The sequence below is a fragment of the Diospyros lotus genome, chromosome 9 (assembly GCF_014633365.1).
Source record: "Diospyros lotus cultivar Yz01 chromosome 9, ASM1463336v1, whole genome shotgun sequence".
NCBI lineage: Eukaryota > Viridiplantae > Streptophyta > Magnoliopsida > Ericales > Ebenaceae > Diospyros > Diospyros lotus.
This window is the reverse complement of record NC_068346.1, coordinates 22,086,308-22,374,665: the sequence shown is the minus strand read 5'-3', so window position 1 is coordinate 22,374,665 and position 288,358 is coordinate 22,086,308. Positions and strand designations below refer to the sequence as shown.

General features: G+C 30.9%; 2 protein-coding genes across 2 annotated transcripts; both read right to left on the bottom strand.

Annotated features, from left to right (window-relative positions):
• Positions 1-246,476: 246,476 nt before the first annotated feature.
• LOC127809302 (uncharacterized) lies at positions 246,477-246,962 on the bottom strand. Its single transcript, XM_052348065.1, has one exon. The coding sequence runs from the start codon at positions 246,960-246,962 to the stop codon at positions 246,477-246,479; it is 486 nt and encodes a 161-aa protein (XP_052204025.1).
• A 2,613-nt stretch (positions 246,963-249,575) lies between these two features.
• LOC127809300 (uncharacterized) lies at positions 249,576-251,180 on the bottom strand. Its single transcript, XM_052348064.1, has one exon. It carries the CDS (start codon positions 251,178-251,180, stop codon positions 249,576-249,578), a length of 1,605 nt encoding a protein of 534 aa, XP_052204024.1.
• Between the last annotated feature and the right edge of the window lie 37,178 nt (positions 251,181-288,358).

The window sequence follows — 288,358 nt, the reverse complement described above, 5'->3', positions numbered from 1 at the left end:
ATTAACAATCAAATCGAACAATCGGGCCTAAGTGTAATTTCTTCATTTTTCCCGAGATTGGTCGAAAAAAATTATCTTTTTTTTTTTATTTTCAATGTTGGAATGAAGATAATTTCATATGGTTTAAGTGTAATTTTATTTCGAAGTGTAATAGAAATCTTCACAAGATTAGGGGTTTAACGTGATTTTTGGTACAATTATGAGTTACCGAATCAATTGCAAGGAGTGCTCCATAACCAAGATATCTAAAAAACATTATATGATATGAACAAGAATTTCTATACGATTATTATGACATCGATAAAAATCTGATCGAAAACAATTTTTTGGGCATCAAAAATTCCAGTAAAAAAATCTAATCGTCGTAATTCATTTACAAAAAGTCAATAGAACTCGGAATACACTTTAGATTAGTTAGTAGAACAGCCTTTTGGTTCTTTCATGTTGAAAGAAAAATATTAGCGATCAAATCGCACAATCGGGCGTAAGTGTAATTTTTTCATTTTTCTCGAGATTGGTCGAAAAAAAATTATTATTTTATTATTTATTTTCAATGGTGGAAAGAAGATAATTTCATATGGGTTTTAGTCTAATTTTATTTGGAAGTGTAATTGAAATCTTCACAAGATTAGGGGTTTAACGTGATTTTCGATACAACTATGAGGAACCGAATCGATTGCAGGGAGTGCTCCATAACCAAGATATATAAAAAACATTATATTATATGAACAAGAATTTCTATATGATTATTATGACGTAGAAAAAAATCGGATCGGAAATAGTTTTTTGTGCAGCTAAAATTCGGGCCGAAAAGTCGAATCATCGTAATTCAATCACAAAAAGTCAATAGAACTCGGAATAAACTTTAATTTAGTTAGTAGACTAATCTTTTGGTTGTTCCATGTTGAAACAAAAGTATTAGCGATCAAATCGAACAAACGGGCGTTAGTGTAATTTCCTAGTTTTTCTCGAGATTGGTCAGAAATTTTTTTTTTTTTTTTTTTTTTAAATTTTCAATGGTGGAATGCAGATATTTTTATATCATTTTAAGTGTAATTTCTTTTCGAAGTGTAATTAGAATCTTTACAAGATTAGGGGTTTAACGTGATTTTCGGTACATTTATGAGTAACCGAATCGATTGCAGGGAGTGCTCTATAACCAAGATATCTAAAAAAAATTATATGATATGAACCAGAATTTCTATACAATTATTATGACATCAATAAAAATATGATCGGAAGCAGTTTTTTGGGCAGCTAAAATTCTGGCAGAAAATTCGAATCGTCGTAATTCATATACGAAAAGTCAATAGAGCTCGGAATACACTTTAATTTAGTTAGTAGAACAACCTTTTGGTTGTTTCATGTTGAAGCAAAAGTATTAGCGATCAAATTGCACAATCGGGCGTAAGTGTATGTGTTTTCAATTTTCCCGAGATTGGTAGAAAAAAAAATTATTATTTTTTTACTTATTTTCAATGGTGGAATGAAGATAATTTCATATGGGTTTAAGTGTAATTTTATTTGGAAGTTTAATTGAAATCTTCACAAGATTAGGGTGTAACGTGATTTTTGGTATAATTATGAGTAACCGAATCGATTGCAGGGAGTGCTCCATAACCAAGATATCTAAAAATAATTATATGATATGAACAAGAATTTCTATACGAATATTATAACATCGACAAAAATTTAATCGGAAAGAGTTTTTTGTATAGCTAAAATTTCGGCAGAAAAGTCGAATCGTAGTAATTCATTTACAAAAAGTCAATAGAACTCGGAATACAACCTTTTGATTGTTTCATGTTTAAACAAAAGTATTAACGATCAAATCGAACAATTGGGCGTAAGTGTAATTTCTTCATTTTTCCCGAGATTGGTCGAAAAAAAATTATCTTTTTTTTTTTATTATTTTCAATTGTGGAATGAAGATAAATTCATATGGGTTTAAGTGTAATTTTATTTGGAAGTGTAATTGAAATCTTCACAAGATTAGGGGTTTAACGTGATTTTTGGTACAATTATGAGTAACCGAATCGATTGCAAGGAGTGCTCCATAACCAAGATCTCTAAAAAAAATTATATGATATGAACAAGAATGTCTATACGATTATTATGACATCGAAAAAAATCTGAATCGAAATAGTTTTTTGTGCAGCTAAAATTCCTGCCGAAAAGTCGAATCATCATAATTCAAATACAAAAAGTCAATAGAACTCAGAATAAACTTTAATTTAGTTAGTAGAACAATCTTTTGGTTGTTCCATGTTGAAACAAAACTATTAGCGATCAAATCGAACAAACGGGGGTAAGGGTAATTTCCTAGTTTTTCCCGAGATTGGTCGAAAAATTTTTTCTCTCTTTTTTAATTTTTCAATGGTTTAATGAAGATATTTTCATATTGTTTTAAGTGTAATTTCTTTTCGAACTGTAATTAGAATCTTCACAAGATTAGGGGTTTAACGTGATTTTTGGTACAATTATTAGTAATCAAATCGATTGCAGGGAGTGCTCCATAACCAAGATATTTAAAAAAATATATATGATATGAACAAGAATTTCTATACGAATATTATGACATCGACAAAAATATGATCGGAAACAGTTTTTTGTACAGTTAAAATTCTGGCAGAAAAGTCGAATCGTCGTAATTCATTTACAAAAAGACAATAGAACTCGGAATACACTTTAATTTAGTTAGTAGAACAACCTTTTGGTTGTTTCATGTTGAAACAAAAGTATTAACGATCAAATCGAACAATCAGGCGTAAGTGTAATTTCTTCATTTTTCCCGAGATTGGTCAAAAAAAAATTATCTTTTTTTTTTTTATTTTCAGTGGTAGAATGAAGATAATTTCATTTGGGTTTAAGTGTAATTTTATTTGGAAGTGTAATTGAAATCTTCAAAAGATTAGGGGTTTAACGTGATTTTTGGTACAATTATGAGTAACCGAATCGATTGCAAGGAGTGCTCCATAACCAAGTTATCTAAAAAATATTATATGATATGAACAAGAATTTCTATATGATTATTATGACATAGAAAAAAATCGGATTAGAAATAGTTTTTTGTGGAGCTAAAATTCCGGCCGAAAAGTCGAATTATCGTAATTCAATTACAAAATGTCAATAGAACTCGGAATAAACTTTAATTTACTTAGTAGAACAATCTTTTGGTTGTTTCATGTTAAAACAAAAGTATTAGCGACCAAATCGAACAAGCGAGCGTAAGTGTAATTTTTTCATTTTTCTCGAGATTGGTCGAAAAAAAAATTATTATTATTTTTTAAAATTTTCAAGATTGGTCGGGAAAAAAATTTCTTTTTTTTTTTTAATTTTCAATGGTGGAATGCTGTTATTTTCATATCATTTTAACTGTAATTTCTTTTTGAAGTGTAATCAGAATCTTCACAAGATTAGGGGTTTAACGTGATTTTCGATACATTTATGAGTAACCGAATCGATTGCAGGGAGTGCTCCATCACCAAGATATCTAAAAAAAATTATATGATATGAACTAGACTTTCTTTATGAATATTATGACATCAACAAAAATCTGATCGAAAACAGTTTTTTGTACAGCTAAAATTCCAACAAAAAAGTCGAATCGTCGTAATTCATTTACAAAAAGTCAATCGAACTTGGAGTACACTTTAATTTAGTTAGTATAATAAGGTTTTGGTTGTTTCAGGTTGAAACAAAAGTATTAACAATCAAATCGAACAATCGGGCGTAAGTGTAATTTCTTCATTTTTCCCGAGATTGGTCGAAACAAATTATCTTTTTTTTTATTTTATTTTCAATGTTGGAATGAAGATAATTTCATATGGTTTAAGTGGAATTTTATTTCGAAGTGTAATTGAAATCTTCACAAGATTAGGGGTTTAACGTGATTTTTGGTACAATTATGAGTTACTGAATCGATTGCAGGGAGTGCTCCATAACCAAGATATCTAAAAAAAATTATATGATATGAACAAGAATTTCTATACGATTATTATGACATCGATAAAAATCTGATCGAAAACAATTTTTTGGGCATCAAAAATTCCGGTAGAAAAATCGAATCGTCGTAATTCATTTACAAAAAGTCAATAGAAATCGGAATACACTTTAATTTAGTTAGTAGAACAGCCTTTTGGTTCTTTCATGTTGAAAGAAAAATATTAGCGATCAAATCGCACAATCGGGCGTAAGTGTAATTTTTTCATTTTTCTCGAGATTGGTCGAAAAAAGATTATTATTTTTTTATTTATTTTCAATGGTGGAATGAAGATAATTTCATATGGGTTTAAGTGTAATTTTATTTGGAAGTGTAATTGAAATCTTCATAAGATTAGGGGTTTAACGTGATTTTCGATACAACTATGAGTAACCGAATCGATTGCAGGGAGTGCTCCGAAACCAAGATATCTAAAAACAATTATATGATTTCAACCAGAATTTCTATACGATTATTATGACATCGATAAAAATCTGATTGAAAATAGTTTTTTGTGCAGCTAAAATTCTAGCAGAAAAGTCGAATCATCATAATTCATTTACAAAAAGTCATTAGAACTCGGAATACACTTTAATTTAGTTATTAGAAGAACCTTTTGGTTGCTTCATGTTGAAACAAAAGTATTAACAATCAAATCGAACAATCGGGCATAAGTGTAATTTCCTCATTTTTCTTAACTTTGGTCGAAAAAAAAAAAATTCTTTTTTTTTTAATTTTCAATGGTGGAATAAATATAATTTCTTATCGTTTTAAGAGCAATTTGGTTTGGAAGTGTTATTGAAATCTTTACAAGTTTAAGAGTTTAACGTGATTTTCGATACAATTTTGAGTAACCGAATTTACTGCAGGGAGTGCTCCATAACCAAGATATCTAAAAAAAATTATATGATATGAACAAGAATTTCTATGTGAATATTATGACATCGACAAAAATCTGATCAGAAACGGTTTTTTTTATAGCTAAAATTCTGGCATAAAAGTCGAATTGTCGTAATTCATTTCCAAAAAGTCAATAGAACTCGAAATACACTTTAACTTAGTTAGTAGAATAACCTTTTGGTTGTTTCATGTTGAAAGAAAACTATTAGCCATCAAATCGAATAATCGGGCGTAAGTGTAATATGTTAATTTTTCCCGAGATTGGTCGAAAAAAAAAATTCTTTTTTTTTTTTTTTCAATGGTGGAATGAAGATAATTTCATATGGGTTTAAGTGTAATATTATTTGGAAATGTATTTGAAATCTTCACAAGATTAGAGGCTTAACGTGATTTTTGTTACAATTATAAGTAACCAAATTGATTGCAGGGAGTGCTCCATAACCAAGATATCTAAAGAAAATTATATGATATGGACCAGAATTTCTATACGACTGTTATGACATCAAAAAAAATCTGATCGGAAACAGTTTTTCTTGCATCTAAAATTTCGGTCGAAAAGTCGAATCGTCGTAATTCATTTACTAAAATTCAATAGAACTCGGAATACATTTTAATTTAGTTATTAGATCAACCTTTTTGTTGTTTCATGTTAAAACAAAAGTATTAGCCATCAAATTGAACAATCGGGCATAAGTGTATTTTCTTCATTTTTCCCGAGATTGGTCGAAAAAAAAATTTATTTTTTTTTATTTTCAATCGTGGAATAAAGATAATTTCTTATCGTTTTAGGAGCAATTTTGTTTGGAAGTGTTACTGAAAGCTTTACAACATTAGGGGTTTAACGTGATTTTTGGTACAATTATGAGTAACCGACTCGATTGCAGGGAGTGCTCCATATCCAAGATATCTAAAACAAATTATATAATATGAACAAGAATTTCTATACGAATATTATGACATCGATAAAAATCTTGTCGGAAACAGTTTTTTGTACAGCTAAAATTCCGGCAAAAAAGTCAAATCGTCGTAATTCATTTACAAAAAGTCAATAGAACTCGGAATACACTTTAATTTAGTTAGTAGAACAACCTTTTGGTTCTTTCATGTTGAAACAAAAGTATTAACGATCAAATCGAACAATCGGGCGTAAGTGTAATTTCTTCATTTTTCCCGAGATTCGTCGAAAAACAATTATCTTTTTTTTTTTAATATTTTCAATGGTGGATTGAAGATAATTTCATATGGGTTTAAGTGTAATTTTATTTGGAAGTGTAATTGAAATCTTCACAAGATTAGGGGTTTAATGTGATTTTTGATACAATTATGAGTAACCGAATCGATTGCAGGGAGTGCTCCAAACCAAGATATCTAAAAAAAATTATATGATATGAATCAGAATTTCTATACAATTATTATGACATCGACAAAAACTGATCGGAAACAGTTTTTTGTGAAGCTAAAATTCCAGCCGAAATGTCGAATCATCGTAATTCAATTACAAAAAGTAAATAAAACACGGAATAAATTTTAATTTAATTAGTAGAACAACCTTTTGGTTGTTCCATGTTGAAACAAATGTATTAGCGATCAAATCGAACAAACGGGAGTAAGTGTAATTTCCTAGTTTTTCCCGAGATTGGTCGAATTTTTTTTTTTTTTTTTAAATTTTCAATGGTGGAGTGGAGATATTTTCATATCATTTTAAGTGTAATTTCTTTTCGAAGTATAATTCGAATCTTCACAAGATTAGGGGTTTAACGTGATTTTCGGTACATTTATGGGTAACCGAATCGATTGCAGGGAGTGCTCCATAACCATGATATATCTAAGAAAAATTATGCGATATGAACCAGAATTTCTATACGATTATTATGACATCGATAAAAATATGATCGGAAACAGTTTTTTGGATAGCTAAAATTCCGGCCAAAAAGTCGAATCACCGTAATTCAATTACAAAAAGTCAATAGAACTCAGAATAAACTTTAATTTACTTAGTAGAACAATCTTTTGGTCGTTCCATGTTGAAACAAAAGTATTAGTGACCAAATCAAACAAACGGGCGTAAGTGTAATTTCCTAGTTTTTCCCGAGATTGGTCGGAAAAAAAATTTCTTTTTTTTTTTTAAATTTTCAATGGTGGAATGCAGATATTTTCATATCTTTTCAACTGTAATTTGTTTCCGAAGTGTAATCAGAATCTTCACAAGATTAGGGGTTTAACGTGATTTTCGGTACATTTATGAGTAACCGAATCGATTGCAGAGAGTGCTCCATAACCAAGATATCTAAAAAAAATTATATGATATGAACCAGAATTTCTATACGATTACTATGACATTGATAAAAATATGATCGGAAACAGTTTTTTGGGCAACTAAAGTTTCGGCCGAAAATTCGAATCGTCGTAATTCATATACAAAAAGTCAATAGAACTCGGATTACACTTTAATTTAGTTAGTAGAACAACCTTTTGGTTGTTTCATGTTGAAACAAAAGTATTAACCATCAAATCGAACAATGGGGCGTTAGTGTAATTTCTTCATTTTTCCCGAGATTTGTCGAAAAAAATTATCTTTTTATTTATTTATTTTCAATGGTGGGATGAAGATAATTTCATATGGGTTTAAGTGTAATTTTATTTGGAATTGTAATTGAAATCTTCACAAGATTAGGGGTTGAACGTGATTTTTGGTACAATTATGAGTAACCGAATCGATTGCAGCGAGTGCTCCATAACCAAGATATCTAAAAAAAATTATATGATATGAACAAGAATTTCTATACGAATATTATGACATCGACAAAAATCTGATGGGAAACAGTTTTTTGTACAGCTAAAATTCTAGCAGAAAAGTCAAATCGTCGTAATTCATTTACAAAAAGTCAATAAAACCTGGAATACACTTTAATTTAGTTAGTAGAACAACCTTTTGGTTGTTTGATGTTGAAACAAAAGTATTAATGATGAAATCGAACATTCGGGCTTAAGTGTAATTTCTTCATTTTTCCCGAGATTGGTCGAAAAAAAATTATCTTTTTTTTTTTATTTTCAATGGTGGAATGAAGATAATTTCATATGGTTTAAGTGTAATTTTATTTAGAAGTGTAATTGAAATCTTCACCAGATTAGGGGTTTAACGTGATTTTTGGTACAATTATGAGTAACCGAATCGATTGCAGGGAGTGCTCCATAACCAAGATATCTAAAAAAAATTATTTGATATGAACCAGAATTTCTATACGAATATTATGAAATCGACAAAAATCTAATCGAAAACAGTTTTTTGCACAGCTAAAATTCCTATAGAAAAGTCGAGTCGTCGTAATTCATTTACAAAAAGTGAATCGAACTCGGAATACACTTTAATTTAGTTAGTAGAACAAGCTTTTGGTTGTTTCATGTTGAAACAAAAGTATTAACGATGAAATCGAATAATTGGGCGTAAGTGTAATTTCTTCATTTTTCCCAAGATTGGTCGAAATAAAATTCTCTTTTTTTTTTATTTATTTTCAATGGTGAAATGAAGATAATTTCATATGGGTTTAAGTGTAATTTTATTTGGAAGTGTAATTGAAATCTTCACAAGATTAGTGGTTTAACGTGATTTTTGGTACAATTATGAGTAACCGAATCGATTGCAGGGAGTGCTCCATAACCAAGTCGTCTAAAAAACATTATATGATATGAACAAGAATTTCTATATGATTATTATGACACAGAAAAAAATCGGATCGAAAATAGTTTTTTTATGCAGCTAAAATTATGGCCGAAAAGTCGAATCATCGTAATTCAATTACAAAAAGTCAATAGAACTCGGAATAAATTTTAATTTGCTTAGTAGAACAATCTTTTGGTTGTTCCATGTTGAAAGAAAAGTATTAGCGATCAAATCAAACAAACGAGCGTAAGTGTAATTTCCTAGTTATTCCTGACATTGGTCGGAAAAAAAATTTCTTTTTTTTTTTAAGTTTTCAATGGTGGAATGCAGATATTTTCATATCGTTTTAAGTGTAATTTCTTTTCAACGTGTAATTAGAATCTTCACAAGATTAGGGGTTTAACGAGATTTTCGGTACAATTATGAGTAACCGAATCGATTGTAGGGAGTGCTCTGTAAGCAAGTTATCTAAAAAAAATATATGATATGAACCAGAATTTCTATACAATTATTACGACATTGATAAAAATATAATCGGAAACAGTTTTTTGGGCAGCTAAAATTCTGGTAGAAATTTCGAATCGTCGTAATTCATATACAAAAAGTCAATAGAACACGGAATACACTTTAATTTAGTTAGTAGAACAGCCTTTTGGTTGTTTCATGTTGAAGCAAAAGTATTAGCGATCAAATTGCACAATCGGGCGTAAGTGTAATTTCTTCAAATTTCCCGAGATTGGTCGAAAAAAAAATTATTATTTTTTTATTTATTTTCAATGTCGGAATGAAGATAATTTCATATGGTTTAAGTGTAATTTTATTTGGAAGTGTAATTGAAATCTTCACCAGATTAGGGGTTTAACGTGATTTTTGGTACAATTATGAGTAATCGAATCGATTGCAGGGAGTGCTCCATAACCAAGATATCTAAAAAAAATTATATGATATGAACCAGAATTTCTATATGAATATTATGAAATCGACAAAAATCTGATCGAAAACAGTTTTTTGCACAGCTAAAATTCCTACAGAAAAGTCGAATCGTCGTAATTCATTTACAAAAAGTGAATAGAACTCGGAATATACTTTAATTTAGTTAGTAGAACAAGCTTTTGCTTGTTTCATGTTGAAACAAAAGTATTAACGATGAAATCGAATAATTGGGCGTAAGTGTAATTTCTTCATTTTTCCCGAGATTGGTCGAAATAAAATTATCTTTTTTTTTATTTATGTTGAATGGTGGAATGAAGATAATTTCTATATGATTATTATGACACAGAAAAAAATCGGATCGGAAATAGTTTTTTTATGCAGCTAAAATTCTGGCCGAAAAGTCGAATCATTGTAATTCAATTACAAAAAGTCAATAGAACTCAGAATAAATTTTAATTTACTTAGTAGAACAATCTTTTGGTTGTTCCATGTTGAAACAAAAGTATTAGCGATCAAATCAAACGAACGAGCGTAAGTGTAATTTCCTAATTTTTCCTGACATTGGTCGAAAAAAAAATTTCTTTTTTTTTTTTAAATTTTCAATGGTGGAATGCAGATATTTTCATATCGTTTTAAGTGTAATTTCTTTTCGACGTGTAATTAGAATCTTCACAAGATTAGGGGTTTAACGAGATTTTCGGTACAATTATGAGTAACCGAATCGATTGCAGGGAGTGCTTTGTAAGCAAGATATCTAAAAAAAATTATATGATATGAACCAGAATTTCTATAGGAATATTATGAAATCGACAAAAATCTGATCGGAAACAATTTTTTGCACAGCTAAAATTCCTACAGAAAAGTCGAATCGTAGTAATTAATTTACAAAAAGTCATTGGAACTCGGAATACACTTTAATTTAGTTCAAAAAACAACCTTTTGGTTGTTTCATGTTGAAACAATAGTATTAATAATCAAATCGAACAATCCGGCGTTAGTGTAATTTCTTTATTTTTCCTGAGATTGGTCGAAATTTTTTTTTTTTTTTTTTTATTTTCAATGGTGGAATGAAGATAATTTCATATGGTTTAAGTGTAATTTTATTTGGAAGTGTAATTGAAATCTTCAAGAGATTAGGGGTCTAACGTGATTTTCGGTATAATTATGAGTAACCGAATCAATTGCAAGGAGTGCTCCATAACCAAGATATCTAAAAAAAATTATATGATATGAACCAGAATTTCTATACGATTATTATGACATCAATAAAAATCTGATCGAAAACAGTTTTTTGTGCAGCTAAAACTCCAACAGAAAAGTCAAATCGTCGTAATTTATTTACAAAAAGTCAATAGAACTCGGAATACACTTTAATTTAGTTAGTAGAACAACCTTTTGGTTGTTTCATGTTGAAACAAAAGTATTAACGATCAAATCGAACAGTTGGGCATAAGTGTATTTTCTTCATTTTTCCCGAGATTCGTCGAAAAAAAAATTTCTTTTTTTTTAAATCTTCAATGGTGGAATGAAGATAATTTCCTATGGGTTTAACTGTAATTTTATTTGGAAGTGTATTTGAAATCTTAACAAGATTAGGGTTTTAACATGATTTTTGGTACAATTATAAGTAACTGAATCGATTGTAGGTAGTTCTTCATAACCAAGATATCTAAAAAAAATTATATGAGATGAACCAGAATTTCTATAGGATTATTATGACATCGAAAAAAATCTGATCGAAAACTGTTTTTTGTGCAGCTAAAATTCTGGCAGAAAACTCGAATTGACGTAATTCTTTTACGAAAAGTCAATAAAACTCGGAATAAACTTTGATTTAGTTATTAGAACAACCTTTTTGTTGTTTCATGTTAAAACAAAAGTATTAGCGATCAAATTCAACAATCGCGCGTAAGTGTAATTTCTTCATTTTTCCCGAGAATGGTCGAAAAAAAAAATTTATTTTTTTTTTAATTTTCAATGGTGGAATAAAGATAATTTCTTATTTTTTTAAGAGCAATTTTGTTTGGAAGTGTTATTGAAATCTTTACAAGTTTAGGGGTTTAACGTGATTTTTGGTACAATTATGAGTAACCGAATCGATTGCAGGGAGTGCTCCATGACCAAGATATCTAAAACAAATTATATGATATGAACAAGAATTTCAATACGAATATTATGTCATCAATAAAAATCTGATCGGAAACAGTTTTTTGTATAGCTAAAATTCTGGCAGAAAAGTAGAATCGTCGTAATTCATTCTCAAAAAGTCAATAAAACTCGGAATACACTTTAATTTAGTTAGAAGAACAACCTTTTGGTTGTGTCATGTTGAAACAAAAGTATTAACGATCAAGTCGAACAATCAGGCGTTTGTGTAATTTGTTCATTTTTCCCGAGATTGGTCGAAAAAAAAATTCTTGTTTTTTTAATTTTCAATGGTGGAATAAAGATAATTTCTTATTGTTTTAAGAGCAATTTTGTTTGGGAGTGTTACCGAAATCTTTACAACATTAGGGGTTTAACGTGATTTTCGGCACAATAATGAGTAACCGACTCGATTGTAGGGAGTGCTCCAATTCCAAGATATATAAAAAAAATTATATAATATGAACAAGAATTTCTATACGAATATTATGACATCGATAAAATCTTGTCGGAAACAATTTTTTGTACAGCAAAAATTCTGGCAGAAAAGTCAAATCGTGGTAATTCATTTACAAAAGTCAATAGAACTCGAAATACACTTTAATTACTTAGTAGAACAACCTTTTGGTTGTGTCATGTTGAAACAAAATTTTTAACAATCAAATCGAACAATCGGGCGTAAGTGTAATTTCTTCATTTTTCCCGAGATTCATCGAAAAAAAATTATCTTTTTTTTTTATTATTTTCAATGGTGGATTGAAGATAATTTCATATGGGTTTAAGTGTAATTTTATTTGGAAGTGTAATTGAAATCTTCACAAGATTAGGCGTTTAACGTGATTTTTGATACAATTATGAGTAACCGAATCGATTGCAGGGAGTGCTCCAAACCAAGATATCTAAAAAAAATTATATGATATGAACTAGAATTTCTATACGATTATTATGACATCGAAAAAAACTGATCGGAAACAGTTTTTTGTGCAGCTCAAATTCCGGCCAAAATGTCGAATCATCGTAATTCAATTACAAAAAGTCAATAGAACTCGGAATAAACTTGAATTTAGTTAGTAGATCAACCTTTTGGTTGTTCCATGTTGAAACAATAGTGTTAGAGATCAAATCGAACAAACGGCCGTAAGTGTAATTTCATAGGTTTTCCCGAGATTGGTCGAAAAAACAAATTCTTTTTTTTTTTTTAATTTTCAATGGTTGAATGGAGATATTTTCAGATCGTTTTAAGTGTAATTTCTTTTCGAAGTGTAGTTAGAATCTTCACAAATTAGGGGTTTAACGTGATTTTCGGTACAATTATGAGTAACCGAATCGATTGCAAGGAGTGATCCGTAACCAAGATATCTAAAAAAAATTATATGATTAGAACCACAATTTCTATACGATTATTATGACATCGATAAAAATCCGATCAAAAACAGTTTTTTGGGCAGCTAAAATTCCGGCAGAAAAATCGAATCGTCGTAATTCATTTACAAAAAGTCAATAGAACTCGGAATACACTTTAATTTAGTTAGTAGAACAACCTTTTGGTTGTTTCACGTTGAAACAAAAGTATTAGCGATCAAATCGCACAATCGGCCGTAAATGTAATTTTTTCATTTTTCCCGACATTGGTCGAAAAAAAAATTATTATTTTCTTATTTATTTTCAATGGTGGAATGAAGATAATTTCATATGGTTTAAGTGTAATTTTATTTGGAAGTGTAATAGAAATCTTCACGAGATTAGGGGTTTAACGTGATTTTCGATACAATTATGAGTAACCGAATCTATTGCAGGGAGTGCTTCGAAACCAAAATATCAAAAAAAAATTATATGATTTCAACCATAATTTCTATACGATTATTATGACATCGATAAAAATCTGATCGAAAACAGTTTTTTATGCTGCTAAAATTCTGGTAAAACAGTCGAATCGTCGTAATTCATTTACAAAAAGTCATTAGAACTCGGAATACACTTTAATTTAGTTACTTGAACAACCTTTTGGTTGTTTCAAGTTGAAACAAAAGTATTAACAATCAAATCGAACAATCGGGCAACAGTGTAATTTCTTCATTTTTCTCGAGATTGGTCGAAAAAAACAAATTTCTTTTTTTATTAATTTTCAATGGTGGAATAAAGATAATTTCTTATCATTTTAAGAGCAATTTTGTTTGGAATTGTTATTGAAATCTTTACAAGTTTAGGGCTTTAACGTGATTTTCGGTACAATTATGAGTAACCGAATCAATTGCAAGGAGTGCTCCATGACCAAGATATCTAAAACAAATTATATGATATGAACAACAAGAATTTCTATACGAATATTATAGCATCTATAAAAATCTGATCGGACACAGTTTTTTGTATAGCTAAAATTTTGGCAGAAAAGTCAAATTGTCATAATTCATTTACAAAAAGTCAATAGAACTCGGAATACACTTTAATTTAGTTAGTAGAACAACCTTTTGGTTGTTTCATGTTGAAACAAATGTATTAACGATCAAATCAAACAATCGGGCTTAAGTGTAATTTCTTCATTTTTCCCAAGATTCGTCGAAAAAAATTATATATATATTTTTATTTTGAATGGTGGATTGATGATAATTTCATATGGGTTTAAGTGTAATTTTGTTTGGATGCATAATTGAAATCTTCACAAGATTAGAGGTTTAACGTGATTTTTGGTACAATTATAAGTAACCGAATCGATTGATGGGAGTGCTCCATAATCAAGATATCTAAAAAAAATTATATGATATGAACCAGAATTTCTATACGACAGTTATGACATCGAAAAAAATCTGATCGGAAATAGTTTTTCTTGCATAAAAAATTTCGGACGAAAAGTCGAATCGTCATAATTCATTTACAAAAAGTCAATAGAACTCAAAATACAGTTTGTTTTAGTTAGTAGAACAACCTTTTTGTTGTTTCATGTAAAAACAAAAGTATTAGCGATCAAATTGAACAATCGGGCGTAACTGTATTTTGTTCATTTTTCCCGAGATTGGTAAAAAAAAAATTCTTTTTTTTTTTAATTTTCATTGGTGGAATAAAGATAATTTCTTATTGTTTTAAGAGCAATTTTGTTTGGGAGTGTTACCGAAATCTTTACAACATTAGGGGTTTAACGTGATTTTCGGCCCAATAATGAGTAACCGACTCGATTGTAGGGAGTGATCCATATCCAAGATATCTAAAAAAAATTATATAATATGAACAAGAATTTCTATACGAATATTATGACATCGATAAAAATCTGGTCGGAGACAGTTTTTGTACAGCTAAAATTCCAGTAGAAAAGTCAAATCGTGGTAATTCATTTACAAAAAGTCAATAGAACTCGGAAAACACTTTAATTTAGTTAGTAGAAAAACTTTTGGTTGTTTCATGTTGAAACAAAGTATTAACGGTCAAATCGAGCAATCGGGCATAAGTCTCATTTCTTCATTTTTCCCGAGATTCGTCGACAAAAAATTATCTTTTTTTTTTTTATTTTCAATGGTGGATTGAAGATAATTTCATATGGGTTTAAGTGTAATTTTATTTGGAAGTGTAATTGAAATCTTCACAAGATTAGGGGTTTAACGTGATTTTTGATACAATTATGAGTAATCGAATCGATTGCAGGGAATGCTCCATAACCAAGATATCTAAAAAAACTTATATGATATGAACCAGAATTTCTATACGATTATTATGACATCGAAAAAAACTGGTCGGAAACATTTTTTTGTGCAGCTAAAATTCCGACCAGAATGACGAATCATCGTAATTCAATTACAAAAAGTCAATAGAACTCGGAATAAACTTTAATTTAGTTAGTAGAACAACCTTTTGGTTGTTCCATGTTGAAACAAAAGTATTAGCGATCAAATCGAACAAACGGGCATAAGTGTAATTTCTTAGTTTTTCCCGAGATTCGTCAAAAAAAAAAATTTCCTTTTTTTAAAAAAATTTTCAATGGTGGAATGCAGATATTTTCATATCGTTTTAAGTGTAATTTCTTTTCGAAGTGTAATTCGAATCTTCACAAGATTAGGGGGTTTAACGTGATTTTCGGTACAATTATGAGTAACCGAATCGATTGCAGGGATTGATCTGTAACCAAGATATCTAAAAACAATTATATGATAAGAACCACAATTTCTATACGATTATTATGACATCGATAAAAATCTGATCGAAAACAATTTTTTGGGCAGCAAAAATTCCGGTAGAAAAATCGAATCATCGTAATTCATTTACAAAAAGTCAATAGAACTCGGAATACACTTTAATTTAGTTAGTAGAACAACCTTTTGGTTCTTTCATGTTGAAACAAAAGTATTAGCAATCAAATCGTACAATTGGGCGTAAGTGTAATTTTTTCATTTTTCTCAAGATTGGTCGAAAAAAATTATTATTTTTTTATTTATTTTCAATGGTGGAATGAAGATAATTGCATATGGGTTTAAGTGTAATTTTATTTGGAAATGTAATTGAAATCTTCACAAGATTAGGGGTTTAACGTGATTTTCGATACAATTATGAGTAACCGAATCAATTGTAGGGAGTGCTTCGAAACCAAGATATCTAAAGACAATTATATGATATCAACCAGAATTTCTATACGATTATTATGACAACGATAAAAATTTGATTGAAAACAGTTTTTTGTGCAGCTAAAATTCTAGCAGAAAAGTCGAATCATCGTAATTCATTTACAAAAAGTCATTAGAACTCAGAATACACTTTAAATTAGTTACTAGAACAACATTTTGGTTGTTTCATGTTGAAACAAAAGTATTAACAATCAAATCGAACAATTGGGCATAAGTGTAGTTTCCTCATTTTTCCAGAGATTGGTAAAAAAAAAAATTTCTTTTTTTTTTTTTAATTTTCAATGGTGGAATAAAGATAATTTCTTATCGTTTTAAGAGCAATATTGTAACGCCCCGCTTTCCCGGGCGCGTTATAAATTAGGACAATTCCGGGAATTTTTTCTTTTTTTTTTCAAACACTAAAGCTAAACCACATCATTCCTCGGTTCCGTCCCAGAATTCTCATCTATTAATCTCGAAAGAGAATCACTATTCACATCAAATGCGGAAGCAAGATCGAAACCTGATATCTTAACATTAATCGTAAATAAATTCAACATTCCTCAAACGTTCAGAATTTAAAGTAGCAGAACTTAAATACATCGGTTGTGCAACATACATTTCACTCTTCATGCACTCAACTAAGTGCCATTTCATGCCCCATTTATCCTTGTATCAGCTACCATCTCCACCTGGAACATTTGAATATTCTAGGGGCAAAGCCCAAGTTAGATGATGAATCATCTAAGTAAGGGTACATAATGCTCTGTCATGTGTGTATGCAATGTCTTTCATCGTAGATGTCAACTGCACCCCTCATGCTGCCTACCATTTTTGCGGCCCCCTCTTTCGAGACCGAGGTGTATGGGTGCACCCTTGGTAAAACAGCGGTGTCAGTTCGTACTCCCTACCACCTCAAATGCGCGTGATCGATGATATCAACGTGTATTTATGCATTTCATAGTCATGTATGCAGTCTACGTGATGGATACATATCAAGGCATGTCAATATGAAAACATTTTCGAGGAAGTATAACTTACCTTTTCAAGCTTATCGGGCTACCTCGATATTTGCGCTTGTCTCGAAGTGTGTGCATAGCCTCAATTTGCGTGCCAACCTCAAGATTTGCACCAGTCACTTCAACTTAAGCCTCCAAGCATCCTAATCACCATAATTATTTAAATAAAAATTAAAACCTATTTTTCCATAATTTTTGGCATTTTTTATAATTTTCTCTCCATTTCTTCCTATTTTTTCCTCAATAATTCCAAATTAAATATTTCTAAAATATTTTCTCAAATATTTCACTACGAAAATTCATAAAATAATATTCTTGAATTTCTAAAATTTTCTAGAGAATTTTACTCACCTTAACTTAGTATCTCGGATTTCCTCGGTATGCGTGTCGTCTCCTCGAAATGCGTGCTCGAACTGATTTCTCACCCAAAATTCCCGAGATATTACCGAAATATGATTCCCTATTTTCTAGAATTTTTTCTGGAATTTTTCTAACATTTTCTCTATTTTTTTTCTAATTTTTCTTTCTTCTTTTCTTTTCTTTTCTTTTTCTTTTTCTTTTCTTTTTTTTTTCTCTCTTTCTCCTATTCATCTTCTTCTTCCTCCCGCTGCAACCCCCCTACGCCTCCATCTTCTTCTTCTTCTTCTTCCTTCTTTTCCTTCTTTCTTCTTTTTCTTCTCTTTTTCTTCTTCCTTCTCTTCTTCTTCTTCTTCTTCTTGTTCTTCCCTTTTTTCTTCTCCTTCCTGCGCGCGGCTTCCGCGCACTCACCCAACCACTGCCTGCAACCCCTTGCTGCCGACAACGCCTTCCTCGCCACCCTCGCCGGCTGCAGACGCTTCCCGCTGGCCGAGCACCGGCCTCCGCCCTGGCTGGAAGCAACTCGCAACTGCTGCAGCCGCGGCTGGTTGCTGCTTTGGCGCACCAAGTTGCGGCCATGGCCGCACCTAGCTGCTGGCCTCGCTTTGGGCTGATTCCGACTCGCGATCATGGCTCCTTTCGGGCACCTCTGGCCGAACTCGAGGCCGTCTCCAGCTCGCGCGCAGCCATCGTTGCTCAATCTGTCGTCCTCCCCTGCTCGCCGCGGTTCCTTCATGGCTGCCATGGCCGACTTCGGCCGAGCCCTCTTTCTCTCCCTTGCTTCTCTCGGTCTCTCCCTCAATCTCTTCAGCTAACTCTTGCTTCCTTGCTGCTCTTAAACAGCCAAGCTTCATGCCTATTTATAGGCGCTCGGCTGCTCTCTCACCTCACTGGCCACACCCCATTGCGTGTAAAATCTTTCTTGCGTGCAAATCCATCCAAATGCTGCAAGGCATGGATGATTTTGATTTGGAGTTGCAGGGTATGGGTGATAGAGATATGAAGTTGCAGAGGAATGGGTTTAGATTTGCAGAGGGGTGGGCGGCCATTGCACACACTGCACGCATATATATATATATACTATTTATACATTACATTAATGGATATAGAAATTAATAGATATATAAAAAAAATTACACATTAATTCTCAATTTTACTATAATATCACTTTGGGAAATTTCTTTATTGCAACTATACTCTTAAACCTCAATTTAATTTGCATTACAATACCGAAAATCAAAATTTAATAACTCAAAACTTAGTCAAAAACGATGATTCGCCCTAGTGTCCTTATTGGGTGGTCGTTTCATCTCGAAACCATTGAAGGGTTGCTCATTACGCAAAACCGAAGCCCTCCTAGGGTTCTGTTGATTTTTTGGGAGTCTCCTACAACGATTTGGTTTTATAGCCTAAATGGCAGCTGTATTTTAATTGTATCGAAAACTGTTCCCAATTCGATTTCTTTCAATTCCATAAATCTTATCTCGGAACGCTCGTCGAGACCATATAATTTTCTTTAGACAATTTCACTCCGAGACATTCCCTGCAGTCGATTCGGTACCTGAAATTGCTATAAAATCAATTTTTCGGTATCCTAAGCTCATCGAAATTACGTGGCAACTCATACGAACATGGGGTATTACATTCTCCCCTTCTTACAAAAATTTCGTCCTCAAAATTTGCCACATGTCCTAAATCTCAAAATTCATCATTGAAATTAATACTTGATTGATCAAATAACTAAAGAAGATCGAAACTTGTGAATACCAATGCGCATATCAAAATCCGAACCCTTGAATTGACCATGCTCATCAACCATAGACAAGTTCACTTGTCAACCATGCATACCTTTCAAATTATAATTGCATAACTCGGTCTTTGGGCCACGAGTTTCCACTCGAGTTCCTATCTAAGTCGGTACTCATATCATTATAATGAACCCACGGCTCTCATATCCACATTCTCAATTTTCAATTTTCTTAAGTCATCGCGACATTTCTTTAATTCTGATTTCCTATGACGTTATTTATTTTGAATCAATCAATCTTGTTTTGACAATTTTCCAACCTTACACAAATTCCTGATCTCGATACATCTTTAATCAAATCGATCTTTAAAGAAATACTTTTATGTCGTCAAACTATTTTACGTACCATTGGATTCAAAAATATCACAAATATACGTCATCACATATCCTTGAAACTAGCTATGCCTTACCTTAGGTCATATCAAACCTAATCATTGCTTGATCTTTACTCGAGCCAACCTATTCGAGGTTTCTTATAACTGTTGTTTCCTCATTCTCGTAGGTATTTATCACCTGATATAACCTCAAGTTCCCTTCTATTTCCCACAATCATCTTTTAATCATGTCATGTAACTATTTCCTCCAGAAATTTCTAATAGATTCTATCTGTCTCCAAACTTAATCTTTAATATTGATCGAAATCTAATGTTATCTTCCAAGTCGAGCAATGCTAATATCCTTGCATTGCTTGCTCCTTTGTTACTTGGTCGCCAAACTAATACCTACCTATCCATATACCCATAACTTAAATAACTCATCGCACTTTTTGAAGTGATCCTCAAATAACATTTTATATCATCAGATTAATCATTTGATCCTCAAATTTGCTTGAATTAATCCTCCTTTAATGTCAATTAACTTTAATCATGCTCGATCCTTAAGGCACCATCTCATGCCATTCATACTTTGTCATCTGATTACTTTCCTCGCATCTAACCATCGGCTCTTTTGACTTCCAGTCAACCGTAGTACAAGTTCACTTACCAACTTGCAATCTCCAGATTTTCTCATTGACTCTATTGTTTACTTGTCTTGGTAATAGGGCTATTAACTTTATTCGTACTATTTTAGCCTCACAATCTATGACATCATTATTATCCAATCAAAATCTCGGGACCATTTACCTTTAAGCATCATAATGAAAGCGTCACACGTATCCTTAATATTGCAAGGGTCAGCTTTACTCCTCGATCGCGCATCAATCCTAGAAAATATCATAGCTCTTGAAGCTGTTTAATAATTCATCAGATTCGAGGCAAAAGATATCGACTCTTAATTATCACATCTTTTAAATCTCGATAATTTACGTCCTCAATCAAACCACTCATAGCTAAGCATCTAATAACCTCAATCTATTATTGACAATCTGAAAACCTTCTGAGACTATCTTCTGGTGTTTTCTATTTTTCTTATGGCTTTTCACTGACAGCAATAGATCAAGAGGCTCCTTGCTAACATCACTTTAATGATTATCTAGCCATACATCTCCCAATTTGTTTACTAGGTTACCTGGACTAACCGCCTAGCCATAATTGTCTAGCCATACGAGGGTTTCATTTTCCAAAATCAAAAATCTCGGGTTTCTAATCGATCTTGGTCTGCAGCTTTTCCTACCGCGACTTATTATTTTGGCACATCTACCATCATCTGATTCTCTGAGTCACATCTAAGACTCGCACAATCCATAACTATACTGCCAGCTAGAGTAGGCGGGTACTTATGTCACCTACGGTACTCCAATCTTTACTGGATTTCTTCCTGAGAACTCTAAAGTTTCCTTAGATCCTCAAATTTTTTTTTTTTTTACCACAAGTGCTCGTACCTCATATTGACAAGCTCCTTATTTTTATAACTTGTCTAACTACACATCTTTCGATTCACCCATCAGGGCTATCTAGACTAATCATTTAGCCCAACAAGAGTTCCATTCTCCAAAATAAAAAATTCTAGATCTCCAATAGATTTTGATCTATTAAGAACGCGACATTTCCTACTGTAATCTGACATCCTGGCACATTTGCCATTACTTGTCTCTCTCAAGCACGCCAAAGACTCTCAAAGACATCTATTCGTAACCATCCCGCTAATTGGAGTGGGTGGGTACCTACGTCTCCCATGGTACTCCAATCCTTAGAAAATTCCTCGAAAATCTGAAATCGATTCATCTTTGAAGATCTCTATTCAGATCACGTTACCTAGTTCCAATTATTTCCTAAAGACAATCGAACCTTAAACTCGCAAGAACTCTTTATCGAATGATACTTTAAACCCCAAATAACGATTCGAGTCCCCATATCAATGCACAAGGTATAACTTATTCGCGAGTCTTCTCTTACAGACTTTTGAATCCTTAAACCCACTTGGCACACTGAACCGAGTCACAACCTCTGTTGGCTAGGTCTCCTTATCATTCTTTTAGGGTTGATACAACCTCTTAAGCAGCTCTTTCATTTTTCGGTACCCGAACTCTACTTCGAACCGAGGCTACCCTTTCATGATCCTATTGCCCTACTAAATACCCAGGTGTTCCATTTCTCGAGCCTCGTATTATTCGTCATGTCACCCTCTCCCAAGATGACCGCAAACTTCGATGCAATTCTTTAAATATGACACTTAGTCCATATTCAATTCATCTCATTTCGGGTTGATTCCCTAGGCTTCCGGCCTTGATCAATCATAGCTAGTGGTACACCTCGCTCCTATACCATTGGGACTTAGACTCATACAAGGCATAGACCCTACTAGGCTGTCCCAAATCTTCATCATCTGATCGTCTCCCAGGCAGTCTGCTATGATGCTTCAATTGACGGTGCTTCTCGTACCTCATTGCAAGCCATTTATCAACTATCTACACGTGGATCCCTAGATCCAGATTTGTCACTGCGAACACCAAACCAGTAGTGCCGTCACGCTGCTAAAGTTCCTTATCCCGTCTCTGCTTGTCACATCGGTCATACCACTGCCAGCTCATCGGTTGACACAACTCATACGCCATCATTTAACCATCTTCGGCCTCTCGCTTTACTTAATCGTTGGATCTCTGATCTACACATCCTATTTCTGAGATATTAAATAATCCTCGAAATACTTATCATTTGATCCTAACTTTTTAACTAGGTCATGCCCCATTAGACTAATCATCCATGACTCAATAATTTTTAATAACTACTAGTTATCCTATCATTCATCGCAATGATTTCGACCAATGACCTCAAATCAACAGTCTTTAAGTCTCTCGGATCTATAATCATGGTTACCGAGTCAACCTTACACCCAAATCAGATCCTAACTTCAATAGCTAGATCATTGTACTAGCTTCAATCAGGCTTTTACTATTCACCGAGAATAGTAACGTATATTGGAATAGTGTCTGTACATGAAAAGTATACCAGGTAAGTTCCCAGGAAAGAGAGGTGGGTCACAAATGGACACACTTAAATACCAAGTCTTTCCTTAGCCAGAACTTTCCTAGACATGCACTTCCATTACTCAACACTGAAATCTAATAACCTCTAAGCCTTCAACTGATAACCCCTGAATCTCCTAAATAGGGATTTCGTCTTACGAACCCTTGTCTCTTTTCCTAAGCCTCCACTTGGGGTTCCTACTAACTGGTTCTATCAATAGCGGATACCCTTAAGTCTCCAAATTGTTATTTCCTAATTCTCCAAATAGGATTTACTCTGATATCAACTATATCCGAGTCACTTAAGGCTAATCAACTTAAGCTCTGATACCAATTGTAATGCCCCACTTTCCCGGGCGCGTTATAAATTGGGACAATTTCAGGAATTTTTTCTTTTTTTTTTTCAAACACTAAAGCTAAACCACATCATTCCTCGATTCCACCCTAGAATTCTCATCTATTAATCTCGAAAGAGAATCACTATTCACATCAAATGCGGAAGCAAGATCGAAACCTGATATCTTAACATTAATCGTAAATAAATTCAACATTCCTCAAACGTTCAGAATTTGAAGTAGCAAAACTTAAATACATCGGTTGTGCAACATACATTTCACTCTTCATGCACTCAGCTAAGTGCCATTTCATGCCCCATTTATCCTTGTATCTGCTACCATCTCCACCTGGAACATTTGAATATTCCAGGGGCAAAGCCCAAGTTAGATGATGAATCATCTAAGTAGGGGTACATAATGCTATGTCATGTGTGTATGCAATGTCTTTCATCGTAGGTGTCAACTGCACCCCTCATGCTGCTTACCATTTTTGCAGCCCCCTCTTTCGAGACCGAGGTGTATGGGTGCACCCTTGGTAAAACAGCGGTGCCAGTTCGTACTCCCTACGGCCTCAAATGCGCGTGATCGATGATATCAACATGTATTTATGCATTTCATAGTCATGTATGCAGTCTACGTGATGGATACATATCAAGGCATGTCAATATGAAAACATTTTCGAGGAAGTACAACTTACCTTTTCAAGCTTATCGGGCTACATCGATATTTGCGCCTGTCTCGAAGTGCGTGCATAGCCTCAATTTGTGTGCCAACCTCAAGATTTGTACCAATCACTTCAACTTAAGCCTCAAAGCATCCTAATCACCATAATTATTTAAATAAAAATCAAAACCTATTTTTCCATAATTTTTGGCATTTTTTATAATTTTCTCTCCATTTCTTCCTATTTTTTCCTCAATAATTCCAAATTAAATATTTCTAAAATATTTTCTCAAATATTTCACTACGAAAATTCATAAAATAATATTCTTGAATTTCTAAAATTTTCTAGGGAATTTTACTCACCTTAACTTAGTATCTCGGATTTCCTCGGTATGCGTGTCGTCTCCTTGAAATGCGTGCTCGAACTGATTTCTCACCCAAAATTCCCAGGACATTACCGAAATATGATTCCCTATTTTCTAGAATTTTTTTTGGAATTTTTCTAACATTTTCTCTATTTTTTTTCTAATTTTTCTTTCTTCTTTTCTTTTCTTTTCTTTTTCTTTTTCTTTTCTTTTTTTTTTTCTCTCTCTTTCTCCTATTCATCTTCTTCTTCCTCCCGCTGCAACCCCCCTACGCCTCCATCTTCTTCTTCTTCTTCCTTCTTTTCCTTCTTTCTTCTTTTTCTTCTCTTTTTCTTCTTCCTTCTCTTCTTCTTCTTCTTCTTCCCTTTTTTCTTCTCCTTCCTGCGCGCGGCTTCCGCGCACTCGCCCAGCCACCGCCTGCAACCCCTCGCTGCCGACAACTCCTGCCTCACCGCCCTCACCGGCTGCGGACGCTTCCCGCTGGCTGAGCACCGGCCTCTGCCCTGGCTGGAAGCAACTCGCGGCAGCTGCAACCGCGGCTGGTTGCTGCTTCGGCGCACCAAGTTGCGGCCATGGCCGCACCTAGCTACTGGCCTCGCTTTGGGCTGCTTCTGACTAGTAATCGTGGCTCCTTTCAGGCACCTCTGGCCAAACTCGAGGCTGTCTCCAGCTCGCGCGCAGCCATCGCTGCTCAATCCGTCGGCCTCCCCTGCTCGCCGTAGTTCCTTCATGGCTGCCATGGCCGACTTTGGCCAAGCCCTTTTTCTCTCCCTTGCTTCTCTTGGTCTCTCCCTCAATCTCTTCAGCGAACTCTCGCTTCCTTGCTGCTCTTAAACAGCCAAGCTTCATGCCTATTTATAGGCGCTCGGCTGCTCTCTCACCTCACTGGCCCCACCCCATTGCGTGTAAAATCTTTCTTGCGTGCAAATCCATCCAAATGCTGCAGGGCGTGGATAATTTTGATTTGGAGTTGCAGGGTATGGGTGATAGAGATATGAAGTTGCAGAGGAATGGGTTTAGATTTGCAGAGGGGTGGGCGGCCATTGCACATACTGCACGCATATATATATATACTATTTATACATTACATTAATGGATATAGAAATTAATAGATATATAAAAAAAATTACACATTAATTCTCAATTTTACTATAATATCACTTTGGGAAATTTCTTTATTACAACTATACTCTTAAACCTCAATTTAATTTGCATTACAATACCGAAAATCAAAAATTAATAACTTAAAACTTAGTAAAAAATGATGATTCGCCCTAGTGTCCTTATTGGGTGGTCGTTTCATCCCGAAACCATTGAAGGGTTGCTCATTACGCAAAACCGAAGCCCCCCTAGGGTTCTGTTGATTTTTGGGAGTCTCCTACAACGATTCGGTTTTATAGCCTAAATGGCAGCTGTATTTTAGTTGTATCGAAAACTGTTCCCGATTCGATTTCTTTCAATTCCATAAATCTTATCTCGGAATGCTCGTCAGGACCATATAATTTTCTTTAGACAATTTCACTCCGAGACATTCCCTGCAGTCGATTCGGTACCTGAAATTGCTATAAAATCAATTTTTCGTTATCCTAAACTCATCGAAATTACGTGGCAACTCATACGAACATGGGGTATTACAAATATTGTTTGGAAGTGTTATTGAAATCTTTACAAGTTTAGGGGTTTAACATGATTTTCAGTACAATTATGAGTAACCGAATTGACTGCAGGGAGTGCTCTATAACCAAGATATCTAAAACAAATTATATGATATGAACAATAATTTCTATGTGAATATTATGACATCGAAAAAAATCTGATCGGAAACAGTTTTTTGTACAGCTAAAATTCTGGCATAAAAGTCGAATTGTCGTAATTCATTTACAAAAAGTCAATAGAACTCAGAATACACTTTAACTTAGTTAGTAGAACAACCTTTTGGTTGTTTCATGTTGAAACAAAACTATTAGCGATCAAATCGATCAATCGGGCATAAGTGTAATATCTTAATTTTTCCCAAGATTGGTCGAAAAAAAATTATCTTTTTTTTTTTTTTTATTTTCAATGGTGTAATGAAGATAATTTCATATGGGTTTAAGTGTAATTTTATTTGGAAGTGTAATTGAAATCTTCACAAGATTAGGGGTTTAACGTGATTTTTGGTACAATTATAAGTAACCGAATCGATTGCAGGGAGTGCTCCATAACCAAGATATCTAAAAAAAATTATATGATATGAACCAGAATTTCTATACGACTGTTATTGCATTGAAAAAAATATGATCGGAAACAGTTTTGCTTGCATCTAAAATTTCGGTCGAAAAGTCGAATCGTCGTAATTCATTTAAAAAAATTCAATAAAACTCGGAATACATTTTGATTTAGTTATTAGATCAACCTTTTTGTTGTTTCATGTTAAAACAAAAGTATTAGCGATCAAATTGAACAATCGGGCATAAGTGTATTTTCTTCATTTTTCCCGAGATTGGTCGAAAAAAAAATTTCTTTTTTTTTTTAATTTTCAACCATGGAATAAAGATAATTTCTTATCGTTTTAGGAGAAATTTTGTTTGGAAATATTACTGAAATCTTTACAACATTAGGGGTTTAACGTGATTTTCGGTACAATTATGAGTAACTGACTCGATTGCAGGGAGTGCGCCATATCCAAGATATCTAAAAATAATTATATAACATGAACAAGAATTTCTATACGAATATTATGACATTGATAAAAATCTTGTCAGAAATAGTTTTTTGTACAGCTAAAATTCTGGCAGAAAAGTCAAATCGTCGTAATTCATTTACAAAATGTCAATAAAACTTGGAATACACTTCAATTTAGTTAGTAGAACAACCTTTTGGTTGTTTCATGTTGAAACAAAAGTATTAACGATCAAATCGAACAATCGGGCGTAAGTGTAATTTCTTCATTTTTCCCGAGATTCATCAAAACAAAATTATCTTTTTTTTTTCTTATTTTCAATGGTGGATGGAAGATAATTTCATATGGGTTTAAGTGTAATTTTATTTGGAAGTGTAATTGAAATCTTCACAAGATTAGGGTTTAACGTGATTTTTGATACAATTATGAGTAACCGAATCGATTGCAGGGAGTGCTCCATAACCAAGATATCTAAAAAAAATTATATGATATGAATCAGAATTTCTATACAATTATTATGACATCGAAAAAAACTGATCGGAAACAATTTTTTTTGCAGCTAAAATTTCGACCGAAATGTCGAATCATCGTAATTCAATTACAAAAAGTCAATAAAACTCGGAATAAACTTTAATTTAGTTAGTAGAACAACCTTTTGGTTGTTCCATGTTGAAACAAAAGTATTAGCGATCAAATCGAACAAATGGGCGTAAGTGTAATTTCCTAGTTTTTCCAGAAATTGGTCGAATTTTTTTTTTTTTTTTTAAATTTTCAATCTAGGAATGGAGATATTTTCATATCGTTTTAAGTGTAATTTCTTTTCGAAGTGTAATTCGAATCTTTAGGGGTTTAACGTGATTTTTGGTACATTTATGTGTAACCGAATCGATTGTAGGGAGTGCTCCATAACCAAGATATATCTAAAAAAAATTATATCATATGAACCAGAATTTCTATACGATTATTATGACATCGATAAAAATATGATCGGAAACAGTTTTTTGGGCAGCTAAAATTCCGGCCGAAAAGTCGAATCATCCTAATTCAATTACAAAAAGTCAATAGAACTCGAAATAAACTTTAATTTACTTAGTAGAACAACCTTTTGGTTGTTCCATGTTCAAACAAAAGTATTAGCGATCAAATCGAACAAATGGGCGTAAGTGTAATTTCCTAGCTTTTCCAGAGATTGGTCGAAATTTTTTTTTTTTTTTACATTTTCAATGGAGGAATGGAGATATTTTCATATCGTTTTAAGTGTAATTTCTTTTCGAAGTGTAATTCGAATCTTCACAAGATTAAGGGTTTAACGTGATTTTCGGTACATTTATGTGTAACCGAATCGATTGCAGGGAGTGCTCCATAACCAAGATATATCTAAAAAATATTATATGATATGAACCAGAATTTCTATACGATTATTATGACATCGATAAAAATATGATCGGAAACAGTTTTTTGGGCAGCTAAAATTTCGGCCGAAAAGTCGAATCATCGTAATTCAATTACAAAAAGTCAATAGAACTCGAAATAAACTTTAATTTACGTAGTAGAACAATCTTTTGGTTGTTCCATGTTGAAACAAAAGTATTTGCGACCAAATCGAACAAACGGGCGTAAGTGTAATTTCCTAGTTTTTCCCGAGATTGGTCGGAAAAAAAATTTCTTTTTTTTTTTAATTTTCAATGGTGGAATGCAGATATTTTCATATCGTTTTAAGTGTAATTTCTTTTCGAAGTGTAATCAGAATCTTCACAAGATTAGGGGTTTAACGTGATTTTCGGTACATTTATGAGCAACCGAATCGATTGCAGGGAGTGCTTCATAACCAAGATATCTAAAAAAAATTATATGATATGAACCAGAATTTCTATACGATTACTATGACATCGATAAAAATATGATCGAAAACAGTTTTTTGGGCACCTAAAATTGCGACATAATTCATATACAAAAAGTCAACAGAACTTGGAATACACTTTAATTTAGTTAGTAGAACAACCTTTTCGTTGTTTCATGTTGAAAGAAAAGTATTAACGATCAAATCGAACAATCGGGCATAAGTGTAATTTCTTCATTTTTCCCGAGATTGGTCGAAAAAAAATTATTTTTTATTTATTTTCAATGGTGGAATGAAGATAATATCATATGGGTTTAAGTGTAATTTTATTTGGAAGTGTAATTGAAATCTTCACAGCATTAAAGGGTTTAACGTGATTTTCGGTACAATTATGAGTAACCAAATCGATTGCAGGGAGTGCTCCGAAACCAGGATATCTAAAAACAATTATATGATATGAACCAAAATTTCTATACGATTATTATGACATCGATAAAAATTTGATCGAAACAGTTTTTTGTGCAACTAAAACTCCAGCTGAAAAGTCGAATCGTCGTAATTCTTTTACAAAAAGTCAACAAAACTCGGAATATACTTTAATTTAGTTAGTAAAACAACCTTTTCGTTGTTTCATGTTGAAACAAAGGTATTAACGATCAAATCGAACAATCGAGCATAAGTGTAATTTCTACATTTTTCCCGAGATTGGTCGAAAAAAAATTTCTTTTTTTTTTTAATTTTCAATCGTGGAATGAAGATAATTTCATATGGGTTTAAGTGTAATTTTATTTGGAAGTGTAATTGAAATCTTAACAAGATTAGGGGTTTAACGTGAGTTTTGGTACAATTATGAGTAACCGAATCGATTGTAGGGAGTTCTACATAACCAAGACATCTAAAAAAAATTATATGATGTGATTCAGAATTTCTATACGATTATTATGACATCGAAAAAAATCTGATCGGAAACTATTTTTTGTGCAGCTAAATTTCTGGCAGAAAACTCGAATTGACGTAATTCTTTTATAAAAAGTCAATAGAACTCGGAATAAACTTTGATTTAGTTATTAGAACAACCTTTTTGTTGTTTCATGTTAAACCAAAAGTATTAGCGATCAAATTGAACAATCGGGCGTAAGTGTAATTTCTTCATTTTTCTTGAGATTGGTCGAAAAAAGAAAATATTCTTTTTTTTTTAATTTTCAATGGTGGAATAACGATAATTTCTTATCATTTGAAGAGCAATTTTATTTGGAAGTGTTACTGAAATCTTTACAACATTAGGGGTTTAACGTGATTTTCGGTACAATTATGAGTAACCCACTCGATTACAGGGAGTGCTCCATATCCAAGATATCTAAAAAAAATTATATAATATGAGCAAGAATGTCTATACGAATATTATGACATCTATAAAAATCTAGTCGGAAACAGTTTTTTGTAAAGCTAAAATTCGGGCAGAAAAGTCGAATCGTCATAATTCATTTACAAAAAGTTAATAGAACTCGAAATACACTTTAATTTAGTTAGTAGAACAACCATTTGGTTGTTTCATCTTGAAAAAAAGTATTAACGATCAAATCGAACAATCGGGCGTCAGTGTAATTTCTTTATTTACCCGAGATTGGTCGAAAAAAATTATCTTTTTCTTTTTATTTTGAATGGTAGAATGAAGATAATTTCATATGGGTTTAAGTGTAATTTTATTTGGAAGTGTAATTGAAATCTTAACAAGATTAGGGGTTTAACGTGATTTTTGGTACAATTATGAGTAACCGAATTGATTGTAGGGAGTTCTACATAACCAAGATATCTAAAAAAAGTTATATGATATGAACAAGAATTTCTATACGATTATTATGACATCGAAAAAAATTTGGTCGGAAACTATTTTTTGTGCAGCTAAAATTCCGGCATAAAACTCGAATGGACGTAATTCATTTACGAAAAGTCAATAGAACTCGGAATACACTTCAATTTAGTTTGTAGAACAACATTTTGGTTGTTCCATGTTTAACCAAAAGTATTAGCGATCAAATCGAACAAACGGGCGTAAGTGTAATTTCTTAATTTTTCCCGAGATTGGTCGAAAAATAAATTTCTTTTTTTTTTTTTAATTTTCAATGGTTGAATGACGATAATTTCTTATGGGTTTAAGTGTAATTTTGTTTGGAAGTGTGATTGAAATCTTCACAAGATTAGGTGTTTAACGTGATTTTTGGTACAATTATGAGTAACCGAATCGATTGCAAAGAGTGGTCCGTAACCAGGATATCTAAAAAAAATTATATGATATGAACTAGAATTTCTATACGATTATTATGACATCGAAAAAAATGTTATCGAAAACCATTTTTTGTGCTGCTAAAATTCATGCCGAAAATTCGAATCGTCGTAATTCAATTACAAAAAGGTTAAGAGAACTCGGAATACACTTTAATTTAGTTAGTAGAACAACCTTTTGGTTGTTCCATGTTGAAACAAAAGTATTAGCGATCAAATTGAACAAACGGGCGTAAGTGTAATTTCATAATTTTTCCCGAGATTGGTCGAATTTTTTTTTTTTTTAAATTTTCAATGGTGGAATGAAGATATTTACATAGCGTTTTAAGTGTAATTTCTTTTCGAAGTGTATTTAGAATCTTCATAAGATTAGGGGTTTAACGTGATTTTCAATACAATTATGAGTAACCGAATCGATTGCAGGGAGTGCTCTGTAACCAAGATATCTAAAAAAAATTATATGATATGAACCAGAATTTCTATACGATTATTATGACATCGATAAAAATCTGATCAGAAACAGTTTTTTTTACAGCTAAAATTCCGGCAGAAAATTCGAATCAACGTAATTCATTTACAAAAGGTCAATAGAACTCGGAATACACTTTAATTTAGTTAATATAACAACCTTTTGCTTGTTTCATGTTGAAACAAAAGTATTAGCGATCAAATCTCACAATCGAGCGTAAGTGTAATTTTTTAAATTTTCCCGAGATTGGTCGAAAAAAATTATTATTATTTTATTTATTTTCAATGGTGGAAAGAGGATAATTTCATATCGTTTTAAGAGCAATTTTGTTTGGAAGTGTTATTGAAATCTTTACAAGATTAGGGGTTTAACGTAATTTTTGGTACAATTATGAGTAACCGAATCGATTGTAGGGAGTGCTCCATAACCAAGATATCTAAAAAAAATTAAATGATATGAACCATAATTTCTATACGACTATTATGACATCGAAAAAAATCTGATCGGAAACAGTTTTTCTTGCATCAAAAATTTCGGATGAAAAGTCGAATCGTTGTAATGCATTTACAAAAAGTCAATAGAACTCGAAATACTCTTTGATTTAGTTAGTAGAACAACCTTTTTGTTGTTTCATGTTAAAACAAACGTATTACCGATCAAATTGAACAATCGGGCGTAAGTGTAATTTCTTCATTTTTCCCGAGATTGGTCGAAAAAAAAATTCTTTTTTTTAATTTTCAATGGTGGAATAAAGATAATTTGTTATTGTTTTTAGAGCAATTTTGTTTGGAAGTGTTACCAAAATCTTTACAACATTAGGGGTTTAACGTGATTTTCGGCACAATAATGAGTAACCGACTCGATTGCAGGGAGTGCTCCATATCCAAGATATCTAAAAAAAATTATATAATATGAAGAAGAATTTCTATACGAATATTTTGACATCGATAAAAATCTGGCCAGAAATTGTTTTTTGTACAGCTAAAATTCCGGCAGAAAAGTCAAATCGTCGAAATTCATTTTTAAAAAGTCAATAGAACTCGGAATACACTTTAATTTAGTTAGTTGAACAACCTTTTGGTTGTTTCATGTTGAAACAAAAGTATTAACGATCAAATGGAACAATAGGGCATAAGGGTAATTTCTTCATTTTTTCCGAGATTGGTTTAAAAAAATTCTTTTTTTTTAATTTTCAATGGGGGAATAAAGATAATTTGTTATTGTTTTTAGAGCAATTTTGTTTGGAAGTGTTACCAAAATCTTTACAACATTAGGGGTTTAACGTGATTTTCGGCACAATAATGAGTAAACGACTCGATTGCGGGGAGTGCTCCATATCCAAGATATCTAAAAAAAATTATATAATATGAACAAGAATTTCTATACGAATATTTTGACATCGATAAAAATCTGGCCAGAAACTGTTTTTTGTACAGCTAAAATTCCGGCAGAAAAGTCAAATCGTTGTAATTCATTTTTAAAAAGTCAATAGAACTCGGAATACACTTTAATTTAGTTAGTTGAACAACCTTTTGCTGTTTCATGTTGAAATAAAAGTATTAACGATCAAATGGAACAATCGGGCGTAAGGGTAATTTCTTCATTTTTCCCGAGATTCGTCGAAAAAAAATTATCTTTTTTTTTTTTATTTTCAATGGTGGATAGTAGATAAATTCATATGGGTTTAAGTGTAATTTTATTCGGAAGTTTAATTGAAATCTTCACAAAATTAAGGGCTTAACGTGATTTTTGATACAATTATGAGTAACCGAATCAATTGCAGGGACTGCTCCATAACCAAGATATCTAAAAAAAAATTATATGATAGGAACCACAATTTCTATACGATTATTATGACATCGAAAAAAACTGATCGGAAACAATTTTTTGTGCAGCTCAAATTCCGACCAAAATGTCGAATCATCGTAATTCAATTACAAAAAGTCAATAGAACTCGGAATAAACTTTAATTTAGTTAGTAGAACAACCTTTTGGTTGTTCCATGTTGTAACAAAAGTATTAGCGATCAAATCGAACAAACGGGCGTAACTGTAATTTCTTAGTTTTTTTTAAATTTTCAATAGTGGAATGGAGATATTTTCATATCGTTTTAAGTGTAATTTCTTTTCGAAGTGTAATTAGAATCTTCACAAGATTAGGGGTTTAACGTGATTTTCGATACAATTATGAGTAACCGAATCGATTGCAAAGAGTGATCCGTAACCAAGATATCTAAAAAAATTTATATGATAGGAACCACAATTTCTATACGATTATTATGACATCGATTAAAAACCGAACGAAAACAGTTTTTTGGGCAACTAAAATTCTGGCAGAAAAATCGAATCATCGTAATTCATTTACAAAAAGTCAATAAAACTCGGAATACACTTTAATTTAGTTACTAGAACAACCTTTTGGTTGTTTCATGTTGAAACAAAAGTATTAACAATCAAATCGAACAATCGGGCATAAGTTTAATTTCTTCATTTTTCCCGAGATTGGTCGAAAAAAATTATCTTTTATTTTTCAATGGTGGAATGAAGATAATTTCATATGGGTTTAAGTGTAATTTTATTTGGAAGTGTAATTGAAATCTTCACAAGATTAGGGGTTTAACCTGATTTTTGATACAATTATGAGTAACTGAATCGATTGTAGGGAGTTCTACATAACCAAGATATCTAAAAAAAATTATATGATATGAACCAGAATTTCTATACGATTATTATGACATCGAAAAAAATTTGATCGGAAACTATTTTTTGTGCATCTAAAATTCTGGCAGAAAACTCGAATGGACATAATTCATTTACGAAAAGTCAATAGAACTCGGAATACACTTCAATTTAGTTTGTAGAACAACCTTTTGGTTGTTCCATGTTTAAACAAAAGTATTAGCAATCAACTCGAACAAACGGGCGTAAGTGTAATTTCTTAATTTTTCCCGAGATTGGTCGAAAAATGAATTTCTTTTTTTTTAAAAATTTTCAATTGTTGAATGAAGATAATTTCATATGGGTTTAAGTTTAATTTTATTTGGAAGTGTGATTGAAATCTTCACAAGATTAGGGGTTTAACGTGATTTTTGGTACACTTATGAGTAACCGAATCGATTGCAGAGAGTGGTCCATAACCAAGATATCTAAAAAAAATTATATGATATGAACCAGAATTTCTATACGATTATTATGACATCGAAAAAAATCTGATCGGAAACAGTTTTTTGTGCAGCTAAAATTCTGGGCAAAAATTTGAATCGTCGTAATTCATTTACAAACAGTTCATAGAACTCGGAATACACTTTATTTTAGTTAGTAGAACAACCTTTAGGTTGTTCCATGTTGAAACAAAAGTATTAGCGATCAAATTGAACAAACGGGCGTAAGTGTAATTTCTTAATTTTTCCCAAAATCGGTCGAAAAAAAATTTCTTTTTTTTTTTAAATTTCAATGGTGAAATGAAGATATTTACATATCGTTTTAAGTGTAATTTCTTTTCTAAGTGTAATTAGAATCTTCACAAGATTAGGGGTTTAACGTGATTTTCGGTACAATTATGAGTAACCGAATCGATTGCAGGGAGTGCTCTGTAACCAAGATATCTAAAAAAAATTATATGATATGAACCAGAATTTCTATACGATTATTATGACATCGAAAAAAAATTGATCAGAAACAGTTTTTTGTATAGCTAAAGTTCCGGCCGAAAAGTCGAATCATCGTGTTTCCATTACAAAAAGTCAATAGAACTCGGAATACACTTTAATTTAGTTAGTAGAACAACCTTTTTGTTGTTCCATGTTGAAACAAATGTATTAGCGATCAAATCGAACAAACGAGCGTAGGTGTAATTTCTTAAATTTTCCCGAGATTAGTGGAAAAAAACTTTTTTTTTTTTTTTAAAATTTCAATGGTGGAATGAAGATATTTTCATATCGTTTTAAGCATAATTTTGTTCGAAGTGTAATTAGAATCTTCACAAGATTAGGGGTGTAATACCCCTAGAGCACAGAGAAGTTAGTATATATCGAGGATAGTGTAAGGAAGAAACAACACCAGCTAGATATCTTTTGGGCTGAATGCAGGTAAAGAACTCCCAAGTTAAGCGTTCTTGACCTGGGGTAATCTAAGGATGGGTGACCCCCCTGGGAAGTTCATGTAGGCCCATCAGGGTAAGTTGTTCCGGTCCTTCCTATCGTTCGATATGGGATATTACAGGTGGTATCAGAGCCGACCCCTGAAGCTCTGAGCGCGGTGGTGGGGCAAACCTCAGCTAGGACGCTGAGTCTCCGAGGGGGGGTGCGTGTAGGCACCTTAGGTGAATTCCATATCGGCCATGCATCGGGGGGAAATCTGGGACCAGTTGTAAGGTCGCATGACGAGGACCTCATATGCTCAAGGGGGGGAGAATGTAATACCCCGAGAGCACAGAGAAGTTAGTATATATCGATGATAATGTAAGGAAGGAAATAACACCAGCTGGATACCTTTTGGGATGTATGCAGGAAAAGAACTCCCAAGTTAAGCGTTCTTAACCTGGGGTAAACTAAGGATGGGTGACCCCCCTTGGAAGTTCATGTAGGCCCATCAGGGTAAGTTGTTTTGGTCCTTCCTATCGCTCGATACGGGATGTTACAATGGGTTTAACGTGATTTTTGGTACAATTATGAGTAACCGAATCGATTGTAGGGAGTGCTTTGTAACCAAGATATCTAAAACAAATTATATGATATGAACCAGAATTTCTATACGGTTATTATGACATCGATAAAAATCTAATCGGAAACAGTTTTTTGTATAGCTAAAATTCCGGCAAAAAATTCGAATCAACGTAATTCATTTACAAAAAGTCAATAGAACTTGGAATACACTTTAATTTAGTTAGTAGAACAACCTTTTGGTTGTTTCATGTTGAAACAAAAGTATTAGCGATCAAATCTCACAATCGGGCGTAAGTGTAATTTTTTCAATTTTCCCGAGATTGGTAAAAAAAAAAATTATTATTTTTTTATTTATTTTCAATGGTGGAATGAAGATAATTTCATATCGTTTTAAGTGCAATTTTGTTTGGAAGTGTGATTGAAATCTTTACAAGATTAGTGGTTTAACTTGATTTTCGATAAAATTATGAGTAACCGAATCGATTGCAGGGAGTGCTCCATAACTAAGATATCTAAAAAAAATTATATGATATGAACCAGAATTTCTATACGACTATTATGACATCGAAAAAAATCTGATCGGAAACAGTTTTTCTTGAATCAAAAATTTCGGACGAAAAGCCGAATCGTTGTAATGCATTTACAAAAAGTCAACAGAACTCGAAAAACACTTTGATTTAGTTAGTAGAATAACCTTTTTGTTGTTTCATGTTAAAACAAAAGTATTACCGATCAAATTGAACAATCGGGCGTAAGTGTAATTTCTTCATTTTTCCAGAGATTGGTCGAAAAAAAAAATTCTTTTTTTTTTAATTTTCAATGGTGGAATAAAGATAATTTCTTACGGTTTTAAGAGCAATTTTGTTTGGAAGTGTTTCCAAAATCTTTACAACAATAGGGGTTTAACGTGATTTTTGGCATAATAATGAGTAACCGACTCAATTGTAGGGAGTGCTCCATATCCAAGATATCTAAAAAAAATTATATAATATGAACAAGAATTTCTATACAAATATTTTGACATCGATAAAAATCTGGTCGGAAACTGTTTTTTGTACAGCTAAAATTTCGACAGAAAAGTCAAATCGTCGTAATTCATTTTCAAAAAGTCAATAAAACTTGGAATACACTTTAATTAAGTTAGTAGAACAACCTTTTGGTTGTTTCATGTTGACACAAAAGTATTAGCGATCAAATCGCACAATCGGGCGTAAATGTAATTTTTTCATTTTTCCCGAGATTGGTCGAAAAAAAATTATTATTTTTTATTTATTTTCAATGGTGGAATGAACATAATTTCATATGGGTTTAAGTGTAATTTTATTTGGAAGTGTAATTGAAATCTTCACAAGATTAGGGGTTTAACGTGATTTTCGGTACAATTATCAGTAACCGAATCGATTGGAGGGAGTGCTCTGAAACCAAGATATCTAAAAAAATTATATGATATGAACCAAAATTTCTATACTATTATTATGACATCGATAAAAATCTGATCGAAAACAATTTTTTGTGCAGCTAAAACTCCGGCAAAAAAGTCGAATCGTCGTAATTCATTTACAAAAAGTCAATAAAACTCGGAATACACTTTAATTTAGTTAGTAGAACAACCTTTTGGTTTTTTCATGTTGAAACAAAAGTATTAGCGATCAAATCACACAATCGGGCGTAAACGTAATTTTTTCATTTTTCCCGAGATTGGTCGAATAAATTTTTTTTTTTTTTTTCAAAGGTGGAATGAACATAATTTCATATGGGTTTAAGTGTGATTTTATTTGGAAGTGTAATTGAAATCTTCACAAGTTAGAGGTTTAATGTGATTTTCGGTACAATTATGAGTAACTGAATTGATTATAGGGAGTGGTTCGTAACCAAGATATCTAAAAAAAATATATGATATGAACCAGAATTTCTATACGATTATTATGACATCGAAAAAAACCTGATTCGAAACAATTTTTTGTGCAGCTAAAATTCTGGCCGAAATTCGAATCGTCGTAATTCAATTACAAAAAGTTAATAGAACTCGGAATAAACTTTAATTTAGTTAGTAGAACAACCTTTTGGTTGTTCCATGTTGAAACAAAAGTATTACCGATCAAATATAACAAACGGGCGTAAATGTAATTTCTTAATTTTTCCCGAGTTTGGTCGAAAAAAATTTCTTTTTTTTTTTTCTAAATTTCAATGGTGGAATAAAGATATTTTCATATCGTTTTAAGTGTAATTTCTTTTCGAAGTTTAATTAGAATCTTCACAAGATTAGGGGTTTAACGTGATTTTCGGTACAATTATGAGTAACCGAATCGATTACTGGGAGTGTTTCGTAACCAAGATATCTAAAAAAAATTAGTGATATGAACAAGAATTTCTGTACGAATATTATAACATCGACAAAAATCCAATCGGAAACAATTTTTTGTACATCTAAAATTCTAGCAGAAAAGTCGAATCGTCGTAATTCATTTACAAAATGTCAATAGAACTCGGAATACACTTTAATTTAGCTAGTAGAACAACCTTTTGATTGTTTCATGTTGAAACAAAAGTATTAGCGATCAAATCGAACAATCGGACGTAATTGTAATTTTTTCATTTTTCCCGAGATTGGTCGAAAAAAAAATTATCTTTTTTTTTTTTATTTATTTTCAATGGTGGAATGAACATAATTTTGTATGGGTTTAAGTGTAATTTTATTTGGAAGTGTAATTGAAATCTTCACAAGATTTGGGGTTTAACGTTATTTTCGGTACAATTATGAGTAATCGAATCAATTACAGGGAGTGCTCCGAAACCAAGATATCTAAAAAAAATTATATGATATGAATTGGAATTTCTATACGACTGTTATGACATTGAAAAAAATCTGATCGGAAACAGTTTTTCTTGCATCTAAAATTTCGACCGAAAAGTCGAATCGTTGTAATTCATTTAGAAAAGGTCAATAGAACTCGAAATACACTTTAATTTAGTTAGTAGAACAATCTTTTGGTTGTTTCATGTTAAAACAAAAGTATTAACGATCAAATTGAACAATCGGGCGCAAGTGTAATTTCTTCATTTTTCCCGAGATTGGTCGAGAGAAATTTTTTTCGTTTTTTTTAATTTTCAATGGTGGAATAAAGATAATTTCTTATCATTTTGAGAGCAATTTTATTTGGAAGTGTTATTGAAATCTTTACAACATTAGGGGTTTAACGTGATTTTCAGTACAATTATGGGTAACTGACTCGATTGCAGGGAGTGCTCCATATCCAAGATATCTAAAAAAAATTATATAATATGAACAAGAATTTCTATACGAATATTATGACATCGATAAAAATCTTTTCGAAAATAGTTTTTTGTATAGCTAAAATTCTGGTAGAAAAGTCGAATCGTCGTAATTTATTTACAAAAAGTCAATAGAACTCGGAATACACTTTAATTTTGTTCGTAAAACAACCTTTTGGTTGTTTCATGTTAAAACAAAAGTATTAGCGATCAAATCGCACAATCGGGCGTAAATGTAATTTTTTCATTTTTCCCGAGATTGGTCGAATAAATTTTTTTTTTTATTTTTTTTCAAAGGTGGAATGAACATAATTTCATATGGGTTTAAGTGTGATTTTATTTGGAAGTGTAATTGAAATCTTCACAAGTTAGAGGTTTAATGTGATTTTCGGTACAATTATGAGTAACTGAATTGATTATAGGGAGTGGTTGGTAACCAAGATATCTAAAAAAAATATATGATATGAACCAGAATTTCTATACGATTATTATGACATCGAAAAAAACCTGATCCGAAAAAATTTTTGTGCAGCTAAAATTCTGGCCGAAATTCGAATCGTCATAATTCAATTACAAAAAGTTAATAGAACTCAGAATAAACTTTAATTTAGTTAGTAGAACAACCTTTTGGTTGTTCCATGTTGAAACAAAAGTATTACCGATCAAATATAACAAACGGGCGTAAATGTAATTTCTTAATTTTTCCCGAGTTTGGTCGAAAAAAATTTCTTTTTTTTTTTCTAAATTTCAATGGTGGAATAAAGATATTTTCATATCGTTTTAAGTGTAATTTCTTTTCGAAGTTTAATTAGAATCTTCACAAGATTAGGGGTTTAACGTGATTTTCGGTACAATTATGAGTAACCGAATCGATTACTGGGAGTGTTTCGTAACCAAGATATCTAAAAAAAATTAGTGATATGAACAAGAATTTCTGTACGAATATTATGACATCGACAAAAATCTAATCGGAAACAATTTTTTGTACATCTAAAATTCTAGCAGAAAAGTCAAATCGTCGTAATTCATTTACAAAATGTCAATAGAACTCGGAATACACTTTAATTTAGCTAGTAGAACAACCTTTTGATTGTTTCATGTTGAAACAAAAGTATTAGCGATCAAATCGAACAATCGGGCGTAATTGTAATTTTTTCATTTTTCCCGAGATTGGTCGAAAAAAAAATTATCTTTTTTTTTTATTTATTTTCAATGGTGGAATGAACATAATTTTGTATAGGTTTAAGTGTAATTTTATTTGGAAGTGTAATTGAAATCTTCACAAGATTTGGGGTTTAACGTTATTTTCGGTACAATTATGAGTAACAGAATCAATTACAGGGAGTGCTCCGAAACCAAGATATCTATAAAAAATTATATGATATGAATTGGAATTTCTATACGACTGTTATGACATTGAAAAAAATCTGATCGGAAACAGTTTTTCTTGCATCTAAAATTTCGACCGAAAAGTCGAATCGTTGTAATTCATTTAGAAAAGGTCAATAGAACTCGAAATACACTTTAATTTAGTTAGTAGAACAATCTTTTGGTTGTGTCATGTTAAAACAAAAGTATTAACGATCAAATTGAACAATCGGGCGTAAGTGTAATTTCTTCATTTTTCCCGAGATTGGTCGAGAGAAATTTTTTTCGTTTTTTTTAATTTTCAATGGTGGAATAAAGATAATTTCTTATCGTTTTGAGAGCAATTTTATTTGGAAGTGTTATTGAAATCTTTACAACATTAGGGGTTTAACGTGATTTTCAGTACAATTATGGGTAACTGACTCGATTGCAGGGAGTGCTCCATATCCAAGATATCTAAAAAAAATTATATAATATGAACAAGAATTTCTATACGAATATTATGACATCGACAAAAATCTTTTCGAAAACAGTTTTTTGTATAGCTAAAATTCTGGTAGAAAAGTCGAATCGTCGTAATTTATTTACAAAAAGTCAATAGAACTCGGAATACACTTTAATTTTGTTCGTAAAACAACCTTTTGGTTGTTTCATGTTAAAACAAAAGTATTAGCGATCAAATCGCACAATCGGGCGTAAATGTAATTTTTTCATTTTTCCAGAGATTGGACGAAAAAAAAATTATCTTTTTTTTTTATTAATTTTCAATGGTGGAATGAAGATGTAACGACCCATTAGAGGGTTTAGTATTTATTTAGCATTGATTAATTTATTTCATTAATTTTCAGTCTAAGATATTGCGAGTTAATTACTTAATCTGGCAATTGAGATTTTATTTGAGAAAATAATATTTAAATAGCATTAGATTCTTATTAAATTGTGAGGATTGAATGTAAGGACATGGCAGTCTTTTAGTGGTTTGTTAATGAGAATTAAATTATTTAATTAAGAGTTATTATGTTGGAAGAATCCTTGCGAGAACAGGGATTAAATTATAGTCTCCTAATTACTAAAGGAGTGTGAGTTATGGGATTTAGGGTTGTATTTCCTACCTATATATACATATATATAAGCCTTTAAACTCTAGCATAGAGTCACGCCGTGAAGAACAAAGAAAACAAATTGAAGAAGCCTAGAGTTCATCCAAGTTCCATCTGTTGGTCTTCATCGGTTGATTGATCAAATCAAAAGGCAAGTTCTTTTCCTTGTAAATCATTCTTACGGGAGCATGTGTAGCAATCAAACTCAACTTTTGTAGGATCTATATTGAATTGCAGATCAGTTTTTAATCCGTTGTTCATTCATATGATTGTTTCTTACCAATTGGGACTTGGCTTCCCAATATTTCTTTCGGAATGGTGTTGTTATTTAGCTTTAAATTGAATCCATGGCGTCTCTGTCCATGTCTCGTTTCTGGGTTTGGAAGATGAAGGTATCCGGATACAAGAATTCAGTATTCAGATACCCAGCATTCCAGAAAGTTTTCGTTCTCTTGCGGGCCAATTTTGACCTTGATGGAGCCCGAATCTCGGAAACTTCAAAACATAAAAGTTGTAGGTATTCCTCTTGTATTTCCATATCAATTTTAATCAGCTCAATCTGAGTTCATAAGAGAGAGTTTTGGCCAAAATACGAAAGGGTATCAATCTGTCCACCCAGCATTCCAGAAAGTTTTTGTTCTCTTATGGGCCAAATTTTGACCTTGATGGAGCCCGAATCTCGGAAACTTCAAAACATAAAAGTTGTAGGTATTCCTCTTTTATTTCCACATAAATTTGAATAAGTTAAATCGGAATTGAGAAGAGAGAGTTATGTCAAAAATACGAAAGGGTATCAATCTGTTCCGAATTTCGTGTTTTCTTAAAGTTGTCTCTTTGAGTTTTGTTCTTTTGCGGGCCAATTTTGACCTTGATGGAGCCCAAATCTAGAAAAAATCAAAACATGAAAGTTTTAGGTCTTCCTCTCATATTTTAATATCAATTTCAATAAGATCAATCGGAGTTCAGAACAGAGAGTTATGGCAAAAATACAAAAGGGTATCAATCTGTCCTATCAGCATTCCAGAAAGCTTTTGTTCTCTTGCGGGCCAATTTTGACCTTTATGGAGCCTGAATCTCACAAAATTCAAAACATGAAAGTTGTATTTTTTCCTCTTTTCTTTCCATATCAATTTTAATCAGCTCAATCAGAGTTCAGAGCAGAGAGTTATGGCTAAAATACAAAAGGGTAACAATTTATCCTGAATTCCGTGTTTTCTTAAAGTTGTCTCTTTTAGTATCCGAAAGCCTTTATCCCAAATTATCCAAATACCCTTCAGAGTATCCATATGCCCTTTTTCTAGTATCCGGATGGGTCTCCTCAGAATTTCAAGTAGGCTTCCAGAAAGTCCAATTCAAGTTTAACTTTGATAAAATAGTCAATACACCTATTAAATTTAAATGCCAGATTATATTGAGCTAATCATGCCCATGCCATAATACATAGTTCATGGAATCTTTGTATTCTAATACATTGAAGATTAGATTACATGTTTAGTATATTATTATGACATAGTCAACATTATTTGTGAGATTATGTGCATACATTTTTGGTATGAACATTTGGCACGATTTTATATGGAGCACTACATATTGTGTGCCAGCATATATATGTGCACAGCATTGCATTAAGCGCGCCAGGCGGCTTGTCCGCGAGGATCCCACCAGTTTAGTTTTCATTTTTGTTTTGCTCGCCTGTTGTCGACCAGGGAGCCAGGGGCATATTGCCCACAGTATGTGCTTACAGTTTTTGTGTATGCAGGATTCACATCAGCCAGGTATGTATTACAGTTATGTGGGCCTACGTGCCAAAGCTACATACCTGCATTTAGTTTACAGTTTATGTGCATTACATCTTATAATGCCATCCAGTGATTATTATCTCTCAGTACAAGTTCAGTAAGTTTTAATCAGTATCGATATTTCTCGATTCAGCTTCAGTTTTTCCTTTCCAATTTATTACTTGCTGAGCTTTGTAGCTCACCTTGTACTCTTCACCATTCCAGGTCCTAGCAGGGGAGTACCATATGTGGGCCCTAGCAGCAGTGTCCAGTAGTGTGTGTACATGAAGCCACTCAAGACCAAAGATGTCCGGAAGTTGTCAGTTTATTAGTTAGTGTTTGATAAGTTTAGGTTTATTTTATATTCCAGTTTAGGGATTTCCCTTAGATGCAATTATGATTTCAGTTTTTGTTAACTCAAAGTTTTATTACAGTTAATTGACATATACAGTATTGGTATCAGAATTCAGTTTATCAGTCAGTTTATTTTCTTTTTCCCGTAGCACCTCTTCTCAGGAAGATCTAGGAAAGGGGGTGTTACAGAAGATAATTTTATATAGGTTTAAGTGTAATTTTATTTGGAAGTGTAACTAAAATTTTCACAAGATTAGGGGTTTAACATGATTTACGGTACAATTATGAGTAACCGAATCGATTGCAGGGAGTGCTCCAAAACCAAGATATCTAAAAAAAATTATATGATATGAACTAGAATTTCTATACGATTATTATGACATCGATAAAAATCTAATCGAAAATAGTTTTTTGTGTAGGTAAAACTTCGGTAGAAAAGTCGAATCGTCGTAATTCATTTACAAAAAGTCAATAAAACCCGGAATCCACTTTAACTTAGTTAGTACAACAACATTTTGGCTATTCCATGTTGAAACAAAAGTATTAACGATCAAATCGAACAATCGGGCATGGGTGTAATTTCTTAATTTTTCCAGAGATTGGTTGAAAAAAAAATTTCATTTTTTTTTAATTTTCAACGGTAGAATAAAGATAATTTCATATCATTTTAAAAGCAATTTTTTTTGGAAGTGTTATTGAAATCTTTACAAGATTAGGGGTTTAACGTGATTTTCGGTACAATTATGAATAACCGAATCAATTGTAGGGAGTGCTCCATAACCAAGATATCTAAAAAAAATTATATGATATGAACCAGAATTTCTATACGACTGTAATGACATCGAAAAAAATCTGATCGGAAACAGTTTTTCTTGCCTCTAAAATTTCAGTCAAAAAGTCAAATCGTCATAATTCATTTACAAAAAGTCAATAGAACTCGGAATACACTTTAATTTAGTTAGTAGAACAACCTTTTGGTTGTTTCATGTTGAAACGAAAGTATTAGCTATCAAATCGAACAATCAGGCGTAAGTGTAATTTTTTCATTTTACCCGACATTGGTCGAAAAAAAAATTACCTTATTTATTTATTTATTTTCAATGGTGGAATGAACATAATTTCATATGGGTTTAAGTATAATTTTATTTTGAAGTGTAATTGAAATCTTCACAAGATTAGGGGTTTAATGTGATTTTCGGTACAATTATGAGTAACCTAATCAATTGCAGGGAGTGCTCCGAAACCAAGATATCTAAAAAAAATTCTCTGATATGAACTAGAAATTCTATACGATTATTATGACATCGATAAAAATTTGATCGAAAACAATTTTTTGTGCAGCTAAAACTCCGGCAGAAAGGTCGAATCGTCGTAATTCATTTAAAAAAAGTCAATAGAACTCGGAATACAATTTAATTTAGTTAGTACAACAACCTTTTGGTTGTTTCATGTTGAAACAAAAGTATTAACGATCAAATCGAACAATCGGGCATAAGTGTAATTTCTTCATTTTTCCCGAGACTTGTCAAAAAAAATTTATTTTTTTGTAATTTTCAATGGTGGAATAAAGATAATTTCATATCGTTTTAAGAGCAATTTGTTTTGGAAGTGTTATTGAAATCTTTACAAGATTAGGGGTTTAACGTGATTTTCGGTACAATTATGAGTAACCGAATCGATTGTAGGAAGTGCTCCATAACCACGATATCTAAAAAAAATTATATGATATGAACCAGAATTTCTAGACGACTGTTATGATATCGAAAAAAATCTGATCGGAAACAGTTTTTCTTGCATCTAAAATTTCGGCCGAAAAGTCGAATCGTTGTAATTCATTTACAAAAAGACAATAGAACTCGGAATACACTTTGATTTAGTTATTAGAACAACCTTTTTGTTGTTTCATGTTAAAACAAAAGTATTACCGATCAAATTGAACAATCGGGCGTAAGTGTAATTTTTTCATTTTACCCGAGATTGGTCGAAAAAAAATTATCTTTTTTATTCTTTATTTTCAATGGTGGAATGAACATAATTTCATATGGGTTTAACTGTAATTTTATTTTGAAGTGTAATTGAAATCTTCACAAGATTAGGGGTTTAATGTGATTTTCGGTACAATTATGAGTAACCTAATCAATTGCAGGGAGTGCTCCGTGTAACACCCACTCTCCTAGAACTGCCCGAGAAGAGGTGCTACGGGGAAAATAAAATAAACTAACTGATAACTGAATTCTGATACCAATACTGTATATATATCGATTAACTGTAATAAGACTCTGAGTCAACAAAAACTGAAATCATAATTGCATCTAAGGGAAATTCCCTAAACTGGAAATTAAAATGAATCTAAACTGATCAAACACTAACTAACAACTAATAACTAATAACTCCCAGACATCTTTGGTCTTGAGCGGCTCCACGTACACACACTACTGGACACTGCTGCTAGGCCCCACGTCTGGTACTCCCCCACTAGGACCTGGAATGGTGAAGAGTACAAGGTGAGCTACAAAGCTCAGCAAGTAATAAACTAGAAAGAATAACTGAAGCTGAATCGAAGAATATCGATACTGATAAAAATACTTACTGAACTTGTACTGAGAGATATAATAATCACTGGATGGCATTTATAAGATGTAATGCACATAAGCTGTAAACTAAATGCAGGTATGCAACTTTGGCCCATAGGCCCACATAACTGTAACACATACCTGACTGATCTGAGTCCTGCAAACATAAAAACTGTAAGCACATACTTTGGGCAATATGCCCCTAGCTCCCTGGTCGACATCAGGCGAGCAACTCATAACTGAGATATAATTGTACTGATACTAGTGGGATCCCCGCGGACAAGCCGCCTGGCGCGCATAATGCAATGCTCATATAAATGCTAGCACACGATATGTAGTGCTCCACATAAGTCATGCTCAATGCTCATACAATGTGTATGCACATAATCTCACAAAATAATGTTGACCATGTCATAATGAACTGCTAAACATGGTATATGATTTTTACTAGAAATGTTGAGATTCAAATATTCTGAAATTTCTAAGTATAGGCATGGCATATTGGATTTAGTCTTATCTTGGCATAAAAATTCAATATTTGAATAATTGAATATTTATATTAAATTTAATACTTGAATCAAGAATTTATTGGAAGCTATTTGGATGCCATTTGATACTATTTGGATGATTGAGAAAGTCTAAGGAGGAAATTTGAATGAAAAACAGCTCATTCGAATGAAAAAAATGGATTTCAGCAAGCTCATTCGAATGGCAGAAAAACTCATTCGAATGACAGAGACTCATTCGAATGACTGATGATATTTCAAGGCTATTCGGATCTGATCTGGGACTCATTCGAATGACTCTCAAATTCATTCGAATGAATTTTGAAAATTTTCAACTTTTGAACTGGAAAAACTTGACTCATTCGAATGCAACAGTAACCTTATTCGAATCAATTTGAAAGTCATTCGAATGACAAGAAGGCTCATTCGAATGCTAAGCTATACAAAGCAACAACTTACTCACATCTTCAAGGGCTCATTCGAATGACAACAAGGCTCATTCGAATGACAGTCAAAAACCTCAAAAATACATACGAATGATATGATAATCACATGACTCATTCGAATGACCCAAAAACTCATTCGAATGACTGGAATATTATAGGGGAAAAGCCTATGATAACACTGAAACTTATTCGGATGCTTTGAAACTCATTCGAATGACTCAAGGCTTATTCGAATGACTGGATTCTTATCAGGTATACAGCTTACGATAACAGAGAGCAAATCTTTCATTCAAAACTTATCTTCACTACACCATTCCAAAAGAAATCTTGGGAGAACAATCCCAATTGATATATAAACAACTTGAGGGATGATTTACTGATCATAGCTAATGAAAAACGTTGCAAGAAACATGCCTGAACTGATTGATACTCACTGTAAGCATGTAAATACATATATAAACATGCACTGATCTGATATAACTCACTGTAACGCACATATTTGAATACATACATGCACCGGAACTGATATAAATTCTGAAATATGATATCAACTCAATCAAGACCTGTAAGAAAGGATTACAGGGGAAGGATACTTGCCTTATGATCTTCTTGATCGACTTAATGATCTCACGAGAGCCTCCTATGCAAGACTTGAACTCACTGCTCGTGCCTATATATATATATATACACTGACTGTAACATAAATTTGAAACTTAAACAAAGAGTTGCTGAAACTGATGATCGAATGCTAAATACGATCCTGTAAGAAAGGTTTACACGGAGAAGAACTTGCCTTTCAAACTCTCTGATCGATCCAATGATCTAACAGAAGCCTCCAACGCAAAGCCTTTAATTCGCTGTTGAAGCTTCTTCTTCCCTCTGTTGTTCTTCACACGGCGAAGACAACATGGCTAATGACTATTATATATATACATATGCTTAAGAGAAACCCTAATGCCATCTCTCTCTCCTAATATAACTAGGAGTCTTTCAATCCGAATCCTCCTCACGGCTGGGATTAATTAATCCCTTAATCAAAATAATTCTATTTACTAATTGAATATTAACATCCAATCCGTAATATGACCAACACGTCCTTGCATTTAATTTTCACAATAATTAAATATAATTAAATGCTATTTTCTCAATTAAATCTCTAAACTGCCATATTAAATAATTAAATGGCAAATCCTCTTAATTAATTACTTCAATAATTAATTAACTAATTCTAAATAATACTAGGCCCTCTAACGGGTCGTTACAATTTCTCCCCTCCTTAAAAGAATTTGGTCCTCCAAATTCGTATCTGGTTACTCGAACAATGAGGGGTAAAGACGTCTCATCTCTTCTTCTAGCTCCCACGTCGCCTCTTCTGCCGAGTGACGCTGCCATTGTACTTTCACAAGAGGAATTGATCGATTCCTCAAGGTCTTCTCTTTACGCTCTAAAATACTGGTAGGCGTCTCTTCATAAGACACATCTTCTCTCACTTCAAGAGTCTGAAAATCGATCACATGCTGAGGATCTGGCACATACTTTCTCAACATGGAAACATGGAATACATTGTGGACATGGGACAACTGAGGTGGCAAAGCTAACTCATATGCCAAAGTCCCTATCCGTCTCAAAATCTCAAATGGACCAACGTAACGGGGACTAAGCTTTCCTGTTACGCCAAATCTTCGCACACCTTTAATAGGCATGACTCTCAACCAAACATGGTCGCCTACCTCAAACTCAAGGTCTCGCCGTCGCTTGTCTGCATAGCTCTTCTGTCTGTCTTGTGCTGTCTTCATTCTTGTTTTGATCACCCGGATCTTTTCTGTTGTCTGCTCCACAATTTCAGGACCCAATAAAGTCCTATCTCCAATCTCTTCCCAACATATCGGCGATCGACATGGTCGCCCATACAAAGCCTCATATGGTGACATTCCAATACTTGAATGGAAACTATTATTGTAGGAAAATTCCACCAAAGGTAAATGCTCATCCCAACTACCTTGGAAATCTAGAACGCAAGCTCTCAACATGTCCTCGAGAGTCCTAATAGTCCTCTCTGACTGGCCATCTGTCTGTGGATGAAAGGCCGTGCTGAACTTCAACTGAGATCCCAATGCCTCATGCAAAGCTCCCCAAAAATGAGAAGTAAAACGAGGATCTCGATCTGATACAATGCTGGATGGAACACCGTGTAACTTCACGATCTCCTCAATGTAAATTTTGGCAAATCTATTTAATGGATAAGTCTTCTTAATAGGAAGGAAATGGGTTGATTTAGTTAAACGATCAACAATCACCCATATAGCATCGTAGCCTCTAGTAGTCCTGGGTAAACCCATCACAAAGTCCATAGCAATATTATCCCATTTCCACTCCGGAATGGGTAATGGAAGTAATAAACCTGCGGGTTTCTGATGTTCCGCTTTAACTTGTTGGCATACTGAACATTGTGAAATATAACTGGCTACATCTTTCTTCATACCACTCCACCAATACTGTCGCTTAAGGTCGTGGTACATCTTCGTAACACCTGGATGAATAGTGTAACGACTCTTGTGTGCTTCATTCAAAATCTCTTGCTTAAGATTTCCACCATCGGGTACACAAATACATCCCTGAAATAAGAGTATACCATCACTCCGTAGAGTATATCCCAAAGGAGAAAATTTCTCAATATCTGCTAAGATTTGTGCTAACTTCACATCTTTCGATTGCTGTATCTTGAGCAATTCAAATAGCTCGGGTTGTACTCTCATATAAGCGCAACTCACAACTGGTTTATCTTCTGGGGTTGAAATAGATAAGACACTCAACTGTTCTAATAACCTCCATTCTTGAACCATCATCGTAGCTATAGAAGCTCCTCGCCGACTCAAAGCATCGGCTACTACATTAGCCTTTCCTGGGTGATATAGAATCTCACAGTCGAAGTCTTTAAATAACTCGACCCATCGTCTCTGCCTCATGTTCAATTCTTTCTGGGATAGAAGATAATGTAAGCTCTTATGATCTGTATAAATTTCAACTTTCTCACCATATAGATAGTGTCGCCATATCTTCAAAGCAAATACTACCGCTGCCAACTCCAAATCATGAGTAGGGTAGTTCACTTCGTGTTTCTTCAATTGTCTGGATGCATAAGCATTAACTTGACCTTCTTGCATCAATACGCAACCCAAACCTGAATGGGATGCATCGCTGTAAATGGAATATTTCTCTCCACTCATTGGAATGGCTAAAACTGGTGCAGTAGTTAACTTTCGCTTCAATTCTTGGAAGGCACGTGCACACGCGTCATTCCATTCAAACTTTTATCCTTTTCTTGTTAGCTTAGTCATAGGGGAAGATAAACGAGCAAACCCTTCAATGAATCGTCTATAATAGCCTGCAAGACCTAGAAAACTACGTATCTCTGTCACTGTCGTAGGTCTCGGCCAATCCATAACTGCTTTGGTCTTGTCTGGATCCACTGAAATACCATCTCCAGACACCACATGACCTAGAAATCCAATTTGAGTGAGCCAGAACTCACACTTGCTGAACTTGGCATACAGTTGCTCTTCTTTAAGTCTTTGTAATACCAGAGTAAGATGCTCTGTATGCTCCTCCACATTAGATGAGTAGACTAGGATATCGTCGATGAAGACAATAATGAATCGATCTAGGTACTCACGTAGAACTCGATTAATTAAATCCATGAAAACAGCTGGAGCATTCGTCAACCCGAATGGCATCACCACAAACTCGTAGTGTCCATAGCGAGTCCTGAAAGCAGTCTTCTGAATATCATCATCTCTAACTCGCACCTGATGGTATCCCGATCTCAAATCTATCTTCGAGAATACCTTAGCTCCTCGCAATTGATCTAACAAGTCATCCACTCGAGGTAAGGGATATTTATTCTTCACTGTCACCTGGTTCAATTGACGATAGTCAATACATAATCTCAAAGATCCATCTTTCTTCCTCACGAACAATACTGGTGCACCCCACGGGGATGAACTGGGTCGGATAAAGCCCTTCTCTATTAATTCTTCTAATTGGGCCTTCAACTCCTTTAGCTCATTAGGTGCCATCCGATATGGAGCCTTAGAGATAGGCTGTGTACCAGGCAATAATTCGATAGTAAACTCCGATCCTCTCCGAGGGGGTAATCCTGGTAGCTCATCTAGGAAAACTTCTTGGAAATCTCGTACTACTGGTACCCCGGTTAAATTCTTCTTGCTTCCTTCGTCAGTGGTTACAAAGGCTAGATAGGCCTCGCATCCATCACGCATTAGCTTTTCAACTTTCATCACCGAGATCATAGGAATCGTAGACATAGGCTTGACTCCTCTATAAATAAGAATTGGCTGTTGAGGTAGTTCAAAATCAATAATCTTTCGCCGACAATCGACTCTTGCATAATGTCGTGATAGCCAATCCATGCCAAGGATCAAATCAAAATCCTTAACATCGAGAATTACCAAATCTCCCAATAGCTTCTTATCATGGACCTCGATCTCACAATTCTCAAACATTTCTCTAGCTATCATAATCTTATCTCCTGGCGTAGACACAATCAAGTGGTACGGCAAAGAAATCCGAGAATGGGGAACATAACATACTGTGCGCAGTGCAATAAAAGAATGTGTAGAACCAGTATCAAATAATGCACGCACATCATGACCATATAGGGATAGAATACCTTGGATAGTCCCGTCGCCCTGCTCTGCCTCAGCTGTGGTAAGGGCATAAACTCTACCCTGCACCTGTCTATCTGCGGGCGGTGGATGCTGAGCTACTGGTAGCGCTGGTATTGGTGCCGCTCCTAGCCCTCTAGCTGCTGGTGGCCTCTGATTCGCCTGCTGACCTCTATTTTGGGGCGGTTGAGTACACCGGTTGGCTGTGTGTCCTTTTTGTCCGCACCTGAAACAAGTGACCTCTGGCGCGGGAAGTGCTGCTTGATTCCTCGGGCAATCTTTCTTTCTATGTCCCTCTTGTCCACACTTGAAACAAACGTTCTTCCCAGCTAGGCACGGTCCTCCGTGCTTCCTCCCACATTGACCACATTGTGGGTTATTCTCTACTTTATTTCCTTGTCCGGCTGTCCACTTCCTCTTCTTATTATTGTTGGACGAACCCTGAGATGTACCTGTGCCCTTCTTGGCTGCTTGTGTTGCTCTCCATTCATTGCGATCTCGCTCGATAGCATATGCTCGTTGGACCACCGTGGCATAATCCACGCTTAGAGCTCCTCCAAAAGCATGTCGGATATCCGCACGCAATCCTCTCTGAAATTTGGCGGCCTTCTTTGCTTCACTGGACACCAACTCTGGAGCGTATCGTGACAATGCTGTAAACTCCGCCTCGTACTGAGCCACCGTGTTAGTACCTTGTATCAACTCCACGAACTCATAAACTTTCTGCTCCTTGACCCATGCTAGGCAATAAGCGTCGTTGAACACTTGTTGAAACTCAACCCATGTGGGTTCTCGATCACCAAACCTCTGGCGGGCAGTCTCCCACCATCTCTCGGCATCGCCTCTGAACATGAACGTGCTAAGTCGAACTCGTCGGTCGTCCGCACAACCAATAGATCGGAGATGCTTCTCTATTGATAGCATCCAATTCTCCGCTGTTGCTGCATCTGTACCTCCATGAAATGCTGGTGGTCGGAACGCCATGAAGTCCTTCAATAATTGACTCCCAGTGTCTGCCGCTACAACTGGAGTTGTTGGGGCAACTAGCGGTTCACCTCCACTGCCTCCTGCTTCTTGGTGTACTTGCGGCTGCCTCACCTGATTCGTCACTAGGGTATCAACTACCCTCATCAAGCCTGCCAACATGCCTCGCATCTCGGCCATACCCTGTCGTAAGTCACTACCAGAATGCCCTGGTGAGCCTGGTGTGGGAACTGGAACCTCGCCTAGCGTAGAAGTAGCCTGGCTGCGAGTACGGGGTCGTCCTCTTTGATTACTCATCTTCCTGTATCACCACTTAGGGTTAGAATACTGTAAATTGGGTTAACGTATCTAACTGACGGACACAAGTCCTAACTCTACCCAACATCCTATGTGTGTACTGGAGACTCCTCAAAACACTGCTCTGATACCAATACTGTAACACCCACTCTCCTAGAACTGCCCGAGAAGAGGTGCTACGGGGAAAATAAAATAAACTAACTGATAACTGAATTCTGATACCAATACTGTATATATATCGATTAACTGTAATAAGACTCTGAGTCAACAAAAACTGAAATCATAATTGCACCTAAGGGAAATTCCCTAAACTGGAAATTAAAATGAATCTAAACTGATCAAACACTAACTAACAACTAATAACTAATAACTAATAACTAATAACTAATAACTCCCAGACATCTTTGGTCTTGAGCGGCTCCACGTACACACACTACTGGACACTGCTTCTAGGCCCCACGTCTGGTACTCCCCCACTAGGACCTGGAATGGTGAAGAGTACAAGGTGAGCTACAAAGCTCAGCAAGTAATAAACTGGAAAGAATAACTGAAGCTGAATCGAAGAATATCGATACCGATAAAAATACTTACTGAACTTGTACTGAGAGATATAATAATCACTGGATGGCATTTATAAGATGTAATGCACATAAGTTGTAAACTAAATGCAGGTATGCAACTTTGGCCCATAGGCCCACATAACTGTAACACATACCTGACAGATCTGAGTCCTGCAAACATAAAAACTGTAAGCACATACTTTGGGTAATATGCCCCTAGCTCCCTGGTCGACATCAGGCGAGCATCTCATAACTGAGATATAATTGTACTGATGCTAGTGGGATCCCCGCGGACAAGCCGCCTGGCGCGCATAATGCAATGCTCATATAAATGCTAGCACACGATATGTAGTGCTCCACATAAGTCATGCTCAATGCTCATACAATGTGTATGCACATAATCTCACAAAATAATGTTGACCATGTCATAATGAACTGCTAAACATGGTATATGATTTTTACTAGAAATGTTGAGATTCAAATATTCTGAAATTTCTAAGTATAGGCATGGCATATTGGATTTATTCTTATCTTGGCATAAAAATTCAATATTTGAATAATTGAATATTTATATTAAATTTAATACTTGAATCAAGAATTTATTGGAAGCTATTTGGATGCCATTTGATACTATTTGGATGATTGAGAAAGTCTAAGGAGGAAATTTGAATGAAAAACAGCTCATTCGAATGAAAAATAATGGATTTCAGCAAGCTCATTCGAATGGCAGAAAAACTCATTCGAATGACAGAGACTCATTCGAATGACAGAAGGCTCATTCGAATGACTGATGATATTTCAAGGCTATTCGGATCTGATCTGGGACTCATTCGAATGACTCTCAAATTCATTCGAATGAATTTTGAAGATTTTCAACTTTTGAACTGGAAAAACTTGACTCATTCGAATGCAACAGTAACCTTATTCGAATCAATTTGAAAGTCATTCGAATGACAAGAAGGCTCATTCGAATGCTAAGCTATACAAAGCAACAACTTACTCACATCTTCAAGGGCTCATTTGAATGACAACAAGGCTCATTCGAATGACAGTCAAAAACCTCAAAAATACATACGAATGATATGATAATCACATGACTCATTCGAATGACCCAAAAACTCATTCGAATGACTGGAATATTATAGGGGAAAAGCCTACGATAACACTGAAACTTATTCGGATGCTTTGAAACTCATTCGAATGACTCAAGGCTTATTCGAATGACTGGATTCTTATCAGGTATACAGCTTACGATAACAGAGAGCAAATCTTTCATTCAAAACTTATCTTCACTACACCATTCCAAAAGAAATCTTGGGAGAACAATCCCAATTGATATATAAACAACTTGAGGGATGATTTACTGATCATAGCTAATGAAAAACGTTGCAAGAAACATGCCTGAACTGATTGATACTCACTGTAAGCATGTAAATACATATATAAACATGCACTGATCTGATATAACTCACTGTAACGCACATATTTGAATATATACATGCACTGGAACTGATATAAATTCTGAAATATGGTATCAACTCAATCAAGACCTGTAAGAAAGGATTACAGGGGAAGGATACTTGCCTTATGATCTTCTTGATCGACTTAATGATCTCACGAGAGCCTCCTATGCAAGACTTGAACTCACTGCTCGTGCCTATATATATATATATATATACACTGACTGTAACATAAATCTGAAACTTAAACAAAGAGTTGCTGAAACTGATGATCGAATGCTAAATACGATCCTGTAAGAAAGGTTTACACGGAGAAGAACTTGCCTTTCAAACTCTCTGATCGATCCAATGATCTAACAGAAGCCTCCAACGCAAAGCCTTTAATTCGCTGTTGAAGCTTCTTCTTCCCTCTGTTGTTCTTCACACGGCGAAGACAACATGGCTAATGACTATTATATATATACATATGCTTAAGAGAAACCCTAATGCCATCTCTCTCTCCTAATATAACTAGGAGTCTTTCAATCCGAATCCTCCTCACGGCTGGGATTAATTAATCCCTAAATCAAATAATTCTATTTACTAATTGAATATTAACATCCAATCCGTAATATGACCAACACGTCCTTGCATTTAATTTTCACAATAATTAAATATAATTAAATGCTATTTTCTCAATTAAATCTCTAAACTGCCATATTAAATAATTAAATGGCAAATCCTCTTAATTAATTACTTCAATAATTAATTAACTAATTCTAAATAATACTAGGCCCTCTAACGGGTCGTTACAGAAACAAAAGTATTAACGATCAAATCGAACAATCGGGCATAAGTGTAATTTCTTCATTTTTCCCGAGACTTGTCGAAAAAAAATTTATTTTTTTCTAATTTTCAATGGTGGAATAAAGATAATTTCATATCGTTTTAAAGGCAATTTGTTTTGGAAGTGTTTTTGAAATCTTTACAAGATTAGGGGTTTAACGTGATTTTCGGTACAATTATGAGTAACCGAATCGATTGCAGGGAGTGCTCTATAACCAAGATATCTAAATAAAATTATATGATATGAACCAGAATTTCTATACAACTGTTATGATATCGAAAAAAATCTGATCGGAAACAGTTTTTCTTGCATCTAAAATTTCGGTCGAAAAGTCGAATCGTCGTAATTCATTTACAAAAAGACAATTGAACTTTGAATACACTTTGATTTAGTTATTAGAACAACCTTTTTGTTGTTTCTTGATAAAACAAAAGTATTACCGATCAAATTGAACAATCGGGTGTAAGTGTAATTTTTTCATTTTACCCAAGATTGGTCGAAAATTTTTTTATCTTTTTTATTTCTTTATTTTCAATGGTGGAATGAACATAATTTCATATGGGTTTAAGTGTAATTTTAATTTGAAGTGTAATTGAAATCTTCACAAGATTAGGGGTTTAATGTGATTTTCGGTACAATTATGAGTAACCGAATCGATTGCAGGGAGTGCTCCGAAACCAAGATATCTAAAAAAAATTATATGATATGAAGTAGAATTTCTATACGATTATTATGACATCGATAAAAATTTGATCGAAAACAATTTTTTGTGCAGCTAAAACTCCGGCAGAAAGGTCAAATCGTTGTAATTCATTTAAAAAAAGTCAATAGAACTCGGAATACACTTTAATTTAGTTAGTACAACAACCTTTTGGTTGTTTCATGTTGAAAAAAAAGTATTAACGATCAAATCGAACAAATCGGGCATAAGTGTAATTTCTTCATTTTTCCCGAGACTTGTCGAAAAAATTTTTATTTTTTTGTAATTTTCAATGGTGGAATAAAGATAATTTCATATCGTTTTAAGAGCAATTTTTTTTGGAAGTGTTATTGAAATCTTTACAAGATTAGGGGTTTAACGTCATTTTCGGTACAATTATGAGTAACCGAATCGATTGCAGGGAGTGCTCCATAACCAAGATATCTAAAAGAAATTATATGATATGAACCAGAATTTCTATACAACTGTTATGATATCGAAAAAAATCTGATCGGAAACAGTTTTTCTTGCATCTAAAATTTCGGTCGAAAAGTCGAACCGTCGTAATTCATTTACAAAAAGACAATTGAACTTTGAATACACTTTGATTTAGTTATTAGAACAACCTTTTTGTTGTTTCTTGATAAAACAAAAGTATTACCGATCAAATTGAACAATCGGGTGTAAGTGTAATTTTTTCATTTTACCCAAGATTGGTCGAAAAAATTTTTATCTTTTTTATTTCTTTATTTTCAATGGTGGAATGAACATAATTTCATATGGGTTTAAGTGTAATTTTAATTTGAAGTGTAATTGAAATCTTCACAAGATTAGGGGTTTAATGTGATTTTCGGTACAATTATGAGTAACCGAATTGATTGCAGGGAGTGCTCCGAAACCAAGATATCTAAAAAAAATTATATGATATGAAGTAGAATTTCTATACGATTATTATGACATCGATAAAAATTTGATCGAAAACAATTTTTTGTGCAGCTAAAACTCCGGCAGAAAGGTCAAATCGTCGTAATTCATTTAAAAAAAGTCAATAGAACTCGGAATACACTTTAATTTAGTTAGTACAACAACCTTTTGGTTGTTGCATGTTGAAACAAAAGTATTAACGATCAAATCGAACAATCGGGCATAAGTGTAATTTCTTCATTTTTCCAGAGACTTGTCAAAAAAAATTTATTTTTTTGTAATTTTCAATGGTGGAATAAAGATAATTTCATATCGTTTTAAGAGCAATTTTTTTTGGAAGTGTTATTGAAATCTTTACAAGATTAGGGGTTTAACGTGATTTTCGGTACAATTATGAGTAACCGAATCGATTGCAGGGAGTGCTCCAAAACCAAGATATCTAAAAAAAATTATATGATATGAACTAGAATTTCTATACGATTATTATGACATCGATAAAAATTTGATCGAAAATAATTTTTTGTGCAGCTAAAACTCCGGCAGAAAGTTCGAATCGTCGTAATTCATTTAAAAAAAGTCAATAGAACTCGAAATACACTTTAATTTAGTTAGTACAACAACCTTTTGGTTGTTTCATGTTGAAACAAAAGTATTAACGATCAAATCGAACAATCGGGCATAAGTGTAATTACTTCATTTTTCCCGAGACTTGTCGAAAAAAAATTTATTTTTTTTGTAATTTTCAAAGGTGGAATAAAGATAATTTCATATCGTTTTAAGAGCAATTTTTTTTGGAAGTGTTTTTGAAATCTTTACAAGATTAGGGGTTTAACGTGATTTTCGGTACAATTATGAGTAACCGAATCGATTGCAGGGAGTGCTGCATAACCACGATATCTAAAAAAAATTATATGATACGAACCAGAATTTCTATACGACTGTTATGATATCGAAAAAAATCTGATCAGAAACAGTTTTTCTTGCATCTAAAATTTTGACCGAAAAGTCGAATCCTCGAAATTCATTTACAAAAAGACAATAAAACTCATAATATACTTTGATTTAGTTATTAGAACAACCTTTTTGTTGTTTCATGTTAAAACAAAAGTATTATCGATCAAATTGAACAATCGGGTGTAAGTGTAATTTTTTCAGTTTACCCGAGATTGGACGAAAACAAATTATCTTTTTTATTTCTTTATTTTCAATGGTGGAATGAACATAATTTCATATGGGTTTAAGTGTAATTTTAATTTGAAGTGTAATTGAAATCTTCACAAGATTAGAGGTTTAATGTGATTTTCGATACAATTATGAGTAACCGAATCGATTGCAGGGAGTGCTCCGAAACCAAGATATCTAAAAAAAATTATATGATATGAACTAGAATTTCTATACGATTATTATGACATCGATAAAAATTTGATCGAAAACAATTTTTTGTGCAGCTAAAACTCCGGCAGAAAGGTCGAATCGTCGTAATTCATTTAAAAAAAGTCAATAGAACTCGGAATACACTTTAATTTAGTTAGTACAACAACCTTTTGGTTGTTTCATGTTGAAACAATAGTATTAACGATCAAATCGAACAATCGGACATAAGTGTAATTTCTTCATTTTTCCCGAGACTTGTCGAAAAAAAATTTATTTTTTTGTAATTTTCAATGGTGGAATAAAGATAATTTCATATCGTTTTAAGAGCAATTTTATTTGGAAGTGTTATCGAAATCTTTACAAGATTAGGGGTTTAACGTGATTTTCGGTACAATTATGAGTAACTGAATCGATTGCAGGGAGTGCTCCATAACCAAGATATCTAAAAGAAATTATATGATATGAACCAAAATTTCTATACAACTGTTATGATATCGAAAAAAATCTGATCGGAAACAGTTTTTCTTGCATCTAAAATTTCGGCAGAAAAGTCGAATCATCGTAATTCATTTACAAAAAGACAATAGAACTCGGAATACACTTTGATTTAGTTATTAGAACAACCTTTTTGTTGTTTCATGTTAAAACAAAAGTATTACCGATCAAATTGAACAATCGGACGTAAGTGTAATTTTTTCATTTTACCCGAGATTTGTCGAAAAAAAAATTATCTTTTTAATTTGATTATTTTCAATGGCGGAATGAACATAATTTCATTTGGGTTTAAGTGTAATTTTAATTTGAAGTGTAATTGAAATCTTCACAAGATTAGGGGTTTAATGTGATTTTCGGTACAATTAAGAGTAACCGAATCGATTGTAGGGAGTGCTCCGAAACCAAGATATCTAAAAAAAATTATATGATATGAATTAGAATTTCTATACGATTATTATGACATCGATAAAAATTTGATCGAAAACAATTTTTTGTGCAGCTAAAACTTCGGCAGAAACGTCGAATCGTCATAATTCATTTAAAAAAAGTCAATAGAACTCGGAATACACTTTAATTTAGTTAGTACAACAACCTTTTGGTTGTTTCATGTTGAAACAAAAGTATTAACGATCAAATCGAACAATTGGGCATAAGTGTAATTTCTTCATTTTTCCCGAGACTTGTTGAAAAAAATTTATTTTTTTGTAATTTTCAATGGTGGAATAAAGATAATTTCATATCGTTTTAAGAGCAATTTTTTTTGAAGTGTTGTCGAAATCTTTACAAGATTAGGGGTTTAACGTGATTTTCGGTACAATTATGAGTAACCGAATCGATTGCAGGGAGTGCTCCATAACCAAGATATCCAAAAGAAATTATATGATATGAACCAGAATTTCTATACAACTGTTATGATATCGAAAAAAATCTGATAGGAATAAGTTTTTCTTGTATCTAAAATTTCGGCCGAAAAGTCGAATCGTCGTAATTCATTTACAAAAAGACAATAGAACTCGGAATACACTTTGATTTAGTTATTAGAACAACCTTTTTGTTGTTTCATGTTAAAACAAAAGTATTACCGATCAAATTGAACAATCGGGCGTAAGTGTAATTTTTTCATTTTACCCAAGATTGGTCGAAAAAAAAATTATCTTTTTAATTTGTTTATTTTCCATGGCGGAATGAACATAATTTCATATGGGTTTAAGTATAATTTTATTTTGAAGTGTAATTGAAATCTTCACAAGATTGGGGGTTTAATGTGATTTTCGGTACAATTATGAGTAACCGAATCGATTGTAGGGAGTGCTCCGAAACCAAGATATCTAAAAAAAATTATATGATATGAACTAGAATTTCTATACGATTATTATGACATCGATAAAAATTTGATCGAAAACAATTTTTTGTGCAGCTAAAACTCCGGCAGAAGGGTCGAATCGTCGTAATTCATTTAAAAAAAGTCAATAGAACTCGGAATACACTTTAATTTAGTTAGTACAACAACCTTTTGGTTGTTTCATGTTGAAACAAAAGTATTAACGATCAAATCGAACAATCGGGCATAAGTGTAATTTCTTCATTTTTCCCGAGACTTGTCGAAAAAAAATTTATTTTTTTGTAATTTTCAATGGTGGAATAAAGATAATTTCATATCGTTTTAAGAGCAATATTTTTTGGAAGTGTTATTGAAATCTTTACAAAATTAGGGGTTTAACGTGATTTTCGGTACAATTATGAGTAACCGAATCGATTGCAGGGAGTGCTCCATAACCAAGATATCTAAAAGAAATTATATGATATGAACCAGAATTTCTATACAACTATTATGATATCGAAAAAAATCTGATCGGAAACAGTTTTTCTTGCATCTAAAATTTCGGCCGAAAAGTCGAATCGTCGTAATTCATTTACAGAAAGACAATAAAACTCGGAATACACTTTGATTTAGTTATTAGAACAACCTTTTTGTTGTTTCATGTTAAAACAAAAGTATTACCGATCAAATTGAACAATCGGGTGTAAGTGTAATTTTTTCATTTTACTCGAGATTGGTCGAAAAAAAAATTATCGTTTTAATTTGTTTATTTTCAATGGCGGAATGAACATAATTTCATATGGGTTTAAGTGTAATTTTATTTTGAAGTGTAATTGAAATCTTCACAAGATTAGGGGTTTAATGTGATGTTCGATAAAATTATGAGTAACCGAATCGATTGCAGGGAGTGCTTCGAAACCAAGATATCTAAAAAAAATTATATGATATGAAGTAGAATTTCTATACGATTATTATGACATCGATAAAAATTTGATCGAAAACAATTTTTTGTGCAGCTAAAACTCCGGCAGAAAGGTCGAATCGTCGTAATTCATTTAAAAAAAGGTCAATGGAACTCGGAATACACTTAAATTACTTAGTACAAAAACCTTTTTGTTGTTGCATGTTGAAACAAAAGTATTAACGATCAAATCGAACAATCGGGCATAAGTGTAATTTCTTCATTTTTCCCGAGACTTGTCGAAAAAAAATTTATTTTTTTTTAATTTTCAATGGTGGAATAAAGATAATTTCATATCGTTTTAAGAGCAATTTTTTTTGGAAGTGTTATTGAAATCTTTACAAGATTAGGGGTTTAACGTGATTTTCGGTACAATTATGAGTAACCGAATCGATTGCAGGGAGTGCTCCATAACCAAGATATCTAAAAGAAATTATATGATATGAACCAGAATTTCTATACAACTGTTATGATATCGAAAAAAATCTGATCGGAAACAGTTTTTCTTGCATCTAAAATTTCGGCCGAAAAGTCGAATCGTCGTAATTCATTTACGAAAAGACAATAAAACTCGGAATACACTTTGATTTAGTTATTAGAACAACCTTTTTGTTGTTTCATGTTAAAACAAAAGTATTACCGATCAAATTGAACAATCGGGCGTAAGTGTAATTTTTTCATTTTACCCGAGATTGGTCGAAAAAAAAATTATCATATTTATTTATTTATTTTCAATGGTGGAATGAACATAATTTCATATGGGTTTAAGTGTAATTTGATTTTGAAGTGTAATTGAAATCTTCACAAGATTAGGGGTTTAATGTGATTTTCGGTACAATTATGAGTAACCGAATCGATTGCAGGGAGGTCTCCATAACCAAGATATGTAAAAAAAATTATATGATATGAACAAGAATTTCTATACGACTGTTATGATATCGAAAAAAATCTGATCGGAAACAGTTTTTCTTGCATCTAAAATTTCGGCCGAAAAGTCGAATCGTCGTAATTCATTTACAAAAAGACAATAGAACTCGGAATACACTTTGATTTAGTTATTAGAACAACCTTTTTGTTGTTTCATGTTAAAACAAAAGTATTACCGATCAAATTGAACAATCGGGCGTAAGTGTAATTTTTTCATTGTACCCGAGATTGGTCGAAAAAAAAATTATCTTATTTATTTATTTATTTTCAATGGTGGAATGAACATAATTTCATATGGGTTTAAGTGTAATTTGATTTTGAAGTGTAATTGAAATCTTCACAAGATTAGGGGTTTAATGTGATTTTCGGTACAATTATGAGTAACCGAATCGATTGCAGGGAGTGCTCCGAAACCAAGATATCTAAAAAAAATTATATGATATGAACTAGAATTTCTATACGATTATTATGACATCGATAAAAATTTGATCGAAAACAATTTTTTGTGCAGCTAAAACTCCGGCAGAAAGGTCGAATCGTCGGAATTCTTTTAAAAAAAGTCAATAGAACTCGGAATACACTTTAATTTAGTTAGTACAACAACCTTTTGGTTGTTTCATGTTGAAACAAAAGTATTAACGATCAAATCGAACAATCGAGCATAAGTGTAATTTCTTCATTTTTCCCGAGACTTGTCGAAAAAAAATTTATTTTTTTGTAATTTTCAATGGTGGAATAAAGATAATTTCATATCGTTTTAAGAGCAATTTTTTTTGGAAGTGTTATTGAAATCTTTACAAGATTAGGGGTTTAACGTGATTTTCGGTACAATTATGAGTAACCGGATCGATTGCAGGGAGTGCTCCATAACCAAGATATCTAAAAAAAATTATATGATATGAACTAGAATTTCTATACAACTGTTATCATATCGAAAAAAATCTGATCGGAAACAGTTTTTCTTGCATCTAAAATTTCGGCCGAAAAGTCGAATCGTCGTAATTCATTTACAAAAAGACAATAGAACTCGGAATACACTTTGATTTAGTTATTAGAACAACCTTTTTGTTGTTTCATGTTAAAACAAAAGTATTACCGATCAAATTGAACAATCTGGCGTAAGTGTAATTTTTTCATTTTACCCGAGATTGGTCGAAAAAAAAATTATCTTTCTAATTTTTTTTATTTTCAATGGCGGAATGAACATAATTTCATATGGGTTTAAGTGTAATTTTATTTTGAAGTGTAACTGAAATCTTCACAAGATTAGGGGTTTAATGTGATCTTCGGTAAAATTATGAGTAACTGAATCGATTGCAGGGAGTGCTTCGAAACCAAGATATCTAAAAACAATTATACGATATGAAGTAGAATTTCTATATGATTATTATGACATCGATAAAAATTTGATCGAAAACAATTTTTTGTGCAGCTAAAACTTCGGCAGGAAGGTCGAATCGTCGTAATTCATTTAAAAAAAGTCAATGGAACTCAGAATACACTTTAATTTAGTTAGAACAACAACCTTTTGGTTGTTTCATGTTGAAACAAAAGTATTAACGATCAAATCGAACAATCGGGCATAAGTGTAATTTCTTCATTTTTCCCGAGACTTGTCGAAAAAAAATTTATTTTTTTGTAATTTTCAATGGTGGAATAAAGATAATTTCATATCGTTTTAAAGGCAATTTGTTTTGGAAGTGTTATTGAAATCTTTACAAGATTAGGGGTTTAACGTGATTTTCGGTACAATTATGAGTAACGAATCGATTGCAGGGACTACTCCATAACCACGATATCTAAAAAAAATGATATGATATGAACCAGAATTTCTATACGACTGTTATGATATCGAAAAAAATCTGATCGGAAACAGTTTTTCTTGCATCTAAAATTTCGGCCGAAAAGTCGAATCGTTGTAATTCATTTACAAAAAGACAATAGAACACGGAATACACTTTGATTTAGTTATTAGAACAACCTTTTTGTTGTTTCATGTTAAAACAAAAGTATTACCGATCAAATTGAACAATCGGGCGTAAGTGTAATTTTTTCATTTTACCCGAGATTGGTCGAAAAAAAAATTATCTTTTTTATTTCTTTATTTTCAATGGTGGAATGAACATAATTTCATATGGGTTTAAGTGTAATTTTATTTTGAAGTGCAATTGAAATCTTCACAAGATTAGGGGTTTAATGTGATTTTCGGTACAATTATGAGTAACCGAATCGATTGCAGGGAGTGTTTCGAAACCAAGATATCTAAAAAAAATTATATGATATGAACTAGAATTTCTATACGATTATTATGATATCGATAAAAATTTGATCGAAAATAATTTTTTGTACAGCTAAAACTCCGGCAGAAAGGTCGAATCGTCGTAATTCCTTTAAAAAAAGTCAATAGAACTCGGAATACACTTTAATTTAGTTAGTACAACAACCTTTTGGTTGTTTCATGTTGAAACAAAAGTATTAACGATCAAATCGAACAATCGGGCATAAGTGTAATTTCTTCATTTTTCCAGAGACTTGTTGAAAAAAAAATTATTTTTTTGTAATTTGCAATGGTGGAATAAACATAATTTCAAATCGTTTTAAGAGCAATTTGTTTTGGAAGTGTTATTGAAATCTTTACAAGATTAGGGGTTTAACGTGATTTTCGGTACAATTATGAGTAACCGAATCGATTGCAAGGGAGGTCTCCATAACCAAGATATCTAAAAAAAATTATATGATATGAACTAGAATTTCTATACAACTGTTATGATATCGAAAAAAATCTGATCGGAAACAGTTTTTCTTGCATCTAAAATTTCGGCCGAAAAGTCGAATCGTCGTAATTCATTTACAAAAAGACAATAGAACTCGGAATACACTTTGATTTAGTTATTAGAACAACCTTTTTGTTGTTTCATGTTAAAACAAAAGTATTACCGATCAAATTGAACAATCGGGCGTAAGTGTAATTTTTTCATTGTACCCGAGATTGGTTGAAAAAAAAATTATCTTATTTATTTATTTATTTTCAATGGTGGAATGAACATAATTTCATATGGGTTTAAGTGTAATTTGATTTTGAAGTGTAATTGAAATCTTCACAAGATTAGGGGTTTAATGTGATTTTCGGTACAATTATGAGTAACCGAATCGATTGCAGGGAGTGCTCCGAAACCAAGATATCTAAAAAAAATTATATGATATGAACTAGAATTTCTATACGATTATTATGACATCGATAAAAATTTGATCGAAAACAATTTTTTGTGCAACTAAAACTCCAGCAGAAAGGTCGAATCGTCGTAATTAATTTAAAAAAAGTAAATAGAACTCGGAATACACTTTAATTTAGTTAGTACAACAACCTTTTGGTTGTTTCATGTTGAAACAAAAGTATTAACGATCAAATCGAACAATCGGGCATAAGTGTAATTTCTTCATTTTTCCCGAGACTTGTCGAAAAAAAATATATATTTTTTTTAATTTTCAATGGTGGATTAAAGATAATTTCATATCGTTTTAAGAGCAATTTTTTTTGGAAGTGTTATTGAAATCTTTACAAGATTAGGGGTTTAACGTGATTTTCGGTACAATTATGAGTAACCGAATCGATTGCAGGGAGTGCTCCATATCCAAGATATCTAAAAAAAATTATATGATATGAACCAGAATTTCTATACAACTGTTATGATATCGAAAAAAATCTGATCGAAAATAGTTTTTCTTGCATCTAAAATTTCGGCCGAAAAGTCGAATCGTCGTAATTCATTTACAAAAAGACAATAGAACTCGGAATACACTTTGATTTAGTTATTAGAACAACCTTTTTGTTGTTTCATGTTAAAACAAAAGTATTACCGATCAAATTGAACAATCGGGCGTAAGTGTAATTTTTTCATTTTACCCGAGATTGGTCGAAAAAAAAATTATCTTTTTAATTTGTTTATTTTCAATGGCGGAATGAACATAATTTCATATGGGTGTAAGTGTAATTTTATTTTGAAGTGTAATTGAAATCTTCACAAGATTAGGGGTTTAATGTGATTTTCGGTACAATTATGAGTAACCGAATCGATTGCAGGGAGTGCTCCGAAACCAAGATATCTAAAAAAAATTATATGATATGAACTAGAATTTCTATACTATTATTATGACATCGATAAAAATTTGATCGAAAACAATTTTTTGTGCAGCTAAAACTCCGGCTGAAAGGTCGAATCGTCGTAATTCATTTAAAAAAAGTAAATAGAACTCGGAATACACTTTAATTTAGTTAGTACAACAACCTTTTGGTTGTTTCATGTTGAAACAAAAGTATTAACGATCAAATCGAACAATCGGGCATAAGTGTAATTTCTTCATTTTTCCCGAGACTTGTCGAAAAAAAATTTATTTTTTTGTAATTTTCAATGGTGGAATAAAGATAATTTCATATCGTTTTAAGAGCAATTTTTTTGGAAGTGTTATTGAAATCTTTACAAGATTAGGGGTTTAACCTGATTTTCGGTACAATTATGAGTAACCGAATCGATTGCAGGGAGTGCTCCATAACCACGATATCTAAAAAAAATTATATGATATGAACTAGAATTTCTATACGATTATTATGACATCGATAAAAATTTGATCGAAAATAATTTTTTGTGCAGCTAAAACTCCGGCAGAAAGGTCGAATCGTCGTAATTCATTTAAAAAAAGTCAATAGAACTCGGAATACACTTTAATTTAGTTAGTACAACAACCTTTTGGTTGTTTCATGTTGAAACAAAAGTATTAACGATCAAATCGAACAATCGGGCATAAGTGTAATTTCTTCATTTTTCCCGAGACTTGTCGAAAAAAAATTTATTTTTTTGTAATTTTCAATGGTGGAATAAAGATAATTTCATATCGTTTTAAAGGCAATTTGTTTTGGAAGTGTTATTGAAATCTTTACAAGATTAGGGGTTTAACGTGATTTTCGGTACAATTATGAGTAACGAATCGATTGCAGGGAGTGCTCCATAACCACGATATCTAAAAAAAATGATATGATATGAACCAGAATTTCTATACAACTGTTATGATATCGAAAAAAATCTGATCGGAAACAGTTTTTCTTGCATCTAAAATTTCGGCCGAAAAGTCGAATCGTTGTAATTCATTTACAAAAAGACAATAGAACACGGAATACACTTTGATTTAGTTATTAGAACAACCTTTTTGTTGTTTCATGTTAAAACAAAAGTATTACCGATCAAATTGAACAATCGGGCGTAAGTGTAATTTTTTCATTTTACCCGAGATTGGTCGAAAAAAAAATTATCTTTTTTATTTCTTTATTTTCAATGGTGGAATGAACATAATTTCATATGGGTTTAAGTGTAATTTTATTCTGAAGTGCAATTGAAATCTTCACAAGATTAGGGGTTTAATGTGATTTTCGGTACAATTATGAGTAACCGAATCGATTGCAGGGAGTGTTTCGAAACCAAGATATCTAAAAAAAATTATATGATATGAACTAGAATTTCTATACGATTATTATGATATCGATAAAAATTTGATCGAAAATAATTTTTTGTACAGCTAAAACTCCGGCAGAAAGGTCGAATCGTCGTAATTCATTTAAAAAAAGTCAATGGAACTCGGAATACACTTAAATTACTTAGTACAAAAACCTTTTTGTTGTTGCATGTTGAAACAAAAGTATTAACGATCAAATCGAACAATCGGGCATAAGTGTAATTTCTTCATTTTTCCCGAGACTTGTCGAAAAAAAATTTATTTTTTTTTAATTTTCAATGGTGGAATAAAGATAATTTCATATCGTTTTAAGAGCAATTTTTTTTTGAAGTGTTATTGAAATCTTTACAAGATTAGGGGTTTAACGTGATTTTCGGTACAATTATGAGTAACCGAATCGATTGCAGGGAGTGCTCCATAACCAAGATATCTAAAAGAAATTATATGATATGAACCAGAATTTCTATACAACTGTTATGATATCGAAAAAAATCTGATCGGAAACAGTTTTTCTTGCATCTAAAATTTCGGCCGAAAAGTCGAATCGTCGTAATTCATTTACGAAAAGACAATAAAACTCGGAATACACTTTGATTTAGTTATTAGAACAACCTTTTTGTTGTTTCATGTTAAAACAAAAGTATTACCGATCAAATTGAACAATCGGGCGTAAGTGTAATTTTTTCATTTTACCCGAGATTGGTCGAAAAAAAAATTATCATATTTATTTATTTATTTTCAATGGTGGAATGAACATAATTTCATATGGGTTTAAGTGTAATTTGATTTTGAAGTGTAATTGAAATCTTCACAAGATTAGGGGTTTAATGTGATTTTCGGTACAATTATGAGTAACCGAATCGATTGCAGGGAGTGCTCCATAACCAAGATATCTAAAAAAAATGATATGATATGAACCAGAATTTCTATACAACTGTTATGATATCGAAAAAAATCTGATCGGAAATAGTTTTTCTTGCATCTAAAATTTCGGCCGAAAAGTCGAATCGTCGTAATTCATTTACAAAAAGACAATAGAACTCGGAATACACTTTGATTTAGTTATTAGAACAACATTTTTGTTGTTTCATGTTAAAACAAAAGTATTACCGATCAAATTGAACAATCGGGCGTAAGTGTAATTTTTTCATTTTACCCGAGATTGGTCGAAAAAAAAATTATCTTTTTAATTTGTTTATTTTCAATGGCGGAATGAACATAATTTCATATGGGTTTAAGTGTAATTTTATTCTGAAGTGTAATTGAAATCTTCACAAGATTAGGGGTTTAATGTGATTTTCGGTACAATTATGAGTAACCGAATCGATTGCAGGGAGTGCTCCGAAACCAAGATATCTAAAAAAAATTATATGATATGAAGTAGAATTTCTATACGATTATTATGACATCGATAAAAATTTGATCGAAAACAATTTTTTGTGCAGCTAAAACTCCGGCAGAAAGGTCAAATCGTCGTAATTCATTTAAAAAAAGTCAATAGAACTCGGAATAGACTTTAATTTAGTTAGTACAACAACCTTTTGGTTGTTTCATGTTGAAAAAAAAGTATTAACGATCAAATCGAACAAATCGGGCATAAGTGTAATTTCTTCATTTTTCCCGAGACTTGTCGAAAAAATTTTTATTTTTTTGTAATTTTCAATGGTGGAATAAAGATAATTTCATATCGTTTTAAGAGCAATTTTTTTTGCAAGTGTTATTGAAATCTTTACAAGATTAGGGGTTTAACGTCATTTTCGGTACAATTATGAGTAACCGAATCGATTGCAGGGAGTGCTCCATAACCAAGATATCTAAAAGAAATTATATGATATGAACCAGAATTTCTATACAACTGTTATGATATCGAAAAAAATCTGATCGGAAACAGTTTTTCTTGCATCTAAAATTTCGGTCGAAAAGTCGAACCGTCGTAATTCATTTACAAAAAGACAATTGAACTTTGAATACACTTTGATTTAGTTATTAGAACAACCTTTTTGTTGTTTCTTGATAAAACAAAAGTATTACCGATCAAATTGAACAATCGGGTGTAAGTGTAATTTTTTCATTTTACCCAAGATTGGTCGAAAAAAATTTTATCTTTTTTATTTCTTTATTTTCAATGGTGGAATGAACATAATTTCATATGGGTTTAAGTGTAATTTTAATTTGAAGTGTAATTGAAATCTTCACAAGATTAGGGGTTTAATGTGATTTTCGGTACAATTATGAGTAACCGAATCGATTGCAGGGAGTGCTCCGAAACCAAGATATCTAAAAAAAATTATATGATATGAAGTAGAATTTCTATACGATTATTATGACATCGATAAAAATTTGATCGAAAACAATTTTTTGTGCAGCTAAAACTCCGGCAGAAAGGTCAAATCGTCGTAATTCATTTAAAAAAAGTCAATAGAACTCGGAATACACTTTAATTTAGTTAGTACAACAACCTTTTGGTTGTTGCATGTTGAAACAAAAGTATTAACGATCAAATCGAACAATCGGGCATAAGTGTAATTTCTTCATTTTTCCCGAGACTTGTCGAAAAAAAATTTATTTTTTTTGTAATTTTCAAAGGTGGAATAAAGATAATTTCATATCGTTTTAAGAGCAATTTTTTTTGGAAGTGTTATTGAAATCTTTACAAGATTAGGGGTTTAACGTGATTTTCGGTACAATTATGAGTAACCGAATCGATTGCAGGGAGTGCTCCAAAACCAAGATATCTAAAAAAAATTATATGATATGAACTAGAATTTCTATACGATTATTATGACATCGATAAAAATTTGATCGAAAATAATTTTTTGTGCAGCTAAAACTCCGGCAGAAAGTTCGAATCGTCGTAATTCATTTAAAAAAAGTCAATAGAACTCGAAATACACTTTAATTTAGTTAGTACAACAACCTTTTGGTTGTTTCATGTTGAAACAAAAGTATTAACGATCAAATCGAACAATCGGGCATAAGTGTAATTACTTCATTTTTCCCGAGACTTGTCGAAAAAAAATTTATTTTTTTTGTAATTTTCAAAGGTGGAGTAAAGATAATTTCATATCGTTTTAAGAGCAATTTTTTTTGGAAGTGTTTTTGAAATCTTTACAAGATTAGGGGTTTAACGTGATTTTCGGTACAATTATGAGTAACCGAATCGATTGCAGGGAGTGCTGCATAACCACGATATCTAAAAAAAATTATATGATACGAACCAGAATTTCTATACGACTGTTATGATATCGAAAAAAATCTGATCAGAAACAGTTTTTCTTGCATCTAAAATTTTGACCGAAAAGTCGAATCCTCGAAATTCATTTACAAAAAGACAATAAAACTCATAATATACTTTGATTTAGTTATTAGAACAACCTTTTTGTTGTTTCATGTTAAAACAAAAGTATTATCGATCAAATTGAACAATCGGGTGTAAGTGTAATTTTTTCAGTTTACCCGAGATTGGACGAAAACAAATTATCTTTTTTATTTCTTTATTTTCAATGGTGGAATGAACATAATTTCATATGGGTTTAAGTGTAATTTTAATTTGAAGTGTAATTGAAATCTTCACAAGATTAGAGGTTTAATGTGATTTTCGATACAATTATGAGTAACCGAATCGATTGCAGGGAGTGCTCCGAAACCAAGATATCTAAAAAAAATTATATGATATGAACTAGAATTTCTATACGATTATTATGACATCGATTAAAATTTGATCGAAAACAATTTTTTGTGCAGCTAAAACTCCGGCAGAAAGGTCGAATCGTCGTAATTCATTTAAAAAAAGTCAATAGAACTCGGAATACACTTTAATTTAGTTAGTACAACAACCTTTTGGTTGTTTCATGTTGAAACAATAGTATTAACGATCAAATCGAGCAATCGGACATAAGTGTAATTTCTTCATTTTTCCCGAGACTTGTCGAAAAAAAATTTATTTTTTTGTAATTTTCAATGGTGGAATAAAGATAATTTCATATCGTTTTAAGAGCAATTTTATTTGGAAGTGTTATCGAAATCTTTAGAAGATTAGGGGTTTAACGTGATTTTCGGTACAATTATGAGTAACTGAATCGATTGCAGGGAGTGCTCCATAACCAAGATATCTAAAAGAAATTATATGATATGAACCAAAATTTCTATACAACTGTTATGATATCGAAAAAAATCTGATCGGAAACAGTTTTTCTTGCATCTAAAATTTCGGCAGAAAAGTCGAATCATCGTAATTCATTTACAAAAAGACAATAGAACTCGGAATACACTTTGATTTAGTTATTAGAACAACCTTTTTGTTGTTTCATGTTAAAACAAAAGTATTACCGATCAAATTGAACAATCGGACGTAAGTGTAATTTTTTCATTTTACCCGAGATTTGTCGAAAAAAAAATTATCTTTTTAATTTGATTATTTTCAATGGCGGAATGAACATAATTTCATTTGGGTTTAAGTGTAATTTTAATTTGAAGTGTAATTGAAATCTTCACAAGATTAGGGGTTTAATGTGATTTTCGGTACAATTATGAGTAACCGAATCGATTGTAGGGAGTGCTCCGAAACCAAGATATCTAAAAAAAATTATATGATATGAATTAGAATTTCTATACGATTATTATGACATCGATAAAAATTTGATCGAAAACAATTTTTTGTGCAGCTAAAACTTCGGCAGAAACGTCGAATCGTCATAATTCATTTAAAAAAAGTCAATAGAACTCGGAATACACTTTAATTTAGTTAGTACAACAACCTTTTGGTTGTTTCATGTTGAAACAAAAGTATTAACGATCAAATCGAACAATTGGGCATAAGTGTAATTTCTTCATTTTTCCCGAGACTTGTTGAAAAAAATTTATTTTTTTGTAATTTTCAATGGTGGAATAAAGATAATTTCATATCGTTTTAAGAGCAATTTTTTTTGAAGTGTTGTCGAAATCTTTACAAGATTAGGGGTTTAACGTGATTTTCGGTACAATTATGAGTAACCGAATCGATTGCAGGGAGTGCTCCATAACCAAGATATCCAAAAGAAATTATATGATATGAACCAGAATTTCTATACAACTGTTATGATATCGAAAAAAATCTGATAGGAATAAGTTTTTCTTGTATCTAAAATTTCGGCCGAAAAGTCGAATCGTCGTAATTCATTTACAAAAAGACAATAGAACTCGGAATACACTTTGATTTAGTTATTAGAACAACCTTTTTGTTGTTTCATGTTAAAACAAAAGTATTACCGATCAAATTGAACAATCGGGCGTAAGTGTAATTTTTTCATTTTACCCAAGATTGGTCGAAAAAAAAATTATCTTTTTAATTTGTTTATTTTCAATGGCGGAATGAACATAATTTCATATGGGTTTAAGTATAATTTTATTTTGAAGTGTAATTGAAATCTTCACAAGATTGGGGGTTTAATGTGATTTTCGGTACAATTATGAGTAACCGAATCGATTGTAGGGAGTGCTCCGAAACCAAGATATCTAAAAAAAATTATATGATATGAACTAGAATTTCTATACGATTATTATGACATCGATAAAAATTTGATCGAAAACAATTTTTTGTGCAGCTAAAACTCCGGCAGAAGGGTCGAATCGTCGTAATTCATTTAAAAAAAGTCAATAGAACTCGGAATACACTTTAATTTAGTTAGTACAACAACCTTTTGGTTGTTTCATGTTGAAACAAAAGTATTAACGATCAAATCGAACAATCGGGCATAAGTGTAATTTCTTCATTTTTCCCGAGACTTGTCGAAAAAAAATTTATTTTTTTGTAATTTTCAATGGTGGAATAAAGATAATTTCATATCGTTTTAAGAGCAATATTTTTTGGAAGTGTTATTGAAATCTTTACAAAATTAGGGGTTTAACGTGATTTTCGGTACAATTATGAGTAACCGAATCGATTGCAGGGAGTGCTCCATAACCAAGATATCTAAAAGAAATTATATGATATGAACCAGAATTTCTATACAACTATTATGATATCGAAAAAAATCTGATCGGAAACAGTTTTTCTTGCATCTAAAATTTCGGCCGAAAAGTCGAATCGTCGTAATTCATTTACAGAAAGACAATAAAACTCGGAATACACTTTGATTTAGTTATTAGAACAACCTTTTTGTTGTTTCATGTTAAAACAAAAGTATTACCGATCAAATTGAACAATCGGGTGTAAGTGTAATTTTTTCATTTTACTCGAGATTGGTCGAAAAAAAAATTATCGTTTTAATTTGTTTATTTTCAATGGCGGAATGAACATAATTTCATATGGGTTTAAGTGTAATTTTATTTTGAAGTGTAATTGAAATCTTCACAAGATTAGGGGTTTAATGTGATGTTCGATAAAATTATGAGTAACCGAATCGATTGCAGGGAGTGCTTCGAAACCAAGATATCTAAAAAAAATTATATGATATGAAGTAGAATTTCTATACGATTATTATGACATCGATAAAAATTTGATCGAAAACAATTTTTTGTGCAGCTAAAACTCCGGCAGAAAGGTCGAATCGTCGTAATTCATTTAAAAAAAGTCAATGGAACTCGGAATACACTTAAATTACTTAGTACAAAAACCTTTTTGTTGTTGCATGTTGAAACAAAAGTATTAACGATCAAATCGAACAATCGGGCATAAGTGTAATTTCTTCATTTTTCCCGAGACTTGTCGAAAAAAAATTTATTTTTTTTTAATTTTCAATGGTGGAATAAAGATAATTTCATATCGTTTTAAGAGCAATTTTTTTTGGAAGTGTTATTGAAATCTTTACAAGATTAGGGGTTTAACGTGATTTTCGGTACAATTATGAGTAACCGAATCGATTGCAGGGAGTGCTCCATAACCAAGATATCTAAAAGAAATTATATGATATGAACCAGAATTTCTATACAACTGTTATGATATCGAAAAAAATCTGATCGGAAACAGTTTTTCTTGCATCTAAAATTTCGGCCGAAAAGTCGAATCGTCGTAATTCATTTACGAAAAGACAATAAAACTCGGAATACACTTTGATTTAGTTATTAGAACAACCTTTTTGTTGTTTCATGTTAAAACAAAAGTATTACCGATCAAATTGAACAATCGGGCGTAAGTGTAATTTTTTCATTTTACCCGAGATTGGTCGAAAAAAAAATTATCATATTTATTTATTTATTTTCAATGGTGGAATGAACATAATTTCATATGGGTTTAAGTGTAATTTGATTTTGAAGTGTAATTGAAATCTTCACAAGATTAGGGGTTTAATGTGATTTTCGGTACAATTATGAGTAACCGAATCGATTGCAGGGAGGTCTCCATAACCAAGATATGTAAAAAAAATTATATGATATGAACAAGAATTTCTATACGACTGTTATGATATCGAAAAAAATCTGATCGGAAACAGTTTTTCTTGCATCTAAAATTTCGGCCGAAAAGTCGAATCGTCGTAATTCATTTACAAAAAGACAATAGAACTCGGAATACACTTTGATTTAGTTATTAGAACAACCTTTTTGTTGTTTCATGTTAAAACAAAAGTATTACCGATCAAATTGAACAATCGGGCGTAAGTGTAATTTTTTCATTGTACCCGAGATTGGTCGAAAAAAAAATTATCTTATTTATTTATTTATTTTCAATGGTTGAATGAACATAATTTCATATGGGTTTAAGTGTAATTTGATTTTGAAGTGTAATTGAAATCTTCACAAGATTAGGGGTTTAATGTGATTTTCGGTACAATTATGAGTAACCGAATCGATTGCAGGGAGTGCTCCGAAACCAAGATATCTAAAAAAAATTATATGATATGAACTAGAATTTCTATACGATTATTATGACATCGATAAAAATTTGATCGAAAACAATTTTTTGTGCAGCTAAAACTCCGGCAGAAAGGTCGAATCGTCGAATTCTTTTAAAAAAAGTCAATAGAACTCGGAATACACTTTAATTTAGTTAGTACAACAACCTTTTGGTTGTTTCATGTTGAAACAAAAGTATTAACGATCAAATCGAACAATCGAGCATAAGTGTAATTACTTCATTTTTCCCGAGACTTGTCGAAAAAAAATTTATTTTTTTGTAATTTTCAATGGTGGAATAAAGATAATTTCATATCGTTTTAAGAGCAATTTTTTTTGGAAGTGTTATTGAAATCTTTACAAGATTAGGGGTTTAACGTGATTTACGGTACAATTATGAGTAACCGATCGATTGCAGGGAGTGCTCCATAACCAAGATATCTAAAAAAAATTATATGATATGAACTAGAATTTCTATACCACTGTTATGATATCGAAAAAAATCTGATCGGAAACAGTTTTTCTTGCATCTAAAATTTCGGCCGAAAAGTCGAATCGTCGTAATTCATTTACAAAAAGACAATAGAACTCGGAATACACTTTGATTTAGTTATTAGAACAACCTTTTTGTTGTTTCATGTTAAAACAAAAGTATTACCGATCAAATTGAAAAATCTGGCGTAAGTGTGATTTTTTCATTTTACCCGAGATTGGTCGAAAAAAAAATTATCTTTCTAATTTTTTTATTTTCAATGGCGGAATGAACATAATTTCATATGGGTTTAAGTGTAATTTTATTTTGAAGTGTAATTGAAATCTTCACAAGATTAGGGGTTTAATGTGATTTTCGGTAAAATTATGAGTAACTGAATCGATTGCAGGGAGTGCTTCGAAACCAAGATATCTAAAAAAAATTATATGATATGAAGTAGAATTTCTATACGATTATTATGACATCGATAAAAATTTGATCGAAAACAATTTTTTGTGCAGCTAAAACTCGGCAGAAGGTCGAATCGTCGTAATTCATTTAAAAAAAGTCAATGGAACTCGGAATACACTTTAATTTAGTTAGAACAACAACCTTTTGGTTGTTTCATGTTGAAACAAAAGTATTAACGATCAAATCGAACAATCGGGCATAAGTGTAATTTCTTCATTTTTCCCGAGACTTGTCGAAAAAAAATTTATTTTTTTTTAATTTTCAATGGTGGAATAAAGATAATTTCATATCGTTTTAAGAGCAATTTGTTTTGGAAGTGTTATTGAAATCTTTACAAGATTAGGGGTTTAACGTGATTTTCGGTACAATTATGAGTAACGAATCGATTGCAGGGACTACTCCATAACCACGATATCTAAAAAAAATTATATGATATGAACCAGAATTTCTATACAACTGTTATGATATCGAAAAAAAATCTGATCGGAAACAGTTTTTCTTGCATCTAAAATTTCGGCCGAAAAGTCGAATCGTCGTAATTCATTTACGAAAAGACAATAAAACTCGGAATACACTTTGATTTAGTTATTAGAACAACCTTTTTGTTGTTTCATGTTAAAACAAAAGTATTACCGATCAAATTGAACAATCGGGCGTAAGTGTAATTTTTTCATTTTACCCGAGATTGGTCGAAAAAAAAATTATCTTATTTATTTATTTATTTTCAATGGTGGAATGAACATAATTTCATATGGGTTTAAGTGTAATTTGATTTTGAAGTGTAATTGAAATCTTCACAAGATTAGGGGTTTAATGTGATTTTCGGTACAATTATGAGTAACCGAATCGATTGCAGGGAGTGCTCCATAACCAAGATATCTAAAAAAAATGATATGATATGAACCAGAATTTCTATACAACTGTTATGATATCGAAAAAAATCTGATCGGAAATAGTTTTTCTTGCATCTAAAATTTCGGCCGAAAAGTCGAATCGTCGTAATTCATTTACAAAAAGACAATAGAACTCGGAATACACTTTGATTTAGTTATTAGAACAACCTTTTTGTTGTTTCATGTTAAAACAAAAGTATTACCGATCAAATTGAACAATCGGGCGTAAGTGTAATTTTTTCATTTTACCCGAGATTGGTCGAAAAAAAATTATCTTATTTATTTATTTATTTTCAATGGTGGAATGAACATAATTTCATATGGGTTTAAGTGTAATTTGATTTTGAAGTGTAATTGAAATCTTCACAAGATTAGGGGTTTAATGTGATTTTCGGTACAATTATGAGTAACCGAATCGATTGCAGGGAGTGCTCCGAAACCAAGATATCTAAAAAAAATTATATGATATGAACTAGAATTTCTATACGATTATTATGACATCGATAAAAATTTGATCCAAAACAATTTTTTGTGCAGCTAAAACTCCGGCAGAAAGGTCGAATCGTCGTAATTCATTTAAAAAAAGTCAATAGAACTCGGAATACACTTTAATTTAGTTAGTACAACAACCTTTTGGTTGTTTCATGTTGAAACAAAAGTATTAACGATCAAATCGAACAATCGGGCATAAGTGTAATTTCTTCATTTTTCCCGAGACTTGTCGAAAAAAAATTTATTTTTTTGTAATTTTCAATGGTGGAATAAAGATAATTTCATATCGTTTTAAGAGCAATTTTTTTTGGAAGTGTTATTGAAATCTTTACAAGATTAGGGGTTTAACGTGATTTTCGGTACAATTATGAGTAACCGAATCGATTGCAGGGAGTGCTCCATAACCAAGATATCTAAAAAAAATTATATGATATGAACCAGAATTTCTATACAACTGTTATGATATCGAAAAAAATCTGATCGAAACTAGTTTTTCTTGCATCTAAAATTTCGGCCGAAAAGTCGAATCGTCGTAATTCATTTACAAAAAGACAATAGAACTCGGAATACACTTTGATTTAGTTATTAGAACAACCTTTTTGTTGTTTCATGTTAAAACAAAAGTATTACCGATCAAATTGAACAATCGGGCGTAAGTGTAATTTTTTCATTTTACCCGAGATTGGTCGAAAAAAAATTATCTTTTTAATTTGTTTATTTTCAATGGCGGAATGAACATAATTTCATATGGGTTTAAGTGTAATTTTATTTTGAAGTGTAATTGAAATCTTCACAAGATTAGGGGTTTAATGTGATTTTCGGTACAATTATGAGTAACCGAATCGATTGCAGGGAGTGCTCCGAAACCAAGATATCTAAAAAAAATTATATGATATGAACTAGAATTTCTATACGATTATTATGACATCGATAAAAATTTGATCGAAAACAATTTTTTGTGCAGCTAAAACTCCGGCAGAAAGGTCGAATCGTCGTAATTCATTTAAAAAAAGTAAATAGAACTCGGAATACACTTTAATTTAGTTAGTACAACAACCTTTTGGTTGTTTCATGTTGAAACAAAAGTATTAACGATCAAATCGAACAATCGGGCATAAGTGTAATTTCTTCATTTTTCCCGAGACTTGTCGAAAAAAAATTTATTTTTTTGTAATTTTCAATGGTGGAATAAAGATAATTTCATATCGTTTTAAGAGCAATTTTTTTTGGAAGTGTTATTGAAATCTTTACAAGATTAGGGGTTTAACGTGATTTTCGGTACAATTATGAGTAACCGAATCGATTGCAGGGAGTGCTCCATAACCACGATATCTAAAAAAAATTATATGATATGAACTAGAATTTCTATACGATTATTATGACATCGATAAAAATTTGATCGAAAATAATTTTTTGTGCAGCTAAAACTCCGGCAGAAAGGTCGAATCGTCGTAATTCATTTAAAAAAAGTCAATAGAACTCGGAATACACTTTAATTTAGTTAGTACAACAACCTTTTGGTTGTTTCATGTTGAAACAAAAGTATTAACGATCAAATCGAACAATCGGGCATAAGTGTAATTTCTTCATTTTTCCCGAGACTTGTCGAAAAAAAATTTATTTTTTTGTAATTTTCAATGGTGGAATAAAGATAATTTCATATCGTTTTAAGAGCAATTTTTTTTGGAAGTGTTATTGAAATCTTTACAAGATTAGGGGTTTAACGTGATTTTCGGTACAATTATGAGTAACCGAATCGATTGCAGGGAGTGCTCCATAACCAAGATATCTAAAAAAAATTATATGATATGAACCAGAATTTCTATACAACTGTTATGATATCGAAAAAAATCTGATCGGAAACAGTTTTTCTTGCATCTAAAATTTCGGCCGAAAAGTCGAATCGTCGTAATTCATTTACAAAAAGACAATAGAACTCGGAATACACTTTGATTTAGTTATTAGAACAACCTTTTTGTTGTTTCATGTTAAAACAAAAGTATTACCGATCAAATTGAACAATCGGGTGTAAGTGTAATTTTTTCATTTTACCCGAGATTGGTCGAAAAAAAAATTATCTTTTTTAATTTGTTTATTTTCAATGGCGGAATGAACATAATTTCATATGGGTTTAAGTGTAATTTTATTTGAAGTGTAATTGAAATCTTCACAAGATTAGGGGTTTAATGTGATTTTCGGTACAATTATGAGTAACCGAATCGATTGCAGGGAGTGCTTCGAAACCAAGATATCTAAAAAAAATTATATGATATGAACTAGAATTTCTATACGATTATTATGACATCGATAAAAATTTGATCGAAAACAATTTTTTGTGCAGCTAAAACTCCGGCAGAAAGGTCGAATCGTCGTAATTCATTTAAAAAAAGTAAATAGAACTCGGAATACACTTTAATTTAGTTAGTACAACAACCTTTTGGTTGTTTCATGTTGAAACAAAAGTATTAACGATCAAATCGAACAATCGGGCATAAGTGTAATTTCTTCATTTTTCCCGAGACTTGTCGAAAAAAAATTTATTTTTTTGTAATTTTCAATGGTGGAATAAAGATAATTTCATATCGTTTTAAGAGCAATTTTTTTTGGAAGTGTTATTGAAATCTTTACAAGATTAGGGGTTTAACGTGATTTTCGGTACAATTATGAGTAACCGAATCGATTGCAGGGAGTGCTCCATAACCAAGATATCTAAAAGAAATTATATGATATGAACCAGAATTTCTATACAACTGTTATGATATCGAAAAAAATCTGATCGGAAACAGTTTTTCTTGCATCTAAAATTTCGGCCGAAAAGTCGAATCGTCGCAATTCATTTACAAAAAGACAATAGAACTCGGAATACACTTTGATTTAGTTATTAGAACAACCTTTTTGTTGTTTCATGTTAAAACAAAAGTATTACCGATCAAATTGAACAATCGGGCGTAAGTGTAATTTTTTCATTTTACCCGAGATTGGTCGAAAAAAAAAATTATCTTTTTTATTTCTTTATTTTCAATGGTGGAATGAACATAATTTCATATGGGTTTAAGTGTAATTTTATTTTGAAGTGTAATTGAAATCTTCACAAGATTAGGGGTTTAATGTGATTTTCGGTACAATTATGAGTAACCGAATCGATTGCAGGGAGTGCTCCGAAACCAAGATATCAAAAAAAAATTATATGATATGAACTAGAATTTCTATACGATTATTATGACATCGATAAAAATTTGATCAAAAAGAATTTTTTGTGCAGCTAAAACTCCGGCAGAAAGGTCGAATCGTCGTAATTCTTTTAAAAAAAGTCAATAGAACTCGGAATACACTTTAATTTAGTTAGTACAACAACCTTTTGGTTGTTTCATGTTGAAACAAAAGTATTAACGATCAAATTGAACAATCGGGCATAAGTGTAATTTCTTCATTTTTCCCGAGACTTGTCGAAAAAAAATTTATTTTTTTGTAATTTTCAAGGGTGGAATAAAGATAATTTCATATCGTTTTAAGAGCAATTTTTTTTGGAAGTGTTATTGAAATCTTTACAAGATTAGGGCGTTTAACGTGATTTTCGGTACAATTATGAGTAACCGAATCGATTGCAGGGAGTGCTCCATAACCAAGATATCTAAAAAAAATTATATCATATGAACCAGAATTTCTATACAACTGTTATGATATCGAAAAAAATCTGATCGGAAACAGTTTTTCTTGCATCTAAAATTTCGGCCGAAAAGTCGAATCGTCGTAATTCATTTACAAAAAGACAATAGAACTCGGAATACACTTTGATTTAGTTATTAGAACAACCTTTTTGTTGTTTCCATGTTAAAACAAAAGTATTACCGATCAAATTGAACAATCAGGCGTAAGTGTAATTTTTTCATTTTACCCGAGATTGGTCGAAAAAAAGATTATCATATTTATTTATTTATTTTCAATGGTGGAATGAACATAATTTCATATGGGTTTAAGTGTAATTTGATTTTGAAGTGTAATAGAAATCTTCACAAGATTAGGGGTTTAATGTTATTTTCGGTACAATTATGAGTAACCGAATCGATTGCATGGAGTGCTCCGAAACCAAGATATCTAAAAAAAATTATATTATATGAACTAGAATTTCTATACGATTATTATGACATCGATAAAAATTTGATCGAAAACAATTTTTTGTGCAGCTAAAACTCCGGCAGAAAGGTCGAATCGTCGTAATTCATTTAAAAAAAGTCAATAGAACTCGGAATACACTTTAATTTAGTTAGTACAACAACCTTTTGGTTGTTTCATGTTGAAACAAAAGTATTAACGATCAAATCGAACAATCGGGCATAAGTGTAATTTCTTCATTTTTCCCGAGACTTGACGAAAAAAAATTTTTTTTTTTGTAATTTTCAATGGTGGAATAAAGATAATTTCATATCGTTTTAAGAGCAATTTTTTTTGGAAGTGTTATTGAAATCTTTACAAGATTAGGGGTTTAACGTTATTTTCAGGTACAATTATGAGTAACCGAATCGATTGCAGGGAGTACTCCATAACCAAGATATCTAAAAAAATTATATGATATGAACCAAAATTTCTATACAACTGTTATGATATCGAAAAAAATCTGATCGGAAACAGTTTTTCTTGCATCTAAAATTTCGGCCGAAAAGTCGAATCGTCGTAATTCATTTACAAAAAGACAATAGAACTCGGAATACACTTTGATTTAGTTATTAGAACAACCTCTTTGTTGTTTCATGTTAAAACAAAAGTATTACCGATCAAATTGAACAATCGGGCTTAAGTGTAATTTTTTCATTTTACCCGAGATTGGTCGAAAAAAAAATTATCATATTTATTTATTTATTTTCAATGGTGGAATGAACATAATTTCATATGGGTTTAAGTGTAATTTGATTTTGAAGTGTAATTGAAATCTTCACAAGATTAGGGGTTTAATGTGATTTTCGGTACAATTATGAGTAACTGAATCGATTGCAAGGGAGTGCTTCGAAACCAAGATATCTAAAAAAAATTATATGATATGATGTAGAATTTCTATACGATTATTATGACATCGATAAAAATTTGATCGAAAACAATTTTTTGTGCAGCTAAAACTCCGGCAGAAAGGTCGAATCGTCGTAATTCATTTAAAAAAAGTAAATAGAACTCGGAATACACTTTAATTTAGTTAGTACAACAACCTTTTGGTTGTTTTATGTTGAAACAAAAGTATTAACGATCAAATCGAACAATCGGGCATAAGTGTAATTTCTTCATTTTTCCCGAGACTTGTCGAAAAAAAATTTATTTTTTTGTAATTTTCAATGGTGGAATAAAGTTAATTTCATATCGTTTTAAGAGCAATTTTTTTTGGATGTGTTATTGAAATCTTTACAAGATTAGGGGTTTAACGTGATTTTCGGTACAATTATGAGTAACCGAATCGATTGCAGGGAGTGCTCCATAACCAAGATATCTAAAAAAAATTATATGATATGAATCAGAATTTCTATTCGACTGTTATGATATCGAAAAAAATCTTATCCGAAACAGTTTTTCTTGCATCTAAAATTTCGGCCGAAAAATCGAATCGTCGTAATTCATTTACAAAAAGACAATAGAACTCGGAATACACTTTGAGTTAGTTATTAGAACAACCTTTTTGTTGTTTCATGTTAAAACAAAAGTGTTACCGATCAAATTGAATAATCGGGCGTAAGTGTAATTTTTTCATTTTACCAGAGAATCGTCGAAAAAAAATTTATCTTATTTATTTATTTATTTATTTCAATGGTGGAATGAACATAATTTCATATGGGTTTAAGTGTAATTTGATTTTGAAGTGTAATTGAAATCTTCACAAGATTAGGGGTTTAATGTGATTTTCGGTACAATTATGAGTAACCAAATCGATTGCAGGGAGTGCTCCGAAACCAAGATATCTAAAAAAAATTATATTATATGAACTAAAATTACTATACGATTATTATGACATCGATAAAAATTTGATCGAAAACAATTTTTTGTGCAGCTAAAACTCCGGCAGAAAGGTCGAATCGTCGTAATTCTTTTAAAAAAAGTCAATAGAACTCGGAATACACTTTAATTTAGTTAGTACAACGACCTTTTGGTTGTTTCATGTTGAAACAAAAGTATTAACGATCAAATCGAACAATCGGGCATATGTGTAATTTCTTCATTTTTCCCGAGACTTGTCGAAAAAAAATTTATTTTTTTCTAATTTTCAATGGTGGAATAAAGATAATTTCATATCGTTTTAAGAGCAATTTTTTATGGAAGTGTTATTGAAATCTTTACAAGAATAGGGGTTTAACGTGATTTTCGGTACAATTATGAGTAACCGAATCGATTGCAGGGAGTGCTCCATAACCAAGATATCTAAAAAAAATTATATGATATGAACCGGAATTTCTATACAACTGTTATGATATCGAAAAAAATCTGATCGGAAATTGTTTTTCTTGCATCTATAATTTCGGCCGAAAAGTCTAATCGTCGTAATTCATTTACAAAAAGACAATAGAACTCGGAATACACTTTGATTTAGTTATTAGAACAACCTTTTTGTTGTTTCATGTTAAAACAAAAGTATTACCGATCAAATTGAACAATCGGGCTTAAGTGTAATTTTTTCATTTTACACGAGATTGGTCGAAAAAAAAATTATCATATTTATTTATTTATTTTCAATGGTGGAATGAACATAATTTCATATGGGTTTAAGTGTAATTTTATTTTGAAGTGTAATTGAAATCTTGACAAGATTAGGGGTTTGATGTGATTTTCGGTAAAATTATGAGTAACTGAATGGATTGCAGGGAGTGCTTCGAAACCAAGATATCTAAAAAAAATTATATGATATGAAGTAGAATTTCTATACGATTATTATGACATCGATAAAAATTTGATCGAAAAAATTTTTTTGTGCAGCTAAAACTCCGGCAGAAAGGTCGAATCGTCGTAATTTATTTAAAAAAAGTCAATAGAAATCGAAATACACTTTAATTTAGTTAGTACAACAACCCTTTGGTTGTTGCATGTTGAAACAAAAGTATTAACGATCAAATCGAACAATCGGGCATAAGTGTAATTTCTTCATTTTTCCCGAGACTTGTCAAAAAAAATTTATTTTTTTGTAATTTTCAATGGTGGAATAAAGATAATTTCATATCGTTTTAAGAGCGATTTTTTTTGGAAGTGTTATTGAAATCTTTACAAGATTAGGGGTTTAACGTGATTTTCGGTACAATTATGAGTAACCGAATCGATTGCAGGGAGTGCTCCGAAACCAAGATATGACAAAAATATATATGATATGAACTAGAATTTCTATACGATTATTATGACATCGATAAAAATTTGATCGAAAATAATTTTTTGTGCAGCTAAAACTCCGGCAGAAAGGTCGAATCGTCGTAATTCATTTAAAAAAAGTCAATAGAACTCGGAATACACTTTAATTTAGTTAGTACAACAACCTTTTGGTTGTTTCATGTTGAAACAAAAGTATTAACGATCAAATCGAACAATCGGGCATAAGTGTAATTACTTCATTTTTCCCGAGACTTGTCGAAAAAAAATTTATTTTTTTTGTAATTTTCAATGGTGGAATAAAGATAATTTCATATCGTTTTAAGAGCAATTTTTTTTGGAGGTGTTATTGAAATCTTTACAAGATTAGGGGTTTAACGTGATTTTCGGTACAATTATGAGTAACCGAATCGATTGCAGGGAGTGCTCCATAACCAAGATATCTAAAAAAAATTATATGATATGAATCAGAATTTCTATTCGACTGTTATGATATCGAAAAAAATCTTATCGGAAACAGTTTTTCTTGCGTCTAAAATTTCGGCCGAAAAGTCTAATGGTCGTAATTCATTTACAAAAAGACAATAGAACTCGGAATACACTTTGATTTTGTTATTAGAACAACCTTTTTGTTGTTTCATGTTAAAACAAAAGTATTACCGATCAAATTGAATAATCGGGCGTAAGTGTAATTTTTTCATTTTACCAGAGAATCGTCGAAAAAAAAATTATCTTATTTATATATTTATTTATTTTCAATGGTGGAATGAACATAATTTCATATGGGTTTAAGTGTAATTTGATTTTGAAGTGTAATTGAAATCTTCACAAGATTAGGGGTTTAATGTGATTTTCGGTACAATTATGAGTAACCAAATCGATTGCAGGGAGTGCTCCGAAACCAAGATATCTAAAAAAAATTATATGATATGAAGTAGAATTTCTATACGATTATTATGACATCGATAAAAATTTGATCGAAAACAATTTTTTGTGCAGCTAAAACTCCGGCAGAAAGGTCGAATCGTCGTAATTCTTTTAAAAAAAGTCAATAGAACTCGGAATACACTTTAATTTAGTTAGTACAACAACCTTTTGGTTGTTTCATGTTGAAACAAAAGTATTAACGATCAAATCGAACAATCGGGCATATGTGTAATTTCTTCATTTTTCCCGAGACTTGTCGAAAAAAATTTTCTTTTTTTGAAATTTTCAATGGTGGAATAAAGATAATTTCATATCGTTTTAAGAGCAATTTTTTATGGAAGTGTTATTGAAATCTTTACAAGATTAGGGGTTTAACGTGATTTTCGGTACAATTATGAGTAACCGAATCGATTGCAGGGAGTGCTCCATAACCAAGATATCTAAAAAAAAATATATGATATGAACCGGAGTTTCTATACAACTGTTATGATATCGAAAAAAATCTGATCGGAAATAGTTTTTCTTGCATCTATAATTTCGGCCGAAAAGTCGAATCGTCGTAATTTATTTACAAAAAGACAATAGAACTCGGAATACACTTTGATTTAGTTATTAGAACATCCTTTTTGTTGTTTCATGATAAAACAAAAGTGTTACCGATCAAATTGAACAATCGAGCGTAAGTGTAATTTTTTCATTTTACCCGAGATTGGTCGGAAAAAAAATTATCTTTTTTATTTCTTTATTTTCAATGGTGGAATGAACATAATTTCATATGCGTTTAAGTGTAATTTTATTTTGAAGTGCAATTGAAATCTTCACAAGATTAGGGGTTTAATGTGATTTTCGGTACAATTATGAGTAACCGAATCGATTGCAGGGAGTGTTTCGAAACCAAGATATCTAAAAAAAATTATATGATATGAACTAGAATTTCTATACGATTATTATGACATCGATAAAAATTTAATCGAAAACAATTTTTTGTGCAGCTAAAACTCCGGCAGAAAGGTCGAATCGTCGTAATTCATTTAAAAAAAGTCAATAGAACTCGGAATACACATTAATTTAGTTAGTACAACAACCTTTTGGTTGTTTCATGTTGAAACAAAAGTATTAACGATCAAATCGAACAATCGGGCATAAGTGTAATTTCTTCATTTTTCCCGAGACTTGTCGAAAAAAAATTTATTTTTTTGTAATTTTCAATGGTGGAATAAAGATAATTTCATATCGTTTTAAGAGCAATTTTTTTTGGAAGTGTTATTGAAATCTTTACAAGATTAGGGGTTTAACGTGATTTTCGGTACAATTATGAGTAACCGAATCGATTGCAGGGAGTGCTCCATAACCAAGATATCTAAAAAAAATTATATGATATGAACTAGAATTTCTATACAACTGTTATGATATCGAAAAAAATCTGATCGGAAACAGTTTTTCTTGCATCAAAAATTTCGGCCGAAAAATCGAATCGTCGTAATTCATTTACAAAAAGACAATAGAACTCGGAATACACTTTGATTTAGTTATTAGAACACCCTTTTTGTTGTTTCATGTTAAAACAAAAGTATTACCGATCAAATTGAACAATCGGGCGTAAGTGTAATTTTTTCATTTTACCCGAGATTGGTCGAAAAAAAAATTATCTTTTTAATTTGTTTATTTTCAGTGGCGGAATGAAGATAATTTCATATGGGTTTAAGTGTAATTTTATTTTGAAGTGTAATTGAAATCTTGACAAGATTAGGGTTTGATGTGATTTTCGGTAAAATTATGAGTAACTGAATGGATTGCAGGGAGTGCTTCGAAACCAAGATATCTAAAAAAAATTATATGATATGAAGTAAAATTTCTATACGATTATTATGACGTCGATAAAAATTTGATCGAAAAAATTTTTTTGTGCAGCTAAAACTCCGGCAGAAAGGTCGAATAGTCGTAATTTATTTAAAAAAAGTCAATAGAAATCGAAATACACTTTAATTTAGTTAGTACAACAACCCTTTGGTTGTTGCATGTTGAAACAAAAGTATTAACGATCAAATCGAACAATCTGGCATAAGTGTAATTTCTTCATTTTTCCCGAGACTTGTCAAAAAAAATTTATTTTTTTGTAATTTTCAATGGTGGAATAAAGATAATTTCATATCGTTTTAAGAGCGATTTTTTTTGGAAGTGTTATTGAAATCTTTACAAGATTAGGGGTTTAACGTGATTTTCGGTACAATTATGAGTAACCGAATCGATTGCAGGGAGTGCTCCGAAACCAAGATATGACAAAAATATATATGATATGAACTAGAATTTCTATACGATTATTATGACATCGATAAAAATTTGATCGAAAATAATTTTTTGTGCAGCTAAAACTCCGGCAGAAAGGTCGAATCGTCGTAATTCATTTAAAAAAAGTCAATAGAACTCGGAATACACTTTAATTTAGTTAATACAACAACCTTTTGGTTGTTTCATGTTGAAACAAAAGTATTAACGATCAAATCGAACAATCGGGCATAAGTGTAATTACTTCATTTTTCCCGAGACTTGTCGAAAAAAAATTTATTTATTTTGTAATTTTCAATGGTGGAATAAAGATAATTTCATATCGTTTTAAGAGCAATTTTTTTTGGAGGTGTTATTGAAATCTTTACAAGATTAGGGGTTTAACGTGATTTTCGGTACAATTATGAGTAACCGAATCGATTGCAGGGAGTGCTCCATAACCAAGATATCTAAAAAAAATTATATGATATGAATCAGAATTTCTATTCGACTGTTATGATATCGAAAAAAATCTTATCGGAAACAGTTTTTCTTGCGTCTAAAATTTCGGCCGAAAAGTCTAATCGTCGTAATTCATTTACAAAAAGACAATAGAACTCGGAATACACTTTGATTTAGTTATTAGAACAACCTTTTTGTTGTTTCATGTTAAAACAAAAGTATTACCGATCAAATTGAATAATCGGGCGTAAGTGTAATTTTTTCATTTTACCAGAGAATCGTCGAAAAAAAAATTATCTTATTTATATATTTATTTATTTTCAATGGTGGAATGAACATAATTTCATATGGGTTTAAGTGTAATTTGATTTTGAAGTGTAATTGAAATCTTCACAAGATTAGGGGTTTAATGTGATTTTCGGTACAATTATGAGTAACCAAATCGATTGCAGGGAGTGTTCCGAAAGCAAGATATCTAAAAAAAATTATATTATATGAACTAGAATTTCTATACGATTATTATGACATCGATAAAAATTTGATCGAAAACAATTTTTTGTGCAGCTAAAACTCCGGCAGAAAGGTCGAATCGTCGTAATTCTTTTAAAAAAAGTAAATAGAACTCGGAATACACTTTAATTTAGTTAGTACAACAACCTTTTGGTTGTTTCATGTTGAAACAAAAGTATTAACGATCAAATCGAACAATCGGGCATAAGTGTAATTACTTCATTTTTCCCGAGACTTGTCGAAAAAAAATTTATTTTTTTTGTAATTTTCAATGGTGGAATAAAGATAATTTCATATCGTTTTAAGAGCAATTTTTTTTGGAGGTGTTATTGAAATCTTTACAAGATTAGGGGTTTATCGTGATTTTCTGTACAATTATGAGTAACCGAATCGATTGCAGGGAGTGCTCCATAACCAAGATATCTAAAAAAAATTATATGATATGAATCAGAATTTCTACTCGACTGTTATGATATCGAAAAAAATCTTATCGGAAACAGTTTTTCTTGCATCTAAAATTTCGGCCGAAAAGTCTAATCGTCGTAATTCATTTACAAAAAGATAATAGAACTCGGAATACACTTTGATTTAGTTATTAGAACAACCTTTTTGTTGTTTCATGTTAAAACAAAAGTATTACCGATCAAATTGAATAATCGGAGCGTAAGTGTAATTTTTTCATTTTACCAGAGAATCGTCGAAAAAAAAATTATCTTATTTATTTATTTATTTATTTTCAATGGTGGAATGAACATAATTTCATATGGGTTTAAGTGTAATTTGATTTTGAAGTGTAATTGAAATCTTCACAAGATTAGGGGTTTAATGTGATTTTCGGTACAATTATGAGTAACCGAATCGATTGCAGGGAGTGCTCCGAAACCAAGATATCTAAAAAAAATTATATTATATGAACTAGAATTTCTATACGATTATTATGACATCGATAAAAATTTGATCGAAAACAATTTTTTGTGCAGCTAAAACTCCGGCAGAAAGGTCGAATCGTCGTAATTCATTTAAAAAAAGTCAATAGAACTCGGAATACACATTAATTTAGTTAGTACAACAACCTTTTGGTTGTTTCATGTTGAAACAAAAGTATTAACGATCAAATCGAACAATCGGGCATAAGTGTAATTTCTTCATTTTTCCCGAGACTTGTCGAAAAAAAATTTATTTTTTTGTAATTTTCAATGGTGGAATAAAGATAATTTCATATCGTTTTAAGAGCAATTTTTTTTGGAAGTGTTATTGAAATCTTTACAAGATTAGGGGTTTAACGTGATTTTCGGTACAATTATGAGTAACCGAATCGATTGCAGGGAGTGCTCCATAACCAAGATATCTAAAAAAAATTATATGATATGAACTAGAATTTCTATACAACTGTTATGATATCGAAAAAAATCTGATCGGAAACAGTTTTTCTTGCATCAAAAATTTCGGCCGAAAAATCGAATCGTCGTAATTCATTTACAAAAAGACAATAGAACTCGGAATACACTTTGATTTAGTTATTAGAACACCCTTTTTGTTGTTTCATGTTAAAACAAAAGTATTACCGATCAAATTGAACAATCGGGCGTAAGTGTAATTTTTTCATTTTACCCGAGATTGGTCGAAAAAAAAATTATCTTTTTAATTTGTTTATTTTCAGTGGCGGAATGAAGATAATTTCATATGGGTTTAAGTGTAATTTTATTTTGAAGTGTAATTGAAATCTTGACAAGATTAGGGTTTGATGTGATTTTCGGTAAAATTATGAGTAACTGAATGGATTGCAGGGAGTGCTTCGAAACCAAGATATCTAAAAAAAATTATATGATATGAAGTAGAATTTCTATACGATTATTATGACATCGATAAAAATTTGATCGAAAAAATTTTTTTGTGCAGCTAAAACTCCGGCAGAAAGGTCGAATAGTCGTAATTTATTTAAAAAAAGTCAATAGAAATCGAAATACACTTTAATTTAGTTAGTACAACAACCCTTTGGTTGTTGCATGTTGAAACAAAAGTATTAACGATCAAATCGAACAATCTGGCATAAGTGTAATTTCTTCATTTTTCCCGAGACTTGTCAAAAAAAATTTATTTTTTTGTAATTTTCAATGGTGGAATAAAGATAATTTCATATCGTTTTAAGAGCGATTTTTTTTGGAAGTGTTATTGAAATCCTTACAAGATTAGGGGTTTAACGTGATTTTCGGTACAATTATGAGTAACCGAATCGATTGCAGGGAGTGCTCCGAAACCAAGATATGACAAAAATATATATGATATGAACTAGAATTTCTATACGATTATTATGACATCGATAAAAATTTGATCGAAAATAATTTTTTGTGCAGCTAAAACTCCGGCAGAAAGGTCGAATCGTCGTAATTCATTTAAAAAAAGTCAATAGAACTCGGAATACACTTTAATTTAGTTAATACAACAACCTTTTGGTTGTTTCATGTTGAAACAAAAGTATTAACGATCAAATCGAACAATCGGGCATAAGTGTAATTACTTCATTTTTCCCGAGACTTGTCGAAAAAAAATTTATTTATTTTGTAATTTTCAATGGTGGAATAAAGATAATTTCATATCGTTTTAAGAGCAATTTTTTTTGGAGGTGTTATTGAAATCTTTACAAGATTAGGGGTTTAACGTGATTTTCTGTACAATTATGAGTAACCGAATCGATTGCAGGGAGTGCTCCATAACCAAGATATCTAAAAAAAATTATATGATATGAATCAGAATTTCTATTCGACTGTTATGATATCGAAAAAAATCTTATCGGAAACAGTTTTTCTTGCGTCTAAAATTTCGGCCGAAAAGTCTAATCGTCGTAATTCATTTACAAAAAGACAATAGAACTCGGAATACACTTTGATTTAGTTATTAGAACAACCTTTTTGTTGTTTCATGTTAAAACAAAAGTATTACCGATCAAATTGAATAATCGGGCGTAAGTGTAATTTTTTCATTTTACCAGAGAATCGTCGAAAAAAAAATTATCTTATTTATATATTTATTTATTTTCAATGGTGGAATGAACATAATTTCATATGGGTTTAAGTGTAATTTGATTTTGAAGTGTAATTGAAATCTTCACAAGATTAGGGGTTTAATGTGATTTTCGGTACAATTATGAGTAACCAAATCGATTGCAGGGAGTGCTCCGAAACCAAGATATCTAAAAAAAATTATATTATATGAACTAGAATTTCTATACGATTATTATGACATCGATAAAAATTTGATCGAAAACAATTTTTTGTGCAGCTAAAACTCCGGCAGAAAGGTCGAATCGTCGTAATTCTTTTAAAAAAAGTAAATAGAACTCGGAATACACTTTAATTTAGTTAGTACAACAACCTTTTGGTTGTTTCATGTTGAAACAAAAGTATTAACGATCAAATCGAACAATCGGGCATAAGTGTAATTTCTTCATTTTTCCCGAGACTTGTCGAAAAAAAATTTATTTTTTTTGTAATTTTCAATGGTGGAATAAAGATAATTTCATATCGTTTTAAGAGCAATTTTTTTTGGAGGTGTTATTGAAATCTTTACAAGATTAGGGGTTTATCTTGATTTTCTGTACAATTATGAGTAACCGAATCGATTGCAGGGAGTGCTCCATAACCAAGATATCTAAAAAAAATTATATGATATGAATCAGAATTTCTACTCGACTGTTATGATATCGAAAAAAATCTTATCGGAAACAGTTTTTCTTGCATCTAAAATTTCGGCCGAAAAGTCTAATCGTCGTAATTCATTTACAAAAAGATAATAGAACTCGGAATACACTTTGATTTAGTTATTAGAACAACCTTTTTGTTGTTTCATGTTAAAACAAAAGTATTACCGATCAAATTGAATAATCGGGCGTAAGTGTAATTTTTTCATTTTACCAGAGAATCGTCGAAAAAAAAATTATCTTATTTATATATTTATTTATTTTCAATGGTGGAATGAACATAATTTCATATGGGTTTAAGTGTAATTTGATTTTGAAGTGTAATTGAAATCTTCACAAGATTAGGGGTTTAATGTGATTTTCGGTACAATTATGAGTAACCGAATCGATTGCAGGGAGTGCTCCGAAACCAAGATATCTAAAAAAAATTATATTATATGAACTAGAATTTCTATACGATTATTATGACATCGATAAAAATTTGATCGAAAACAATTTTTTGTGCAGCTAAAACTCCGGCAGAAAGGTCGAATCGTCGTAATTCTTTTAAAAAAAAGTTAATAGAACTCGGAATACACTTTAATTTAGTTAGTACAACAACCTTTTGGTTGTTTCATGTTGAAACAAAAGTATTAACGATCAAATCGAACAATCGGGCATATGTGTAATTTCTTCATTTTTCCCGAGACTTGTCGAAAAAAATTTTATTTTTTTGTAATTTTCAATGGTGGAATAAAGATAATTTCATATCGTTTTAAGAGCAATTTTTTATGGAAGTGTTATTGAAATCTTTACAAGATTAGGGGTTTAACGTGATTTTCGGTACAATTATGAGTAACCGAATCGATTGCAGGGAGTGCTCCATAACCAAGATATCTAAAAAAAATTATATGATATGAACCGGAATTTCTATACCACTGTTATGATATCGAAAAAAATCTGATCGGAAATAGTTTTTCTTGCATCTATAATTTCGGCCGAAAAGTCGAATCGTCGTAATTTATTTACAAAAAGACAATAGAACTCGGAATACACTTTGATTTCGTTATTAGAACATCCTTTTTGTTGTTTCATGTTAAAACAAAAGTATTACCGATCAAATTGAACAATCGGGCATAAGTGTAATTTTTTCATTTTACACGAGATTGGTCGAAAAAAAATTATCTTTTAATTTTTTTATTTTCAGTGGCGGAATGAAAATAATTTCATATGGGTTTAAGTGTAATTTTATTTTGAAGTGTAATTGAAATCTTCACAAGATTAGGGGTTTGATGTGATTTTCGGTAAAATTATGAGTAACTGAATCAATTGCAGGGAGTGCTTCGAAACCAAGATATCTAAAAAAAATTATATGATATGAAGTAGAATTTCTATACGATTATTATGACATCGATAAAAATTTGATCGAAAACAATTTTTTGTGCAGCTAAAACTCCGGCAGAAAGGTCGAATCGTCGTAATTCATTTAAAAAAAGTCAATAGAACTCGGAATACACTTTAATTTAGTTAGAACAACAACCTTTTGGTTGTTTCATGTTGAAACAAAAGTATTAACGATCAAATCGAACAATCGGGCATAAGTGTAATTTCTTCATTTTTCCCGAGACTTGTCGAAAAAAAAATTTATTTTTTTGTAATTTTCAATGGTGGAATAAAGATAATTTCATATCGTTTTAAAGGCAATTTGTTTTGGAAGTGTTATTGAAATCTTTACAAGATTAGGGGTTTAACGTGATTTTCGGTACAATTATGAGTAACCGAATCGATTGCAGGGACTGCTCCATAACCACGATATCTAAAAAAAATGATATGATATGAATAATCGGGCGTAAGTGTAATTTTTTCATTTTACCAGAGAATCGTCGAAAAAAAATTATCTTATTTATTTATTTATTTATTTTCAATGGTGGAATGAACATAATTTCATATGGGTTTAAGTGTAATTTGATTTTGAAGTGTAATTGAAATCTTCACAAGATTAGGGGTTTAATGTGATTTTCGATACAATTATGAGTAACCGAATCGATTGTAGGGAGTGTTTTGAAACCAAGATATCTAAAAAAAATTATATGATATGAACTAGAATTTCTATACGATTATTATGACATCGATAAAAATTTGATCGAAAACAATTTTTTGTGCAGCTAAAACTCCGGCAGAAAGGTCGAATCGTCGTAATTCATTTAAAAAAAGTCAATAGAACTCGGAATACACTTTGATTTAGTTATTAGAACAACCTTTTTGTTGTTTCATGTTAAAACAAAAGTATTACCGATCAAATTGAATAATCGGGCGTAAGTGTAATTTTTTCATTTTACCAGAGAATCGTCGAAAAAAAAATTATCTTATTTATTTATTTATTTATTTTCAATGGTGGAATGAACATAATTTCATATGGGTTTAAGTGTAATTTTATTTTGAAGTGTAATTGAAATCTTCACAAGATTAGGGGTTTAATGTGATTTTCGGTACAATTATGAGTAACCAAATCGATTGCAGGGAGTGCTCCGAAACCAAGATATCTAAAAAAAATTATATTATATGAACTAGAATTTCTATACGATGATTATGACTTCGATAAAAATTTGATCGAAAACAATTTTTTGTGCAGCTAAAACTCCGGCAGAAAGGTCGAATCGTCGTAATTCTTTTAAAAAAAGTCAATAGAACTCGGAATACACTTTAATTTAGTTAGTACAACAACCTTTTGGTTGTTTCATGTTGAAACAAAAGTATTAACGATCAAATCGAACAATCGGGCATATGTGTAATTTCTTCATTTTTCCCGAGACTTGTCGAAAAAAAATTTATTTTTTTGTAATTTTCAATGGTGGAATAAAGATAATTTCATATCGTTTTAAGAGCAATTTTTTATGGAAGTGTTATTGAAATCTTTACAAGATTAGGGGTTTAACGTGATTTTCGGTACAATTATGAGTAACCGAATCGATTGCAGGGAGTGCTCCATAACCAAGATATCTAAAAAAAATTATATGATATGAACCGGAATTTCTATACAACTGTTATGATATCGAAAAAAATCTGATCGGAAATAGTTTTTCTTGCATCTATAATTTCGGACGAAAAGTCGAATCGTCGTAATTCATTTACAAAAAGACAATAGAACTCGGAATACACTTTGATTTAGTTATTAGAACATCCTTTTTGTTGTTTCATGTTAAAACAAAAGTATTACCGATCAAATTGAACAATCGGGCGTAAGTGTAATTTTTTCATTTTACCCGAGATTGGTCGGAAAAAAAATTATCTTTTTTATTTCTTTATTTTCAATGGGGGAATGAACATAATTTCATATGGGTTTAAGTGTAATTTTATTTTGAAGTGCAATTGAAATCTTCACAAGATTAGGGGTTTAATGTGATTTTCGGTACAATTATGAGTAACCGAATCGATTGCAGGGAGTGTTTCGAAACCAAGATATCTAAATAAAATTATATGATATGAACTAGAATTTCTATACGATTATTATGACATCGATAAAAATTTGATCGAAAACAATTTTTTGTGCAGCTAAAACTCCGGCAGAAAGGTCGAATCGTCGTAATTCATTTAAAAAAAGTCAATAGAACTCGGAATACACTTTAATTTAGTTAGAACAACAACCTTTTGGTTGTTTCATGTTGAAACAAAAGTATTAACGATCAAATCGAACAATCGGGCATAAGTGTAATTTCTTCATTTTTCCCGAGACTTGTCGAAAAAAAAATTTATTTTTTTGTAATTTTCAATGGTGGAATAAAGATAATTTCATATCGTTTTAAAGGCAATTTGTTTTGGAAGTGTTATTGAAATCTTTACAAGATTAGGGGTTTAACGTGATTTTCGGTACAATTATGAGTAACCGAATCGATTGCAGGGACTGCTCCATAACCACGATATCTAAAAAAAATGATATGATATGAATAATCGGGCGTAAGTGTAATTTTTTCATTTTACCAGAGAATCGTCGAAAAAAAATTATCTTATTTATTTATTTATTTATTTTCAATGGTGGAATGAACATAATTTCATATGGGTTTAAGTGTAATTTGATTTTGAAGTGTAATTGAAATCTTCACAAGATTAGGGGTTTAATGTGATTTTCGATACAATTATGAGTAACCGAATCGATTGTAGGGAGTGTTTTGAAACCAAGATATCTAAAAAAAATTATATGATATGAACTAGAATTTCTATACGATTATTATGACATCGATAAAAATTTGATCGAAAACAATTTTTTGTGCAGCTAAAACTCCGGCAGAAAGGTCGAATCGTCGTAATTCATTTAAAAAAAGTCAATAGAACTCGGAATACACTTTGATTTAGTTATTAGAACAACCTTTTTGTTGTTTCATGTTAAAACAAAAGTATTACCGATCAAATTGAATAATCGGGCGTAAGTGTAATTTTTTCATTTTACCAGAGAATCGTCGAAAAAAAAATTATCTTATTTATTTATTTATTTATTTTCAATGGTGGAATGAACATAATTTCATATGGGTTTAAGTGTAATTTTATTTTGAAGTGTAATTGAAATCTTCACAAGATTAGGGGTTTAATGTGATTTTCGGTACAATTATGAGTAACCAAATCGATTGCAGGGAGTGCTCCGAAACCAAGATATCTAAAAAAAATTATATTATATGAACTAGAATTTCTATACGATGATTATGACTTCGATAAAAATTTGATCGAAAACAATTTTTTGTGCAGCTAAAACTCCGGCAGAAAGGTCGAATCGTCGTAATTCTTTTAAAAAAAGTCAATAGAACTCGGAATACACTTTAATTTAGTTAGTACAACAACCTTTTGGTTGTTTCATGTTGAAACAAAAGTATTAACGATCAAATCGAACAATCGGGCATATGTGTAATTTCTTCATTTTTCCCGAGACTTGTCGAAAAAAAATTTATTTTTTTGTAATTTTCAATGGTGGAATAAAGATAATTTCATATCGTTTTAAGAGCAATTTTTTATGGAAGTGTTATTGAAATCTTTACAAGATTAGGGGTTTAACGTGATTTTCGGTACAATTATGAGTAACCGAATCGATTGCAGGGAGTGCTCCATAACCAAGATATCTAAAAAAAATTATATGATATGAACCGGAATTTCTATACAACTGTTATGATATCGAAAAAAATCTGATCGGAAATAGTTTTTCTTGCATCTATAATTTCGGACGAAAAGTCGAATCGTCGTAATTCATTTACAAAAAGACAATAGAACTCGGAATACACTTTGATTTAGTTATTAGAACATCCTTTTTGTTGTTTCATGTTAAAACAAAAGTATTACCGATCAAATTGAACAATCGGGCGTAAGTGTAATTTTTTCATTTTACCCGAGATTGGTCGGAAAAAAAATTATCTTTTTTATTTCTTTATTTTCAATGGGGGAATGAACATAATTTCATATGGGTTTAAGTGTAATTTTATTTTGAAGTGCAATTGAAATCTTCACAAGATTAGGGGTTTAATGTGATTTTCGGTACAATTATGAGTAACCGAATCGATTGCAGGGAGTGTTTCGAAACCAAGATATCTAAATAAAATTATATGATATGAACTAGAATTTCTATACGATTATTATGACATCGATAAAAATTTGATCGAAAACAATTTTTTGTGCAGCTAAAACTCCGGCAGAAAGGTCGAATCGTCGTAATTCATTTAAAAAAAGTCAATAGAACTCGGAATACACTTTGATTTAGTTATTAGAACAACCTTTTTGTTGTTTCATGTTAAAACAAATGTATTACCGATCAAATTGAACAATCGGGCGTAAGTGTAATTTTTTCATTTTACCCGAGATTGGTCGAAAAAAAAATTATCTTTTTAATTTGTTTATTTTCAGTGGCGGAATGAAGATAATTTCATATTGGTTTAAGTGTAATTTTATTTTGAAGTGTAATTGAAATCTTGACAAGATTAGGGGTTTGATGTGATTTTCGGTAAAATTATGAGTAACTGAATCGATTGCAGGGAGTGCTTCGAAACCAAGATATCTAAAAAAAATTATATGATATGAAGTAGAATTTCTATACGATTATTATGACGTCGATAAAAATTTGATCGAAAAAAAATTTTTGTGCAGCTAAAACTCCGGCAGAAAGGTCGAATCGTCGTAATTTATTTAAAAAAAGTCAATGGAAATCGGAATACACTTTAATTTAGTTAGTACAACAACACTTTGGTTGTTGCATGTTGAAACAAAAGTATTAACGATCAAATCGAACAATCGGGCATAAGTGTAATTTCTTCATTTTTCCCGAGACTTGTCAAAAAAAATTTATTTTTTTGTAATTTTCAATGGTGGAATAAAGATAATTTCATATCATTTTAAGAGCAATTTTTTTTGGAAGTGTTATTGAAATCTTTACAAGATTAGGGGTTTAACGTGATTTTCGGTACAATTATGAGTAACCGAATCGATTGCAGGGAGTGCTCCGAAACCAAGATATGACAAAAATATATATGATATGAACTAGAATTTGTATACGATTATTATGACATCGATAAAAATTTGATCGAAAATAATTTTTTGTGCAGCTAAAACTCCGGCAGAAAGGTCGAATCGTCGTAATTCATTTAAAAAAAGTCAATAGAACTCGGAATACACTTTAATTTAGTTAGTACAACAACCTTTTGGTTGTTTCATGTTGAAACAAAAGTATTAACGATCAAATCGAACAATCGGGCATAAGTGTAATTACTTCATTTTTCCTGAGACTTGTCGAAAAAAAATTTATTTTTTTTGTAATTTTCAATGGTGGAATAAAGATAATTTCATATCGTTTTAAGAGCAATTTTTTTTGGAGGTGTTATTGAAATCTTTACAAGATTAGGAGTTTAACGTGATTTTCTGTACAATTATGAGTAACCGAATCGATTGCAGGGAGTGCTCCATAACCAAGATATCTAAAAAAAATTATATGATATGAATCAGAATTTCTATTCGACTGTTATGATATCGAAAAAAATCTTATCGGAAACAGTTTTTCTTGCATCTAAAATTTCGGCCGAAAAGTCTAATCGTCGTAATTCATTTACAAAAAGACAATAGAACTCGGAATACACTTTGATTTAGTTATTAGAACAACCTTTTTGTTGTTTCATGTTAAAACAAAAGTATTACCGATCAAATTGAACAATCAGGCGTAAGTGTAATTTTTTCATTTTACCCGAGATTGGTCGAAAAAAAAATTATCTTATTTATTTATTTATTTTCAATGGTGGAATGAACATAATTTCATATGGGTTTAAGTGTAATTTGATTTTGAAGTGTAATTGAAATCTTCACAAGATTAGGGGTTTAATGTGATTTTCGGTACAATTATGAGTAACCGAATCGATTGCAGGGAGTGCTCCGAAACCAAGATATCTAAAAAAAATTATATGATATGAACTAGAATTTCTATACGATTATTATGACATCGATAAAAATTTGATCGAAAACAATTTTTTGTGCAGCTAAAACTCCTGTAGAAACGTCGAATCGTCGTAATTCTTTTAAAAAAAGTCAATAGAACTCGGAATACACTTTAATTTAGTTAGTACAACAACCTTTTGGTTGTTTCATGTTGAAACAAAAGTATTAACGATCAAATCGAACAATCGGGCATAAGTGTAATTTCTTCATTTTTCTCGAGACTTGTCGAAAAAAAAATTATTTTTTTGTAATTTGCAATGGTGGAATAAACATAATTTGAAATCGTTTTAAGAGCAATTTGTTTTGGAAGTGTTATTGAAATCTTTACAAGATTAGGGGTTTAACGTGATTTTCGGTACAATTATGAGTAACCGAATCGATTGCAGGGAGGTCTCCATAACCAAGATATCTAAAAAAAATTATATGATATGAACTAGAATTTCTATACAACTGTTATGATATCGAAAAAAATCTGATCGGAAACAGTTTTTCTTGCATCTAAAATTTCGGCCGAAAAGTCGAATCGTCACAATTCATTTACAAAAAGACAATAGAACTCGGAATACACTTTGATTTAGTTATTAGAACAACTTTTTTGTTGTTTCATGTTAAAACAAAAGTATTACCGATCAAATTGAACAATCGGGCGTAAGTGTAATTTTTTCATTTTACCCGAGATTGGTCGAAAAAAAAATTATCTTATTTATTTATTTATTTTCAATGGTGGAATGAACATAATTTCATATGGGTTTAAGTGTAATTTGATTTTGAAGTGTAATTGAAATCTTCACAAGATTAGGGGTTTAATGTGATTTTCGGTACAATTATGAGTAACCGAATCGATTGCAAGGAGTACTCCGAAACCAAGATATCTAAAAAAAATTATATGATATGAACTAGAATTTCTATACGATTATTATGACATCGATAAAAATTTGATCGAAAACAATTTTTTGTGCAGCTAAAACTCCGGCAGAAACGTCGAATCGTCGTAATTCTTTTAAAAAAAGTCAATAGAACTCGGAATACACTTTAATTTAGTCAGTACAACAACCTTTTGGTTGTTTCATGTTGAAACAAAAGTATTAACGATCAAATCGAACAATCGGGCATAAGTGTAATTACTTCATTTTTCCCGAGACTTGTCAAAAAAAATTTATTTTTTTGTAATTTTCAATGGTGGAATAAAGATAATTTCATATCGTTTTAAGAGCAATTTTTTTTGGAGGTGTTATTGAAATCTTTACAAGATTAGGGGTTTAACGTGATTTTCTGTACAATTATGAGTAACCGAATCGATTGCAGGGAGTGCTCCATAACCAAGATATCTAAAAAAAATTATATGATATGAATCAGAATTTCTATTCGACTGTTATGATATCGAAAAAAATCTTATCGGAAACAGTTTTTCTTGCATCTAAAATTTCGGCCGAAAAGTCTAATCGTCGTAATTCATTTACAAAAAGACAATAGAACTCGGAATACACTTTGATTTAGTTATTAGAACAACCTTTTTGTTGTTTCATGTTAAAACAAAAGTATTACCGATCAAATTGAACAATCGGGCGTAAGTGTAATTTTTTCATTTTACCCGAGATTGGTCGAAAAAAAAATTATCTTATTTATTTATTTATTTTCAATGGTGGAATGAACATAATTTCATATGGGTTTAAGTGTAATTTGATTTTGAAGTGTAATTGAAATCCTCACAAGATTAGGGGTTTAATGTGATTTTCGGTACAATTATGAGTAACCGAATCGATTGCAAGGAGTACTCCGAAACCAAGATATCTAAAAAAAATTATATGATATGAACTAGAATTTCTATACGATTATTATGACATCGATAAAAATTTGATCGAAAATAATTTTTTGTGCAGCTAAAACTCCGGCAGAAACGTCGAATCGTCGTAATTCTTTTAAAAAAAGTCAATAGAACTCGGAATACACTTTAATTTAGTTAGTACAACAACCTTTTGGTTGTTTCATGTTGAAACAAAAGTATTAACGATCAAATCGAATAATCGGGCATAAGTGTAATTACTTCATTTTTCCCGAGACTTGTCGAAAACAAATTTATTTTTTTGTAATTTTCAATGGTGGAATAAAGATAATTTCATATCGTTTTAAGAGCAATTTTTTTTGGAAGTGTTATTGAAATCTTTACAAGATTAGTGGTTTAACGTGATTTTTTGGTACAATTATGAGTAACCGAATCGATTGCAGGGACTGCTCCATAACCACGATATCTAAAAAAAATTATAGGATATGAACCAGAATTTCTATACGACTGTTATGATATCGAAAAAAATCTGATCGGAAACAGTTTTTCTTGCATCTAAAATTTCGGTCGAAAAGTCGAATCGTCGTAATTCATTTACAAAAAGACAATAGAACTCGGAATACACTTTGATTTAGTTATTAGAACAACTTTTTTGTTGTTTCATGTTAAAACAAAAGTATTACCGATCAAATTGAACAATCGGGCGTAAGTGTAATTTTTTCATTTTACCCGAGATTTGTCGGAAAAAAAATTATCTTTTTTATTTCATTATTTTCAATGGTGGAATGAGCATAATTTCATATGGGTTTATGTGTAATTTTATTTTGAAGTGTAATTGAAATCTTCACAAGATTAGGGGTTTAATGTGATTATCGATACAATTATGAGTAACCGAATCGATTGCATGGAGTGTTTCGAAACCAAGATATCTAAAAAAAATTATATGATAGGAACTAGAATTTCTATACGATTATTATGACATCGATAAAAATTTGATCGAAAATAATTTTTTGTGTAGCTAAAACTCCGGCAGAAGGGTCGAATCGTCGTAATTCATTTAAAAAAAGTCAATAGAACTCGGAATACACTTTAATTTAGTTAGTACAACAACCTTTTGGTTGTTTCATGTTGAAACAAAAGTATTAACGATCAAATCGAACAATCGGGCATAAGTGTAATTTCTTCATTTTTCTCGAGACTTGTCGAAAAAAAAATTATTTTTTTGCAATTTTCAATGGTGGAATAAAGATAATTTCAAATCGTTTTAAGAGCAATTTGTTTTGGAAGTGTTATTGAAATCTTTACAAGATTAGGGGTTTAACGTGATTTTCGGTAAAATTATGAGTAACCGAATCGATTGCAGGGAGTGCTCCATAACCACGATATCTAAAAACAATTATATGATATGAACTAGAATTTCTATACGACTGTTATGATATCGAAAAAAATCTGATCGGAAACAGTTTTTCTTGCATCTAAAATTTCGGCCGAAAAGTCGAATCGTCGTAATTCATTTACAAAATGACAATAGAACTCGGAATACACTTTGATTTAGTTATTAGAACAACATTTTTGTTGTTTCATGTTAAAACAAAAGTATTACCGATCAAATTGAACAATCGGGCGTAAGTGAAATTTTTTCATTTTAACCGAGATTGGTCGAAAAAAAAATTATCTTTTTTATTTCATTATTTTCAATGGTGGAATGAACATAATTTCATATGGGTTTAAGTGTAATTTTATTTTGAAGTGTAATTGAAATCTTCACAAGATTAGGGGTTTAATGTGATTTTCGGTACAATTATGAGTAACCGAATCGATTGCAGGGAGTGTTTCGAAACCAAGATATCTAAAAAAAATTATATGATACGAACTAGAATTTCTATACGATTATTATGACATTGATAAAAATTTGATCGAAAACAATTTTTTGTGTAGCTAAAACTCCGGCAGAAGGGTCGAATCGTCGTAATTCATTTAAAAAAAGTCAATAGAACTCGGAATACACTTTAATTGAGTTAGTACAACAACCTTTTGGTTGTTTCATGTAGAAACAAAAGTATTAACGATCAAATCGAACAATCGGGCATAAGTGTAATTTCTTCATTTTTCTCGAGACCTGTCGAAAAAAAATTTATTTTTTTGTAATTTTCAATGGTGGAATAAAGATAATTTCATATCGTTTTAAGAACAATTTTTTTTGGAAGTGTTTTTGAAATCTTTACATGATTAGGTGTTTAACGTGATTTTCGGTACAATTATGAGTAACCGAATCGATTGCAGGGAGTGCTCCATAACAAAGATATCTAAAAAAAATTATATGATATGAACCAGAATTTCTATACAACTGTTATGATATCGAAAAAAATCTTATCGGAAACAGTTTTTCTTGCATCAAAAATTTCGGCCGAAAAGTCGAATCGTCATAATTCATTTACAAAAAGACAATAGAACTCGGAATACACTTTGATTTAGTTATTAGAACAACATTTTTGTTGTTTCATGTTAAAACAAAAGTATTACCGATCAAATTGAACAATCGGGCGTAAGTGTAATTTTTTCATTTTACCCGAGATTGGTCGAAAAAAAAATTATGTTTTTTATTTCTTTATTTTAAATGGTGGAATGAACATAATTTCATATGGGTTTAAGTGTAATTTGATTTTGAAGTGTAATTGAAATCTTCACAAGATTAGGGGGGTTTAATGTGATTTTCGATACAATTATGAGTAACCGAATCGATTGCAGGGAGTGCTCCGAAACCAAGATATCTAAAAAAAATTATATGATATGAACTAGAATTTCTATACGATTGTTATGACGTCGATAAAAATTTGATCGAAAACAATTTTTTGTGCAGCTAAAACTCCGGCAGAAACGTCGAATCGTCGTAATTCTTTTAAAAAAAGTCAATAGAACTCGGAATACACTTTAATTTAGTTAGAACAACAACCTTTTGGTTGTTTCATGTTGAAACAAAAGTATTAACGATCAAATCGAACAATCGGGCATAAGTGTAATTTCTTCATTTTCCCCGAGACTTGTCGAAAAAAAATTTATTTTTTTGTAATTTTCAATGGTGGAATAAAGATAATTTCAAATCGTTTTAAGAGCAATTTGTTTTGGAAGTGTTATTGAAATCTTTACAAGATTAGGGGTTTAACGTGATTTTCGGTACAATTATGAGTAACCGAATCGATTGCAGGGAGTGCTCCATAACCAAGATATCTAAAAAAAATTATATGATATGAACTAGAATTTCTATACAACTGTTATGATATCGAAAAAAATCTGATCGGAGACAGTTTTCTTGCATCTAAAATTTTGGCCGAAAAGTCGAATCGTCGTAATTCATTTACAAAAAGACAATAGAACTCGGAATACACTTTGATTTAGTTATTAGAACAACCTTTTTGTTGTTTCATGTTAAAACAAAAGTATTACCGATCAAATTGAACAATCGGGCGTAAGTGTAATTTTTTCATTTTACCCGAGATTGGTCGAAAAAAAAATTATCTTTCTAATTTTTTTATTTTCAATGGCGGAATGAACATAATTTCATATTGGTTTAAGTGTAATTTTATTTTGAAGTGTAATTGAAATCTTCACAAGATTAGGGGTTTAATGTGATTTTCGGTGCAATTATGAGTAACCGAATCGATTGCAGGGAGTGTTTCGAAACCAAGATATCTAAAAAAAATTATATGATACGAACTAGAATTTCTATACGATTATTATGACATCGATAAAAATTTGATCGAAAACAATTTTTTGTGTAGCTAAAACTCCGGCAGAAGGGTCGAATCGTCGTAATTCATTTAAAAAAAGTCAATAGAACTCGGAATACACTTTAATTGAGTTAGTACAACAACCTTTTGGTTGTTTCATGTTGAAACAAAAGTATTAACGATCAAATCGAACAATCGGGCATAAGTGTAATTTCTTCATTTTTCTCGAGACCTGTCGAAAAAAAATTTATTTTTTTGTAATTTTCAATGGTGGAATAAAGATAATTTCATATCGTTTTAAGAACAATTTTTTTTGGAAGTGTTTTTGAAATCTTTACATGATTAGGTGTTTAACGTGATTTTCGGTACAATTATGAGTAACCGAATCGATTGCAGGGAGTGCTCCATAACAAAGATATCTAAAAAAAATTATATGATATGAACCAGAATTTCTATACAACTGTTATGATATCGAAAAAAATCTTATCGGAAACAGTTTTTCTTGCATCAAAAATTTCGGCCGAAAAGTCGAATCGTCATAATTCATTTACAAAAAGACAATAGAACTCGGAATACACTTTGATTTAGTTATTAGAACAACATTTTTGTTGTTTCATGTTAAAACAAAAGTATTACCGATCAAATTGAACAATCGGGCGTAAGTGTAATTTTTTCATTTTACCCGAGATTGGTCGAAAAAAAAATTATGTTTTTTATTTCTTTATTTTAAATGGTGGAATGAACATAATTTCATATGGGTTTAAGTGTAATTTGATTTTGAAGTGTAATTGAAATCTTCACAAGATTAGGGGGGTTTAATGTGATTTTCGATACAATTATGAGTAACCGAATCGATTGCAGGGAGTGCTCCGAAACCAAGATATCTAAAAAAAATTATATGATATGAACTAGAATTTCTATACGATTGTTATGACGTCGATAAAAATTTGATCGAAAACAATTTTTTGTGCAGCTAAAACTCCGGCAGAAACGTCGAATCGTCGTAATTCTTTTAAAAAAAGTCAATAGAACTCGGAATACACTTTAATTTAGTTAGAACAACAACCTTTTGGTTGTTTCATGTTGAAACAAAAGTATTAACGATCAAATCGAACAATCGGGCATAAGTGTAATTTCTTCATTTTCCCCGAGACTTGTCGAAAAAAAATTTATTTTTTTGTAATTTTCAATGGTGGAATAAAGATAATTTCAAATCGTTTTAAGAGCAATTTGTTTTGGAAGTGTTATTGAAATCTTTACAAGATTAGGGGTTTAACGTGATTTTCGGTACAATTATGAGTAACCGAATCGATTGCAGGGAGTGCTCCATAACCAAGATATCTAAAAAAAATTATATGATATGAACTAGAATTTCTATACAACTGTTATGATATCGAAAAAAATCTGATCGGAGACAGTTTTCTTGCATCTAAAATTTTGGCCGAAAAGTCGAATCGTCGTAATTCATTTACAAAAAGACAATAGAACTCGGAATACACTTTGATTTAGTTATTAGAACAACCTTTTTGCTGTTTCATGTTAAAACAAAAGTATTACCGATCAAATTGAACAATCGGGCGTAAGTGTAATTTTTTCATTTTACCCGAGATTGGTCGAAAAAAAAATTATCTTTCTAATTTTTTTATTTTCAATGGCGGAATGAACATAATTTCATATTGGTTTAAGTGTAATTTTATTTTGAAGTGTAATTGAAATCTTCACAAGATTAGGGGTTTAATGTGATTTTCGGTGCAATTATGAGTAACCGAATCGATTGCAGGGAGTGTTTCGAAACCAAGATATCTAAAAAAAATTATATGATATGAACTAGAATTTCTATACGATTATTATGACATCGATAAAAATTTGATCGAAAACAATTTTTTTGTAGCTAAAACTCCGGCAGAAGGGTCGAATCGTCGTAATTCATTTAAAAAAAGTCAATAGAACTCGGAATACACTTTAATTTAGTTAGTACAACAACCTTTTGGTTATTTCATGTTGAAACAAAAGTATTAACGATCAAATCGTACAATCGGGCATAAGTGTAATTTCTTCATTTTTCCCGAGACTTGTCGAAAAAAAATTTATTTTTTTGTAATTTTCAATGGTGGAATAAAGATAATTTCATATCGTTTTAAGAGCAATTTTTTTTGGAAGTGTTATTGAAATATTCACAATTGTAGGGTTTAACGTGATTTTCGGTACAATTATGATTAACCGAATCGATTGCAGGGAGTGCTCCATAACCAAGATATCTAAAAAAAATTATATGATATGAACCAAAATTTCTATACAACTGTTATGATATCGAAAAAAATCTGATCGGAACCAGTTTTTCTTGCATCTAAAATTTCGGCCGAAAAGTCGAATCGTCGTAATTTATTTACAAAAAGACAATAGAACTCGGAATACACTTTGATTTAGTTATTAGAACAACCTTTTTGTTGTTTCATGTTAAAACAAAAGTATTACCGATTAAATTGAACAATCGGGCATAAGTGTAATTTTTTCATTTTACCCGAGATTGGTCGAAAAAAAACTTATCTTTTTAATTTGTTTATTTTCAGTGGCGCAATGAAGATAATTTCATATGGGTTTAAGTGTAATTTTATTTTGAAGTGTAATTGAAATCTTCACAAGATTAGGGGTTTAATGTGATTTTCGGTAAAATTATGAGTAACTGAATCGATTGCAGGGAGTGCTTCGAAACCAAGATATCTAAAAAAAATTATATGATATGAAGTAGAATTTCTATACGATTATTATGACATCGATAAAAATTTGATCGAAAACAATTTTTTGTGCAGCTAAAACACCGGCAGAAAGGTCGAATCGTCGTAATTCATTTAAAAAAAGTCAATAGAACTCGGAATACACTTTAATTTAGTTAGAACAACAACCTTTTGGTTGTTTCATGTTGAAACAAAAGTATTAACGATCAAATCGAACAATCGGGCGTAAGTGTAATTTCTTCATTTTTCTCGAGACTTGTCGAAAAAAAATTTATTTTTTTGTAATTTTCAATGGTGGAATAAAGATAATTTCATATCGTTTTAAAGGCAATTTGTTTTGGAAGTGTTATTGAAATCTTTACAAGATTAGGGGTTTAACGTGATTTTCGGTACAATTATGAGTAACCAAATCGATTGCAGGGAGTGCTCCATAACCAGGATATCTAAAAAAAATTATATGATATGAACCAGAATTTCTTTTCCACTGTTATGATATCGAAAAAAATCTGATCAGAAACAGTTTTTCTTGCATCTAAAATTTCGGCCGAAAAGTCGAATCCTCGAAATTCATTTACAAAAAGACAATAAAACTAAGAATATACTTTGATTTAGTTATTAGAACAACCTTTTTGTTGTTTCATGTGAAAACAAAAGTATTACCGATCAAATTGAACAATCGGGCATAAGTGTAATTTTTTCATTTTACCCGAGATTGGTCGAAAAAAAAATTATCTTTTTAATTTGTTTATTTTCAGTGGCGCAATGAAGATAATTTCATATGGGTTTAAGTGTAATTTTATTTTGAAGTGTAATTGAAAGCTTCACAAGATTAGGGGTTTAATGTGATTTTCGGTAAAATTATGAGTAACTGAATCGATTGTAGGGAGTGCTTCGAAACCAAGATATCTAAAAAAAATTATATGATATGAAGTAGAATTTCTATACGATTATTATGACATCGATAAAAATTTGATCGAAAACAATTTTTTGTGCAGCTAAAACTCCGGCAGAAAGGTCGAATCGTCGTAATTCATTTAAAAAAAGTCAATAGAACTCGGAATACACTTTAATTTAGTTAGAACAACAACCTTTTGGTTGTTTCATGTTGAAACAAAAGTATTAACGATCAAATCGAACAATCGGGCATAAGTGTAATTTCTTCATTTTTCCCGAGACTTGTCCAAAAAAAATTTAGTTTTTTGTAATTTTCAATGGTGGAATAAAGATAATTTCATATCGTTTTAAAGGCAATTTGTTTTGGAAGTGTTATTGAAATCTTTACAAGATTAGGGGTTTAACGTGATTTTCGGTACAATTATGAGTAACCAAATCGATTGCAGGGAGTGCTCCATAACCAAGATATCTAAAAAAAATTATATGATATGAACCAGAATTTCTTTTCCACTGTTATGATATCGAAAAAAATCTGATCAGAAACAGTTTTTCTTGCATCTAAAATTTCGGCCGAAAAGTCGAATCCTCGAAATTCATTTACAAAAAGACAATAAAACTAAGAATATACTTTGATTTAGTTATTAGAACAACCTTTTTGTTGTTTCATGTGAAAACAAAAGTATTACCGATCAAATTGAACAATCGGGCATAAGTGTAATTTTTTCATTTTACCCGAGATTGGTCGAAAAAAAAATTATCTTTTTAATTTGTTTATTTTCAGTGGCGGAATGAACATAATTTCATATGGGTTTAAGTGTAATTTTATTTTGAAGTGTAATTGAAATCTTCACAAGATTAGGGGTTTAATGTGATTTTCGGTACATTTATGAGTGACCGAATCGATTGCAGGGAGTGCTCCAAAACCAAGATATCTAAAATAAATAATATGATATGAACTAGAATTTCTATACGATTATTATGACATCGATAAAAATTTGATCGAAAACAATTTTTTGTGCAGCTAAAACTCCGGCAGAAAGGTCGAATCGTCGTAATTCATTTAAAAAAAGTCAATAGAACTCGGAATACACTTTAATTTAGTTAGTACAACAAACTTTTGGTTGTTCATGTTGAAACAAAAGTATTAACGATCAAATCGAACAATCGGGCATAAGTGTAATTTCTTCATTTTTCCCGAGACTTGTTGAAAAAAAAATTATTTTTTTGTAATTTTCAATGGTGGAATAAAGATAATTTTATATCGTTTTAAGAGCAATTTTTTTTGGAAGTGTTATTGAAATATTTACAAGATTAGGGGTTTAACGTGATTTTCGGTACAATTATGAGTAACCGAATCGATTGCAGGGAGTGCTCCATAACCAAGATATCTAAAAAAAATTATATGCTATGAACCAAAATTTCTATACAACTGTTATGATATCGAAAAAAATCTGATCGGAAATAGTTTTTCTTGCATCTAAAATTTCGGCCGAAAAGTCGAATCGTCGTAATTCATTTACAAAAAGACAATAGAACTCGGAATACACTTTGATTTAGTTATTAGAACAACCTTTTTGTTGTTTCATGCTAAAACAAAAGTATTACCGATCAAATTGAACAATCGGGCGTAAGTGTAATTTTTTCATTTTACCCGAGATTGGTCGAAAAAAAAATTATCTTTTTAATTTGTTTATTTTCAGTGGCGGAAGGAAGATAATTTCATATGGGTTTAAGTGTAATTGAAATCTTCACAAGATTAGGGGTTTAATGTGATTTTCGGTAAAATTATGAGCAACTAAATCGATTGCAGGGAGTGCTTCGAAACCAAGATATCTAAAAAAAATTATATGATATGAAGTAGAATTTCTATACGATTATTATGACATCGATAAAAATTTGATCGAAAACAATTTTTTGTGCAGCTAAAACTCCGGCAGAAAGGTCGAATCGTCGTAATTCATTTAAAAAAAGTCAATAGAACTCGGAATACACTTTAATTTAGTTAGAACAACAACCTTTTGGTTGTTTCATGTTGAAACAAAAGTATTAACGATCAAATCGAACAATCGGGCATAAGTGTAATTTCTTCATTTTTCCCGAGACTTGTCGAAAAAAAATTTATTTTTTTGTAATTTTCAATGGTGGAATAAAGATAATTTCATATCGTTTTAAGAGCAATTTGTTTTGGAAGTGTTATTGAAATCTTTACAAGATTAGGGGTTTAACGTGATTTTCGGTACAATTATGAGTAACCGAATCGATTGCAGGGAGTGCTCCATAACCACGATATCTAAAAAAAATTATATGATATGAACCAGAATTTCTATACGACTGTTATGATATCGAAAAAATCTGATCGGAAACAGTTTTTCTTGCATCTAAAATTTCGGCCGAAAAGTCGAATCGTCGTAATTCATTTACAAAAAGACAGTAGAACTCGGAATACACTTTGATTTAGTTATTAGAACAACCTTTTTGTTGTTTCATGTTAAAACAAAAGTATTACCGATCAAATTGAACAATCGGGCGTAAGTGTAATTTTTTCATTTTACCCGAGATTGGTCGAAAAAAAAATTATCTTTTTAATTTGTTTATTTTCAGTGGCGGAATGAACATAATTTCATATGGGTTTAAGTGTAATTTTATTTTGAAGTGTAATTGAAATCTTCACAAGATTAGGGGTTTAATGTGATTTTCGGTACAATTATGAGTAACCGAATCGATTGCAGGGAGTGCTCCGAAACCAAGATATCTAAAAAAAATTATATGATATGAACTAGAATTTCTATACGATTATTATGACATCGATAAAAATTTGATCGAAAACAATTTTTTGTGCAGCTAAAACTCCGGCAGAAAGGTCGAATCGTCGTAATTCATTTAAAAAAAGTCAATAGAACTCGGAATACACTTTAATTTAGTTAGTACAACAACCTTTTGGTTGTTTCATGTTGAAACAAAAGTATTAACGATCAAATCGAACAATCGGGCATAAGTGTAATTTCTTCATTTTTCCCGAGACTTGTCGAAAAAAAATTTATTTTTTTGTAATTTTCAATGGTGGAATAAAGATAATTTCATATCGTTTTAAGAGCAATTTTTTTTGGAAGTGTTATTGAAATCTTTACAAGATTAGGGGTTTAACGTGATTTTCGGTACAATTATGAGTAACCGAATCGATTGCAGGGAGTGCTCCATAACCAAGATATCTAAAAAAAATTATATGATATGAACCAGAATTTCTATACGACTGTTATGATATCGAAAAAATCTGATCGGAAACAGTTTTTCTTGCATCTAAAATTTCGGCCGAAAAGTCGAATCGTCGTAATTCATTTACAAAAAGACAATAGAACTCGGAATACACTTTGATTTAGTTATTAGAACAACCTTTTTGTTGTTTCATGTTAAAACAAAAGTATTACCGATCAAATTGAACAATCGGGCGTAAGTGTAATTTTTTCATTTTACCCGAGATTGGTCGAAAAAAAAATTATCTTTTTAATTTGTTTATTTTCAGTGGCGGAATGAACATAATTTCATATGGGTTTAAGTGTAATTTTATTTTGAAGTGTAATTGAAATCTTCACAAGATTAGGGGTTTAATGTGATTTTCGGTACAATTATGAGTGACCTAATCGATTGCTGGGAGTGCTTCGAAACCTAGATATCTAAAAAAAATTATATGATATGAACTAGAATTTCTATACGATTATTATGACATCGATAAAAATTTGATCGAAAACAATTTTTTGTGCAGCTAAAACTCCGGCAGAAAGGTCGAATCGTCGTAATTCATTTAAAAAAAGTCAATTGAACTCGGAATACACTTTAATTTAGTTAGTACAACAACCTTTTGGTTGTTCATGTTGAAACAAAAGTATTAACGATCAAATCGAACAATCGGGCATAAGTGTAATTTCTTCATTTTTCCCGAGACTTGTGGAAAAAAAATTTATTTTTTTGTAATTTTCAATGGTGGAATAAAGATAATTTCATATCGTTTTAACAGCATTTTTTTTTGGAAGTGTTATTGAAATCTTTACAAGATTAGGGGTTTAACGTGATTTTCGGTACAATTATGAGTAACCGAATCGATTGCAGGGCGTGCTCCATAACCAAGATATCTAAAAAAAATTATATGATGTGAACCAGAATTTCTATACGACTGTTATGATATCGAAAAAAATCTGATCGGAAATAGTTTTTCTTGCATCTAAAATTTCGGCCGAAAAGTCGAATCGTCGTAATTCATTTACAAAAAGACAATAGAACTCGGAATACACTTTGATTTAGTTATTAGAACAACCTTTTTGTTGTTTCATGTTAAAACAAAAGTATTACCGATCAAATTGAACAATCGGGCGTAAGTGTAATTTTTTCATTTTACCCGAGATTGGTCCAAAAAAAAATTATCTTTTTAATTTGTTTATTTTCAGTGGCGGAATGAAGATAATTTCATATGGGTTTAAGTGTAATTTTATTTTGAAGTGTAATTGAAATCTTCACAAGATTAGGGGTTTAATGTGATTTTCGGTAAAATTATGAGTAACTGAATCGATTGCAGGGAGTGCTTCGAAACCAAGATATCTAAAAAAAATTATATGATATGAAGTAGAATTTCTATACGATTATTATGACATCGATAAAAATTTGATCGAAAACAATTTTTTGTGCAGCTAAAACTCCGGCAGAAAGGTCGAATCGTCGTAATTCATTTAAAAAAAGTCAATAGAACTCGGAATACACTTTAATTTAGTTAGAACAACAACCTTTTGGTTGTTTCATGTTGAAACAAAAGTATTAACGATCAAATCGAACAATCGGGCATAAGTGTAATTTCTTCATTTTTCCCGAGAATTGTAAAAAAAAAATTTATTTTTTTGTAATTTTCAATGGTGGAATAAAGATAATTTCATATCGTTTTAAAGGCAATTTCTTTTGGAAGTGTTATTGAAATCTTTACAAGATTAGGGATTTAACGTGATTTTCGGTACAATTATGAGTAACCGAATCGATTGCAGGGAGTGCTCCATAACCACGATATCTAAAAAAAATTATATGATATGAACCAGAATTTCTATACGACTGTTATGATATCGAAAAAAATCTGATCGGAAACAGTTTTTCTTGCATCTAAAATTTCGGCCGAAAAGTCGAATCGTCGTAATTCATTTACAAAAAGACAATAGAACTCGGAATACACTTTGATTTAGTTATTAGAACAACCTTTTTGTTGTTTCATGTTAAAACAAAAGTATTACCAATCAAATTGAACAATCGTGCGTAAGTGTAATTTTTTCATTTTACCCGAGATTGGTCGGAAAAAAAATTATCTTTTTTATTTCTTTATTTTCAATGGTGGAATGAACATAATTTCATATGGGTTTAAGTGTAATTTTATTTTGAAGTGTAATTGAAATCTTCACAAGATTAGGGGTTTAATGTGATTTTCGGTACAATTATGAGTAACCGAATCGATTGCAGGGAGTGCTTCGAAACCAAGATATCTAAAAAAAATTATATGATAGGAACTGGAATTTCTATACGATTATTATGACATCGATAAAAATTTGATCGAAAATAATTTTTTGTGCAGCTAAAACTCCGGCAGAAAGGTCGAATCCTCGTAATTCATTTAAAAAAAGTCAATAGAACTCGGAATACACTTTAATTTAGTTAGTACAACAACCTTTTGGTTGTTTCATGTTGAAACAAAAGTATTAACGATCAAATCGAACAATCGGGCATAAGTGTAATTTCTTCATTTTTCCCGAGACTTGTCGAAAAAAAATTATTTTTTTGTAATTTTCAATGGCGGAATAAAGATAATTTCATATCGTTTTAAGAGCAATTTTTTTTGGAAGTGTTATTGAAATCTTTACAAGATTAGGGGTTTAACATGATTTTTGGTGCAATTATGAGTAACCGAATCGATTGCAGGGAGTGCTCCATAACCAAGATATCTAAAATAATTATATGATATGAACCAGAATTTCTGTACGGCTGTTATGATATCGTAAAAAACCTGATCGCAAAGAGTTTTTCTTGCATCTAAACTTTCGGCCGAAAAGTCGAATCGTCGTAATTCATTTACAGAAAGACAATAGAACTCGGAATACACTTTGATTTAGTTATTAGAACAACCTTTTTGTTGTTTCATGTTAAAACAAAAGTATTACCGATCAAATTGAACAATCGGGCGTAAGTGTAATTTTTTCATTTTACCCGAGATTGGTCGAAAAAAAATTATCTTTTTATTTCTTTATTTTCAATGGTGGAATGAACATAATTTCATATGGGTTTAAGTGTAATTTTATTTTGAAGTGTAATTGAAATCTTCACAAGATTAGGGGTTTAATGTGATTTTCGGTACAATTATGAGTAACCGAATCGATTGCAGGGAGTGCTTCGAAACCAAGATATCTAAAAAAAATTATATGATATGAACTAGAATTTCTATACGATTATTATGACATCGATAAAAATTTGATCGAAAACAATTTTTTGTGCAGCTAAAACTCCGGCAGAAAGGTCGAATCGTCGTAATTCATTTAAAAAAAGTCAATAGAACTCGGAATACACTTTAATTTAGTTAGTACAACAACCTTTTGGTTGTTTCATGTTGAAACAAAAGTATTAACGATCAAATCAAACAATCGGGCATAAGTGTAATTTCTTCATTTTTCCTGAGACTTGTCGAAAAAAATTTATTTTTTTGTAATTTTCAATGGTGGAATAAAGATAATTTCATATCATTTTAAGAGCAATTTGTTTTGGAAGTGTTATTGAAATTTTTACAAGATTAGGGGTTTAACGTGATTTTCGGTACAATTATGAGTAACCGAATCGATTGGAGGGAGTGCTCCATAACCAAGATATCTAAAAAAAATTATATGATATGAACCAGAATTTCGATACTACTGTTATGATATCGAAAAAAATCTGATCGGAAACAGTTTTTCTTTCATCTAAAATTTCGGCCAAAAAGTCGAATCGTCGTAATTCATTTACAAAAAGACAATAGAACTCGGAATACACTTTGATTTAGTTATTAGAACAACCTTTTTGTTGTTTCATGTTAAAACAAAAGTATTACCGATCAAATTGAACAATCGGGCGTAAGTGTAATTTTTTCATTTTACCCGAGATTGGTCGAAAAAAAATTATCTTTTTTATTTCTTTATTTTCAATGGTGGAATGAACATAATTTCATATGGGTTTAAGTGTAATTTTATTTTCAAGTGTAATTGAAATCTTTAGAAGATTAGGGGTTTAATGTGATTTTCGGTACAATTATGAGTAACCGAATCGATTGCAGGGAGTGCTCCGAAACCAAGATATCTAAAAAAAATTATATGATATGAACTAGAATTTCTATACGATTATTATGACATCGATAAAAATTTGATCGAAAACAATTTTTTGTGCAGCTAAAACTCCGGCAGAAAGGTCGAATCGTCGTAATTCATTTAAAAAAAGTCAATAGAACTCGGAATACACTTTAATTTAGTTAGTACAACAACCTTTTGGTTGTTTCATGTTGAAACAAAAGTATTAACGATCAAATCGAACAATCGGGCATAAGTGTAATTTCTTCATTTTTCCCGAGACTTGTCGAAAAAAAATTTATTTTTTTGTAATTTTCAATGGTGGAATAAAGATAATTTCATATCGTTTTAAGAGCAATTTGTTTTGGAAGTGTTATTGAAATCTTTACAAGATTAGGGGTTTAACGTGATTTTCGGTACAATTATGAGTAACCGAATCGATTGCAGGGAGTGCTCCATAACCAAGATATCTAAAAAAAATTATATGATATGAACCAGAATTTCTATACTACTATTATGATATCGAAAAAAATCTGATCGGAAACAGTTTTTCTTGCATCTAAAATTTTGGCCAAAAAGTCGAATCGTCGTAATTCATTTACAAAAAGACAATAGAACTCGGAATACACTTTGATTTAGTTATTAGAACAACCTTTTTGTTGTTTCATGTTAAAACAAAAGTATTACCGATCAAATTGAACAATCGGGCGTAAGTGTAATTTTTTCATTTTACCCGAGATTGGTCGAAAAAAAAATTATCTTTTTTATTTCTTTATTTTCAATGGTGGAATGAACATAATTTCATATGGGTTTAAGTGTAATTTTATTTTCAAGTGTAATTGAAATCTTCACAAGATTAGGGGTTTAATGTGATTTTCGGTACAATTATGAGTAACTGAATCGATTGCTGGGAGTGCTTCGACACCAAGATATTTAAAAAAAATTATATGATATGAAGTAGAATTTCTATACAATTATTATGACATCGATAAAAATTTGATCGAAAATAATTTTTTGTGCAGCTAAAACTCCGGCAGAAAGGTCGAATCCTCGTAATTCATTTAAAAAAAGTCAATAGAACTCGGAATACACTTTAATTTAGTTAGTACAACAACCTTTTGCTTGTTTCATGTTGAAACAAAAGTATTAAAGAGCAAATCGAACAATCGGGCATAAGTGTAATTTCTTCATTTTTCCCGAGACTTGTCGAAAAAAAATTTATTTTTTAGTAATTTTCAATGGTGGAATAAAGATAATTTCATATCGTTTTAAGAGCAATTTCTTTTGGAAGTGTTATTGAAATATTTACAAGATTAGGGGTTTAACGTGATTTTCGGTACAATTATGAGTAACCGAATCGATTGCAGGGAGTGCTCCATAACCAAGATATCTAAAAAAAATTATATGATATGAACCAGAATTTCTATACGTTTGTTATGATATAAAAAAACAATCTGATCGGAAACAGTTTTTCTTGCATCTAAAATTTCGGCCAAAAAGTCGAATCGTCGTAATTCATTTACAAAAAGACAATAGATTTCGGAATACACTTTGATTTAGTTATTAGAACAACCTTTTTGTTGTTTCATGTTAAAACAAATGTATTACCGATACAAATTGAACAAACTGGCGTAAGTGTAATTTTTTCATTTTACCCGAGATTGGTCAAAAAAAAATTATCTTTTTTATTTCTTTATTTTCAATGGTGGAATGAAGATAATTTCATATGGGTTTAAGTGTAATTTTATTTTCAAGTGTAATTGAAATCTTCACAAGATTAGGGGTTTAATGTGATTTTCGGTACAATTATGAGTAACCGAATCGATCGCAGGGAGTGCTTCGACACCAAGATATCTAAAAAAAATTATATGATATGAAGTAGAATTTCTATACGATTATTATGACATCAATAAAAATTTGATCGAAAACAATTTTTTGTGCAGCTAAAACTCCGGCGGAAAGGTCGAATCCTCGTAATTCATTTAAAAAAAGTCAATAGAACTCGGAATACACTTTAATTTAGTTAGTACAACAACCTTTTGGTTGTTTCATGTTGAAACAAAAGTATTAACGATCAAATCGAACAATCGGGCATAAGTGTAATTTCTTTCATTTTTCCCGAGACTTGACGAAAAAAATTTATTTTTTTGTAATTTTCAATGGTGGAATAAAGATAATTTCATATCATTTTAAGAGCAATTTGTTGTGTAAGTGTTATTGAAATCTTTACAAGATTAGGGGTTTAACGTGATTTTCGGTACAATTATGAGTAACCGAATCGATTGCAGGGAGTGCTCCATAACCAAGATATCTAAAAAAAATTATATGATATGAACCAGAATTTCTATACTACTGTTATGATATCGAAAAAAATCTGATCGGAAACAGTTTTTCTTGCATCTAAAATTTTGGCCAAAAAGTCGAATCGTCGTAATTCATTTACAAAAAGACAATAGAACTCGGAATACACTTTGATTTAGTTATTAGAACAACCTTTTTGTTGTTTCATGTTAAAACAAAAGTATTACCGATCAAATTGAACAATCGGGCGTAAGTGTAATTTTTTCATTTTACCCGAGATTGGTCGAAAAAAAATTATCTTTTTTATTTCTTTATTTTCAATGGTGGAATGAAGATAATTTCATATGGGTTTAAGTGTAATTTTATTTTCAAGTGTAATTGAAATCTTCACAAGATTAGGGGTTTAATGTGATTTTCGGTACAATTATGAGTAACTGAATCGATTGCAGGGAGTGCTTCGACACCAAGATATCGTAAAAAAATTATATGATATGAAGTAGAATTTCTATACGATTATTATGACATCGATAAAAATTTGATCGAAAACAATTTTTTGTGCAGCTAAAACTCCGACAGAAAGGTCGAATCGTCGTAATTCATTTAAAAAAAGTCAATAGAACTCGGAATACACTTTAATTTAGTTAGTACAACAACCTTTTGGTTGTTTCATGTTGAAACAAAAGTATTAACGATCAAATCGAACAATCGGGCATAAGTGTAATTTCTTCATTTTTCTCGAGACTTGACGAAAAAAATTTATTTTTTTGTAATTTTCAATGGTGGAATAAAGATAATTTCATATCATTTTAAGAGCAATTTGTTTTGGAAGTGTTATTGAAATCTTTACAAGATTAGGGGTTTAACGTGATTTTCGGTACAATTATGAGTAACCGAATCGATTGCAGGGAGTGCTCCATAACCACGATATCTAAAAAAAATTATATGATATGAACCAGAATTTCTATACTACTGTTATGATATCGAAAAAAATCTGATCGGAAACAGTTTTTCTTGCATCTAAAATTTTGGCCAAAAAGTCGAATCGTCGTAATTCATTTACAAAAAGACAATAGAACTCGGAATACACTTTGATTTAGTTATTAGAACAACCTTTTTGTTGTTTCATCTTAAAACAAATGTATTACCGAGTCAAATTAAACAATCGGGCGGAAGTGTAATTTTTTCATTTTACCCGAGATTGGTCGAAAAAAAATTATCTTTCTTATTTCTTTATTTTCAATGGTGGAATGAACATAATTTCATATGGGTTTAAGTGTAATTTTATTTTCAAGTGTAATTGAAATCTTCACAAGATTAGGCGTTTAATGTGATTTTCAGTACAATTATGAGTAACCGAATCGATTGCAGGGAGTGCTGCGACACCAAGATATCTAAAAAAAATTATATGATATGAAGTAGAATTTCTATACGATTATTATAACATCGTTACAAATTTGATCGAAAACAATTTTTTGTGCTGCTAAAACTCCGGCAGAAAGGTCGAATCGTCGTAATTCATTTAAAAAAAGTCAATAGAACTCGGAATACACTTTAATTTAGTTAGTACAACAACCTTTTGGTTGTTTCATGTTGAAACAAAAGTATTAACGATCAAATCGAACAATCGGGTATAAGTGTAATTTCTTCATTTTTCCCGACACTTGTCGAAAAAAAATTTATTTTTTTGTTATTTTCAATGGTGGAATAAAGATAATTTCATATCGTTTTAAGAGCAATTTGTTTTGGAAGTGTTATTGAAATCTTTACAAGATTAGGGGTTTAACGTGATTTTCGGTACAATTATAAGTAACCGAATCGATTGCAGGGAGTGCTCCATAACCACGATATCTAAAGAAAATTATATGATATGAACCAGAATTTCTATACTATTGTTATGATATCGAAAAAAATCTGATCGGAAACAGTTTTTCTTGCATCTAAAATTTTGGCCGAATAGTCGAATCGTCGCAATTCATTTACAAAAAGACAATAGAACTCGGAATACACTTTGATTTAGTTATTAGAACAACCTTTTTGTTGTTTCATGTTAAAACAAAAGTATTACCGATCAAATTGAACAATCGGGCGTAAGTGTAATTTTTTCATTTTACCCGAGATTGGTCGAAAAAAAAAATTATCTTTTTTATTTCTTTATTTTCAATGGTGGAATGAACATAATTTCATATGGGTTTAAGTGTAATTTTATTTTGAAGTATAATTGAAATCTTCACAAGATTAGGGGATTAATGTGATTTTCAATACAATTATGAGTAACCCAATCCATTGCAGGGAGTGCTCTGAAACAAAGATATCTAAAAATAATTATATGATATGAACTAGAATTTCTATACGATTATTATGACATCGATAAAAATTTGGTCGAAAACAATTTTTGTGCAGCTAAAACTCGGGCAGAAAGGTTGAATTGTCGTAATCCATTTAAAAAAAGTCAATAGAACTCGGAATACACTTTAATTTAGTTAGTACAACAACCTTTTGGTTGTTTCATGTTGAAACAAAAGTATTAACGATCAAATCGAACAATCGGGCATAAGTGTAATTTCTTCATTTTTCCCGAGACTTGTCGACAAAAAATTTATTTTTTAGTAATTTTCAATGGTGGAATAAAGATAATTTCATATCGTTTTAAGAGCAATTTGTTTTGGAAGTGTTATTGAAATCTTTACAAGATTAGGGGTTTAACGTGATTTTCGATACAATTATGAGTAACCGAATCGATTGTAGGGAGTGGTCCATAACCAAGATATCTAAAAAAAATTATATGATATGAACCAGAATTTCTATACGACTGTTATGATATCGAAAAAAATCTGATCGGAAACAGTTTTTCTTGCATCTAAAATTTCGGCCAAAAAGTCGAATCGTCGTAATTTATTTACAAAAAGACAATAGAACTCGGAATACACTTTGATTTAGTTATTAGAACAACCTTTTTGTTGTTTCATGTTAAAACAAAAGTATTACCGATACAAATTGAACAATCAGGCGTAAGTGTAATTTTTTCATTTTACCCGAGATTGGTCGAAAAAAATTTTCTTTTTTATTTCTTTATTTTCAATGGTGGAATGAACATAATTTCATATGGGTTTAAGTGTAATTTTATTTTGAAGTGTAATTGAAATCTTCACAAGATTAGGGTTTTAATGTGATTTTTGGTACAATTATGAGTAACCGAATCGATCGCAGGGAGTGCTTCGACACCAAGATATTTAAAAAAAATTATATGATATGAAGTAGAATTTCTATACAATTATTATGACATCGATAAAAATTTGATCGAAAACAATTTTTTGTGCTGCTAAAACTCCGGCAGAAAGGTCGAATCGTCGTAATTCATTTAAAAAAAGTCAATAGAACTCGGAATACACTTTAATTTAGTTAGTACAACAACCTTTTGGTTGTTTCATATTGAAACAAAAGTATTAAAGATCAAATCGAACAATCGGGCATAAGTGTAATTTCTTCATTTTCCCGAGACTTGTCGAAAAAAAATTTATTTTTTTGTAATTTTCAATGGTGGAATAAAGATGATTTCATATCGTTTTAAGAGCAATTTGTTTTGGAAGTGTTATTGAAATCTTTAAAAGATTAGGGGTTTAACGTGATTTTTGTTACAATTATGAGTAACCGAATCGATTGCAGGGAGTGCTCCATAACCAAGATATCTAAAAAAAATTATATGATTATGAACCAGAATTTCTATACTACTGTTATGATATCGAAAAAAATCTGATCGGAAACAGTTTTTCTTGCATCTAAAATTTCGGCCGAAAAGTCGAATCGTCGCAATTCATTTACAAAAAGACAATAGAACTCGGAATACACTTTGATTTAGTTATTAGAACAACCTTTTTGTTGTTTCGTGTTAAAACAAAAGTATTACCGATCAAATTGAACAATCGGGCGTAAGTGTAATTTTTTCATTTTACTCGAGATTGGTCGAAAAAAAATTATCTTTTTTATTTCTTTATTTTCAATGGTGGAATGAACATAATTTCATATGGGTTTAAGTGTAATTTTATTTTGAAGTGTAATTGAAATCTTCACAAGATTAGGGGTTTAATGTGATTTTCGGTACAATTATGAGTAACCGAATCGATTGCAGGGAGCGCTTCGACACCAAGATATTTAAAAAAAATTATATGATATGAAGTAGAATTTCTATACAATTATTATGACATCGATAAAAATTTGATCGAAAACAATTTTTTGTGCTGCTAAAACTCCGGCAGAAAGGTCGAATCGTCGTAATTCATTTAAAAAAAGTCAATAGAACTCGGAATACACTTTAATTTAGTTAGTACAACAACCTTTTGGTTGTTTCATGTTGAAACAAAAGTATTAACGATCAAATCGAACAATCGGGCATAAGTGTAATTTCTTCATTTTTCCCGACACTTGTCGAAAAAAAATTTATTTTTTTGTAATTTTCAATGGTGGAATAAAGATGATTTCATATCGTTTTAAGAGCAATTTGTTTTGGAAGTGTTATTGAAATCTTTAAAAGATTAGGGGTTTAACGTGATTTTTGGTACAAATATGAGTAACCGAATCGATTGCAGGGAGTGCTCCATAACCAAGATATCTAAAAAAAATTATATGATTATGAACCAGAATTTCTATACTACTGTTATGATATCGAAAAAAATCTGATCGGAAACAGTTTTTCTTGCATCTAAAATTTCGGCCGAAAAGTCGAATCGTCGCAATTCATTTACAAAAAGACAATAGAACTCGGAATACACTTTGATTTAGTTATTAGAACAACCTTTTTGTTGTTTCATGTTAAAATAAAAGTATTACCGATCAAATTGAACAATCGGGCATAAGTGTAATTTTTTCATTTTACCCGAGATTGGTCGAAAAAAAAAATTATCTTTTTTATTTCTTTATTTTCAATGGTGGAATGAACATAATTTCATATGGGTTTAAGTGTAATTTTATTTTGAAGTGTAATTGAAATCTTCACAAGATTAGGGGTTTAATGTGATTTTCAGTACAATTATGAGTAACCGAATCGATTGCAGGGAGTGCTCGAAACCAAGATATCTAAAAAAAATTATATGATATGAAGTAGAATTTCTATACGATTATTATGACATCGATAAAAATTTGATCGAAAACAATTTTTTGTGCAGCTAAAACTCCGGCAGAAAGGTCGAATCGTCGTAATTCATTTAAAAAAAGTCAATAGAACTCGGAATACACTTTAATTTAGTTAGAACAACAACATTTTGGTTGTTTCATGTTGAAACAAAAGTATTAACGATCAAATCGAACAATCGGGCATAAGTGTAATTTCTTATTTTTTTCCCGAGACTTGTCGAAAAAAAATTTATTTTTTTGTAATTTTCAATGGTGGAATAAAGATAATTTCATATCGTTTTAAAGGCAATTTGTTTTGGAAGTGTTATTGAAATCTTTACAAGATTAGGGGTTTAACGTGATTTTCGGTACAATTATGAGTAACCGAATCGATTGCAGGGAGTGCTCCATAACCAAGATATCTAAAAAAAATTATATGATATGAACCAGAATTTCTATACGACTGTTATGATATCGAAAAAAATCTGATCGGAAACAGTTTTTCTTGCATCTAAAATTTCGGCCGAAAAGTCGAATCGTCGTAATTCATTTACAAAAAGACAATAGAACTCGGAATACACTTTGATTTAGTTATTAGAACAACCTTTTTGTTGTTTCATGTTAAAAAAAAAGTATTACCGATCAAATTGAACAATCGGGCGTAAGTGTAATTTTTTCATTTTACCCGAGATTGGTCGAAAAAAAATTATCTTTTTTATTTCTTTATTTTCAATGGTGGAATGAACATAATTTCATATGGGTTTAAGTGTAATTTTATTTTGAAGTGTAATTGAAATCTTCACAAGATTAGGGGTTTAATGTGATTTTCGGTACAATTATGAGTAACCGAATCGATTGCAGGGAGTGCTTCGAAACCAAGATATCTAAAAACAATTATATGATATGAAGCTAGAATTTCTATACGATTATTATGACATCGATAAAAATTTGATCGAAAACAATTTTTTGTGCAGCTAAAACTCCGGCAGAAAGGTCGAATCGTCGTAATTCATTTAAAAAAAGTCAATAGAACTCGGAATACACTTTAATTTAGTTAGTACAACAACCTTTTGGTTGTTTCATGTTGAAACAAAAGTATTAACGATCAAATCGAACAATCGGGCATAAGTGTAATTTCTTCATTTTTCCCGAGACTTGTCGAAAAAAAATTTATTTTTTTGTAATTTTCAATGGTGGAGTAAAGATAATTTCATATCATTTTAAGAGCAATTTGTTTTGGAAGTGTTATTGAAATCTTTACAAGATTAGGGGTTTAACGTGATTTTCGGTACAATTATTAGTAACCGAATCGATTGCAGGGAGTGCTCCATAACCACGATATCTAAAAAAAATTATATGATATGAACCAGAATTTCTATACTACTGTTATGATATCGAAAAAAATCTGATCGGAAACAGTTTTTCTTGCATCTAAAATTTCGGCCGAAAAGTCGAATCGTCGCAATTCATTTACAAAAAGACAATAGAACTCGGAATACACTTTGATTTAGTTATTAGAACAACCGTTCTGTTGTTTCATGTTAAAACAAAAGTATTACCGATCAAATTGAACAATCGGGCGTAAGTGTAATTTTTTCATTTTACCCGAGATTGGTCGAAAAAAAAAATTATCTTTTTTATTTCTTTATTTTCAATGGTGGAATGAACATAATTTCATATGGGTTTAAGTGTAATTTTATTTTGAAGTGTAATTGAAATCTTCACAAGATTAGGGGTTTAATGTGATTTTCAGTACAATTATGAGTAACCCAATCCATTGCAGGGAGTGCTCTGAAACAAAGATATCTAAAAAAAATTATATGATATGAAGTAGAATTTCTATACGATTATTATGACATCGATAAAAATTTGATCCAAAACAATTTTTTGTGCAGCTAAAACTCCGGCAGAAAGGTCGAATCGTCGTAATTCATTTAAAAAAAGTCAATAGAACTCGGAATACACTTTAATTTAGTTAGTACAACAACCTTTTGGTTGTTTCATATTGAAACAAAAGTATTAAAGATTAAATCGAACAATCGGGCATAAGTGTAATTTCTTCATTTTCCCGAGACTTGTCGAAAAAAAATTTATTTTTTTGTAATTTTCAATGGTGGAATAAAGATAATTTCATATCGTTTTAAGAGCAATTTGTTTTGGAAGTGTTATTGAAATCTTTACAAGATTAGGGGTTTAACGTGATTTTTGGTACAATTATGAGTAACCGAATCGATTGCAGGGAGTGCTCCATAACCAAGATATCTAAAAAAAATTATATGATATGAACCAGAATTTCTATACTACTGTTATGATATCGAAAAAAATCTGATCGGAAACAGTTTTTCTTGCATCTAAAATTTCGGCCGAAAAGTCGAATCGTCGTAATTCATTTACAAAAAGACAATAGAACTCGGAATACACTTTGATTTAGTTATTAGAACAACCTTTTTGTTGTTTCATGTTAAAACAAAAGTATTACCGATCAAATTGAACAATCGGGCGTAAGTGTAATTTTTTCATTTTACCCGAGATTGGTCGAAAAAAAAATTATCTTTTTTATTTCTTTATTTTCAATGGTGGAATGAACATAATTTCATATGGGTTTATGTGTAATTTTATTTTGAAGTGTAATTGAAATTTTCACAAGATTAGGGGTTTAACGTGATTTTCGGTACAATTATGAGTAACCGAATCGATTGCAGGGAGTGCTCTGAAACAAAGATATCTAAAAAAAATTATATGATATGAAGTAGAATTTCTATACGATTATTATGAAATCGATAAAAATTTGATCCAAAACAATTTTTTGTGCAGCTAAAACTCCGGCAGAAAGGTCGAATCGTCGTAATTCATTTAAAAAAAGTCAATAGAACTCGGAATACACTTTAATTTAGTTAGTACAACAACCTTTTGGTTGTTTCATGTTGAAACAAAAGTATTAACGATCAAATCGAACAATCGGGCATAAGTGTAATTTCTTCATTTTTTCCGAGACTTGTCGAAAAAAAATTTATTTTTAGTAATTTTCAATGGTGGAATAAAGATAATTTCATATCGTTTTAAGAGCAATTTGTTTTGGAAGTGTTATTGAAATCTTTACAAGATTAGGGGTTTAACGTGATTTTCGGTACAATTATGAGTAACCGAATCGATTGCAGGGAGTGCTCCATAACCAAGATATCTAAAAAAAATTATATGATATGAACCAGAATTTCTATACGACTGTTATGATATCGAAAAAAATCTGATCGGAAACAGTTTTTCTTGCATCTAAAATTTCGGGCAAAAAGTCGAATCGTCGTAATTCATTTACAAAAAGACAACAAATTTCGGAATACACTTTGATTTAGTTATTAGAACAACCTTTTTGTTGTTTCATGTTAAAACAAATGTATTACCGATACAAATTGAACAAACGGGCGTAAGTGTAATTTTTTCATTTTACCCGAGATTGGTCAAAAAAAAATTATCTTTTTTATTTCTTTATTTTCAATGGTGGAATGAACATAATTTCATATGGGTTTAAGTGTAATTTTATTTTGAAGTGTAATTGAAATCTTCACAAGATTAGGGGTTTAATGTGATTTTCGGTACAATTATGAGTAACCGAATCGATCGCAGGGAGTGCTTCGACACCAAGATATCTAAAAACAATTATATGATATGAAGTAGAATTTCTATACGATTATTACGACATCGATAAAAATTTGATCGAAAACAATTTTTTGTGCAGCTAAAACTCGGCGAAAAGGTCGAATCCTCGTAATTCATTTAAAAAAAGTCAATAGAACTCGGAATACACTTTAATTTAGTTAGTACAACAACCTTTTGGTTGTTTCATGTTGAAAAAAAAGTATTAACGATCAAATCGAACAATCGGGCATAAGTGTAATTTCTTCATTTTTCCCGAGACTTGTCGAAAAAAAATTTATTTTTTTGTAATTTTCAATGGTGGAATAAAGATAATTGCATATCGTTTTAAGAGCAATTTGTTTTGGAAGTGTTATTGAAATCTTTACAAGATTAGGGGTTTAACGTGATTTTCGGTACAATTATTAGTAACCGAATCGATTGCAGGGAGTGCTCCATAACCACGATATCTAAAAAAAATTATATGATATGAACCAGAATTTCTATACTACTGTTATGATATCGAAAAAAATCTGATCGGAAACAGTATTTCTTGCATCTAAAATTTCGGCCGAAAAGTCGAATCGTCGCAATTAATTTACAAAAAGACAATAGAACTCGAAATACACTTTGATTTAGTTATTAGAACAACCGTTTTGTTGTTTCATGTTAGAACAAAAGTATTACCGATCAAATTGAACAATCGGGCGTAAGTGTAATTTTTTCATTTTACCCGAGATTGGTCGAAAAAAAAAATTATCTTTTTTATTTCTTTATTTTCAATGGTGGAATGAACATAATTTCATATGGGTTTAAGTGTAATTTTATTTTGAAGTGTAATTGAAATCTTCACAAGATTAGGGGTTTAATGTGATTTTCAGTACAATTATGAGTAACCCAATCCATTGCAGGGAGTGCTCTGAAACAAAGATATCTAAAAAAAATTATATGATATGAAGTAGAATTTCTATACGATTATTATGACATCGATAAAAATTTGATCGAAAACAATTTTTTGTGCAGCTAAAACTCCGGCGGAAAGGTCGAATCCTCGTAATTCATTTAAAAAAAGTCAATAGAACTCGGAATACACTTTAATTTAGTTAGTACAACAACCTTTTGGTTGTTTTATGTTGAAACAAAAGTATTAACGATCAAATCGAACAATCGGGCATAAGTGTAATTTCTTCATTTTTCACGAGACTTGTCGAAAAAAAATTTATTTTTTAGTAATTTTCAATGGTGGAATAAAGATAATTTCATATCGTTTTAAGAGCAATTTGTTTTGGAAGTGTTATTGAAATCTTTACAAGATTAGGGGTTTAACGTGATTTTCGGTACAATTATAAGTAACCGAATCGATTGCAGGGAGTGCTCCATAACCACGATATCTAAAAAAAATTATATGATATGAACTAGAATTTCTATACTACTGTTATGATATCGAAAAAAATCTGATCGGAAACAGTTTTTCTTGCAACTAAAATTTCAGACGAAAAGTCGAATCGTCGCAATTCATTTACAAAAAGACAATAGAACTCGGAATACACTTTGATTTAGTTATTAGAACAACCTTTTTGCTGTTTCAGGTTAAAACAAAAGTATTACCGATCAAATTGAACAATCGGGCGTAAGTGTAATTTTTTCATTTTACCCGAGATTGGTCGAAAAATAAAATTATCTTTTTTATTTCCTTATTTTCAATGGTGGAATGAACATAATTTCATATGGGTTTAAGTGTAATTTTATTTTGAAGTGTAATTGAAATCTTCACAAGATTAGGGGTTTAATGTGATTTTCAGTACAATTATGAGTAACCCAATCCATTGCAGGGAGTGCTCTGAAACAAAGATATCTAAAAAAAATTATATGATATGAAGTAGAATTTCTATACGATTATTATGACATCGATAAAAATTTGATCCAAAACAATTTTTTGTGCAGCTAAAACTCCGGCAGAAAGGTCGAATCGTCGTAATTCATTTAAAAAAAGTCAATAGAACTTGGAATACACTTTAATTTAGTTAGTACAACAACCTTTTGGTTGTTTCATGTTGAAACAAAAGTATTAACGATCAAATCGAACAATCGGGCATAAGTGTAATTTCTTCATTTTTCCCGAGACTTGTCGAAAAAAAATTTATTTTTTAGTAATTTTCAATGGTGGAATAAAGATAATTTCATATCGTTTTAAGAGCAATTTGTTTTGGAAGTGTTATTGAAATCTTTACAAGATTAGGGGTTTAACGTGATTTTCGGTACAATTATGAGTAACTGAATCGATTGCAGGGAGTGCTCCATAACCAACATATCTAAAAAAAATTATATGATATGAACCAGAATTTCTATACGACTGTTATGATATCGAAAAAAATCTGATCGGAAACAGTTTTTCTTGCATCTAAAATTTCGGCCGAAAAGTCGAATCATCGCAATCATTTACAAAATGACAATAGATTTCGGAATACACTTTGATTTAGTTATTAGAACAACCGTTTTGTTGTTTCATGTTAAAACAAATGTATTACCGATACAAATTGAACAAACGGGCGTAAGTGTAATTTTTTCATTTTTCCCGAGATTGGTCGAAAAAAAATTATCTTTTTTATTTCTTTATTTTCAATGGTGGAATGAACATAATTTCATATGGGTTTAAGTGTAATTTTATTTTCAAGTGTAATTGAAATCTTCACAAGATTAGGGGTTTAATCAGATTTTCGGTACAATTATGAGTAACCGAATCGATCGCAGGGAGTGCTTCGACACCAAGATATCTAAAAAAAATTATATGATATGAAGTAGAATTTCTATACGATTATTATGACATCGATAAAAATTTGATCGAAAACAATTTTTTGTGCAGCTAAAACTCCGGCGGAAAGGTCGACTCCTCGTAATTCATTTAAAAAAAGTCAATAGAACTCGGAATACACTTTAATTTAGTTAGTACAACAACCTTTTGGTTGTTTCATGTTGAAACAAAAGTATTAACGATCAAATCGAACAATCGGGCATAAGTGTAATTTCTTCATTTTTCCCGAGACTTGTCGAAAAAAAATTTATTTTTTAGTAATTTTCAATGGTGGAATAAAGATAATTTCATATCGTTTTAAGAGCAATTTGTTTTGGAAGTGTTATTGAAATCTTTACAAGATTAGGGGTTTAACGTGATTTTCGGTACAATTATGAGTAACCGAATCGATTGCAGGGAGTGCTCCATAACCACGATATCTAAAAAAAATTATATGATATGAACTAGAATTTCTATACTACTGTTATGATATCGAAAAAAATCTGATCGGAAACAGTTTTTCTTGCAACTAAAATTTCAGCCGAAAAGTCGAATCGTCGCAATTCATTTACAAAAAGACAATAGAACTCGGAATACACTTTGATTTAGTTATTAGAACAACCTTTTTGTTGTTTCATGTTAAAACAAAAGTATTACCGATCAAATTGAACAATCGGGCGTAAGTGTAATTTTTTCATTTTACCCGAGATTGGTCGAAAAAAAAAATTATCTTTTTTATTTCTTTATTTTCAATGGTGGAATGAACATAATTTCATATGGGTTTAAGTGTAATTTTATTTTGAAGTGTAATTGAAATCTTCACAAGATTAGGGGTTTAATGTGATTTTCAGTACAATTATGAGTAACCCAATCCATTGCAGGGAGTGCTCTGAAACAAAGATATCTAAAAAAAATTATATGATATGAACTAGAATTTCTATACGATTATTATGACATCGATAAAAATTTGATCCAAAACAATTTTTTGTGTAGCTAAAACTCCGGCAGAAAGGTCGAATCGTCGTAATTCATTTAAAAAAAGTCAATAGAACTCGGAATACACTTTAATTTAGTTAGTACAACAACCTTTTGGTTGTTTCATGTTGAAACAAAAGTATTAACGATCAAATCGAACAATCGGGCATAAGTGTAATTTCTTCATTTTTCCCGAGACTTGTCGAAAAAAAATTTATTTTTTAGTAATTTTCAATGGTGGAATAAAGATAATTTCATATCGTTTTAAGAGCAATTTGTTTTGGAAGTGTTATTGAAATCTTTACAAGATTAGGGGTTTAACGTGATTTTCGGTACAATTATGAGTAACCGAATCGATTGCAGGGATTGCTCCGTAACCAACATATCTAAAAAAAATTATATGATATGAACTAGAATTTCTATACGACTGTTATGATATCGAAAAAAATCTGATCGGAAACAGTTTTTCTTACATCTAAAATTTCGGCCAAAAAGTCGAATCGTCGCAATTCATTTACAAAAAGACAATATATTTCGGAATACACTTTGATTTAGTTATTAGAACAACCCTTTTGTTGTTTCATGTTAAAACAAATGTATTACCGATACAAATTGAACAAACGGGCGTAAGTGTAATTTTTTCATTTTACCCGAGATTGGTCGAAAAAAAATTATCTTTTTTATTTCTTTATTTTCAATGGTGGAATGAACATAATTTCATATGGGTTTAAGTGTAATTTTATTTTCAAGTGTAATTGAAATCTTCACAAGATTAGGGGTTTAATCTGATTTTCGGTATAATTATGTGTAACCGAATCGATCGCAGGGAGTGCTTCGACACCAAGATATCTAAAAAAAATTATATGATATGAAGTAGAATTTCTATACGATTATTATGACATCGATAAAAATTTGATCGAAAACAATTTTTTGTGCAGCTAAAACTCCGGCGGAAAGGTCGACTCCTCGTAATTCATTTAAAAAAAGTCAATAGAACTCGGAATACACTTTAATTTAGTTAGTATAACAACCTTTTGGTTGTTTCATGTTGGAACAAAAGTATTAACGATCAAATCGAACAATCGGGCATAAGTGTAATTTCTTCATTATTCCAGAGACTTATCGAAAAAAAATTTATTTTTTAGTAATTTTCAATGGTGGAATAAAGATAATTTCATATCGTTTTAAGAGCAATTTGTTTCGGAAGTGTTATTGAAATCTTTACAAGATTAGGGGTTTAACGTGATTTTCGGTACAATTATGAGTAACCGAATCGATTGCAGGGAGTGCTCCATAACCACGATATCTAAAAAAAATTATATGATATGAACTAGAATTTCTATACTACTGTTATGATATCGAAAAAAATCTGATCGGAAACAGTTTTTCTTGCAACTAAAATTTCAGCCGAAAAGTCGAATCGTCGCAATTCATTTACAAAAAGACAATAGATTTCGGAATACACTTTGATTTAGTTATTAGATCAACCTTTTTGTTGTTTCATGTTAAAACAAAAGTATTACCGATCAAATTGAACAATCGGGCGTAAGTGTAATTTTTTCATTTTACACGAGATTGGTCAAAAAAAAAATTATCTTTTTTATTTCTTTATTTTCAATGGTGGAATGAACATAATTTCATATGGGTTTAAGTGTAATTTTATTTTGAAGTGTTATTGAAATCTTTACACGATTTGGGGTGTAACGTGATTTTCGGTACAATTATGAGTAACCGAATCAATTGCAGGGAATGCTCCATAACCACGATATCAAAAAAAAATTATATGATATGAACCAGAATTTCTACACGGCTATTTTGATATCGAAAAAAATCTGATCGGAAACAGTTTTTCTTGCATCTAAAATTTCAGCCGAAAATTCGAATCCTCGTAATTCATTTACAAAAAGACAATAGAACTCGGAATACACTTTGATTTAGTTATTAGAACAACCTTTTTGTTATTTCATGTTAAAACAAAAGTATTACCGATCAAATTGAACAATCGGGCGTAAGTTTAATTCTTTCATTTTACCCGAGATTGGTCGAAAAAAAAATTATCTTTTTTATTTCTTTATTTTCAATGGTGGAAGGAACATAATTTCAAATGGGTTTAAGTGTAATCTTATTTTGAAGTGTAATTGAAATCTTCACAAGATTAGGGGTTTTATGTGATTTTCGGTACATTTATGAGTAACCGAATCGATTGCAGGGAGTGCTCCGAAACCTAGATATCTAAAAAAAATTATATGATACGAAGTAGAGTTTCTATACGATTATTATGACATCGATAAAAATTTGATCGAAAACAATTTTTTGTGCAGCTAAAACTCCGACAGAAAGGTTGAATCGTCGTAATTCATTTAAAAAGAGTCAATAGAACTCGGAATACACTTTAATTTAGCTAACAACAACAACCTTTTGGTTGTTTCATGTTGAAACAAAAGTATTGAAGAATAAATCGAACAATCGGGCATAAGTGTAATTTCTTCATTTTTCCCGAGACTTGTCGAAAAAAAATTTATTTTTTTGTAATTTTCAATGGTGGAATAAAGATAATTTCATATCGTTTTAAGAGCAATTTGTTTTGGAAGTGTTATTGAAATCTTTACAAGATTAGGGGTTTAACGTGATTTTCGGTACAATTATGAGTAACCGAATCGATTGCAGGGAGTGCTCCATAACTAAGATATCAAAAAAAAATTATATGATATCAACCAGAATTTCTATTCGACTGTTATGATATCGAAAAAAATCTGATCGGAAAGAGTTTTTCTTGCATCTAAAATTTCGACCGAAAAGTCGAATCCTCGTAATTCATTTACAAAAAGACAATAGAACTCGGAATACACTTTGATTTAGTTATTAGAACAACCTTTTTGTTGTTTCATGTTAAACCAAAAGTATTACCTATCAAATTGAACAATCGGGCATAAGTTTAATTTTTTTATTTTACCTGAGATTGGTCGAAAAAAATATTATCTTATTTATTTATTTATTTTCAATGGTGGAATGAACATAATTTCATATGGGTTTAAGTATGATTTTATTTTGAAGTGTAATTGAAATCTTCACAAGATTAGGGGTTTAATGTGATTTTCGGTACAATTATGCGTAACCTAATCCAATGTAGGGAGTGCTCCGAAACCAAGATATCTAAAATAAATTATATGATTTGAACTAGAATTTCCATACGATTATTATGACATCGATAAAAATTTGATCGAAAACAATTTTTTGTGCAGCTAAAACTCCGGCAGAAAGGTCGAATCGTCGTAATTCATTTAAAAAAAGTCAATAGAACTCGGAATACACTTTAATTTAGTTAGTAATACATCCTTTTGGTTGTTTCATGTTGAAACAAAAGCATTAAAGATAAAATCGAACAATCGGGCATAAGTGTAATTTCTTCATTTTTCCCGAGACTTGTCGAAAAAAAATTTATTTTTTTGTAATTTTCAATGGTGGAATAAAGATAATTTCATATCGTTTTAAGAGCAATTTGTTTTGGAAGTGTTATTGAAGTCATTACAAGATTAGGGGTTTAACATAATTTTCGGTCCAATTATGAGTAACCGAATCGATTGCAGGGAGTGCTCCATAACCAATATATCTAAAAAAAATAATATGATATGAACCAGAATTTCTATTCGACTGTTATGATATCGAAAAAAATCTGATCGGAAACAGTTTTTCTTGCATCTAAAATTTCGGCCGAAAAGTCGAATCCTCATAATTCATTTACAAAAAGACAATAAAACTCGGAATACACTTTGATTTAGTTATTAGAACAACCTTTTTGTTGTTTCATGTTAAAACAAAAGTATTACCGATCAAATTGAACAATCGGGCGTAAGTGTAATTTTTTCATTTTACCCGAGATTCGTTGAAAAAAAAATTATCTTTTTTATTTCTTTATTTTCAATGGTGGAATGAACATAATTTCATATGGGTTTAAGTGTAATTTTATTTTGAAGTGTAATTGAAATCTTCACAAGATTAGTGGTTTAATGTGATTTTCAGTACAATTATGAGTAACCGAATCGATTGCAGGGAGTGCTCCGAAACCAAGATATCTAAAAAAAATTATATGATACGAAGTAGAATTTCTATACGATTGTTATGACATCGATAAAAATTTGATCGAAAACAATTTTTTGTGCAGCTAAAACTCCGACAGAAAGGTTGAATCGTCGTAATTCATTTAAAAACAGTCAATAGAACTCGGAATACACTTTAATTTAGCTAACTACAACAACCTTTTGGTTGTTTCATGTTGAAACAAAAGTATTGAAGAATAAATCGAACAATCGGGCATAAGTGTAATTTCTTCATTTTTCCCGAGACTTGTCGAAAAAAAATTTATTTTTTTGTAATTTTCAATGGTGGAATAAAGATAATTTCATATCGTTTTAAGAGCAATTTTTTTTGGAAGTGTTATTGAAATCTTTACAAGATTAGGGGTTTAACGTGATTTTCGGTACAATTATGAGTAACCGAATCGATTGCAGGGAGTGCTCCATAACTAAGATATCAAAAAAAAATTATATGATATCAACCAGAATTTCTATTCGACTGTTATGATATCGAAAAAAATCTGATCGGAAACAGTTTTTCTTGCATCTAAAATTTCGGCCGAAAAGTCGAATCCTCGTAATTCATTTACAAAAAGACAATAGAACTCAGAATACACTTTGATTTAGTTATTAGAACAACCTTTTTGTTGTTTCATGTTAAAACAAAAGTATTACCGATCAAATTGAACAATCGGGCGTAAGTGTAATTCTTTCATTTTATCCGAGATTGGTCGAAAAAAGAATTATCTTTTTTATTTCTTTATGTTCAATGGTGGAATGAACATAATTTCATATGGGTTTAAGTGTAATTTTATTTTGAAGTGTAATTGAAATCTTCACAAGATTAAGGGTTTAATGTGATTTTCGGTACATTTATGAGTAACCGAATCGATTGCAGGGAGTGCTCCGAAACCAAGATATCTAAAAACAATTATTTGATATGAAGTAGAATTTCTATACGATTATTATGACATTGATAAAAATTTGATCGAAATCAATTTTTTGTGCAGCTAAAACTCTGGCAGAATGGTTGAATCGTCGTAATTCATTTAAAAAGAGTCAATAGAACTCGGAATATACTTTAATTTAGCTAACTACAACAACCTTTTGGTTGTTTCATGTTGAAACAAAAGTATTGAAGAATAAATCGAACAATCGGGCATAAGTGTAATTTCTTCATTTTTCCCGAGACTTGTCGAAAAAAAATTTATTTTTTTGTAATTTTCAATGGTGGAATAAAGATAATTTCATATCGTTTTAAGAGCAATTTTTTTTGGAAGTGTTATTGAAATCTTTACAAGATTAGGGGTTTAACGTGATTTTCGGTACAATTATGAGTAACCGAATCGATTGCAGGGAGTGCTCCATAACTAAGATATCAAAAAAAAATTATATGATATCAACCAGAATTTCTATTCGACTGTTATGATATCGAAAAAAATCTGATCGGAAACAGTTTTTCTTGCATCTAAAATTTCGCCCGAAAAGTCGAATCCTCGTAATTCATTTACAAAAAGACAATAGAACTCGGAATACACTTTGATTTAGTTATTAGAACAACCTTTTTGTTGTTTCATGTTAAACCAAAAGTATTACCGATCAAATTGAACAATCGGGCATAAGTTTAATTTTTTTATTTTACCCGAGATTGGTCGAAAAAAATATTATCTTATTTATTTATTTATTTTCAATGGTGGAATGAACATAATTTCATATGGGTTTAAGTATGATTTTATTTTGAAGTGTAATTGAAATCTTCACAAGATTAGGGGTTTAATGTGATTTTCGGTACAATTATGCGTAACCTAATCCAATGTAGGGAGTGCTCCGAAACCAAGATATCTAAAATAAATTATATGATTTGAACTAGAATTTCCATACGATTATTATGACATCGATAAAAATTTGATCAAAAACAATTTTTTGTGCAGCTAAAACTCCGGCAGAAAGGTCGAATCGTCGTAATTCATTTAAAAAAAGTCAATAGAACTCGGAATACACTTTAATTTAGTTAGTAATACATCCTTTTGGTTGTTTCATGTTGAAACAAAAGCATTAAAGATAAAATCGAACAATCGGGCATAAGTGTAATTTCTTCATTTTTCCCGAGACTTGTCGAAAAAAAATTTATTTTTTTGTAATTTTCAATGGTGGAATAAAGATAATTTCATATCGTTTTAAGAGCAATTTGTTTTGGAAGTGTTATTGAAGTCATTACAAGATTAGGGGTTTAACATAATTTTCGGTACAATTATGAGTAACCGAATCGATTGCAGGGAGTGCTCCATAACCAATATATCTAAAAAAAATAATATGATATGAACCAGAATTTCTATTCGACTGTTATGATATCGAAAAAAATCTGATCGGAAACAGTTTTTCTTGCATCTAAAATTTCGGCCGAAAAGTCGAATCCTCATAATTCATTTACAAAAAGACAATAAAACTCGGAATACACTTTGATTTAGTTATTAGAACAACCTTTTTGTTGTTTCATGTTAAAACAAAAGTATTACCGATCAAATTGAACAATCGGGCGTAAGTGTAATTTTTTCATTTTACCCGAGATTCGTTGAAAAAAAAATTATCTTTTTTATTTCTTTATTTTCAATGGTGGAATGAACATAATTTCATATGGGTTTAAGTGTAATTTTATTTTGAAGTGTAATTGAAATCTTCACAAGATTAGTGGTTTAATGTGATTTTCGGTACATTTATGAGTAACCGAATCGATTGCAGGGAGTGCTCCGAAACCAAGATATCTAAAAAAAATTATATGATACGAAGTAGAATTTCTATACGATTGTTATGACATCGATAAAAATTTGATCGAAAACAATTTTTTGTGCAGCTAAAACTCCGACAGAAAGGTTGAATCGTCGTAATTCATTTAAAAACAGTCAATAGAACTCGGAATACACTTTAATTTAGCTAACTACAACAACCTTTTGGTTGTTTCATGTTGAAACAAAAGTATTGAAGAATAAATCGAACAATCGGGCATAAGTGTAATTTCTTCATTTTTCCCGAGACTTGTCGAAAAAAAATTTATTTTTTTGTAATTTTCAATGGTGGAATAAAGATAATTTCATATCGTTTTAAGAGCAATTTTTTTTGGAAGTGTTATTGAAATCTTTACAAGATTAGGGGTTTAACGTGATTTTCGGTACAATTATGAGTAACCGAATCGATTGCAGGGAGTGCTCCATAACTAAGATATCAAAAAAAAATTATATGATATCAACCAGAATTTCTATTCGACTGTTATGATATCGAAAAAAATCTGATCGGAAACAGTTTTTCTTGCATCTAAAATTTCGGCCGAAAAGTCGAATCCTCGTAATTCATTTACAAAAAGACAATAGAACTCGGAATACACTTTGATTTAGTTATTAGAACAACCGTTTTGTTGTTTCATGTTAAAACAAAAGTATTACCGATCAAATTGAACAATCGGGCGTAAGTGTAATTCTTTCATTTTACCCGAGATTGGTCGAAAAAAGAATTATCTTTTTTACTTCTTTATGTTCAATGGTGGAATGAACATAATTTCATATGGGTTTAAGTGTAATTTTATTTTGAAGTGTAATTGAAATCTTCACAAGATTAAGGGTTTAATGTGATTTTCGGTACATTTATGAGTAACCGAATCGATTGCAGGGAGTGCTCCGAAACCAAGATATCTAAAAACAATTATTTGATATGAAGTAGAATTTCTATACGATTATTATGACATTGATAAAAATTTGATCGAAATCAATTTTTTGTGCAGCTAAAACTCTGGCAGAATGGTTGAATCGTCGTAATTCATTTAAAAAGAGTCAATAGAACTCGGAATATACTTTAATTTAGCTAACTACAACAACCTTTTGGTTGTTTCATGTTGAAACAAAAGTATTGAAGAATAAATCGAACAATCGGGCATAAGTGTAATTTCTTCATTTTTCCCGAGACTTGTCGAAAAAAAATTTATTTTTTTGTAATTTTCAATGGTGGAATAAAGATAATTTCATATCGTTTTAAGAGCAATTTTTTTTTGAAGTGTTATTGAAATCTTTACAAGATTAGGGGTTTAACGTAATTTTCGGTACAATTATGAGTATCCGAATCGATTGTAGGGAGTGCTCCATAACCAATATATCTAAAAAAAATTATATGATATGAACCAGAATTTCTATTCGACTATTATGATATCGAAAAAAATCTGAACGGAAACAGTTTTTCTTGCATCTAAAATTTCGGCCGAAAAGCCGAATCCTCATAATTCGTTTACAAAAAGACAATAAAACTCGGAATACACTTTGATTTAGTTATTAGAACAACCTTTTTGTTGTTTCATGTTAAAACAAAAGTATTACCGATCAAATTGAACAATCGGGCATAAGTGTAATTTTTTCATTTTACCCGGGATTCGTCGAAAAAAAAATTATCTTTTTTATTTCTTTATTTTTAATTGTGGAATGAACATAATTTCATATGGGTTTAAGTGTAATTTTATTTTGAAGTGTAATTGAAATCTTCACAAGATTAGGGGTTTAATGTGATTTTTGGTACATTTATGAGTAACCGAATCGATTGCAGGGAGTACTCCGAAACAAAGATATCTAAAAAAAATTATATGATATGAACTAGAATTTCTATACGATTATTATGACATCGATAAAAATTTGATCGAAAACAATTTTTTGTGCAGCTAAAACTCCGGCAGAAAGGTCGAATCGTCGTAATTCATTTAAAAAAAGTCAATAGAACTCGGAATACACTTTAATTTAGTTAGTACAACAACCTTTTGGTTGTTTCATGTTGAAACAAAAGTACTAACGATCAAATCGAAGAATCGGGCAGAAGTGTAATTTCTTCATTTTTCCCGAGACTTGTCGAAAAAAAAATTATTCTTTTGTAATTTTCAATGGTGGAATAAAGATAATTTCATATTGTTTTAAGAGCAATTTTTTTTGGAAGTGTTATTGAAATCTTTACAAGATTAGGGGTTTAACGTGATTTTCGATACAATTATGAGTAACCGAATCAATTGCAGGGAGTTCTCCATAACCAAGATATCTAAAAAAAATTATATGATTTGAACCAAAATTTCTATACGACTGTTATGATATCGAAAAAAATCTGATCGGAAACAGTTTTTCTTGCATCTAAAATTTCGGCCGAAAAGTCGAATCGTCGTAATTCATTTACAAAAAGACAATAGAACTCGGAATACACTTTGATTTAGTTATTAGAACAACCTTTTTGTTTTTTCATGTTAAAACAAAAGTATTACCGATCAAATTGAACAATCGGGCGTAAGTGTAATTTTTTCATTTTACCCGAGATTGGTCGAAAAAAAAATTATCTTTTTTATTTCTTTGTTTTAAATGGTGGAATGAACATAATTTTGTATGGGTTTAAGTGAAATTTTATTTTGAAGTGTAATTGAAATCTTCACAAGATTAGGGGTTTAATGTGATTTTCGGTACAATTATGAGTAACCGAATCGATTGCAGGGAGTGCTCCGAAACCAAGATATCTAAAAAAAATTATATAATAGGAACTAGAATTTCTATACGATTATTATGACATCGATAAAAATTTGATCGAAAACAATTTTTTATGCAGCTAAAACTCCGGCAGAAAGGTCGAATCGTCGTAATTCATTTAAAAAAGAAGTCAATAGAACTCGGAATACACTTTAATTTAGTTAGTACAACAACCTTTTGGTTGTTTCATGTTGAAACAAAAGTATTAACGATCAAATCGAACAATCGGGCATAAGTGTAATTTCTTCATTTTTCCCGAGACTTGTCGAAAAAAAATTATCTTTTTTTTTTATATTCAATGGTGAATTGAAGATAATTTCATATGGGTTTAAGTGTAATTTTATTTGGAAGTGTTATTGAAATCTTTACAAGATTAGGGGTTTAACGTGATTTTCGATACAATTATGAGTAACCGAATCGATTGCAGGGAGTGCTCCATAACCAAGATATCTAAAAAAAATTATATGATATGAACCAGAATTTCTATATGACTGTTATGATATCGAAAAAAATTTGATCGGAAACAGTTTTTTTTGCATCTAAAATTTCGGCCGAAAAGTCGAATCGTCGTAATTAATTTACAAAAAGACAATAGAACTCGGAATACACTGTGATTTAGTTATTAGAACAACCTTTTTGTTTTTTCATGTTAAAACCAAAGTATTACTGATCAAATTGAACAATCGGGCGTAAGTGTAATTTCTTCATTTTTCCCGAGATTGGTCGAATTTTTTTTTTTTTTTTAATTTTCAATGGTGGAATAAAGATAATTTCTTATCGTTTTAAGAGCTATTTTATTTGGAAGTATTACTGAAATCTTTACAACATTAGGGGTTTAACGTGATTTTCGATACAATTATGAGTAACGGACTCGATTGCAGGGAGTGCTCCATATCCAAGATATCTAAAAAAAAATTATATAATATGAACAAGAATTTCTATACGAATATTATGACATCGATAAAAATCTGGTCGGAAACAGTTTTTTGTACAGCTAAAATTCCGGCAGAAAAGTCGAATCGTCGTAATTCATTTACAAAAAGTCAATAGAACTCGGAATACATTTTAATTTAGTTAGTAGAACAACCTTTTGGTTGTTTTATCTTGAAACAAAAGTATTAACGATCAAATCAAACAATCAGGCAGAAGTGTAATTTCTTCATTTTTCCCGAGATTGGTCGAAAAAAAATTATCTTTTTTTTTTTATATTCAATGGTGAATTGAAGATAATTTCATATGGGTTTAAGTGTAATTTTATTTGGAAGTATAATTGAAATCTTCACAAGATTAGGGGTTTAACGTGATTTTTGGTACAATTATGAGTAACCAAATTGATTGCAGGGAGTGGTCCGTAAGCAAGATATCTAAAAAAAAATATATGATATGAACCAGAATTTTTATACGATTATTATGACATCGAAAAAAATCTGATCGAAAACAGTTTTTTGTGCAGCTAAAATTCTGGTCAAAAATTCGAATCGTCGTAATTCAATTATAAAAAGTTAATAGAATTCGGAATACACTTTAATTTAGTTAGTAGAATAACTGTAACATCCCATTCGAGCGATGGGAAGGACCGGAACAACTTGCCCTGATGGGCCTACGCGAACTTCCCAGGGTGGGTCACCCATCCCTGGATTACCCAGGTTAAGCACGCTTAACTTGGGAGTTCTTTACCAACATTCAGCCCAAAAGGTATGCAGCTGGTGTTGTTTCCTTTCTTACACTATCCTTGATATATACTAACTTCTCCGGGCTCTTGGGGTATTACATTCTCCCCCCTTAAGCACATGACGTTCTCGTCATGCGACCTTTACAACTGGTTCCAGATCTCCCCCCTTGCATGGCCAATGTGGGATTCGCCTAAGGTGCCTACACGCACCCCCCATAGGGGGCTACACATACCCCCATCAGGACTCAGCCTCCTTACTGAGGTTTGCCCCACCATCGTGCTCAGGGGGTCGGGGGTCGGCTCTGATACCACCTGTAACATCCCGTTCGATCGATAGGAAGGACCGAAACAACTTACCCTGATGGGCCTACGCGAACTTCCCAGGGGAGGGTCACCCATCCCTGGATTACCCCAGGCTAAGCATGCTTAACTTGGGAGTTCTTTGCCAACATTCAGCCCAAAAGGTATCTAGCTGGTGTTGTTTCCTTTCTTACACTATCCTCGATATATACTAACTTCTCCGGGCTCTTGGGGTATTAAAACAACATTTTGGTTGTTCCATGTTAAAACAAAAGTATTAGCGATCAAATTGAAAAACGGGCGTAAGTGTAATTTCTTAATTTTTCCCGAGATTGGTCGAAAAAAATTTCTATTTTTTTTTAAATTTTCAATGGTGGAATGAAGATATTTTCATATCATTTTAAGTGTAATTTCTTTTCAAAGTGTAATTAGAATCTTCACAAGATTAGGGGTTTAACGTGATTTTCGGTACAATTATGAGTAACCGAATCGATTACAGGGAGTGCTCCGTAACCAAGATATCTAAAAAAAATTATGTGATATGAACAAGAATTTCTATACGAATATTATGACATCGACAAAAATCTGATCGGAAACAGTTTTTTGTACAGCTAAAATTCTGGCAGAAAAGACGAATCGTCGTAATTCATTTACAAAAAGTATATAGAACTCGGAATACACTTTAATTTAGTTAGTAGAACAACCTTTTGGTTGTTTCGTGTTGACACAAAAGTATTAGCGATCAAATCAAACAATCGGGCGTAAGTGAAATTTTTTCATTTTTCCCGAGATTGGTCAAAAAAAAAATTATCTTTTTTCTTTACTTATTTTCAATGGTGGAATGAACATAATTTCATATGGGTTTAAGTGTAATTTTATTTGGAAGTGTAATTGAAATCTTCACAAGATTAGGGGTTTAACGTGATTTTCGGTACAATTATGAGTAACCGAATCAATTGCAGGGAGTGCTCCGAAACCAAGATATCTAAAACACATTATGTGATATGAACCATAATTTCTATACGACTGTTATGACATCCAAAAAAATCTGATCGGAAACAATTTTTCTTGCAGCTAAAACTCCGGTAGAAAAGTCGAATCGTCGTAATTCATTTACAAAAAGTCAATAGAACTCGGAATACACATTAATTTAGTTAGTACAACAACCTTTTGTTTGTTTCATGTTGAAACAAAAGTATTAATGATCAAATCGAACAATCGGGCATAAGTGTAATTTCTTCATTTTTCCCGAGATTGGTTGAAAAAAATTTCATTTTTTTTTTAATTTTCAATGGTGGAATAAAGATAATTTCATATCGTTTTAAGAGCAATTTTTTTTGGAAGTGTTATTGAAATCTTTACAATATTAGGGGTTTAACGTGATTTTCGGTACAATTATGAGTAACCGAATCGATTGGAGGGAGTGCTCTGAAACCAAGATTTCTACAAAAAATTATATGATATGAACCAGAATTTCTATACTATAATAATGACATCGATAAAAATCTAATCGAAAACAGTTTTTTGTGCAGCTAAAACTCCGACAAAAAAGTCGAATCGTCGTAATTCATTTACAAAAAGTCAATAGAACTCGGAATACACTTTAATTTAGTTAGTAGAACAACCTTTTCATGTTGAAACAAAAGTATTAGCGATCAAATCGCACAATCGGGGGTAAATGTAATTTTTTTATTTTTTCCGAGATTGGTCGAATAAAAAATTACTTTTTTTTATTTATTTTCAATGGTGGAATGAACATAATTTCATATGGGTTTTAGTGTGATTTTACTTGGAAGTGTAATTGAAATCTTCATAAGATTAGAGGTTTAACGTGATTTTCGGTACAATTATGAGTAACTGAATTGATTGTAGGGAGTGGTCCGTAACCAACATATCTAAAAAAAATGTATGATATGAACCACAATTTCTATACGATTATTATGACATCGAAAAAAATCTGATCCGAAACAATTTTTTGTGCAGCTAAAATTCTTGCCGAAATTTGAATCGTCGTAATTCAATTGCAAAAAGTTAATAGAACTCGGAATACACTTTAATTTAGTTAATAGAACAACCTTTTGGTTGTTCCATGTTGAAACAAAAGTATTAGCGATCAAATTGAACAAACAGGCGTAAGTTTAATTTCTTAATTTTTCCCGAGATTGGTCGAAAAAAATTTCTTTTTTTTTTTTTAAATTTCAATGGTGGAATGAAGATATTTTCATATCGTTTTAAGTGTAATTTCTTTTCGAAGTTTAATTAGAATCTTCACAAGATTAGGGGTTTAACGTGATTTTCGGTACAATTATGAGTAACTGAGTCGATTACAGGGAGTGTTCCGTAACCAAGATATCTAAAAAAAATTATGTGACATGAACAAGAATTTCTATACGAATATTATGACATCGACAAAAATCTTATCGGAAATAGTTTTTTGTACATCTAAAATTCTGGCAGAAAAGTCGAATCGTCGTAATTCATTTACAAAATGTCAATAGAACTCGGAATACACTTTAATTTAGTTAGTAGAACAACCTTTTGGTTGTTTCATGTTGAAACAAAAGTATTAGCGATCAAATCGAACAATCGGGCATAAGTGTAATTTTTTCATTTTTCCCGAGATTGGTCGAAAAAAAAAATTATCTTTTTTTTTTATTTATTTTCAAAGGTGGAATGAACATAATTTCGTATGGGTTTAAGTGTAATTTTATTTGGAAGTGTAATTGAAATCTTCACAAAATTAGGGGTTTAACGTTATTTTCGGTACAATTATGAGTAACCGAATCAATTGCAGGGAGTTCTCCGAAACCAAGATATCTAAAAAAAATTATATGATATGAATCGTAATTTCTATACGACTGTTATGACATTGAAAAAAATCTGATCGGAAACAGTTTTTCTTGCATCTAAAATTTCGACCAAAAAGTCGAATCGTCGTAATTCATTTAGAAAATGTCAATAGAACTCGGAATACACTTTAATTTAGTTAGTAGAACAATCTTTTGGTTGTTTCATGTTAAAACAAAAGTATTGGCAATCAAATTGAACAATCGGGCGTAAGTGTAATTTCTTCATTTTTCTCGAGATTAGTCAAATTTTTTTTTTCTTTTTTTTTATTTTCAATGGTGGAATAAAGATAATTTCTTATCGTTTTGAGAGCAATTTTATTTGGAAGTGTGACTGAAATCTTTACAACATTAGGGGTTTAACATGATTTTCGGTACTATTATGGATAACTGACTTGATTGTAGGGAGTGCTCCATATCCAAGATATCTAAAAAAATTTATATAATATGAACAAGAATTTCTATACGAATATTATGACATCGATAAAAATCTAGTCGGAAACAGTTTTTTGTACAGCTAAAATTCCGGCAGAAAAGTCGAATCGTCGTAATTCATTTACAAAAAATCAATAGAACTCGGAATACACTTTAATTTAGTTAGTAGAATAACCTTTTGGTTGTTTCATGTTGAAACAAAAGTATTAGCGATCAAATCGCACAATCGGGCGTAAATGTAATTTTTTCATTTTTCCAGAGATTGGATGAAAAAAAAATTATCTTTTTTTTTTTATTAATTTTCAATGGTGGAATGAAGATGTAACGACCTATCAGAGGGTTTAGTATTTATTTAGCATTAATCAATTTATTTCATTAATTTTCAGTCTAAGATATTGCGAGTTAATTACTTAATGTGGCAATTGAGATTTTATTTGAGAAATAATATTTAAATAGCATTAGATTCTTATTAAATTGTGAGGATTGAATATAAGGACATGGCAGTCTTTTAGAGGTTTGTTAATGAGAATTAAATTATTTAATTAAGAGTTATTATGTTGTAAGAATCTTTGCGAGAAGAGGGATTAAATTATAGTCTCCTAATTACTAAAGGAGTGTGAGTTATGGGATTTAGGGTTGTATTTCCTACCTATATATACATATATATAAGCCTTTAAATTCTAGCATAGAGTCACGCCGTGAAGAACAAAGAAAACAAATTGAAGAAGCCTAGAGTTCATCCAAGTTCCATCCGTTGGTCTTCATCGGTTGATTGATCAAATCAAAAGGCAAGTTCTTCTCCTTGTAAATCATTCTTACGGGAGCATGTGTAGCAATCAAACTCAACTTTTATAGGATCTATATTGAATTGCATATCAGTTTTTACATACATATATATCAGCGTAACAGTGTGCATGATCAGATTATTCATTGGATCTTTATCTTTGATTCTTCAAGTTTTAATCCGTTGTTCATTCATATGATTGTTTCTTACCAATTGGGACTTGGTTTCCCAAGATTTCTTTCGGAATGGTGTTGTTATTTAGCTTTAAATTGAATCCATGGCGTCTTTGTCCGTGTCTCGTTTCTGGGTTGGGAAGATGAAGGTATCCGGATACAAGAATTCAGTATTCGGATACCCAGCATTCCAGAAAGTTTTTGTTCTCTTGCGGGCCAATTTTGACCTTGATGGAGCCCTAATCTCGAAAACTTCAAAACATAAACGTTGTAGGTCTTCCTCTTTGCTTTCCATATCAATTTGAATCAGCTCAATAGGAGTTCATAAGAGAGAGTTTTTGCCAAAATACGAAAGAGTACCAATCTGTCCACCCAGCATTCCAGAAAGTTTTTGTTCTCTTACGGGCCAATTTTGACCTTGATGGAGCCCGAATCTCGGAAACTTCAAAACATAAAAGTTGTAGGTCTTCCTCTTTTATTTCCACATCAATTTTAATCAGTTAAATCGAAGTTGATAAGAGAGATTTATGTCAAAAATACGAAAGGGTATCAATCTGTTCAGAATTCCGTGTTTTCTTAAAGTTGTCTCTTTGAGTTTTATTCTTTTGTGGGCCAATTTTGACCTTGATGGAGCCCGAATATAGAAAAAATCAAAACATGAAAGTTTTAGGTCTTCCTCTCTTATTTCACTATCAATTTGAATCAGATCAATCGGAGTTCATAACAGAGAGTTATGGCAAAAATACAAAAGGGTATCAATCTGTCCACTCAGCATTCCAGAAAGCTTTTGTTCTCTTGCGGGCCAATTTTGACCTTTATGGAGCCTGAATCTCGAAAAATTCAAAACATGAAAGTTGTATTTTTTCTTCTTTTATTTCCATATCAATTTTAATTAGCTCAATCAGAGTTCAGAGCAGAGAGTTATGGCTAAAATACAAAAGGGTAACAATCTATCCCGAATTCCGTGTTTTCTTAAAGTTGTCTCTTTTAGTATCCGAAAGCCTTTATCCCAGATTATCCAAATACCCTTCAGAGTATCCATATGCCCTTTTTCTAGTATCTGAATGGGTCTCCTCAGAATTTCAAGTAGGCTTCTAGAAAGTCCAATTCAAGTTTAACTTCGATAAAATAGTCAATACACCTATTGAATTTAAATGTCAGATTATATTGAGCTAATCATGCCCATGCCATAATACATAGTTCATGGAATCTTTGTATTCTAATACATTGAAGATTAGATTACATGTTTAGTATATTATTATGACATGGTCAGCATTATTTGTGAGATTATGTGCATACATTTTTGGTATGAACATTTGGCACGATTTTATATGGAGCACTACATATTGTGTGCCAGCATATATATGTGCACAGCATTGCATTAAGCGCACCAGGCGGCTTGTCCGCGGGGATCCCACCAGTTTAGTTTTCAGTTTTGTTTTGCTCGTCTGTTGTTGACCAGGGAGCCAGGGGCATATTGCCCACAGTATGTGCTTACAGTTTTTGTGTATGCAGGATTCAGATCAGCCAGATATGTATTACAGTTATGTGGGCCTACGTGCCAAAACTGCATACCTGCATTTAGTTTACAATTTATGTGCATTACATCCTATAATGCCATCCAGTGATTATTATATCTCTCAGTACAAGTTCAGTAAGTTTTAATCAGTATCGATATTTCTCGATTCAGCTTCAGTTTTTCCTTTCCAGTTTATTACTTGCTGAGCTTTGTAGTTCACCTTGTACTCTTCACCATTCCAGGTCCTAGTAGGGGAGTACCAGATGTCGGGCCTAGCAGCAGTGTCCAGTAGTGTGTGTACATGGAGCCAGTCAAGACCAAAGATGTCTGGAAGTTGTCAATTTATTAGTTAGTGTTTGATCAGTTTAGGTTTATTTTATATTCCAGTTTAGGGATTTCCCTTAGATGCAGTTATGATTTCAGTTTTTGTTAACTCAGAGTTTTATTACAGTTAATTGACATATACAGTATTGCTATCAGAATTCAGTTTATCAGTCAGTTTATTTTCTTTTTCCCGTAGCACCTCTTCTCGGGTAGATCTAGGAAATGGGGTGCTACAGAAGATAATTTTATATGGGTTTAAGTGTAATTTTATTTGGAAGTGTAACTAAAATCTTCACAAGATTAGGGGTTTAACGTGATTTACGGTACAATTATGAGTAACCGAATCGATTGCAGGGAGTGCTCTGAAACCAAGATATCTAAAAAAAATTATATGATATGAACTAGAATTTCTATACGATTATTATGACATCGATAAAAATCTGATCGAAAACAATTTTTTGTGCAGGTAAAACTCCGGTAGAAAAGTCGAATCGTCTTAATTCATTTACAAAAAGTCAATAAAACTTGGAATACAATTTAATTTAGTTAGTACAACAACATTTTGGTTATTTCACGTTGAAACAAAAGTATTAACGATCAAATCGAACAATCGGGCATAAGTGTAATTTCTTCATTTTTCCCGAGATTGGTCAAAAAAAAATTTCATTTTTTTTTTTATTTTCAATGGTGGAATAAAGATAATTTCATATCGTTTTAAGAGCAATTTTTTTTGGAAGTGTTATTGAAATCTTTACAAGATTAGGGCTTTAACGTGATTTTCGGTATAATTATGAGTAACCGAAACGATTGCAGGGAGTGCTCCATAAACAAGATATCTCAAAAAAATTATATGATATGAACCAGAATTTCTATACGACTGTTATGACATCGAAAAACATCTGATCAGAAACAGTTTTTCTTGCATCTAAAATTTCGGCCAAAAAGTCGAATCGTCGTAATTCATTTACAAAAAGTCAATAGAACTCGGAATACATTTTAATTTAGTTAGTAGAACAACCTTTTGGTTGTTTCATGTTAAAACAAAAGTATTAGCGATCAATTTGAACAATTGGGCGTAAGTGTAATTTCTTTATTTTTCCCGAGATTGGTCGAAAAAAAAAATTTCTTTTTTTTTAATTTTCAATGGTGGAATAAAGATAATTTCTTATCATTTTAAGAGCAATTTTATTCGGAAGTGTTACTGAAATCTTTACAACATTGGGGGGTTAACGTGATTTTTGGTACAATTATGAGTAACCGACTCGATTGCAGGGAGTGCTCCATATCCAAGATATCTAAAAAAAATTATATAATATGAACAACAATTTCTAAACGAATATTATGACATCGATAAAAATCTAGTCGGAAACAGTTTTTTGTACAGCTAAAATTCTGGTAGAAAAGTCGAATCGTCGTAATTCATTTACAAAAAGTCAATAGAACTTGGAATACACTTTAAATTAGTTAATAGAACAACCTTTTGGTTGTTTCATGTTGAAACAAAAGTATTAGCGACCAAATCGCACAATCGGGCGTATATGTAATTTTTTCATTTTTCCCGAGATTGGTCGAAAAAAAAATATTTTTTTTTTATTTTCAATGGTGGAATGAACATAATTTCATATTGGTTTAAGTGTAATTTTATTTGGAAATGTAATTGCAATCTTCACAAGATTAGGGGTTTAACGTGATTTTCGGTACAATTATGAGTAACCGAATCGATTGCAGGGAGTGCTCCTTAACTAAGATATCTAAAAAAAATTGTATGATATGAACCTGAATTTCTATATGATTATTATCACATCGATAAAAATCTGATCGGAAACAGTTTTTTGTGCAGCTAAAATTTTGGGAGAAAAGTCGAATCGTCGTAATTCATTTACAAAAAGTCAATAGAACTCGGAATACACTTTAATTTAGTTAGTAGAACAACCTTTTGGTTGTTTTATCTTGAAACAAAATTATTAACGATAAAATTGAACAATCGGGCGTAAGTGTAATTTCTTCATTTTTTCCGAGATTGGTCGAAAAAAATTATTATTTTTTTTTATTTTCAATGGTGGAATGAAGATAATTTCATATGGGTTTAAGTGTAATTTTATTTGGAAGTGTCATTGAAATCTTCACAAGATTAGGGGTTTAACGTGATTTTCGGTACAATTATGAGTAACCGAATCAATTGCAGGGAGTTTTACATAACCAAGATATCTAAAAAAAATTATATGATATGAACCAGAATTTCTATACGATTATTATGACATCGAAAAAAATCTGATCAGAAACTATTTTTTGTACAGCTAAAATTCTAGCAGAAAACTCGAATTGACGTAATTCATTTACGAAAAGTCAATAGAACTCGGAATACATTTTAATTTAGTTTGTAGAACAACCTTTGGTTGTTCCATGTTTAAATAAAAGTATTAGCGATCAAATCGAACAAACTGGCGTAAGTGTAATTTCTTAATTTTTCCCAAGATTGGTCGAAAAATATATTTTTTTTTTTTTTAATTTTCAATGGTTGAATGAAGATAATTTCATATAGGTTTAAGTGTAATTTTATTTGGAAGTGTGATTGAAATCTTCACAAGATTAGGGATTTAACGTGATTTTTGGAACAATTATGAGTAACCGAATCGATTGTTGGGAGTGGTCCGTAACCAAGATATCTAAAATAAATTATATGATTTGAACCAGAATTTCTATACGATTATTATGACATCGAAAAAAATCTGATCGGAAACAGTTTTTTGTGCAGCTAAAATTCCGGCCGAAAAGTCGAATCATCGTAATTCAATTACGAAAAGTTAATAGAACTCGAAATACACTTTATTTTAGTTAGTAGAACAACCTTTTGGTTGTTCCATGTTGAAACAAAAGTATTAGCGATCAAATCGAACAAAAGGGCGTAAGTGTAATTTCTTAATTTTTCTCGAGATTGGTCGAAAAAAAATTTCTGTTTTTTTTAAATTTTTAATGGTGGAATGAAGAAATTTTTATATTGTTTTTAAGTGTAATTTCTTTTCGAAGTGTAATTAGTGTAACGACCCGTTCCCGGGTTTATGCCATTATTGATATTTATTTTAGATTGGTGAAGATATATATATATATATTTTGTTTTTATTTATTAAAATGGAAAAAAAATGGAAATAGAGAAAGGAAATGGCAAAGCTGTGATATGGTGCAAGAGCAAGGGCAAAATGGGAAGAATGGATAAATATATAAGCAATCTTGATTTCAATTCTCTTCATTCTCGTTCTTCTCTTCTTCTTGCCTTCTTCAAGTTCCATCTTCTTTGAATTTAAGCTCTAAGAGGAGATTTGGTGGAGGAAATTAAAGGGCTTTTTTTTGGTATTGGTGGCTTAGCTTGAGGATCTTCTTCTTCTCCACCTAAAGCATCCATTGAAGCTAAGGCAAGCTTCTTCTTGTTCTCCATCCTTTCTTTTTTTGTTCGAAGTAAGTTCTCTCCCTTCTTTTCTTCTAAAAGCAAGTTCTAAACTCTTTTCTCTTCCCTTTGATTCCCTTAGCTTTGGTGTTGTTCAAGAAAAGCTAGGTTTGGAAAGCTATGTCGAAATGGTTGTAAATCTCTCAAATCCCTTGTTTATTTTGTTGGTTTCATGTGGGTCTTGAAATAGAGGTTGTAGTACCCTTTGGGATAAGGAATAAGGGTGTGATTAGAGTTGGATGGAGTATTGGATGGTTTAGGATGGGTTTGGAGAGTTTTGGGGTAGCTGTGAGCAGTTTCTGGGTGTTTCCCGTAACCAGGTTTCGAAACATGTAGAGTAAGTTTCGAAATATAACTCTCTGTTTTCTAGGTTTCGAAACTTGGGATTCTGCCTGCGCACCCTGTACAGTTTTAGCCATAACTTTCTCTATAGATATTTGATTGATGAACCGTTTGAAGTGTTGTAATCTATACTCAAGAGGATTCGTTTTGGTTTATAATTCAACTCGTTTGGCCATCATTTGAGTATAATTTTATTATGAGATTTGAAGGGCTTGATTCTCCCTTCTGTTTGTTGTGGAATGAAGCTAGGTTGTTATGGTAGGTTCTCATAGAGGTTTCTATGGTCAAGATTATGTGTAAATGCTTATTTTATATTTAGTTCATGGTCAGTTCATATGTATGCAATAGCTTGGGATATGCATTGGGGCTTTCACGTGACTTGAGTGCTTGTCACACGACCATGATATTTACTTGCTAGTTGTTAAGCACGAGCATTTGCATTTGGCATGTGATTTACTAGTTGGGCGAGGCTTGGTGGGATACTTGGCTTATGGGGGCTTTGTATCCTATCCACTCTACTATGCCACCCTTATGTGTTGCATTTGCATAAGTCTTGGCGCTGGTTTTGAGATACAGTTGTACGGTGTCGGGCATTCCCGGACCGAGTTATTAAGGATGCCTCGGCATGCCTAGCTTTTTATTTTGGACGTTTATGTGTGCCAGTGAGTGTGGTCGCTCCCACTCGAGTAAGCTTTGGCTCGTAGTTCAGAGACAGTTGCCTTCAGAGCAGTAGCAGGTTTGTTATTAGGACTTGGGTGCTAATGCATTTCTTATTTGGGGACCAAGATCCAGTATGTGAGCATTGTTACTTTTAAGTTGATACCTGCTTCATTTTATGATTGTACATGGCATGTTATGCATGAGTTATAGTTTGTTATGTACTTGAGGGGTAAGTGTACTCTTATTGCCTATTCTTTATGCCTTCCTTTCTTATGAGCTTGCTAAGTCATTTGGACTCACCTTGTTTCTGTTCATTCCAGGTAAAGGCAAGGACCTGGTCATAGATGAGTCTAGCGATTCCCGACTTATGGGTTAGACGGTGTATAAGGCCATGCAGACCTAGCAGTGTCATCCTGGGGTCTCTTTTGTGCATTTTGTCGCTTTCGGATTGTATTTTTCTTCAGTTTATTTGGGTTTGTATGGATTGTATTTATTTTTGTGGCCGGTGTGCCAATGATGTATCTATGCATGCTTGGGCTATGTAAACCTAGAGATCAGCTGTTGTATAGCAGATTGAGGTTTTGAAATGCATGCCAAGATGGCAAGTATCTTTTCTCAGTTTTCTTTTGATATTTATTAACGACATGCATGGCAGGTCCTTTGAGATCAGGCTGCCTCTAATTTAGTAGGGCACTCACTCTGGTTCTTTGGGGACCTCGGTAGGGGCCTTACAATTAGAATCTTCACAAGATTAGGGGTTTAACGTGATTTTCGGTACTATTATGAGTAACTGAATCGATTGCAGGGAGTGTCCCGTAACCAAGATATCTAAAAAAAAGGATATGATATGAACCAGAATTTCCATGCGATTATTATGACATCGATAAAAATCTAATCGGAAACAGTTTCTTAGGCAGCTAAAATTCTGGCAAAAAAGTTGAATCGTCCTAATTCATTTACAAAAAGTCAATTGAACTGGGAATACACTTTAATTTAGTTAGTAGAACAACCGTTTGGTTGTTTCATGTTGAAACAAAAGTATTAGCGATCAAATCGAACAATCGGGCATAATTGTAATTTTTTCATTTTTCCCGAGATTGGTCGAAAAAAAAATTATCTTTTTTTCTATTTATTTTCAATGGTGGAATGAACATAATTTCATATGGGTTTAAGTGTAATTTTATTTGGAAGTGTAATTGAAATCTTCACAAGATTAGGGGTTTAATGTGATTTTCGGTACAATTATGAGTAACCGACTCAATTGCAGGGAATGCTCCGAAAGAAAGATATCTAAAAAAAATTATATGATATGAACCAGAATTTCTATACGATTATTATGACATCGATAAAAATCTGATCGAAAACAGTTTTTTGTGCAGCTAAAACTCCGGCAGAAAAGTCAAATCGTCGTAATTCATTTACAAAAAGTCAATAGAACTCGGAATACACTTTAATTTAGTTAGTAAAACAACCTTTTGGTTGTTTCATGTTCAAACAAAAGAATTCACGATCAAATCGAACAATCAGGCATAAGTGTAATTTCTTCACTTTTCCCGAGATTGGTAGAAAAAAAAGATTTCATTTTTTTTTTAATTTTAAATGGTGGAATAAAGATAATTTCATATCATTTTAGGAGCAATTTTGTTTGGAAGTGTTACTGAAATCTTTACAAGATTAGGGGTTTAACGTGATTTTCGGTACAATTATGAGTAACCGAATCGATTGCAGGGAGTGCTCCATAACCACGATATCAAAAAAAAATTATATGATATGAACTAGAATTTCTATACGATTATTATGACATCGATAAAAATCTGATTGAAAATAGTTTTTTGTGCAGCTAAAACTCCGACAGAAAAGTCAAATCGTCGTAATTCATTTACAAAAAGTCAATAGAACTCGGAATACACTTTAATTTAGTTAGTAGAACAACCTTTTGGTTGTTTCATGTTGAAACAAAAGTATTCACGATCAAATCGAACAATCGGGCATAAGTGTAATTTCTTCACTTTTCCCGAGATTGGTAGAAAAAAAAGATTTCATTTTTTTTTAATTTTCAATGGTGGAATAAAGATAATTTCATATCATTTTAGGAGCAATTTTGTTTGGAAGTGTTACTGAAATCTTTACAAGATTAGGGGTTTAACGTGATTTTCGATACAATTATGAGTAACCGAATCGATTGCAGGGAGTGCTCCATAACCAAGATATCTAAAAAAATTATGTGATATGAACAAGAATTTCTTTACGAATATTATGACATCGAAAAAAATCTGATCGAAAACAATTTTTTGTACAGCTAAAATTCTGGCAAAAAAGTCGAATCGTCGTAATTCATTTACAAAAAGTCAATAAAACTCGGAATATACTTTAATTTAGTTAGCAGAACAACCTTTCTGTTGTTTCAAGTTGAAACAAAAGTATTAGCGATCAAATAGAACAATCGAGCGTAAGTGTAATTTTTTCCTTTTTCCCGAGATTGGTCGAAAAAAAATTATCTTTTTTTTTACTTATTTCCAATGCTGGAATGAACATAATTTCATATGGGTTTAAGTGTAATTTTTTTTGGAAGTGTAATTGAAATCTTCACAAGATTAGGGGTTTAACGCGATTTTCGGTACAATTATGAGTAACCGAATCAATTGCAGGGAGTGCTCCGAAACCAAGATATCTAAAAAAAATTATATCATATGAACCAGAATTTCTATGCGACTGTTATGAAATAAAAAAAAATCTGATCGGAAACAGTTTTTCTTACAACTAAAATTTTGGCCGAAAGGTCGAATCATCGTAATTCATTTACAAAAAGTCAATAGAACTTGGAATACACTTTAATTTAGTTAGTAGAACAATATTTTGGTTGTTTCATGTTAAAACAAAAGTATTAGCGATTAAATTGAACAATCGGGCGTAAGTGTAATTTCTTCATTTTTCCAGAGATTGGTCGAAATAAAAAATTCTTTTTTTTTTATATTTTCAATGGTGGAATAAAGATAATTTCTTATCTTTTTAAGAGCAATTTTGTTTGGAAGTGTTACTGAAATCTTTACAAGATTAGGGGTTTAACGTGACTTTCGATACAATTATGAGTAACCGAATCGATTTCAGGGAGTGCTCCATAACCAAGATATCTAAAAAAAATTATATAATATGAACAAAAATTTCTATACGATTATTATGACATCGAAAAAAATCTGATCGGAAACAGTTTCTTGTACAGCTAAAATTCCGGACGAAAAGTCGAATCATCGTATTTCCATTACAAAAAGTCAATAGAACTTAGAATACACTTTAATTTAGTTAGTAGAACAACCTTTTCGTTGTTTCATGTTGAAACAAAAGTATTAACGATCAAATCGAACAATTTGGCATAACTGTAATTTCTTCATTTTTCCCGAGATTGGTCGGAAAAAAAAATTTCCTTTTTTTTTTTTAATTTTCAATGGTGGAATAAAGATATTTTCTTATCATTTTAAGAGCAATTTTGTTTGGAAGTTTAACTGAAATCTTTACAACATTAGGGGTTTAACGTGATTTTCGGTACAATTATGAGTAACCGACTCGATTGTAGGAGTGCTCCATATCCAAGATATCTAAAAAATATTATATAATATGAACAAGAATTTCTATACGAATATTATGACATCGATAAAAATATGATCGGAAATAGTTTTTTGTACAGCTAAAATTCTGGCAAAAAAGTCGAATCGTCGTAATTCATTTACAAAAAGTCAATAGAACTCTGAATACACTTTAATTTTGTTAGTAGAACAACCTTTTGGTTGTTTCATGTTGAAACAAAAGTATTAACGATCAAATCGAACAATCGGGCGTAAGTGTAATTTCTTCATTTTTCCTGAGAATGGTAAAAAAAATTATCTTTTTTTTTTATTTTCAATGGTGGAATGAAGATAATTTCATACGGGTTTAAGTGTAATTTTATTTGGAAGTGTAATTGAAATCTTTAATGGTGGAATAAAGATAATTTCATATCGTTTTAAGAGGAGTTTTATTTGAAAGTGTTATTGAAATCTTTACAAGATTAGGGGTTTAACGTGATTTTTGGTATAATTATGAGTAATCGAATCGATTGCTGGGAGTGCTCCATAACCAAGATATCTAAAAAAAATTATATGATATGAACCAGAATTTCTATACGACTATTATGACATCAAAAAAAATCTGATCTGAAACAGTTTTTCATGCATCTAAAATTTCGGCCGAAAAGTCGAATCGTCGTAATTCATTTACAAAAAGTCAATAGAACTCGGAATACACTTAGATTTAGTTAGTAGAACAACCTTTTGTTGTTTCATATTAAAACAAAAGTATTAGCGATCAAATTGAACAATCGGTTGTAAGTGTAATTTCTTCATTTTTCCTGAGATTGGTCAAAATTTTTTTTTTTTTTTTTTAAATTTTCAATGGTGGAATAAAGATAATTTCTTATCGTTTTAAGAGAAATTTTGTTTGGAAGTGTTACTGAAATCTTTACAAGATTAGGGGTTTAACGTGACTTTCGGTACAATTATGAGTAACCGAATTGATTGCAGGGAGTGCTCCATAACCAAGATATCTAAAAAAAATTAAATAATATGAACAAGAATTTCTATACGAATATTATGACATCGATAAAAATATGATCGGAAACTGTTTTTTGTACAGCTAAAATTCCGGCAGAAAAGTCAAATCGTCGTAATTCATTTACAAAAAGTCCATAGAACTCGGAATACACTTTAATTTAGTTAGTTGAACAACCTTTTGATTGTTTCATGTTGAAACAAATGTATTAACGATCAAATCTAACAATCGGGCGTAAGTGCAATTTTTTCATTTTTCCCGAGATTGGTAAAAAAAAAATTATTATTTTTTTTTACTTTCAATGGTGGAATTAAGATAATTTCATATGGGTTTAAGTGTAATTTTATTTTGAAGTCTAATTGAATTCTTCAAAAGATTAGGGTTTTAATGTGATTTTTGGTACAATTATAAGTAACTGAATCCATTGCAGGGAGTTCTACATAACCAAGATATCTAAAAAAAATTATATGATATGAACCAAAATTTCTATACGATTATTATGACATCGAAAAAAATCTGATCGGAAACAGTTTTTTGTGCAGCTAAAATTCAGGCCGAAAAATCGAATCATCGTATTTCCATTACAAAAGGTCAATAGAACTCGGAATACACTTTCATTTAGATAGTAGAACAACCTTTTGGTTGTTCCATGTTGAAACAAAAGTACTAGCGATGAAATCGAACAGACGGGAGTAAGTGTAATTTCTTAATTTTTTCCGAGATTGGTCGAAAAAAATTTCTTTTTTTTTTTTAAATGTTTAATGGTGGAATGAAGAAATTTTCATATCATTTCAAGTGTAGTTTCTTTTCGAAGTGTAATTAGAATCTTCACTAGATTAGGGGATTAACGTGATTTTCGGTACAATTATGAGTAACCGAATCGATTGTAAGGAGTGCTCTATAACCAAGATATCTAAAAAAAATTATATGATATGAACCAGAATTTCTATACGATTATTATGACATCGATAAAAATCTGATCGAAAACAGTTTTTTGGGTAGCTAAAATTCCGGCAGAAGATTCGAATCGTCGTAATTCATTTACAAAAAGTCAATAGAACTCGGAATACACTTTAATTTGGTTTGTAGAACAATCTTTTGGTTGTTTCATGTTAAAACAAATGTATTAACGATCAAATCAAACAATCGGGCCTAAGTGTAATTTCTTCATTTTTCCCGAGAATGGTAAAAAAAAAAAGATAAATTATCTTTTTTTTTTTATTTTCAATGATGTAATGAAGAGATTTTCATATGGGTATTAAGTGTAATTTTATATGGAAGTCTAATTGAAATCTTCAAAAGATTAGGGGTTTAACGTGATTTTTGGTACAATTATGATTAACCGAAGTATTAGCGATTAAATCGCACAATCGGGCGTAAGTGTAATTTTACATTTTTCCAGAGATTGGTCCCAAAAAAAATTATCTTTTTTTTTATTTATTTTCAATGGTGGAATGAAGATAATTTCATATGGGTTTAAGTGTAATTTTATTTGGAAGTGTAATTGAAATCTTCACAAGATGAGAAGTTTAACGTGATTTTAGGTACAATTATGAGTAACTGAATCGATTACAGGGAGTGGTCCGTAACCAAGATATCTAAAAAAAATTATATGATATGAACCAGAATTTCTATACTGTAATACCCCATGTTCGTATAAACATATACATATATATAGTTGTATATAATTGGCGTAGTAGTGTGTGTGAATGGCAGAGGCAGCTTCTGTGAAGCTTTAATGGCAGAGATTTTTGGCTAAAAATTGGGAGATTGCAGCATCGAGATTTGAGGAAGAAGATATGGCAACCGAATTCAGAGATTTTGCAATTAATGTGCATCTCGTATAGCAGCTTGCCTATAAATAGGTAGCTTTGGAGAGGAGAATGGCAGGGAGTTGAGGGAACAAATGGCCGAGAGCTTACGGGAGAGAGAGAGAGAGGGAGAGATAGCTCGTGGGAGCTTGGTCGAGAGCTCGAGAGATGGCGAGATCAATGGCTGGAAGCGGCCGAAGTTGGCCGCAATGGGCAGCAACCATGGTCGCAAGCCACGGCCATGGCAGCTCGAACGCGAGGTGGAGCGATGCAGGGGGTAATGCGGAGAAGGTCGGTGATGGCCAAGGCGGGGACCAGAGAAGCTGGTTGCGAGCAGCGAGGTCAGATGGAGACCATGGCGAGCTTGGGCCGTAAACTCAAAGCTGCCATGGCTGACGCACAGTGAGGAGGGCCGCGAGGCAGGGGAGCTGCCGCGATGATAGCTCGCGGTGGCGAGCATGGCGCGGCCAGTGGAGGCGCCAACGAGCAGCGAGGAAGGCGACGCCGGCGATGGCAGCGGGGGTTGGCGGTGGCGGGTAGCCGCAGGGGAAGAAGAAGAAGAAGAAGAAGAAGAAGAAGAAGAAGAAGAAGAAGAAGAAGAAGAAGAGAAGAGAAGGAAGAAGAAAAGAAAGAAGAAAGAAAGAAGGAAAGAAGAAGAAAGGAAAAAGGAGTTGTAGAGAGTAGGGAGGCGGGAGGAGGAAGAAGAAGGAGGAGGAAAGAAAAAAGAAAGAAAAGAAAAAGAAAAGAGAAAAGGGAAAAGAAAAGAAAAGAAAAAGAAAAGAAAAGAAAAGGGAAAAATTAGAGAAAAAAATCCTAAAAAATTCTCGAAAAATTGGATTTGGATATTTATTATTATTTCAGAGATTTTAGGAAAGAAAAATGGCTCGGGCACGCACTTCGAGGAGATGACACGCATACCGAGGAAGTCAAAGATGCTAAGTTAAGGTAAGTAAAATTTCCTAGAAAATTCTAAAAATTCAAGAATATTATTTTATGAATTTTCGTAGTAAAATATTTGAAATATTTTACAAATATTTAGTTTGGATTTATTAAGGAAAAATAGGAAGAAATAGAGAGAAAATTAAAGAAAAAGCCAGAAATTATGGAAAAATAGGTTTTAATGCTTATTTAAATAAATATGATGATTAGGATGCTTTGAGGCTTGAATTGAAGTGGCTTGTGAGAATTTTGAGTTTGACACTCAAATTGAGGCGATGCACGCAAATCGAGGTGATGCACGAATTTCAAGGTAGCCGATAAGCTTGAGAAGGTAAGTGGTACTCCCCAATTAAAGATGGTTTATGAAAAATGTTTTCATCATATTGACATGCCCTGATATGTATCAATCACCTAGACTGCATACATGGCATGACTATGAAATGCATAAATACACGTTGATGTCATTGATCACACGCATACGAGGCCGTAGGGAGTACGAACTGTCACCCCCTGCCTTACCAATGGTGCACCCATACACCCCGGTTTTGATAGAGGTGGCCGTTAAAATGGTAGGTAGCATGAGGGTGCAGTTGACACCTACGAGGTAAGACATTGCATACACATATGACATAGCATTATGTACCCTTACTTAGATGATTCATCATCTAACTTGGGCTTTGCCCCTGGAATATTCAAACGTTCCAGATGGAGATTGTAGTAGATACGAGGATGAATGAAGCATGAAATGGCACTTAGCAGAATGCATGATAAATGAAATGTATGTAATGTAGCCCCTGTATTTAAGTTCTGCTACTTTAGATTCTGAACGTTTTGAGGAATGTTAAAGATGTAAGCATTTATGATTAATGTTAAGATATCAGGTTTCAATCTTTGCTTCCGCATTTGATGTGTATAGTGATTCTCTTTCGAGATTATTATATGGAATTCTGGGATGGATTCGAGGAATGATGTGGCTTAGCTTTAGTATTTAAAAGAAAAAAAAATTATTATCTCGAAATTGTCCCAAGTTTATAATGCGCCCGAAAAAGCGGGGCGTTACATATACAATTATTATGACATCGAAAAAAATCTAATCGGAAACAGTTTTTTGTGCAGCTAAAATTTCGGCCGAAAAGTCGAATCGTCGTAATTCAATAACAAAAAGTTAATAGAACTCAGAATACATTTTAATTTAGTTAGTAGAACAACCTTTTGGTTGTTCCATGTTGAAACAAAAGTATTACTATCAAATCGAACAAACAAGCGTAAGTGTAATTTCTTAGTGTTTCCCAAGATTGGTCGAAAAAAAATTTCTTTTTTTTTTTAAATTTTCAATGGTGGAATGAAGATATTTTCATATCGTTTTAAGTGTAATTTCTTTTCGAAGTGTAATTAGAATCTTCACAAGATTAGGGGTTTAACGTGATTTTCGGTACAATTATGAGTAACCGAATCGATTGCAGGGAGTGCCCCGTAGCCAAGATATCTAACAAAAATTATATGATATGAACCAGAATTTCTATGCGATTATTATGACATCGATAAAAATCTGATCGGAAACAGTTTTTTAGATAGCTAACATTCCGACAGAAAATTCGAATCGTCATAATTCATTTACAAAAAGTCAATAGAAATTGGAATACAATTTAATTTAGTTAGTACAATAACCTTTTGGTTGTTTTATGTTGAAACAAAAGTATTAAGGATCAAATCGCACAATCGGGCGTAAGTGTAATTTTTTCATTTTTCCCGAGATTGCTCGAAAAAGAAATTATCATTTTTTTATTTATTTTCAATGGTGGAATGAAGATAATTTCATATGGGTTTAAGTGTAATTGAAATCTTCACAAGATTAGGGGTTTAATGTGATTTTCAGTACAATTATGAGTAACCGAATCGATTGCAGGGAGTGCTCTGTAACCAAGATATCTAAAAAAAATTATATCATATGAACAAGAATTTCTATCCGATATTTATGACATCGATAAAAATCTGATTGGAAACAGTTTTTTGTGCAGCTAAAATTCCGGCAGAAAAGTCTAATCGTCGTAATTCATTTACAAAAAGTCAATAGAACTCGAATACACTTTAATTTAGTTAGTCGAACAACCTTTTGGTTGTTTCATGTTGAAACGAAAGTATTAGCGATCAATTCGAACAATCGGGCGTAAGTGTAATTTTTTCATTTTTCCCGAGATTGGTCGAAAAAAAAAATATCTTTTTTTTTTATTTATTTTCAATGGTGGAATGAAGATAATTTCATATGGGTTTAAGTGTAATTTTATTTGGAAGTGTAATTGAAATCTTCACAAGATTAGGGGTTTAACATGATTTTTGGTATAATTATGAGTAACCGAATCAATTGCAGAGAGTGCTTCGAAACCAAGATATCTAGAAAAAATTATATGATATGAACCAGAATTTCTATACGATTATTATCACATCGATAAAAATCTGATCGGAAACAATTTTTTGTGCAGCTAAAACTCCGGCAGAAAAGTCGAATTGACGTAATTCATTTACGAAAAGTCAATAGAACTCGGAATACACTTTAATTTAGTTTGTAGAACAACCTTTTGGTTGTTCAATGTTTAAACAAATGTATTAGCGATCAAATTGAACAAATGGGCGTAAGTGTAATTTCTTAATTTTTCCCAAGATTGGTTGAAAAATAAATTTTTTTTTTTTTTTTTTTTGAAATCTCAATGATTGAATGAAGATAATTTCATATGGGTTTAAGTGTAATTTTATTTGGAAGTGTAATTGAAATCTTCACAAGATTAGGAGTTTAACGTGATTTTTGGTACCATTATAAGTAACCAAATCGATTGCAGGGAGTGGTCCGTAACCAAGATATCTAAAAAAAATTATATGATATGAACTAGAATTTCTATACGATTATTATGACATCGAAAAAAATCTGATCGGAAACAGCTTTTTGTCCAGCTAAAATTCTGGTCGAAAAGTCGAATCGTTTTAATTCAATTACAAAAAGTTAATAGAACTCGGAATACACTTTAATTTAGTTAGTAGAACAACCTTTTGGTTGTTCAATGTTGAAACAAAAGTATTAGCGATCAAATTGAACAAATGGGCGTAAGTGTAATGTCTTAATTTTTCCCGAGATTAGTAGAAAAAAAATTTCTTTTTTTTTTAAAAAATTTTCAATCGTGGAATGTAGATATTTTCATATCGTTTTAAGTGTAATTTCTTTTCGAACTGTAATTAGAATCTTCACAATATTCTAATTATGAGTTACCGAATTATGAGTTACCGAATCGATTGGAGGGAGTGCCCCGTAATCAAGATATCTAAAAAAAATTATATTATATGAACCAGAATTTCTATGCCATTATGATGACATCGATAAAAATCTGATCGGAAATAGTTTTTTAGGCAGCTAAAATTCTGGCAGAAAATTCGAATCGTCATAATTCATTTACAAAAAGTTAATAGAAATCGAAATACTATTTAATTTAGTTAGTACAACAACCTTTTGGTTGTTTCATGATGAAACAAAAGTATTAGCGATCAAATCGCACAATCGGGCCTAAGTGTAATTTCTTCATTTTTCCCGAGATTGGTCGAAAAAAAATTATTATTTTTTTATTTATTTTCAATGGTGGAATGAAGATAATTTCATATGGGTTTAAGTGTAATTTTATTTGGAAGTGTAATTGAAATCTTCACAAGATTAGGGGTTTAACGTGATTTTCGGTACAATTATGAGTAACCGAATCAATTGTAGGGAGTGCTCTGAAACCATGATATCTAAAAAAAATTATATGATATGAACCAAAATTTCTATGCGATTATTATGACATCGATAAGAATCTGATCGAAAACAGTTTTTTGTGCAGCTAAAACTCCGGCAGAAAAGTCGAATTGACGTAATTCATTTACAAAAAGTCAATAGAACTCGGAATACACTTTAATTTTGTTTGTAGAACAACCTTTTGGTTGTTCAATGTTTAAAAAAATGTATTAGCGATCAAATCAAGCAAACGAGCGTAAGTTTAATTTCTTAATTTTTCCCGAGATTGGTCGAAAAGTAAATTTCTTTTTTTTTTTTTTTGAAATCTCAATGGTTGAATGAAGATAATTTCATATGGGTTTAAGTGTAATTTTATTCGGAAGTGTAATTGAAATCTTCACAAGATTAGGAGTTTAACGTAATTTTTGGTACAATTATGAGTAACCGAATCGGTTGTAGGGAGTGGTTCGTAACCAAGATATCTAAAACAAATTATATGATATGAACCCGAATTTCTATACGATTATTATGATATCAAAAAAAATCTGATCGGAAACAGTTTTTTGTGCAGCTAAAATTTCGATTGAAAAGTAGAATCGTCGTAATTCAATTACAAAAAGTTAATAGAACTTGGAATATACTTTAATTTAGTTAGTAGAACAACATTTTGGTTGTTCCATGTTGAAACAAAAGTCTTAGCGATCAAATTGAACAATCGGGCGTAAGCGTATTTTCTTAATTTTTCCCGAGATTAATCGAATAAAAAACTCTTTTTTTTTTTTAAATTTTTAATCGTGGAATGAAGATATTTTCATATCGTTTTAAGTGTAATTTCTTTTCGAAGTGTAATTAGAATCTTCACAAGATTAGGGGTTTAACGTGATTTTTGGTACAATTATGAGTAACCGAATCAATTAGAGGGAGTGCCCCGTAATCAAGATATCTAAAAGAAAAATTATATGATATGAACCAGAATTTCTATGAGATTATGATGACATCGATAAAAATCTGATCGGAAACAGTTTTTTAGGCAGCTAAAATTCTGGCAGAAAATTCAAATCGTCGTAATTCATTTACAAAAAGTCAATAGAAATCAGAATACTCGTTAATTTAGTTAGTACAACAACCTTTTGGCTGTTTCATGATGAAACAAAAGTATTAGCGATCAAATCGCACAATCGGGTGGAAGTGTAATTTTTTCATTCTTCCCGAGATTGGTCGAAAAAAATTATTATTTTTTTATTTATTTTCAATGGTGGAATGAAGATAATTTCATATGGGTTTAAGTGTAATTTTATTTGGATGTGTAATTGAAATCTTCACAAGATTAGGGGTTTAACGTGATTTTTGGTACAATTATGAGTAACTGAATCGATTGCAAGGAGTGCTCCATAACCAAGATATCTAAAAAAAATTATATGATATGAAATAGAATTTCTATATGATTATTATGACATCGAAAAAACCTTATCGGAAACAGTTTTTTGTGCAGCTAAAATTCCGGCCGAAAAGTCGAATCATCGTAATTCAATTACAAAAAGTCAATAGAACTCGGAATAAACTTTAATTAGTTAGTAGAACAACCTTTTGGTTGTTTAATGTTGGAACAAAAGTATTAGCGATCAAATCGAACAATAGGGCGTAAGTGTAATTTCTTCATTTTTCACCTGATTTGTCGAAAAAAAAAATATTTATTTTTTTCTAATTTTTCAATGGGGGAATGAAGATAATTTCATATGGTTTTAAGTGTAGTTTTATTTTGAAGTGTAATTAAAATATTCACAAGATTAGGGGTTTAACTTGATTTTCGATACAATTATGAGTGCCCGAATCGATTGCAGGAAGTGCTCCGAAACCAAGATATCTAAAATAAATTATATGAAATGACTCATAACTTCGATACGATTATTATGACATTGAAAAAAATCTGATCGGAAATAGTTTTCTGTGCAGCTACAATTCCGGCTGAAAAGTCGAATCGACGTAATTCATTTACAAAAGGTCAAATGAACTCAAATTACACTTTAATTTAGTTATTAGAACAACCTTTTGGTAGTTTAATATTGAAACAAAAATATTAGAGATCAAATCGAACAATTGGGCGTAAGTTTAATTTCATCATTTTTCCCGTGATTGGTCGAAAAAAATATTTCTTTTTTTTTTTCTAAATTTTTAATGGTGGCATGAAGATAATTTTCATATGGTTTTAAGTGTAATTTCATTTGGAAGTGTAATTGAAATATTCACAAGATTAAGGGTTTAACGTGATTTTCGGTACAATTATGAGTAACCGAATCGATTGTAGGGAGTGCTTCGAAACCAAGATATCTAAAAAAAATTATATGAAATGAACCAGAATTTTGATACGATTATTATGACATAAAAAAAAATTGGATCGAAAATAGTTTTTTGTGCAGCTAAAATTCCGGCTGAAAAGTCTAATCGTTGAAATTCGTTTACAAAAAGTCAATTCAACTCAAAATAAACTTTAATTTAGTTATTAGAACAACCTTTTGGTTGTTTAATGTTGAAACAAAAGTATTAGTGATCAAATCGAACAATAGGGCGTAAGCGTAATTTCTTCCTTTTTCCCGTGATTGGTCGAAAAAAAAATTCTTTTTTTCTAAATTTTTAATGGTGGAATGAAGATAATTTCATATGGTTTTAAGTGTAATTTTATTTGGAAGTGTAATTGAAATATTCACAATATTAGGGTTTTAACGTGATTTTCGGTACAATTATGAGTAACCGAATCGATTGCAGGGAGTGCTTCGAAAGCAAGATATCTAAAAACAATTATATGAAATGAACCAGAATTTCGATACTATTATTATGAAATCGAAAAAAATTTGATCAGAAACAATTTTTTGTGCAGCTAAAATTCCGTCCGAAAAGTCGAATCGTCGTAATTCGTTTACAAAAAGTGAATTGAACTCAAAATACACTTTAATTTAGTTATTAGAACAACCTTTTCGTTGTGTAATGTTGAAAGAAAGTATTAGCGATCAAATCGAACAATCGGGAGTAAGTGTATTTTCTTCTTTTTTCACATGATTGATAGAAAAGTTTTTTTTTTTTTTTGGCTCTAAATTTATCAATTGTGGAATGAAGATAATTTCATATGATTTTAAGTGTAATTTTATTTGGAAATATAACTGAAATATTCATAAGATTAGGGGTTTAACGTGATTTTCGGTACAATTATGAGTAACCGAATCGATTGTAGGGAGTGCTCCGAAACCAAGATGTCTAATCGGTGTAATTCGTTTACAAAAACTCAATTGAACTCAAAATACACTTTAATTTAGTTATTAGAACAACCTTTTGGTTGTTTAATGTAAAAACAAAAGTATTAGCGATCAAATCGAACAATAGGGCGTAAGCGTAATTTCTTCATTTTTCCCATGATTGGTCGAAAAAAAAAATTTCTTTTTTTTTCTAAATTTTCAATGGTGGAATGAGGATAATTTCATATGGTTTTAAGTGTACTTTTATTTTGAAGTGTAATTGAAATATTCACAAGATTAGGGGTTTAACTTGATTTTCGGTAAAATTATAAGTAACCGAATCGATTGTAGGGAGTGCTCCTAAACCAAGATATCTAAAAAAAATTATATGACTTGAATCAGAATTTCGATACGATTATTATGACATCAAAAAAAATATGATATGAAACAGTTTTTTGTTCAGCTAAAATTTCGGCCGAAAAGTCAAATCGACGTAATTCGTTTACAAAAAGTCAATTGAACTAAAAAGAAACTTTAATTTAGTTATTAGAATAACCTTTTGGTAGTTTAATGTTGTAATGAAAGTATTAGCGATCAAATCGAACAATCGGGCATAAGTGTAATTTCTTCATTTTCCCCGTGATTGGTCGAAAAAAAATTTCTTTTTTTTCTAAATTTTTAATGGTGGAATGAGGATAATTTCATACGATTTCAAGTGTAATTTTATTTGGATGTGTAATTGAAATATTCACAAGATTAGGGTTTTAACGTGATTTTCGGTATAATTATGAGTAACCGAATCAATTGCAGGGAGTGCTCCGAAACCATGATATCTAAAAAATATTATATACAATGAACCAAAATTTTGATACAATTATTATGATATCGAAAAAAATTTGATCGGAAACAGTTTTTTGTGCAGCTAAAATTTCGGCCGAAAAGTCGAATCGTCGTAATTCGTTTCCAAAAAGTCAATTGAACTCAAAATACACTTTAATTTAGTTATTAGAATAACCTTTTGGTTGTTTAATATTGAAACAAAAGTATTAGCGATCAAATCGAATAATAGGGCGTAAGCGTAATTTCATCATTTTTCCCGTGATTGGTCGAAAAAAAAATTTCTTTTTTTTTTTCTAAATTTTCAATGGTGGAATGAAGATAATTTCATATGGTTTTAGGTGTATTTTTATTTGGAAGTGTAATTGAAATATTCACAAAATTAGGGGTTTAATTTGATTTTCAGTACAATTATGAGTAACCGAATCGATGGCAGGGAGTGCTCCAAAACCAAGATATCTAAAAAAATTATATGAAATGAATCAGAATATCGATTCGAATATTATCACATTGAAAAAAATCTGATCGGAAACAGTTTTTTGTACAGCTAAAATTCTGGCCGAAAAGTCGAATCGACGTAATTCGTTGACAAAATGTCAATTGTACTCAAAATACACATTAATTTAGTTATTAGAACAACCTTTTGGTAGTTTAATATTGAAACAAAAGTATTAGTGATCAAATCGAACAATCGGGCGTAAGTGTGCTTTCATCTTTTTTCCCGTGATTAGTCGAGAAAAAAAATTTCTTTTTTTTTTTTCTAAATTTTCAATGGTGAAATGAAGATAATTTCATATGGTTTTAAATGTATTTTATTTGGAAGTGTAATTGAAATATTCACAATATTAGGGTTTTAACGTGATTTTCGATACAATTATGAGTAACCGAATCTATTGCAAGGAGCGCTTCGAAACCAAGATATCTGAAAAAATTTATATGAAATGAATCAGAATTTCGATACGATTATTATAACATCGAAAAAAAATTGATCGGAAACAGTTTTTTTTTGCAGCTAAAATCCCAGTCGAAAAGTCGAATCGTCGTAATTCGTTTACAAAAAGTCAATTGAACTCAAAATACACTTTAATTTAGTTATTAGAACAAACTTTTGGTTGTGTAATGTTGAAACAAAAGTATTAGCGATCAAATTGAACAATAGGGCGTCAGTGTATTTTCTTCATTTTTCCCGTGATTGGTAGAATTTTTTTTTTTTTTGCTCTAAATTTATCAATAGTGGAATGAAGATAATTTCATATGATTTTAAGTGTAATTTTATTCGGAAGTGTAACTGAAATATTCACAAGATTAGGGGTTTAACGTGATTTTCGGTACAATTATGAGTAACCGAATCGATTGCATGGAGTGCTCCGAAAGCAAGATATCTAAAAAAAATTATATGAAATGAACCAGAATTTCGATACGATTATTATGACAACGAAAAAAATTTGATCGGAAACAATTTTTTGTGCAGCTAAAATTCTGTCCGAAAAGTCGAATCGTCGTAATTTGTTTACAAAAAGTCAATTGAACTCAAAATACACTTTAATTTAGTTATTAGAACAACCTTTTCGTTGTGTAATGTTGAAAGAAAAGTATTAGCGATCAAATCGAACAATCGGGTGTAAGTGTATTTTCTTCTTTTTTCCCGTGATTGATAGAAAAGTTTTTTTTTTTTTTGGCTCTAAATTTATCAATTGTGGAATGAAGATAATTTCATATTATTTTAAGTGTAATTTTATTTGGAAATATAACTGAAATATTCATAAGATTAGGGGTTTAACGTGATTTTCGGTACAATTATGAGTAACCGAATCGATTGCAGGGAGTGCTCCGAAACCAAGATGTCTAATCGTTGTAATTCGTTTACAAAAACTCAATTGAACTCAAAATACACTTTAATTTAGTTATTAGAACAAGCTTTTGGTTGTTTAATGTAAAAAAAAAAGTATTAGCGATCAAATCGAACAATAGGGTGTAAGCGTAATTTCTTCATTTTTCCCATGATTGGTCGAAAAAAAAAATTTCTTTTTTTTTCTAAATTTTCAATGGTGGAATGAGGATAATTTCATATGGTTTTAAGTGTACTTTTATTTTGAAGTGTAATTGAAATATTCACAAGATTAGGGGTTTAACTTGATTTTCGGTAAAATTATAAGTAACCGAATCGATTGTAGGGAGTGCTCCTAAACCAAGATATCTAAAAAAAATTATATGACTTGAATCAGAATTTCGATACGATTATTATGACATAAAAAAAAATATGATAGGAAACAGTTTTTTGTGCAGCTAAAATTTCGGCCGAAAAGTCAAATCGACGTAATTCGTTTACAAAAAGTCAATTGAACTAAAAAGAAACTTTAATTTAGTTATTAGAATAACCTTTTGGTAGTTTAATGTTGAAACGAAAGTATTAGCAATCAAATCGAACAATCGGGCATAAGTGTAATTTCTTCATTTTCCCCGTGATTGGTCGAAAAAAAAATTTCTTTTTTTTCTAAATTTTTAATGGTGGAATGAGGATAATTTCATATGATTTTAAGTGTAATTTTATTTGGATGTGTAATTGAAATATTCACAAGATTTGGGTTTTAACGTGATTTTCGGTATAATTATGAGTAACCGAATCAATTGCAGGGAGTGCTCCAAAACCATGATATCTAAAAAAAATTATATACAATGAACCAAAATTTTGATACAATTATTATGATATCGAAAAAAATTTGATCGGAAACAGTTTTTTGTGCAGCTAAAATTTCGGCCGAAAAGTCGAATCGTCGTAATTCGTTTCCAAAAAGTCAATTGAACTCAAAATACACTTTAATTTAGTTATTAGAATAACCTTTTGGTTGTTTAATGTTGAAACAAAAGTATTAGCGATCAAATCGAACAATAGGGTGAAGCGTAATTTCATCATTTTTCCCGTGATTGGTCGAAAAAAAAATTTCTTTTTTTTTTTTCTAAATTTTCAATGGTGGAATGAAGATAATTTCATATGGTTTTAAGTGTATTTTTATTTGGAAGTGTAATTGAAATATTCACAAAATTAGGGGTTTAATTTGATTTTCAGTACAATTATGAGTAACCGAATCGATGGCAGGGAGTGCTCCAAAACCAAGATATCTAAAAAAATTATATGAAATGAATCAGAATATCGATTCGAATATTATCACATCGAAAAAAATCTGATCGGAAACAGTTTTTTGTGCAGCTAAAATTCCGGCCGAAAAGTCGAATCGACGTAATTCGTTGACAAAATGTCAATTGTACTCAAAATACACATTAATTTAGTTATTAGAACAACCTTTTGGTAGTTTAATATTGAAACAAAAGTATTAGTGATCAAATCGAACAATCAGGCGTAAGTGTACTTTCATCTTTTTTCCCGTGATTGGTCGAGAAAAAAATTTCTTTTTTTTTTTCTAAATTTTCAATGGTGAAATGAAGATAATTTCATATGGTTTTAAATGTATTTTATTTGGAAGTGTAATTGAAATATTCACAATATTAGGGTTTTAACGTGATTTTCGATACAATTATGAGTAACCGAATCTATTGCAGGGAGTGCTCCGAAACCAAGATATCTGAAAAAATTTATATGAAATGAATCAGAATTTCGATACGATTATTATAACATCGAAAAAAAATTGATCAGAAACAGTTTTTTTTGTAGCTAAAATTCCAGCCGAAAAGTCGAATCGTCGTAATTCGTTTACAAAAAGTCAATTGAACTCAAAATACACTTTAATTTAGTTATTAGAACAACCTTTTGGTTGTGTAATGTTGAAACAAAAGTATTAACGATCAAATTGAACAATAGGGCGTCAGTGTATTTTCTTCATTTTTCCCGTGATTGGTAGAATTTTTTTTTTTTTTTGCTCTAAATTTATCAATAGTGGAATGAAGATAATTTCATATGATTTTAAGTGTAATTTTATTCGGAAGTGTAACTGAAATATTCACAAGATTAGGGGTTTAACGTGATTTTCGGTACAATTATGAGTAACCGAATCGATTGCAGAGAGTGCTTCGAAACCAAGATATTTGAAAAAAATTATATTACATGAACCAGAATTTTGATGCGATTATTATGACATCGAAAATAATCTGATCGAAAACAGTTTTTGGTGTAGCTAGAATTCCGGCCGAAAAGTCGAATCGTCGTAATTCATCTACAAAAAATCAATTGAACTCAAAATACACTTTATTTTAGTTATTAGAAGAACCTTTTGTGTAATGACCCGTGAGAGGGGCTAAGAAATTTTGAGTAAGTTTAATATGTTTGAGGATTTGGAAATTTGAGAATTTAAATTTTTGGGAATCAAGAGGATTTTCGACAATGGAAAATAATTTTTGAGTAATTTAAATTTTTAAGAAGGTAAAATATCATTATTTGAATTTTTGGGATTTTTATTAGAATAAAGATTTTTGGGAGGAATTGAATTAATTGATTAGGGTCATATATGGAAGGAGGAGAGCAAAAGAATTAAGTGATTTAATTTAATAAAATACTAAGAGTTAATTTTGAGTTGGGACTTTGATGTATAGGGTTTCAAGGCCTCTATATATAAATTGCATGGCTTGCAATGTGGCTTCATGCCGCTGGAAAGATTGAAGGAGGCAGAGAGAGTTTTTGAGAAGAAAGAAAGAAGGAGAGGAAAAGCAGAGGCTCTACATATTGATTTTGCAAACAGAGAGTTTGGTTTTGCTTTGGCAGGCAAATTCTCTCTTTTTCTTCTCTTATGTTCTCATTATGTGGATTTAAACCTCTTAATCAATGATTTTCTTGAAGTTCTTCATGCCAATAACCTTCCCATTGGCTCTTTGTTCAAGTTCCTCCATCTACATGTACATATATATATAAATATTTGTATAACATTATCACAGCAACGTTTGACCATACTGTTGATAAACTGAGAATTCGATCCTTCTTTATTATGATTTGCTCATCATAATTTTCCCTTTGGAATGGTGTAGCTTATAAGATTGATGGATATATATATATATTTGTATGTAGGGAGTTCTTGAAATATATATATATATACGTTCTTGGATATATATATATGTATATGAGTTGCAGAGAATAAATTGTTTGAATTCGATTGCGTTTCTTTTGAAAAATTATCGTTGATTGATTGTGAATTCGTTCCCTTCAATGCGGTATAAGTCCTCTTAAATTATCTTTCTCAATAGGTGTAGATGGTGGTCTGATTTTGGAAGTAATATACATATGTATAGAATTGCGGAGGCTTTGCGTAAGATTTCAACTTATAAGCAGGAAGTACTGTAGCGATGTACTGTAGCGATGTTATTGTAGCGTCGTTACTATAGCGCTATTACTGTAGCACATAAATTTTTTTTTTCTTTTTTCATCCTAATATGAGTTTAGTGCAAGTAGAAATCTCTTTAATTAAGTTCTAAATTAAATTTAAATTATTTTAAATAAATATTGATAAGATTTAAAGAAATCTTATGCTTTAAAAATAATAGTAAGCAAGTCTTATTCATCTAGCATATCCTTGAACTCATAAGGCTTGAGGTTTAATATTTATCTTTTGATTGAACTTCAATTAAAATAACTACATTATTGGGATAGTTTGGAAGTGAGAAGAGAAGGCACCAATTTAAAAGATTAATATTTAATTTCATGCCTCCATATAAAACTTAAAGAGACAAATATTGGATGCCTCAATATTTAGCAAATGTATTCGAAGTCTTAAACCCTTATGATATGAAATTGGAGTTCATTGTTGTTTTTCAAGATACATAAGAGGGTTAAGTTAATCTCATAGGTTGAGGAGTAGTAACTAAATTAAGACAAGGGTAAGAAAAATCGATGTTTACATAATGAATCCAAAGTATCAAGTCTCCAATACAATGAGAATTAAGACACATGCATTGCATAAGATTATTTGAGTTTATGTGCATTCATGTTGTATGAGCATGGAGCATGAGATTACTTGGAGCACTTCATATTGTGTGCTAGCACGTATTTGAACATTTGGCATTTAAGGCGGCTTAGTCCACAAAGGGATCCCATGAGCTCAGTTCTTTTAAGATTACCCACTACCGGTAGCGAGGGGCAGCAGCCCTAGTAATACTATTGAGATGATATTTCTTTTCTGTTCGCTCCTAGATATGAAGTAGGGGTGTTTGACCCTAGTGAATATTTATTTGATGTATATGGTTACTGGTTCAGCAACAAGCAGGTATGAGACTTCTTCTTTATATATATGGGCCTTGGCCAGTTTTGCATATATACCTACATGAGTGATGTTTATTTATTTCATATCTATACGAGAACTTACGCAACCATATAAGACATGCCAATATATTAATTCCCTCAAATTCATATCAGTTATCCATTAGTTTATGACCAGTTATCTATGAGTTGTGAGATGAGTCAGTCTTGACGAGTTCAGTTTTTCTTTGTCTCCGCTCTAAATTTTTTTTCATTGCTTATGACTTGCTGAGTCTTGTGACTCACCTTGTACTCTTTACCATTCTAGGTCATAGCAAGGTAGCTCTTGAGGCAAGTCCTAGTAATAGCAGTGGGGGACGCTAGCAGTGTGTACGTGGAGGCCACTCGATGCCTATAAGATTTATGGGTCATGGTTGACTAGTTTAGAGATTGTCATACATTTTATTTCAGCATTGAGGGATATTTCATTTAAGTTTACATTTTGTTGGTTAAGTTTTGCTTGCCTTGAGTTATGACACAGTTTAATAATTTTATTTCTAGTTTATGAGAACTAATTATTATTTTTGGTATGGGTTTTCTCTTATTAATTATCGTAGCACTTGGGGTGCTACATTTTGGTTGTTTAATGTTGAAACAAAAGTATTAGCGATCAAATCGAACAATCAGGCGTAAGTATAATTTCTTCATTTTCTCGTGATTGGTCGAAAAAAAATTTCTTTTTTTTTTTTTTATAAATTTTTAATGGTGGAATGAATATAATTTCATATGGTTTTAAGTGTAATTTTATTTGGAACTGTAATTAAAATATTCACAAGATTAGGGGTTTAACGTGATTTTCGGTACAATTATGAGTAACTGAATCGATTGCAGGGAATGAGCCGAAACCAAGATATCTAAAAAAAATTATATGAAATGAACCAGAATTTCGATGTGATTATTATGACATCAAAAAAAATCTGATCGGAAACAGTTTTTTGTGCAGCTAAATTCCGGTCGAAAAGTCGAATCATCATAATTCGTTTACAAAAAGTCAATTGAAATCAAAATACACTTAAATTTAGTTATTGGAACAACCTTTTGGTTGTCTAGTGTTGAAACAAAATTATTAGCGATCAAATCGAACAATCGGGCGTAAGTGTAATTTCTTCATTTTCTCGTGATTGGTCAAAAAAAAAATTCTTTTTTTTTTTCGAAATTTTCAATGGTGGAATGAAGATAATTTCATATGATTTTAAGTGTAATTTTATTTTGAAGTGCAATTGAAATATTCACAAGAATATGGTTTAACTTGATTTTCGGTACAATTATGAGTAACTGAATCGATTGTAGGGAGTGCTCAGAAACCAAGATAACTAAAAATAATTATATGATATGAACCAAAATTTTGATACGATTATTATGACATAGAAAAAAATCTAATTGAAAACAGTTTTTTATGCTGCTAAAATTCTGGCCGAAAAGTCGAATCGTCGTAATTCGTTTACAAAAGGTCAATTGAACTCAAAATATACTTTAATTTAGTTATTAAAACAACCTTTTGGTTGTGTAATGTTGAAACAAATGTATTAGCGATCAAATCGAACAATCGGGCGTAAGTGTAATTTATTCATTTTCCCCGTGATTGGTCGAAAAAAATTTCTTTTCTTTTTTCTAAATTTTTAATGGTGGAATGAAGATAATTTCATATGGTTTTAAGTGTAATTTTATTTGGATCTGTAATTGAAATATTCACAAGATTAGGATTTTAACGTGATTTTCGATACAATCATGAGTAATCAAATCGATTACAGGGAGTGCTTCGAAACCAAGATATCTAAAGAAAATTATATGAAATGAACCAAAATTTCGATACGATTATTATGACATCGAAAAAAATCTAATCGGAAACAATTTTTTGTGCAGCTAAAATTCCGGCCGAAAAGTCGAATCGTCGTAATTCGTTTACAAAAAGTCAATTGAACTCAAAATACACTTTAATTTAGTTATTAGAACAACATTTTGGTTGTTTAATGTTTAAACAAAAGTATTAGCGATCAAATCAAACAATAAGGCGTAAGCGTAATTTCTTCATTTTTCCCGTGATTGGTCGAAAAAAAAATTTCTTTTTTTTTCTAAATTTTCAATGGCGGATTGAGGATAATTTCATATGGTTTTAATTGTAATTTTATTTGGAACTGTAATTGAAATATTCACAAGATTAGGGGTTTAACTTGATTTTCGGTACAATTATGAGTAACCGAATCGATTGCAGGGAGTGCTTAGAAACCGAGATAACTAAAAAAATTCTATAATATGAACCAAAATTTTGATACGATTACTATGACATAGAAAAAAATCTAATTGGAAACAGTTTTTTGTGCTGCTAAAATTCCAGCCGAAAAGTCGAATCATCGTAATTCGTTTATAAAAAGTCAATTGAACTCAAAATACACTTTAATTTAGTTATTAAAACAACCTTTTGATTATGTAATGTTGAAACAAATGTATTAGCGATCAAATCGAACAATCGGGCATAGGTGTAATTTCTTCATTTTTCCTGTGATTGGTCGAAAAAAAAATTTCTTTTTTTTTTTTTCTAAATTTTTAATGGTGGAATGAAGATAATTTCATATGGTTTTAAGTGTAATTTTATTTGGATGTGTAATTGAAATATTCACAAGATTAGGATTTTAACGTGATTTTCGGTACAATTATGAGTAATCGAATCGATTGCAGGGACTGCTCCGAAACCAAGATATCTAAAAAAAATTATATGAAATGAAACAAAATTTCGATACGATTATTATGACATCGAAAAAATCTGATCGAAAACAGTTTTTTGTGCAGCTAAAATTCCGGTCGAAAAGTCAAATCGTCGTAATTTGTTTACAAAAAGTCAATTGAACTCAAAATACACTTTAATTTAGTTATCAGAACAACCTTTTGGTTGTGTAATGTTGAAACAAATGTATTAGGGATCAAATCGAACAATCGGGCGTAGGTTTAATTTCTTCATTTTTCCCTTGATTGGTTGATAAAAAAAAAAATTGTTTCTTTTTTCTAAACTTTCATTGGTGGAATGAGGATGATTTCATATGGTTTTAAGTGTAATTGAAATATTCACAAGATTAGGGGGTCTAACTTGATTTTCGGTACAATTATGAGTAACCGAGTCGATTGCAGGGTGTGCTTCGAAATCAAGATATCTAAAAACAATTTTCTGGAATGAACCAGAATTTCGATGCGATTATTATGACATCGAAAAAAATCTGATCGGAAACAGTTTTTTTTGCAGCTAAAATTCCGACCAAAATGTCGAATCATCGTAATTCGTTTACAAAAAGTCAATTGAACTCAAAATACACTTAAATTTAGTTATTGGAACAACCTTTTGATTGTCTAATGTTGAAACAAAAGTATTAGCGATCAAATAGAACAATCGGGCGTAAGTGTAGTTTCTTCGTTTTTCCCATGATTGGTCGAAAAAAAATATTTCTTTTTTTTTTTTTTCTAAATTTTCAATGGTCGAATGAAGATAATTTCATATGTTTTAAATGTAATTTTATTTGGAAGTGTATTTGAAATATTGACAAGATTAAGGGTTTAACGTGATTTTCGGTACAATTATGAGTAACCGAATCGATTGCAGGGAGTGCTCCGAAACCAAGATAACTAAAAAATATTATATGATATGAACCAAAATTTTGATACGATTATTGTGACATCGAAAAAAATCTAATTGGAAACTGTTTTTTGTGCTGCTAAAATTTCGGCCGAAAAGTCGAATCGTCATAATTTGTCTACAAAAAGTCAATTGAACTCAAAATACACTTTAATTTAGTTATCAGAACAACCTTTTGGTTGTGTAATGTTGAAACAAATGTATTAGGGATCAAATCGAACAATCGGGCGTAGGTTTAATTTCTTCATTTTTCCCTTGATTGGTCGATAAAAAAAAAATTGTTTTTTTTTTATAAATTTTTAATGGTAGAATGATAATTTCATATGGTTTTAAATGTAATTTAATTGGAAGTGTAATTGAAATATTCACAATATTAGGGTTTTAACATGATTTTTGGTACAATTATGAGTAACCGAATCGATTGCAGGGAGTGCTTCGAAACTAAGATATCTAAAAAAAGTTATATGAAATGAATCAGAATTTCGATACGATTATTATGACATTGAAAAAAATCTGATTGGAAACAGTTTTTTGTGCAGCAAAAATTCTGGCCGAAAAGTCAACTTGACATAATTCGTTTACAAAAAGTCAATTGAACTCAAAATATACTTTAATTTAGTTATTAGAACAACCTTTTGGTAGTTTAATGTTGAAACAAAAGTATTAACGATCAAATTGAACAATCGGGCGTAAGTGTAATTTCATCATTTTTCCCGTGATTGGTCGAAAAAAATATTTCTTTTTTTTTCTAAATTTTCAATAGTGGCATGAAGATAATTTCATATGGCTTTAAGTGTAATTTTGTTTGGAAGTGTAATTGAAATATTCACAAGATTATGGGTTTAAACTGATTTTTGGTACAATTATGAGTAACCGAATCGATTGCAGGGAGTGCTCCAAAACCAAGATATCTAAAAAAAATTATATGAAATGAACTAGAATTTCGATACAATTATTATGACATCGAAAAAAAATTGATCGGAAACAGTTTTTTGTGCAGCTAAAATTCCGGCCGAAAAGTTGAATCGTCGTAATTCGTTTACAAAAAAGTCAATTGAAGTCAAAATACACTTTAATTTAGTTATTAGAACAACCTTTTGGTTGTTTAATATTTAAACAAAAGTATTAGCGATGAAATCGAACAATAGGGTGTAAGCGTAATTTCTTCATTTTTCTTGTGATTGGTTGAAAAAAAAAATTCTTTTTTTTTTTTCTAAGTTTTCAATGTTGGAATGAAGAAAATTTTATATGGTTTTAAGTGTAGTTTTATTTGGAAGTGTAATTGAAATATTCACAAGATTAGGGGTTTAACTTGATTTTCAGTACAATTATGAGTAACCGAATTGATTGCAGGGAGTGCTCTGAAACCAAGATATCTAAAAAAAATTATATGAAATGAACCAGGATTTTGATACGATTATTTTGACATCGAAAATAATCTGATCGGAAACAGTTTTTTGTGCAGCTAAAATTCCAGCCGAAAAGTCTAATCGTCATAATTCATCTACAAAAAGTCAATTGAACTCAAAATACACTTTAATTTAGTTATTAGAACAACATTTTGGTTGTTTAATGTTGAAACAAAAGTATTAGCGATCAAATCGAACAATCGGGCATAAGTGTAATTTCTTCATATTTCCCGTGATTGGTCGAAAAAAAAATTCTTTTTTCTTTCTAAATTTTTAATGGTGGAATGAAGACAATTTCATTTGGTTTTGAGTGTAATTTTATTTGGATGTGTAATTGAAATATTCACAAGATTAGGGTTTTAACGTGATTTTCGCTACAATTATGAGTAACCGAATCGATTGCAGGGAGTGCTCCGAAACCAAGATATCTAAAAAAATTATATGATATGAACCATAATTTCGATACGATCATTATGACATCGAAAAAAATTTGATCAGAAACAGTTTTTTATGCAGCTAAAATTCCAGGCAAAAAGTCGAATCGTCGTAATTCATTGACAAACAGTCAATTGAACTCAAAATATACTTTAATTTAGTTATTAGAACAACGTTTTGGTTGTGTAATGTTGAAACAAAAGTATTAGCGATCAAATCGAACAATCGGGCGTAAGCGTAATTTCATCATTTTTCCCATGATTGGTCGAAAAAAATATTTCTTTTTTTTTTCTAAATTTATCATTGGTGGCCTGAAGATACTTTCATATGGTTTTAGGTGTAGTTGAAATATTCACAAGATTAAGGGTTTAACGTGATTTTTGGTACAATTATGAGTAACCGAATCGATTGCAGAGAGTGCTCTAAAACCAAGATATCTAAAAAAAATTATATTAAATGAACCAGAATTTCGATGCCAATATGTTGGGAAGAGAATGGTGATAGGACTTTATTATGTCCTGAAATTGTGGAGCAGAAGTCAGAAAAGATTTGATTTATCAAAGCTATAATGAAAATAGCCCAAGACAGACAAAATATCTATGCAGATAAGCGATGTCTAGACCTCAAGTTTCAGGTAGGTGACCATGTTTGGTCGAGGGTCATACCTATTAAAGGAGTTCGCAGATTTGGCGTAATAGGGAAGCTTAGTCCCCGTTACATTTGTTCGTTTGAGATTTTGAGATGAATAGGGACTTTGGCATATGAGTTAGTTTTGCCATCTCAGTTGTCTGACATGTTTCATGTTTTGATGTTGAGAAAGTATGTGTCAGATCCTCAGCATGTAATTGATTTTCAAAATCTTGAAATTAGAGAAGAAGTGTCTTATGAAGAGATGCTTATCAGTATTCTAGAGTGAAAAGAAAAGATTTTGAGGAATCGATTAATTCCTCTCGTGAAAAGTGTAATGGCAACGACACTCGTTAGAAAAGGCGACATGAGAATAAGAAGAAGAGATGAGGAGTCTTTACCCCTCGTTGTTTGAGTAACCAGGTATGAATTTGGAGGACCAAATTCTTTTTAAGGAGGGGAGAAATTGTAACAACCCGTTAGAGAGACCAGTATTTATTCAAGAATGATTTAATTAATTGTTGAAGTATTTGATTAAGAGATTTTGCCAATTAATTAATTTAATATGGCAATTTAGAGATTTTGAAGGAAAAGAATAGCATTTAATTCTTTTTAATTTTGGAGTTTAAAAGAATTTGCCAAGATGGCGATCTAGTAATTTTTAATTGAGGGAATAGTATTTAAATAGTATTTAAATGGCATTTATTTTGTGGATTAAATGCAAGGGCATGAAGGTAATTTTGGACTTCTATTATTATTTGAGAGTTTTAATAATAATGTTTGTATTATTATTAATTAAGTGGGACTATGTATTTAAAGAAGAATGAGAATCCATGTATGAGATGGAATTGGATTAAGAGTCTCCTAGTCCCAATAGGAGAAGGTTTTGAGAGTTTCCAAGTTCAATTGGGAGAGGGATTCCAAGTTATAAAAGGAAAGAGATCTAGGACTTTATGTCTATATATAGAGCCCATTAGCTTAGTTTTTCTTCACGCCGTGTGAAGAACAGAAAGGCCAAGAGATAGTAGAGGCTTGCTAGAGTCTTCAGGATCGCTCCAGGGTTCAATCAAAGAGTTCTATCAGGCAAGTATTCTTCCTGTAATCCCTTCCATTACAGGTTCATGTCAGTTTTGATTTCAGATTATTCCAGTTTTTTGTTGTAATTTTCAGATTTATATCAGTAAGTAGAGACGTATATATATATATGCGTATAACAGTGAAGTTATGAGCAAGTTCTATTAATCCTCATCCATTTTGGATTGCAAGTTCCATTAATCCTTATCCATTTTGGATTGTAAGTTCCATTAATCCTCATCTATTTTGGATTGCAAGTTTCATTAATCCTCATCCATTTTGGATTGCAAGTTCTATTACTCTAAGTTCTAATATCCGGATACCTTGTATCGTATCCGGATGTATCTAAAGTTCTTCGAGTATGATATCCGGATGGCTTGTTTATACATCCAGAAAGGTCAAGATAATATTCGGATGTCTCACCTGATATCCGGATGCCTCCCTCAAAGTTGAATTTTTCATTCGAATAGTCCCCAGTTATATCCGTATGCATCAGTGAGATATCCGGATGACCAGAATCATATCCAAATGTCCTAGTTCATATCCGAATACATCCTAGCATATTCGAATAGCTTCTGCTTTGAATGTCAGTGTATCCGGATGAGCCTTCTTCATATCCAGATGTCTTTCATCATATCCGGATATCCTTCCTGATATCCAGATGACTTTTTCAGAAATCCAATTTAGCTTCCAGTGAGTCCTAATTCAAGTTTAATTCAATTAATGTATTCAATACCTTCCAACATTGAATTCATAAGCCAGAACATGACAAGTTAATCATACCCATACCTTAAATCATAGTTCATTGAATCTTTGTATTCTAATATATAGATGAAGATCATATCATGTTCAGCATTATTATAACATGATCAGCATTATTTTGTGAGATTATGTGCATACATTTTGGTATGAGCATTGAGCATGACTTTATATGGAGCACTACATATCGTGTGCTAGCATTTATGTGAGCATTGCATTGCATTATGCGTGCCAGGCGGCTTGTCCGCGGGGATCCCATTAGTTTCAGTTTCAACTCAGTTTATGAGTTGCCCACCTGGGGGCCACCAGGGGGCTAGAGGCATATTACCCACAGTATGTGCTTACAGTTTTTATGTATGCAGGTTTCAGATCAGATAGGTATGTATTATCAGATTATGTGGGCCTATAAGCCAAAGTTGCATACCTGCATTTAATTTACAGTTTATGTGCATTACATTTTTATTAATGCAAACAGACAGTGATTATACAGTACAAGTTCAGTGAGTTATTTATCAATATCGATATTCTTCGATTCAGCTTCAATATTCTTTCCAGCTTATTACTTGCTGAGCTTTGTAGCTCACCTTGTACTATACACCCCTCCAGGTCCTAGCAGTGGAGTATCAGATGTGGGACCTAGCAGTAGTGGTCTATAGTGTGTGTACGTGGAGCCGCTCAAGATAAAAGATGTCTGGGAGACTGTTGAGTTTTATAGTGTTTTCCCATATTAGATCTATTTTATATTTCAGTTGAGGGATTTTCCATTAGACAGAGTTTATGGTTTTCAGTTTGTATTGACTCGGAGTTTTTATTCTAGTTGATTGAGATGTACAGTCATGGTATTAGATTTTAGATTATCAGTTCATTTTTTCTATTTTTCCCGTAGCACCTCTTCTCAGGCAGTTCTAGGAGAGGGGGTGTTACAGGTGGAATGAAGATAATTACTTATGGTTTTAAGTGTAACTTTGTTTGGAAGTGTAATTGAAATATTCACAAGATTAGGGGTTTAACGTGATTTTTGGTACAATTATGAGTAACCGAATCGATTGCAAAGAGTGCTCCAAAACCAAGATATCTAAAAACAATTATATGAAATGAACCAGAATTTCGAAACGATTATTATGACATAAAAAATAAACTGATCGTAAATAGTTTTTTATGCAGCTTAAATTCTAACCGAAAAGTCGAATCGTCGTAATTCATTTACAAAAAGTCAATTGAACTCAAAATACACTTTAATTTAGTTATTAGAACAACTTTTTGCTTATCTAATGTTGAAACAAAAGTATTAGCGATCAAATCGAACAATCGGGCGTAAGTGTAATTTCTTCATTTTCCACGTGATTGGACGAAAAAAAAATTCTTTTTTTTTTTTCTAAATTTTCAATGGTGGAATGAAGATAATTTCATAAGGTTTTAAGTGTAATTTTATTTTGAAGTGTAATTGAAATATTCACAAGATTAGGGGTTTAACTTGATTTTCGGTACAATTATGAGTAACTAAATCGATTGCAGGGAGTGCTCCGAAATCAAGATATCTAAAAAAAATTATATGAAATGAACTAGAATTTCAAAGCGATTATTATGACATCGAAAAAAAAACTGATCGGAAACAGTTTTTAGTACAGCTAAAATTCTGGCCGAAATGTCGAATCGTCGTAATTCGTTTACAAAAAGTCAATTGAACTCAAAATACACTTTAATTAAGTTATTAGAACAACCTTTTCATTGTTTAATGTTTAAACAAAAGTATTAGCGATTAAATCGAACAATAGGGCGTAAGCGTAATTTCTTCATTTTTCCCGTGATTGGTCGAAAAAAAATTCTTTTTTTTTTCTAAATTTTCAATGGTGGAATGAAGATAATTTCATATGGTTTTAAGTGTAGTTTTATTTTGAAGTGTAATTGAAATATTCACAAGATTAGGGGTTTAATTTGATTTTTGGTACAATTATGAGTAACCGAATCGATTGCTAGGAGTGCTCCGAAACCAAGATATCTAAAAAACATTATATGAAATGAATCAGAATTTCGATACGATTATTATGACATCGAAAAAAATCTGATCGGAAACAGTTTTTTTGGCAGCTAAAATTCCGGCTGAAAAGTCGAATCGACGTAATTCGTTTACAAAAAGTCAATTGAACTCAAAATAAACTTTAATTTAGTTATTAGAACAACCTTTTGGTAGTTTAATGTGAAACAAAAGTATTAGCGATCAAATCGAACAATCGGGTGTAAGTGAAATTTCTTCATGTTTCTGGTGATTGGTCGAAAACAAAAATTCTTTTTTTTCTAAATTTTTAATGGTGGAATGAAGATAATTTTATATAGTTTTAAGTGTAATTTTATTTGGTAGTGTAATTGAAATATTCACAAGATTAGGGTTTTAACGTGATTTTCAATACAATTATGAGTAACCGAATCGATTGCAGGGAGTGCTCCGAAACCAAGATTTCTAAAAAACATTATATGAAATGAACCAGAATTTCAAAACTATTATTATCACATCGAAAAAAATCTAATTGTAAACAGTTTTTCGTGGAGCTAAAATTTCGGCCGCATAGTTAAATTGTCGTAATTCGTTTTAAAAAAATCAATTGAAGTCAAAATACATTTTAATTTAGTTATTAGAACAACCTTTTGTTTGTTTAATGTTGAAACAAAAGTATTAGCGACCAAATCAAACAATCGGGCGTAAGTGTAATTTCTCCATTTCTCCCGTGATTGGTTGAAAAAAAAATTTACAATTTTTTTCTAAATTTTTAATGGTGGAATGAATATAATTTCATATGGTTTTAAGTGTAATTTTATTTGGAAGTGTAATTGAAATATTCACAAGATTAGGGTTTAACTTGATTTTCGGTACAATTATGTGTAACCGAATCGATTGTAGGGAGTGCTCCGAAACCAAGATAACTGCAAGAAATTATATGAAATGAACCAGAAATTCAATGCGATTATTATGACATCGAAAAAAAATCTGATCGGAAACAGTTTTTTGTACAGCTAAAATTCTGGCCGAAATGTCGAATCGTCGTAATTCGTTTACAAAAAGTCAATTGAACTCAAAATACACTTTAATTTAGTTATTAGAACAACATTTTGGTTGTTTAATGTTTAAACAAAAGTATTAGAGGTCAAATCGAACAATAGGGCGTAAGCGTAATTTCTTCATTTTTCCCGTGATTGATCGAAAAAAAAAAATTCTTTTTTTTTTTCTAAATTTTCAATGGTCGAATGAAGATAATTTCATATGGTTTTAAGTGTAGTTTTATTTTGAAGTGTAATTGAAATATTCACAAGATTAGGGGTTTAACTTGATTTTCGTGACAATTATGACTAATCGAATCGATTGCACGGAGTGCTCCCAAACCAAGATATCTAAAAAAAATTTATATGAAATTAATCAAAATTTCGATACGATTATTATGACAATGAAAAAAATCTAATCGAAAACAGTTTTTTGTGTAGCTAAAATTCCAGTCGAAAAGTCGAATCGACGTAATTCGTTTACAAAAAGTCAATTGAATTCAAAATACACTTTAATTTAGTTATTAGAACAGCCTTTTGGTAGTTTAATCTTGAAACAAAAGTATTAGCGATCAAATCGAACAATCGGGTGTAAGTGAAATTTCTTCATGTTTCTGGTGATTGGTCGAAAAAAAAATTCTTTATTTTTCTAAATTTTTAATGGTGGAATGAAGATAATTTTATATCATTTTAAGCGTAATTGAAATATTCACAAGATATGGGGTTTAACTAGATTTTCGGTACAATTATGAGTAACCGAATCGATTGCAGGGAGTGCTCTGAAACCAAGATATCTAAAAACAATTATATGAAATGAACCAGAATTTCGATACGATTATTATAACATCGAAAAAAATTTGATCGGAAACAGTTTTTTGTGCTGCTAAAATTCCGGCCGAAAAGTCGAATCGTCGTAATTTGTTTCAAAAAAATTAATTGAACTCAAAATACACTTTAATTTAGTTATTAGAACAACTTTTTGGTTATTTAATGCTTCAACAAAAGTATTAACGATCAATTCGAACAATAGGGCATAAGTGTAATTTCTTCATTTTTCCCGTGATTAGTCAATAAATTTTTTTTTGTTTTTTTTCTAAATTTTCAGTGGTGGAATGAAGATAATTTTTTATGGTTTTAAGTGTAGTTTTATTTGGAAGTGTAATTAAAGTATTCACAAGATATGAGGTTTAACTAGATTTTTGGTACAATGATGAGTAACCGAATCGATTGCAGAGAGTGCTCCGAAACCAAGATATCTAAAAAAAATTATATGAAATGAACCAGAATTTCGATACGATTATTATGACATTAATTTTTTTTTTATCGGAAACAGTTTTTTATTCAGCCAAAATTCCGACCGAAAAGTCGAGTTGTCGTAATTCGTTTACAAAAAGTCAATTGAACTCAAAATACACTTCAATTTAGTTATTAGAACAACCTCTTGGTTGTTTAATGTTGGAACAAAAGTATTAGCGAACAAATCGAACAATAAGACGTAAGCGTAATTTCTTCATTTTTCCCGTGATTGGTTGAAAAAAAGAATTCTTTTTTTTATCTAAGTTTTCAATGTTGGAATGAAGATAATTTTATATGGTTTTAAATGTAGTTTTATTTGGAAGTGTAATTGAAATATTCACAAGATTAGGGTTTAACTTGATTTTCGGTACAATTATGAGTAACCGAATGGATTGTAGGGAGTGCTCCGAAACAAAGATATCTAAAAAAAATTATATGAAATGAACCAGGAATTCGATCCGATTATTTTGACATCGAAAATAATCTGATCAGAAACAATTTTTTGTGCAGCTAAAATTCCGACAGAAAAGTCTAATCTTCGAATTTCGTTTGCAAATAGTCAATTGAACTCAAAATACACTTTAATTTAGTTATTAGAACAACCTTTTGGTTGTTTAATGTTGAAACAAAAGTATTAGCTATCAAATCGAACAATGGGGCGTAAGCTTAATTTCTTCATTTTTCCCGTGATTGGTCGAAAAAAAAAATTCTTTTTTTTTTCTTAATTTTCAATGGTGGAATGAAGATGATTTTATATGGTTTTAAGTGTTGTTTTATTTTGAAGTGTAATTGAAATATTCACAAGATTAGAGGTTTAACGTGATTTTCGGTACAATTATGAATAACCGAATCAATTACAAGGAGTGCTCCGAAATGAAGATATCTAAAAAAAATTATCTGGAGTGAACCAGAATTTCGATGCGATTATTATGACATGGAAAAAAATCTGATTTGAAACAGTTTTTTATGCAGCTAAAATTCCGGCCGAAATGTCGAATCGTCGTAATTTGTTTACAAAAAGTCAATTGAACTGAAAATAAAGTTTAATTTTGTTATTAGAACAACCTTTTGGTTGTTTAATGTTGAAACAAAAGTATTAGCGATCAAATCGAACAATATGGCGTAAGTGTAATTTTTTCATTTTTCTCGTGATTGGTCTAAAAAAAAAAATTTATTTATTTTTTCTAAATTTTCAATGGGGGAATGAAGATAATTTCATATGGTTTTAAGTGTAGTTTTATTTTGAAGTGTAATTGAAATATTCACAAGATTAGGGGTTTAACTTGATTTTCGGTACAATGATGAGTATCCAAATAGATTGGAGGGAGTGCTCTGAAACTAAGATCTCTAAAAGAAATTATATGAAATGAATCAGAAATTTGATACGATTATTATGATATCAAAAAAAATCTGATCGGAAACAGTTTTTTGTGCAGCTACAATTCCGACCGAAAAGTTGAATCGACGTAATTCAATTTCAAAAAGTCAAATGAATTCAAAATACACTTTAATTTAGTTATTAGAACAACCTTTTGGTAGTTTAATGTTGAAACAAAAGTATTAGCGATCAAATCGAACAATCAGGCGTAAGTGTAATTTCATCATTTTTTCCGTTATCGGTCGAAAAAAAAACAATTCTTTTTGTTTTTTCTAAATTTTTAATGGTGGAATGAACATAATTTCATAGCTAAAATTCCGGTCGAAATGTCTAATCATCGTAATTGTTTACAAAAAGTCAATTAAACTCAAAATAAACTTTAATTTAGTTATTAGAACAACCTTTTGGTAGTTTAATGTTGAAACAAAAGTATTAGCGATTAAATCGAACAATAGGGCGTAAGCGTAATTTCTTCATTTTTCCCGTGATTGGTCGAAAAAAAAATTCTTTTTTCTTTCTAAATTTTCAATGGTGGAATGAAGATAATTTCATATGGTTTTAAGTGTAGTTTTATTTTGAAGTGTAATTGAAATATTCACAAGATTAGGGTTTTAATTTGATTTTCGGTACAATTATGAGTAACCGAATCAATTGCTGGGAGTGCTCCAAAACCAAGATATCTAAAAAAAATTATATGAAATGAATCAGAATTTCGATACGATTATTATGACATTGAAAAAAATCTGATCGGAAACAATTTTTAAGGCAGCTAAAATTCCGGCCGAAAAGTTGATTCGACGTAATTTGTTTACAAAAAGTCAATTGAACTCAAATTACACTTTAATTTACTTATTAGAACAACCTTTTGGTTGTTTAATGTTGAAACAAAAGTATTAGCGATCAAATCGAACAATCGGGAGTTAGTGTAATTTCTTCATTTTTCCCATGATTGGTTGAAAAAAAAAACATTTCTTTTTTTTTTTCTAAATTTTTAAAGGTGGAATGAATATAATTTCATATGGCTTTAAGTATAATTTTATTTGGAATTGTAAATGAAATAGTCACAAGATTAGGGGTTAACGTGATTTTCGGTACATTTATGAGTAACCAAATCAATTGCAGGGAATGCGCCAAAACCAAGATATCTACAAAAAATTATATGAAATGAACCAGGATTTCGATGCGATTATTATGACATCGAAAAAAATCTTATTGGAAACAGTTTTTTGTGCAGCTAAAATTCCGGCCGAAATGTCTGATCGTCGTCATTCGTTTACATAAAGTCAATTGAACTCAAAATAAACTTTAATTTAGTTATTAGAACAACCTTTTGGTAGTTTAATGTTGGAACGAAAGTATTAGCGATCAAATCGAACAATCGTGCGTAAGTGTAATTTCTTCATTTTCCCCGTGATTGGTCGAAAAAAAAAATTCTTTTTTTTTTTTCTAAATTTTTAATGGTGGAATGAAGATAATTTCATATCATTTTAAGTGTAATTTTATTTGGATGTGTAATTGAAATATTCACAAGATTAGGGTTTTAATGTGATTTTCGGTACAATTATGAGCAACCGAATCAATTGCAGCGAGTGCTCCGAAACCTTGACATCTAAAAAAAATTATACGAAATGAACCAGAATTTTGATACGATTATTATGATATCACAGAAAATTTGATCGAAAACAGTTTTTTGTGCAGCTAAAATTCCGGCCGAAAAGTTGAATCGACGTAATTTGTTTACAAAAAGTCAATTGAACTCAAAGTACACTTTAATTTACTTATTAGAACAACCTTTTGGTTGTTTAATGTTGAAACAAAAGTATTAGCGATCAAATCAAACAATCGGGAGTTAGTGTAATTTCTTCATTTTTCCCATGATTGGTTGAAAAAAAAAAACATTTCTTTTTTTTTTTTCTAAATTTTTAAAGGTGGAATGAATATAATTTCATTTGGCTTTAAGTATAATTTTATTTGGAACTGTAAATGAAATAGTCACAAGATTAGGGGTTTAACGTGATTTTTGGTACAATTATGAGTAACCGAATCGATTGCAGGGAATGCGTCGAAACCAAGATATCTAAAAAAAATTATATGAAATGAACCAGAATTTCGATAGGATTATTATGACATAAAAAAAAATCTGATCGGAAATAGTTTTTTGTGCAACTAAAATTCCGGCCAAAAAGTCGAATCATCGGAATTCGTTTACAAAAAGTCAATTGAACTCAAAATACACTCAAATTTAGTTATTGGAACAATCTTTTGTATGTCTAATGTTGAAACAAAAGTATTAGCGATTAAATCGAACAATCAGGCTTAAGTGTAATTTCTTCATTTTTCCAATGTTTGGTCGAAAAAAAATATTTCTTTTTTTTTCTAAATTTTAAATTCTGGAAGGATGATGATTTCATATGGTTTTAAGTGTAATTTTATTTGAAAGTGTAATGGAAATATTCACAGGATTAGGGGTTTAACTTGATTTTCGGTACAATTATGAATAACCGAATTGATTGCAGGGAGTGCTTCAAAACCAAGATATCAAAAAAAAATTATATGTAATGAACCAGAATTTCGATACGATTATTATGACATTGAAAATAATTTGATCGTATTCAATTTTTTGTACAGCAAAAATTTCGGCCGAAAAGTCGAATCGTCGTAATTCGTTTACAAAAAGCCAATTAAACTCAAAATACACTTTAATTTACTTATTAGAACAACCTTTTGCTTGTTTAGTGTTGGAAGTAAAGTATTAGCGATCAAATCGCACAATAGGGCGTAAGCGTAATTTCTTCATTTTTCCCGTGATTGGTCGAAAAAATATATATATATATATATTTTCTATATTTTCAAAGGTGGAATGAAGATAATTTCATATGGTTTTAAGTGTATTTTTATTTGGAAGGGTAATTGAAATATTCACAAGATTAGGGGTTTAACTTGATTTTCTGTACAATTATGAGTAACCGAATCGATTGTAGGGAGTGCTTCGAAACCAAGATATCTATAAAACATTATATGAAATGAATCAGAATTTCGATACGATTATTATGACATCGAAAATAATCTAATCGAAAACAGTTTTTTGTACAGCTAAAATTTCAGCCGAAAAGTTCAATCATAGTAATTCATTTACAAAAAGTCAATTGAACTCAAAATACACTTAAATTTAGTTATTGGAACAATCTTTTGGATGTCTAACGTTGAAACAAAAGTATTAGCGATTAAATTGAACAATCGGGCTTAAGGGTAATTTATTCATTTTTCCCGTGTTTGGTCGAAAAAAAATATTTCTTTTTTTTCTAAATTTTAAATTCTAGAAGGACAATGATTTCATATGGTTTTATGTGTAATTTTATTTGAAAGTGTAATGGAAATATTCACAAGATTAGGGGTTTAACTTGATTTTTGATACAATTATGAGTAACCGAATCGATTGCAGGGAGTGCTCCAAAACCAAGATATCAAAAAAAAATTATATGAAATGAACCAGAATTTCAATACAATTATTATGACATCGAAAATAATCTGATCGGAAACAATTTTTTGTGCAGCAAAAATTTCGGCCGAAAAGTCGAATCGTCGTAATTCGTTTACAAAGAGTCAATTGAACTCAAAATACACTTTAATTTAGTTATTAGAACAACCTTTTGCTTGTTTAGTGTTGAAAGTAAAGTATTAGCGATCAAATCGAACAATAAGGCGTAAGAGTAATTTCTTCATTTTTCCCGTGATTGGTCGAAAAAAATATATATATATATTTCTATATTTTCAAAGGTGGAATGAAGATAATTTCATATGGTTTTAAGTGCATTTTTATTTGGAAGGGTAATTGAAATATTCACAAGATTAGGGGTTTAACTTGATTTTCGATACAATTATGAGTAACTGAATCGATTGTAGGGAGTGCTCCGAAACCAAGATATCTATAAAACATTATACGAAATGAATCAGAATGTCGATACGATTATTATGACATCGAAAATAATTTGATCAGAAACAGTTTTTTGTACAACTAAAATTTCGGCCGAAAAGTCCAATCATCGTAAGTCGTTTACAAAAAGTCAACTGAACTCAACATACACTTTAATTTAGTTATTAGAACAACCTTTTGCTTGTTTAGTGTTCAAACAAAAGTATTAGCGATCAAATCGAACAATAGGGCGTAAGTGTAATTTCATCATTTTGCCTATGATTAGTGGAAAAAAAAAATATTTTTTTTTTCTATAAAACATTATACGAAATGAATTAGAATTTCGATATGATTATTATGACATAAAAAATAATCTGATCGGAAATAGTTTTTTGTGTAGCTAAAATTTGGGCCGAAAAATCGAATCGTCATAATTTGTTTACAAAAAGTCAATTGAACGCAAAGTACACTTTAATTTAGTTATTAGAACAACCTTTTGGTAGTTTAATGTTGAAACGAAAGTATTAGCGATCAAATCGAACAATCGGGAGTTAGTGGAATGAATATAATTTCATATGGCTTTATGTATAATTTTATTTGGAACTATAAATGAAATATTCACAAGATTAGGGTTCTAACGTGATTTTCGGTACAATTATGAGTAACCGAATCAATTGCAGGGAATGCGCTGAAACCAAGATATCTACAAAAAATTATATGAAATGAACAAGGATTTTGATGCGATTATTATGACATCGAAAAAGATCTTATTGGAAACAGTTTGTTGTGCAGCTAAAATTCTGGCCGAAATGTCTAATCATCGTAATTCGTTTACAAAAAGTCAATTGAACTCAAAATAAACTTTAATTTAGTTATTAGGACAACCTTTTGGTAGTTTAATGTTGAAACAAAAGTATTAACGATCAAATTGAACAATCATGCGTAAGTGTAATTTCTTCATTTTCCCCATGATTGGTCGAAAAAAAAAATTTCTTTTTTTTTTCTAAATTTTTAAGGGTGGAATGAAGATAATTTCATATGGTTTTAAGTGTAATTTTATTTGGATGTGTAATTGAAATATTCACAAGATTAGGGTTTTAACGTGATTTTCGGTACAATTATGAGTAACCGAATCAATTGTAGGGAATGATCCGAAACCATGATATCTAAAAAAAATTATACGAAATGAACCAAAATTTCGATACGATTATTATGATATCGAAGAAAATTTGATCGAAAACAGTTTTTTGTGCAACTAAAATTTCGGCCGAAAAGTCGAATCGTCATAATTCGTTTCCAAAAAGTCAATTGAACCCAAAATACACTTTAATTTAGTTATTAGAATAACTTCTTGGTTGTTTAATGTTGAAACAAAAGTATTAGGGATTAAATCGAACAATAGGGCGTAAGCGTAATTTCTTCATTTTTCCCGTGATTGGTCGAAAAAAAAAATTTCTTTTTTTTTTCTAAATTTTCAATGGTGGAATGAAGATAATTTTATATGGTTTTAAGTGTACTTTTATTTGGAAGTGTAATTGAAATATTCACAAAATTAGGGGTTTAATTTGATTTTCGGTACAATTATGAGTTACCGAATCGATTGCAGTGAGTGCTCCGAAACTAAGATATCTAAAATAAATTATATGAAATGAATCATAATTTCGATACGATTATTATAAAACCAGAATATCTAAAATAAACCATGATATCTAAAACCAGAATATCGATATGAATGTTATCACTTTGAAAAAAATCTGATCAGAAACAATTTTTTGTGCAGCTAAAATTCCGGCCGAAATGTCGAATCGACGTAATTTGTTTACAAAAAGTCAATTGTACTCAAAATACAATTTAATTTAGTTATTAGAACAACCTTTTGGTAGTTTAATATTGACACAAAACTATTAGCGATCAAATCGAACAATCGGGAGTAAGTGTAATTTCATCTTTTTTCCCGTGATTGGTCGAAAAAAAAATTTCTTTTTTTTTTTCTAAATTTTCCATGGTGAAGTGAAGATAATTTCATATGCTTTTAAATGTAATTTTATTTGGAAGTGTATTTGAAATATTCACAAGATTAAGGGTTTAACGTGATTTTCAGTACATTTACGAGTAACCGAATCGATTGTAGGGAGTGCTCCGAAACCAAGATAACTAAAAAAAATTATATGATATGAACCAAAATTTCGATACGATTATTATGACATCAAAAAAAATCTAATTGGAAACAATTTTTTGTGCTGCTAAAATTCCGACCGAAAAGTCGAATCGTCGTAATTCGTTTACAAAAAGTCAGTTGAACTCAAAATACACTTTAATTTAGTTATTAGAACAACCTTTTGGTTGTGTAATGTTGAAACAAATGTATTAATGATCAAATCGAACAATCGGGCGTAAGTGTAATTTCTTCATTTTTCCCTTGATTGGTCGAAAAAAAAAAAATTCTTTTTTTTTTCTAAATTTTTAATGGTTGAATTATGATAATTTCATATGGTTTTAAGTGTAATTTATTTGGAAGGGTAATTGAAATATTCACAATATTAGGGTTTTAACGTGATTTTCGGTACAATTATGAGTAACCGAATCGATTGCAGGGAATGCTCCGAAACCAAGATATCGAAAAAAAATTATATGAAATGAATCAGAATTTCGATACGATTATTATAACATCGAAAAAAATTTAATCAGAAACAGTTTTTTGTGCAGCTAAAATTTCGGTCGAAAAGTCAAATCGTCGTAATTCGTATTCAAAAAGTCAATTAATCTCAAAATACACTTTAATTTAGTTATTAGAACAACGTTTTGGTTTTGTAATGTTGGAACAAAAGTATTAGCGATCGAATCGAACAATCGGGCGTAAGTGTAATTTCATCATTTTTCCCATGCTTAGTAGAAATTTTTTTTTTTTTTTTGCGCTATATTTATCAGTAGTGCAATGAAGATAATTTCATATGATTTTAAGTGTAATTTTATTTGGAAGTATAACTAAAATATGCTCAAGATTAGGGGTTTAACGTAATTTTCGGTACAATTATGAGTAACCGAATCGATTGCCGAGAGTGCTCCGAAACTAAGATATCTAAAAAAAATTTTATTACATGAACCAGAATTTCGATGCGATTATTATGACATTGAAAATAATATGATCGGAAACAGTTTTTGGTGCAGCTAAAATTCTAGCCGAAAAGTCGAATCGTTATAATTCGTTTACAAAAAGTCAATTAAACTCAAAATACACTTTAATTTAGTTATTAGAACAACCTTTTGGTTGTTTAATGTTGAAACAAAAGTATTAGCGATCAAATCAGACAATAGGGCGTAAGCGTAATTTCTTCATTTTTCCCGTGATTGGTCGAAAATATATATATATATATTTTTCTATATTTTCAAAGGTGGAATGAAGATAATTTCATATGGTTTTAAGTGTATTTTTATTGGAAGTGTAATTGAAATATTCACAAGATTAAGGGTTTAACGTGAATTTCGGTACAATTATGAGTAACCGAATTGATTGTAGGGAGTGCTCCAAAAGCATGATATCTAAAAAGAATTATATGATATGAACCAAAATTTTGATACGATTATTATGACATAAAAAAAAATCTAATTGGAAACAGTTTTCTGTGCTGTTAAAATTTCGGTCGAAAAGTCGAATCGTCGTAATTCGTTTACAAAAAGTCAATTGAACTCAAAATACACTTTAATTTTCTTAGTAGAACAACCTTTTGGTTGTTTCATGTTGAAACAAAAGTATTATTGATGTGTGATTTTATGCACAATTAATTCGGGCAAGTGTACCCTAGTCAAATATGCATATAGTGATGAAAAGAGTGTCGATCCCACAAGAACTAGATCACAATACCAAAATGATTCTAAATTAACCTAAGTTGAACCAATTAATTAATCGATGAATAAAAAGAAAAATAAATGAAAAATTGGATTCTTGTGAGAAAAATTAATTAATGAGTGCACTAGGGTTTAGATTTCATTTAATCTAGGTTATGTAATTATCTATTCAAGCCGATTCAAAACCACAAATATCCTTATAGTATTTTATAATTATTTACATGTGATGGTGGATTTCCCTCAATTAATTAATAAGCTTTCTCAAGTCATATTAATCCTTTATTAATTCAATTTCACTGTCAGATTTCTGAGCAGATATCAATGAAATAAATAAGCATTAAGTTCTTTGGAAACCTCTAATCTCAGAAGGGGATTTGACTCACTAAGCTTCCTCGATTTCCACACATGAGCTAATCATCTTTCGATCTCATAGTCAAGCATGTGATTTATATTGCCTATGGATCTAATTTATAACAATCCTTTAGTCAGTCATGCATAAATCATTGAATCATTAAAAGGTGGCCAATCTTTTAAATCATTAAACGCAACAATATAAATTCCTCACGCAAATAATAATCGGTTTTGAATCGAACCAAACAAATACTCACATAATTCCAGAATTAAAATCTATCCAAACCCTAGTTAAAATAAATTAACTAGACATTATTAAAATAAAAATAAAAAAAAAATTAAATAAATGAAACAGAGAGAGGCTCCTTGTCCCAGATCTGAAACAGCTGCGCTCAATTCTTCTGTGTCCGCGGCTTCAATTTCTTCGTCACTATGCGTGCCTCCAGTGCTTGGCCGCTTCCTCTCTTCTGTTCCAAATCTAAAATTTTCCCTTTTGCGCGTTGCGTCCAGAAGCCCTATCAATTTCTCACTGTGTACCGCAGAAAGCCTCCTCCTCCTAATTCCATCCTCCTCAATTATAATATAATAATCTATATATAGGTGAACATGGCCGCCCTAGTCCACAAAGCTCTCCAATTTCACGCCACTACCATGGAGTTATTTAATAAAATATATATATATATATGTATATATGTAAAGATGCACATGGCATTCACGCCATTTATTAATATATATATTATATATAATAGTTATCTTATTGTAATATTAAATATATATGTAATATACGATAAAATATAATATATAATATTAAAATATTTATTTATTTTTAAATATTTAATATTAATTTTAAAATTAACTTTATAATATATATATATATTTTTCTTTTTACGCCCAAATCTTCGAAATTATTTCCTTTGTTGGATTCCTACAAAAAGAGATTAAAATAATGTAAAATCTATGTAAACACACATTTATGTAGGAAAATTAACACACGATTAAGATCAAAATAGATAAAAATATATATACAATTAAGCTCTATCAATTATCGATCAAATCGAACAATCGGGCGCAACTGTAATTTCTTCATTTTTCCCGTGATTGGTGAACAAAAAAAATTTCTTTTTTTTTGTAAATTTTTACTGGTGGAATGAAGATAATTTGATATGGTTTTAAGTGTAACTTTATTTGGAATTGTAATTGAAATACTCACAAGATTAGGGGTTTAACGTGATTTTTGGTACAATTATGAGTAACCGAATCGATTGCAGGGAGTGCTCCAAAACCAAGATATCAAAAAAAAATTATATGAAATGAACCAGAATTTTGATACGATTATTATGACATCGAAAATAATCTGATCAGAAACAATTTTTTGTGCAGCAAAAATTTCGGCCGAAAAGTCGAATCGTCGTAATTCGTTTACAAAAAGTCAATTGAACTCAAAATACACTTTAATTTAGTTATTAGAACAGCCTTTTGCTTGTTTAGTGTTGAAAGTAAAGTATTAGTGATCAAATTGAACAATAGGGCGTAAGCGTAATTTCTTCATTTTTCCCGTGATTGGTCGAAAAAAATATATATATATATATTTTTCTATATTTTCAAAGGTGGAATGAAGATAATTTCATATGGTTTTAAGTGTATTTTTATTTGGAAGGGTAATTGAAATATTCACAAGATTAAGGGTTTTACTTGATTTTCGGTACTATTATGAGTAACCGAATCGATTGTAGGGAGTGCTCCGAAACCAAGATATCTATAAAACATTATACGAAATGAATCAGAATTTTGATACAATTATTATGAAATTGAAAATAATCTGATCGGAAACAGTTTTTTGTGCAGCTAAAATTTCGGCCGAAAAGTCGAATCATCGTAATTCATTTGCAAAAAGTCAATTGAACTCAAAATACACTTTAATTTAGTTATTAGAACAACCTTTTTCTTGTTTAGTGTTGAAACAAAAGTATTAGCGATCAAATCGAACAATATGGAGTAAGTGTAATTTCATCATTTTGCCCGTGATTGATCGAAAAAAAAATTTCTTTTTTTTTTCTATATTTTCAATGGTGGAATAAAGATAATTTCATATGGTTTTAAGTGTAATTTTATTTGGAAGTGTAATTGAAATATTCACAAGATTAAGGGTTTAACGTGAATTTCGATACAATTATGAGTTACCGAACCGATTGTAGGGAGTGCTCCGAAAGCATGATATCTAAAAAGAAGTATATGATATGAACCAAAATTTCGATACGATTATTATGACAATAAAAAAAAAAATCTAATTGGAAACAGTTTTCTATGATGCTAAAATTTCGGTCGAAAAGTCGAATCGTCGTAATTCGTTTACAAAAAGTCAATTGAACTCAAAATACACATTAATTTTGTTAGTAGAACAATCTTTTGGTTGTTTCATGTTGAAACAAAAGTATTACCAATCAAATCGAACAATCGGGCGTAAGTATAATTTCATCATTTTTCCCGTGATTGGTGAACAAAAAAAATTTCTTTTTTTTTGTAATTTTTACTGGTGGAATGAAGATAATTTGATATGGTTTTAAGTGTAACTTTATTTGGAATTGTAATTGAAATATTCACAAGATTAGGGGTTTAACGTGATTTTTGATACAATTATGAGTAACCGAATCGATTGCAGGGAGTGCTCCGAAACAAAGATATCTAAAAAAAATTATATAAAATGAACCAAAATTTCGATACGATTATTATGACATCGAAAAAAAACAGATCATAAACAGTTTTTTGTGCAGCTAAAATTCCGGCTGAAAAGTCGAATCGTCGTAATTCGTTTACAAAAAGTCAATTGAACTCAAAATACACTTTAATTTATTTATTGGAACAACCTTTTGGTTGTTTAATGTTGAAACAAAAGTATTAGCGATCAAATCGAACAATCAGGCATAAGTGTAATTTCTTCATTTTTCCCGTGATTGGTCGAAAAAATAATTTCTTTTCTTTTCTAAATTTTTAATGGTGGAATGAAGATAATTTCATATGGTTTTAAGTGTATTTTTATTTGGAAGTGTAATTGAAATATTCACAAGATCAGGGGTTTAACGTGATTTTTGGTACAATTATGGGTAACCGAATCGATTGCAAGGAGTGCTCCGAAACTAAGATATCTAAAAAAAATTGTATGAAATGAATCGGAATATCGATACGATTATTATGACGTCGAAAAAAATCTTATCGAAAATAGTTTTTTGTGCAGCTAAAATTACGGCCGAAAAGTCGAATCGTCGTAATTCGTTTACAAAAAGTCAATTGAACTCAAAATAAACTCAAATTTAGTTATTGGAACAACCTTTTGGTTGTCTAATATTGAAACAAAAGTATTAGCGATTAAATCGAATAATCAGGCTTAAGTGTAATTTCTTCATTTTTCCCGTGATTGGTCGAAAAAATAATTTTTTGTTTCTAAATTTTTAATGGTGGAATCAAGATAATTTCATATGGTTTTAAGTGTAATTTTATTTGGAAGTGTAATTGAAATATTCACAAGATTAGGGGTTTAACTTGATTTTCGGTACAATTATAAGTAACCGAATCGATTGCAGGGACTGCTCAGAAACCAAGATATCTAAAAAATATTATATGAAATGAACCAGAATTTCGATACGATTATTATGACATCGAAAATAATCTGATCGGAAACAATTTTTTGTGCAGCAAAAATTTCGGTCGAAAAGTCGAATCGTCGTAATTCGTTTACAAAAAGTTAATTGATCTCAAAATACACTTTAATTTAGTTATTAGAACAACCTTTTGGTTGTTTAATGTTGAAACAAAAGTATTAGCGATCAAATCGAAGAATAGGGCGTAAGCGTAATTTTTTCATTTTTCCCGTGATTGGTTGAAAAAAAAATTTCTTTTTTTTTTTTCTAAATTTTCAATGGTAGAATGAAGATAATTTCATATCCTTTTAAGTGTAGTTTTATTTGGAAGAAAAATTGAAATATTCACAAGATTAGGAGTTTAACTTAATTTTCGGTACAATTATGAGTAACCGAATCGATTGCAGGGAGTGTTCCGCAACCAAGATATCTAAAAAAAATTATACGAAATGAATCAGAATTTCGATACGATTATTATGACCTCGAAAATAATTTGATCAGAAACAGTGTTTTATGCAACTAAAATTTCGGCCGAAATGTCGAATCGTCGTAATTCGTTTACAAAAAGTCAATTGAACTCAAAATACACTTTAAATTAGTTATTAGATCAACCTTTTGGTTGTTTAATGTTGAAACAAAAGTATTAGTGATCAAATCGAACAGTAGGGCACAAGCATAATTTCTTCATTTTTCCCGTGATTGGTCGAAAAAAAAATTCTTTTTTTTTCTAAACTTTCAATGGTGGACTGAAGATAATTTCATATGGTTTTAATTGTAGTTTTATTTGAAAGGGTAATTGAAATATTCACAAGATTAGGGGCTTAACTTGATTTTTGGTACAATTATGAGTAACCGAATCGATTGTAGGGAGTGCTCCGAAACCAAGATATCTGAAAAAAATTATAGGAAATGAACCAGAATTTCGATACGATTATTATGACATCGAAAATAATCTAATCGGAAACAGTTTTTTGTGCAGTTAAAATTTCGTCCAAAAAGTCAAATCATCGTAATTCGTTTACAAAAAGTCAATTGAACTCAAAATATACTTTAATTTAGTTTTAGAACAACCTTTTGATTGTTTAATGTTGAAACAAAAGTATTAGTGATCAAATTGAAGAATGGGGCATAAGCGTAATTTTATCTTTTTTCCCGTGATTGGTCGAATTTTTTTTTTTCTAAATTTTCAATGGTGGAATGAAGATAATTTCATTTGTTTTAAGTGTAATTTTATTTGGAAGTGTAATTGAAATATTCACAAGATTAAGGTTTTAACATGATTTTTGGTACAATTATGAGCAACCGAATCGATTGCAGGGCGTGCTCCGAAACCAGGATATCTAAAAAAAATTATATGGAATGAACCAGAATTTCGATACAATTATTATGACATCGAAAAAAATTGATCGGAAATAGTTTTTTGTGCAACTAAAATTCTGGCCGAAAAGTTGAATCATCGTAATTCGTTTACAAAAAGTCATTTGAACTCAAAATACACTTAAATTTAGTTATTGGAACAAGCTTTTGCTTGTCTAATGTTGAAACAAAAATATTAGCTAGTAATTCGAATAATCGTGCTTAAGTGTGATTTTTTTATTTTTCCCGTGATTGGTCGAAAAAAAAATTTCTTTTTTTTTTTTTGTAAATTTTCAATGGTGGAATGAAGATAATTTCATATGGTTTTAAGTGTAATTTTATTTGGAAGTGTAATTGAAATATTCACAAGATTAGGGTTTTAACTTGATTTTCGGTGTAATTATGAGTAATCGAATCGATTGCAGGGAGTGCTCCGAAATCAAGATATCTAAAATAATTTATATGAAATGAACCAGAATTTCGTTGCGATTATTATGATATCGAAAAAAATCTAATCGGAAACAGTTTTTTGTGCAGCTAAAATTACGGCCGAAATGTCGAATCGTCGTAATTCATTTACAAAAAGTCAATTGAACTTAAAATACACTTTAATTTAGTTATTAGAACAACCTTTTTGTTGTTTCATGTTGAAACAAAAGTATTAGCGATCAAATCAAACAATCGAGCGTAAGTGTAATTTTATTTGGAAGTGTAATTGAAATATTCAACAAGATTAAGGGTTTAACGTGATTTTCGGTACAATTATGAGTAAACGAATCGATTGCTGGGAGTGCTCCGAAACCATGATATCTAAAAAAAATTATATGATATGTGTAACGATCCATTAGAGGGCCCAGTATTTATTCAAGAATTATTTAATTAATTGTTGAAGTATTTGATTAAGAGATTTTGCCAATTAATTATTTAATGTGGCAATTTAGAGAATTTGAAGGAAAAGAATAGCATTTATTTCTTTTTAATTTTGGAGTTAAAGAATTTGCCAAGGTGGCAAACTAGTGATTTTTATTTGAGATAATTGTATTTAAATAGCATTTAAATGGAATTTATTTTGTGGGTTAAATGCAAGGGAATGTGTAATACCCCATGTTTAGATAAGGTTGCCACATAATTTCAATGAGTTTAGAACACCGAAAAATTGATTTTATAGCAATTTCAGGTACCGAATCAACTTCAGGGAATGACTCGGAGTGAAATTGTCTAAGGAAAATTATATGGTCTCAACGAGCGTATCGAGATAAGATTTATGGTATCGAAATAAATTGAATTCGGAACGATTTTTGGTACAGCTAAAATACAGCTATCATTTAGGCTGTAAAACCGAATCGTTATAGGAGACTCCCAAAAAATCAACGGAACCCTAGGGGGGCTCTGGTTTTGCGTAATGAGCAACCCTTCAGCGGTTTCAAGATGAAACAAAGGTCCCGAGAGTACGCAAAGGCGAAATCGTCTATATTGAGTAAAGATTAAGATACTAATTGTGGATTTTTGGTATTGAAATGCTAATTTAATTGATGTTTGAGAGCATGGTTGCAATAAGAAAATTACCTAAGTGATATTAGATGAATTATGAGAATTAAAAGTGTAATTTCTCTTATATGTTAGTGTATTATATAATAGTTATATAAATATATATATGCATTGTGCGTGTGTGCAAGCTAGCTTCGCGAAGCTTCTGTGAAGCTTTTATGGCAGAGATTTCGGCTGCAAAATGGAGAGATTATGGCAACAGGATTTGAGCAGCGGGATTTAAGGAAGATATGGCAGCAAGATTTAAGGGCCAAGCAATAAATATGATGGATATATATATATTTATACACGTTCGAATGGAGTAGCGGCCAAGGCAGTGGAGGCTATAAATTGGCAATGGTTTTGGCCGATTAAGAGCAGTAAACAAATGGTGGTCGAGAGATAGAGAAGGAGAGAGCAAGATTTAGAGATCTTGGGAGAGAGCCGGAAGCGGGTAACAGCCGCAAGCATGCGACGGCCATGGCCGTGAGCAGCAGGTCGCGCGACAGAGCTGAGCAACAGTGGCGGGGCTAGCAACGATGCTGGGCTGCGCGAGCGGAGGCGCCCGGTGGCGCTGGCAAGCGGCGGCCAAAGCCGACCGCTCAGCAGTGGCGGCCATTGCCGCAAGCTGCTGCAACGAGGCAACAGCAGCTGCGGCTAATGGTGGCCAGCGGCGATGCAACAGCCGGGAAGACGGCGGAGGCCAGCGAGGGAGGTCGCGGTGGTCGGCGGGCGCGGGAAGGAACGGCGACGGAGCTAGCTGTGCGCGAGCATGGCAGAAGAAGAAGAAACAGGGGAGGGAGGAAGAAGAATGAGAGAAAAAAAAAGAAAAAGGAAAGAAAATAAAAGAAAGAAAAGAAAAGGAAAAATAAATGGGAAAAATGTCAAAAAAATCCCAAAAGATAGGAAACTATATTTCAGTAATATCCTGGAGATTTTGGCGAGAAGAATGGCCCAGACACACATTTCGAGGATACGACACGCATACCGAGGAAGTTGGAGATGCTAAGTCAAGGTAAGTAAAATTTCCTAGAAAATTCCAGAATATTATTTTATGAATTATCGTAATGAAATATTTGAGAAAATATTTTTATAAATATTTAATTTGGAATTATTGAGGAAAAATAGGGAGAAATAGAAAGAAAATTATAGAAAATGCCAGAAATTATGGAAAAATAGGTTTTAATGTTTATTTAAATAATTATGGTAATTAGGATGTTTTGAGGAATAAGTTGAAGTGACTTGTCAAATTTTGAGGTCGGCACACAAATCGAGGCAAGGCACGAATATCGAAGTAACCCGATAAGCTTGAGAAGGTAAGTGGTACTCCCCAATTAAAGTTAGTTTTATGAAAAATGCTTGGTTTGTAAGTGGATTATGTTCCTCGAAAATGTCTTCATCATATTGACATGCCCTGATGTGTATCCATCATGTAGACTGCATGCATGACATAACTATGAAATGCATAAATACACGTTGATGCCATTGATCACACACATATGAGGCCGTAGGGAGTACGAACTGGAGCCGCTGCCTTACCAAGGGTGCACCCATACACCCCGGCTTCGATAGAGGTGGCCGCTAAAATGGTAGGTAGCATGAGGGTGTAGTTGACCTCTACGAGGTAAGACATTGCATACACACATGACATAACATTATGTACCCTTACTTAGATGATTCATCATCTAACTTGGGCTTTGCCCCTGGAATATTCAAACGTTCTAGGTGGAGATTGTAGCAGATACAAGGATAAATGATGCATGAAGTGGCACTTAGCAGAGTGCATGAAGAATGAAATGTATGTTACGTAGCCCCTGTGTTTAAATTCTGCTACTTTAGATTCTAAACATGTTGAGGAATGTTGAAGATATAAGAATTTATTTTAAGATATCAGGTTTCGATCTTTGCTTTCGTATTTGATGTGTATAATGATTCTCTTTTGAGATTAATGATTGGGAATTCTGGGATGGATTCGAGGATCAATGTGGTTTAGCTTTAGTGTTTGAAAGAAAAAAAAAATTATTGTCCCAGAATTGTCCCAATTTATAACGCGCTCGGAAAAGCGGGGCGTTACTCCATGAAGGTAATTTTGGAGTTTTATTATTATTTGAGAGTTTTAATAATAATTTTTGTATTATTATTAATTAAGTGGGACTATGTATTTAAAGAAGAATGAGAATCCATGTATGAGATGGATTTGGATTAAGAGTCTCCTAGTCTCAATAGGAGAAGGTTTTGAAAGTCTCCAAGTTCAATTGGGAGAGGGATTCCAAGTTATAAAAGGAAAGAGATCTAGGATTTTATGTCTATGTATAGAGCCCATTAGCTTAACTTTTCTTCACGCAGTGTGAAGAACAGAGAGGCCAAGAGATAGCAGAGGCTTGCTAGAGTCTTCAGGATCTCTCTAGGGTTCGATCAAAGAGTTCTATCAAGCAAGTATTATTCCTATAATCCCTTCCATTACAGGTTCATATCAGTTTTGATTTCAGATTATTCCAGTTCTTCGTTATAGTTTTCAAATTTATATTAGTAAGCAAAGACGTATATATATATATATATATGCGTATAACAGTGAAGTTATGAGCAAGTTCTATTAATCCTTATCCATTTTGGATTGCAAATTCCATTAATCCTTATCCATTTTGGATTGCAAGTTTTATTAATCCTTATCCATTTTGGATTGCAAGTTCCATTAATCCTTATCCATTTTGGATTGCAAGTTCTATTAATCCTCATCCATTTTGGATTGCAAATTCCATTAATCCTTATCCATTTTGGATTGCAAGTTCTATTAATCCTCATCCATTTAGGATTGCAAGTTTTATTAATCCTTATCCATTTTGGATTGCAAGTTCTATTAATCCTTATCCATTTTGGATTGCAAGTTCTATTAATCCTCATCCATTTTGGATTGCAAGTGCTATTAATCCTTATCCATTTTAGATTGCAAGTTCCATTAATCCTCATCCATTTTGGATTGCAAGTTCTATTAATCCTTATCCCTTTTGGATTGCAAGTTCTATTACTCTAAGTTCTAATATCCAAATACCTTGTATCGTATCCGGATGTATCTAAAGTTCTTCGAGTATGATATCCGGATAGTTTGTTTATACATCCGGAAAGGTCAAGATAATATCTGGATGTCTCGCCTGATATCCGGATGCCTCCCTCAAAAGTTGAAATTTTTCATTCGAATAGTCCCCAGTTATATCCGAATGCTTCAGTGAGATATCTGGATGACCAGAATCATATCCGGATGTCCTAGTTCATATCCGAATAGCTTCTGCTTTGAATGTCAGTGTATCCAGATGAGCCTTCTTCATATCCGGATGTCTTTCATCATATCCGGATATCCGAATGACTTTTCTAGAAATCCAATTTAGCTTCCAGTGAGTCCTAGTTCAAGTTTAATTCAATTAATGTATTCAATACCTTCCAACATTGAATTCACAAGCCAGAACATGACAAGTTAATCATACCCATACCCTAAATCATAGTTCATTGAATCTTTGTATTCTAATATATAGATGAAGATCATATCATGTTCAGCATTATTATAACATGATCAGCATTATTTTGTGAGATTATGTGCATACATTTTGGTATGAGCATTGAGCACGACTTTATATAAAGCACTACATATCGTGTGCCAGCATTTATATGAGCATTGCATTGCATTATGCCTGCCGGGCAGCTTAGTCCGCGGGGATCCCATCAGTTTCAGTTTTAGCTTAGTTTATGAGTTGCTCGCCTGGTGGCAACCAGGGGGCTAGGGGCTTATTGCTGACAATATGTGCTTACAATTTTTATGTATGTAGGTTTCAGTTCAGATAGGTATGTATTATCTGATTATGTGGGCTTATGAGCCAAAGTTGCATACCTGCATTTAGTTTACAGTTTATGTGCATTACATTTTTATGAATGCAATCAGACAGTGATTATTCAGTACAAGTTCAGTCAGTTCTTTATCAATATCGATATTCTTCGATTCAGCTTCAGTATTCTTTCCAGCTTATTACTTGCTGAGCTTTTGTAGTTCACCTTGTTCTCTTCACCCCTCCAAGTTCTAGCGGGAGAGTACTAGATATGGGGCCTAGCAGTAGTGGTCTGTAGTGTGTGTATGTGGAGCTGCTCAAGATAAAAATGTCTAGGAGTCTGTTGAGTTTTATAGTGTTATCTCAGTTTAGATCTATTTTATATTCCAGTTGAGAGATTGTCCCTTAGTCAAAGTTTATGCTTTTCAATTTGTATTGATTCAAAGTTTTTATTCCAGTTGATTGAGATGTTCAGTCATGGAATCATATTTCAGTTTATCAGTTAGTTTTATTTTATTTTCCCCGTAGCACCTCTTCTTGGGCAGTTCTAGGAGATGGGGTGTTACAATATCAACCAAAATTCGATACGATTATTCTGACATCGAAAAAAATCTAATTGGAAACAGTTTTCTATGCTGCTAAAATTACGGCCGAAAAATTGAATCGTCGTAATTCATTTACAAAAAGTCAATTGAACTCAAAATACACTTTAATTTAGTTAGTAGAACAACCTTTTGGTTGTTTCATGTTGAAACAAAAGTATTAGCGATCAAATCGAACAATCGGACGTAAGTGTAATTTCTTCTTTTTTTCCCGTGATTGGAGGACAAAAAACTTTTCTTTTTTTTGTAAATTTTTACTAGTGGAATGAAGATAATTTCATATGGTCTTAAGTGTAACTTTATTTCGAATTGTAATTGAAATATTCACAAGATTTAGGGTTTAACGTGATTTTTGGTACAATTATGAGTAACCGAATCTATTGTAGGGAGTGCTCCGAAACCAAGATATCTAAAAAAAAAAAATTTTGAAATGAATCAGAATTTCGATACGATTATTATGACATCGAAAATAATCTGATCGGAAACAATTTTTTATGTAGCTAAAATTCCGACCGAAAAGTCGAATCGTCGTAATTCGTTTACAAAAAGTCAATTGAACTCAAAATACACTTTAATTTAGTTATTCGAACAACATTTTGGTTGTTTAATGTTGAAACAAAGGTATTAGCGATCAAATCGAACAATCGGGCGTAAATGTAATTTCTTCATTTTTTTCGTGATTGGTCGAAAAAAAAAATTCTTTTTTTTTTCTAAATTTTTAATTGTGGAATGAAGATAATTTCATATGGTTTTAAGTGTAATTTTATTTGGAATTGTAATTGAAATATTCACAAGATTAGGGTTTTAACGTGATTTTTGGAACAATTATGAGTAACCGAATCGATTGCAGGGAGTGCTCCGAAACCAAAATATCTAAAAACAATTATATGAAATTAACTAGAATCTTGATATGATTATTATAACATCGCAAAAAATCTGATCGGAAACAGTTTTTTGTGCGGCTAGAATTCCGACCGAAAGGTCGAATCGTTGTAATTTGTTTAAAAAAAGTCAATTGAACTTAAAATACACTTTAATTTAGTTATTAGAACAAACTTTTGATTGTTTAATGTTGAAACAAAAGTATTAACGATCAAAGCGAACAATAGGGCGTAAGCTTAATTTCTTCATCTTTCCCGTGATTGGTCAAAAAATTATTTTTCGTTTTTTTTCTAAATTTTTAATTGTGGAATTAAGATAATTTCATATGGTTTTAAGTGTAATTTTATTTGGAAGTGTAATTGAAATATTCACAAGATTAGGGGTTTAACTTCATTTTCGATAAAATTATGAGTAACCGAATCGATTGCAGGGAGTGCTCTGAAACAGAAATATTTCAAAAAAATTATATGAAATGAACCAGAATTTCGATACGATTATTATTATATCTAAAAAAATCTGATCGAAAATAATTTTTTTTGCAGCTAAAATTAAAGCCGAAAGATCGAATCGTCGTAATTCGTTTACAAAAAGTCAATAAAACTCAAAATACACTTTAATTTTGTTATTAGAACAACATTTTGGTTGTTTAATGTTGAAACTAAAGTATTAGCGATCAAATCGAACAATAGGGCGTAAGCATAATTTCTTCATTTTTCCCGAGATCTGTCGAAAAAGAAAATTTCTTTTTTTCTCTAAATTTTCAATGGTGGAATGAAGATAATTTCATATAGTTTTGAGTGTAGTTTTAATTAGAAGTGTAATTGAAATATTCACAAGATTAGGGGTTTAACGTGATTTTCGGTACAATGATGAGTAACCGAATCGATTGCAGGGAGTGCTCTGAAACCAAAATATCTAAAAAAAATTATATGAAATGAAATAGAATTTCAATACGATTATTATGATATCAAAAAAAATCTGATCGGAAACAATTTTTTGTGGACCTAAAATTCTGGCCCAAAAGTCAAATCGTCGTAATTCGTTTAGAAAAAGTCAATTGAACTCAAAATATACTTTAATTTAGTTATTAGAACAACCTTTTGATTGTTTAATGTTGAAAATAAAGTATAAGCGATCAAATCGAACAATAGGGCGTAAGTGTAATTTCTTCATTTTTACCGAGATCAGTCGAAAAAAAAAACTTCTTTTTTTTTTTCTAACTTTTCAATGGTGGAATGAAGATAATTTCATATGGTTTTAAGTGTAGTTTTATTTGAAATTGTAATTGAAATATTCACAACATTAGTAGTTTAACGTAATTTTCCGTACAATTATGAGTAACCGAATAAATTACAGGGAGTGCTCCGAAACCAAAATATCTAAAAAAAAATTATATGAAATGAGCCAGAATTTCAATACGATTATTATGACATCGAAAAAAATCTGATCGGAAACAATTTTTTGTGCGGCTAAAATTCCGACCGAAAAGTCGAATCATTGTAATTTGTTTAAAAAAAGTCAATTGAACTTAAAATACACTTTAATTTAGTTATTAGAACAAACTTTTGATTGTTTAATGTTGAAATAAAAGTATTAACGATCAAAGCGAACAATAGGGCGTAAGCTTAATTTCTTCATCTTTCCCCTGATTGGTCGAAAAAAAAATTTTCATTTTTTTTTCTAAATTTTTAATTGTGGAATGAAGATAATTTCATATGCTTTTAAGTGTAATTCTATTTGGAAGTGTAATTGAAATATTCACAAGATTAGGGGTTGAACTTCATTTTCGATACAATTATGAGTAACCGAATCGGTTGCAGGGAGTGCTCTGAAACAGAAATATTTAAAAAAAATTATATGAAATGAACCAGAATTTCAATAATATTATTATGATATCGAAAAAAATCTGATCGGAAACAGTTTTTTTTGCAGCTAAAATTAAAGCCGAAATATCGAATCGTCGTAATTTGTTCACAAAAAGTCAATTGAACTCAAAATACACTTTAATTTTGTTATTGGAACAACCTTTTGATTGTTTAATGTTGAAAATAGAGTATAAGTGATCAAATCGAACAATAGGGCGTAAGCGTAATTTCTTCATTTTTCCCGAGACTGGTCAAAATTTTTTTTTTTTTTTTTTCTAAATTTTCAGTGGTGGAATGAAAATAATTTCAAATGGTTTTAAATTTAATTTTGTTTGGATGTGTAATTGAAATATTCGCAATATTAGGGGTTTAACGTGATTTTCGGTACAATTATGATTAACCGAATCGATTGCAGGGAGTGCTCTGAAACAAAAATATCTAAAAAAAATTATATGAAATGAAATAGAATCTCGTTATGATTATTATAACATCGAAAAAAATCTGATCGAAAATAGTATTTTGTGTAGCTAAAATTCTGGCCGAAAAGTCAAACAGTCGTAATTCGTTTACAAAAAGTCAATTGAACTCAAAATACACTTTAATTTAGTTAATAGAACAACCTTTTGGTTGTTTAATGTTGAAACTAAAGTATTGGCGATGAAATCGAACAATAGGGCGTAAGCGTAATTTCTTCATTTTTACCGAGATCAGTCGAAAAAAAAAACTTCTTTTTTTTTTTTTTTTCTAAATTTTCAATGGTGGAATGAAGATAATTTCATATGGTTTTAAGTGTAGTTTTATTTGGAATTGTAATTGAAATATTCACAAGATTAGTAGTTTAACGTAATTTTTCGTACAATTATGAATAACCGAATAAATTACAGGGAGTGCTCCGAAACCAAAATATCTAAAAAAAAAATTATATGAAATGAGCCAGAATTTCAATACGATTATTATGACATCGAAAAAAATCTGATCGAAAACAGTTTTTTGTGCGGCAAAAATTCTGACCGAAAAGTCGAATCGTTGTAATTTGCTCAAAAAAAGTCAATTGAACTTAAAATACACTTTAATTTAGTTATTAGAACAAACTTTTGATTGTTTAATGTTGAAACAAAAGTATTAACGATCAAAGCGAACAATAGGGCGTAAGCTTAATTTCTTCATCTTTCCCCTGATTGGTCGAAAAAAAAATTTCGTTTTTTTTTCTAAATTTTTAATTGTGGAATGAAGATAATTTCATATTCTTTTAAGTGTAATTTTATTTGGAAGTGTAATTGAAATATTCACAAGATTAGGGGTTGAACTTCATTTTCGATACAATTATGAGTAACCGAATCGATTGCAGGGAGTGCTCTGAAACAGAAATATTTAAAAAAAATTATATGAAATGAACCAAAATTTCAATAAGATTATTATGATATCGAAAAAAATCTGATCGTAAAACAGTTTTTTTTGCAGCTAAAATTAAAGCCGAAATATCGAATCGTCGTAATTCGTTTACAAAAAGTCAATTGAACTCAAAATACACTTTAATTTTGTTATTAGAACAACCTTTTGATTGTTTAATGTTGAAAATAGAGTATAAGTGATCAAATCGAACAATAGGGCGTAAGCGTAATTTCTTCATTTTTCCCGAGATTGGTCGAAAAAAAAAAAAAAAAAAATTTTCTAAATTTTCAGTGGTGGAATGAAAATAATTTAATATGGTTTTAAGTTTAATTTTGTTTGGATGTGTAATTGAAATATTCACAATATTAGGGGTTTAACGTGATTTTCGGTACAATTATGAGTAACCGAATCGATTGCAGGGAGTGCTCTAAAACCAAAATATCTAAAAAAAATTATATGAAATGAAATAGAATCTCGTTAAAATTATTATAACATCGAAAAAAATCTGATCGAAAATAGTATTTTGTGCAACTAAAATTCTGGCTGAAAAGTCAAATAGTCTTAATTCGTTTACAAAAAGTCAATTGAACTCAAAATACACTTTAATTTAGTTAATAGAACAACCTTTTGGTTGTTTAATGTTGAAACTAAAGTATTGGCGATCAAATCGAACAATAGGGCGTAAGCGTAGTTTCTTCATTTTTATCGAGATCAGTCGAAAAAAAAAACTTTTTTTTTTTATCTAAATTTTCAATGGTGGAATGAAGATAATTTCATATGGTTTTAAGTGTAGTTTTATTTGGAATTGTAATTGAAATATTCACAAGATTAGTTGTTTAACGTAATTTTTCGTACAATTATGAATAACCGAATAAATTACAGGGAGTGCTCCGAAACCAAAATATCTAAAAAAAAATTATATGAAATGAGCCAGAATTTCAATACGATTATTATGATATCGAAAAAAATCTGATCGGAAACAGTTTTTTGTGAGGCAAAAATTCCGATCGAAAAGTCGAATCGTTGTAATTTGTTTAAAAAAAGTCAATTGAACTTAAAATACACTTTAATTTAGTTATTAGACAAAACTTTTGATTGTTTAATGTTGAAACAAAAGTATTAACGATCAAAGCGAACAATAGGGCGTAAGCGTAATTTCTTCATCTTCCCCATGATTGGTCGAAAAAAAGAATTTCATTTTTTTTCTAATTTTTTAATTGTGGAATGAAGATAATTTCATATGCTTTTAAGTGTAATTTTATTTGGAAGTGTAATTGAAATATTCACAAGATTAGGGGTTGAACTTCATTTTCGATACAATTATGAGTAACCGAATCCATTGCAGGGAGTGCTATGAAGCAGAAATATTTAAAAAAAATTATATGAAATGAACTATAATTTCAATAAGATTATTATGATATCGAAAAAAATCTGATCGGAAATAGTTTTTTTTTCAGCTAAAATTAAAGCCGACATATCGAATCGTCGTAATTCGTTTACAAAAAGTCAATTGAACTCAAAATGCACTTTAATTTTGTTATTAGAACAACCTTTTGATTGTTTAATGTTAAAAATAGAGTATAAGGGATCAAATCGAATAATAGGGCGTAAGCGTAATTTCTGCATTTTTCCCGAGACTGGTCGGAAAAAAAAAATTCTTTTTTTTTTTTCTAAATTTTGAGAGGTGGAATGAAAATAATTTCATATGGTTTTAAGTTTAATTTTGTTTGGATGTGTAATTGAAATATTCTCAATATTAGGGGTTTAACGTGATTTTCGGTACAATTATGATTAACCGAATCGATTGCAGGGAGTGCTCTGAAACAAAAATATCTAAAAAAAATTATATGAAATGAAATAGAATCTAGTTACGATTATTATAACATCGAAAAAAATTTGATTGAAAATAGTATTTTGTGCAGCTAAAATTCTGGCCGAAAAGTCAAATAGTCGTAATTCGTTTACAAAAGTCAATTGAACTCAAAATACACTTTAATTTAGTTAATAGAACAACCTTTTGGTTGTTTAATGTTGAAACTAAAGTATTGGCGATGAAATCGAACAATAGGGCGTAAGCGTAATTTCTTCATTTTTACCGAGATCAGTCGAAAAAAAAAACTTCTTTTTTTTTTTTTTTTTTCTAAATTTTCAATGGTGGAATGAAGATAATTTCATATGGTTTTAAGTGTAGTTTTATTTGGAATTGTATTTGAAATATTCACAAGATTAGTAGTTTAACGTAATTTTCCGTACAATTATGAATAACCGAATAAATTACATGGAGTGCTCCGAAACCAAAATATCTAAAAAAAAATTATATGAAATGAGCCAGAATTTAAATACGATTATTATGCCATCGAAAAAAATCTGATCGGAAACAGTTTTTTGTGCGGCAAAAATTCTGACCGAAAAGTCGAATCGTTGTAATTTGTTCAAAAAAAGTCAATTGAACTTAAAATACACTTTAGTTTAGTTATTAGAACAAACTTTTGATTGTTTAATGTTGAAACAAAAGTATTAACGATCAAAGCGAACAATAGGGCGTAAGCTTAATTTCTTCATCCTTCCCCTGATTGGTCGAAAAAAAAAATTTCTTTTTTTTTTTCTAAATTTTTAATTATGGAATGAAGATAATTTCATATGCTTTTAAGTGTAATTTTATTTGGAAGTGTAATTGAAATATTCACAAGATTAGGGGTTGAACTTCATTTTCGATACAATTATGAGTAACCGAATCGGTTGCAGGGAGTGCTCTGAAACAGAAATATTTAAAAAAAATTATATGTAATAAAGCAGAATTTCAATAAGATTATTATGATATCGAAAAAAATCTGATCGGAAATAGTTTTTTTTGTAGCTAAAATTAAAGCCGAAATATCGAATCGTCGTAATTCGTTTACAAAAAGTCAATTGAACTCAAAATACAGTTTAATTTTGTTATTAGAACAATCTTTTGATTGTTTAATGTTGAAAATAGAGTATAAGTGATCAAATCGAACAATAGGGCATAAGCGTAATTTCTTTATTTTTCCCGAGATTGGTCGAAAAAAAAAATTTTTTTTTTTTCTAAATTTTTAATGGTGGAATAAAAATAATTTAATATTGTTTTAAGTTTAATTTTGTTTGGATGTGTAATTGAAATATTCACAATATTAAGGGTTTAACGTGATTTTCGGTACAATAATGAGTAACCGAATCGATTGCAGTGAGTGCTCTGAAACAAAAATATCTAAAAAAAATTATATGAAACGAAATAGAATCTCGTTACGATTATTATAACATCGAAAGAAATCTGATCGAAAATAGTATTTTGTGCAGCTAAAATTCTGGCTGAAAAGTCAAATAGTCGTAATTCGTTTACAAAACGTTAATTGAACTCAAAATATACTTTAATTTAGTTAATAGAACAACCTTTTGGTTGTTTAATGTTGAAACTAAAGTATTGGCGATCAAATCAAACAATAGGGCGTAAGCGTAATTTCTTCATTTTTACCGAGATCAGTCGAAAAAAAAAAACTTCTTTTTTTTTTCTTCTAAATTTTCAATGGTGGAACGAAGATAATTTCATATGGTTTTAAGTGTAGTTTTATTTGGAATTGTAATTTAAATATTCACAAGATTAGTAGTTTAACGTAATTTTCCGTACAATTATGAGTAACCGAATAAATTACAGGGAGTGCTCCGAAACCAAAATATCTAAAAAAAAATTATATGAAATGAGCCAGAATTTCAATACGATTATTATGACATCGAAAAAAATCTGATCAGAAACAGTTTTTTGTGCGGCAAAAATTCTGACCGAAAAGTCGAATCGTTGTAATTTGTTCAAAAAAAGTCAATTGAACTCAAAATACACTTTAATTTAGTTATTAGAACAACCTTTTGGTTCTTTAATGTTGTAAACAAAGTATTAGCGATCAAATCGAACAATAGGGCTTAAGCGTAATTTCTTCATTTTTCCCGAGATGAGTCGAAATAAAAATTTCTTTTTTTTTCTAAATTTTTAGTGGTGGAATGAAAATAATTTCATATTGTTTTAAGTGTAATTTTATTTGGAAGTGTAATTGAAATAGTCACAATATTAGGGGTTTAACGTGATTTTCGGTACAATTATGAGTAACCGAATCGATTGCAGGGACTGCTCCAAAACCAAAACTTCTAAAAAAAATTATATGAAATGAAATAGAATTTCGATACGATTATTATAACATCGAAAAAAATCTGATCGGAAACAGTATTTTGTGCAGCTAAAATTCTGGCCGAAAAGTCGAATCGTCGTAATTCGTTTACAAAAGTCAATTGAACTCAAAATACACTTTAATTTAGTTAATAGAACAACCTTTTGGTTGTTTAATTTTGAAACAAAAGTATTAGCGATCAAATCGAACAATAGGGCGTAAGCGTAATTTCTTCATTTTTCTCGAGATCAGTCGAAAAAAAAAATTCTTTTTTTTTTCTAAATTTTCAATGGTGTAATAAAGATAATTTCATATGTTTTTAAGTGTAGTTTTATTTAGAATTGTAATTGAAATATTCACAAGATTAGTGGTTTAACGTGATTTTCGGTACAATTATGAGTAACCGAATCAATTGCAAGGAATGCTTTGAAACCAAAATATCTAAAAAAAATTATATGAAATGAGCCAGAATTTCAATACGATTATTATGACATCGAAAAAAATCTGATCGGAAACTGTTTTTTGTACGGCTAAAATTTCGACCAAAAAGTCGAATCGTCGTAATTTGTTTACAAAAAGTCAATTGAACTCAAAATACGCTTTAATTTAGTTATTAGAACAACCTTCTTATTGTTTAATGTTGAAACAAAAATATTAGGGATCAAAGCGAACAATAGGGCGTAAGCGTAATTTCTTCATCTTTCCCGTGATTGGTCCAAAAAAAAAAAATATTTTTTTTCTAAATTTTTAATTGTGGAATGAAGATAATTTCATATGGTTTTAAGTGTAATTTTATTTGGAAGTGTAATTGAAATATTCACAAAATTAGGGGTTTGACTTCATTTTCTGTACAATTATGAGTAATCGAATCGATTACAGGGAGCACTCTGAAACAGAAATATCTAAAAAAAAATATATGAGATGAACCCGAATTTCTATACGATTATTATGATATCGAAAAAAATCTGATCGGAAACAGTTTTTTGTGCATCTAAAATTCAATTCGAAAGATCGAATCATCGTAATTCATTTACAAAACGTCAATTGAACTCAAAATACACTTTAATTTTTTTATTAGAACAACATTTTGGTTGTTTAATGTTGAAAATAAAGTATATGCGATGAAATCGAACAATAGGGCATAAGCGTAATTTCTTCATTTTTCCCGAGATCGGTCGAAAAAAAATTCTTTTTTTTCTCTAAATTTTCAATGGTGGAATGAAGATAATTTCATATAGTTTTAAGTGCAGTTTTAATTGGAAGTGTAATTGAAATATTCACAAGATTAGGGGTTTAACTTGATTTTCGGTACAACTATGACTAACCGAATCGATTGCAGAAAGTGCTCTGAAGCAAAATTATCTAAAAAACATTTTATGAAATGAACCAGAATTTCGATACGATTAAGATGACAACGAAAAAAATCTGATCGGAAACAGTTTTATGTCCAGCTAAAATTCCGGCCGAAATGTCGAATCATCGTAATTCGTTTATAAAAAGTCAATTGAACTAAAAATACACTTTAACTTAGTTATTAGAACAACCTTTTGGTTGTTTAATGTTGAAAACAAAGTATTAGCGATCAAATCGAACAATAGGGCATAAGCGTAATTTCTTCATTTTTCCCGAGAAGGGTCGAAAAAAAAATTCATTTTTTTTTCTATATTTTTAGTGGTGGAATGAAAATAATTTCATATGGTTTTAAGTGTAATTTTATTTGGAAGTGTAATTGAAATATTCACAATATTAGGGGTTTAACGTGATTTCGGTACAATTATGAGTAACCGAATCGATTGTAGGGAGTGCTCCGAAACGAAAAATATCTAAAAAAAATTATATGAAATGAAATAGAATTTCGATACGATTATTAAAATATCGAAAAAAAATCTGATCGGAAACAGTATTTTGTGCTGCTAAAATTCCGGCCGAAAAGTCGAATCGTCGTAATTCATTTACAAAAAGTCAATTGAAATCAAAATAGTCTTTAATTTAGTTAATAGAACAACCGTTTGGTTGTTTAATTTTGAAACAAAAGTATTAGCGATCAAATCGAACAATAGGGCGTAGGCGTAATTTGTTCATTTTTCTCGAGATCAGTCGAAAAAAAATTTTCTTTTTTCTTTTCTAAATTTTCAATGATGGAATGAAGATAATTTCATATATTTTTAGGTGTAGTTTTATTTAGAATTGTAATTGAAATATTCACAAGATTAGTGGTTTAACGTGATTTTCGGTACAATTATGAGTAATCGAATCAATTGCAAGGAGTGCTCTGAAACCAAAATATCTAAAAAAAATTATATGAAATGAGCCAGAATTTCAATACGATTATTATGACATCGAAAAAAATCTGATCGGAAATAGTTTTTTGTGCGGCTAAAATTTTGAGCGAAAAGTCGAATCGTCGAAATCTGTTTACAAAAAGTCAATTGAACTCAAAATACACTTTAAATTTGTTATTAGAACAACCTTCTGACTGTTTAATTTTGAAACAAAAATATTAACGATCAAAGCGAACAATAGGGCGTAAGCGTAATTTCTTCAACTTTGCGTGATTCGGTACAATTATGAGTAACCGAATCGATTGCAGGGAGTGCTCTGAAACAGAAATATCTAAAAAAAATTATTTGAAATGAACCAGAATTTCGATACGATTATTATGATATCGAAAAAAATCTGATCGGAAACAGTTTTTTGTGCTGCTAAAATTCAAGCCGAAAGATCGAATCGTCGTAATTCGTTTACAGAAAGTCAATTGAACTCAAAATACACTTTAATTTAGTTATTAGAACAACATTTTGATTGTTTAATGTTGAAAATAATGTATAAACGATCAAATCGAACAATAGGGCGTAAGCGTAATTTCTTCATTTTTCCCGAGATCGTTCGAAAAAAAAAATTCGTTTTTGTCTTTAAATTTTCAATGGTGGAATGAAGATAATTTCATATAGTTTTTAGCGTAGTTTTAATTGGAAGTGTAATTGAAATATTAACACGATTAGGGGTTTAACGTGATTTCCGTCACAATTATGAGTAACCGGATCAATTGCCGAGAGTGTTCTGAAACCAAAATATCTAAAAAAAATTATATGAAATGAACCAGAATTTCGATACGATTATTATGACATCGAAAAAAATCTGATCGGAAACAGTTTTTTGTGCAGCTAAAATTCCGGCCGACAAGTCGAATCATCGTAATTTGTTTTCAAAAAGTCAATTGAACTCAAAATACACTTTAATTTAGTTATTAGAACAACCTTTTGATTGTTTAATGTTGATACAAAAGTATTAGCGATCAAATCGAACAATAGGGCGTATGCGTAATTTCTTCATTTTTCCCAAGATCGGTAGAAGAAAAAAAAATTCTTTTTTTTTTTTCTAAATTTTCAATGCTTGAATGAAGATAATTTCATATGGTTTTAAGTGTAGTTTTATTTGGCAGTGTAATTGAAATATTCATAATATTAGGGTTTTAACGTGATTTTCGGTACAATTATGAGTAACCGGATCAATTGCAGGGAGTGTTCTGAAACCAAAATATCTAAAAAAAATTATATGAAATGAACCAGAATTTCGATACGATTATTATGATATAAAAAAAAAATCTGATCGGAAACACTTTTTTGTGCAGCTAAAATTCCGGCCGAAAAGTCGAATCATCATAATTCGATTACAAAAAGTCAATTGAACTCAAAATAAACTTTAATTTAGTTATTAGAACAACCTTTTGGTTGTTTAATGTTGAAAGAAAGTATTAGCGATCAAATCGAACAATAGGGCTTAAGCGTAATTTCTTCATTTTTCCTGATATCGGTCGAAGAAAAAAATATATATATATATATTTTCTACATTATCAATGGTGGAATGAAGATAATTTCATATGGTTTTAAGTGTAGTTTTATTTGGAAGTGTAGTCGAAATATTCACAATAGTAGGGGTTTAACGTGATTTTCGGTACAATTATGAGTAACCGAATCGATTGCAGGGAGTGCTCTGAAACCAAAATATCTAAAAAAAATTATATGAAATGAACCAGAATTTCGATACGATTATTATGACATTTAAAAAAATCAGATCATAAACAGTTTTTTGTGCAGCAAAAATTCCGGAAGAAAAGTCAAATCGTCGTAATTCGTTTACAAAAAGTCAATTGAACACAAAATAAACTTTAATTTAGTTATTAGAACAGCCTTTTGGTTGTTTAATGTTGAAACAAATGTATTAGCGATCAAATCGAACAATAGGGGGTAATCGTAATTTCTTCATTTTTCCCAGTTTCGGTCGAAGAAAAAATATTTCTTTTTTTTTTCTAAATTTTCAATGGTGGAATGAAGATAATTTCATATGGTTTTAAGCGTAGTTTTATTTGGATGTGTAATTGAAATATTCACAATATTAGGTGTTTAACGTGATTTTCAGTACAATTATGAGTAACCAAATCGATTGTAGGAGTGCTCTGAAACCAAAATATCTAAAAAAAATTATATGAAATGAACCAGAATTTCGAAATTATTATTATGACATCGAAAAAAATCTGATAGGAAACAGTTTTTTGAGCAGCTAAAATTCCGGCCGACAAGTCGAATCATCGTAATTCGTTTTCAAAAAGTCAATTGAACTCAAAATACACTTTAATTTAGTTATTAGAAGAACATTTTGGTTGTTTAATGTTGAAACAAAAGTATTAGCGATCAAATCGAACAATAGGGCGTAAGCGTAATTTCTTCATTTTTCCCGATATCGGTCCAAAAAAATTTTTTCTTTATTTTTTCTAAATTTTCAATGGTGGAATAAAGATAATTTCCAATGGTTTTAAGTGTAGTTTTATCTGGAAGTGTAATTGAAATATTCACAATATTAGGGGTATAACGTGATTTTCGGTACAATTATGAATAACCGAATGGATTGTAGGGAGGGCTCTGAAACCAAAATATGTCAAAAAAATTATATGAAATGAACCAGAATTTCGATACGATTATTATGACATCGAAAAAAATCTGATCGAAAACAATTTTTTGTGCAGCTAAAATTCCAGCTGAAAAGTCAAATCGTCCTAATTCATTTACTAAAAGTCAATTGAACTCAAAATACACTTTAATTTAGTTATTAGAACAACCTTTTGGTTCTTTAATGTTGAAACAAAAGTATTAGCAATCAAATCGAACAAAAAGGCGTAAGCGTAATTTCTTCATTTTTCCAGAGATCGGTCGAAGAAATTTTTTTTTTCTCTAAATTTTCAATGGTGGAATGAAGATAATTTCATATGGTTTTAAGTGTAGTTTTATTTGGAAGTGTAATTGAAATATTCACAATATTAGGGTTTTAACGTGATTTTCGGTATAATTATCAGTAATCGAATGAATTGCAGGGAGTGCTATGAAACCAAATTATCTAAAAAAAAATTATATGAAATGAATCAGAATTTCGATACTATTATTATTACGTCGAAAAAAATATGATCAGAATGAGTGTTTTGTGCAGCTGAAAGTCTGGCCGACAATTCGAATCGTCGTCATTCGTTTAGAAAAAGTCAATTGAACTCAAAATACACTTTAATTTAGTTATTAGAACAACCTTTTGGTTGTTTAATGTTGAAAGAAAAGTATTAACGATCAAATCGAACAATAGGGCGTAAGCGTAATTTCATCATTTTTCCCGAGATCGGTCGAAGAAAAAAAATTTCTTTTTCTTTTCTAAATTTTCAATGGCGGAATGAAGATAATTTCATATGGTTTTAAGTGTACTTTTATTTGGCAATGTAATTGAAATATTCACAATATTAGGGGTTTAACGTGATTTTCGGTACAATTATGAGTAACTGAATCGATTGCAGGGAGTGCACCGAAGCCAAAATATCTAAAAAAAAATTATATGAAATGAACCAAAATTTCAATACGATTATTATGACATCGAAAAAAATCTGATCGAAAACAGTTTTTTGTCCAGCTAAAATTTCGGCTGAAAAGTCAAATCGTCGTAATTCATTTACTAAAAGTCAATTGAACTCAAAATACACTTTAATTTAGTTATTTAAACAACCTTTTGGTTGTTTAATGTTGAAACAAAAGTATTAGCGATCAAATCGAACAATAGGGTGTAAGCGTTATTTCTTCATTTTTCTCGAGATCGGTCGCAGAAAAAAATTTCTTTTTTTTTTTCTTAATTTTCAATGGTGGAATGAAGATAATTTCATATGGTTTTAATTGTAGTTTTATTTGGAAATGTAAATGAAATATTTACAATATTAGGGATTTAACGTGATTTTCGATACAATTATGAGTAACCGATTCGATTGGAGGGAGTGCTCTGAAACCAAAAATATCTAAAAAAAATTAAATGAAGTGATCCAGAATTTCGATACGATTATTATGACATCGAAAAAAATCTGATCGAAAACAATTTTTTGTGCAGCTAAAATTCCGACCCAAAAGTCAAATCATCGTAATTCATTTACTAAAAGTCAATTGAATTCAAAATACACTTTAATTTAGTTATTAGAACAACCTTTTGGTTGTTTAATGTTGAAAGAAAAGTATTAACGATCAAATCGAACAATGGGGTGTAAGCGTAATTTCTTCATTTTTCCTGAGATCGGTCGAAGAAAAAAAATTTCTTTTCTTTTTCTAAATTTTCAATGGTGGAATGAAGATAATTTCACATGATTTTAAGTGTAGTTTTATTTGGCAGTGTATTTGAAATATTCACAATATTAGGGTTTTAACGTGATTTTCGGTATAATTATGAGTAATCGAATGAATTGCAGGGAGTGCTCTGAAACCAAATTATCTAAAAAAAATTATATTAAATGAATTAGAATTTCGATACGATTGTTATGACGTTGAAAAAAATCTGATCAGAAAGAATTTTTTGTGTAGCTACAATTCTGGCCGACAAGTTGAATCGTCGTAATTCGTTTACAAAAAGTCAATTGAATACAAAATACACTTTAATTTAGTTATTAAAACAACATCTTGGTTGTTTAATGTTGAAAGAAAAGTATTAACGATCAAATCGAACAATGGGGCGTAAGCGTAATTTCCTCATTTTTCCCGAGATCGGTCGAAGAAAAAAAAAAATTCTTTTCTTTTTCTAAATTTTCAATGGTGGAATGAAGATAATTTCACATGGTTTTAAGTGTAGTTTTATTTGGAATTGTAATTGAAATATTCACAAGATTAGTAGTTTAACGTAATTTTTCGTACAATTATGAGTAACCGAATAAATTACAGGGAGTGCTCCGAAACCAAAATATCTAAAAAAAATTATATGAAACGAGCCAGAATTTCAATACGATTATTATGACATCGAAAAAAATCTGATCGGAAACAGTTTTTTGTGCGGCTAAAATTCCAACCGAAAAGTCGAATCGTTGTAATTTGTTTAAAAAAAGTCAATTGAACTTAAAATACACTTTAATTTAGTTATTAGAACAAACTTTTGATTGTTTAATGTTGAAACAAAAGTATTAACGATCAAGGCGAACAATAGGGCGTAAGCGTAATTTCTTCATCTTTCCCCTGATTGGTCCAAAAAAAAAAATTTTTTTTTTTCTAAATTTTTAATTGTGGAATGAAGATAATTTCATATGGTTTTAAGTGTAATTTTATTTGGAAGTGTAATTGAAATATTCACAAAATTAGGGGTTTGACTTCATTTTCTGTACAATTATGAGTAACCGAATCGATTGTAGGGAGTGCTCTGAAACAGAAATATCTAAAAAAAATTATATGAAATGAACCAGAATTTCGATACGATTATTATGATATCGAAAAAAATCTGATCGGAAACATTTTTTTGTGCAGCTAAAATTCAATCCGAAAGTTCGAATCGTCGTAATTCGTTTAGAAAACGTCAATTGAACTCAAAAGACACTTTAATTTTTTTATTAGAACAACATTTTGGTTGTTTAATGTTGAAAATAAAGAATTAGCGATCAAATCGAACAATAGGGCGTAAGCATAATTTCTTCATTTTTCCCGAGATCGGTCGAAAAAAATTCTTTTTTTTCTCTAAATTTTCAATGGTGGAATGAAGATAATTTCATATAGTTTTAAGTGCAGTTTTAATTGGAAGTGTAATTGAAATATTCACAAGATTAGGGGTTTAACTTGATTTTCGGTACAATTATGACTAACCGAATCGATTCCAGAAAGTGCTTCGAAGCCAAATTATCTAAAAAAAATTATATGAAATGAACCAAAATTTTGATACGATTATCATGACAATGAAAAAAATCTGATCGGAAATATTTTTTGTCCAGCTAAAATTTCGGCCGAAATGTCGAATCGTCGTAATTCGTTACAAAAAGTCAATTGAACTCAAAATACACTTTAATTTAGTTATTAGAACAACCTTTTGGTTCTTTAATGTTGTAAACAAAGTATTAGCGATCAAATCGAACAATAGGGCTTAAGCGTAATTTCTTCATTTTTCCCGAGATGGGTCGAAAAAAAATTTCTTTTTTTTTCTAAATTTTTAGTGGTGGAATGAAAATAATTTCATATAGTTTTAAGTGTAATTTTATTTGGAAATGTAATTGAAATAGTCACAATATTAGGGGTTTAGCGTGATTTTCGGTACAATTATGAGTAACCGAATCGATTGTAGGGACTGCTCCGAAACCAAAACTTCTAAAAAAAATTATATGAAATGAAATAGAATTTCGATACGATTCTTATAACATCGAAAAAAATCTGATCGGAAACAGTATTTCGTGCAGCTAAAATTCCAGCCGAAAAAATTCGAATCATCGTAATTCGTTTACAAAAGTCAATTGAACTCAAAATATACTTTAATTTAGTTAATAGAACAACCTTTTGGTTGTTTAATTTTGAAACAAAAATATTAGCGATCAAATCGAACAATAGGGCGTAAGCGTAATTTCTTCATTTTTCTCGAGATCAGTCGAAAAAAAAATTTTTTCTAAATTTTCATTGGTGTAATGAAGATAATTTCATATGTTTTGAAGTGTAGTTTTATTTAGAATTGTAATTGAAATATTTACAAGATTAGTGGTTTAACGTGATTTTCGGTAGAATTATGAGTAACCGAATCAATTGCAAGGAGTGCTTTGAAACCAAAATATCTAAAAAAAATTATATGAAATGAGCCAGAATTTCAATACGATTATTATGACATCGAAAAAAATCTGATCGGAAACTGTTTTTTGTACGGCTAAAATTTCGACCGAAAAGTCGAATCGTCGTAATTTGTTTACAAAAAGTCAATTGAACTCAAAATACGCTTTAATTTAGTTATTAGAACAACCTTCTTATTGTTTAATGTTGAAACAAAAATATTAGGGATCAAAGCGAACAATAGGGCGTAAGCGTAATTTCTTCATCTTTCCCGTGATTGGTCCAAAAAAAAAAAATATTTTTTTTCTAAATTTTTAATTGTGGAATGAAGATAATTTCATATGGTTTTAAGTGTAATTTTATTTGGAAGTGTAATTGAAATATTCACAAAATTAGGGGTTTGACTTCATTTTCTGTACAATTATGAGTAATCGAATCGATTACAGGGAGTACTCTGAAACAGAAATATCTAAAAAAAAATATATGAGATGAACCCGAATTTCTATACGATTATTATGATATCGAAAAAAATCTGATCGGAAACAGTTTTTTGTGCATCTAAAATTCAATTCGAAAGATCGAATCATCGTAATTCATTTACAAAACGTCAATTGAACTCAAAATACACTTTAATTTTTTTATTAGAACAACATTTTGGTTGTTTAATGTTGGAAATAAAGTATAAGCGATGAAATCGAACAATAGGGCATAAGCGTAATTTCTTCATTTTTCCCGAGATCGGTCGAAAAAAAATTCTTTTTTTCTCTAAATTTTCAATGGTGGAATGAAGATAATTTCATATAGTTTTAAGTGCAGTTTTAATTGGAAGTGTAATTGAAATATTCACAAGATTAGGGGTTTAACTTGATTTTCGGTACAACTATGACTAACCGAATCGATTGCAAAAAGTGCTCCGAAGCAAAATTATCTAAAAAACATTATATGAAATGAACCAGAATTTCGATACGATTAAGATGACAACGAAAAAAATCTGATCTGAAACAGTTTTTTGTCCAGCTAAAATTCCGGCCGAAATGTCGAATCATCGTAATTCATTTACAAAAAGTCAATTGAACTAAAAATACACTTTAACTTAGTTATTAGAACAACCTTTTGGTTGTTTAATGTTGAAAACAAAGTATTAGCGATCAAATCGAACAATAGGGCATAAGCGTAATTTCTTCATTTTTCCCGAGATGGGTCGAAAAAAAATTCATTTTTTTTTCTATATTTTTAGTGGTGGAATGAAAATAATTTCATATGGTTTTAAGTGTAATTTTATTTGGAAGTGTAATTGAAATATTCACAATATTAGGGGTTTAACGTGATTTCGGTACAATTATGAGTAACCGAATCGATTGTAGGGAGTGCTCCGAAACCAAAATATCTAAAAAAAATTATATGAAATGAAATAGAATTTCGATACGATTATTAAAATATCGAAAAAAAATCTGATCGGAAACAGTATTTTGTGCTGCTAAAATTTCGGCCGAAAAGTCGAATCGTCGTAATTCGTTTACAAAAAGTCAATTGAAATCAAAATAGTCTTTAATTTAGTTAATAGAACAACCTTTTGGTTGTTTAATTTTGAAACAAAAGTATTAGCGATCAAATCGAACAATAGGGCGTAAGCGTAATTTGTTCATTTTTCTCGAGATCAGTCGAAAAAAATTTTTCTTTTTTTTTTCTAAATTTTCAATGGTGGAATGAAGATAATTTCATATGTTTTTAGGTGTAGTTTTATTTAGAATTGTAATTGAAATATTCACAAGATTAGTGGTTTAACGTGATTTTCGGTACAATTATGAGTAACCGAATCAATTGCAAGGAGTGCTCTGAAACCAAAATATCTAAAAAAAATTATATGAAATAAGCCAGAATTTCAATACCATTATTATGACATCGAAAAAAATCTGATCGGAAATAGTTTTTTGTGCGGCTAAAATTTTGAGCGAAAAGTCGAATCGTCGAAATCTGTTTACAAAAAGTCAATTGAACTCAAAATACACTTTAAATTTGTTATTAGAACAACCTTCTGACTGTTTAATTTTGAAACAAAAATATTAACGATCAAAGCGAACAATAGGGCGTAAGCGTAATTTCTTCAACTTTCCGGTGATTGGTCCAAAAAAAAAAATTTGTTTTTTTTCTAAATTTTTAATTGTGGAATGAAGATAATTTCATATGGTTTTAAGTGTAATTTTATTTGGAAGTGTATTTGAAATATTCACAAAATTAGGGGTTTAACTTCATTTTCGGTTCAATTATGAGTAACCGAATCGATTGCAGGGAGTGCTCTGAAACAGAAATATCTAAAAAAAATTATTTGAAATGAACCAGAATTTCGATACGATTATTATGATATCGAAAAAAATCTGATCGGAAACAGTTTTTTGTGCTGCTAAAATTCAAGCCGAAAGATCGAATCGTCGTAATTCGTTTACAGAAAGTCAATTGAACTCAAAATACACTTTAATTTAGTTATTAGAACAACATTTTGATTGTTTAATGTTGAAAATAATGTATAAATGATCAAATCGAACAATAGGGCGTAAGCGTAATTTCTTCATTTTTCCCGAGATCGGTCGAAAAAAAAAATTCTTTTTTGTCTTTAAATTTTCAATGGTGGAATGAAGATAATTTCATATAGTTTTTAGCGTAGTTTTAATTGGAAGTGTAATTGAAATATTAACACGATTAGGGGTTTAACGTGATTTTCGGCACAATTATGAGTAACCGTATCAATTGTCGGGAGTGTTCTGAAACCAAAATATCTAAAAAAATTTATATGAAATGAACCAGAATTTCGATACGATTATTATGACATCGAAAAAAATCTGATCGGAAACAGTTTTTTGTGCAGCTAAAATTCCGGCCGACAAGTCGAATCATCGTAATTTGTTTTCAAAAAGTCAATTGAACTCAAAATACACTTTAATTTAGTTATTAGAACAACCTTTTGATTGTTTAATGTTGATACAAAAGTATTAGCGATCAAATCGAACAATTGGGCGTATGCGTAATTTCTTCATTTTTCCCAAGATCGGTCGAAGAAAAAAAATTTCTTTTTTTTTTTTTAAAATTTTCAATGTTTGAATGAAGATAATTTCATATGGTTTTAAGTGTAGTTTTATTTGGCAGTGTAATTGAAATATTCATAATATTAGGGTTTTAACGTGATTTTCGGTACAATTATGAGTAACCGGATCAATTGCAGGGAGTGTTCTGAAACCAAAATATCTAAAAAAAATTATATGAAATGAATCAGAATTTCGATACGATTATTATGATATCAAAAAAAATCTGATCGGAAATACTTTTTTGTGCAGCTAAAATTCCGGCCGAAAAGTCGAATCATCATAATTCGATTACAAAAAGTCAATTGAACTCAAAATAAACTTTAATTTAGTTATTAGAACAACCTTTTGGTTGTTTAATGTTGAAAGAAAAGTATTAGCGATCAAATCAAACAATAAGGCTTAAGCGTAATTTCTTCATATTTCCCGATATCGGTCGAAGAAAAAATATATATATATATATATTTTCTACATTTTCAATGGTGTAATGAAGATAATTTCATATGGTTTTAAGTGTAGTTTTATTTGGAAGTGTAATTGAAATATTCACAATAGTAGGGGTTTAACGTGATTTTCGGTACAATTATGAGTAACCGAATCGATTGCAGGGAGTGCTCTGAAACCAAAATATCTAAAAAAAATTATATGAAATGAACCAGAATTTCGATACGATTATTATGACATCGAAAAAAATCAGACCATAAATTCCGGAAGAAAAGTCGAATCGTCGTAATTCGTTTACAAAAAGTCAATTGAACACAAACTAAAAATTTATTTAGTTATTCGAACAGCCTTTTGGTTGTTTAATGTTGAAACAAAAGTATTAGCGATCAAATCGAACAATAGGGGGTAATCGTAATTTCTTCATTTTTCCCGATTTCGGTCGTAGAAAAAGTATTTCTTTTTTTTTTTTCTAAATTTTCAATGATGGAATGAAGATAATTTCATATGGTTTTAAGCGTAGTTTTATTTGGAAGTGTAATTGAAATATTCACAATATTAGGTGTTTGACGTGATTTTCAGTACAATTATGAGTAACCAAATCGATTGTAGGGAGTGCTCTGAAACCAAAATATCTAAAAAAAATTATATGAAATGAACCAGAATTTCGAAATTATTATTATGACATCGAAAAAAATCTGATCGGAAACAGTTTTTTGTGCAGCTAAAATTCCGGCCGACAAGTCGAATCATCGTAATTCGATTTCAAAAAGTCAATTGAACTCAAAATACACTTTAATTTAGTTATTAGAAGAACATTTTGGTTGTTTAATGTTGAAACAAAAGTATTAGCGATCAAATCGAACAATAGGGCGTAAGCGTAATTTCTTCATTTTTCCCGATATCGGTCCAAAAAAATTTTTTCTTTATTTTTTCTAAATTTTCAATGGTGGAATAAAGATAATTTCCAATGGTTTTAAGTGTAGTTTTATCTGGAAGTGTAATTGAAATATTCACAATATTAGGGGTATAACGTGATTTTCGGTACAATTATGAATAACCGAATGGATTGCAGGGAGGGCTCTGAAACCAAAATATCTCAAAAAAATTATGTGAAATGAACCAGAATTTCGATATGACATCGAAAAAAATCTGATCGAAAACAGTTTTTTGTCCAGCTAAAATTCCAGCTGAAAAGTCAAATCGTCGTAATTCATTTACTAAAAGTCAATTGAACTCAAAATACACTTTAATTTAGTTATTAGAACAACCTTTTGGTTCTTTAATGTTGAAACAAAAGTATTAGCGATCAAATCGAACAATAGGTCGTAAGCGTAATTTCTTCATTTTTCCCGAGATCGGTCAAAGAAGAAAATTTTCTTTTTTTTTTTTCTAAATTTTCAATGGTGGAATGAAGATAATTTCACATGGTTTTAAGTGTAGTTTTATTTGGAAATGTAATTGAAATATTCACAATATTAGGGGTTTAACGTGATTTTCGGTACAACTATGAGTAACCGAATTGATTGCAGAGAGTGCTCTAAAACCACAAATATCTAAAAAAAATTAGATGAAATGAACCAGAATTTCGATACGATTATTATGACAACGAAAAAAATCTAATCGGAAACAGTTTTTTGTGTAGCTTAAATTCTGGCCGAAAAGTCAAATCGTCGTAATTCGTTTATAAAAAGTTAATTGAACTCAAAATAGACTTTAATTTAGTTATTAGAACAACTTTTTGGTTTTTTATTGTTGAAATAAAAGAATGAGCGATAAAATCGAACAGTAGGTCGTAAGCGTAATTTCTTCATTTTTCCCGAGATCGGTCGAAGAAAAAAAATTTCTTTTTTTTTTCTAAATTTTCAATGGCGGAATGAAGATAATTTCATATGGTTTTAAGTGTAGTTTTATTTGGAAATGTAATTGAAATATTCACAATATTAGGGGTTTAACGTGATTTTCGGTACAATTATGAGTAACTAAATCGATTGCAGGGAGTGCACCGAAGCCGAAATATCTAAAAAAAATTATATGAAATGAACCAAAATTTTGATACGATTATTATGACATCGAAAAAAATCTGATCGAAAACAGTTTTTTGTGCAGCTAAAATTTCGGCTGAAAAGTCAAATCGTCGTAATTCATTTACTAAAAGTCAATTGAACTCAAAATACACTTTAATTTAGTTATTTGAACAACCTTTTGGTTGTTTAATGTTGAAACAAAAGTATTAGCGATCAAATCGAACAATAGGATGTAAGCGTTATTTCTTCATTTTTCTCGAGATCGGTCGCAGAAAAAATATTTCTTTTTTTTTTTCTAAATTTTCAATGGTGGAATGAAGATAATTTCATATGGTTTTAAGCGTAGTTTTATTTGGAAGTGTAATTGAAATATTCACAATATTAGGTGTTTAACGTGATTTTCGGTACAATTATGAGTAACCGAATCGATTGAGGGAGTGCTCTGAAACCAAAATATCTAAAAAAAATTAAATGAAGTGACCCAGAATTTCGAAACTATTATTATGACATCGAAAAAAATCTGATCGAAACAGTTTTTTGTGCAGCTAAAATTCCGGCCGACAAGTCGAATCATCGTAATTCGTTTACAAAAAGTCAATTGAACTCAAAATACACTTTAATTTAGTTATTAGAACAACCTTTTGGTTGTTTAATGATGAAACAAAAGTATTAGCGATCAAATCGAACAATAGGTCGTAAGCGTAATTTCTTCATTTTTCCTGAGATCGGTCAAGGAAAAAAAATTTCTTTTTTTTTTTCTAAATTTTCAATGGTTGAATGAAGATAATTTCACATGATTTTAAGTGTGGTTTTATTTGGCAGTGTATTTGAAATATTCACAATATTAGGGTTTTAACGTGATTTTCGGTATAATTATGAGTAATCGAATGAATTACAGGGAGTGCTCTGAAACCAAATTATCTAAAAAAAATTATATGAAATGAATCAGAATTTCGATACGATTGTTATGACGTTGAAAAAAATCTGATCAGAAAGAATTTTTTCTGTAGCTAAAATTCTGGCCGACAAGTCGAATCGTCGTAATTCGTTTACAAAAAGTCAATTTAATACAAAATACACTTTAATTTAGTTATTAAAACAACATTTTGGTTGTTTAATGTTGAAAGAAAAGTATTAACGATCAAATCGAACAATGGGGCGTAAGCGTAATTTCTTCATTTTTCCCGAGATCGGTCGAAGAAAATTTTTTTTTCTTCTTTTTCTAAATTTTCAACGGTGGAATGAAGATAATTTCACATGGTTTTAAGTGTAGTTTTATTTGGAAATGTAATTGAAATATTCCCAATATTAGGGGTTTAACGTGATTTTCGGTACAATTATGAGTAACCGAATCGATTGGAGGGAGTGCTCTGAAACCAAAAATATCTAAAAAAAATTAGATGAAATGAACCAGAATTTTGATACGATTATTATGACATTGAAAAAAATCTGATCGAAAACAGTTTTTTGTGCAGCTAAAATTCCGGCTGAAAAGTCAAATCGCCGTAATTTATTTACTAAAAGTCAATTAAACTCAAAATACACTTTAATTTAGTTATTAGAACAACCTTTTGGTTCTTTAATGTTGAAACAAAAGTATTAGCAATCAAATCGAACAATAGGTCGTAAGCGTAATTTCTTCATTTTTCCCGACATCGGTCGAGGAAAAAAAATTTCTTTTTTTTTCTCTAAATTTTCAATGGTGGAATGAAGATAATTTCATAAGGTTTTAAGTGTAGTTTTAGTTGGAAATGTAATTGAAATATTCCCAATATTAGGGGTTTAACGTGATTTTCGGTACAATTATGAGTAACCGAATCGATTGGAGGGAGTGCTCTAAAACCAAAAATATCTAAAAAAAATTATATGAAATGAATCAGAATTTCGATACGATTATTATGATATCAAAAAAAAACTGATCGGACACACTTTTTTGTGCAGCTAAAATTCCGGCCGAAAAGTCGAATCATCTTAATTCGATTACAAAAAGTCAATTGAACTCAAAATAAACTTTAATTTAGTTATTAGAACAACCTTTTGGTTGTTTAATGTTGAAAGAAAAGTATTAGTGATCAAATCGAACAATAGGGCTTAAGCGTAATTTCTTCATTTTTCCCGATATCGGTCGAAGAAAATCTATATATATATATATATTTTCTACATTTTCAATGGTGGAATGAAGATAATTTCATATGGTTTTAAGTGTAGTTTTATTTGGAAGTGTAATTGAAATATTCACAATAGTAGGGGTTTAACGTGATTTTCGGTACAATTATGCGTAACCGAATCGATTGCAGGGAGTGCTCTGAAACCAAAATATCTAAAAAAAATTATATGAAATGAACCGGAATTTCGATACGATTATTATGACATCGAAAAAAATCAGATCATAAACAGTTTTTTGTGCAGCAAAAATTCCAGAAGAAAAGTTAAATTGTCGTAATTCGTTTACAAAAAGTCAATTGAACACAAAATAAACTTTAATTTAGTTATTAGAACAGCCTTTTGGTTGTTTAATTTTGAAACAAAAGTATTAGCGATGAAATCGAACAATAGGGGGTAATCGTAATTTCTCCATTTTTCCCGATTTCGGTCGAAGAAAAAATATTTCTTTTTTTTTTTCTAAATTTTCAATGGTGGAATGAAGATAATTTCATATGGTTTTAAGCGTAGTTTTATTTGGAAGTGTAATTGAAATATTCACAATATTAGGTGTTTAACGTGATTTTCGGTACAATTATGAGTAACCAAATCGATTGTAGGGAGTGCTCTGAAACCAAAATATCTAAAAAAAATTATATGAAATGAACCAGAATTTCGAAATTATTATTATGACATCGAAAAAAATCTGATCGGAAACAGTTTTTTGTGCAGCTAAAATTCCGGCCGACAAGTCGAATCATCGTAATTCGTTTTCAAAAAGTCAATTGAACTCAAAATACACTTTAATTTAGTTATTAGAAGAACATTTTGGTTGTTTAATGTTGAAACAAAAGTATTAGCGATCAAATCGAACAATAGGGCGTAAGCGTAATTTCTTCATTTTCTCGATATCGGTCCAAAAAAAAATTTTCTTTATTTTTTCTAAATTTTCAATGGTGGAATAAAGGTAATTTCCAATGGTTTTAAGTGTAGTTTTATCTGGAAGTGTAATTGAAATATTCACAATATTAGGGGCATAACGTGGTTTTCGGTACAATTATGAATAACCGAATGGATTGCAGGGAGGGCTCTGAAACCAAAATATCTCAAAAAAATTATATGAAATGAACCAGAATTTCGATACGATTATTATGACATCGAAAAAAATCTGATCGAAAACAGTTTTTTTTGCAGCTAAAATTCCGGCTGAAAAGTCAAATCGTCGTAATTCATTTACTAAAAGTCAATTGAACTCAAAATACACTTTAATTTAGTTATTAGAACAACCTTTTGGTTCTTTAATGTTGAAACAAAAGTATTAGCAATCAAATCGAACAAAAAGGCGTAAGCGTAATTTCTTCATTTTTCCCAAGATCAGTCGAGGAAATTTTTTTTTTCTCTAAATTTTCAATGGTGGAATGAAGATAATTTCATATGGTTTTAAGTGTAGTTTTATTTGGAAGTGTAATTGTAATATTCACAATATTAGGGTTTTAACGTGATTTTCGGTATAATTATCTGTAATCGAATGAATTGCAGGGAGTGCTATGAAACCAAATTATCTAAAAAAAAATTATATGAAATGAATCAGAATTTCGATACTACTATTATTACGTCGAAAATAATCTGATCAGAATGAGTGTTTTGTGCAGCTAAAAGTCTGGCTGACAATTCGAATTGTCGTCATTCGTTTAGAAAAAGTCAATTGAACTCAAAATACACTTTAATTTAGTTATTAGAACAACCTTTTGGTTCTTTAATGTTGAAAGAAAAGTATTAACGATCAAATCGACCAATAGGGCGTAAGTGTAATTTCTTCATTTTTCCCGAGATCGGTCGAAGAAAAAAAATTTCTTTTTTTTTTCTAAATTTTCAATGGTGGAATGAAGATAATTTCATATGGTTTAAGTGTAGTTTTATTTGGAAATGTAATTGAAATATTCACAATATTAGGGGTTTAACGTTATTTTCGGTATAATTATGAGTAACCGAATCGATTGCAGGGAGTGCTCTGAAACAAAAAATATGAAAAAAAAATTAGATGAAATGAACCAGAATTTCGATACGATTATTATGACATCGAAAAAAATCTAATCGGAAACAGTTTTTTGTGAAGCTTAAATACTTGCCGAAAAGTCGAATCATCGTAATTCGTTTATAAAAAGTCAATTGAACTCAAAATACACTTTAATTTAGTTATTAGAACAACCTTTTTGTTGTTTATTGTTGAAATAAAAGTATTAGCGATCAAATCGAACAATAGGGCGTAAGCGTAATTTCTTCATTTTTCCCGAGATCGGTCGAAGAAAAAAATTTCTTTTTTTTTTTTTCTAAATTTTCAAGGGTGGAATAAAGATAATTTCCTATGGTTTTAAGTGTAGTTTTATTTGGAAGTGTAATTGAAATATTCACCACATTAGGGGTTTAACGTAATTTTCGGTACAATTATGTGTAACCGAATCGATTGCAGAGAGTGTTCTGAAATCAAAATATCTAAAAAAAATTATATGAAATGAAACATAATTTCGATACGATTATTATGACATCGAAAAAAATCTGATCGGAAACAGTTTTTTGTGCATCTAAAGTTCTGGTCTAAAAGTCGAATCGTCGTAATTCGATTACAAAAAGTCAATTGAACTCAAAATACACTTTGATTTTATTATTAGAACAACCTTTTGGTTGTTTAATGTTGAAAGAAAAGTATTAGCGATCAAATCGAACAATAGGGCGTAAGCGTAATTTCTTCATTTTTCCCGAGATTGGTCAAAGAAAAAAAATTTCTTTTTTTTTTCTAAATTTTCAATGGTCGAATGAAGACAATTTCACATGGTTTTAAGTGTAGTTTTATTTGGAAATGTAATTGAAATATTCACAATATTAGGGGTTTAACGTGATTTTAGGTACAATTATGAGTAACCGAATTGATTGCAGAGAGTGCTCTGAAACCAAAAATATCTAAAAAAAATTAGATGAAATGAACTAGAATTTCGATACGATTATTATGACATCGAAAAAATCTAATCGGAAACAATTTTTTGTGTAGCTTAAATTCTGGCCGAAAAGTCGAATCGTCGTAATTCGTTTATAAAAAGTTAATTGAACTCAAAATAGACTTTAATTTAGTTATTAGAACAACTTTTTGGTTTTTTATTGTTGAAATAAAAGAATTAGCGATAAAATCGAACAGTAGGTCGTAAGCGTAATTTCTTCATTTTTCCCGAGATCGGTCGAAGAAAAAAATTTCTTTTTTTTCTTAATTTTCAATGGTGGAATGAAGATAATTTCATATGGTTTTAATTGTAGTTTTATTTGGAAATGTAATTGAAATATTCACAATATTAGGGGTTTAACGTGATTTTCGGTACAATTATGAGTCACCGAATCGATTGCAGGGAGTGATCTGAAACAAAAAATATCTAAAAAAAATTAGATGAAGTGAACCAGAATTTCGATACGATTATTATGACATCGAAAAAAATCTAATCGAAAACAGTTTTTTGTGTAGCTAAAATTCCGGCTGAAAAGTCAAATCGTTGTAATTCATTTACTAAAAGTCAATTGAACTCAAAATACATTTTAATTAAGTTATTAGAACAACCTTTTGGTTCTATAATGTTGAAACAAAAGTATTAGCAATCAAAACGAACAATAAGGCGTAAGCGTAATTTCTTCATTTTTCCCGAGATCGGTCGAAGAAATTTTTTTTTTCTCTAAATTTTCAATGATGGAATGAAGATAATTTCATATGGTTTTAAGTATAGTTTTATTTGGAAGTGTAATTGAAATATTCACAATATTAGGGTTTTAACGTGATTTTCGGTATAATTATCGGTAATCGAATGAATTGCAGGGAGTGCTATCAAACCAAATTATGTAAAAAAAAATTATATGAAATGAATCAGAATTTCGATACGATTATTATTACGTCGAAAAAAATCTGATCAGAATGAGTTTTTTGTGCAGCTAAAAGTCTGGCCGACAATTCGAATCGTCGTCATTCGTTTAGAAAAAGTCAATTGAACTGAAAATACACTTTAATTTAGTTATTAAAACAACATTTTGGTTGTTTAATGTTGAAAGAAAAGTATTAACGATCAAATCGAACAATGGGGCGTAAGCGTAATTTCTTCATTTTTCCCGAGATCGGTCGAAGAAAATTTTTTTTTTTCTTTTTCTAAATTTTCAATGGTGGAATGAAGATAATTTCACATGGTTTTAAGTGTAGTTTTATTTGGAAATGTAATTGAAATATTCACAATATTAGGGGTTTAACGTGATTTTCGGTATAACTATGAGTAACCGAATCGATTGCAGGGAGTGCTCTGAAACCAAAAATATCTAAAAAAAATTAGTTGAAATGAACCAGAATTTCGATACGATTATTATGACATCGAAAAAAATCTAATCGTAAACAGTTTTTTGTGTAGCTTAAATTCTGGCCGAAAAGTCGAATCGTCGTAATTCGTTTATAAAAAGTCAATTGAACTCAAAATACACTTTAATTTTGTTATTAGAACAACCTTTTGGTTCTTTAATGTTGAAACAAAAGTATTAGCAATCAAATCGAACAATAGGTCATAAGTGTAATTTCTTCATTTTTCCCGACATCGGTCGAGGAAAAAAAATTTCTTTTTTTTTCTCTAAATTTTCAATGGTGGAATGAAGATAATTTCATATGGTTTTAAGTGTAGTTTTAGTTGGAAATGTAATTGAAATATTCCCAATATTAGGGGTTTAACATGATTTTCTGTACAATTATGAGTAACCGAATCGATTGTAGGGAGTGCTCTGAAACCAAAAATATCTAAAAAAAATTAGATGAAATGAACCAGAATTTTGATACGATTATTATGACATTGAAAAAAATCTGATCGAAAACAGTTTTTTGTGCAACTAAAATTCCGGCTGAAAAGTCAAATCGTCGTAATTCATTTACTAAAATTCAATTAAACTCAAAATACACTTTAATTTAGTTATTAGAACAACCTTTTGGTTCTTTAATGTTGAAACAAAAGTATTAGCAATCAAATCGAACAATAGGTCGTAAGCGTAATTTCTTCATTTTTCCCGACATCGGTCGAGGAAAAAAAATTTCTTTTTTTTTCTCTAAATTTTGAATGGTGGAATGAAGATAATTTCATATGGTTTTAAGTGTAGTTTTAGTTGGAAATGTAATTGAAATATTCCCAATATTAGGGGTTTAACGTGATTTTCGGTACAATTATGAGTAACCGAATCGATTGGAGGGAGTGCTCTGAAACCAAAAATATCTAAAAAAAATTAGTTGAAGTGAACCAGAATTTCGATACGATTATTATGACATCGAAAAAAATCTGATCGAAAACAGTTTTTTGTGCAGCTAAAATTCCGGCTGAAAAGTCAAATCGTCATAATTCATTTACTAAAAGTCAATTGAACTCAAAATACACTTTAATTTAGTTATTAGAACAACCTTTTGGTTGTTTAATGTTGAAACAAAAGTATTAGCGATCAAATCGAACAATAGGTCGTAAGCGTAATTTCTTCATTTTTCCCGACATCGGTCGAAGAAAAAAACAAATGTCTTTTTTTTTCTCTAAATTTTCAATGGTGGAATGAAAATAATTTCATATGATTTTAAGTGTAGTTTTATTTGGCAGTGTAATTGAAATATTCACAATATTAGGGTTTTAACGTGATTTTCGGTATAATTATGAGTAATCGAATGAATTGCAGGGAGTGCTCTGAAACCAAATTATCTAAAAAAAATTATATGAAATGAATCAGAATTTGGATACGATTATTATGACGTTGAAAAAAATCTGATCTGAAAGAGTTTTTTGTGCAGGTAAAATTCTGGCTGACAAGTCGAATCGTCGTCATTCGTTTACAAAAAGTCAATTGAAGTCAAAATACACTTTAATTTAGTTATTAGAACAACCTTTTGGTTCTTTAATGTTGAAAGAAAAGTATTAACGATCAAATCGAACAATAGGGTATAAGCGTTATTTCTTCATTTTTCCCAATATCGGTCGAAGAAAAAAAATCTTTTTTTTTTCTAAATTTTCAATGGTGGAATAAAGATAATTTCATATGGTTTTAAGTGTAGTTTTATTTGGAGAAGTAATTGAAATATTCACAATATTAGTGGTTTAACGTGATTTTCGGTACAATTATGAGTAACCGAATCGATTGCAGGGAGTGCTCTGAAACAAAAAATATCTAAAAAAAAATAGATGAAATGAACCAGAATTTCGATACGATTATTATGACATCGAAAAAAATCTAATCGGAAACAGTTTTTTGTGTAGCTTAAATTCTGGCCAAAAAGTCGAATCGTCGTAATTCGTTTATAAAAAGTCAATTGAACTCAAAATACACTTTAATTTAGTTATTAGAACAACCTTTTGGTTGTTTATTGTTGAAATAAAAGTATTAGTGATCAAATCGAACAATAGGGCGTAAGCGTAATTCCTTCATTTTTCTCGAAATCGGTCGATGAAAAAACTTTCTTTTTTTTTTCTTAATTTTCATTGATGGAATAAAGATAATTTCATATGGTTTTAAGTGTAGTTTTATTTGGAAATGTAATTGAAATATTCACCACATTAGGGGTTTAACGAAATTTTTGGAACCCTTATGAGTAACCGAATCGATTGCAGGGAGTTCCACGAAGCCAAAATATCTAAAAAAATTAATATGAAATGAACCAGAATTTCGATACGATTATTATGACATCAAAAAAAATCTGATCGAAAACAGTTTTTTGTGCAGCTAAAATTCCGGCTGAAAAGTCAAATCGTCATAATTCATTTACTAAAAGTCAATTAAACTCAAAATACACTTTAATTTAGTTATTAGAACAAACCTTTTGGTTGTTTAATGTTGAAACAAAAGTATTAGCGATCAAATCGAACAATAGGTCGTAAGCGTAATTTCTTCATTTTTCCCGACATCGGTCGAAGAAAAAAAAATGTCTTTTTTTTCTCTAAATTTTCAATGGTGGAATGAAGATAATTTCATATGATTTTAAGTGTAGTTTTATTTGGCAGTGTAATTGAAATATTCACAATATTAGGGTTTTAACGTGATTTTCGGTATAATTATGAGTAATCGAATGAATTGCAGGGAGTGCTCTGAAACCAAATTATCTAAAAAAAATTATATGAAATGAATCAGAATTTCGATACGATTATTATGACATTGAAAAAAATCTGATCTGAAAGAGTTTTTTGTGCAGCTAAAATTCTGGCCTACAAGTCGAATCGTCGTCATTCGTTTACAAAAAGTCAATTGAAGTCAAAATACACTTTAATTTAGTTATTAGAACAACCTTTTGGTTATTTAATGTTGAAAGAAAAGTATTAACGATCAAAACGAACAAAAGGGTGTAAGCGTTATTTCTTTATTTTTCCCGAGATTGGTCGAAGAAAAAAAATTTCTTTTTTTTTTTTCTAAATTTTCAATGGTGGAATAAAGATAATTTCATATGGTTTTAAGTGTAGTTTTATTTGGAAATGTAATTGAAATATTCACAATATTAGTGGTTTAACGTGATTTTTGGTATAATTATGAGTCACTGAATCGATTGCAGGGAGTGCTCCGAAGCCAAAATTTCTAAAAAAAATTATATGAAATGAACCAGAATTTCGATACGATTATTATGACATCGAAAAAAATCTAATCGGAAACAGTTTTTTGTGTAGCTTAAATTCTGGCCAAAAAGTCGAATCGTCGTAATTCGTTTATAAAAAGTCAATTGAACTCAAAATATACTTTAATTTAGTTATTAGAACAACCTTTTGGTTGTTTATTGTTGAAATAAAAGTATTAGCGATCAAATCGAACAATAGGGCGTAAGCCTAATTTCTTCATTTTTCCCGAAATCGGTCGATGAAATTTTTTTTTTTTTCTTAATTTTCAATGTTGGAATAAAGATAATTTCATATGGTTTTAAGTGTAGTTTTATTTGGAAGTGTAATTGAAATATTAACCACATTAGGGGTTTAACGTAATTTTCGGTACAATTATGAGTAACCGAATCGATTGCAGGGAGTGCTCCGAAGCCAAAATTTTTAAAAAAAAATTATATGAAATGAACCAGAATTTCGATACGGTTATTATGACATCGAAAAAAATCTGATCAAAAACAGTTTTTTGTGCACCTAAAATTCCAGCTGAAATGTCAAATCGTCGTAATTCATTTACTAAAAGTCAATTGAACTCAAAATACACTTTAATTTAGTTATTAGAACAACTTTTTGGTTATTTAATGTTGAAACAAAAGTATTAGCGATCAAATCGAACAATAGGTCGTAAGCGTAATTTCTTCATTTTTCCCAACATCGGTCGAAGAAAAAAAAATTCGTTTTTTTTTTTCTAAATTTTCAATGGTGGAATAAAGATAATTTCATATGGTTTTAAGTGTAGTTTTATTTGCAAGTGTTATTGAAATATTCAAAATATTAGGGGTTTAATGTGATTTTCGGTACAATTATGAGTAACCGAATGGATTGCAGGGAGTGCTCTGAAACGAACATATCTAAAAAAAATTATATGAAATGAATTAGAATTTCGATACGATTATTATGACATCGAAAAAAATCTGATCGGAAACAGTTTTATGTGCAGCTAAAATTCCGACCCAAAAGTCGAATCGTCGTAATTCGTTTACAAAAAGTCAATTGAACTCAAAATACACTTTAATTTAGTTATTAGAACAGCCTTTTGGTTGTTTAATGTTGAAACAAAAGTATTAGCGATCAAATCGAACAATAGGGCGTAAGCGTAATTTCTTCATTTTTCCCGATATCGGTCGAAGAGAAGATATTTGTTTTTTTATCTAAATTTTCAATGGTGGAATGAAGATAATTTCATATGGTTTTAAGTGTAGTTTTATGTGGAAGTGTAATTGAAATATTCACAATATTAGGGGTTTAACGTGATTTTCGGTACAATTATGAGTATTCGAATCAATTGCAGGAAATGCTCTGAAACCAAATTTTCTAAAAAAAATTATATGAAATGAACCAGAATTTCGAAACGATTATTATGACTTCGAAAAAAATCTAATCGGAAACAGTTTTTTGTGCAGCTAAAATTTTGGCCGACAAGTCGAATCATCGTAATTCGTTTTCAAAAAGTCAATTGAACTCAAAATACACTTTAATTTAGTTATTAGAAGAACATTTTGGTTGTTTAATGTTGAAACAAAAGTATTAACGATCAAATCGAACAATTGGGCGTAAGCGTAATTTCTTCATTTTTCCCGAGATCGGTCCAAAAAAAATTTTTCTTTTTTTTTTCTAAATTTTCAATGGTGGAATAAAGATAATTTCCTATGGTTTTAAGTGTAGTTTATTTGGAAGTGTAATTGAAATATTCACCACATTAGGGGTTTAACGTAATTTTTGGTACAATTATGAGTAAACGAATCGATTGCAGAGAGTGTTCTGAAACCCAAATATCTAAAAAAAATTATATGAAATGAAACAGAATTTCGATACGATTATTATGACATCGAAAAAAATCTGATCGGAAACAGTTTTTTGTGCATCTAAAATTCCGGCCTAAAAGTCGAATCGTCGTAATTAGTTTACAAAAAGTCAATTTGTAAGGGCCCACTCTTGAAAATTCCCGCTAGCATAGGATATTCGAAAGGAGGTCATCACAGAGATGATATAGAACAAACCATAAAAAAATAGACATCTCATTTCATTACTAGCAGCGAAAACTAAATTAAGGTTCAGTTACATTCCTAATATGTCATGAGTTTGGGCTCGAAGGCCATACAAATAAATAAGAGGCTCTATTGCTAACTAACAAAATAAAAATCATTTTATCTCAAGCCTCACCTAAACACCAATCAGGATCTTCAAGCTAGGACGCGTCTCCGTACACCACTATCCCTGGGCCTTAGTCCCATTGGACTCGCCCCCCAAAACGGTCTTTCCTTTACCTGGAATGGCAAGGAAGATCAAGTGAGCCACAAGGCTCAGCAAGTTCGAAAAGCAATGAATAGCGAACAGGAATCAAGAATACGGTGACACCAAAAAGAATAATCAAGAACTCGACAGCTTTATACAAGATTCAACATTTATAACTTTATAAATTTCAATTTAAATGCATCATGTCACTATATATTACTATGCAAATATGCATATGAAATTAAGTGTCAGAATCAAATCTCGTAGGCTCGCAAGCCATTAATTCACATATGCCAACATGCATTCATGTAAATAAAATTCACAAATAATATGGAGCCAACCTGCCAGGCTATGGCCACCTCGTCCCGCGCCAGGTGCTCTAGGGTACCCTTTCCCTCCACGCAAAATAATAGGTGCACAAAGATAAATAATATTGTACCACATAATATGATCATATTGAATGTGTGTGAAATGTGTCACGCATTTACTTCCACATCTATATAAACATCATGAATTTCATCTCACAAACCGATGCCATAGTTATATATATATTTTATACCCATCTCACGATACTAAATAGTTTTTCCACTCATATCAAGTGTGCACACGAAATATAATAATTTACTCATGAATCAGTTTAATCAATTTATTAATGAATTCTTTACAATTTATTTGTATGCATACCAAACATTTATATATGTATAATTCTATACATAAATTCGAATTATTCAATTTAAGACATCAAAATCAGATACAATATATTATAATATATATATATAAATATAATTAAAGAAAAACCAAAAAAAGTCTTCTATATAAAAAAAAAATTCCCCTTTACAAACATTATTAAGAGAAGGAATTATTTTATGTATATATATATATATTATTTGGGTTGACCTTCAATTCTTTACAGAGGCTGCGTGGGTGCTTTAACATATGTGTATATATATATCTCTATATATATATGTTATTTAATTAAAGAAAGAAAGGGAAGCTTCTGCACTTTTTGCACCTTTATAATATGAATATATTAAAATAAAATAAGACCTAATAATCCTATTTTCTCTTGGGCTTTTATGCCTTACTTTCTCTTGGGCTTTAATAATCCTATTTTCTCGTGTTCATGGGTTTATCAAATGGGTGGATTGAATATGGCTAGAGAGGTAGTCAAATGTAACACTGAGGGGAAGGAAACTCTAATCCGGCCACTCTTTCACGCTTATATGTAGGTATATATGTATATATATATATATAAATGGCCAGCTGGGATGGGAAAGCAATCAAACTGGGTATGCTTATATACATATATATATATAAGCGGGTCACCAATAAGCTGAAACAGGGGCAATGCACGGCTGCTGTTTATATATGAAAGGATTCAAATAATACATGGGTGGTTTTTGAATAGCATGAAGGTGTATGTAAATATGGGTCACGGTTCACATAGGCACAGTACATCGAACAGTGTATATACGTGTGTGTATGTATATATATATATATATATATTAGCAGTTCGAATAGGGTGTGGGGTATTCGACTGAAATGGAGAAGGGGATGGAGAGCTATTTTCAGCTTCTCTGCTACGAACATATATATATATATATACCATGAATATATGCATATATAAATAAGTGTGTGGCTGAATAGAAGCAGGGCATTGAAATGGCTAATGTAACAGAGTGTATACGTATATATTTATATATATAAGTGGGTCAAGTGGCTGACTGAAACATGGGGCATCCCAATGGAGATATGCATGTAGGTATATAAATGGGTGGCCAAATAGAATATGCAGGATTTAAATGAAGTTGTATATATGTATATGTATATGGTTCGAATGATTCATAGAAAAAGGCATTCGGTTATAGCATACAATTTATTTTTATTTTTACATAGATACAGAATGAGCAAAGATTCAGCATCAATTCAAACACAACTAAATGCCATTCACTGAAGGGACATGGGAATGATTAAATCCCCTTTTAAGACATCAATGAGACCCACCACTCATTGAGAATCAGGATCAAGTGTATGAAATAATATAACAATGAACAATGGTAGTAAACATATATATATATATATATATATTTCTCCCACACATAACTCAACAGAAGACAGTCAAGATAGATGAGGAGAACTTGCCTGATGAGGTGCAAAAACTCCCCAGCAACAGAAAAACACACAGCAACGAGTGAAGAAGAAGATGCAATGCAACAGTAGGCAACATGGGTATATTATAAGTGCTGAAAAGTAGGGATATGGTCTCTGAAAAAAAAATAAAAGATGCAGCAGAAAAGGCTGCTAGACTGCACTGTTCCCCCATCCTAAAAGACTGATTTGCCCCTCTTTTTTTTGTAACAGACAAGTTTTTGGGGGCGTTTTTGACATTTGGTAATTATTTTTATTTTAATTTCTTTTTCTTCTCTTTTTTTTTCACATAAAAAAAATTTAAATCTCTTTTATTATTGGGCCCAAGCCTAACCCAACAATTTATTTAACCCACTTGATAAACCCATGAACACATTTAATTATTTAAATGGAGTCCAAAACATTAATTTCTCAAATTCTTAGAAATTAGACCCATACACTTAAATTCATGATCACATGCACCAAGAAAATTTCATATTAATCTAAAATCATTTCATGCCATCAAAATGAATTGTTAAAATACTTTGACCCACATTTAGAATGCCCTTGAGTTAAAATTAAATATGAAAAACACCTAGACCCAATTTAGGGTCATTATAGTTTCTCCCCCCCTTTAAAGAATTTGGTCCCCAAATTCATACCTCGTCATGAGAATAGCTGGGGGAAAAGACGTCTCATCTCATCCTCATGTTCCCAAGTAGCCTCATTCGGAGAATGACGCTGCCACTGAACCCTCACAAAAGGAATCGACCAGTTTCGCAACACTTTCTCTTTCCATTCCAAGATATTGACAGGCATTTCCTCGTACGCCACATCTTCCCTGACCTTTATAGTCTGATAGTCAATAATGTGCTGAGGATCTGGCACGTACTTCCTTAGCATGGACACATGGAAGACGTTATGAACGCCAGATAGTTGCGGTGGCAAGGCCAACCTATAGGCCAAAGTGCCAACTCGTTCCAAAATCTCAAATGGCCCAATATAGCGAGGGCTAAGCTTCCCCGACACCCCAAATTGACGTACGCCCTTCATGGGCATCACTCTCAGCCATACATGATCCCCAACTGAAAACTCCAAGTCTCGCCGTCTCTTGTTCGCATAACTCTTTTGTCGATCTTGGGCGGCCTTCATTCTCGCTCTGATGATGCGAATCTTCTCCGTTGTCTATTCCACAATCTCTGGCCCCAATAAGGCTCTATCTCCAACCTCCTCCTAATAAATGGGTGATCTACATGGCCTGCCATAAAGCGCCTCATAAGGTGCCATACCAATACTGGAATGATGACTATTGTTGTAGGCGAATTCTACTAGTGGCAGGTGGTCATCCCAACTGCCATGAAAGTCTAGCACATATGCCCTCAACATGTCCTCTAACGTCCGTATGGTCCTCTCTGTCTGCCCATCTGTTTGTGGGTGGAAAGCGGTACTAAATCTCAACTTCGTCCCCAAGGCATCTTGTAATGCCCCCCAAAAGTGCGAGGTAAAACGAGGATCCCGATCCGACACAATACTAGATGGGACCCCATGCAATCTCACTATTTCCTCGATGTACATCTTAGCCAGACGGCTCAAAGGATAAGTCTTCCTAATCGGCAGAAAATGGGCTGATTTAGTCAAACGGTCAACTATCACCCATATAGCATCATACTCCTTTGTCGTCCTCGGCAACCCTGACACGAAGTCCATAGATATGTTGTCTCACTTCCACTCTAGAATGGGCAACGACTGTAAAAGGCCTGTCAGTTTCTGATGTTCTGCCTTAACTTGTTGACATACTGCACACTGGGACACATACTTGGCCACATCTCTCTTCAATCCATCCCACCAAAACTGCCGTCGTAAGTCCTGATACATCTTCGTTGTGCCGGGGTGAATCATATAACGAGACTTATGCGCTTCCGATAGAATTTCCTTCTTAATCCCAATATCATCAGGTACACAGATCCGGTCCTGAAATAGTAACATCCCATCGCCCCTCTGACTGAAACCCATTGGGGAAAACTTTCCCACATTTACCAAGATCTGGGCTAGCTTCACATCACAGGATTGTTGTACCCTAATTTGCTCCATCAAATCTGGCTGTACCCTCAGGTACGAACAATACACTGTAGGTCTCTCATCGGGTCCGAAAATAGACATCTCCCCCATTTGCCTAAAAAGCATCCACTCATGGACCATCATAGCTGCTATGTGAGCTCCTCGGCGACTCAAAGCATCTGCCACTACATTAGCCTTCCCCGGATGGTATAAAATCTCACAATCATAGTCTTTCAATAGTTCCATCCATCTACGTTGTCTCATGTTCAACTCCTTTTGTGAGAAAAGGTACTTTAGACTTTTGTGGTCAGTATAAATCTCTATCTTCTCTCCGTAGAGGTGATGCCTCCAAATCTTGAGTGCAAATACCACGGCTGCCAATTCCAAATCGTGTGTGGGTTAATTCATCTCATGCTTCTTCAACTGTCTCGAGGCATATGCATTTACTCGCCCATCTTGCATCAACACACACCCAAGGCCGAAGTGCGACGCATCACTGAAGATGGTAAACTTCTCCCCACTCCTAGGAATAGCCAATACTAGCGCTGTCGTCAATCTCATCTTCAATTCCTCAAAGCAACGATCACATGCCTCGTTCCACTCGTACTTGACTCCCTTCCGAGTCAACTTCGTCATAGGCTAGGATACTCGGGAGAAACCCTCAATAAATCTCCTGTAATAACCGGCTAGTCCCAAGAAACTTCTGATACCCGTCACTGAGGTTGGTCTTGGCCAATCCATCACTGCCTTCACCTTCTCGGGATCTACTGAAATGCCCTCACTGGATACTAAATGCCCTAAGAATCCCACCTGTCGTTGCCAGAAGTCGTACTTACTGAACTTGGCATATAATTGCTTTTCCTTAAGTCTCTGCAAGGCTAACCTAAGATGGTTCTCATGCTCTTCCAAGCTCGGCGAGTAAATGAGAATGTCATCGATGAACACAATGACAAAACGATCCAAGTACTCCCTGAAAACCCTATTCATCAGATCCATAAAGACAGTCGGAGCATTCGTCAGCCCAAATGGCATGACCACAAATTTGTAGTGGCCGTACCTAGTACAAAATGCAGTCTTTTGAATGTCTCCTTCTCTGACCCTTACTTGGTGATACCCCGACTTCAAATCAATCTTAGAAAAGACTGAGGCTCCACGTAGCTGGTCCAACAAATCATCAACTCGGGGAAGAGGGTACTTGTTCTTCAACGTTACCTGGTTCAACTGGCGATAGTCTATGCATAACCTCATGGATCCATCCTTCTTCCTCACAAACAAGACCGGAGCACCCCAAGGTGAAGCGCTAGGGCGAACGAATCCCTTCTCAATTAACTCCTCAAGTTGCACTTTCAATTCTTTCAATTCATTCGGGGCCATTCTATAAGGTGCCTTGGAAACTAGCTGGGTTCCTGGCATCAACTCTATGGAGAACTCTACCTCCCTCAGTGGCGCCAACCATGGCAACTCATCAGGGAATACATCAGGAAACTCACGGACTACTGGAATGTCTGATAGTTCTGTATTGTTCTCCTTACCCGTGGTCACAAAAGACAAATATGCTTCACATCCATGTCGCATCAATTTTTCAGCCTTCATCGCTGATATCATAGGTGTGGAACTCATCGGTTTAATGCCTCGATACGATATGAATGGCTGCTGGGGTGACTCAAAGTGGATAACCTTACATCTACAATCCACTTTGGCATAATGTCAGGATAACCAATCCATGCCCAAAATAAGATCAAAATCATGTATGTCTAAGATTATCAAATCCTCGGGTAACTCCTTATCATGCACCATAATCTTGCAGTCTCTATAGACTTCACTCCCAACTAATTTGACTCCTCCCGGTGTAGACACGATCAAATAATTAGGCAACAATGTACTAGAGAATGGAATGTGGCACACGATCCTAGGTGCAACAAATGAATGTGTAGACCCCGTGTCAAACAAAACACGCACATCAATGTCATATAGGGAGAGAATACCTTGCACAGTGTCCTTTCCCTTCTCTGCCTCTACTGACGTCAAAGCGAATGCTCGTCCCTGGGTGTGGGGTCGACCAATGTCTGTGGTGCCCTGTCCTGGTGGCGGTGCCAATGGTGGTGCTATCCCCTGAAGTCTCGGCACTGATTGCCTCTGTCCCATCTTGTTGCCTTGGTTCCCATACCTTTGTCCTCCTTGTTGTGGTTGTTGTCTGCAAACGTTAGACGTATGCCCCTTTCTTCCACACCGGTAGCAAGTCACCTCCCTGTTGCCCGTAATACCTTTCCCTTGTGGACAATCGTTCTTCATGTGCCCCAACTGCCCGCAACCGTAGCACGCCTTACATACACCTCGATGTTGCTTCCCAGGAGTGGTGCAGGGAGGAATGTCAGCTACATTACCAGAAAACCCCGGTGCTCCCTTCCTTTTCCTGTCATTGCCTTGCCCCCGAGCTGAACCTGACCCCCTAGCGGCTGCCTGAACAGCCCTTAGCTCACTCCTCTCCTTCTCTATGATCTGTGCACCAGCTAGGTGAAATCTGATGTCCACTCGCAGACCTCTTTGGAACTTGGATGCTTTCTTTTCTTCGGTACATACCAACTCAGGAGCGAATCGTGCTAGAGAGATGAACTCCTCTTCATACTGCGCCACCGTCCTATTGCCCTGTGTCAGCTCAATAAACTCATATGTATTCTGATCTCGGACCCAAGCTGGGAAGTAGTTGGCATTGAAAAGCTCTCTGAACTCCGCCCATGACGGCTCCCTGCCCACAAACCTCTGTCGAACTGTCTCCCACCACCTCTCGGCTCCTCCTTGAAATAGATATGTAGCCAACTGTACCTTATGGGTGTCATTGCACCCTATCGTCCGGAGGTGCTTCTCCATTGCCATCATCCACTCCTCTGCTGCCAAGGCGTCGGTCCCTCCAAGGAACTCTGAAGGTCTCAGTGCCATGAAATTTTGTACCAACTGGCTCCCGGTATTGCCATCCACTCCATGGGGCTCCACCTCCTTTGGCACTGGGTTTGAAGTCTGACCATTAACGTTCTCATTTAGGCCTGGTTCATTCCTTGCTCCAGATGGTACTTGCTCTTGCCTTCCTTGATATGCCATAAAATTCTCAAAGTGCCTCAACATAGCAGTCATGGTGCCCCTCAGCTCACCAACCTCCTGGCGCAAGTCTGCCACTGACTCTGCTGGAGTGGTTGGTGCAGGTGGAGGTGTAGGGGTAGGAACAGGTGCAGGCTCAGGAATGGGTCTAGGAACTGGAGTAGGGATGGCCCGGTTGCCTTGGGCACCGGTCAGCGGTCTTCCTCGTCGTCCACTCATTTCTTGCATGTCAAACGACCTTTTAGTACTCCATCTTAACTTAGGCTTACTAGACTATTAGACACAATTCTAACTCTACCCAAACCTAGGTGTACAGAGACTCCTCTCACTTCCTAACTTATCTCTGATACCAAAATTGTAAGGGCCCACTCTCGAAAATTCCCTCTAGCATAGGATATTCGAAAGGAGGTCATCACAGAGATGATATAGAACAAACCATAAAAAAATAGACATCTCATTTCATTACTAGCAGCGGAAACTAAATTAAGGTTCAGTTACATTCCTAATATCTCATGAGTTTGGGCTCGAAGCCCATAAAAAAAATTATATGAAATGAAACAGAATTTCGATACGATTATTATGACATCGAAAAAAATCTGATCAGAAACAGTTTTTTGTACATCTAAAATTCCGGCCTAAAAGTCGAATCATCGTAATTCGTTTACAAAAAGTCAATTGAACTCAAAATACACTTTAATTTAGTTATTAGAACAACATTTTGGTTGTTTAATGTTGAAACAAAAGTATTAACGATCAAATCGAACAATTGGGCGTAAGCGTAATTTCTTTATTTTTCCCGAGATCGGTCCAAAAAAAAATTTCTTTTTTTTTTCTAAATTTTCAATGGTGGAATAAAGATAATTTCCTATGGTTTTAAGTGTAGTTTTATTTGGAAGTGTAATTGAAATATTCACCACATTAGGGGTTTAACGTAATTTTCGGTACAATTATGAGTAACCGAATCGATTGCAGAGAGTGTTCTGAAACCCAAATATCTAAAAAAAAATTATATGAAATGAAACAGAATTTCGATACGATTATTATGACATCGAAAAAAATATGATCGGAAACAGTTTTTTGTGCATCTAAAATTCTGGCCTAAAAGTCCAATCGTCGTAATTCGTTAACAAAAAGTGAATTGAAGTCAAAATACACTTTAATTTTATTATTAGAACAAACAATTGGTTGTTTAATGTTGAAACAAAAGTATTAGCGATCAAATCGAACAATAGGGCGTAAGCGTAATTTCTTCATTTTTCCCGAGATCGGTCGAAGAAAAAAAAATTCTTTTTTTTTTTTTCTAAATTTTCAATGGTGGAATGAAGATAATTTCATATGGTTTTAAGTGTAGTTTTATTTGGCAGTGTAATTGAAATATTCACAATATTAGGGTTTTAACGTGATTTTCGATATAATTATGAGTAACCGAATCAATTGCAGGGAGTGCTCTAAAACCAAATTATCTAAAAAAAATTATATGAAATGAATCAGAATTTCGATACGATTATTATGACGTCGAAAAAAATCTGATCAGAAAGAGTTTTTTGTGCAGCTAAAATACTGACCGACAAGTCAAATCGTCGTAATTCCTTTACAAAAAGTTAATTGAACTCAAAATACACTTTAATTTAGTTATTAGAACTACCTTTTGGTTGTTTAATGTTGAAAGAAAAGTATTAACGATCAAATCGAACAATAGGGCGTAAGCGTAATTTCTTCATTTTTCCCGAGATCGGTCGAATAAAAAATATTTCTTTTTTTTTTTCTATATTTTCAATGGTGGAATGAAGATAATTTCATATGGTTTTAAGTGTACTTTTATTTGGAAATGTAATTGAAATATTCACAATATTAGGGGTTTAACGTAATTTTCGGTACAATAATGAGTCACCGAATCGATTGCAGGGAGTGCTCTGAAACCAAAAATATCTAAAAAAAATTAGGTGAAAAGAACCAGAATTTCGATACGATTATTATGATATCAAAAAAAATCTAATAGGAAATAGTTTTTTGTGTAGCTTAAATTCTGGCCGAAAGTCGAATCATTGTAATTCGTTTATAAAAAGTCAATTGAAGTCAAAATACACTTTAATTTAGTTATTAGGACAACCTTTTGGTTGTTTAATGTTGAAATAAAAGTATTAGCGATCAAATCGAACAATAGGGCGTAAGCGTAATTTTTTCATTTTTCCCGACATCGGTCGAAAAAAAAAATTTCCTTTTTTTTTTTCTAAATTTTCAATGGTGAAATAAAGATAATTTCATATGGTTTTAAGTATAGTTTTATTTGGAAGTGTAATTGAAATATTAACCATATTAGGGGTATAACGTAATTTTTGGTACAATTATGTGTAACCGAATCGATTGCAGGGAGTGCTCCGAAGCCAAATTTCTAAAAAAAAAATAATATGAAATGAACCAGAATTTCGATACTATTATTATGACTTTGAAAAAAATATGATCGGAAACAGTTTTTTGGGCAGCTAAAATTCCGGCCTACAATTCCAATCGTCGTAATTCGTTTGAAAAGAGTCAATTGAACTCAAAATACACTTTAATTTTGTTATTAGAACAACCTTTTGGTTGTTTAATGTTGAAACAAAAGTATTAGCGATCAAATCGAACAATAGGGCGTAAGCGTAATTTCTACATTTTTCCCAAGATAGGTCGAAAAAAAATTTCTTTTTTTTCTTCAAAATTTTCAATGGTGGAATGAAGATAATTTCATATGGTTTTAAGTGTAGTTTTATTTGGAAGTGTTATTGAAATATTCACAATATTAGGGGTTTAACGTGATTTTCGGTACAATTATGAGTAACCGAATGGATTGTAGGGAGTGCTCTGAAACCAAAATATCTAAAAAAAATTATATGAAATGAACCAGAATTTCGAAACTATTATTATGACATCGAAAAAATTCTTATAGGAAACAGTATTTTGTACAGCTAAAATTCTGGCCGACAAGTCGAATCGTCGTAATTCGTTTACAAAAAGTCAATTGAACTCAAAATACACTTTAATTTTGTTATTAGAACAACCTTTTGGTTGTTTAGTGTTGAAACAAAAGTATTAGCGATAAAATCAAACAATAGGGCGTAAGCGTAATTTCTTCATTTTTCCCGAGATCGGTCGAAGAAAAAATATTTCTTTTTTTTTGTCAAAATTTTCAATGGTGGAATGAAGATAATTTCATATCGTTTTAAGTGTAGTTTTATTTGTATGTGTAATTGAAATATTCACAATATTAGGGGTTTAACGTGATTTTCGGTACAATTATGAGTAACCGAATCGATTGCAGGGAGTGCTCTGAAATAAAAATATCTAAAAAAAATTATATGAAATGAACCAGAATTTCGATACGATTATTATGATATCGAAAAAAATCTGGTCGGAAACACTTTTTTGTGCAGCTAAAATTCCGGCCAAAAATTCGAATCGTCGTAATTCGTTTATAAAAAGTCAATTGAACTCAAAATAAACTTTAATTTAGTTATTAGAACAACCTTCTGGTTGTTTAATGTTGAAACAAAAGTATTAGCGATCAAATCGAATAATAGGGCGTAACCGTAATTTGTTCATTCTTACCGATATCGGTCGAAGAAAAAAACATTTTCTTTTTTTTTTTCTAATTTTTCAATGGTGGAATGAAGATAATTTTATATGGTTTTAAGTGTAGTTTTATTGGGAAGTGTAATTGAAATTTTCACAATATTAGGGGTTTAACGTGATTTTCGGTACAATTATGAGTAACCGAATGGATTGCAGGGAGTGCTCTGAAACCAACATATCTAAAAAAAATTATCTGAAATGAACCAAAATTTCGATACGATTATTATGATATCGAAAGAAATCTGATCGGAAACACTTTTTTGTGCAGCTAAAATTCCGGTCCAACAGTCGAATCGTCGTAATTCGTTTACAAAAAGTCAATTGAACTGAAAATACACTTTAATTTAGTTATTAGAACAACCTTTTGGTTGTTTAATGTTGAAACAAAAGTATTAGCGATCAAATCGAACAATAGGGCCTAAGCGTAATTTCTTCATTTTTCCCAAGATCGGTCGAAGAAAAAATATTTCTTTTTTTTTTTTCTTAATTTTCAATGGTGGAATAAAGATAATTTCATATGTTTTGAAGTGTAGTTTTATTTGGAAGTGTAATTGAAAGATTCACAATATTAGGGGTTTAACGTGATTTTCGGTACAATTATGAGTAACCGAATGGATTGTAGGGAATGCTCTGAAACCAACATATCTAAAAAAAATTATATGAAATGAACTATAATTTCGATACGATTATTATGACATCGAAAAAAATCTGATCGGAAACAGTTTTATGTGCAGCTAAATTTCTGACCCAAAAGTCGAATCGTCGTAATTCGTTACAAAAAGTCAATTGAACTCAAAATACACTTTAATTTAGTTATTAGAACAGCCTTTTGGTTGTTTAAGGTTGAAACAAAAGTATTAGCGATCAAATCGAACAATAGGGCATAAGCGTAATTTCTTCATTTTTCCTGATATCTGTCGAAGAGAAAATATTTGATTTTATATCTAAATTTTCAATGGTGGAATGAAGATAATTTCATATGGTTTTAACTGTAGTTTTATTTGGAAGTGTAATTGAAATATTCACAATATTAGGGGTTTAACGTGATTTTCGATACAATTATGAGTCACCGAATCGATTGCAGGGAGTGCTCTGAAACCAAAAATATCTAAAAAAAATTTCGATACGATTATTATGACATCGAAAAAAATCTGATCGAAAACAGTTTTTTGTGCAGCTAAAATTCAGACCCAAAAGTCAAATCATCGTAATTCATTTACTAAAAGTCAATTGAACTCAAAATACACTTTAATTTAGTTATTAGAACAGCCTTTTGGTTGTTTAAGGTTGAAACAAAAGTATTAACGATCAAATCGAACCATAGGGCGTAAGCATAATTTCTTCAGTTTTCCCGAGATCGGTCGAAGAAAAAAATTTCTTTTTTTTTTTTCCTAATTTTCAATGGTGGAATAAAGATAATTTCATATGGTTTTAAGTGTAGTTTTATTTGGAAGTGTAATTGAAATATTCACCACATTAGGGGTTTAACGTAATTTTTGGTACAGTTATGAGTAACCGAATCGATTGCAGGGAGTCCTCCGAAGCCAACTTTCTAAAACAAAAATAATATGAAATGAACCAGAATTTCAATACTATCATTATGACATTGAAAAAAATCTGATCGGAAACGATTTTTTGTGTAGCTAAAATTCCGGCCTACAATTCGAATCGTCGTAATTCATTTGAAAAGAGTCAATTGAACTCAAAATACACTTTAATTTAGTTATTAGAACAACCTTTTGGTTGTTTAATGTTGAAACAAAAGTATTAGCGATCAAATCGAACAATAGGGCGTAAGTGTAATATCTACATTTTTCCCAAGATAGGTCGGAAAAAAAAAATTCTTTTTTTTTTTTCTAAATTTTCAATGGTGGAATGAAGATAATTTCATATGGTTTTAAGCGTAGTTTTATTTGGAAGTGTCATTGAAATATTCACAATATTAGGGGTTTAACGTGATTTTCGGTACAGTTATGAGTAACCAAATGGATTATAGGGAGTGCTCTGAAACCAAAATATCTAAAAAAAAATTATATGAAATGAACCAGAATTTCGAAACTATTATTATGACAGCGAAAAAATTCATATCGGAAGCAGTTTTTTGTACAGCTAAAACTCCGGCCGACAAGTCGAATCGTCGTAATTCGTTTACAAAAACTCAATTGAACTCAAAATACACTTTAATTTAGTTATTAGAACAAACTTTTGGTTGTTTAGTGTTGAAACAAAAGTATTAGCGATCAAATCAAACAATAGGTCGTAAGCGTAATTTCTTCATTTTTCCCGACATCGGTCGAAGAAAAAAATTCTTTTTTTTTTTTCTAAATTTTCAATGGTGGAATAAAGATAATTTCATATGGTTTTAAGTGTAGTTTTATTTGCAAGTGTTATTGAAATATTCACAATATTAGGGGTTTAACGTGATTTTCGATACAATTATGAGTAACCGAATGGATTCCAGGGAGTACTCTGAAACCAAAATATCTAAAAAAAATTATATGAAATGAACTAGAATTTCGATACGATTATTATGACATCGAAATAAATCTGATCGGAAACAGTTTTATGTGCAGCTAAAATTTCGGCCCAAAAGTCGTATCCTCGTAATTCGTTTACAAAAAATCAATTGAACTCAAAATAAACATTAATTTAGTTATTAGAACAGCCTTTTGGTTGTTTAATGTTGAAACAAAAGTATTAGCGATCAAATCGAACAATAGGGTGTAAGCGTAATTTCTTCATTTTCCCGATATCGATCGAAGAGAAAATATTTGTTTTTTTATCTAAATTTTCAATGGTGGAATGAAGATAATTTCATATGGTTTTAAGTATAGTTTTATTTGGAAGTGTAATTGAAATATTAACAATATTAGGGGTTTAACGTGATTTTCGGTACAATTATGAGTATCCGAATCAATTGCAGGGAGTGCTCTGAAACCAAATATCTAAAAAAAATTATATGAAATGAAACATAATTTCGATACTATTATTATGACATTGAAAAAAATCAGATTAGAAACAGTTTTTTGTGCAGCTAAAATTCCGGCTGAAAAGTCAAATCGTCGTAATTCGTTTACTAAAAGTCAACTGAACTCAAAATAAACTTTAATTTAGTTATTAGAACAACCTTTTGGTTCTTTAATGTTGAAACAAAAGTATTAGAAATCAAATCGAACAATAAGGCGTAAGCGTAATTTCTTCATTTTTCTCGAGATCGGTCGAAGAAAAAAAATTTCTTTTTTTTTTCTCTAATTTTTCAATGGTGGAATGAAGATAATTTCATATGGTTTTAAGTGTAGTTTTATTTGGAAGTGTAATTGAAATATTCACCACATTAGGGGTTTAACGTAATTTTCGGTACAATTATGAGTAACCGAATGGATTGCAGGGAGTGCTCTGAAGCCAACATATCTAAAAAAAAATTATATGAATTGAGCCAGAATTTCGATACGATTATTATGACATCGAAAAAAATCTACTCGGAAACAGTTTTTTGTGTAGCTTAAATTCTGGCCGAAAAGTCGAATCGTCGTAATTCGTTTATAAAAAGTCAATTGAACTCAAACTACACTTTAATTTTGTTATTAGAACAACCTTTTGGTTATTTAATGTTGAAACAAAAGTATTAGCGATCAAATCGAACAATAGGTCATAAGCGTAATTTCTTCATTTTTCCCGACATCGGTCGAAGAAAAAAATTTCTTTTTTTTTCTTAATTTTCAATGGTGGAATAAAGATAATTTCATATGATTTTAAGTGTAGTTTTATTTGGAAGTGTAATTGAAATATTCACCACATTAGGGGTTTAACGTAATTTTCGGTACAATTATGAGTAACCGAATGGATTGCAGGGCGTGCTCTGAAGCCAACATATCTAAAAAAAAATTATATGAATTGAGCCAGAATTTCGATACGATTATTATGACATCGAAAAAAATCTGATCGAAAACAGTTTTATATGCAGCTAAAATTCCAGCTAAAAAGTCGAATCGTCGTAATTCGTTTACAAAAAGTCAATTGAACTCAAAATATACTTTAATTTAGTTATTAGAACAGCCTTTTGGTTCTTTAATGTTGAAACAAAAGTATTAGCGATCAAATCGAACAATAGGACGTAAGCGTAATTTCTTCATTTTTTCGGATATCGGTCGAAGAAAAAATATTTGTTTTTTTATCTAAATTTTCAATGGCGGAATGAAGATAATTTCATATGGTTTTAAGTGTAGTTTTATTTGGAAGTATAATTGAAATATTCACTATATTAGGGGTTTAACGTGATTTTTGATACAACTATGAGTCACCGAATCGATTGCAGGGAGTACTCTGAAACCAAAAATATCTAAAAAAAATTTGATGAAGTGAACTAGAATTTCGATACGATTATTATGACATCGAAAAAAATCTGATCAAAAAACAGTTTTTTGTGCAGCTAAAATTCTGGCTGAAAAGTCAAATCGTCGTAATTCATTTACTAAAAGTCAATTGAACTCAAAATACACTTTAATTTAGTTATTAGAACAACCTATTGGTTCTTTAATGTTGAAACAAAAGTATTAGCAATCAAATCGAACAATAGGGCATAAGCATAATTTCTTCATTTTTCCTGAGATCGGTCCTAGAAAAAAAATTTCTTTTTTTTTTTTCTAAATTTGCAATGGTGGAATGAAGATAATTTCATACGGTTTTAAGTGTAGTTTTCTTTGGAAATGTAATTGAAATATTCACAATATTAGGGGTTTAACGTGATTTTCGGTACAATTATGAGTGACCGAATCGATTGCAGGGAGTGCTCTGAAACCAACATATCTAAAAAAAATTACATGAAATGAACTAGAATTTCGATACGATTATTATGACATCGAAAAAAATCTGATCGGAAACAGTTTTATGTGCAGCTAAAATTCCGACCCAAAAGTCGAATCGTCGTAATTCGTTACAAAAAATCAATTGAACTCAAAATACACTTTAATTTGGTTATTAGAACAGCCTTTTGGTTGTTTAATGTTGAAACAAAAGTATTAGCGATCAAATCGAACAATAGGGCGTAAGCGTAATTTCTTCATTCTTCCCGATATCGGTCGAAGAGAAAATATTTATTTTTTTATCTAAATTTTCAATGGGGGAATGAAGATAATTTCATATGGTTTTAAGTGTAATTTTATTTGGAAGTGTAATTGAAATATTAACAATATTAGGGTTTAACGTGATTTTCGGTTCAATTATGAGTCACCGAATCGATTGCAGGGAGAACTCTGAAACCAAAAATATCTAAAAAAAATTAGATGAGCTGAACCAGAATTTCGATAAGATTATTATGACATCGAAAAAAATCTGATCGAAAATAGTTTTTTGTGCAGCTAAAATTTCGGCTGAAAAGTCAAATCGTCGTAATTCATTTACTAAAATTAAATTGAACTCAAAATACACTTTAATTTAGTTATTAGAACAACCTTTTGGTCTTTAATGTTGAAACAAAAGTATTAGCAATCAAATCGAATAATAGGGCGTAAGCGTAATTTCTTCATTTTTCCCGAGATCGGTCGAAGAAAAAAATTTCTTTTTTTTTCTTAATTTTTAATGGTGGAATGAAGATAATTTCATATGGTTTTAAGTGTTGTTTTATTTGGAAGTGTAATTGAAATATTCACAATATTAGGGGTTTAACGTGATTTTCGGTACAATTATGAGCCACCGAATCGATTGCAGGGAGTACTCTGAAACCAAAAATATCTAAAAAAAATTAGATGAACTGAATCAAAATTTCGATACGATTATTATGACATCGAAAAAAATCTGATCGAAAACAGTTTTTTGTGCAGCTAAATTTCTTTTTTTTTCTCTAAATTTTCAATGGTGGAATGAAGATAATTTCATATGGTTTTAAGTGTAGTTTTATTTGGAAATGTAATTGAAATATTCACAATATTAGGGGTTTAACGTGATTTTCGGTACAATTATTAGAAATCGAATCGATTGCAGGGAGTGCTCTGAAACAAAAAATATCTAAAAAAAATTAGATGAAATGAACAAGAATTTCGATACGATTATTATGACATCGAAAGAAATCTAATCAGAAATAGTTTTTTGTGTAGCTTAAACTCTGGCCGAAAAGTCGAATCGTCGTAATTCGTTTATAAAAAGTCAATTGAACTCAAAATACACTTTAATTTAGTTATTAGAATAACCTTTTAGTTGTTTATTGTTAATATAAAAGTATTAGCGATCAAATCGAACAAAAGGGCATAAGCGTAATTTCTTCATTTTTCCCGAGATCGGTCTAAGAAAAAAATTTCTTTTTTTTTCTTAACTTTCAATGGTGGAATAAAGATAATTTCATATGGTTTTAAGTGTAGTTTTATTTGGAAGTGTAATTGAAATATTCACAATATTAGGGGTTTAACGTGATTTTCGGTACAATTATAAGTCACCGAATCGATTGCAGGGAGTACTCTGAAACCAAAAATATCTCAAAAAAATTAGATGAAGTGAACCAGAATTTCGATATGATTTTTATGACATCGAAAAAAATCTGATCGAAAACAGTTTTTTGTGCAGCTAAAATTCGGGCTGAAAAGTCAAATCGTCGTAATTCATTTACTAAAATTAAATTGAACTCAAAATACACTTTAATTTAGTTATTAGAACAACCTTTTGGTTCTTTAATGTTGAAACAAAAGTATTAGCGATCAAATCGAACAATAGGGCGTAAGCGTAATTTCTTCATTTTTCCCGATGTCGGTCGAAGAGAAAACATTTATTTTTTTATCTAAATTTTCAATGGTGGAATGAAGATAATTTCATATGGTTTTAAGTGTAGTTTTATTTGGAAGTGTAATTGAAATATTCACAATATTAGGGGTTTAAAATGATTTTCGGTACAATTATAAGTCACCGAATCGATTGCATGGAGTACTCTGAAACCAAAAATATCTCAAAAAAATTAGATGAAGTGAACCAGAATTTCGATACGATTATTATGACATCAAAAAAAATCTGATCAAAAACAGTTTTTTGTGCAGCTAAAATTTCGGCTGAAAAGTCAACTCATCGTAATTCATTTACTAAAAGTCAATTGAACTCAAAATACACTTTAATTTAGTTATTAGAACAACCTTTTGGTCTTTAATGTTGAAACAAAAGTATTAGCGATCAAATCGAACAATAGGGCGTAAGCGTAATTTCTTCATTTTTCCCGATGTCGGTCGAAGAGAAAACATTTATTTTTTTATCTAAATTTTCAATGGTGGAATGAAGATAATTTCATATGGTTTTAAGTGTAGTTTTATTTGGAAGTGTAATTGAAATATTCACAATATTAGGGGTTTAAAATGATTTTCGGTACAATTATAAGTCACCGAATCGATTGCATGGAGTACTCTGAAACCAAAAATATCTCAAAAAAATTAGATGAAGTGAACCAGAATTTCGATACGATTATTATGACATCAAAAAAAATCTGATCAAAAACAGTTTTTTGTGCAGCTAAAATTTCGGCTGAAAAGTCAACTCATCGTAATTCATTTACTAAAAGTCAATTGAACTCAAAATACACTTTAATTTAGTTATTAGAACAACCTTTTGGTCTTTAATGTTGAAACAAAAGTATTAGCAATCAAATCGAACAATAGTGCGTAAGCGTAATTTCTTCATTTTTCCCGAGATCGATCGAAGAAAAAAATTTCATTTTTTTTCTTAATTTTCAATGGTGGAATGAAGATAATTTCATATGGTTTTAAGTGTAGTTTTATTTGGAAGTGTAATTGAAATATTCACAATATTAGGGGTTTAAAGTGATTTTCGGTACAATTATGAGTCACAGAATCGATTGCAGGGAGTACTCTGAAACCAAAAATATCTAAAAAAAATTAAATGAAGTGAACAAGAATTTCGATACAATTATTATGACATCGAAAAAAATTTGATCGAAAACAGTTTTTTGTGCAGCTAAAACTCCGGCTAAAAAGTCAAATCGTCGTCATCATTTACTAAAATTAAATTGAACTCAAAATACACTTTAATTTAGTTATTAGAACAACCTTTTGGTTCTTTAATGTTGAAACAAAAGTATTAGCAATCAAATCGAACAATAGGGCGTAAGCGTAATATCTTCATTTTTCCCGAGATCGGTCGAAGAAAAATAATTTCTTTTTTTTATTCTAAATTCTCAATGGTGGAATGAAGATAATTTCATATGGTTTTAAGTGTAGTTTCATTTGGAAGTGTAATTGAAATATTCAAAATATTAGGGGTTTAACGTGATTTTCGGTACAATTATGAGTAATTGAATCAATTGCTGGGAGTGCTCTGAAACCAAAAATATATAAAAAAAATTAGATGAAATGAACTAGAATTTCGATACGATTATTATGACATCGAAAAAAATCTGATCAAAAACAGTTTTTTGTGCAGCTAAAATTCTGGCTGAAAAGTCAACTCGTCGTAATTCATTTACTAAAAGTCAATTGAATTCAAAATACACTTTAATTTAGTTATTAGAACAACCTTTTGGTTCTTTAATGTTGAAACAAATGTATTAGCAATCAAATCGAACAATAGGGCGTAAGCGTAATTTCTTCATTTTTCTCGAGATCGGTCGAAGAAAAAAAGTTTCTTTTTTTTTCTCTAAATTTTCAATGGTGGAATGAAGATAATTTCATATGGTTTTAAGTGTAGTTTTATTTGGAAATGTAATTGAAATATTCACAATATTAGGGGTTTAACGTGATTTTCGGTATAATTATGAGTAATCGAATCGATTGCAGGTAGTGCTCTGAAACGAAAAATATCTAAAAAAAATTAGATGAAATGAACCAGAATTTTGATACGATTATTATGACATCGAAAGAAATCTAATCAAAAATAGTTTTTTGTGTAGCTTAAATTCTGGCCGAAAAGTCGAATCGTCGTAATTCGTTTATAAAAAGTCAATTGAACTCAAAATACACTTTAATTTAGTTATTAGAACAACCTTTTGGTTGTTTGTTGTTGAAACAAAAGTATTAGCGATCAAATCGAACAATAGGGCGTAAGCGTAATCTCTTCATTTTTCCTGATATCGGTCGAAGAGAAAATATTTATTTTTTTATCTAAATTTTCAATGGTGGAATAAAGATAATTTCATATGGTTTTAGGTGTAGTTTTATTTGGAAGGGTAATTGAAATATTCACAATATTAGGGGTTTAACGTGATTTTCGGTACAATTATGAGTCACCGAATCGATTGCAGGGAGTACTCTGAAACCAAAAATATCTAAAAAAAAATTAGATGAACTGAACCAGAATTTCGAAACGATTATTATGACATCGAAAAAAATCTGATCGAAAACATTTTTTTGTGAAGCTAAAATTTCGGCTGAAAAGTCAACTCGTCGTAATTCATTTACTAAAAGTCAATTGAACTCAAAATACACTTTAATTTAGTTATTAGAACAACCTTTTGGTTCTTTAATGTTTAAACAAAACTATTAGCAATCAAACCGAACAATAGTGCGTAAGCGTAATTTCTTCATTTTTCCCGAGATCGGTCGAAGAAAAAAATTTCATTTTTTTTCTTAATTTTCAATGGTGGAATGAAGATAATTTCATATGGTTTTAAGTGTAGTTTTATTTGGAAGTGTAATTGAAATATTCAAAATATTTGGGGTTTAACGTGATTTTCGGTACAATTATGAGTCACAGAATCGATTGTAGGGAGTACTCTGAAACCAAAAATATCTAAAAAAAATAAATGAAGTGAACCAGAATTTCGATACAATTATTATGACATAAAAAAAAATCTGATCGTAAACAGTTTTTTGTGCAGCTAAAATTCCGGCTAGAAAGTCAAATCGTCGTCATTCATTTACTAAAATTAAATTGTACTCAAAATACACTTTAATTTAGTTATTAGAACAACCTTTTGGTTCTTTAATGTTGAAACAAATGTATTAGCAATCAAATCGAACAATAGGGCGTAAGCGTAATTTCTTCATTTTTCTCGAGATCGGTCGAAGAAAAAAAGTTTCTTTTTTTTTCTCTAAATTTTCAATGGTAGAATGAAGATAATTTCATATGGTTTTAAGTGTAGTTTTATTTGGAAATGTAATTGAAATATTCACAATATTAGGGGTTTAACGTGATTTTCGGTATAATTATGAGTAATCGAATCGATTGCAGGTAGTGCTCTGAAACGAAAAATATCTAAAAAAAATTAGATGAAATGAACCAGAATTTTGATACGATTATTATGACATCGAAAGAAATCTAATCAGAAATAGTTTTTTGTGTAGCTTAAATTCTGGCCGAAAAGTCGAATCGTCGTAATTCGTTTATAAAAAGTCAATTAAACTCAAAATACACTTTAATTTAGTTATTAGAACAACCTTTTGGTTGTTTGTTGTTGAAACAAAAGTATTAGCGATCAAATCGAACAATAGGGCGTAAGCGTAATCTCTTCATTTTTCCCGATATCGGTCGAAGAGAAAATATTTATTTTTTTATCTAAATTTTCAATGGTGGAATAAAGATAATTTCATATGGTTTTAGGTGTAGTTTTATTTGGAAGTGTAATTGAAATATTCACAATATTAGGGGTTTAACGTGATTTTCGGTACAATTATGAGTCACCGAATCGATTGCAGGGAGTACTCTAAAACCAAAAATATCTAAAAAAAAATTAGATGAAGTGAACCAGAATTTCGATACGATTATTATGACATCAAAAAAAATCTGATCAAAAACAGTTTTTTGTGCTGCTAAAATTCTGGCTGAAAAGTCAACTCGTCGTAATTCATTTACTAAAAGTTAATTGAACTCAAAATACACTTTAATTTAGTTATTAGAACAACCTTTTGGTCTTTAATGTTGAAACAAAAGTATTAGCAATCAAACCGAACAATAGTGCGTAAGCGTAATTTCTTCATTTTTCCCGAGATCGGTCGAAGAAAAAAAATTCATTTTTTTTCTTAATTTTCAATGGTGGAATGAAGATAATTTCATATGGTTTTAAGTGTAGTTTTATTTGGAAGTGTAATTGAAATATTCAAAATATTTGGGGTTTAACGTGGTTTTCGGTACAATTATGAGTCACAGAATCGATTGTAGCTCTGAAACCAAAAATATCTAAAAAAAATTAAATGAAGTGAACCAGAATTTCGATACAATTATTATGACATCAAAAAAAATCTGATCGAAAACAATTTTTTGTGCAGCTAAAATTCCGGCTAGAAAGTCAAATCGTCGTCATTCATTTACTAAAATTAAATTGTACTCAAAATACACTTTAATTTAGTTATTAGAACAACCTTTTGGTTCTTTAATGTTGAAACAAAAGTATTAGCGATCAAATCGAACAATAGGGCGTAAGCGTAATATCTTCATTTTTGCCGAGATCGGTCGAAGAAAAAAAATTTCTTTTTTTTTTCTATATTTTCAATGGTGGAATGAAGATAATTTCTTATGGTTTTAAGTGTAGTTTTATTTGGAAGTGTAATTGAAATATTCATAATATTAGGGGTTTAACGTGATTTTCGGTACAATTATGAGTAATCGAATCCATTGGTTCGAGTGCTCTGAAACCAAAAATATATAAAAAAAATTAGATGAAACGAACCAAAATTTCGATACGATTATTATGACATCGAAAAAAATCTGATCAAAAACAGTTTTTTGTGCAGCTAAAATTCTGGCTGAAAAGTCAACTCGTCGTAATTCATTTACTAAAAGTCAATTGAATTCAAAATACACTTTAATTTAGTTATTAGAACAACCTTTTGGTTCTTTAATGTTGAAACAAATGTATTAGCAATCAAATCGAACAATAGGGCGTAAGCGTAATTTCTTCATTTTTCTCGAGATCGGTCGAAGAAAAAAAGTTTTTTTTTTTTCTCTAAATTTTCAATGGTGGAATGAAGATAATTTCATATGGTTTTAAGTGTAGTTTTATTTCGAAATGTAATTGAAATATTCACAATATTAGGGGTTTAACGTGATTTTCGGTATAATTATCAGTAATTGAATCGATTGCAGGGAGTGCTCTGAAACAAAAAATATCTAAAAAAAATTAGATGAAATGAACCAGAATTTCAATACGATTATTATGACATCGAAAAAAATCTGATCGAAAACAGTTTTTTGTGCAGCTAAAATTCTGGCTGAAAAGTTAAATCGTCGTAATTCATTTACTAAAAGTCAACTGAACTCAAAATACACTTTAATTTAGTTATTAGAACAACCTTTTAGTTGTTTACTGTTGAAATAAAAGTATTAGCGATCAAATCGAAGAATAGGGAATAAGCGTAATTTCTTCATTTTTCCCGAGATCGGTCGAAGAAAAAAATTTCTTTTTTTTTTCTTAACTTTCAATGGTGGAATAAAGATAATTTCATATGGTTTTAAGTGTAGTTTTATTTGGAAGTGTAATTGAAATATTCACCACATTAGGGGTTTAACGTAATTTTCGCTAAAATTATGAGTAACCGAATCGATTGCAGGGAGTGCTCCGAAGCCAAAATATCTAAAAAAAATTATATGAAATGAACCAGAATTTCAATACGATTATTATGACATCGAAAAAAATCTGATCGAAAACAGTTTTTTGTGTAGCTAAAATTCCGGCTAAAAAGTTAAATCGTCGTAATTCATTTACTAAAAGTCAATTGAACTCAAAATACACTTTAATTTAGTTATTACAACAACCTTTTGGTTGTTTAATGTTGAAACAAAAGTATTACCGATCAAATCGAACAATAGGTCGTAAGCGTAATTTCTTCATTTTTCCCGAGATCGGTAGAAGAAAAAAATTTCTTTTTTTTTCTTAATTTTCAATGGTGGAATGAAGATAATTTCATATCGTTTTAAGTGTAGTTTTATTTGGAAATGTAATTGAAATATTCACTTTATTAGGGGTTTAACGTGATTTTCGGTACAATTATGAGTCACCGAATCGAATGCAGGGAGTGCTCTGAAACCAAAAATACCCAAAAAAAATTAGATGAAGTGAACCAGAATTTCGATACGATTATTATGACATCGAAAAAAATCTGATCAAAAACAGTTTTTTGTGCAGCTAAAATTCTGGCTGAAAAGTCAACTCGTCGTAATTCATTTACTAAAAGTCAATTGAATTCAAAATACACTTTAATTTAGTTATTAGAACAACCTTTTGGTTCTTTAATGTTGAAACAAATGTATTAGCAATCAAATCGAACAATAGGGCGTTAGCGTAATTTCTTCATTTTTCCCGAGATCGGTCGAAGAAAAAAAATCTCTTTTTTTTTCTCTAAATTTTCAATGGTGGAATGAAGATAATTTCATATGGTTTTAAGTGTAGTTTTATTTGGAAATGTAATTGAAATAATCACAATATTAGGGGTTTAATGTGATTTTCGGTACAATTATTAGTAATCAAATCGATTACAGGGAGTGCTCTGAAACAAAAAATATCTAAAAAAAATTAGATGAAATGAACCAGAATTTCGATACGATTATTATGAGATCGAAAGAAATCTAATCAGAAATAGTTTATTGTGTAGCTCAAATTCTGGCCGAAAAGTCGAAACGTCGTAATTCGTTTATAAAAAGTCAATTGAACTCAAAATACACTTTAATTTAGTTATTAGAACAACCTTTTGGTTGTTTATTGTTGAAATAAAAGTATTAGCGATCAAATCGAACAATAGGTCGTAAGCGTAATTTCTTCATTTTTCCCGAGATCGGTAGAAGAAATTTTTTTTTTTTCTTAATTTTCAATGGTGGAATGACGATAATTTCATATCGTTTTAAGTGTAGTTTTATTTGGAAATGTAATTGAAATATTCACTATATTAGGGGTTTAACGTGATTTTCGGTACAATTATGAGTCACCGAATCGATTGCAGGGAGTGCTCTGAAACCAAAAATATCTAAAAAAAATTAGATGAAGTGAACCAGAATTTCGATATGATTATTATGACATCGAAAAAAATCTGATCGAAAACAGTTTTTTGTGCAGCTTTAATTCCGGCTGAAAAATCAAATCGATGTAATTCATTTACTAAAAGTCAATTGAACTCAAAATACACTTTAATTTAGTTATTAGAACAACCTTTTGGTTCTTTAATGTTGAAACAAAAGTATTAGCGATCAAATCGAACAATAGGGCATAAGCGTAATCTCTTCATTTTTCCTGATATCGGTCGAAGAGAAAATATTTATTTTTTTATCTAAATTTTCAATGGTGGAATGAAGATAATTTCATATGGTTTTAAGTGTAGTTTTATTTGGAAGTATAATTGAAATATTCACAATATTAGGGGTTTAACGTGATTTTCGGTACAATTATGAGTCACCAAATCGATTGCAGGGAGTACTCTGAAACCAAAAATATCTAAAAAAAATTAGATGAACTGAACCGGAATTCCGATACGATTATTATGACATCGAAAAAAATCTGATCGAAAAGAGTTTTTTGTGTAGCTAAAATTCCGGCTGAAATGTTAACTCGTCGTAATTCATTTACTAAAAGTCAATTGAACTCAAAATACACTTTAATTTAGTTATTAGAACAACCTTTTGGTTCTTTAATGTTGAAACAAAAGTATTAGCAATCAAATCGAACAATAGGGCGTTAGCGTAATTTCTTCATTTTTCCCGAGATCGGTCGAAGAAAAAAAATCTCTTTTTTTTTTCTCTAAATTTTTAATGGTGGAACGAAGATAATATCATATGGTTTTAAGTGTAGTTTTATTTGGAAATGTAATTGGAATAATCACAATATTTGGGGTTTAACGTGATTTTCGGTACAATTATTAGTAATCAAATCGATTACAGGGAGTGCTCTGAAACAAAAAATATCTAAAAAAAATTAGATGAAATGAACAAGAAGTTCGATACGATTATTATGAGATCGAAAGAATCTAATCAGAAATAGTTTATTGTGTAGCTCAAATTCTGGCCGAAAAGTCGAAACGTCGTAATTCGTTTATAAAAAGTCAATTGAACTCAAAATACACTTTAATTTAGTTATTAGAACAACCTTTTGGTTGTTTATTGTTGAAATAAAAGTATTAGCGATCAAATCGAACAATAGGTCGTAAGCGTAATTTCTTCATTTTTCCCGAGATCGGTAGAAGAAATTTTTTTTTTTTTCTTAATTTTCAATGGTGGAATGACGATAATTTCATATCGTTTTAAGTGTAGTTTTATTTGGAAATGTAATTGAAATATTCACTATATTAGGGGTTTAACGTGATTTTCGGTACAATTATGAGTCACCAAATCGATTGCAGGGAGTGCTCTGAAACCAAAAATATCTAAAAAAAATTAGATGAAGTGAACCAGAATTTCGATACGATTATTATGACATCGAAAAAAATCTGATCGAAAACAGTTTTTTGTGCAGCTTTAATTCCGGCTGAAAAATCAAATCGATGTAATTCATTTACTAAAAGTCAATTGAACTCAAAATACACTTTAATTTAGTTATTAGAACAACCTTTTGGTTCTTTAATGTTGAAACAAAAGTATTAGCGATCAAATCGAACAATAGGGCATAAGCGTAATCTCTTCATTTTTCCCGATATCGGTCGAAGAGAAAATATTTATTTTTTTATCTAAATTTTCAATGGTGGAATGAAGATAATTTCATATGGTTTTAAGTGTAGTTTTATTTGGAAGTATAATTGAAATATTCACAATATTAGGGGTTTAACGTGATTTTCGGTACAATTATGAGTCACCAAATCGATTGCAGGGAGTACTCTGAAACCAAAAATATCTAAAAAAAATTAGATGAACTGAACCGGAATTCTGATACGATTATTATGACATCGAAAAAAATCTGATCGAAAAGAGTTTTTTGTGTAGCTAAAATTCCGGCTGAAATGTTAACTCGTCGTAATTCATTTACTAAAAGTCAATTGAACTCAAAATACACTTTAATTTAGTTATTAGAACAACCTTTTGGTTCTTTAATGTTGAAACAAAAGTATTAGCAATCAAATCGAACAATAGGGCATAAGCGTAATTTCTTCATTTTTCCCGAGATCGGTCGAAGAAAAAAAATTTCTTTTTTTTTATCTAAATTTTCAATGGTGGAATGAAGATAATTTCATATGGTTTTAAGTGTAGTTTTATTTGGAAATGTAATTGAAATATTCACAATATTAGGGGTTTAACGTGATTTTCGGTACAATTATTAGTAATCAAATCGATTACAGGGAGTGCTCTGAAAGAAAAAATATCTAAAAAAAATTAGATGAAATGAACCAGAATTTCGATACGATTATTATGAGATCGAAAGAAATCTAATCAGAAATAGTTTATTGTGTAGCTTAAATTCTTGCCGAAAAGTCGAATCGTCGTAATTCGTTTATAAAAAGTCAATTGAACTCAAAATACACTTTAATTTAGTTATTAGAACAACCTTTTGGTTGTTTATTGTTGAAATAAAAGTATTAGCGATCAAATCGAACAATAGGTCGTAAGCGTAATTTCTTCATTTTTCCCGAGATCGGTAGAAGAAAAAAAAAAAAAATTTTCTTAATTTTCAATGGAGGAATGAAGATAATTTCACATCGTTTTAAATGTAGTTTTATTAGGAAATGTAATTGAAATATTCACTATATTAGGGGTTTAACGTGATTTTCGGTACAATTATGAGTCACCGAATCGATTGCAGGGAGTGCTCTGAAACCAAAAATATCTAAAAAAAATTAGATGAAGTGAACCAGAATTTCGATACGATTATTATGACATCGAAAAAAATCTGATCGAAAACAGTTTTTTGTGCAGCTTTAATTCCGGCTGAAAAATCAAATCGATGTAATTCATTTACTAAAAGTCAATTGAACTCAAAATACACTTTAATTTAGTTATTAGAACAACCTTTTGGTTCTTTAATGTTGAAACAAAAGTATTAGCGATCAAATCGAACAATAGGGCATAAGCGTAATCTCTTCATTTTTCCTGATATCGGTCGAAGAGAAAATATTTATTTTTTTATCTAAATTTTCAATGGTGGAATGAAGATAATTTCATATGGTTTTAAGTGTAGTTTTATTTGGAAGTATAATTGAAATATTCACAATATTAGGGGTTTAACGTGATTTTCGGTACAATTATGAGTCACCAAATCGATTGCAGGGAGTACTCTGAATCCAAAAATATCTAAAAAAAATTAGATGAACTGAACCGGAATTCTGATACGATTATTATGACATCGAAAAAAATCTGATCGAAAAGAGTTTTTTGTGTAGCTAAAATTCCGGCTGAAATGTTAACTCGTCATAATTCATTTACTAAAAGTCAATTGAACTCAAAATACACTTTAATTTAGTTATTAGAACAACCTTTTGGTTCTTTAATGTTGAAACAAAAGTATTAGCAATCAAATCGAACAATAGGGCGTTAGCGTAATTTCTTCATTTTTCCCGAGATCGGTCGAAGAAAAAAAATCTCTTTTTTTTTCTCTAAATTTTTAATGGTGGAACGAAGATAATATCATATGGTTTTAAGTGTAGTTTTATTTGGAAATGTAATTGGAATAATCACAATATTTGGGGTTTAACGTGATTTTCGGTACAATTATTAGTAATCAAATCGATTACAGGGAGTGCTCTGAAACAAAAAATATCTAAAAAAAATTAGATGAAATGAACAAGAAGTTCGATACGATTATTATGAGATCGAAAGAATCTAATCAGAAATAGTTTATTGTGTAGCTCAAATTCTGGCCGAAAAGTCGAAACGTCGTAATTCGTTTATAAAAAGTCAATTGAACTCAAAATACACTTTAATTTAGTTATTAGAACAACCTTTTGGTTGTTTATTGTTGAAATAAAAGTATTAGCGATCAAATCGAACAATAGGTCGTAAGCGTAATTTCTTCATTTTTCCCGAGATCGGTAGAAGAAATTTTTTTTTTTTTCTTAATTTTCAATGGTGGAATGACGATAATTTCATATCGTTTTAAGTGTAGTTTTATTTGGAAATGTAATTGAAATATTCACTATATTAGGGGTTTAACGTGATTTTCGGTACAATTATGAGTCACCAAATCGATTGCAGGGAGTGCTCTGAAACCAAAAATATCTAAAAAAAATTAGATGAAGTGAACCAGAATTTCGATACGATTATTATGACATCGAAAAAAATCTGATCGAAAACAGTTTTTTGTGCAGCTTTAATTCCGGCTGAAAAATCAAATCGATGTAATTCATTTACTAAAAGTCAATTGAACTCAAAATACACTTTAATTTAGTTATTAGAACAACCTTTTGGTTCTTTAATGTTGAAACAAAAGTATTAGCGATCAAATCGAACAATAGGGCATAAGCGTAATCTCTTCATTTTTCCCGATATCGGTCGAAGAGAAAATATTTATTTTTTTATCTAAATTTTCAATGGTGGAATGAAGATAATTTCATATGGTTTTAAGTGTAGTTTTATTTGGAAGTATAATTGAAATATTCACAATATTAGGGGTTTAACGTGATTTTCGGTACAATTATGAGTCACCAAATCGATTGCAGGGAGTACTCTGAAACCAAAAATATCTAAAAAAAATTAGATGAACTGAACCGGAATTCTGATACGATTATTATGACATCGAAAAAAATCTGATCGAAAAGAGTTTTTTGTGTAGCTAAAATTCCGGCTGAAATGTTAACTCGTCGTAATTCATTTACTAAAAGTCAATTGAACTCAAAATACACTTTAATTTAGTTATTAGAACAACCTTTTGGTTCTTTAATGTTGAAACAAAAGTATTAGCAATCTAATCGAACAATAGGGCATAAGCGTAATTTCTTCATTTTTCCCGAGATCGGTCGAAGAAAAAAAATTTCTTTTTTTTTATCTAAATTTTCAATGGTGGAATGAAGATAATTTCATATGGTTTTAAGTGTAGTTTTATTTGGAAATGTAATTGAAATATTCACAATATTAGGGGTTTAACGTGATTTTCGGTACAATTATTAGTAATCAAATCGATTACAGGGAGTGCTCTGAAAGAAAAAATATCTAAAAAAAATTAGATGAAATGAACCAGAATTTCGATACGATTATTATGAGATCGAAAGAAATCTAATCAGAAATAGTTTATTGTGTAGCTTAAATTCTTGCCGAAAAGTCGAATCGTCGTAATTCGTTTATAAAAAGTCAATTGAACTCAAAATACACTTTAATTTAGTTATTAGAACAACCTTTTGGTTGTTTATTGTTGAAATAAAAGTATTAGCGATCAAATCGAACAATAGGTCGTAAGCGTAATTTCTTCATTTTTCCCGAGATCGGTAGAAGAAAAAAAAAAAATTTTTTCTTGATTTTCAATGGAGGAATGAAGATAATTTCACATCGTTTTAAATGTAGTTTTATTAGGAAATGTAATTGAAATATTCACTATATTAGGGGTTTAACGTGATTTTCGGTACAATTATGAGTCACCGAATCGATTGCAGGGAGTGCTCTGAAACCAAAAATATCTAAAAAAAATTAGATGAAGTGAACCAGAATTTCGATACGATTATTATGACATCGAAAAAAATCTGATCGAAAACAGTTTTTTGTGCAGCTTTTATTCCGGCTAAAAAATCAAATCGTCGTAATTCATTTACTAAAAGTCAATTGAACTCAAAATACACTTTAATTTAGTTATTAGAACAACCTTTTGGTTCTTTAATGTTGAAACAAAAGTATTAGCGATCAAATCGAACAATAGGGCGTAAGCGTAATCTCTTCATTTTTCCCGATATCGGACGAAGAGAAAATATTTATTTTTTTATCAAAATTTTCAATGGTGGAATTAAGATAATTTCATATGGTTTTAAGTGTAGTTTTATTTGGAAGTGTAATTGAAATATTCACAATATTAGGGGTTTAACGTGATTTTCGGTACAATTATGAGTCACCGAATCGATTGCAGGGAGTACTCTGAAACCAAAAATATCTAAAAAAAATTAGATGAACTGAACCAGAATTTCGATACCATTATTATGACATCGAAAAAAATCTGATCGAAAATAGTTTTTTGTGCAGCTAAAATTCTGGCTGAAAAGTCAACTCGTCGTAATTCTTTTACTAAAAGTCAATTGAACACAAAATACACTTTAATTTAGTTATTAGAACAAACTTTTGGTTCTTTAATGTTGAAACAAAAGTATTAGCAATCAAATCGAACAATAGGGCGTAAGCGTAATTTCTTCATTTTTCTCGAGATCGGTCGAAGAAAAAAAATTTCTTTTTTTTTCTCTAAATTTTCAATGGTGGAGTGAAGATAATTTCATATGGTTTTAAGTGTAGTTTTATTTGGAAATGTAATTGAAACATTCAAAATATTAGGGGTTTAACGTGATTTTTGGTACAATTATGAGTAACCGAATCGATTGCAGGGAGTGCTCTGAAACCAAAAATATCTAAAAAAATTAGATGAAATGAACCAGAATTTCGATATGATTATTATGACATCGAAAAAAATCTAATCATAAACAGTTTTTTTTGTAGCTTAAATTCTTGCCGAAAAGTCGAATCGTCGTATCGTCGTAATTCGTTTATAAAAAGTCAATTGAACTCAAAATACACTTTCATTTAGTTATTAGAACAACCTTTTGGTTGTTTATTGTTGAAATAAAAGTATTAGCGATCAAATCGAACAGTAGGGCGTAAGCGTAATTTCTTGATTTTTCCCGAGATCGGTCGAAGAAAAAAATTTCTTTTTTTTTTCTTAATTTTCAATGGAGGAATGAAGATAATTTCATATGGTTTTAAGTGTAGTTTATTTGGAAATGTATTAGAAATATTCACAATATTAGGGATTTATCGTGATTTTCGGTACAATTATGAGTCACCGAATCGATTGTAGGGAGTGCTCTGAAACCAAAAAAGCGTAATTTCTTCATTTTTCCCGATATCGGTGGAAGAAAAAAAATTTCTTTTTTTTTCTCTAAATTTTCAATGGTGGAATGAGGATAATTTCATATGGTTTTAAGTGTAGTTTTATCTGGAAGTGTAATTGAAATATTCACAATATTAGAGTTTTAGCGTGATTTTCGGTATAATTATGAGTAATCGAATGAATTGCAGGGAGTGCTCTGAAACCAAATTATCTATAAATAATTATATGAAATCAATCAGAATTTCGATACGATTATTTTGACGTCGAAAAAATTTGATCAGAGCGAGTTTTTTGTGCAGCTAAAATTCTGGCCGACAAGTCAAATCGTCGTCATTCGTTTACAAAAAGTCAATTGAACTCAAAATACACTTTAATTTAGTTATTAGAACAGCCTTTTGGTTGTTTAATGTTGAAACAAAAGTATTAGCGATCAAATCGAACAATAGGGCGTAAGCGTAATTTCTTCATTTTTCCCGATATCGGTCGAAGAGAAAATATTTGTTTTTTTATCTATATTTTCAATGGTGGAATGAACATAATTTCATATGGTTTTTAAGTGTAGTTTTATTTGGAAGTGTAATTGAAATATTCACAATATTAGGGGTTTAACGTGATTTTTAGTACAATTATGAGTATCCGAATCAATTACAGGGAGTGCTCTAAAACCAAAATTTCTAAAAAAAATTATATGAAATGAACCAAAATTTCGATACGACTATAATGACATAAAAAAAAATCTAATCGAAAACAGTTTTTTGTGTAGCTTAAATTCTGGCCAAAAAGTCGAATCATCGTAATTCGTTTATAAAAAGTGAATTGAACTCAAAATACACTTTAATTTAGTTGTTAGAGCAACCTTTTGGTTGTTTATTGTTGAAATAAAAGTATTAGCGATCAAATCGAACAATAGGGCGTAAGCGTAATTTCTTCATTTTTCCCGACATCGGTCGATGAAAAAAAAAAATTCTTTTTTTTTTCTAAATATTCAATGGTGGAATAAAGATAATTTCATATGGTTTTAAGTTTAGTTTTATTTGCAAGTTTTATTGAATTATTCACAATATTAGGGGTTCAACGTGATTTTCGGTACAATTATGAATAACCAAATGGATTGCAGGGAGTGCTCTAAAACCAACATATCTAAAAAAAATTATATGAAATGAACCAGAATGTCGAAACGATTATTATGACATCGAAAAAAATCTGATCGGAAATAGTTTTTTGTGCAGCTAAAATTTCGGCCGACAAGTCGAATCATCGTAATTCGTTTTCAAAAAGTCAGTTGAACTCAAAATACACTTTAATTTAGTTATTAGAAGAATATTTTGGTTGTTTAATGTTGAAACAAAAGTATTAACGATCAAATCGAACAATTGGGCGTAAGCGTAATTTCTTCATTTTTCCCGAGATCGGTCCAAACAAAAATTTTGTTTTTTTTTTTCTAAATTTTCAATGGTGGAATAAAGATAATTTCCTATGGTTTTAAGTGTAGTTTTATTTGCAAGTGTTACTGAAATATTCACATTATTAGGGGTTTAACGTAATTTTGGATACAATTATGAGTAACCGAATCGATTAGAGGGAGTGTTCCGAAACCCAAATATCTAAAAAAAATTATATGAAATGAAACAGAATTTCGATACGATTATTATGACATCGAAAAAAATCTGATCGGAAACAGTTTTTTGTGCATCTAAAATTATGGCCTAAAAGTCGAATCGTCGTAATTCGTTTACAAAAAGTCAATTGAACTCAAAATACACTTTAATTTTATTATTAGAACAACCTTTTTGTTGTTTAATGTTGAAACAAAAGTATTAGCGATCAAATCGAACAATAGGGCGTAAGCTTAATTTCTTCATTTTTCCAAAGATCGTCGAAGAAAAAAAATTTCTTTTTTTTCTCTAAATTTTCTATGGTGGAATGAAGATAATTTCATATGGTTTTAAGTGTAGTTTTATTTGGAAATGTAATTGAAATATTCACAATATTAGGGGTTTAACGTAATTTTCGGTACAATAATGAGTCACCGAATCGATAGCAGGGAGTGCTCTGAAACCAAATTATCTAAAAAAAATTATATGGAATGAATCAGAATTTCGATACGATTATTATGACCTTGAAAAAAATCTGATCAGAAAGAGTTTTTTGTGCAGCTAAAATTCTGGCCGACAAGTCGAATCGTCGTCATTCGTTTACAAAAAGTCAATTGTACTCAAAATAAACTTTAATTTAGTTATTAGAACAACCTTTTGGTTGTTTAAAGTTGAAAAATAAGTATTAATGATCAAATCAAACAATAGAGCGTAAGCGTAATTTCTTCATTTTTCCCGAAATCGGTCGAAGAAAAAAATTTCTTTATTTTTCTTAATTTTCAATGGTGGAATGAAGATAATTTCATATCGTTTTAACTGTAGTTTTATTTGGAAATGTAATTGAAATATTCACTATATTAGGGGTTTAACGTGATTTTCGGTACAATTATGAGTCACCGAATCGATTACAGGGAGTGCTCTGAAACCAAAAATATCTAAAAAAAATTAGATGAAGTGAACCAGAATTTCAGTACGATTATTATGACATCGAAAAAAATCTGATCGAAAACAGTTTTTTGTGCAGCTTTAATTCCGGCTGAAAAATCAAATCGTCGTAATTCATTTACTAAAAGTCAATTGAACTCAAAATACACTTTAATTTAGTTATTAGAACAACCTTTTGGTTCTTTAATGTTGAAACAAAAGTATTAGCGATCAAATCGAACAATAGGGCGTAAGCGTAATCTCTTCATTTTTCCCGATATCGGTCGAAGAGAAAATATTTATTTTTTTATCTAAATTTTCAATGGTGGAATGAAGATAATTTCATATGGTTTTAAGTGTAGTTTTATTTGGAAGTGTAATTGAAATATTCACAATATTAGGGGTTTAACGTGATTTTCGGTACAATTATGAGTCACCGAATCGATTGCAGGGAGTACTCTGAAACGAAAAATATCTAAAAAAAATTAGATGAACTGAACCAGAATTTTGATACGATTATTATGACATCGAAAAAAATCTGATCGAAAACAGTTTTTTATGCAGCTAAAATTCTGGCCGACAAGTCGAATCGTCGTCATTCGTTTACAAAAAGTCAATTGAACTCAAAATACACTTTAATTTAGTTATTAGAACAGCCTTTTGGTTGTTTAATGTTGAAACAAAAGTATTAGCGATCAAATCGAACAACAGGGCGTAAGCGTAATTTCTTTATTTTTCCCGATATCGGTCGAAGAGAAAATATTTGTTTTTTTATCTATATTTTCAATGGTGGAATGAAGATAATTTCATATGGTTTTTAAGTGTAGTTTTATTTGGAAGTGTAATTGAAATATTCACAATATTAGGGGTTTAATGTGATTTTTGGTACAATTATGAGTATCCGAATCAATTACAGGGAGTGCTCTAAAACCAAAATTTCTAAAAAAAATTATATGAAATGAACCAAAATTTCGATACGATTATAATGACATAAAAAAAAATCTAATCGAAAACAGTTTTTTGTGTAGCTTAAATTCTGGCCAAAAAGTCGAATCATCGTAATTCGTTTATAAAAAGTGAATTGAACTCAAAATACACTTTAATTTAGTTGTTAGAACAACCTTTTGGTTGTTTATTGTTGAAATAAAAGTATTAGCGATCAAATCGAACAATAGGGCGTAAGCGTAATTTCTTCATTTTTCCCGATATCGGTCGATGAAAAAAAAAATTCTTTTTTTTTTCTAAATATTCAATGGTGGAATAAAGATAATTTCATATGGTTTTAAGTTTAGTTTTATTTGCAAGTTTTATTGAATTATTCACAATATTAGGGGTTCAACGTGATTTTCGGTACAATTATGAATAACCAAATGGATTGCAGGGAGTGCTCTAAAACCAACATATCTAAAAAAAATTATAGGAAATGAACCAGAATGTCGAAACGATTATTATGACATCGAAAAAAATCTGATCGGAAATAGTTTTTTGTGCAGCTAAAATTTCGGCCGACAAGTCGAATCATCGTAATTCGTTTTCAAAAAGTCAGTTGAACTCAAAATACACTTTAATTTAGTTATTAGAAGAATATTTTGGTTGTTTAATGTTGAAACAAAAGTATTAACGATCAAATCGAACAATTGGGCGTAAGCGTAATTTCTTCATTTTTCCCGAGATCGGTCCAAACAAAAATTTTGTTTTTTTTTTTCTAAATTTTCAATGGTGGAATAAAGATAATTTCCTATGGTGTTAAGTGTAGTTTTATTTGCAAGTGTTACTGAAATATTCACAATATTAGGGGTTTAACGTAATTTTCGATACAATTATGAGTAACGGAATCGATTACAGGGAGTGTTCCGAAACCCAAATATCTAAAAAAAATATATGAAATGAAACAGAATTCCGATACGATTATTATGACATCGAAAAAAATCTGATTGGAAACAGTTTTTTGTGCATCTAAAATTATGGCCTAAAAGTCGAATCGTCGTAATTCGTTACAAAAAGTCAATTGAACTCAAAATACACTTTAATTTTATTATTAGAACAACCTTTTTGTTGTTTAATGTTGAAACAAAAGTATTAGCGATCAAATCGAACAATAGGGCGTAAGCTTAATTTCTTCATTTTTCCAGAGATCGTCAAAGAAAAAAAATTTCTTTTTTTTCTCTAAATTTTCTATGGTGGAATGAAGATAATTTCATATGGTTTTAAGTGTAGTTTTATTTGGAAATGTAATTGAAATATTCACAATATTAGGGGTTTAACGTAATTTTCGGTACAATAATGAGTCACCGAATCGATAGCAGGGAGTGCTCTGAAACCAAATTATCTTAAAAAAATTATATGGAATGAATCAGAATTTCGATACGATTATTATGACGTTGAAAAAAATCTGATCAGAAAGAGTTTTTTATGCAGCTAAAATTCTTGCCGACAAGTCGAATCGTCGTCATTCGTTTACAAAAAGTCAATTGTACTCAAAATAAATTTTAATTTAGTTATTAGAACAACCTTCTGGTTGTTTAATGTTGAAACAAAAGTATTAGCGATCAAATCGAACAATAGGGCGTAAGCGTAATCTCTTCATTTTTCCCGATATCGGTCGAAGAGAAAATATTTATTTTTTTATCTAAATTTTCAATGGTGGAATGAAGATAATTTCATATGGATTTAAGTGTAGTTTTATTTGGAAGTGTAATTGAAATATTCACAATATTAGGGGTTTAACGTGATTTTCGGTACAATTATGAGTCACCGAATCGATTACAGGGAGTACTCTGAAACCAAAAATATCTAAAAAAAATTAGATAAACTGAACCAGAATTATGATACGATTATTATGACATCGAAAAAAATCTGATCGAAAACAGTTTTTTGTGCAGCTAAAATTCCGGCTGAAAAGTCAAATCGTCGTAATTCATTTACTAAAAGTCAATTGAACTCAAAATACACTTTAATTTAGTTATTAGAATAACCTTTTGGTTCTTTAATGTTGAAACAAAAGTATTAGCGATCAAATCGAACAATAGGGCGTAAGCGTAATCTCTTCATTTTTCCCGATATCGGTCGAAGAGAAAATATTTATTTTTTTATCTAAATTTTCAATGGTGGAATGAAGATAATTTCATATGGAATTAAGTGTAGTTTTATTTGGAAGTGTAATTGAAATATTTACAATATTAGGGGTTTAACGTGATTTTCGGTACAATTATGAGTCACCGAATCGATTGCAGGGAGTACTCTGAAACCAATAATATCTAAAAAAAATTAGATGAACTGAACCAGAATTTCGATACGATTATTATGACATCGAAAAAAATCTGATCGAAAATAGTTTTTTGTGCAGCTTAAATTCTGGCCGAAAAGTCGAATCGTCGTAATTCGTTTATAAAAAGTCAATTGAACTCAAAATACACTTTAATTTAGTTATTAGAACAACCTTCTGGTTGTTTAATGTTGAAACAAAAGTATTAGCCATCAAATCGAACAATAGGGCGTAAGCGTAATTTCTTCATTTTTCCCGAGATCGGTCGAAGAAAAAAAAATTTTTTTTTTCTTAATTTTCAATGGTGGAATAAAGATAATCTCATGAGGTTTTAAGTGTAGTTTTATTTGGAAGTGTAATTGAAATATTCACCACATTAGGGGTTTAACGTAATTTTCAGTACAATTATGAGTTACCGAATGGATTGCAGGGAGTGCTCTAAAACCAACATATCTAAAAAAAATTATATGAAATGAACCAGAATTTCGATACGATTATTATGACATCGAAAAAAATCTGATCGAAAACAGTTTTTTGTGCAGCTAAAATTCCGGCTGAAAAGTCAAATCGTCGTAATTCATTTACTAAAAGCCAATTGAACTCAAAATACACTTTAATTTAGTTATTAGAACAACCTTTTGGTTGTTTAATGTTGAAACAAAAGTATTAGCGATCAAATCGAACAATAGGGCGTAAGCGTAATTTCTTCATTTTTCCCGAGATCGGTCGAAGAAAAAAAATTTCTTTTTTTTCTTAATTTTCAATGGTGGAATAAAGATAATCTCATAAGGTTTTAAGTGTAGTTTTATTTGGAAGTGTAATTGAAATATTCACCACATTAGGGGTTTAACGTGATTTTCGGTACAATTATGAGTCACCGAATCGATTGCAGGGAGTACTCTGAAACCAAAAATATCTAAAAAAAATTAGATGAACTGAACCAGAATTTCGATACGATTATTATGACATCGAAAAAAATTTGATCGAAAATAGTTTTTTGTGCAGCTTAAATTCTGGCCGAAAAGTCGAATCGTCGTAATTCGTTTATAAAAAGTCAATTGAACTCAAAATACACTTTAATTTAGTTATTAGAACAACCTTCTGGTTCTTTAATGTTGAAAAAAAAGTATTAGCGATCAAATCGAACAATAGGGCGTAAGCGTAATCTCTTCATTTTTCCCGATATCGGTCGAAGAGAATATTTATTTTTTTATCTAAATTTTCAATGGTGGAATGAAGATAATTTCATATGGTTTTAAGTGTAGTTTTATTTGGAAGTGTAATTGAAATATTCACAATATTAGGGGTTTAACGTGATTTTCGGTACAATTATGAGTCACCGAATCGATTGCAGGGAGTACTCTGAAACCAAAAATATCTAAAAAAAATTAGATGAAATGAACCAGAATTTTGATACGATTATTATGACATCGAAAAAAATCTGATCGAAAACAGTTTTTTGTGCAGCTAAAATTCCGGCTGAAAAGTCAAATCGTCGTAATTCATTTACTAAAAGCCAATTGAACTCAAAATACACTTTAATTTAGTTATTAGAACAACCTTTTGGTTCTTTAATGTTGAAACAAAAGTATTAGCAATCAAATCGAACAATAGGGCGTAAGCGTAATTTCTTCATTTTTCTCGAGATCGGTCGAAGAAAAAAAATTTCTTTTTTTTTCTCTAAATTTTCAATGGTGGAATGAAGATAATTTCATATGGTTTTAAGTGTAGTTTTATTTGGAAATGTAATTGAAATATTCACAATGTTAGGGGTTTAACGTGATTTTCGGTACAATTATGAGTAACCGAATCGATTGCAGGGAGTGCTCTGAAACCCAAAATATCTAAAAAAAATTAGATGAAATGAACCAAAATTTCGATACGATTATTATGACATCGAAAAAAATCTAATCATAAACAGTTTTTTTTGTAGCTTAAATTCTTGCCGAAAAGTCGAATCGTCGTAATTCGTTTATAAAAAGTCAATTGAACTCAAAATACACTTTAATTTAGTTATTAGAAGAACCTTTTGGTTGTTTATTGTTGAAATAAAAGTATTAGCGATCAAATCGAACAGTAGGGCGTAAGCATAATTTCTTCATTTTTTCGGTGATCGGTCGAAGAAAAAAATTTCTTTTTTTTTCTTAATTTTCAATGGAGGAATGAAGATAATTTCATATGGTTTTAAGTGTAGTTTATTTGGAAATGTAATAGAAATATTCACAATATTAGGGATTTAACGTGATTTTCGGTACAATTATGAGTCACCGAATCGATTGTAGGGAGTGCTCTGAAACCAAAAATATCTAAAAATAATTAGATGAAGTGAACCAGAATTTCGATATGATTATTTTGAGATCGAAAAAAATCTGATCGAAAACAGTTTTTTGTGCAGCTAAAATTTCAGCTAAAAAGTCAAATCGTCGTAATTCATTTGCTAAAAGTCAATTGAACTCAAAATACTCTTTAATTTAGTTATTAGAACAACCTTTTGGTTCTTTAATGTTGAAACAAAAGTATTAGAAATCAAATCGAGCAATAGGGCGTAAGCGTAATTTCTTCATTTTTCCCCATATCGGTGGAAGAAAAAAAATTTCTTTTTTTTTCTCTAAATTTTCAATGGCGGAATGAGGATAATTTCATATGGTTTTAAGTGTAGTTTTATTTGGAAGTGTAATTGAAATATTCACAATATTAGAGTTTTAGCGTGATTTTCGGTATAATTATGAGTAATCGAATGAATTGCAGGGGGTGCTCTGAAACCAAATTATCTAAAAATAATTATATGAAATGAATCAGAATTTCGATACGATTATTTTGACGTCGAAAAAATTTGATCAGAGAGAGTTTTTTGTGTAACTAAAATTCTGGCCGACAAGTCGAATCGCCGTCATTCGTTTACAAAAAGTCAATTGAACTCAAAATACACTTTAATTTAGTTATTAGAACAGCCTTTTGGTTGTTTAATGTTGAAACAAAAGTATTAGCGATCAAATCAAACAACAGGGCGTAAGCGTAATTTCTTCATTTTTCCCGATATCGGTCGAAGAGAAAATATTTGTTTTTTTATCTATATTTTCAATGGTGGAATGAAGATAATTTCATATGGTTTTTAAGTGTAGTTTTATTTGGAAGTGTAATTGAAATATTCACAATATTAGGGGTTTAACGTGATTTTTGGTACAATTATGAGTATCCGAATCAATTACAGGGAGTGCTCTAAAACCAAAATTTCTAAAAAAAATTATATGAAATGAACCAAAATTTCGATACGATTATAATGACATAAAAAAAAATCTAATCGAAAACAATTTTTTGTGTAGCTTAAATTCTGGCCAAAAAGTCGAATCGTCGTAATTCGTTTATAAAAAGTGAATTGAACTCAAAATACACTTTAATTTAGTTGTTAGAGCAACCTTTTGGTTGTTTATTGTTGAAATAAAAGTATTAGCAATCAAATCGAACAATAGGGCGTAAGCGTAATTTCTTCATTTTTCCCGACATCGGTCGATGAAAAAAAAAATTTCTTTTTTTTTTTTCCAAATATTCAATGGTGGAATAAAGATAATTTCATATGATTTTAAGTTTAGTTTTATTTGCAAGTTTTATTGAATTATTCACAATATTAGGGGTTCAACGTGATTTTCGGTACAATTATGAGTAACCAAATGGATTGCAGGGAGTGCTCTAAAACCAACATATCTAAAAAAAATTATATGAAATGAACCAGAATGTCGAAACGATTATTATGACATCGAAAAAAATTTGATCAGAAGTAGTTTTTTGTGCAGCTAAAATTTCGGCCGACAAGTCGAATCATCGTAATTCGTTTTCAAAAAGTCAGTTGAACTCAAAATACACTTTAATTTAGTTATTAGAAGAATATTTTGGTTGTTTAATGTTGAAACAAAAGTATTAACGATCAAATCGAACAATTGGGCGTAAGCGTAATTTCTTCATTTTTCCCGAGATCGGTCCAAACAAAAATTTTGTTTTTTTTTTTCTAAATTTTCAATGGTGGAATAAAGATAATTTCCTATCATTTTAAGTGTAGTTTTATTTGCAAGTGTTACTGAAATGTTCACAATATTAGGGGTTTAACGTAATTTTCGATACAATTATGAGTAACGGAATCGATTACAGGGAGTGTTCCGAAACCCAAATATCTAAAAAAAATTATATGAAATGAAACAGAATTTCGATACGATTATTATGACATCGAAAAAAATCTAATCGGAAACAGTTTTTTGTGCATCTAAAATTATGGCCTAAAAGTCGAATCGTCGTAATTCGTTTACAAAAAGTCAATTGAACTCAAAATACACTTTAATTTTATTATTAGAACAACCTTTTTGTTGTTTAATGTTGAAACAAAAGTATTAGCGATCAAATCGAACAATAGGGCGTAAGCTTAATTTCTTCATTTTTCCAGAGATCGTCGAAGAAAAAAAATTTCTTTTTTTTCTCTAAATTTTCTATGGTGGAATGAAGATAATTTCATATGGTTTTAAGTGTAGTTTTATTTGGAAATGTAATTGAAATATTCACAATATTAGGTGTAAGACCCGCTTCCGAATACTCGAAAGAAGATCATTACAGAGATGATATAGAACAAAACTGAACTCAACTCATTTCATTTCTAACAACGAAAATTTAAATAAGATTTAATTACATTCCCAACATCTCATAACTCTAGGCTCAACGCCATACAAAATAATAAGAGGCTCATATGCCCACAACATAACAAATTCTCATTGTTACAAACCTCACCAAATCACTAACTAGGATCTTTAAAGTTAGGATGTGTCTCTGTACACCACTATCCCTTGGCTACAGTCCTATTGGACTCGCCCCCAATAACCGTCTTTCCTTTACCTGGAATGGCAAAGAAGATCAAGTGAGCCACAAGGCTCAGCAAGTTCGAGGAACAAGGAACAATATATAGGATCCAATAACACGATGACACCAAAAAGAGTAATCAAGAACTCCACAATTATATACAAGATTCATAATTCGTGAGTTTATCAATTCAACTTAATATATCATGTCATCATGTATCACTATGCAATTGTGTATAAAATTCCAATATCGTTATCAATTCTGACAAGCTCGCAAGCCATCATTCAATACATGCAAGAATGCATCATTTCATTACTAATATCAATTTTCCTGGCTCTCAAGCCATAAATCAATGCATGCGAAAATGCATAAGTTTCATAAAATCTCACAAATAAATATGGAGCCAACCTGCCGGGCTATGGCCACCTCGTCCCGTGCCAGGTGCTCTAGGGTACCCTTCCCTCCGCGCAAAATAATAGGTGCGCAAAATTTAATAACAATAGTATATATATCATATTTTGACATGCCATTTATGAAATCACGCAAGGTTACCAACTTGAATGCTATGCTCTCGAATGCATAATTAAGTATCCCCATGGTTTAATACCACGTATTGATGACAAATATATCTCCACAAAAAGTCTCAAATTTATGATTAGAGTTCCCATGAAACTAAAAGAACCACATCATGTACATTGGCTCTATTAATCTTTACAAACCGTGGCATTTAATTTATTGGCCATATTCCAATGACTACTAAAAATGCAAGCAAAATTTTGATATAAATTCTCATAAATTTAGGCATATTCAAAATTCATTTAATAGATAATTAAATAATGTTCATGGCAATATACAGTAGGTACGTGGGTGTTAACCATGTGAATACATATATATATATATATTATTTGAGTGCTCTTAAACTTACAAAGATTACTAAACATATGTTACATATATCTTTATATATATATATATTTTAAGTGTCTCACCTTAAACTTACAGAATATCAAACATACATATACATATATATATATTATTTAAGTGCTTTACGTTTGTTTTAAACTTACAAAGAGTAGTAACCATACATATATATATATTTATATTATTTAAGTGTCTTATGCCTTCAGTGAGTGTTGAACATGGTATTAAACATATACATATATAATACATATATATATTATTTGGGTGCTTATGTCCCCAGTGGGTGTGTATACGTTTATATATATTATTGATTTGGGTGCTTAATATGTGTATATATATATATAAATAAATATTATTTATACTATTTGGGTGCCTTAGGCTTTCAGTGGGTCTACATTCTTGGTTAGCATATAAGATTGTTAAAACAAAACAGAGGCTTAAGAGAGAGAGAGAATTCCCAAGTGAGTAGTTGCACTGCCACACATATAAATCTATATATGTATGAGTATATAACTGGGTGGGTCGGTTGGGACAGGGGCATTAGGACGGTTATATTATATATATATATATTTGTATATATAAGTGGGTTGCTCAAATAGGTAGAGGGATGCTTCAATGGGGCAGGGATATATATATATATATTAAGCGAGTGATATGAATATGGCAAGAGAGAGATGAAGTCGAGTTTATATATATATTCAAGTGGGTCACTCAACTGGTACAACAATGGAGGCTGTTATATATATATATATATATGTGTGTGTGTGTGTGTGTGTGTGTGTGTTTTGTTCGAAACAGGAGAAGAGCGCCCAGACTTGCTACGTATGTATATATACATATTATATATATATAACCTTTACTTACCTTAGGCCATTCCAGAAGTAAATCAGACCCCATTTGGATACATCAAAGGGACTCATAGAGAATAAAGAAATAGGACAATGGTTGAAATATAGAGAAACAGAACAATGATTGATTATATTTCACGTAATATATAAGGAGTGTATGGATAAAACTTGGGCTTGAGAATAAAATAGAGATATAGGAGGAACTTGCCTGATGAAAAGTGCAACCCTCAACCAGCAACAGAAACACGAACCAGCAAATGAAGAAGAAGAAGTAATGCAACAGTAGGCAGCAACATTGGTATATTATATGCACTGAAAAGTGGAGATACAATCTGTGCATAAAGTAAAAGACAAGCAGAAAAGGCTGGACTGCACTGTTTCCCTCAAAAGACTGATTTGCCCCTTTTTTTTGGTAGCAGACAAGCTTTTTGGGGGCGTTTTTGACATTTGGTGACTATTTTTATTTTAATTTATTTTTCTTCTTTTCTGTTTTTTTTTTTTTTTCACATTATAAAATTTAAATCTCTTTTACTATTGGGCCCAAGCCCAAC

Bases quoted from the DNA above. Each gene is read 5' to 3' on its own strand.
- LOC127809302 (XM_052348065.1), bottom strand. From the start codon at position 246,962: ATGAAGGCCGCCCAAGATCGACAAAAGAGTTATGCGAACAAGAGACGG.
- LOC127809300 (XM_052348064.1), bottom strand. From the start codon at position 251,180: ATGAGTGGACGACGAGGAAGACCGCTGACCGGTGCCCAAGGCAACCGG.